Genomic DNA, 288358 nt, shown 5'->3' with positions numbered 1-288358 from the left:
GTTCAGCTCAGGTGGCAGCACCCAGGCCTGGAACAGTCTAGACTCTCTGACAGCTGATTCCTGTCTTCTCTTGTTTCAGCTGGCTGCATTCTGAATTGATATAAGTGGTAACAGTGGAAAGAGCCCGAGATGGGCCCCTGGGGCTCCCAGGCTCTTGTCCTGGCTTTGTGTGGCTCAGGGAAAGTCATGGCCGCTCTGTGGGCCCTGTTTCTTCACATGTGGGGTGACCCAGAAGGCCTCCAGGGTCTCCTTAGGCCCTTCTGTGGCTCAGATTCAAGAACCAGAGCTGGTCCCAGCTGAAAGTTCCCGAGATGGGCGTAAGTGGAGGGTTTCAGGGATGGGGCAGGAAGTCACCTTGTGAACAGGTGACACCTGGGGTTGGGGATCTTCTCCGTGTTCAGCCAAAAGGAACCCTTGAAGCACAGGACTCGAGGGGTCTGCAACATTCAGTCCAGTTGTTGGAAGCATTTTAACATCCCAAAGGGGAATTGTTTCTAAGTATCTCTTTGACTTCGACCTTCGGATTCACATTTGTCCCTGGAAGAAGCCCCAGGGGATCTCTGCAGACCCGTTCCTGGCCCCACACGTCTTGTAAGTTAGGTGGGATGGCAGGTTGGAGCTGCCTCAAGAGAGAAGCCCAAGGCCCTTTTGACTGGTGGCAACCAGGTCATGAGGCAACCTCTGTGATGTGTGGGCCAGCTTAGGCCTGTGTCACGTGGCAGAGCCCTGGTTCTGGGGGCAGAGCCATCCCCTCCAGAAGTACAAGGTCTGAGCCTGGGGAAGAGGAAAGAGCAGGGTACTGTCAGTAAAGAATGAAACAACAGAAAATAGATGCAGGCTGCCCCAAACCACACCATCCTCCACCCTGGCCCAGCCACAGCCCTATCCCGGCGTGGATTCCTTAAAGCACCTGTCGGTTCTGTGGGCTTTCTAGGGAGGCGGGAGGGAGGGGCCACTGTCTCAGAGGCAGAATGCACCAAAAGCACTTTTCAAAGGCCATCTGTGGGCAGAGGCACTAACTGGAGACTGCAACAGATGTTTTCATGATCCAGCTAGTGTGAGTCGGCTCAGAACAGTCACCCTCCACAGAGGCAACCTGTGAGCCTCCGTTAAAGAGGACGATTGGCCACATTCCACCACGAAGCCTCTGGGATTCTGCCTGCTCCCTCCTTCTCTTCCTGCCCTCTTTGGAAGGCCTCCTCCAGACTCCAAGCCCAGCCTGTGATGGAATCACCGTAGCCCCAGTAAACCAATCTGTGACCGTGGGACACACTGCAGGGGTGGAGAGGAAAGTTTGCCTTTGAAAACAGTAAAATACATTCACCTATGTCTCTTCCCTTGGCAAAAAACTGTGTGTGTGTGTGTATATGTGCGTGCACCTGCATGTGTGTGTGTGCGTGTGTGTCTGCATGTCTGCGTGTCTGCATATATGTGCGTCTGTGTGCTGTATGTGTGTGCGCATGTGTGTGCGCATGTCTGTGTGTGTCTGTGTGCGTGTGTGCGTGTCTGTACGTGTCTGTGTGTATGTGTGTCTCTGTATGTGCGTGTGTGTGCGTGTCTGTGTGCATGTGTCTGTGTGCGTGTCTGTATGTGCATGTGTGTCTGTGTCTGTGTGTATGTGCGTGTGTGTGCGTGTGCATGTGTGTGCATGTGCGTCTGTGTACGTGTGTCTGTGTGTCTGTGCTTGTGTGTCTGCACGTGTCTGTGTCTGTGCGTGTGTGCGCGTGTTTGTGTGCATGTGTGTCTGCATGTCTGTGTGCATGTGTGTCTGTGTGCGTGTGCGTGCATGTGCGTGTGTGTGTTTGTGTCTGTGTCTGTGTGTGCATGTGTGCGTGTGTCTGTGTGTGCGTGTGCGTGCGTGTGCGTGCGTGTGCGTGTGTGTGTCTGTTGGGGGCAGGGGAGTTGCAGTTTCACTGCAAGGCATAGTTTTAAGAAAGGGAGGCTGACTACAAATGTGTACACAATGGTGGATACATGTCGTTATGGATACATGAATCCAAATCCACGGAGGGACAACTGTGGGCCCTGTGTGACAACGCTGTGTAAAGGAAGGGCTGTGAATTGTGACACACGCACCACTCTGAAGGATGTAGTGAGAGCTGTGCCTGTGTAGGGGCGGGAGGTAGATGGAAAATCTCTGTACCTTCTGCCCAACTGGCCTGCTCTTTAAACTGCTCGTAAATATAAAGTAAGTCTGTGTTTTTTTAAAAGGCCTCACCCGGCCAATATATAGACCATAGTCTGATAATGGAGAAACTACCCCCATCGCCTCCCAACCCCCTTTCATATTATCCACCCCTGACCAAGTGCATGAGAATTGTCACCCCTATGGTCATCTGGCTGTGGGTCTCTCCCCTTCCAACTGTGAGCTTGACTTCTTCGATCCCACCGTCTCAGTTCCTGTGCCGGGGCCTGCAGAGAAGCAGCGGCACTAGGCCAAGCCTTCCATCCCCGCCGGGATGCCCTCGGCCTCCCAGCCGCCTTCGGCCCGAGTTTCTTTAGCCCACTTGCCTCCTGGAGGAAAAGCTGAGCCCCCTGCAGAGCTGCAGGCCGTCCTCAGGCCCCCCAGACTCCAGCAGGAAGCCGAGCAGACTGTCATGGGGACGACTAGTCACGACTTTAGATTTGGACTCGGGGCAAGATCCCCTCTCTGCCTCTCACCCAGAACTTCCCGAGGAGAAAACTGTCTCCTCGTGTGTGTGATTCTGCTGCCCTGGCCCCCTGGGGAGGAGCCCTGGAATTCCTGAAAATGAGGATCTGCCATTGCAATGAGGCAGCACAGTACTCCTGCTTGCTGTGGGGATTGTTCTTTAAGACCAACCTGCTGAAATGGACCTAAGACAGCAGCTGGACAAATGGCCAAGACAGAGGTGTCATCGTGCCCGTGCCTCAGTTTTTTGTAATAAGAGACATACTGGAAACAACGTAAATGCCCAGTATTAGGTTGGGTAAATGAAACACGGTTCATACCTTCATTCCCAGTGGAATGCAATGGATGATGGCCTGCAGCTGTTAAACGAAGGGTACAGCTATATTTACCGATGTGGAAAGAGTTCCACGGCATATTGTTGAGTAAAAAGAGCAGGTTATGAAACAGTATATAATCCCATTATCATAAAATCTCACATACAAACTCACACGCACACTCACACACACAGAGCTGTCTGGAAATCTGTTCACCAAACTGTTAACAGTGACTAGCTCCAGTTGGTGGAATTTAAGGGGTAATTTTTACTTTCTTTAAACTTTATTTTAGTTTCTTTAACTCTTTATTTTGAATTTTAAAGCCTTTTAAATATCTAATCAATATCATTTTGGAATGAATAAATAAGCAAGCAAATACAAAGTAAAAGAGCTGGGCACAGTGGCTCACACCTATAATCCCAGCACTTTGGGAGGCCAAGGCAGGCGGATCATCTGAGGTCAGGAGTTCAAGACCAGCCTGGCCAACATGGCAAAACCCCGTCTCTACTAAGAATACAAAAACTAGCCGGGTGCGGTAGCAGGCACCTATAATCCCAGCTACTCAGGAGGCTGAGGCAGGAGAATCGCTTGAACCCGGGAGGCAGAGGTTGCAGTGAGCCGAGATTGCGCCATTGCACTCCAGCCTGGGCGACTTAGCAAGACTCCATATCAAAAACAACAACAACAACAAAAAGTAAAAGTAAAACTTCCACTGTCCCAATCACAGTCCCAATGTCACCTCTCAACTCTGAACAACGCAGGTGGCCTCAATGAGGAGGCTGAGGGGGCTGCGGAAGGAGCTACGGCTTGGAGCTACTCAGTCCTGGATGTGGACGTGGTGGGTGTGGCCCTGTGACCAGCTGTGTGGCCTTCAAGCTGTCGCTTAGCCCTTCAGAGCCTCCGTGTCTTCCCTGAGTGCCTGCCTGTGGGCTGGCTGGGAGGGGATGCAGGGAGGCACCCACAGCCCAGAGGCGCCTCAGGGCTCCACAGCCCAGAAACGTGTGCCTGAGCAACGTCCTCTCCAACTTCCCCAACTGCTAATGGTCCTGAGTGCACACTCCTGCCAGGCTGGGGCAGACGCAGGAGGAAGAAAGGGAAGTCTAGGAGACAAGGGCATCCTGAGGAAAGTAGACTAAAACCCAGGCCCAGCTGGGTCAGCGACAGGTGCCCTAGCATCAGAACCTGGGAGGGCTCGGGGGAGGAAGGGGAGGGCCTGAGCCCAGGATGAAACAGGCCGCTTCGGGCCGCGTGGGCCCCAGAAGATCTCCTCCAGCCTCCTCCATCCACTACCCTTCGCTTATTCACACTGTTGGCTCCAGGGCGCTCCCATCCCGCCCAAACCCCTCTCCCTAGTTCTCGGGCTTGTGTAGGATGCTAGAGCTGGAAGGGACCGCGGTGAATCAGCTTGGCCAATCAGCTCGCCTCACCCCCTCATAGTTCAGGAAACCAAAGCGTTTAGGAGACAGGGCTTCCTGCTGATGGGGACGCAGCCATCACAGCTCCGGACTTGAACCCAGGGTCTGGTTCCCGGCTGTGGCGTAACAGGACACAGTGTGCGGGACCAGCCTCCATCAGCACATCCCTCCCACCAGCTCCCCACCCGCTCTCCGCCGGGCGAGTGGGAACAGCTGTGCCACAGCCATGTGCCTGGTCCTGCTTGCCAGCTGGCCGGCAGGGGACGCAGCACCAAGATCCCATTTTAGAGTCTGTTCCTAGGATCCTTCCTGGCACCAACTGTCACAGGTTGGGTTCCCAGGAAAACACTCGAGGACAGAGATTTGTGTGCAGGCTTCTCAGGGAGTGCTCTCACAAACAGTGCCTGCCAGGGGGTAAGAAGCCACGGGACGGGCAGAGAGAGGAGTGAGTGCCATGCAGTAGCCAGGAAGGCCCCGGCTGGTGAACCTTCCGAGTTATCTTGCCTTGAGGCAAGAGGGCCTGGCCTTTCTATCCCTACGGCAGCCCTCATGGACGCAGGTTTGGAGATGGGGGCGACCTTGAGCAAGGTGGTTCTCTTCAGCTGAGGGCACCTCCCAGACAGAAACCCAGCTGGGCCCCACCAAAACCATCAACACTCCCGGCAGCTGCAGGAAGCAGAGCCTCTGCCCTGAAAGGGCACCGGCCAGGGCCCCACAGCGGCCACTACAGAGAGGGTGGTGACCTGCCCTGAGATCAGGTCGCCAGTGAATGGTGGCCCTGAATTCACTTCCAGAGGACCAAAGCCCACCCCTTAATCCCAGTAAACATATGAATATCTGACACTTAGAGGGTGGGCTTACGTGCACTAGGCCCTGCCTATAAATCTCATTGTTTTAACCCTCAAAGCAACATCATGAAGTATCAGTATTCAAGACACAGTTTACAGATGAAGAAACTGAGTCTTGGAGATGATAGGTGATATGCTTGGCTGTGTCCCCACCCAAATCTCATCTTGAATTGTAGTTCCCATAATCCCCACATGTCATGGGAGGGACCCGGTGGGAGGTGATTGAATCATGAGGGCGGTTCCCCCCGTGCTGCTGTTCTCGCGATGGTGAGTTCTCCTGAGTCTGGTGGTTTTATAAGGAGCTTTCCCCCCTTTTGCTCAGCACTTCTTTCTTCCCCTTCTGCCATGACTGTAAGTTTCCCGAGGCTTCCACAGCCCTGCACAACTGTGAGTCAATGAAACCTATTTTCTTTATAAATTACCCGGTCTCAAGTATGTCTTTATTAGCAACATGAGAACGGGACTAATACAACGGGTAACTTGCCCAAGGTCACTCAGCTAATAAGCCAGATTGAAGCCCAGGCAATCCGATACCAGAGCCGCTACATGATCGGGCCACACTGATACACTGGACCTTGCCTGGTAGCTTGTGGATAACATCCATTTCAGGGAGAGAGTGGTGAACTTTGACCTTGGCAAGCTGGTGGTCTGCAGACTGATAGTGGCTCCAAGCAGGCAGAAGCTGCCTGGGATCTTTCCATCCCCGCAGCCTCCCTGCCCTAGTCCCCGTGAGCTCCAGTGCCCAGGGGGGTGCAGCCTGGCCGGAGAAGTCATCCCCCTCAGCCCTGCTCACAGCCCATGTCTGTAGAGCAGCAGGTGCCGATACCAGCCAGGCAGCCTGGGTTTGGCCACACCATCTCTGCAGAGCCCTGGTGCCTTGGTTTACAGAGCTGTAAAACAAGAGATTGTCCCTATTATCATCAAGCTCGTGGCTCCCTCGGGTCTCTCTGAGAGGGGTGCTGGTGAAAAATGATGATGGCGCACACAGCAAAATGTGGGTGCTGGCTGTGTTCTGCAGGGTCACCAGGCCCTGCAGAGGTTGACTTGGACAGCCAGCCACCCCACATTCCTTGGGAGAGGCACCTTTCCTACAACCTGTGAGAGGCTGTCCTGAGAACCAAGATCTTCATTCCTCAAAGGTCTTGAATGCGTGAAAAAGGAGGCTGCCCTAGGGAAAGAGACCAGAGGTCCCCGGGCCATCCTTCAGCCCAGCTTTTCTCTGTCACACTCCATGAAGAGTCTGTATTTGGGAAGGGCCTGTCTCCCCTCCAGGCTGCCAGCGAGCCCCTTAAGGGCAGGGACAGAGCCTGCCCCTGCCCAGTACATTCCCAGCGCCCAGCCTCACCTGCCACAGAGCAAACACAGACAGTGTTTGCTGAACGCATGAATGAGATGAGACGTTAGTTTTGCCTCCTGGAAGTTGGACTGGTCCCAGGGGAGTTCCAGGAATACTGAGGAGCTTGGTCCTCCCTGGCAACTCGTGGTGTGCAGAGCTGATTTTTAAAAGGATCACTGTTGGCATCGGGGCTGGCCAGTATCTGTCCCTGGTCCGGAGGCTGACCCCTGTCCCAGGGGGTGTGTGTTGGTTTGCCAGGGCTGCTGTAACAAGCTGCCACAACCTGAGTGGCTTACGCGGCAAGTGTATCGTCTCACAGTCCCGGAGGCCAGGCGTCTGACACTAAGATGTCAGCAGGGCTGGTTCCTTGGCCTGCAGAGGCACCACCCACACTCAGCCTCTGTCTTCACACGGCACTCTTCGTGCGTCTGTGCCCAAATTCCCCCCTTTTAGGAGGACATCAGTCATACTGGATTAAGGCCCATCCTAATGACCTCATCTTAACTAATGACATCTCAACCCTATTTTCAAATAATGTCCCATTTTGAGGCAGTGGGTGGGGGTTAGAACTTCAACACAGGAATCTGGGAGGGACACCACTCAACCCATAGCAGCTTGTGATTGTTCTGTTGGTCGGGGCTGGGCACAGAACACCCCGTAGGCTCTCTGCCCCCCTCCCCCACAACCCTTGTTCCCTGCCCTCACCAGTGCTAATATGAAGATGATGAAGATGATGTCCAGGTGACGTGCCAACCCAGAGAGATCAAACCATCAGGCAGCACTACCCCAGCCCCGAGGCGTGCCCTGACCCTCCGCTTAACTTCCCCTGGTGAAGAGGTGAAAGAGCAGGTATCGATGAGTCTCACCCGTAGCTAGACGGGCTCAGAGTTCTCTCTGGTGCTAGTTTTGGTACATGTGGGAGGGAGAAGAAGCTGGCTTTCCCAATACCAGGCTCTGGGCACCAGGCTTAGTGCCACCGGGGCGTGCTCATGCCCGACCCCAACTCTCTCACTCTACTTTCTCTCCTCCTTTCCTGCCTCTCCAGCTCCAGCTGTTGCTGGTTCCTAGAACCCAGACCACCCATCGGGGGCTGGAAAGGAAGCCAAATGGCCCCAGCATTTCCCAGGAATGTTACATTTTGACAATCAATTACCCACTTTAGGTGTGGCCTCCTCTTCTCCCTCCCAGCTCCCCGCAGGGGAGCTATTAGAATTATCCCCATTCTACAGGACTGGGAAATGAGGCTGTGAGAGTGAGGAACTGAGGAACTTGCTGGGATTTGAACACAGGCAAAGTCAGCCCCAGAGGGTGGTGGTGGCGAGTCTCCACCAGGCCAGGCCGGGAAGCCTGTGCTGCCACAAGCCTGACAGGACCGCCTGCCTGCAGTCTCCAGGACATTGGAACCAAAGTCCAGGTGCAATTGCCTTTATCGCGTCTGCTGCAGTTCTCCACAATCATCTCAAGGACACCGGCCAGTTGGCCCCCAGGAGCAGGAGGCTGGTCAGCGTTTGTCAGAGCAGGGCTCATCACTGATAACAAAAGTGCTGGCCACGCCAGTGCTGGAGGCAGGCTGGGGACTGTGCTTATCTTTGAGAGGACAGAATTCCACAGCAAAACTTTTCAGCCTGCAGTGGCTGCTCATCTGAGCCTTCATCAGGGTGTGAGGTCCCGTCCTCCTCTTGCTGGGGGTGACCTAGAGCAGAGAGCTGTTCTGCCTAAAGACCTGCCCTGCCATTAGCCCTCCTGGCTGAAGGCTCTTTCGCCCTGCAGCAGAGCATGGGTATGGCTAGGAAGGAGTGACTTGTAGGGAAAAATAGGGCCACCTGCCCCAGATACTAAGGCACGGAGAATGGTGCAACATATTCTAAACACACAGGCAGGCCCCCATGTGGATGTGACGGATGTGTGTACACAAGGGCAAGCATGTACACCCCCGTTTCCAGGCCTGGCCCCCTGCAGAAAGACGCAGGAGGTGGATCCTGCTCAGCAGAGGACAACAGGATCTGCCCTCACCCAGGAGAGTCTCAGGACTCCAAACGCGTGAGGCCTCACTCTATTCCTGTTTCATTTCCATCAGAGGCTAAGAACTTATTAACAGCCAGGCTTCCTTTCTTTCCACTCCAACTTCAGGTTCCTTCTGAGACTTCACCAAGGAGAGGGGTGGGGACTGCTTTGAAATGCATCTGCTTTGCTTAGTCTCTTCTTAGGCAACTTTTAAAAATTGTGACAAAATACACCATTTTCACCATTGTAAGTGTACAGTTCTGTGGCACTGACACTGTTGTGCAGCCATCACCCACCACCCATCTCCAGAACCCTTTTATCCCCAACTGAAACTCTGACCCATTAAACACAAACTCCCCATTTCCCCAGCCCCTCAGCGCCTGGCAACCACCATTCTACTTCCTGCCTTTATGAACTTGATCATTTTAGGCACTTCATATTAAGTGGGATATACATACTGTATTTGTCCTTTAGTGCCTGGTTATTCTCCTTGAAACTCAGCCTTCAAGTTTCATCTACGTTGTAGCATGTATCAGAATTTCCTTCCTTTTGCCTTTCCATGCTACCTGCAGAGGGTTCCATCCGGCATTGTTCTGGATTCGCATCGTAATTTAAAGGGAAATTTTCACAGTGTCCTGAGCCCTTGATGTCCTGCAAATGAAGAAAGAGCATGTCCTTAAGTTCCTTGCAGCAGGAACCCAGTTAGGTGGCAGCAATCTTGACTTCCAGGTGGAACAGTACATCTATAAAAGGAAAAGTGATGGCATCCACATCATAAATCTGACGAGGACCTGGAAGAAGCTTCTGCTGGCAGCTCGTGCCATTGTTGCCATTGAAAACGCTGCTGCTGTCAGTGTTATATCCTCCAGGAATACTGGCCAGAGGGCTGTGCTGAAGTTTGCTGCTGCCACCGGAGCCACTACAGTCGCTGGCGGCTTCACTCCTGGAACCTTCACTAACCAGATCCAGGCAGCCTTCTGGAAGCCACAGCTTCTTGTGGTTACTGACCCCAGGGCTGACCAGCAGCCTCTCACGGAGGCATCTTATGTTAACCTACCCACCATTGCTCTGTAACACAGATTCTCCTCTGTGCTTTGTGGACTTTGCCATCCCATGCAACCAGGGAGCTCGCTCAGTGGGTTTGATGTGGTGGACGCTGGCTCGGGAAGCTCTGTGCATGCGTGGCAGCATTTCCCGTGAACACCCCTGGGAGGTCATGCCTGATCTCTACTTCTACAGAGATCCTGAAGAGATTGAAAAAGAGCAGGCTGCTGCTGAAAACACTGTGACCAAGGAGGAATTTCAGGGTGAATGGACTGCTCCAGCTCCTGAGTTCACTGCTACTCAGCCTGAGGTTGCAGACTGGCCTGACGGCGTGCAGGTGCCCTCTGTGCCTATTCAGCAGCTCCCTACTGAAGACTGGAGTGCTCAGCCTGCCATGGAAGACTGGTTTGCAGCTCCCACTGCTCAGGCCACTGAAGGGGTAGGAGCAACCACTGAATGGTCCTAAGCTGTTCTCGCACAGGCTCTTACGCAACATGGAAATAAGGTTGATGGAAAATAAACATCAGTTTCTAAAAAAAAAAAAAAAAAAATTCCTTCCTTTTTAAGGCTGTATAATATTCCTATATATATTATATGTAGATATATAATATATAATATGTTGTATAATATATAATTATGTATAACATAAATAATATATAAATAATATTTTATATACTATATAAATATTTCTACATATTATATATAGGAATATTATACAGGGTTAAAATATTATAGATTATATAAACAGGTAATATATAATATTCCTATGTATATAATATATAGATTTTGTTTATGCATTCATCTGTCAGTGGGGACTTGGTTTCCTTCCATCTTTTCAGTGCTGCTATGGGCATGAGTATACACATCTCTGTTTGAGTTCCTGCTTTCAAGTCCTTGTCTATATACTCAGAAGTGGGATTGCTGCATCCTGTGGAAAGTCCATGTTTAATCTGGGGGGAGTCATCATACTGTTTTCCACAGTAGTGGCGCCATTTGACATTCCTACCAACAGGGCACAAGAGTTCCCATTTCTTCACATCCTCACTAACATTTATTTTCTTTTTTATAATAGTCATCCTAATGGGTGTGAAGTGGTATTTCGTTGTGGTTTGGATTTGCATTTCCTTAATGATTAATGACGTTGAGCGTCTTGTCATGTACTTACTGGCCATTTGAATATCTTCTTTGGAGAAATGTCTATCCAAGTTCTTAGGTAACTTTATATTTTTAAAAAACTCCTTGAGGCCCTGAAGGTTGTCATTCGGGACTGTCTCTCTCTGAGATTTCCTGTGGCCCATCCCTGTGCTTCGCTTGCTCCCAACACAGATGTTCCTCTGGGAACAGGAGGCAAGATGGGAAAGGGAGCTGGAAAGACAAACATCACCCAGCCTTGGGACCAGCCTGGAGAACTTTGCTCTTGGGGATTTCAAGCTTGTTGCTTGAGAAATCCAGAAACTCAAGCTAAGCTGTGGCCAGTATGCCGTGCTTCCCCCAAGACAGAGAGGCCAGCTTTGAGGGGACTTTGTCTGGGCTGGGAGGGCCACTGACACCGCGCTCCTGGCAGGAAGGTGCAGCCCCTGCCTCCAGACCTGTCTTCGGGCCCCAGCTTGTGATTTTCTAGGGAGAAGCTGCTGCCTGCTGGCCACATGACACCTACGGTCACACGCACAGGCCTTTCTGCTGATAGGAAAGACTGTAATCATGTCTGTAACTGGCAGGTGTGTACAGGGCTGGGCTCATCATCCACCTCAGTTCAGAGTTTATTGCCAGCACCAGCCTCAAGGCCCTTCTCCTGTTTCATTCCTCTTCCCCACTTCATCTCTGGGCCCAATTCCTGTCCCCACCTCCCCCTCACCCCACCACGGCCATCCATTGCAATGTGTCTGATGTGTATCCTTGCATCGTTGTTAAACGCATGTTTGTGTGTGTGTGTCTTTAACATACCCTGTCCTGTGCTAATAAATTGCATTCTCTTTCTCTATTGTTCACTTAACACTACGTTTTAAAAACCATTCATACTTTAGTATGTGTTTCTAATTCATAGAGGATTCCATCCTGGCTTCCATATCTGGGAGATAGACAAACAGGTACCACTCTGTGGCCCAGGCTGGAGTGCAGTGGCGCCATCTCGGCTCACTGCAACCTCTGCCTCCTGTGCTCAAGCGATTCTCGTGCCTCAGCCTCCTGAGTAGCTGGGATTACAGGCGCCCACCCCCATGCCCGGCTAATTTTTTGTTATTTTTAGTAGAGGCGGGGTTTCTCCATGTTGGCCAGGCTGTTCTCAAACTTCTGACCTCAGGTGATCCACCCGCCTCAGCCTCCCAAAGTGTTGGGATTACAGGCGTGAGCCAACGCGCCCGTCCCCGATCCACCTTTACGCTTAAGGTATGAACTAAATTAATCTAATCATCTATGCCTTCGCTTGCTTTTTCTATTGAACTATCTCTTCCTGAGAAGGTGGCTTCCTTAAGATCTCCAACTACAATTGTTGGGCTGTTTCTTCCTACAGTTCTGCCAGTTGTTGCTTCAGAGTTTTTTCAAGACTATTGTTTTGCATGTGTGTGCGTGTGTGTGTGTTTGTGCATTTTATCATACGCCATATCTCTCTTTGATAATATGATGGTTTTACCTTCAATTATATTTTTTAGCTGTTAATATCACTACTCTTTCTTGGTTCATATTTACCTGCTATATCATTTATCTGTCTGTTTCTTTTCAGTCTTTCTCTATCCTTTTAAGTATATTCCTCACAGTTCTCAGTATCAAGACTAAGAGTTTCTGCCTAGATATTTTCTGCCTTTTTATTTAGCTACTGACATTTTATTTATAGTTATTATTAATACTGTTACTTTATGACTTATTTGTATCTTATTTTATATATCCTATTTACCATATGTTTTGTTAACTTTTTTCCCTTTCCTTCTGCTGGTTTGAAAGTGTGTTTTAGAACCCTGTGAAATGCACCACTGAAGAGAAGGCTCTTAGGAGTCATGGTGACTGAGAACATCACAGTATCCTGGCTGGGGTTCTGGAACAGAATTGGGCATTCGTGAAAAAACTGGAGAAATCAAAATAAAGTCTTCAGTTCAGTTAGTAATGTTATATCAATGTTAATTTCTTAGTTTTGGTAAATATATTGTGGATACATAAGATTTTAACATGAAAGAAATCTGTACTACCCATACTACCTTTACAATTCTCCCACAAATCTAAAGTTATTTCCAAATAAAAATTTTAAGATACATCTATGTTTAAAAAGTACATGTATGCATGTATGTATGAGCAGGCAACAAGAGATTATCAGGAATGAACAGATAGCTTTTAAAAACTTTTGAAATGAAACATACAAATCTTAAAATACCAGTTAGGGAATTGGGAGTTAACAAGCTACCAAAGTTGCAACCCTGAAAGACAAATAGAAGAAAAACATAAAGGAAGCACAAGTGAGGATGTGTGTGTGTGAAGATGCACATGTATGTGTAGCCAGGTCCTCAAAAATGTAGAACAGAGAGGATGAGGGAAATAAAATATTCACAGAGATAATGGCCATGACATCTTCAGAACTCGTGAAAAACATATCAGAAGTCTAGGAACAAAAATGCATCCCAAGCAGGATAAGTAAAAATAAATCCTTACCTAGACACATCTCAGTGAAAATGAAAATGCAAAAGACAAAGGTAAGATCTTAAAGACAACCAGAGTGAAAGGGCAAGTCACCCACAAAGACTAACAGTTAGAAAGACAGCCAACTTCTCAGCAGACACAACAGAAGTCAGAAGATAGTGAATACAGTCTTGCAAATCTTGACAGAAAATAACTGTCAACCTAGAATGATGAACCCTGCAAGACTATCTTTCAAGATTGAGGGTGGAAAAAATGGGAAGTTTGTCATCAAGAAAGTTGAACTAATGAAAGAAAAAAATTGATCTCAGAAGAGCAATCTAAGATACAGGATAAAAGAGAGAATGCTGAGTAAATGGAAATAATGTATCTAAATTCTAACATTATTGTCTTTAAAAATTATAGTAATTGTATTTAGAGATATCATCAAATTGCTCTACTCAGAGGCTTTACCAGTTTATAGTCACCAGCAAAATAAGAAAGTACCCATTTCCCCATCTCTCTGATAGTGTGATTTTTACTAAACCAAGAGTTGAAAATGGTATTTCAGCTGGGCATGGTGGCTCATGCCTGCAATCCTGGCACTTTGGGAGGCCAAGGTGGGTGGATCGCTTGAGCACAGGAGTTTGAGACCAGCCTCGGCTGAAACATGGCAAAACCCCATCTCCACGAAAAAAAAATTAAAAAAATAGCCAGACATTGTGGTGTGCACCTGTAGCCCCAGCTACTCAGGAGACTGAGGTAGGGGGATCACTTGAGCCCAGGAGGCCGAGGCTGCAGAGAGTCAAGATTGTGCCAGTGCACTCCAGCCTGGGCAACGGAGCAAGATCCTGTTTCTAAAATATATATATATAAATAAAAATTAGCATGTGATATGTCTTTCTATATATTTAAATTATCTTTTGTATCTCTTAGAATTTGAAAGTTTAATTCATAAATATGTTTTATGTATCTCATTAAGTTTGTTCCAAATTGTTTCATTTTGTGTCATCATTGTTGCTTTTGTTGTTGTTGTTTTTGTAAATGGACTTAAATGAACTTTCTTCCATTAGTTTTTCTATTAATAACTAGTTGTTCTTTACTTATGTGAAGTCTATAGTTTCTGAATATTAATATCAAACTAGACACTTTACAGAATTATTCAGTAAATTTACTGAATTTAATTTTACTGAATTATTGTAACGCTTTCTTAATAGATTTTATTTATTTTTTTTTTTATTTTTATTTTTATTTCGAGATGGAGTCTCGCTCTGCTGCCAGGCTGGAGTGCAGTGGTGCGATCTCGGCCCACTGCAGTCTCCACCTCCCGGGTTCAAGCGATTCTCCTGCCTCAGCCTCCTGAGTAGCTGGGATTACAGGCACCTGCCACCACGCCTGGCTAATTTTTGTATTTTTAGTAAAGACGGGGTTTCACCACGTTGGCCAGGCTGGTTACGAACTCCTGACCTCAAGCAACCCACCCACCTCGGCCTCCCAAAGTGTTGGGATTAGAAGCATGAGCCACCGGGCCCGGCTAGATTTTATTTTTTTAGAGCAACTTTAGGTTCACAGCAAAACTACGTGGAAAGTACAGAGATTTCCCACATGCCCCCAAACCCTCGCCACACATGCCACCTCCCCCACCATCCTGCACCAGAGTGGTACATTTGTTACGGCCGATGAACCTATGTTGACACGTCGTTGTCAACCAAAGTCCACAGTTCACGTTAGGGTTTACTCTTGGTGTTGCCCGTTCTATGGGTTGAGACGTGTCCTGACATCTACCACTGTGGTATCATATAGGATAGTTTCACTTCTCCGAAAATCCTGTGGGCCCTACCTATTCATCCTCTCTCTTGCAACCCCTGACAACCACTGATCTTTTTAATGTCTCCATGGTTTTGCTTTTTCCAGAATGTCATATAGTTGGAATCACATAGTATATAACCTTTTCAGATGGGCTTTTTTCACTTTAGTAATACGTGTTTAAGATTCCTCTATGTCTTTTCACAGCTTGACAGCTTATTTCTTTTTAGTGCTGAGTAATATTCCACAGTGTGAGTGTACCAGAGTTCATGCATTCACCTGTTCAAGAACAGCTTGGTTGCTACCAAGTTTTGGCAATTGTGGTTAAAGTTGCTGTAAACATTCATGTACAGGCTTTCTTTTTTGAGACAGAGTTTCACTCTGTCACCCAGGCTGGAGTGCAGTGGCGCAATCTTGGCTCACCACAAGCTCCGCCTCCCAGGTTCACGCCATTCTCCTGCCTCAGCCTCCCGAGTAGCTGGGACTACAGGCGCCTGCCACCACGCCCGGCTAATTTTTTGTATTTTTAGTAGAGATGGGGTTTCACCGTGTTAGCCAGGATGGTCTTGATCTCCTGACCTCGTGATCCACCTGCCTTGGCCTCCCAAAGTGCTGGGATTACAGGCGTGAGCCACCACGCCTGGCCTCATGTACAGGCTTTTGTGCAGACCTGAGTTTTCAGTTCATTTGGATAAATATCAAGGAGCTCAACTGCTGGATTGTGTGGTAAGAGCATGTTTAGTTTTGTAAGGAACTGCCAACTCTCTTCCAAACTGGCTGTATACCATTTTGCATTCCCACCAACAATGAATGGCCCTTCCTATTGCTTTTCATCCTCACCAGCATTTGGTGTGTAATTTCTGAATAAAATCCTTTGTGTTTTCCAAGTATACAGTTATTTTGATCTGAAAATAATAATTTTTCCTCCATTCTGATTTCTCTATCTCTATATTCTACCTCTTGTCAAATTATATTGGCTAACACATCCAGAAAAATGTTAAGTAATAGCTGTAAAAATGGATAAACCTCTTTTGTTCTTGACTTCAAGTTTGGGAGAACTTTTATTGTGTCCCCATTAAGTATGATGCTGGCTTTTATACTGAGATAAGTATATTGTTTCATATTAAGAAAATATACCTGTTCCTATTTTATTAAGAGTGTTTACCGAAAATAAACTGTTGAATTTTTCAGTATCTGTGGGGATTATCACATCATTTTTCTCTTTTATATGCTAAATATTAATATGATCAATCACATTGATAGATTTCATAATATTAAACCATTCTTAAATTTCTGGAAGGTAACCTTTTTAGAAAAAAATCTCCTTAGGTCTGGCACGGTGGCTCACACGTGCAATCCCAGCACGAGTCAGGCGTATCACTTGAGGCCAGAAGTTCAAGACCAGCCTGGCCAACGTGGTGAAACCCGTCTCTACTAAAAATACAAAAATTAGTTGGGCGCAGTGGTGCATTCCTGTAATCCCAGCTACTCGGGAGGCTGAGGCAGGAGAATCGCTTAAACCACGGAGGAAGAAGTTGCAGTGAGCCAAGACTGTGCCACTGCACTCCAGCCTGGGCAACAGAGTGAGACTCCGTCTCAAAAAGAAAAGAAAAGAAAATCTCCTTAAATTCATAAAAACAACGAAACTTATATGTGCCCTTATCTCTGAAGAGAATGTTAAATAAATGCACAAATAAGAAAAAGCTGCTCATGAAGTGCTCCTGTGTTTTTGGTACACCAAGTTCCTCCACACATGGAAAACCCTGGGACCTTTTGGCTAGAAAGACACAGGCAGAGCGCCCACGGGGACCTCCCTGCGAACGCAGAGCTTTGCTTAGCTTCAGTTCAGCCCAGGGACTGTCTGAGGACCCGCCTCAGGCCCGGAGCTGTAGGGCTTGGGGCCCCCTCCAGCCTCCAGGTGACTCAACACCACGATTAGACTCACTCGGCAATTCTGGGAATGATCTGAGATCTTTCTAATGTTTCTCAACTTCTTTCACAATGCTGGGGGCCCAAAGCCAGCCCTGCGCTCCTGAGAAAGGAGACACAAGGAGCAGAAGGTCAGGGTCAGCGGGGCATGGCGAGTCTTTTGAGTTTCTTGGGAAATGCTTCCTGGGCTCAGCAAATACAAAATGGGAGCCTTCTGCTTCTACAAATCAAACTCCTGTGATTGCCCCCTCTGACCTCAATTCTTTTTTTTTTCTTTTTTTTTTTTTTTTTTTGAGACAGAGTCTCACTCTGTCGCCCAGGCTGTAGTGCAATGGTGCAATCTGGGTTCACTGCAACCTCCGCCTCCCGGGTTCAAGCGATTCTCCTGCCTCAGCCTCCCGAGTAGCTGGGACTACACGTGCACGCCATCATGCCCGGCTAATTGTTGAATTTTTGTAGAGACGGGGTTTCACCATGTTGGCCAGGCTGCTCTTGAATTCCTGACCTCAGGTGATCCACCTCCCTCGGCCTCCCAAAGTGCTGGGATGATAGGCGTGAGCCTCCGCACCCAGCCCCTCAATTCTAACGCTCTCTTTCTAGCCCTCTCTTCCCAGCTCGGATGGGCCCTTGGCCCCAGGTCTCCAGTGGCAAGTCCGGGCGGGCTCCTGGGCCCTAGACACAGCCTGGCCTCCCAGATCCCGGGCAGCTTGGGCTGCGCAGAGAATCCAAAAGGCTTCCAAGGAGGTGAGTCCGTGGAATGTGTTCGTGATTCGCTGAGATGAAGCCGAAGGGAAACAGCGCGGGGCAGGGACACCGCAAGTATTAGGTAGAACCATATGAAATTGCAGATAATTTGCTGTTTTTGACCTACGACAAAGCAGCATTATCATACCGTTCACCCAAACCCAAAGGCCGCCTTCGAGACCCGCCGTCATCACAGAACCAACTCTGCGGTGCCACCCAGTGGTCAGAAGAGGAAAACGGGGCTTGATTCTTAAATGATGACGACGCCGACAGGAACAGGGTAAGTGACGCTTCCGGGGCTCCCATGACGTGCTGGGAATAGAAGTTTCACACAAGTGATTATTCAATGTTACTGTGTTTGTCGCAACAATCAAGTATACTTACATAATACAAACAGCTCTCCTGAGTAAGCAGGTAGGTAATATTATTATTCCCATTTTAGAGGTGAGAAAGATGAGGCTCAGGGGACTTAGCAAGTGGCGCAAAATCACACAGACAAGGGAGGCAGACCCAGGTTTGAGCTCAGAGCCTGGCTCAGAATCATGTTCTTCACATGCAGGTTCCCTTTCCACGTTAGGGAGAAGGTGAGGCTCCCAAGCCAGAGATCCGAACTCTGGGAGGTCCCCAGGCAAGACTGACCTAGGTGCACACACCTGAACTTCTCAGCACTTCACATCACAGCAGAACAGAAGATGAGCCGGGTGTGGTGGCTCACGCCTGTAATCCCAGCACTTTGGGTGGCAAAGACGGGCAGATCGCTAGAGCCCAGGAGTTCCAGACCAGCTTGGGCAACACGGTGAGACCCCATCTCTACAAAAAATACAAAAATTAGCCGGGAGTGCTGGCGCTTGCCTGTAGTCCCAGCTACTCAGAAGGCTGAGGTGGGAGGATAGCTTGAGCCTGGGAGGTCGAGGCTGCAGTGACCTGAGATCCCTGAGATCGTGCCACTGCACTCCAGCCTGGGTGACACAGCAAGACCCTGTCTCAAAAACAAAAACCAAAACCCAAAGAACAGAGAATGTTAGTGGAACCATTACAGCAGGATATTAAAGTAATAGTTTCAGTCCCGGCATGGCGACTCACGCCTGTAATCCCAGCACTTTGGGAGGCCGAGGCAGGTGGATCACCTGAGGTCAGGAGTTTGAGACCAGCCTGACCAATATGGTGAAACCTTGTCTCTACTAAAAATACAAAAATTAGCCAGACACCAGTTACTTGGGAGGCTGAGACAGGAGACTTGCTTGAACCTGGGAGGCCGAGGTTGCAGTGAGTCAAGATTGTGCCACTGCACTCCAGCCTGGGTGACGGAGTGAGACTCCATCTCAACAATAAATGAATAAATAAATAAAGTAATAGTTTCAAAAACTGCATTAAAGGAAGCTCATTAAAATAAAAAAGAAAACTGTGTGCTACAAAGAACATTGATCAAGTAATTAATTGTTGGCTTTGTGAAATTCATTCTGGAAAATTATCTAAAAATTAATCAGTATTTGTATAATTTGGATTCACTGTTTTGATTCAAATCTTCTTGAAAGATAAAAATATCCTTCAAATCCTTTGAATGGCAAAGTCCAAACATTACCATTCCATGCTGCCATGAAACACGGTAGGCGGGGTAGAGGCTGGGAGGAAAAAGGCTGCTTGCCAGTCAGGCTGAGGAAATGGCAAAGCAGGCAGGATGAGTCCTCCCCCAGGGCTCCTAATATGGGCTCTGGGCAGCGGACTCCCCATGAATGCAGAGTCAGGAGGGAGCCACAATGGCCAGTCTCTGCAGATGTCCCATGAGCTGACACCATGGGACTATCGGCACCATCGTGGCCTGAGAGGGTCGGGGCTATATCAGGTGTCTTACCCCCAAGACCTTGAGCTGTGTGGCTTCCCAGAGATCACGGGTCATACGACAGATGTGGAAGCCGAGGCACCTGGAGAGGAATCAGCTGACTTGGGGTTACACATCTAGTGGGTGGCAGAGCCAGGACTGTTACCCAGGCTCTGACTTCCCGTCCAGATCCTTCCAACTCCTCACCGAGGTCAGAAGCGCTGCTGCTCTAACTGACCTGTAACTTGGTGAGTTAGGAAAACCACAGGAAGGCCAGACCAGGACTTCAGCTGTTCCTGAGCCTGGTTCTGCCTGGGAACTTTGTGCCACTCCATGCGGGCCTGGGGCAGAGAAAGAGGGAGACAAAGATGCTTACAGCATGGGCTCTGCACCCATCCTCCAGCTTCCTACAGTGTCTTGGCACGCTTTGGGTGCTCAGTCGTGCTTACCAATGGTGACAATGAGGACAAGGAAGAGGAAAGGTGAGAGGGGACAAAGGAAGGGGAGAGGACTTGATGATAGGGAGAAGCGGGGCTGGACTATTTGAGGGAAGATGACAGTGAGGCTGACCCAGAGAAGGCCTTAGAGTTACTCAATTACATCTCAGACTAAGGAAAGGCTCTTATATTCGGGGCTGTTTCTCATTTTAAGTTTTGTGGGCCGGGCACGGTGGCTCACGCCTGTAATCCCAGCACTTTGGGAGGCCAAGGTGGGCAGGATTACTTGAGGTCAGGAGTTTGAGACCAGCCTGGCCAACATGGTGAAACCCCATCTCCACTAAAAATACAAAAATCAGCCGGGCGTGGTGGTGGGCGCCTGTAATCCCAGCTACTCGGGAGGCTGAGGCAGGAGAGTCGCTTGAACCTGGGAGGCGGAAGTTGCACTGTGAGCCGAGATCGCACCACTGCACTCCAGCCTGGGTGACAGAGTGAGACTCTATCTCAAAAAAAAAAAAAAAAAAAAAAAAAAGTTGTGTATCTATCCAAACTTTTACAATTGTGCACATATATTACTTTGGTTAAAAATCTAAATTAAAGGAGAAAAGACTTCGATCAAACACAAGAACCTAAAGGGTGACAAAGCGTTGCTGTGGCAGCTAGAGAGGTATAGATCCCCGGCAGGCAGGGGCCTGAGGGGAGGCAGATAGCACCTGCCAGCTGGGCCAGAGAAAAGAAGGGGCCTTTTCCCTTCTTGCCCCAGCAGGGTTCCACAGTAATCTTATTTTGTCCCATGGATCAACCGCTGTCCTCATCAGAGGCTCTTAACCTTTGTGGGGTCATGGGCCCTGTGAAATCAGAAACCCTATTTGCCCCAGGAAAAACAATGTACATGTATGCATACCCATAAAACTGTCTGTATAACTCCCTCCTGGTTAACCCCTGCTCCATGTGCTGATGTCCAACCAGACTGTTTTCCCAGTCCACCTTCCCTTCTGAGCTTTAAACCCACACATTCAACTTTCCTCTGCATGGAAATCTCCCAACAGTACCTCAAAGTGTCAAGTAGTTAAAACCAAATTTAAACTCCCCCTAAATCTGCTCCACCCCCTGTGCTCCCTGTGTCGGGACTGGAACTATCACCCACCCATTTGCCAAGTATGAGATCTGCTGTCAACTTGGAGCAGTGGTTCTCAATGCTGGCTGTACATCAGAAGCCACCGTGGAGGCCTGTAAAACACGGAGGCCTGGGCCTCCCTGCTGGCCCTCAGACACAGAGCCTCTGGCAGGAAGTCCAGCATGATCAGTCTGAAAGAAGGCTGAGAACCACTCCCCCAGACAGAACATCTTTCTGTCAGTCTCACTCCAAAACAGTCACAAGTCCTGTGGCTTCTACCTACTGAATTCCACGGCATTAACAGTCACCACGTCCTGTGGCTTCCACCCACTGAATTCCACGGCATTAACAGTCACCACGTCCTGTGGCTTCCACCCACTGAATTCCACGGCATTAACAGTCACCACGTCCTGTGGCTTCCACCCACTGAATTCCACGGCATTAACAGTCACCACGTCCTGTGGCTTCCACCCACTGAATTCCACGGCATTAACAGTCACCACGTCCTGTGGCTTCCACCCACTGAATTCCACGGCATTAACAGTCACCACGTCCTGTGGCTTCCACCCACTGAATTCCACGGCATTAGCAGTCGCCACGTCCTGTGGCCTCCACCCACTGAATTCCACGGCATTGATTTAGAATAGGTCATTCTCCAGCACGATACGAAAGTCAACTCTTAAAACGAGGTAGACCAAGCACGGTGGCTCATGCCTATAATCCCAGCACTTTGGGAAGCCAAGGCAGGAGGGTTGCTCCAGGCCAAGAGTTTGAGACCAGCCTGGGCAACTTAGTGAGACTCCACCTCTAACTAAAAGAGAAAACAAAAAGAATAATCAGAGGAAGTTTCCCTTCCTATCATCACCTCCCAGTTACTGGCCAGCCTGCCTCCATTTTAACCTCCTTCAGTCCTTCCTCCGCAGCCGGAGTCAATGTTCCAAACTGCCAGAGTCTGGCTGTGTTATTTCCCTGCCTAAGCCTCTCGGTGGCCCCTCATCACTCCCAGGATAAAGTGCAAGCTCCTTAGCAAAGCACGTGAGGTCCCCGCCCCACCCCAATCTGGGTCCTGCCTACTTCTAGCTCTATGTCTTCCCCACACCCCACTATACCTACACAATCCACAAAAACACAACTCTAAGCTACCAACAGGCCCTCTGCCTGGATTCCTTTGTTGCCCCTCTGGGGAGGCTTCCTGGACTAGACCTGGCTGGATTAATTGGGTGCCCCCTTCTCAAGGCGCCCAGAGCACCTCCTGCTTATCTCCAGCACTGGATTAACCACAGGTGATTTTTGACAAAGGTGTCAAGGTAAAGATAGCTTTCTCGACAAATGGTACTGGAAAAGTGGATATCTAGATCTATATCTAAAAATGAGCCTTGGCCGGGCACGGTGGCTCACGCCTGTAATCTCAGCACTTTGGGAGGCCAAGGCCAGTGGATCACTTGAGGCCAGGAGTTCGAGACCAGCCTGGCCAACATGTTGAAACCCTGTCTCTACTAAAAATACAAAAGTTAGCTAGGTGTTGTGGCGGGTGCCTGTAATCCCAGCTACTCAGGAGGCTGAGGCAGGAGAATCACTTGAACTCAGGAGGCAGAGGTTGCAGTGAGCTGAGATCATGCAACCTGCACTCCAGCCTGGGCCACAGAGCGAGACTCCATCTTAAATAAATAAATAAATAAATAAGACCCTTGATTTTTACCTCACACCACACATAAAATTAGTTTGAGTGTATCATAGACCTAAACAAAAAGCCAAAACTATACAATTCTAGAAGAAAATATAGGAGAAAATATTTGCAACCTCACCTTAAGGTAGGCAATCAAGGAAAATGTTTAATAAATTGGACGCTGTCACAATTAGAAACTTTGGCTCTTTGAAAGATAACATTAGGAAAATGAAAAAACAGGTGGGTGTGGTGGCTCACACCTGTATTCCCAGCATTTTGGGAAGCTGAGGCAGTAGGATCACTTGAGCCCAGGAGTTCAAGACCAGCCTGGGCAACATAGCGAGATCTCATCTCTACTAAAGATAAAAAATTGAAATAAAAATAATTAGCCAGGCATGGTGGCGTGTGCCTATCATCCCAGCTACTCAGAAGGCTGAGGTGGGAGCATCACTTGAGCCCAGGAGTTCGAGATTGCATTTAGCTACAATTATACCACTGCACTCCAGCCTGGGAGACAGCATGAGACCCTGTCTCATGGAAAAAAAGAAAATGAAAAGACAAACCATAGAATGCTATGGGCTCTCATACATTGCTGGTGGTAATGTCAAATAGTATGACCACTTTGAAAAACAATTTCTTACCATGCAGCCAGGCGCGGTGGCTCAAACCTGTAATCCCAGCACTTTGGGAGGCCAAGGCGGATGGATCACAAGGTTAGGAGTTCAAGACCAGCCTGACCAACATGGTGAAACCCCATCTCTCCCAAAATACAAAAATTAGTTGGGCATGGTGGCGCACGCCTGTAATCCCAGCTACTCAGGAGACTGAGGCAAGAGAATCACTTGAACCCCGGAGACGGAGGTTGCAGTGAGCCAAGATTGCACCACTGCACTCCAGCCTGGGCGACAGAGCAAGACTCTGTCCCAAAAAAAAAAAAAAAAAAAAGTCTGGGTGTGGTGGCTCACGCCTGTAATCACAGCACTTTGGGAGGCCGAGGCAGGTGGATCACAAGGTTAGGAGTTCAAGACCAGCCTGACCAACATGGGGAAACCCCATCTCTCCCAAAATACAAAAATTAGTTGGGCGTGGTGGTGCACGCCTGTAATCCCAGCTACTCAGGAGACTGAGGCAGGAGAATCACTTGAACCCAGGAGACGGAGGTTGCAGTGAGCCAAGATTGCACCACTGCACTCCAGCCTGGGCGACAGAGCGAGACTCCGTCTCAAAAAAAAAAAAAAAAAAAAAAAAAAGGCTGGGTGTGGTAGCTCATGCCTGTAATCGCAGCACTTTGGGAGGCCGAGGTGGGTGGATCACGAGGTCAGGAGATCGAGACCATCCTGGCTAACACAGTGAAACCCTGTCTCTGATAAAAATACAAAAAAAATAGCCGGGCTTGGTGGCAGGCGCCTGTAGTCCCAGCTACATGGGAGTCTGAGGCAGGAGACTGGCATGAACCCAGGAGGCGGAGCTTGCAGTGAGCTGAGATGGTGCCACTGCACTCCAGCCTAGGCTACAGAGCAAGACTCCGTCTCAAAAAAATTAATTAATTAATTAATTAAATTTTTTAAAAAAAGACTCACCATGCAACCAAGCCATCCCACCTACTTCCAGGCATTTTACCCAAGAGAAATGAAACATATGTACATTCAAAAAACTTTCTAGGAAGGCTCAAGTCAGTTTTATTCACAATGCCTTCAAACTGGAAACAACCCAGACATCCAACAACCCCGCACCCTCCTTTGGGGTCCTGAGAGGGTGCCTCCCCACCAGCCCAGCTCGGCCAACTTTAGTCCATCCATCAATGTCCAAATGGACAAACAGCCTGTGGCATATCCATACAATGGAATACTACTCACCAGTGGTAAGGAGGGAACTTGATACACACTTTAGTAAATACCTGAAATTTTAGGTTGCTTCAGTATCCATTTTGAGTATAGGGTTAACAATTTCATACTAGAAGCAGGGCTTAGTCACCTTGGATACAGTTTCCAGCTCTCTGCTGGAAACAGTATCTCAACACATTCCATCCAGATATCCGGTCCTATGTAGCCACCTCCTGGTAACTGCCTCCCTGTGGGATGTGTACATACAACCAACTAGACTCAGCCCACTGACGCCCACACCCTGCACGGACTATGCAGATATGTCTCAGTGACCACCCCTAAGTCACAAGGTGGCCCCACAGGACTCCAGTTCCCTCCTCTAGGTGAACCAATTAGAGCTCCCCTTGGGAAAACTGCTTGAGTAATGCCCTGGACTCCAATAAAAGCCTCAGCCCACAGGTCCGTCTCTCTCTGGCTCCCCCCACCCCCACGACGATTGTGTACAGTGTCCCCAAGACCTTCCCGATGGCCCTCAGTGTGCCCTCTTCCCCTGTAGATCTGTAAGTAATAGGACCACTTCTGTTAGTTCCTGTGTTTCGTTGTGTTGCCTGCTCTGTGTCATGCCTGACTGAGACGCTCAAACGTAACGTTTTCCCTGGTCAGGGCTTTTCCTAGAGAGCAGCTATCTTGGTAGGAATAAACTAGATACAGGTCAGACAAGAAGCACAAGGAGATCTGCCAGGATAAATATGTCTCCTGGGAGAGGGACACCCGGTCACAGGTCAGCCAGGATACAGAGGTGCCCCATGAAAGGCCCACGGCGAACACCCACGACCAAATCCCAGGAGCCCTGTCAGGGCAGAGTTGGCCTTTACAGTGGCTCTCCAGGGAGGTCTCAAGACCAAGGTAGAGGAAAATACAACACACACACGCCACATGGGCGACGCTCAGCTGCATGGTGCTAAGCGAAGAAAGCCAGGCACAAAAGACCACACGGTGAATGGTTCTCCTTGTATGCAATTGCGAGAAAGGCAAAGGGCAGTGACAGAAATCAGATGAGCAGCTGTCTGGAACCAGGGCGGAGGGGAGGTGAAGGATTAGCTGCAGAGGGGCAGGAGGGTACTTTTGGGAGGAGAGGACTTCTTGAACTTGGGGGGAGACTAGCCTGGTGGTTTCACGTGTCAAAAGTCATGGAACTGAGCCGGGCATGGTGGCGGGGCCTGTGGTCCCAGCTACTCGGGAGGCTGAGGCAGGAGGATCGCCGGAGCCTAGAAGTTCAAGGCTGCAGTGAGCCGAGATCGTGCCACTGCACTCCAGCCTGGGCGACAGAGACCCTGTATCTAAAAAATAAAAGAAAAAGTTCACAGAACTGTATACTTCCGTGTACTGTACTTAAATTTCCTGGTATTCATCGTATGTATGTAATACCTCACATCTTAACAAAGTCGTTGTTTTTGATGTGAGGGGTGCTATGGGGCATGGAGGGCGATCCGGCTGCCGACCCTCGGAGGCGGCGTGGGAGTGGGAGGCCGGCGGGGAGGTCGGGTCCCGCGGCTCGGCCTCGCCGGGGCTCCTGCAGCGCTCTCCCGCCAGGGGGCAGCGTCGGGCCGGCGGCGCGGGCGGGAAGCTCCAGCGGCGGGGACGCGGTGGTGCCGTCATCCCCCTGCGTGGTGAGGGACCGCGTCGCGCCACCCCGCTCTCAGCGCAGCCCGCAGCGGCGAGGCCACCGGGTAGGGCACGGGTGCCCGCGCGTCGCGCCGCAGCTCGGGAGGGGATCTGGCCCCCGGGCACTGGCTCTCCGTCCACGCGGCGTCCTCCCTGCAGCCCCCTAGGGCCGCTCGCCCGTCCCCGCCCGCGGAACGCGGAGGGGCAGCACGGCCCACGCCCGGCCACTCGAACCTGCTCCCCGGCGCCGCGTGACCGTGTCAGGTCCCCGTCGGCCTCGCTGTGCCGACCCCGGGCGCCTCCACGGTGGCTCGGAGGCCGCTGCTGCCCGGATGCCCGGGTTCCACGAGGCTCTCCCAGCCCGACAAGCCCGCCGATCCCACAGGCACAGGCGGAGGAGAGGGACCCGCCGCGCCCGCCCCGCGCGCCGTCGCCGACCCCTCTGGGTCGCGCTTCCCCGCGGACGCCGCTCTCTCGCGCAGGGAGAGGCCCCTCAGGGTCCGCCCGGAGCGGCTCCCGCGGGGGCGGCGGCCGTTCGCTCAGCCTCCTCTCGACTTCCCTTTCCTGTCAGGGCTGGGGCTGACAGGCTCCCGGGCAATCACGCCGGGGAACACCTCACACCCGCCGATCGCTGCGGGGCTCAGCAGCCGCCCCGTGCGCTGAGTCCCTTGTCAGGAGCGACTCCATTGTGAGGCGTTTCGGGCCACGAAGCAGGACCGGGGGCCGCACTCCGGGTCCGCGCCCTGCCCTCGCCGACCTCCCGCGCGTGGAAGGGGGACGGCGGCGGCGGAGCTCCCCGCACAGAGAACCCCGAAACGGTCATTTCGAACGAGAGAAGTGTGGCCTGGGGTGTTTGGTTTAAGAGCCCCGCGCGCCGAAAGGCTGTTCGCCGAGGAGCGGCTGCCGGGGAGGGAGCCCGAGCGCGGCGGGGCGAGACCGGTCCCCGCCCGGCGTTGCCCGGCCCGAGGGACGGCGGCGCCCCCAGGACCCTCCCCAGCGTGGCCCCAGCTCGCTCCGGGACCGCGGGGCCAGGCCGGGCGGGAGCGCGGGGACGTACACGGCGGCCCCGCCCGCGCGCTCCTCCTCCCTCCCGGCCGGCCCTGCGCAGGCGGCGGTGGCCCCAGTCTCCGCGCTGCTGAGGCGCGCCCGGCCGCTCCCACGGCCTCCCCTCCGCCCTGCGGTCCCGCCGCCTCCGGGGCCGCCTGGGACCCTGGCCCTCGCCGGGCAGGACGCCGCCAGCGCTGAAGGCGCAGCCCGGAGGCCGCGCGGGTGAGTCGATGCGCAGCCCCAGCGGCTCCAGAGGAGCGGGTGCGGGGAGGGCGAGCGGACCACAGTCGGCTCCGTTCCCGCCTTGCGCGCAGCCGGGAGACCCGCAGGCCCAGCCTCTAGGGAGGAGGGCAGGGGAGCTGGGGGCCGCCCCCCACGTTCTCGCAGGCACCTGTCCCTAGGCCGGGGTCCGCTGGCTCGGAGCACTGACCCGCCCCGGACCTAGGGGGACGGAGGCAGCGGTGACATTTGCCCAGGAAGGGCGGCAGTGGGTAAACTCCACTCCAGGGCACGGGTCTGGGCCCAGGTTGAGGCCTGGGGTTGAATCTGCTTCTGCTGGAGGCCAGTGTTCTCAGGGAGGCCCATAACCCGACTGGGTCTCGGTTCCCCCAGGTATGAAACAGCAACAGGGCAAGAGGAGGAAACCATGCCACGCTGCAAAGCTCTGAGCACGAAGCCGAGAAGAATCTCGGCTCCCGGCCTCGGGGGCTGCGCTTCGGGCCAGGCCTGCACTCCCAGGATGCGAGGATGGCCCTCCTGCCCCAGGGGTGGCATGGGGGCGCGCAAAAAGCAAAGGCGACCCTGCCAGGGAGCACCCAGCGCTCCGGTTGGTGGTCATGGGGTCTTTGCGTGGGACTCACAGTGTGGCCGGGAAAGTTCTGTAATGAGGACATTTCTCATCATTCCTTCTTCTCAAAAGTCATTCGTCAGCCCCAGACACCTTTGCCTCGGAAAACTGGGAACTACTTTCAACATCGTCAACACCCCCATCTCCTGCTACAGAGCGGAGTCCCCACTTTGCAGAGGCGCACTGCAAGGTCGCGGGTGGTTAAATGGTGCGCCCTCCTTGATGAAGATGCCTTGTTCTCTTTCACTCTCTTTATGTGTGTTTAATGTTGTGTGTTGCGTTCTCTGTGAAGCGAAGGATAAACACGGGCCCTTTCAGGCAACCGAAGGAAGAAGGCGGCCAGCATCAGATCTTCCCGTGCTTCAAGGTGGAGCACCCTGCAGGGCTTACTGCAGCGCTCAGGGTCAAAGTGAGGATGCAGTGCGGCACCAAAAGGCAAATGTACTCTGGAGAGCCACTCTCACCTTGTACCCCTGGAGTAGACCCCGAGGACTGGAGGACTGGAACAAGATCTTAGTCCTGAGGGTGGGAGAAGCAGCCTTTGGTGGTTGCACAGGGGCCCGGCTTTTCCCGAAGTCTTAAAGCCTGCTCCAAATGCCAGATTCAGACAAAGGGGCCGAACCTTGGGCCCGCCGCCTTCTCCCATAAGCCGCAACCCAGCAGCTTTGCTAGGAAGTTTACATGTGAAGGTAGGGACCTTTCTTGGAATGAGCCACACCTGATGGCCCTGCCACTCCTGATGGCCCTGCCACTCCGGACGGCGCTCGTTCACTGCTGTCCCTGGAGCAGACACGGTTCTGCGCACACACCTGGGCGCCGGAGAAACAGGGCACCCAAAGCGGGCCCAGGCCCTCGGACTCAGCGAGCTGGACAAGTGTCCCCATCACCCGCGGCTGGCGGGAGCAGTGTTTCTACTCCCTTCCCTCCCCTCCTCCCGCCCCGCAGATGTGCTGTCTCTCCCGGCCTCCCCCCGCGCCCAGCACAGTGGTTTCTGCTTGGCTGTTCCCCTGTCTCTGAGATGGTCTCTCCCTGCTGCTTGCCCTACACATTCTCCCACACACGCGCGCGGGATGCCCCTGTCGGCGTGGTTGTCAATGCCTGCTCCCCTGCCCTCCAGTCCAATCTCCACGACTCTGGGCCCTGTCGCTTCATTCTAAAGCCTTCCGCTCACGAGCTCTCCCGACGACCGACCCCCAGGAGGCTACTGGAGATGCAGGATTTGGACCCGTGCCGGACCCGCACCCGGACAGATCCCTCTGAATGAATGAATGAATTAATGAGCAGGCTGCATCCTGATTAGGTTAAGGTGGGTGGTTGCCATGCTTGGCGTTGGCTCTGTCCCCTGGGATAAAAGGCGAGAGGCAGCCACATGGACAGCTCCTCCAGTGGGGTCTCAGACTGGAGAGACGCCAGCGGGCGGGGGTCGTTCCCTGGAGCTCCCGCATTTGTTATGGTCGATGCCCCACTACGTTGTCACCTTCTCCGGAGGACCTCCTGCTCTGTCCTTGACAGATGGGCCCCAGTGGGCCCACCCAGGCTGGAGATGAATCTCAAAGGGACTCCATGCCTGGGAGACCTCAGCCAAGCAGGGCAGAGAAATAATCAGACAACAGTCAGTGCATGGCGCCTGCAGAGTTTTGCACAGGGTCCTTCAGAAGGAGGGTTAGGGAAGACTTCTTGGGGGTTAGGGCAGTTAAGCAAAATGGATAAAGAAAGCAACCACTTATGTCTGCATATTTTCTTCATTTCATCTTCACAACAGCCCTGAGATAGGTACTTGTTTTACAGCTGAGGTATAAATTGGGGTTCAGAGAGATTGAGTGCTTTCACCATGAACAAGTGACAGACAGCAATGACTTGAACCGCGTTACCTGATGCCACCGCTGGTCTTAACCTCCATGTTATTAGCGTATTGGGTAAGTGAAACCGTGTGAGCCAAGCAGCTGGGGTGAGAAACAGCACGGAATAGAGGAGAGGGCTGCAGAAAGGCGTGATGTTTCTGGAGCACCGAATTCTACTCACGAACACAGGAGTGGAGGCGGGAAGGGGACACTGGAAGCCACGGAGGGCCTTGTCAGCCACAGTAAGGAATGTGGACCTGGTCCTCAGGGTGGTGAGGGGATGGCCCCCCATCCAGAGGTTTCTCACAGGGGAGTGATTCAGCCTGTCTCTGCCGCAGTCAGGAGGAAGGATGCAATGAGAGAGGGAAAGTGGAGAGGCGGATGGCGGTGCAATCTACTCCAGGTCATGCTTCTTACCATCTCCCTCATTATTCATCCACAGAAAATGATTGCTGTTATATGACACACTGGTTAACAAAGGAGGGGGCTGTTTGCAGACAGAAACAACCAACCCAGGGCCTCCAGCCATCCAAAGATTCTGCACAGCCAGCCACCCCTAAGGCTAAGAAATCCCAGGTACATGCACACCAGTCACAGCATACCTGGACTCAGACAATGACAGTGGAGAATGAGGAACAAGAGCTGGGTTCAAGGAATAATTAGCAAGCAACGTTGGCATTACGTAGTGCAGGGACAAAGGAGGAGGGAGATAGCCCGTGGGATTCTGGACTAAATTGGGCAAATGGTATGACATGGTTAGGCTTTTGTGTCCCCGCCCCAATCTCATCTTGAATTGTAATCCCCAAGTGTTGAGGGAAAGACCCGGTGGGAGAGGATCGGATCATGGGGCGGTTTCCCCCATGCTGTTCTTCTGATAGTTAGGGAGTTCTCATGAGATCTGATGGTTCCATAAGCATCCGTCATTTCCTCCACCCACACTCTCTCTTGCCACCTTGTGAAGAGGTGCCTGCTTCCCCTTCCGCTATGACTGTAAGTTTCCTGAAACCTCCCCAGCAATGTAGAACTGTGAGTCAATGAAACCTCTTTTATTTAGAAATTGCCCAGTCTTGGGCAGTTCTTTATAGCAGTGTGAGAATAGATTAACACAGTAAATTGGTACCAAGAGTTTGAGACACTAATACATGGTAGTTCCCTGATTGCTGTAGGGAGCATGGGGACAGGGCTCGTTCCAGGGAAGGTGATGAGTTCTTTTGGGCTGCCCCGTGTTTGAAGTAGGTACAGAAGCCTAATGGGCAGTGGAGCAGGGCAGTGGAGTCAAACAGACCGGGTCCATCTTCCAGCTTCACCAACTTATTAGTTCCGTTACCTTTTGCAAAAAGCCTGTTCATTTGTCTGTAAGACAGGGATAAGAATAGGTTTATAGAGGCTGAGGTGGGAGGATTGCTAGAGCCTGGGAGGCAGAGGTTGCAATGAGCTGAGATCATGCCACTGCGCTCCAGCCTGGGTGACAGAGTGAGACCCTGTCTTAAAAAACAAAAAAATAGGATAGGGTTATAGACTTCTCATAATTAAATAAGATAAGGTACAAAGCCTGGAAGGTAATATGTATCTAATAAATGGCAGTGCTAGACTGGGCACGGTGGCTCACGCCTGTAATCCCAGCACTTTGGGAGGCCGAGGCAGGTGGATCATGAGGTAGGAGTTTGAGACCAGCCTGGCCAAGATGGTGAAACCCCATCTCTACTAAAAATACAAAAATTAGCCAGGCGTGGTGACGCGTGCCTGTAGTCCCAGCTACTTAGGAGGCTGAGGCAGAAGAATCACTTGAACCTGGGAGACAAAGGTTGCAGTGAGCCAAGATCGTGCCACTGCACCTAGCCTAGGCGACAAGCAAGACTCCATCTCAAAAAAATTTAAAAAAATGGTAGTGCTAGGCCGGGCACGGTGGCTCATGCCTGTAATCCCAGCACTTTGAGAGGCCGAGGTGGGCAGATCACGAGGTCAGGAGATCGAGACCATCCTGGCTAACATGGTGAAACCTCGTCTCTACTAAAAATGCAAAAAATTAGCCGGCCTGGTGGCAGTCGCCTGTAGTCCCAGCTACTTGGGAGGCTGAGGTAGGAGAATGGCGTGAACCCGGGAGGCGGAGCTTGCAATGAGCTGAGATCGCACCACTGCACTCCAGCCTGGGCGACAGAGTGAGACTCCGTCTCAAAATAAATAAATAAATAAATAAAAATAAAAATAAAAATAAAAGCAAAGAAATAAAAAAAGGTAGTGCTATTATTATTGTTATACTATTCCTTATTATTATCAGTAAATCCGAAGCTCAGAAAAGAAGCAATTTCAGAAGGCATCAAGTAGAAATGGAAACCATGAGAATAAATGAGATGATCCAAAAAAGTGTATATGGAGGACATTGAAGACCAGGAACATTGACATTTAAGGGGTGGACAGAGGAAGAGAAGCCTAAGAACAAATGGCCTGAGGAGGAGGAAAGCTGTGAGAGCCCGTGGAAGCCACGTGTAGCAGCCACACGGCTAGCTGATCCTCTGCCTCCTTCCTCCTTCCTAACAGAATCTGTTGTTAGGGTAAGCTCCCACAGTCCCAGCTCCAACCCAGGAGGTGAGTCTTCGTCAGTAATCTCATTTCCCTTGCCAGTGACTGGTTTGGGAAGGTGTATTTGATGCAGTTCTGTTCAACAGCACTTGATAGAAAGTCTGCTGGTGAACTTCTGGAAAAGATTTCCTTGATCTTAAAGAGAAATGCAGGTGCAAATCAAAACCACAATGAGATACCACTTCACACCGACTGAGATGGATGGAACCCAAAAGTCAGATAACAAGTGTTGGTTAGAACCATCATACATTTCTGGTGGGAATGTAAAATGATACAGCCACTTTGGAAAACAACCTGGAAGTTTCCCCAAATGATTAAACATAAAGTTACCATAGGATGCAGGGACTTTACGTATATACCAAGATAAATGAAGACATATGTCCACGAATAAACTTGTACACAAAAGTTTATAGTAGCACTGTTTACAATAGCCAAAACATGGAAACAACTCAGAGGTTCATCAATGGATGAATGGACACACAAAATATGGTATATCCACACAATGGGATATCACTTGGCCATAAAAAGTAAGGACGTACTGATACCTGCTACAACACGGACGAACCATGAAAACATTCTGCTAAGTGAAAGAAGCCAGCCACAAAGGCCTCCAGAGACTGAAGGGGGCCTGCCCCTCCACACCTGTGGGTATTTCTCGCAAGGTGGAGACGAGAGACTGAGAAAAGAAATAAGACACAGAGGTAAAGTACAGAGGAAGCAAAGTGGGCCCAGGGGACCGGCACTCAGCAAGTGAGGACCTGCACCGGCACTGGTTTCTGAATTCCCTCAGTATTTATTGATCATTATCTCTACTATCTCAGTGAGGGGGATGTGGCAGGACTATAGGGTAATGGTGGAGAGAGGGTCAGCAGGAAAACATGTGAACAAAAGACTCTGTGTCATAAATAAGTTTAAGGAAAGGTGCTATGCCTGAATGTGCACGTAGGCTAGATTTATGTTTAACTTTACATAAACATCTCAGTGCAGTAAAGATCAGTATTGCCACCAGCATGTCTCACCTCCAGCCATAGGGTGGTTTTCTCCTATCTCAGTATGTACGATCAGGTTTTACACCGAGACATTTCATTCCCAGGGGATCATGAGACAGATGCTTTCCTCTAAACTGCAAAACGGCCTTCCTCTTTCACTAATCCTCCTCAGCACAGACCTTTTATGGGTGTCGGGCTGGGGGACTGTAATGTAAGGTCTTTCCCTTCCAACGAGGCCACATCTCAGGCTGTCTGAGTGTGGGGAAGCCTGGACAACACCCAGGCTTTCTTGGGCAGAGGTCCCCGTGGCTTTCCACAGTGCATTGTGTCCCTGGGTACTCGAGACTGGAGAATGGCGATGACTTTTACCAAGCATACTGCCTGCAAACACATTGTTAACAAAGCACATCCTGCACAGCCCTAAATCCATTAACCTTGAGTCAATACAGCACATGTTTCTGTGAGCACAGGGTTGGGGCTAGGGTTACAGATTAATAGCATTTCAAAGCAGAAGAATTTTTCTTAGTACAGATCAAAATGGAGTTTCTTATGTCTTCCTTTTTCTACATAGACACAGTAACAGTCTGATCTCTCTTTCTTTTCCCCACACAGACCTTACGATTTCATTCATATGGAAGTTCAGGATAGGGAATTCTATAGAGACAGAAAGTAGATTAGTGGTTTCCAGAGTCTGGGGTGGTGGACAAGGATGGGAGGTGATAACTAAATGATATGGGGTTCTTCTTGAGTGATGAAAATTTGTAAAACTGACTGTGGTGATGGTTGCACCTGTCTACGAATATACCAAAAACCATTGAATTGTACACTTTAAAATTGTACGGTATATTAATTATATTTCAATAAACCTGTTTTAAAAAGAGATAGCCTCAAAAATACAGACACTTCTGTTTGTCATGTCTGGACGGGATGGCTGGAACTGAGGATTATGTCCACACAAAGAGAAAGGCAGCATCAAGGCTGACCTGAGAAGCAGCAAGGGACCCTGGCAGTACCAAGTCTGGTTGTTTTTTTATGTGACATGATGAATTGTTTCCTGCTTTTTCTTTTAAGAGATGGGGGTCTTGCTGTGTTGCCAGGCTGACCTTGAACTCCTGGGGTCAAGCAATCCTCCTGCCTCTGCCTCCCAAGGAGCTGGGACTACAGGGGTGCACCATCACACCTGGCAACATGATGAATTGTTGAAGCAGCTTGCCTTGTTTTTGTTGTTGTTGTTTGCAAACAACTAAATGTTTTATGCAAAAAGGAGTTAATATAGGGAATTAGCTGCTTACAAAACCTTTGGAAGGGTTGGGCGATCAAGCTCTGGGCTGAATCCCCAGGAATGACTCCTAGAACACTGCAAAACTGACCAATGGAGCTACTACTTCTGTCCCCTATCAGGAAAGTGAGGACTCAGGAGACCAGCACTGGAACTACTGCATTCAAGAACACAGCACTTTAATTATGACTCAGGGTTAGAAAGCCATTGCCAAACCACCACAGCCGCCTGTCAGCAGCACCCAACGAAGCCGGTGAATGAGCATGGAATACTACTTCAGAAACTGTATCCATCTCCTATACCTTACTCGCTAGAAGGAAACAGTCAAAGCAGCAGGAAGATGGTATTTATTTGACTTCCCCCTTCCACATGTCTCTCATTTAATGACCAACTTATTTTGCTCTTTATTCCTACTTCCGTCTCAGAACTTCTATCTGGAACCATTTTTCCTTCTGCCTGATATATATTCTTTATAATTTTCTGAATATCTGCTTGTGAAGAACTTTCAGTTTTGGTTTTCTTGAAAATATCTTTATTTTGTCCTTGTTCTTGAAAGATTTTTTTCTTTCTGGGCATAAAGGATAGGCAGGTAGTTGTTTTCTTTTCTTTCTTTCTTTCTTTCTCTTTCTTTTCTCTCTTTCTTTCCTTCCTTCCTTTCTTCTTTCTTTCATTTTTTTCTTTTTTTTTGAGACAGGTTCTTGCTCTATCGCCCAGGATGGAGTGCAGTCATGCAATCTCGGCTCACTGCAACCTCTGTCTCCCAGGTTCAAGCAATTCTGCCTCAGCCTCCTGAGTAGCTGGGATTACAGGTGCACACCACCACGCCCAGCTAATTTTTGTCGTTTTAGTAGAGACAGGGTTTCACCATGTTGGCCAGGCTGGTCTCAAACTCTTGACCTCAGGTGGTCCACCCGCCTCGGCCTCCCAAAATGCTGGGATTAAAAGTGTGAGCCACCGCTCCCAGCCGTTATTTTCTTTTAGCAAATGAATATTGTCATCCTTAAGGGCCTATTGGCTACAGCCACTTCTGATACCAAATGGTGAAGGTTCAGTACAAGAAATAGAAGCCAGCAGAAAAGGAATTTGATACAGGCAAATAGGTAGTAAAAATCATTCGGTACACTGAAAAATGACCTCTATTTGGGCCTCCAGGAAAATCTCTCTGAACACCCAGAAGTAACTCCATAAAGGAGCGACCACTCCTGTAAGAGTCAGGCTACTGTAAAGCCACCTGCAGAACTTAGCTGGGTTTTGTAACACAGTACTGTGGCCACCATAACTGCAACTGTGTCCTCCATTCCCACAAAGCGGGGACCGGATAGTGGAAAGCTGATGCACGAACATCCCATGTCTTCAACGATCTTGTTTCCCAGGAGAAAACAAAGAAAACTGCAAAAAATATGGCCTGTCTCACATCTGCTTTCTAGATTCTGAAAACCTAATTTGCATAACCCAACTTCAAGAGTATCCACAAAATGTAGCTTTTTGTTTCCTACCCCTCACAGTACAGTAAGACACCCTAGAAGGAGCTAGGAATAGTGGAAGGATCCCTGCTGTCAAATGGCAGGCAGTGTGGGGGCCTGAAGTGGCCAATGGTTTTGACAACGCGGAAGCCAAGGAGGCGAGAGCCCCCTCTCTAAAAAAAATTGAAATTAAAAAGCGAGGAGTGAATTCAGTGAATGCAGATGGTTTGAGGATCCCTGTGAAGGGAGGAGGAGAGAAAGGTAGTAGTAGAAGGAGGGGACATACAGTTTCAAGGGAGTTTTGGTTGGTTGTTTTTCTAAGAATGGTAGAGAGATGGACGTGTTTGTTAATGGAAAGGAAGGTGTCAACCAAAGAGAACAGAGGGAAGGAGTAGATGCATGATGGAAGGAGAACTTGCAGCTGGTGGGAGGGGATGCTCATGATATATGGAAAGATGGTCATACTTTGCTAAGTGACAAAACAAATTTTAAAGCAAACATTGTATGATCCCCTTCCATTTACAAATATATAATAGATACATTGAAAATACTCACTGAATGGTCAGACATCCCTTATAGAGACAAAATTCAATTTCAATGTTGCAAAGCTACACTACTGAGATGGAGCAGCCCCAGGCAATGGCACAGGCTTGGGCAGGGTGTGTACTAACTGGAGGGCAAAATAAGAGTGGGCGAGGGTGAGATAGAGGACAGCAGAGCCATGCTATCGAAGGCCACATGCCCATGAGACTGGCTTGCTCCATAGCGGAAGTCATGATGCCAACTTGCCCACCTTCCCATACGCTGAGGAACAGCCTGCCATCAGTTCTTCTGGAGCCCAGCTCAGAGACCTAGGTATAGCATCCTCCATTCCCACTCACCCTCAGCAGATGCCTTCAGCAGTTGTGGAGATATACAAGTTCCCGCATAGTCGTTTTGAGACACATCCTGTGATAGCAACACAGTCCCCTCATGTTTCCTGCCCCCCTCCCTCAAATCATGACCAGAAGGATCCGCTGACCAAGGCTGTCCCTTAAATATGTGACTTCCTTGAGAAGAATTTGACACGGCTTAAACTAATTTAGCTTTTCTCAATCCCTGTCTTAACTCTCAACATGACTATTTCTCATGCCAACATTATGCCAAAGTGTAGATATATAAGAATAAACAAATATAATCCCATATTTTCCAAGAAAATCATATATCAAAATGTTAACAGTGTTTTTTGTTTGTTTGTTTTTTGTTGTTTTTTGTTTTTGACGAAGTCTCGCTCTTGTCCCCCAGGCTGGAGTGCAGTGGCGCGATCTTGGCCGACTGCAAACTCCGCCTCCCAGGTTCAAGCGATTCTCCTGCCTCAGCTTCCCCAGTAGCTGGGATTACAGGCGCCCGCCACCACGCCCTGCTAATTTTTGTATTTTTAGGAGAGACAGGGTTTCACCATGTTGGCCAGGCTGGTCTTGAACTCCTGACCTCAGGTGATCCGCCGGCCTCAGCCTCCCAAAGTTCTGGGGTTACAGGCGTGAGTCACCATGCCCGGCCTAACAGTGTTTTTTTGAGTGACAGGAACTGCATGTAATTTCCATTTTCCCCTTTTGGCTTATTGCACTTTTTACTTTTTCTACAACAATTTTGTATTATGTTTATGAATAGAAAAAAAAAATAAAGGTTGTTAAACAGGACACAAGTGGAAAGTTGTCCTTGAATTATAAAAGGAATAAAGTGCTGAAAATAACTAAAATGCTGGATAAAATAGTATGTAAGCCGAATAAAATGTAAGTAATACTTGGGCATGAAGACAGGGACTTAGAGAGGTATGCAAAGCCAGGAGCCAGGTTTGGAGTTGAGGATACATACAAAACTGTGAATTTGAGAGCCTCCTTGGCTTCCTCATTATCCAAACCACTGGCCACTTCAGGCCCCTACATTGCATGCCATTTGACAGCGGGGACCCCTTCCACTATTTCTATCTCCTTCTAGGGTGTCTTATTGTACTGTAAAGACTAGGAAACAAAAAGCTATTTTTTGTAGATACCCTCAAAGTTGGGTTATGCAAATTAGGTTTTCAGGACTTGGTAGCTTCTCAGGACTAGCAGGACAGAAGATAAAGCTTACTGCCCACCCGGAGGGAAGCCTAACAGGAGACTCCCCGCAAAACTGTGACTCTGGAGGGCCACGTTCTAATATAAAGGTGGCCTAAGAAATTCGGCCGGGCACAGTGGCTCACGCCTGTAATCCCAGCACTTTGGGAGGCTGAGGCCGGCAGATCACGAGGTCAGGAGTTCGAGACCAGCCTGGTCAACATGGTGAAACCCCGTCTCTACTAAAAATACAAAATTAGCTGGGTGTGGTGGCATGCGCCTGTAATCCCAGCTACTCAAGAGGCTGAGGCAGGAGAATTGCTTGAACCTGGGAGGCAGAGGCTGCAGTGAGCCGAGATCATGCCACTGCACTCCAGCCTAGGTGACAGAGCAAGACTCTGTCTCAGAAAGAAAAAAAAAAAAAAAAGGAAGAGAAAAATTATTCCATCCCTACAGGACTGAAAGGAAAACTGCCCTTGTTGGATCCTGATGCTAATCAAATTGAGCTGGGGGTGGGGTATCTCCCTTCAGAATTTGTAATCATGAGCCTGCCCTCATGAATTTACATGACCAGGCACTATCCCCCTTCCTAAAAGATAAACACACACACACACACAAAACCTGGAGCCAAAAATTTGATTAGAAATGGTCCTAGGCGTGTAATGCCCACAGTTACCTGAGAGAAGCAAGTGTAAATCCTTTCAAGAGGAACTGAGAAATTTGCCTCATCCCTGACCTCAAAGAATTCCCACAGTAATATTCCAAAGAAAATGAGATAATTCACTAAATAAAATAATTCACTAACTATACAAATAAACAGGGCACTATGAGTGAGATCCAGCAGAAACAAGACAGCAGATTCAGATCCAGACTTTAGATGCTGGAGTTATCAAACCTAGTATATCCAACAAGTATGTTTGATATCATTTAATAAATAAAAGAGAGTCTTGAAAATATCACAAAAGAGCAAGCAGATGTGGAAAAAAATCAAACAACTTGTAGAAATGAAAAATATAACAACTGAAATTTAAAACTCCATAGACAGGTTTAACATCTAGATACAGCTGAAAGGATGATTAGAGACATGGAAGATAGAACAGAACTTACCCGACATATAGCCAAGAGAGCTAAAGATATGGAAAATATGAAATAGAACTTAAAGAGACAGGGAAGATAGACTGAGAAGGTCTGTGATATGGTTTGGCTGTGTCTTCACTCAAATCTCATCTTGAATTATAGCTCCCATAATTCCCACACCACATGCTGTGGGAGGGACCTGGTGGGAGATAATTGAATTATGGGGGTGGTTTCCCTCATATTGTTCTTGTGGTAGTGAATAGGTCTCACGAGATCTGATGGTTTTATAAGGGGAAACCCCCTTTGCTTGCGTCTCATTCGCTTGCTTCTCATTCGTTTGCTTCTCATTCGCTTTTTGCCTGCTGCCATGTAAGACGTGCCTTTGCCTTCCACCATGATCGCGAGGCCTCCCCAGCCGTGTGGAACTGTGAGTCCATTAAACCTCTTTTCCTTTATAAATTACCCAGTTTCGGGTATGTCTTTATCAGCAGCATATAGTCTAATGAAGGATTACTTTCTATAAATGACAAAGGGTCCTAATCCACAGGTTCGAGAAGCCAAAAAACTTTCGACTATAATAAATAAAAAGAAATGTGCACCCAGAATAATCATAGTGAAGACACATAACATAGTATACTAAATATTAAAATATTAAATAATATATGGTATTTTATAGCATATTGGAAACTGAGTATATGTAACTTCCAAACTGTTAGAGAAAAGAGAAAAAAAAACTAATTCAAAAGAAGGCAAGAAAGGACGAAAAAAATTGAAAAAACAAGACAAGAAAACACAAAATAAGATGGTAGAAATAAATGTATCAATAATAACCCTAAATTGGCTGGGCGCAGTGGCTGACATCTGTAATCCCAGCATCTTGGGAGGCTGAGGTGGGCAGATCACCTGAGGTCAGGAGTTCGAGACCAGCATGGCCAACACGGCAAAACCCCGTCTCTACTAAAAATACAAAAATTAGGCAGCCGTGGTGGTGCACACCTATAGTCCCAGCTACTGGGGAGGCTGAGGCAGGAGAATCGCTTGAACCCAGGAGGGGCAGAGGTTGCAGTGAGCCAAGATCATGCCACTGCACTCCAGCCTGGACAACAGAGCGAGACTATCTCAAAAAAAAAAAAAAGAAAGAAAGAAAGAAAAGAAAAGGGTGGAAAATGATGTACCAGGTAAATACTAAGTTTCCAAAAAGTGTGTATAGCAACAGTAATATCAGAAAAAATATATTTTAGGGCAAAACAGAACTAGAGATTAAAAGATTACTATATAATGATAAGATATTCAATTTTCCAATAAGGCATAACAATTATAAACTTCTACAAATATAATAATATAGCTTCAAAAATGAACTAAAATTGACAGAATTACAAGGAAAATTAGACAAGTCAACTATTTCATGAGCTAGTTCAACACACATTTCTGTGATTGATAAAATAAGCAGTAAAAAATCAATAAATTAAGAACATAAAAGATTTGGGCCAGGCAAGGTGGCTCATGCAGGTAATCCGAGCACTTTGGGAGGCCAAGGTGGGAGGATTGCTTGAGCCCAGGAGGTCAAGGCCAGCCTGGGCAACATAGCAAGACTTTGTCTCTACAAAAAATTTAAAAATTAACCAAGGATGGTGGCACATACCTGTCTTCCTAGCTACTCAGGAGGCTGAGGTCAGAGGATTGCTTGAGCCCAGGAGGTCGAGGCTACTGTAAGCCATGATCGTGCCACTGCACTCCAGACTGGGCAACACAGTGAGACCCTATCTCAAAAAAAAAAAAGATTTCAACAACACAACTAATAAGCTTGATCTAATGACAACTTATAGAACTCTATATCCAGTAAGTATAGAATGTATGGTGTTCTCAAGCATCCATGGAATATCTACAAAAAGGACCACTAAAAATTAAATCCTTCAACCATAAGGCATTAGTGGAAGAAGAAATTACGCAACTAGAAATATTTAGAACCAAAAGTTGATGAAATTATTACATAGGAAAACTTGCGGTGTACAGTTAATACTAATTTAGAGAAAAATGTGTAGCCTTCAACACTTCTTATAGAAAATAAGGCTCCAAATTAACGAGCTGTGCTCATAGCAAAAGATCTGAAATAAAACAATGAGATAATCACCCAAAAGAGTAAAAGGAAAGAAAAAATAAAGATGAGCAAAGAAATTAAAAACAAGGGCAAAAGTTGATGTTTTGAAAAAATTCGCAAAATCAACACAATTCTGGTGACGATTATAAAGAAAGAAAAAAGAATGCACAAGTAAACCAATATTAGGAATAAAAATCAGTTTAGAATATAAGCTACAGTACAAACTACAGTTAGAAGATTTAATTTCTAATGTTTGATAGCAGAGTAGGGTAACTATAGTTAACAATGTTTTCTTTTTAAAAAAACTTTTTATTGATTGATTGAGACAGAGTCTTGCTCTGTCCTCCAGGCTAGAGTGCTGTGGTGTGATCTCAGCTCACCACAACCTCCACCTCCTGGGTCCAAGCAATTCTCATGCCTCAGCCACCCGAGTAGCTGGGATTACAGGTGCACACCACCACACCTGGCTAAATTTTGTATTTTTTTGGTAGAGATGGGTTTTTGCCATGTTGGCCAGGCTGGTCTCAAACTCCTGACTTCAAGCAATCTGCCTGCCTCAGCCTCCCAAAGGGCTGGGATTCCAGGTGTGAGCCACCGCACCTGGCTTCTTTTTTTGACAGGGTCTTGCTCTGTCACCCAGGCAGAAGTGCAGTAGTGTGATCATAGCTCACTGCAGCCTCAAATTCCTGGGTTCAAGTGATCCTCTTGTCTCAGCCTCCCGAATAGCTGGGATTACCAGCACACACCACTGTGTCCAGCTATTTTTTCGTAGAAATGGGGATCTCACTTTGCTGCCCAGGCTGGTCTGAACTCCTGGTTTCAAGCGATCCTTTCATCTCAGCCTCCCAAAGTTCTGGGATTATAGGTGTGAGCCACCTGACATTACACCTGAGAGCAAGAACTATTTAAGGTCAGAATTTAAAATATCAAGAAGTCAGGGCAACATCACTATTTCCGGAGGAGGGACAAGCAGGTTGTCAAGCTTGCTTTCCTGTTCAGCAGCGGTGCTGTGGACGTACAGATCCAGCATGCCATGGGCTCAGATTGTCACTGCTCTTTGAGTTACATAGAAAACTTCTGAGATGCAGTTAATACTATATTTGAGTTGAGGGAGTTAGGATTCTCATCATATAGAGTTACAAATGTTCCCATCACCTTCCAAAAGGCAGGTTCCAGGGTGTGTGAAAGTTGGAGGGAGTGACTGGAAACAATGGGGTTGAGTGTAATTTTTGCAGGGAAATGGGTGGCATCCGTTGACTTTCCCAAGTTTTCAGAAATGCAAGAAGCAGCCTGCCATACTGGCCTGTGGATAGGAGCTGGTGATCAGGATGGGCTGCAAGACCCAGATTTGTTGGGTACCCTAATCTTCCTTGCAAATGTCACATTGAGCAAATGTCATATTTAGACCCTGTATAAGTCAGGATTCTCCAGAGAAACAGAAACAATAGGGAATTGGCTTTATCATTTACTATGAAAATTAGCTCATGCAATTATGGGGGCTGGTGAAGTCCCACAATCTGACACCTGCAAGCTGGAGAACCAGGAAAGCTGGTGGTTTAATTCAGTCTGAGTCGGGAGCCTTAGAAACAGAGGAGCCTACAGTGTAACTCCCAGTCCTAGTCCGATGGCCTGAGAGCTTGATTCGGGGAGGTGGGTTGGGGCACACTGGTGTGAGACATAGAGTCTGAAGGCCCGAGAACCAGGAGCACCGATGTCTGAGGCAGGAGAAGATGGCTATCCCAGCTGAAGAGAGTGCAAATTCACCCTTCCTCCACCTTTTTGTTTTATTCAGACCCTCAGTGGGTTGGATCATGCCCACCCACACTGGTGCAGCTGATCTTCTTAGTCTACCAATTCAAAGGCTAATCTTAGCTGGGCACGGTGGCTCACGCCTGTAATCCCAGGAGTTTGGGAGGCCAAAGTGGGCGGATCATGAGGTCAGGAGTTCAAGAGCAGCCTCACCAACATGATGAAACCCCGTCTCTACTAAAAATACAAAAATTAGCCGGGCATAGTGGCGTGTGCCTGTAATCCCAGCTTCTCAGGAGGCTGAGGCAGGAGAATCACTTGAACCTGGGAGGTGGAGGTTGCGGTGAGCCCAGATCATGCCACCGCACTCCAGCCTGGGTGACAGAGCAAGACTTCGTCTCAAAAAACAAACAAACAAAAAAACCACAACAAAGGCTAATCTCTCCCTGAAATACCCTTATAGACACTGCCAGAAATAATGTTCTACCAGCTCTCTGGGTATCTCTTAGGCCAGTCAAGTGGACACATAAAATGAACCATCAGACTCCTTAGCAAATATGATCAGCAAGTAACCAAGTTACTCAGCAGAGGCCTCCGTTTCCCCATCTGTACAATAGGGATCCTAAGACCCACTGCCCCAGACTGTGGAAAGGATTAAATGAAATATGCATGTCACGTGCCTGGCAGTTAGTGGGCATAGAGTATAAAGTAGCTATTCTTATTATTGTCATTTTTATTAAATGACAGATCCATTTTGAGTTTGTTCAGACAGTTGAATATGTTATAATTTACATCGTGATAACCAACAACTGTTATCCTCAACAGATGCAGATCTGTGGATCCAGCGTAGCATCTGTAGCAGCTGGGACATCATTCCAGGTTTTGGGCCCGGTGTGTTGGCCACAACTGGATCTGAAGATGGCAGTCAGGGTGCTTTGGGGTGGTCTCAGCCTGCTCCGAGTGCTGTGGTGTCTCCTTCCGCAGACGGGCTATGTGCACCCAGATGAGTTCTTCCAGTCCCCTGAGGTGATGGCAGGTAAAACTCCGCATGTGTGGCTGAGACAAGCTGCAGCAGAGTCTGCTTGAGAAGCTGACGGGAGACTTTGTGGGGAGGGAGTAGCATGTCTGGGCAGATGAGTGGTAAATCCACAAGCAGAGCAGCAGCCTCTCTCTCTGGGGTAAGAACTTGGAAGTGGGGACTTCATATCTCCTTCCCGAGTGGTGACACTGACCTTCTGGGTAATGCTAATAAACCGCCAGGTCTCTTTGATGTATCCCTGCTTGGACCAACATTACAAGTCATTCAGAATGAGAGCTGTGTTGGACTTCCCATGGGAACACTTTTATTAGAGTTAGGCTTCCCCAGTGTTTGGCAAGAGCTTCCACAGGGCTGTGATCTGAGATCATGAAACTTCTCTTCTGTAGATTCAAGAGAGGGGTGAGGGAACCCAGACCTGGGACACTCACTCATCTGTTAGGCGGTGTGGGACACATCATGAGGCTGGTTGCCTGGCCCATGCCGTCTCGCCCAAAGGCCTCGAGGCCTTTCAGATGTGATGGGCATGTGGGGTCATCCTCATAGTTCAAGACGGCTGCTTGAGCTCCAGCCATCAAGTCTACAGGCAGTCTTTCCAGCCAACAAAGGAGAAGGGCATTACTTCTCTCTTTAAGGTCATATTTTGAAGGTCGCATGCTTTTTGCTCATTTCTATCACACTGGGCAGAATGTATCATGAGGCCACACCTAGCTGCAAAGGACGCTAAAAATTATAGTCTTTATATCTGACCAAGTGCCCAGAAAAAGAGTCAAAGGAGTCAGATGCAGTGGCTCACACCTGTAATCCCAGCACTCTGGGAGGCTGAGGCAGGTGGATCACCTGAGGTCAGGAGTTTGAGACCAGTCTGGCCAAAATGATGAAACCCCATCTCTATTAAAAATACAAAACATTAGCCTGGCATGGTGGCAGGCGCCTGTAATCCCAGCTACTTGGGAGGCTGAGGCAGGAGAATTGCTTGAACCCAGGAGGTGGAGGTTGTAGTGAGCCAAGATTGTGCCACTGCACTTCAGCCTGGGCAACAGAGCGAGACTCCATCTCAAAAAAAAAAAAAAAAGTCTAATGAAGGAGGAGGGAATAGATATTTTGGAGGCATCAGCTTTCTTTGCCACAGGGCTCAACAGGTGAATTTGTTTTTTAAGTTAAAAGGCTCATCTTCTTTCCCTCACATCGTTTTTTAACCAGAAAAGCAGCCAGATAGATTTGATCCTGGATTTTGCTTCCCTTTCAACATCTAACATAGACAGATAAAACAGCTGAAAGGCTGGAGAAATAAGTAGCAGAATCAAAGAGCCCGAATGATCCGCAGGCTGTATGATCAGCTCGAAACAGCCAGCAGGTGATCAAGCAAGAGACGCTGTGAACAATGAGGCTTGGAGTGGAGCTGCTCCCGCGCCCCCACCCCTCAGAGCTCTGGGACGTTGGGGCACAGGGTTACAGAACAGGCAGCAAGTATTTCTTAAATTATGTAAGTACTACTTGGATATATTCTTCTTACAAAAAATTTAAGTATCATAGGCAGGGTGCAGTGGCTCACGCCTGTAATCCCAGCACTTCAGGAGGCTGAGGCGGGTGGATCACCTGAGGTCAGGGGTTCAAGACCATCCTGGCCAACATGGCGAAACCCCATCTCTACTGAAAATACAAAAATCAGCCAGGCGCAGTGGCGGGCGCCTGTAGTCCCAGCTACTTGGAGGCTGAGGCAGGAGAATCACTTGAACCCCAGAGGCAGAGGTTGCAGTGAGCCGAGATAGCACCACTGGGCTCTAGCATGCGTGACAGAGTGAGACTCTGTCTAAAAAAAAAAAAATTTAAGTATTGTAAACAAAACTAACATAAATCACCTCTGACATAACCCTGATGGCTCATCCCCTACCCCTCTTCTCTCCCCCCATCTCCTGATAACAATCATTATCAGAGATGGGGCTCTGTCAAGCTTGACAGGTGTAAGGACAAGGGTGCTTGTCCTTGGCTTTTGAGATCTTGGAACCCTGAGAAGAGGTTAGGCCTCCCCCACCTGCCCGCCTCCCACACACTCTTCCCAGGACACACTGCCACCTCATCTCCCGGGGAGGCCCCTCCTGCCCTCTGCACTCTGAGCTCCCCTGCACTTGCTTCTGCTGCTCCTGACAAGTCCTCAAAATCCTACGAGCAGCTCAAACTGCACCCGTCTGTGAGTTCACAGTTCTGTGCATCAGAAGTGCGGCACAGGCTCTCTGCTCACAAGGTGGACATCAGCGTATGGACTGGGCTGAGTTCTTGTCTGGAAGCTCTCTAATTCTAGCAGAATCTAGTTCATTTCAGCTGTGGAACCTATGGTGCGGTTTCCTTGCTCTTAGCTTTCAGAGGCCACCCGCATTCCTAGCCAATGGCCTCTTCCATCTTGAAGCCAGCAGTGGCATGTCAAATCCTTCTCATGCTTTGAATCTCACTGCCACTTCTGCGTCCAGCTGGTGAAAACTCTGTTTTTAAAAGATTGTTGTGACTAGGTCCGGCCCACCGCATAGTCTCCCTATTTTACAGTCAGTGCTCCTGTATAAGCAACCTAATCTCAGGATACAGTCCATCCTGAGGGCCAGGTGCAGTGGCTCAAACCTGTAATCCCAGCACATTAGGAGGCTGTGGTGGAAGAATGGATTGAAGCCAGGAGTCTGAGATCAGCCTGAGTAACATAGAGAGAGCTGTGATCTCGCCACTGCACTCCAGCCTGGGTGACAGAGATGAACAAAGTGAAGGAAGGGAAGGAAGGGGAAGGAAGGGAGGGGAGGGGAAGGGAAGGGAAGGAAGGGAAAGGAGGGGAAGGGAAGGGAAGGAAGGAAGGGAAGGAAGGGAGGGGAGGGGAAGGAAGGAAGGGAAGGAAGGGAGGGGAGGGGAAGGGAAGGAAGGGAAGTAAAGGGAAGGGAAGGAAGGAAGGGAAGGAAGGGAAGGGAGGGGAGGGGAAGGGAAGGAAGGGGAAGGAAGGGAAGGGAAGGAAGGAAGGGAAGGAAGGGAAGGGAGGGGAGGGGAAGGGAAGGGAAGGAAGGAAGGGAAGGAAGGGAAGGGAGGGGAAGGGAAGGAAGGGAAGTAAAGGGAAGGGAAGGAAGGAAGGAAGGGAAGGGAGGGGAGGGGAAGGGAAGGAAGGAAGGGAAGGAAGGGAGGGGAGGGGAAGGAAGGAAGGGAAGGAAGGGAGGGGAGGGGAAGGGAAGGAAGGGAAGTAAAGGGAAGGGAAGGAAGGAAGGGAAGGAAGGGAAGGGAGGGGAGGGGAAGGGAAGGAAGGGGAAGGAAGGGAAGGGAAGGAAGGAAGGGAAGGAAGGGAAGGGAGGGGAGGGGAAGGGAAGGGAAGGAAGGAAGGGAAGGAAGGGAAGGGAGGGGAAGGGAAGGAAGGGAAGTAAAGGGAAGGGAAGGAAGGAAGGAAGGGAAGGGAGGGGAGGGGAAGGGAAGGAAGGAAGGGAAGGAAGGGAGGGGAGGGGAAGGGAAGGAAGGGAAGGGAGGGAAGGGAGGGGAGGGAGGGGAGGGGAAGGGAAGGAAGGGGAAGGAGGGGAGGGGAAGGGAAGGAAGGAAGGGAAGGAAGGGAAAGAAGGAGGGAGAGAGGGAGGGAAGAGAGGGAGGGAAGGGAGGAAGGGAGGAAAAAATCCAGCCTGTGCACAGTCCCAGGGATTATGCAGGGCACACACACCAAGGGGTGGGGAATGTGGGGTGCCCTCCTAGAATTTTGCCCACTACATCCCTGAGCTTGGGACTGGCTCACCTCTGCCTCTCTCTCTGCAGAGGACATCCTGGGCCTTCAGGCCGCGCGGCCCTGGGAGTTTTACCCCAGCAGCTCCTGCCGCTCGGTGGTCTTCCCCCTGCTGATTTCCGGCTCCACCTTCTGGCTGCTCAGGCTCTGGGAGGAGCTGGGGCCGTGGCCTGGCCTGGTGAGCGGCTACGCGCTGCTGGTGGGGCCTCGACTCCTCCTCACTGCCCTTTCCTTTGCTCTGGACGGGGCCGTGTACCACCTGGCCCCGCTGATGGGGGCGGATCGCTGGAATGCCCTGGCCCTGCTGTCTGGTTCCTACGTCACCCTGGTCTTCTACACAAGGACCTTCTCCAACACCATTGAGGGACTCCTCTTCACGTGGCTGCTGGTGCTGGTATCCTCCCATGTAATGTGGGGCCCTACACGCAAGGAGCCGGCGCCGGGTCCACGGTGGCACAGCTGGCTTCTTGGAGGCATTGTGGCTGCTGGCTTCTTCAACCGGCCCACCTTTCTGGCCTTTGCTGTGGTCCCCCTCTACCTCTGGGGCACTCGTGGAGCCACAAACCCTGGTTTGAAGTCTCTGACCCGGGAGGCCCTGGTGCTGCTCCCTGGGGCGGCCCTCACGGCAGCGGTGTTTGTGGCCGTGGACAGCTGGTATTTCTCCAGCCCCGCTACGTCCAGGACCCTTGTCCTTACACCTGTCAACTTCTTGCACTACAACCTGAATCCCCAAAACCTGGCGAGACATGGCACGCACGCGCGGCTCACTCACCTGGCAGTCAACGGCTTCCTGCTCTTCGGGGTGCTGCATGCCCAGGCCCTGCAGGCTGCGTGGCAACAGCTGCAAGTCGGCCTCCAGGCCTCTGCACAAATGGGCCTCCTGAGGGCACTGGGTGCCCGGAGCCTGCTGTCCAGCCCCAGGTCCTGTCTCCTTCTCCTCTACTTCACGCCTCTGGCCCTGCTATCTGCCTTTAGCCACCAGGAGGCTCGGTTCCTGATTCCCCTCCTGGTCCCCCTGGTCCTGCTTTGTAGTCCGCAGACCCAGCCTGTGCCTTGGAAGGGCACTGTGGTCCTCTTCAACGCCCTCGGTGCCTTCCTCTTCGGCTGCCTGCATCAGGGGGGCCTGGTGCCTGGCCTGGAGTACCTGGAGCAGGTGGTCCACGCCCCTGTGCTCCCAAGCACACCCACCCACTACACACTCCTCTTCACTCACACCTACATGCCCCCCCGGCACCTCCTGCACCTCCCAGGCCCGGGGGCACCAGTGGAGGTGGTGGACATGGGGGGGACTGAGGACTGGGCCCTGTGCCAAACCCTGAAAAGCTTCACCAGACAACCAGCCTGCCAAGTGGCCGGTGGGCCATGGCTCTGCCGCCTCTTTGTGGTAACCCCTGGCACCACCAGGCATGCCGTGGAGAAGTGCAGCTTCCCCTTCAAGAATGAAACACTTTTATTTCCCCATCTGACCCTGGAGGATCCACCAGCCCTGTCCTCCTTGCTGAGTGGGGCTTGGAGGGACCACCTCAGTCTTCACATTGTGGAGCTGGGGGAAGAAACCTGACAATATGACAGAGCACCCACTGCCCAAGACTCAGCCATAGAAGATGCTGTCCCACCTTCTACTTGGGTAGCTGGGCTGGGACGCTGGGACAGGACCCCGTCCTCCTTCATGACTCCCACTGCTGCCTCTCCTGGGCATGGCTGTTAGCTGTTCTGCCTTCTGGGTGAGCTGGCACTCTTCTCCCTGAGACCAAAGATTTGACCTGTCAGTCTTGATGTCAAGGTCCCCAAAGACCAGGTTAAGTGACGACACCTGTCTGTTCCTGCCCTGTTGCTTCCAGCCACTGTGATGTTTGAAATACGTAATAGTACCTGGTTGTGAAAAAAAGACAATGAACTGCTAGTGACATTCCTCAATGACCTCTCCCAAACCTCCCATGATGCCTTACCCTTGCTGTCATGACAACCCTCTGGCTTCCTAAGACCCATCTGCCTATCGAAATATGTGCAAGTCAGTGAGACGAAGTATAGAGAACAGGTGGCCCAGATCCAGGGGACCCAAATTCCAGCCCCTTGGTCTGTCACCTCCTCGCTGTGTGATCTTGAGAAAGCCCCTTCCACTCACCCACCCCACTTCCCAGTCTGTTGGGATCAGAGGAATTTTGAGGTGTCTGCCGGCTAACATTGTGTCATTCCTGGAGTCCACAGTACACGTCCCCTGCCTCAACAGGCACAGCTCTCACAAAGCTCTTCAAGCATGGAAGTGGGAGTTGTGTTGTACTTCATGGCACTCTGATGCCTGCTGTCTCGGTGTTTGGTTATTATACAAACAAGTAATGTTTGAAATATATAATAGCACTGGAGATTTTCTCCCTACTTTCTTTTACTCCTGTTCCTGAGAGGGAAACTCTCCAGCCATTTCTGCACCTTGTCCTTAAGAGTCATTCTCCTGGCTGGGCGCAGTGGCTCACACCTGTAATCCCAGTACTTTGGGAGGCTGAGGCGGGCAGATCTTGAGGTCAGGAGTTCAAAACCAGCCTGGCCAACATGGTGAAACCCCGTCTCTACTAAAAATATAAAAATTAGCCAGGTGTGGTGGCATGCACCTGTAATCCCAGCTACTCAGGAGGCTGAGGCAGGAGAATCACTTGAACCCAGGAGGCAGAGGTTGCAGTGAACCGAGATCCACTGCATTCCAGCCTGGGAGACAGAGCAAAACTCCGTCTTGGGGGAAAAAAAAAAAAGGTCATTCTCCCAGATTAGGGAGCCAGGTGTTCCTCCTCCTTAGAACTGTGGGTCTCAAGCCCTCCCATCCTGCCCCAGAGAGCAGAGAACACACAACACTCAGCTAGTGTCTGGTTACCAGCCTCAATTTTTCCGACGGCTTCAAGCTTTCTAGATTGCATGATTAACTGTGCTGCCTAATTAGAAATGATCAGAGCTGGGTGTGGTGGCTCACACCTGTAATCCCAGCACTTTGGGAGGTAGAAGCAGGAGAACTGCTTGAGGCCAGGAGTTCAAGACCAGCCTGGGCAACAAAGTGCAATGCCATTTCAACCAAAAACAAAACAAAACAAAATTGTGGCTGGGCGTGGTGGCTCACACCTGTAACCCCAGCACTTTGGGAGGCCAAGGCGGGCAGATCACAAGGTCAGGAGATCGAGACCATCCTGGCCAACGTGGTGAAACCCCGTTTCTACTAAAATACAAAAAATTAGCCAGGCGTGGTGGCGCGCACCTGTAGTCCCAGCTGCTCAGGAGGATGAGGCAGGGGAATCACTTGAACCTGGGAGGTGGAGGTTGCAGTGAGCCGAGATCGCACCACTGCACTCCAGCCTGGTGACAGAGTAAGGCTCCGTCTCAAAAAAAAAAAACAAAAAACGGAAAAAAAGTTTTTAATTAGCTGGGCATAGTGTCATGGGCCTGTAATCCCAGCTACTTGGGAGTCCCAGGGAGGAAGATCGCTTGGCCCAATGGGTCGAGGTTGCAGTGGCAGCTAGTGTTGGGCCACTGCACTCCAGCCTGGGCAAGAGTTAGGCCCTGTCTCAAAAAAAATCCGAAATGTAGCTAGGAGCTTCAAATGACAGGACATGTCTATATACAATGGATTTCCTAATCACGGGTCTGCTAACTAGCTGGATCATAGTCTGTTTGTATCCCTGACCCTCTAAAATGAGGGGTAGTGAAGGGGTGGGTTGCCCCTCCACACCTGTGGGTGTTTCTCGTTAGGTGGAACGAGAGACTTGGAAAAGAAAGACACAAAGTATAGAGAAAGAAAAAAGGGAGCCCAGGGGGCCGGCGTTCAGCAGAAGGAGGATCCCGCCGGCCTCTGAGTTCCCTTAGTATTTATTCATCATTCTCGGTGTTTCTCGGAGAGGGGGATGTGGCAAGGTCATAGGATGATAGTGGAGAGAAGGTCAGCAGATAAACACGTGAACAAAAGTCTGTGTGTCATAGACAAGGTAAAGAATTAAGTGCTGTGCTTCAGATATGCACACACATAAACATCTCAATGCTTTACAGAGCAGTATTGCTGCCCTCAAGTCCCACCTCCAGCCCTAAGGCGGTTTTCCCCTAACTCAGTAGATGGAACATACGATCGGGTTTTACACCGAGACATTCCATTGCCCAGGGACGGGCAGGAGACAGATGCCTTCCTCCTGTTTCAACGGCAAAGAGGCGTTCCTTCCTCTTTTACTAATCCTCCTCAGCACAGACCCTTTACGGGTGTCAGGCTGGGGGACGGTCAGGTCTTTCCCTTCCCACAAGGCCATATTTCAGACTATCACATGGGGAGAAACCTTGGACAATACCTGGCTTTCCTAGGCAGAGGACCCTGGGGCCTTCCGCAGTGTTTGTGTCCCTGGGTAGTTGAGAGTAGGGAGTGGTGATGACTCTTAACGAGCATGCTGCCTTCAAGCATCTGTTTAACAAAGCACATCCTGCACTGCCCTTAATCCATTTAACCTTGAGTGGACACAGCACATGTTTCAGAGAGCACCGGGTTGGGGGTAAGGTCATAGATCAACAGCATCCCAAGGCAGAAGAATTTTTCTTAGTACAGAACAAAATGGAGTCTCCTATGTCTACTTCTTTCTACACAGACACAGTAACAATCTGATCTCTCTTTTCCCCACAGGATAGGAGTCCAGGTAACCCGTTCCATGGCAGGCAGTAGTCTTTTTTTTTTTTTTGAGAAAGGTTCTCGCTATGCTACCCAGGCTGGTCTCATCTCAGGCTCATGCGATCCTCCTGCCTCTGCAGTGGCTGGGATAAGACACAACTGCCACCAGGCCCTGCCCCTAGGCAGTAGTCTTAATGCCTGATGGTGGGGGGTTGGGGAAGGAAGGCGTTGAATATCAGGGTAAATGCTGCAGAGCTGTGTTAAGGACTTAGGCCCTGGAGTCAAATGCCTCTGCTCACATCCCACTCTGCAAGACTTTGGGCAACTTCAGCAGCAGCCTCTGTTTCCATCGCAGTGGCTCTTGCCTATAATCCCAGCACTTTGGGAGGCTGAGGCGGGAGGATCACTTGCGCCCAAGAGTTCAAGACCACCCCATCTCTACAAAAAAATCCAAAAAGTAATCTGCTTCCTCATGTGAATGTGGTTGTAAGGAGTGAGATAACACAGAGTGCAATGAGCAAGTCCCAGCACAGAAGACTCATTTCATAAAACACGTGTTTATTATTACCATAGGCCTACAGTCCCCGGTATTCTTAACACATCTTGCCTGAGAAGTATCACACTCATGCCTATCAACCAGCTCACACATTTAATCAAAGGAATTTGGCAGCTGTAGGGTTGTCTTTTCATCCGTATCGTCCCTGGAATTAACTGTCCTGCTATGCCAGTCAGATTCAGCAGCATCTGTCAAGAGTTTCAGTCCCACTTGCAGAGGAAAGGCTCTCTGGCTTCGGTCCGTGGCTCTCCGTAGGTGCCGTGTCTGGACCCAGCCTACCTTCATCTCCGTTAGGCTTAGGGGTCTTTCTCCACACCGTGTCTTGTCCAATCACAAGACTTCAACGGAGCGGGCGGTCTGGCCTAGACTCTTATGCGTGGGATGTCTGCAGGCCAACAATCCGAGTCGGGATTCGAAGCCGCGCGCAGTGCCCGGAATGACCCCTCCACGTCGAGGCCACTGTAGAGCCCGGAAGGAAAAGTAAGCGGCCTCGGCCCCGCACAGCCCAGGATTAAATGTGTGCGCCAGGGCCCCTCTGGCTACCTGGTGGTGGCCCCGAGCGGCCTCGGAGGCCGCGGCGTAGCTCCTGGGTGAAGGCGTCTCTAAATCGCTCAGCGCGGCGGCACAGGGAGCCCACGGGCCCAGCCGCGAGGTCCTGCAGGCGGCGGGCCGCGTCCTGGCCCCGCAGCTGGGCCTGCAGCAGTGCGAAGGCCGTGAGCTGCGCCGCACGTCGGATAGGCCGCGACTCTGACAGACGTTCCACCAGCTGCGGGCTGTGCAGCAGGGCGGCCAGCAGCCGCCGCAGCACCATCTTCTCCAGGCGCCCGGAACCCGACCTCGCCGCCCTCGTCTTCCGCCCCGCGGCGCCCGACCCGGACGTCATATGCCCCCGCGCAGCTTGATGACGACACTGCCGCCCTCGGATTGGGTCCAATGAGATGCTCGCCTCCGCGCGTTTCCGCTTCCGCCATCGCGGACGCAGCCTCGTGCCGGGAGTCGCCGCATTGTGGTCCGCTTCTCTGCACTATGTCGGGTGGCCTCCTGAAGGCGCTGCGCAGCGACTCCTACGTGGAGCTGAGCCAGTACCGGGACCAGCACTTCCGGGTGAGGGAGGCCGGGCCGCGAGACGGGAAGGCCCTGGGCAAGAACGCTGAGAAACGGTTTGCTCTTGTCTCATTGTGTCGCCTCCCATTCAGCTGAAATCCGCAAACGCCAAGTGGGGCCCCGGTGCCTGCTGGCGAGGCAGGGAATGGGTGCTGGAAGGGCGCTTGGCTATCACTGAAGCCACTTGCTCTGGAAGACAGGGAATTGGAGGCTCGCTTATCCCATTCGCTCGCAGCCGCTCCCTGTACCCCAGGCAGTGCCGAGAGGTTTGAGCGGTGGTGGTGGTGGCGGCTCCCGTTTCCACGGTTGTGCCTCCGCAGACGACTACGTAGCAAGGGGGAGGGGTGCCCTTCTCTCTCCCAGAGTAGGTGGAGGCGCCTTCCTGATGCAGATGCGGGGCTTTTTGCTTTGTTTTTTGAATCGGCGAAGCAGTGCCCTTCGGCGATTCGGGCCCCTTCTCTGGGAGGATGGTGTTACGGAAGCTGTACGCGGTGCGTGGGAGACCCAAGTGGAGTCCTCACTCCGCCCTCGGGGAAGCTTCGGAGTGGGGAGGTGGACCCGCCAAGCTAGGCACTTTGAGGGTGTTCGGATGTAAAGATCGGAGAATTGCTGGATTTCAGAAGAGGGAAATTTTTAGTCCGGACTATATCACAGTATATTTTGTGGAAAAAGGGGAGGCAGCAGATATTCAAAGTAGACTTTTCAGTATCAGCAGAGGTAGGGATGGAATACGGTTGGGGGTTGGCGGGGCGGACTCATTAACCCAATTATTTAGTAAACGGTTATTGAGTGCTGTCGCCAAATCCTTGTGCTAAACCCTAGAGGGAGAGGGAAGACAGTTTCTGCGCTCTGCGAGCTCATAATCCCCTGTAGTGAGGATTCAGAAAAGGGAAAAATCCCCTTGTGACTGGGAAAGGAAGGGGCGCATATAGCAGAGGGTAAGTGTGGAGAATGTGTGAAATGTGTTACTAGAGTAGGGAAAGGGAAATTTTGTTTGACGCCAAATTAGGGAAGCTCTTACATTTATTTAGTCAAGGCTGGGAACGGTGGCTCACGCCTGTAATCCCAGCACTTTGGGAGGCTGAGGCGGGTGGATCACGAGGTTAGGAGTTCAAGACTAGCCTGGCCAAGATGGTGAAACCCCGTCTTACTAAAAATACAAAAATTAGGCGGGCGTGGTGGCAGGCGCTTGTAATCCCAGCTATTCGGGAGGCTGAGGCAGGAGAATCGCTTGAACCCGGGAGGTGGAGGCTGCTGTGAGATCGCGCCACTGCACTCCAGCCTGGGCAACAGAGCGATATTCCTTCTCAAAAAAAAAAAATTTATTCAGTTAATATATTTTATTTTTTGAGACAGAGTCTCGCTTTATTGCCTAGGCTGAAGTGCAGTGGCGCAATCACGGCTCACGCAGCCCCAACCTCCTGAGCCTAAGTGATCCTGCCCACCTCAGCCTCCTGAGAAGCTGGGACCACAGGCTCGCGCCACCACATCCAGCTAATTTTTTGTAGAGACAGGGTCTCCCTGTGTTGCTCAGGCCGGTCTCGAACTCTGGGACTCAAGCGATCCACCTGCCTGGGGCTTCCCAAAGTGCTGGGATGCCTAAGTGCCAGGCATGATTTGCACTTCTACCACTTTTAGTTACTACTTTAGACAGTTCCACATCCTGACCATTTTGAACTTAAAGCGTCCTGTGAGATGAAAACTGGAACCTTCTGACTTTGTCTGTTATTCATCTCCTCAGTCTAAAACCTGTAGCTTTTTTTAGATGCTAATGCCATACTGTCATGTGGAATTTCTAGCATTCTGTGAATGGAATCCATATTAATATACTTTAAGTACTTACACCACAGTTATCTTAAACTGTAGGCTATTTATTTGGATCTTACTTACATGTGTGAGAAAAGTAGAAAAAGAAGATGCCTCCTTTCCATGTTCACAAATCAGTAACAGCAGTAAAATGAAAGGAATTTACTTTCTCTAATGTCTCACTCCAAAGTTCCGAAAACCTCTTTTTAACATACAATGACTATTGTCCTGTGGACTTTTTTTTATTTTGAGATAGAGTTTCACTCTTGTTGTCCAGGCTCAAGTGCAGTGGTGCAATCTCAGCTCCCTGCAACCTCCACCTCCCAGGTTCAAGCGATTCTCCTGCCTCAGCCTCCCGAGTAGCTGGGATTACAGGCGCCCGCCACCATGCCCAGCTAATTTTTGTATTTTTAGTAGAGACAGGGTTTCACTGTGTTAGCCAGGCTGGTCTCAAACTCCTGACCTCAGGCGATCCACCCGCCTCAGCCTCCCAAAGTGCTGGGATTCCAGGCATGAGCCACCGCGCCTGGCCCCGATGAGCCATTTTGGACCCAGGGCTTTGTCTGTCAGGTGTGTTGGATGAAGCCCAGTTATATGCTTAAGTCTCTGGCTTCATCCTGTCATCCCAATTTGGAAGCCCATTAAGAAAGTGAGCTCTGTTTTGTTTTTAGTGATCACTACATTTCCCCCTAAACTCAGAGAAAGATCTATGAGCACGTAAAGCATCAAGGTTGTGGCTTTGAACAGTCTCTAGGGGGTAATTAAAGAGGAACTCTCTCTCTGAAAACCCACTTATTTTCCACTACGAAGGATAAAAGGGCCCTTTGTCCTATATTGGGTCAAGGTCCAGAGTCTACACTTGGGTTTAAAGGATGCACTGCTGAGGATATGGTGTGTGCAGGGAAAAGGGAAGCCGCTTGTGTGGCAGTCGGGCGTAGAAGTGACTTTGTCATATGTGGTATAACTTTTGAGCCTTGTCTCTACTAAGAGTCTGGACTTCGCATAAGTGCTTCACAGAAGGTCAACATCCCCCTTTTTGGGCAAGGGATTTGTGGTAGGCTGGGATGAGAGAAGTTGATTTCCAAATCAGAATTAATGAATGTTTCTACCGTACTTAGAAATACTATTTAAGCAAGGCTCTGAAGTTGCTTAACTTTTGTCTCTATTTGAAATTCTAGGGTGACAATGAAGAACAAGAAAAATTACTGAAGAAAAGCTGTACGTTATATGTTGGAAATCTTTCTTTTTACACAACTGAAGAACAAATCTATGAACTCTTCAGCAAAAGTGGTGACATAAAGAAAATCATTATGGGTCTGGATAAAATGAAGAAAACAGCATGTGGATTCTGTTTTGTGGAGTATCCTTCCTGTGGATCTAACGTAGCTGCTGAACCAGGGTAGAGCTGAGAGTGGTAGCTCATAAGCGTCCCTGCACTTGTCCCTACGTTTTCCTTCATCTCCCTCCTACCTTCCACCCAGTGTGTCTCTGCCCTTATACTGTAAAGCTGATACTATTTATATTCTCTTCCGAAATCCATGCTTTATGGTTCTTTAACAAAAACAGTTTTTCAAGAATGTTTGCCCTTCACGTAAAAAAAAAAAAAAAAATTCCAAAGAATGTAGTGAAAATATAAAAATCTTGTACCGTTCTAAACCCCTAATTCCCTTTGCCAGAGGCAGTCAGTTACCAGTTTCTTGGGCGTCTTTCAAGAAGTAACCCTGTGGGTGTGCGGTAGTGTATTTCATGTGCTGTTTTTAAAATCATTTTTTTATTTTTTATTGTTCCATTTCAGCATATGTAGGTCTGTTTTTAAAACAGCTGTACAGCTGGGCATGGTGGCTGGTATTTGTAGTGCCAGCTGCTCAGGAAGCTGAGGCAGGAGGATCAGTTGAGCCCAAGAGTTCAAGGCTACACTGAGTTGTGACTGTTCCAGCGGGGGTGACGGGTTAAGACCCCATCTTCAAAGAAAAAAACTTTTAAGTAAATAGCTGTATAGTGTTTCATTATATAGATGTATATGACCTGACTGTATAGGTACAAACCAAAACTGTATTTACTTTGATCATTTAATTCCCTTCTCAGACTCTTTTTAAGTATTGGATCTCTTGGATTTATCCTGTGTTCTTTTTACTGTATGTTTTGGTCATTGAGAAATTTTGCAGACCCAATTTAATGTATCTTTTGAATTTTTTCCTGTGCCCTGAATTATGTTTGTTTCGGCTGAACTTTTTCCTTACGTGTCTGGTGATCCCGGGGTTTCTGCTCATAATTAAGGAAAAGAATGCTGACTCACGACCCAGGCAGGGCTTCTCTCCCAGATTGCAGGCTTGCCTTGGGGATACGCGGGTTTCCCAAATGCTAGAATGAAAAGAGATTTTATTTTGACTTGCTAACATCAAAGATACTAGTTTCTCCAGATGGTTTATTCAGAACACTGTTGTCTTATTTTTATTTGTCTGAGATTAAATGTCTTCCCCTTTAATTAAAGGGAGGTCTCTCTGATGAAGTAGGTTTGGGAACTGCTACCTTGGTGACAGCTTGAGTCTTTCCTTTAGTGAAGTGCAGCACAATTCCACGTGCACGGTGACCTTCTCTTGATTAGGGTGCCTTGGAATGTACAGCACCTAACTTGAATATACAGCACTGGTTTCTTGGATAAGAAGTGTACAGTGATCTAAACTTGCAAACCAAAATACAGAGATGATGGGACCAAAAATTATCAACAGGAATGTCCAAGAAATATGATCAGTGTAGCCATGGATACGTGTCATATTTGACTCTATGTGCTTCCAAACCAGTCGCAAACAGGCCTGGGCAAGCTGAATTACTGTCTTTGAACTCCATCTGGTTGGATTAGCTCTTGTACTTTTTAACAACTCAGCTTCATTTACATGTTGTTCCCCTATTTCCAGAAATGTTTGGAAAAATGCTAGTGTTCCTTAATACTTAAGATATTACTCACGCGCGGATGCGGAAAACGCCATGCGGTACATAAATGGAACGCGTCTGGATGACCGAATCATTCGCACAGACTGGGACGCAGGCTTTAAGGAGGGCAGGCAATACGGCCGTGGGCGATCTGGGGGCCAGGTATGCGAGAAGGGTCTCTGGGCTCAGCCATTGCCTGGGATTCCAGTCACAATGACAGGTGTTTTGGCAATTTGTATTTACTCTTTTGTAAATAACTTTGTGTCTATAACCTTGGCTTGAAGTGGATCTGAAACCACCCAACGGTTTGGGTGAATTTTTTTTTTAAACCCTGAAATGGTATGTTCTGTACGTTTCTAACAAGCAACCATTCTTGAACTTCTGCTAGGGCTAGATATCTTCCACCTGCAGGAACATCTAGAATGAAAGCAAAACGCACTGAAGTGAGTTGAAGTGCATATGTCCTGCTTGAAATGTTCACATTGTGGCATCTGAACAGGTTTCACTGTTTGTCTAACATGTTTGTGGGAGGCATGTTTGTTACACCATTCTTTTCCATACTGTAACTCTGGATTCTTTCCATTAAAGGTTCGGGATGAGTATCGGCAGGACTACGATGCTGGGAGAGGAGGCTATGGAAAACTGGCACAGAACCAGTGAGTGGTGAGAGCTCTGTCAGTGACAAACACTCCTTTGGCCTGTTGAATTTGTTGAAGAACATCACCTAAAGTCTGCACACGAGCCCATTTTGACCAAGATTTGATCAGTGTCTTTACTGAGCTGGAAGCCTCTGAAAGTTATTAAAGGACAGAATCCAAAAGAATGCCTTTAATTCTTGTCTGAGAATCTTGGCCATGTGTCAGATTATCAGAACAATTTTGTTACCAGGTCAGAAATTGTGTTCTTTGACAACAGATTGGATCTGTAATGTTGATTAGTCTTTAGCCATAACCACTACACTTTTAGAAAGACAGAAAAATTTAAAAATTTGTTTTTACCATAATGAGTCTTAAGTAGGTTCATGATCTACATTGGGGCCTGGGATTATTTTTTTAATTTTAAGTTTGCATGAGATAGCCTAATAAATGGAGGTGGGGCCAGGCATGGTGGCTCACACATGTAATCCCAACACTTTGGGAGGCTGAGGAGGAAGGATAGCTTGAGGCCAGGAGTTTGAGACTAGACTGGGCAACATAGCAAGACCCTGTCTCTACAAAGCAAAACAAAAAACAACAAATGGGAGTTGTGCTATGTTGTATTGCTTTGCACAAAATTAGGAACAGGTGTTTGACAACTGAATTTGTTTTCTGTGAATTCTAACCTCTAAAGGCATGCTTAGAGGTCAAGGACCTTCCTGTGTAGTTGGTGCAAAAGCAATCTCCACAGGACAGCACTGCTTCCATGCTTCATACATCAGGAAATGAGGCCAGAACTTGAGTATTTACTAACACGTTTTTCAAGAGATGTCAGTGTTATACCTAAAGCTAAAAAAAAGCAAGGGTCTGTCATAGAGGGAACCTCTAAATAATTTCAGGGGTAGGGGAGATGTTGTCAATAGGAAATGGGATAAAATATCAAGAGACAAAACACTGCCTTGACATGAGGACCAGCAAGTTTATTCTTTTCGTTTTCAGTGATGTTGGGAACGGACTGGGTTTAAAAAGGGAGCTTGAAGATGGAATGTTTAACAGTCACAGAAGGTTCCTGCAGCAGATGTCTCTTTTAGCCATTTCTCATTTTTTTCCTCAAATTTTACCTACTGAGGCTCAAGCCTTCACAGTGAGCTGATGGTCTCTACAGGGGAGGGGAGTCTAGGGAATTTATTTGGTATTTGTAAGGCAAGAGGCGATTTCTCTCTAATATATCTGAGTTACTGCTCATTTAAAACTGTTAAGTCCAGTATAATTTTCCCTGATATGAAAAAATGTGCATTTTTTTCACTTAGCAACAAAGTACCTTCTAATTTCCAATAGTCCGTGAAAGTTGGGGCTGAAGTACCTCAGTGTGAATGTCTCTCCCGTTAAACTGAGTGTAGAAATCTGAATTTTTAAAAGAGCTGTAACTAAGTTGTAAGTGCTTAGGAAGAAACTTTGCAAACATTTAATGAGGATACACTGTTCATTTTAAAAATTCCTTCACACTGTAATTTAATGTGTTTTATATTCTTTTGTAGTAAAACATAACTCAGATTTCTACAGGAGACAGTGGTTTTATTTGGACTGTCTTCTGTAATAATAGGTTTCAATAAAGCTGGATGAACTTATCGTTGTTGCTGCCTGTTTCCTGGCCTATAAAGAGGGTTGTGTTCTGGAATTCCTGTACTCTGGATACACATGAATGAGTTCCAGGGGGATTCTATGAATACTGTGGACAATTTGCGTGTCCATTTTGATTGACTGACAGTTGGAAATAACTATTGCTGTGTGTGAAGAGAGCACAGATGTTCTTGTGAAAGTGATCAAATAGGCACCAAGCAACCTCTACTGATGGAAGAATAGGTTAGTTTTCCAAAAAACATGCTCTGGATGATTGCAAGGGAAGGGAAATTGTGGGTGGATTAAGAACATCTTACGTTTCCTGGGCTAGAGAACACTAAATGTGAGTCTCTTTACTGCACCATTCTTTCCTATTTCTCATGGATAGCATCTGACCTGTTTCTCACTTTAATCGGAGAAAAGTGAAAATTCAAACGTACAGATGAAGGCATCACTATTAATACATGTTAGTGAAGTGTGAGAATTAAACATTCAGTTTCTCAGTCAAGCTAAGATGAAGATAGATATAGAACATTTCCGTTGTAGAAAATTCGAGTGATGGTGCTGCTGCTCTGAGGGTGAGCTGGTTAGGGCCTGCATTGCTCACTGTTCTGAAATGACCTCTGTCGTGACTGGAATGTCACAAGAAAAAAATTACTCCTCGCCAAACAGTACATGTTACTCAAGACGAGAACACAAGTTTATAAAGGCATTTAGTTTATTTTTCAAAAAAATACTTTGCTAGAAGGGTTGAGTACTGTAATTTTACATGATCATAATCTCTAAATAAATTCTTTTTCTGACCAACAGGTACCAGTTAAGTGAACAGCTTGTCTAGGTCTGCTTTTGTAACACCCAAATACAATTAGCACTTCTCTGGTGGTATTCCCTGGGCCGTCTTAATTATCTAGAGGCCAGGAGGCAAAGCCTAGCACATAACAAAGTATGTGCTTTGTAACTGCTGATTAATTCAGTTTCTTAACTAGGCAGAGCAGGTCATCAGTATATCTAATTCACACTATTAATACACTGTCTTGCTGAAGAGTCTGACCTGCCCAGAACCCCGTTACGTCTAGCCCAGGGAAGCAGTAAACTGCAAAGCAGAGAAAAGGGGCAGCTAAGATGAGGCTAGTGCTGGCTGAGTCCCAGTTAGGTCTGTTACTGTTCTGTTCCAACTATAAATCCAGGATGACTGTTACTCAGATTCAGTGCTATGTAGAAAATAGAATGCACAGCCAAAAACATAATTTGGGGATGACTGGCAGCACCTTTTTTTCCCTTTCTTAAGAGGCTAACTAAAAGTTGATTAGGATTCTTGAGAGAACGTAACTAAAAGATGAATCAAATCTATATTCACTGCTATAGATTTAATAAAAGGAAAGACCACTGTAAAGATGCAACTACAACCTGATGCGTCTGCTGAGGAGAGGACTGGGCAGCTTGTTGAAGGCTCGTCAAAAGTAGCGCTTAGTTATAACACAAGGCCTGCAGTCAACCTCAAAAGCATAAGGTCTAGGCCAGGCACGGTAGCTCATGCCTGTAATCCCAGCACTTTGTGAGGCAGAGGCGGGTGGATCACCTGAGGTCAGGAGTTCCGAGACCAGCCTGACCAACATGGCGAAACCCTGTCTCTACTAAAAATAAAAAAATTAGCTGGGAGTGGTGGCGCACACCTGTAGTCCCAGCTATTGGGGAGGCTGAGGCAGGAGAATCGCTTGAACCTGGGAGGCACAGGTTGCAGTGAGCCGAGATCACATCACTGCACTCCAGCCTGGGCAACAGAGCAAGACTCCGTCTCAAAAAAAAAAAAGCATAAGGTCTGCCTACCTCATGGGCACCCAAACAGTTCAGTGCCAAACTAGTACCAGTAAAGCCATGCCTGCCTCTTTCACCAACAGTCCAGAGTATATTTCAAAAATATCTTTATTAACCAAGGAAGCAATTACTGCAAACATCAGGACAAAGGACATTCTAATCTAGGACTTGAGTTAAATAGAGGTTTACACCTAATCACAAGAAGAGAGGGAAAGCAATTACGTGTGCTGAAACCAAGTTTCATCAATGACAAATGTTTTTAAATGACTTTTAAAATACTTAATATTGGCCAGGCACGGTGGCTCACGCCTGTAATCCCAGCACTTTGGGAGGCCCAGGCGGGCAGATCACTTGAGGTCAGGAGTTCAAGACCAGCCTGGCCAACATGGCGAAACCCTGTCTCTACTAAAAGTACAAAAATTGGTGGGGCGTGGTGGCACACACCTGTAATCCCAGCTACTTGGGAGGCTGAGGCAGGAGAATCGCTTGAACCTGGGAGGTGGAGGTTGCAGTGAGGCAAGATTGCGCCATTGCACTCCAGCCTGAGGGACAGTGAGACTCTGACTCAAAAAAAACAAAACAAAAAAAACCAAACTCAACATTTAGTCTAAGCCACACTGGGCAGCACACCTCAAGGTGCCCTATGAAGCATGAGACTGGAAGTGTAAGAGTCACTGGATTTGGGCAGCTCTCTCTCTCGGCGTTGATTTTCTTACAGGAACAATTCTGTCTCTTCTGCATGCCAGGTTCTGTCACTGAGGAACTGAAACACTTCCTCACTCTGAAGTACAAGACATTTTGAACTGACAGCCCAGTGACTGGCTGACTGGCTACTTTGGTATACCGCACACCCACCAAAAAAAAAAAAAAAAAAATCAGAGGCAAATTTCTGGCATGTTTTGAAAAATCTCATGTTTGCATAATTATGTTTGAAAAACTCATTATGAGATCTTCCTTACCCTAAACTGTCATTTTTTCCTAACGCTGACAGAACCCCACCTATAGCAGCATAAAGTGCCTCTACTCTCAGTCTTTTTAACAACTTGAAACACAGTAAGAAACCCTGACCTGGTTTGACATTAAGGATTTTGAGTCTGGAGGACTCAGGAGAGGAAAGTGCTGGGGCTGCTTCCCAGTGTCACCACTGGTGTTGGGAACCCTGCATGTAAACATGGTCGGACTCAATCCTCAACTGCTGGCAGTCAGCCTTCTCAACCATACCTCAGGGCCAAGTGAAACTAAACATTTTAGCTTTTTCAACACTCCAAACCTACGCGGGCATAAACTCGAGAATCTTCTGCCATTTACTTTGTTTTTCTATTCAGACTTCTGAGGTTCTCATACATACATTGGTTGGTTTTCCGCCCGATTCAGAAAGGGTAACTGGGTAGGTTTCACATGTATCTTTCCAACATGTCACAAAAGGCTGGATTAAAGATGTGAGACGCGTGATATTCATCCTAATGCAGCTAAGTGTATGGACAAGGGCCACTTGGCCTTTCTTCAGAAGATGAGGTTCAACAGAAGGAGAAGAAGAGCTGTGCTAGTGTCAGCACTGGCCATGCAGAAGCCAGACGTACCCTGCATGTTACTGAGGTCACTAATGGGACAGGAGAAAGAACCTGACACGGTTGCTGCACTCCCATGGGACTAAGTTGTCTCTATTACCTTCCCTCTTCTCTCCAGCCACCTGCAAAACATCTCAAGTCAGTCAGCCTTCAGTTTTGAATGTTTAAATTTCAGATACCCTTGAAATAGAAATGCATTTGGTAAACCTTAACTTCTTCCAATTGGGAGGCAACACAGGGAAATGACAACTTAAAAATTACTCTGAGAACAGCTGCATTCTCATTTGTTCGACCACTAGTTTGATGGATGTTAAGATTTTTTTAACAGGTCGAAAACAGAAAAATTCAGGGAATTCAATATCCCAGCAAAAGCCTTTATGAGATGTATGCCACGTATTATAATTCTTAAAACCACGATTGAAATCTGTCATTGTTACTGGCCTCCAAGGTTGCTTTTTCTCACACCTTACTCCTCCCAAAGCAGCCACTGTGCTTACAAGTGTGCCTCCAGAAACAGAAGACACCAGTCAGTTTACGACCACTTCCATCTCACCCTTCAAAAGGAATGGACTGCACTCTCTAAGACTCACTTGGAGAGGGAAGTTGGTGAAAGTTGCCGCTGGTAAAGTAAAACAGGACTGGATTTGTCAAAACCACCCCCAGCTACCCTTAATGCCCCAGGGAACACTTACTATTCTCAGAGTTATGTTGTATCAAAAACATCTTGCATTTTTAGGTTCTGGGAGTAAATTTGAAACCTGTATTCAGTTCACATCTAACTAAGTTTCAAAAGCTGCACCAAATCTACTAAGCTTTTTTTTTTAATACTCTTCACTGCATGCTCTGTCTATATGCATGCGTTTGAATAATAAATATTAAATATGGGGGACGCACAGAACCATAAAATTAAAAATGAAACCAAACTGAACATTAAACAATAGTACATGGTAGCTGGAGAAATGAATAAGGGCAAAAAATAAATTTGAGGTAACAATAGTGGCCCAACACCACTGATCTGAAATATCTGTAAAAATTCAACTAAGTGTTTGGAGATTCAAGTAACAAACCATCTGCTCCAACTTGGTCAGACTTCCCAGAGTCCCTGCTGAGTTTCAGTCCATGAGCCGGCACTCACATAGCTCCTTGTAAATCCTCTTCCGCACTCGGGGCATGTCTTCTTGTGAAAACTGGAAAGGCTGCTCTAAGGCGAGGCACTTGCAGTACTGCAAAAAAAAGGTCCCAGAAACACTTCAGTGGCACTTGGAGTTGTGGACCAGCCCGTTCTGTTTTACTAAATGCAGACCTAATAGTGTCTAAGGCAGAAGACCCCAGCCTTTTTGGCACCAGGGACTGGTTACGTGTTAAGGCAATTTTTCCACAGACTTGCGGGAGAGGGGGTTGGTTTCAGGATGAATTATCAGGCATTAGTTAGATTCTCATAAGGGGTGAGCAACCTAGATCCCTCGCATCTGCAGTTCACAACAGGGTTCACGCTCCTATGAGAACCTAATGTGGACGGTATCTGTCCGTGGCCCAGGGGTTTGGGACCCCGATCTAAGGCAGCATTTTCATGTCTGTTTAAACTACTGTAAAAACACACTGTTTTAAGCATTTACCCAAATTATAGGTGACTGACCAAGCTAGTGCATGGCTTGGGATCTCCTCTCCCTCCTGACCCAATACTGTGAAAAGCAGCAACTGATGAAAAGGCCTCAATTCCTCCCGAAGTGCAACCTGCTGGAGTGCAGCTAGACCCATCATGGCCCTTAACGGGAACTTGAATTTGTTTATAAAACCCCAAACGCGCATGAGGTATACAAACGAACCTGTCTTCCAAGATCTTTGCGAATCTCTAAATGCATGCATCATACTCTGTAATTTCCTTCATAAATATATGTATAACTGAATTTTCTTCCATAGCCCTTTTCGATCTCTAAGGAGATCTACAGCACGAGATGGCAGTTTCTCAACGTGGACCTTATTTAAAATCTAATCACTGTGTCAAAGACCTGCAGATTGCTTGCCGATGGTTTTTTTTTTTTTTTTTTAATTCTGCAAATGCCAATGGTTATGATATGGACAAATTCAAGTCAGTCTCCAATGTGGCTTACTAATAACCTCCAGTGAGACATGGATGGTACCCACAGTTCACTCTTGATCCCTGGAAGGTGGTTCTTCCTAATGATAACATCTGAACATGCAGAAACTACTGCTCCTCAGCAATAAAGGGGAGGGAAAGTACTCCGTTGCTCGTACCTAGCATCATATACACATACAGGAACTGCCATCTCTCCCCTCTCAACCCAACAGACTCAATTCACACATTGTAAGTTCCGAAAAGCAAGTGTTTCTTTACCTGGAGCACAAAGACTCCACAGTCACTGTCGTTTTTCTGTTGTGGAATACACTGAAGGGAAAAACAAAATAGTCATTAAAACAAGATCCATTACTTCTCTTCAGATAAGAAAAACTCCTTTATGGAAAAATGCGCAAAAGATAGGAAACTTTTCTCTCTCCAGGACAGCTGGTATATCTGATATCTCAAGCATCTAATTTTATGGAGGCACCTGGCCACATAAAAAGAGCTATCAGGTGGCAACCCCAATTTATAGGACAATGTTTTACCTAAATATGAGAAATGGGAAATCAAATGTAAAAACCTGTTTTAAAACTTGCATTTGGATACTGAGCTCTGCTATCAATTCACTGACAGTGGAGTCAAAATGGAATTGTGCCTGGGAGAACAAAGGCCCGGCCTCTGGATGCTAGGATGCTGACAACTCCACTGAGCAGTCTTCACCTCTGATCTCACATCATATGACCCTGTCCCATTCTTTGAAAGAAATCGTGAAGGTAAACAGTATGGTTTTTGTTTTGGGTTTTTCGCAACAGGGTCTCACTCTGTCGCCCAGGCTGGAGTGCAGTGGCACGATCTCAGTCTCCTGAGTTCAAGCAATCCTCCCACCTCAGCATCCCAAGTAGCTGGGACTAAGCCTGGCTAATTTTATTATTTGTAGAGATGAGGTCTCACCATGTTGCCCAGGCTGGTCTTGAACTCCTAGACTCACGCAATCCATGCACCTTTGCCTCCCGAAGTGCTGGGATTACAGGCGTGAGCCACTGTGCCCGGCCAACAGTATGTTTTTAAAAGAACTGGTTACTGTATTCTGCCCAAAGCGGTAATACAGAAGATCCTGACTAAATTTAGAATACCCAGATTTTTTAGTTGGGTAAATTCAGGAAATTTACTAGTTCTGGTTTGAACTGGTATACTAGGTTATTCAAAACACAAAACTTAAGCTTAATTTTAAAATTTAGCATTTGGTTCGGTTCAAGGGTGAACTAATAAATCTTGTCTCTTTGGGTTTGGGTTGAAGGTTTGTTTCAAGATCCTGCCTATAACATCGTGTCAATGATCCAGACAGACCTGTGTTCAAGGACCTGACTCTGTATCAATAGTTTTGATGTCCTTTGGGGAAAATCACACCTGGGCTTCAGTTTTCTCATTTACAAAATAAAGACGATGCTTATCCCTAAATGACCTGCCTACCTCACAGGTTATAAGGATCAAATGAGATCTAATACACAAAAACACTGGAAACAACACAGCCCACCAGCAATGGAAGACACTGGTATTTACGACAGGAATGAGCGGCTGTGCCTGGGCACTCTGCCCCACAGTTTGAATGTCATGGGCCAAGCATGGTGCTGCATCCAGACAGTGGTGGGACTGAAGCGCTTGGGCTACTATCTTCCCCATATGCCTGGCAAGTAGCCCAATGCACTTTCTCCCCCTCAGTGGATCCAAATAGTCATTTCAGCATTTCTCTGGGTCTATATGGGTCATCTGGAAATAAGAGCCATGATGCAAGAGGCACGTGCCACCCAAAAAAGATTTTTTTTTTTCCCCAGAAGAGCAAACACATCATTAGCAACTTCCTCAGGGAGGAAATGACTGAAGTGATTTGCTCCCAGGAAGCACTGGGCAACTGAGCAGCGATGATGAATACTCAACTGAAGTTTATTCTCAGCTGCCTCCCTGGAGCCTCCAGGCTCTCCTTGGTATCTCTGTCACTAGTCTTCAAATGCTCTTAAAGGCACCCACCCTTAGATAATTCCATCCCCTGGACATGCCTGGGTTTCATTGTTATCACATACTTACCTTCGTAACAGCAGTCTGCCAACCCTGAAGAAATTCAGGTCTATTTTTTTCTCTGGCTTCAGTCAGCAAATACTTTCTTATATTCTGGTTAAAAAGAAACCACAACACAGATGCTGTGTTCCATCAGTTGGTGAAAAATGGAACATGCCCATAGCAGACAGAAGGAAAGGAGGAGGCTGTGGCCCCATAACTGGGCAGAATATGCATTAAGAAGCTGGAACAAATTTTTTTTTTTTTTTTTTTTTAAGAGAGAGGATCTTGCTCTGTCACCCAGGCTGGAGTACAATGGCGTGATCATAGCTCACTGCAGCCTTGAACTCCTAGGCTCCAGAGATCCTCCTACCTCAGCCTTCCAAGTAGCTGGGACTATAGGTGTACACCACCGCTCCCAGCTAAAGCCGGGACTTTATTTCAGACTCTTCATTTCATATTGTTAAGGGGGAGTCAGACCTTCTGTATTCAACGTATGCATCAAGACTGTGGACGCTGGCATTTGTGTAATCAGAACGTTTTATGAGATGGTTAGCCAGCCCTTCCCAGCAGTAAGTCAGCTTGCTGCATTTGAAACTTACATACTGGCAAGTCAAAAAGAAAGTCTTCATCATTGCCCATGCTCAACAGAGGAAAGGAACCCATGGCAGACATCATTAATAACTAAAACTAAATGAAAAACATTCCAGCCTTAGATATTCTGATACACTCCTTATTTTTGAGGGCTGCAGAAAAGGTTAACATTCAGCTTCTGGAAAGTAATACTAAAATTCATTCTGAATACTAAATATGCTCAAGTCCACTGTTGAAATATCTACCAAGATGAAGCCTGCTGGAGTTTCAAAATGTCCCCAGTGCTCTCAACCTCTGTGCGTCTCTCTCCACATCAAGAGTGAAGTCAGAGGTTATGTGAATAACCCACCCCACCCCCCAACAAAAGTGGACCAGGGCCAGACGCGGTGGCTCACACCTGTAATCCCAGCACTTTGGGTGGCTGAGGCAGGTGGATCACATGAGGTGAGGTCAGGAGTTCAAGATCAGCCTGACCAACATGGTGAAACCCCATTTCTACTAAAAATACAAAAATTAGCCAGGTGTGGTGGTGCACACCTGTAATCCCAGCTACTCCAGAGGCTGAGACACGAGACTCGCTTGAACCCAGGAGGCGGAGGTTGCCATGAGCCAAGACTGGGCCACTGCACTCCAACCCAGGGGACAGAGTGAGACTCTGACTCAAAAAAAAAAAAAAAAAAAAAAGGTGGACTGGAAGCCACCTCTTCAGAAGAAAAAACATGATGAAAGCAAATTCTTAATATCCAACAAAGTATGACAGCATGTTGCACTGCTCCCTCTAAAGAAGTAACTTCAAGTTCTCAGAATAAGCAGTATATATAAATTCTTTTTTTTTTTTTTTTTGAGACGGAGTCTTGCTCTGTTACCCAGGCTAGAGTGTAGTGGTGCGATCTCGGCTTGCTGCAACCTCCACCTCCCAGGTTCAAGCGATTCTCCTGCCTCAGCCTCCCGAGTAGCTGGGACTACAGGCGTGCACCACCATGCCCAGCTAATTTTCGTATTTTTAATAGAGACGGGGTTTCACCATGTTGGCCAGGCTGGTCTCTATCTCTTGACCTTCTGATCCGCCCGCCTCAGCCTCCCAAAGTGCTGGGATCACAGGCGTGAGCCACCCTGCCCGGCCAGTATATGTAAATTCTTAAGTAAAATACAGGCAAAAAGGATTTGTCCTTAAAAATGGTCACCGGCACTCAAAATGTACTGAGCATCTCTAATGGTTCAAGTGCTGGGGACACTAGTGAATAAAGCTCTTGTAGTCTCTGCTGTCATGGAATCTACACATTTATGTGGTGACTGTTTAAAACACTTTTCGTCAATTCTTTGGAAATACAGGCCCCTTAGTTAAGAGCCACTTCTACAACCCCTACATCCTCTTAAAACTAAAAACAGCTTGACCCCACCTGGCCAGATGACTGAACTGTATTTGGCTCTAAATGACTTCTAGCTATCACCTAAAAGGAGTCTGTTCTTAGGGTCTTTTTGCAAATGTGCAAAATTATTAGGCCAATTGTAATTTTGCTGAAAAGGTAAGAACTCTGCAGGAGGGCTTGGGCAAAAATTCAGAAGATGAATTTTTATTACTGTGCAGAACCAGGCCCTAATGATTCAAAATCGACTTAAACCCAACTGCATGTTTTACAAACAAAATCCTGTTTAACCATCATTCACTCCATGAAGGCGAATGTTTCTCTGGCCCCTACCTGACTCCCTAGCATCAGTGCCTGGCACAAAGCAAAAGGCACAGTAAATAGTTCCTACATGAAACAGTTTTCCCAACACCTCTGCTCTCCTCTGCCTGTCAGAATCTGAGTCTTAAAGGCACTGATATGGCTGCACTTTTGTTTATACCTTTGCGGGTCTGTCTAGGAAAGAGACAATATAGACAGGCTCTGGCAGGTATGGGAATATGTTGGTTGAGAGAAAGGCAAGGAATTAGGGGAAGGGAACTGGAAAAGACGCTCACATCTGGTATTGTGAGAACTCTGGGCCCACAAGGCTTCTTGTTTTTGGGGTATTTTTTTTCCTGGATTTCTTGGAAATGAAAATGTGGATTTCGAAAACTTGATTTTCCTCATAGTTTGCGTTATACTTAATTTTTAAATTAAATGTTAATTAAACAAATAATACAAGAAAATATTCTCCTTGTAAAAAAAAAAAACGCAAAATGAGGCCAAATCCTCTTTAACTATTAGTCCTGCTTTTCTACACTTACCCAAAGGTAATAATCATTGATATAAAAAATGGTAAGATCCCATCTTTTTACTTACAAATATGTATGTATATATGTGTCTACACATACACCTGCATGTATTTGTGTACTATACCGTATCATTCCACAACTGGCTTTTTAAAGCTCTATGCCTTGGACATCTTTCCATTCGAGGACTTGAAGGTCTACTATATTCAATTTAACTACTATGGTCAGTTTAATAGTATGGGTATACCGTACCATAGTGTATTTAGCTATTCTCTTGCTAGAGCTAAATTTGGGTTGTTTTATTTTGCACTATTATAAATAATGCTGCCATGAACATCCTCGCACATGCCCCATCCTTGTGTGCATATACAAGCATTTTTATGGAGTAGATAACAAGAAATGGAACTGATATGCAACAGAATTCGTATCTTTTTAATTTACAAAGCACTTAGAACTGATGAGAACTGCAACTATCCCCAAGCGGCTGTACCAATTTATACACTCCACCAGAAAATATGAGAATGCCTATTTCCTTACACTTACATAGACACTTGAATAGCATCGCTTTTTCTAACATAATGGGCAAAAAATTTAACTGATGTAGTTTTCATTTGCATTTCTTTTATTTCTGGTGAGGCTGAACACCTCTCTCTGTGTTTTTAAATGGTCATTTGCATTTTTCCTAAAATTTACTAAATTAGCCTTTGTCCATTTCTATTACGTCCTTTTATCCTCCCCTTAGTCATTTGTAGGAGTTTTCCACGTATTCTGGATAGTTATTGTCTGTTATTTGCATCCTACATATTTTCTCCAAGTCTGTTGCCTGTCCTTTAACTTCACGATATACAGGAGTTTTAAATTATCAGGTGGTTAAATTTACCCAATTGTTCCTTATGTCTTTTCTTTGCTTCCATGTTAAGAAGTCCTTCCCCACTCTGTGAACATAACATTCTCCATATTTCATTCAAATACTTTTACAGTTTTGTACAGATTTCTTTTAAGTACTTAAAGCTTTAGGAGTTTTCATCATAAAGAATTTCCACATTTCTTCCTAGGGCATATTCCTGGGTTATTTATGTTTTGTTTCTTTTATAAATGGAATCTTATTCCCAGTTACATTTTCTTACTGGTTCTTGGTAGTGCAGGAAAATCCGGAAACCTACTCATTTTTCTTGATTTTGTATCCCACCATCTGTTTATTAGCTGAACACTAATATTTTGTCAATTGATTCCGTTAGGTTATAGTTTATTCTACAGGAGTCATTTTGCAGATACAAGCCAATTTTAGCTCTAAGATGATCAAAGAAAAACAATTTCTAACCACATTCAAGATGTAGTTTTAAGGGAAAAGCAGAGAAAATCCAAGTGGAGTATCTCAGAGGGGGATCTGGATCCTAGACAGATCCTCTCCTCAGCCAGAGATTCCTCTTCTAGTCCTTTTCTCAGCTAACATTTTAGAGGATTTTCATGACATAAACTGTTTATATGGTTTTGACTGCTGCTGTTCTATCTAGAGCTAAGATTCTATTTGGCCAATTACAAAATAAATGAAAAAATAGGCAGTATATTAACTTACCTCTACACAAAACTTAAAATGAATGCCTTGGGAATCATAAAATGAAATAATTCGATTAGAGAGTGTCACAGTAATGAGAGACCAGTGGACTTCCAGGTGAATAGGAATCAACAGAAGGCTCTTTTTAAACAAATCCACCTGATCAAGAAAAGAGAAAGAAATGCAGCCATCACCACAGGCTATCCAAACCACCAAAAACCAGCAGCTTCCATTTGCTGACCTTTGACCTGCACAAGGGCAAAAAAGTAGGAAGCAATGAACCAGAATTTGAACCCAGGTCTTACTCTAAGCCCATGCTTGTAACTATTAAGCTATAATACACAACAATAATACAAAAATAAAGATACACAAAGTACAGTTTTCCAGTTAATCTACTAAACCTGTGTGTCAAGTGCCTGAAGACTTGGCTCCTTGTTTACCTCATTTTCTCATATACATATTTAACCTGGATTCAACTCTTGTTTAGAAAGGAATCATAGTATTAGAAAATGGTATAAGGGGCCAGGCACGGTGGCTCACACCTGTAATCCCAGTACATTGGGAGGTTGAGGTGGAACAACTGCTTGAGCCCAGGAGTTTGAGACCAGCCTGGGCAACATAATGAGACTCTGTCTCTACAAAAAAATAAAAAATCAGGCCGGGCTCAGTGGCTCACGCCTGTAATCCCAGCACTTTGAGAGGCCAACAGATGGTTTGAGCTCAAGAGTTCAAGACCAGCCTGGGTGACATGGCAAAACACTGTATCTACAAAAAAATACAAAAACTAACCGGGCGTGGTGGTGTGCACCGGTAGTCGCAGTTACTTGGTAGGCTGAGGTTCAAAGGATGGCTTGAGCCTGGGAGGCGGAGGTTGCACTGAGCAGAGATTGCACCACTGCATTCCAGCCTGGGTGACAGCGCCAGACCTTGTCTCAAGAAAAATAAATAAATAAAAAATCAGCCAGGTGTGGTGGTGCACGCCTGCAGTCCCAGCTACTTGGGAGGCTGAAGCAGCAGGATCACTGAGCCCAGGAGGTCGAGGCTGCAGTGAGCCATGATCACACCTCTGCATTCCAGCCTGGGCGACGGAGTGAGACCCTGAAACTGCATCTACAGACATGGTGTAAGCAGCAGTTAAGATCATGGGCTCCGAAGCAAGTCTGCTCAAGTTAGACTCGTTCAACAGACATGATATAAGCAGCAGTTAAGATCATGGGCTCCGAAGCAAGTCTGCTCAAGTTCAAATTGTGGCTCTTCCACGTATTGGTCACATGACTTTGGTAATTTCCTTAGCTTCTTTGCACCTTGATTTCCTCAACTAATAAAATGGATAGAAAATAGTACCTACCTTATGAAATTTTTAAGAGTAATAAAAGAATATGTGTAAAATGCATACAACTCTGTTTAGCACATTATAAGTAGCCAAATATCTTAGTTATTATTATGATTACTTGCTTGGGTCTCTCAAATGTCAAAATTGAGAAAAACATCTTTGATAATACCTTATGCATCCTTTACAATCCTAACACATCCCTTATATCATAATATATATCCCTTTACAATCTAGAAATGCTTGCTATTCCACTCAAAATTCCAGTTGTAGAGTGGGTGATAAAGCAGTAAGTGCTCCACATACATTTGTAAAAGAGTGAATCAATTTCCGTTCTCAGGTATTTTTTAGCATAATTTGGTGATTACTTGGGTTAAAACATTTTAAACTACCTCATATTCTCTGAAACTAATTTCCCAAGATTTCCTTCTCGCTTTCTGATACTCAAATAGTGTCCTGCTCTAAATGAATCTTCTGTAAGTCTTCATGACCTTGGAGCAAAATCACTTAAGCTTTTCAGTTTCTGCATCCATAAACCTGGGGGAGTGAGGTGGGTAGAAGGAAATAGTGAAAATAATAAACATTGTTCCTTTCCAGATTAAAAATTCTGAGTATCCATTTTTTTTTAATTCCGAGTATCTAAAACAAGGAATCATATTTAAAATACAGTAGTAAATAAAACCAGATGTATATTCTTCTCAAAAAGTAATGTTTTCTACATTGTAAAATAGATTTTTGTATAAAAATTAGAAAATACAGAAAAAGATACACTTCACCTATCTTTCCAAATCATTTTCTTCTTCTAACACATTAACATAGACATACATAGAGCTTTATACAGGCTGAGTATCCCTAACCCAAAAACCTGAAATCCTCCAAAATCTGGAACTTTTTGAGTGCTGACATGATACCACAGACTGTCCACAGGGGTGGCTAAGGTAGTGACATTTTTACTTTCTGATGGGTCAAAGTACATAAACTGTTGCATATACAAAATTACTAAGAATATTGTAAATTACCTTTAGGGCATGCATCTAAGGTGAATATGAAACATAAGTGAATTCTGTGTTTAGACTTTGGTTCTACCCCCAAAATACCTCATTATATATATGCAAATATTACAAAATCTGAAAGAGTCCAAAGTCCAAAACACTTCTAGTCCCAAGCATTTTGGATAAGGGATATTTAACCTGTACACATAATTAAGAACAATGTGCATGACAGATTGTATCACTGACCCCAATTATTTGTTGCCCTCCCTGTGAGAAGATTATACAGACCTGCCCATTGCCATGTGACTTCTCTGCCCTCCCAAAGAGAGAATTGTAGTCCTGTCATGTGATTTGCTTTAATCAAAAGGATGTAATAAGCAGAAGTGAAGTTATGTCATGATCAGATTGAAACTTTCAGAGCTACCATGTGAGACTGCCATGTCTCAGGAAAGGTGCTGCTCCTTCAGTTTGGGTCCCATTCGCAGAATAAAGAAGAAAAACCATAGGTTCATCTGCTTAGATGCAGGAAAAGCATTTGATGAAATTCAGTATTTACTTATGATTAAAAACTCTAAGGAAAATAGGAATAGTAGGAAAGCCTACAGCTGACACCATACACAGTAGTGAAAAACTGAATGCTTTCCAAGACTAAGAACTAGGGAAAGATGTCCTCTCTCATTACTTCTATTCAACACTGCAGCCAGTCTTAGCCAGTGCAGTAAGGCAAGGAAAAAATGGCATACAGATTGCAAAGAATGAAATAAAACTGTCACTACTTATAAGTGTCTATGAAAATTTCACAGAATATACAAAAAAGCTCCTAGAAGTAATAAATGACTTTGGTAAGGTCAGAGGATACAAAGTCAAAATACAGAAATCAACTGTATTTCTATATACAAACAACTAGAGGATAATATTTTTTAAAATTCTGTTCATAGCCAATTCAGAAACATGAAATACTTAAGGATACATTTAACAAGAAGGTATATGTAAGATGTATACACTAAAAATTACAGATAATACTGAGAAAAAATAAATGCAAAGATATATACCATGTTCATACACTGAAAGGCTTAATATTATTAGATGTCCATTCTCCCCAAACTAATGTATAAACACAATCCCAATCATTCCAGCATGCTTACTAAACAACAGAGTTTGACAAACTAATTTTAAAGTTTATATGAAAATGCAAAGGACTCAGAATTGCCAAAACAATCTGTAAAAAGGATAAAGCTGGCAGACTCACAGTGATTTTGAGACACACTATGAAGACACAGTAATATTGTGTAGTGTTAACATAAAAAATAGGCATCAGTGTAAGAGAACAGAATATCCAGAAGTAGACCTACACATATATGATCAGTTGACTTTCTATAATGGTGCCAAGGCAATTAAATTGGAAAAGAAAAGTATACTAAGAAAAAAAAAATCTTGATCCCTCCCTTTTTTTTTTTTTTTGAGATGAAGTTTTGCTCTTGTTGCCCAGGCTGCAGTGGAATGGCACAATCTCAGCTCACTGCAACCTCCGCCTCCTGGGTTCAAGTGATTTTCCTGCCTCAGCCTCCCAAGTAGCTGGTATTGCAGGCATGCTCCACCACACTCAGCTAATTTTGTATTTTTAGTAGACACGGGGTTGCTCCATGTTGGTCAGGCTGGTCTTGAACACCTGACCTCATGTGATCAGCCCACCTCAGCCTCCCAAAGTGCTGGGATTACAGGCATGAGCCACCGCCCCTGGCTGGTCACGTTTCTTTGTTGATTTGTTTGTTTGTTTGTTTTGAGATGGAGTCTCACTCTGTAGCCCAGGCTGGAGTGCAGTGGTGCAATCTTGGCTCACCAAAACCTTCGCTGCTAGGGTTCAAGCGATTCTTCTGCCTGAGCCTCCCGAATAGCTAGGACTACAGGTGCCTGCCACCACCCCTGGCTAATCTTTGTATTTTTAGTGGAGACAGGGCTTCACCAAGTTGGCCAGGCCAGTCTTGAACTCCTGACCTCAAGTAATCCACCCACTTCAGTCTCCCAAACTGATAGGATTACAGGCGTAAGCCACTGCACCTGGCCCTTTGTTGATTTTGAGTCCAATGATGAAAGTGGGGTGTTGAGGTCTCTAGCTATTATTGCATTGTTGAGTCTCTCTCTCTCTGGCTCTTTTTCTTTTTTGTGTGTTTTTGTTTGTTTTCTTGCCTTCTTTGTGATGGTATCTCTCTTTAGCTCAGATAATATTTGCTTTATATATCTGGATGCTCCAGTGTTAGGTATGTAGATAGATAGATAGATAGATAGATAGATAGATAGATAGATAGATAGATAGATATGCACATACATAATTTTTATATTGTCTGACCTTTTTATCATTATATAATGACCTTCTTTGTTTCTTTTTAATAATTTTTATCTTAATACCTATTTTACCTGACATTAAGTATAGCTACTCTGCTCTCTTTTTTTGGCTTCTGTTTGTATGGAAAAAGAGGAGGTCTGGTTTTTCCAGCCCTTTCAGTCTGTGTATATCTTTATAGGTGAAGTGAGTTTCTTGTAGGCAGCATAAAGTTGGGACTTATTTTTCTTTCCATTCAGCCAATCTATGTCTTTTGATTAGAGACTTTAGTCCATTTACATTCAATGTTATTATTGATACGTAAAGACTTCCTACTGCCATTTTGTTATCTGCTTTCTACTTGTTTTATGGTCTTCCCTTCCTCCCTTCCTTCTTTGTGTTGAAATGATTTTCTCTGGTAGTATATTTTTATTTCTTGCTTTTCATTTTTTGTATACCTGTTGTAGATTTTTTGTTTTGAGGTTACATGGTTACCTCAAAATAAAAGCCTCATGAAGCTTGCAAACAATATCTTATAAACAACTATTTCAAACTGATAACTCGTTACCAAAAAAAAAAAAAGTCAAGAGAAAACGAAAACAGAACTCTACAGTTTAACTCCAAACTCCATCCCCCTCTTTGACTTTTTATTGTTTCTACTTTTTTTTTTTTTTTTGACAGTCTCGTTCTGTCGCCCAGCTTGGAGTGCAGTGGCGCAATCAGGGCTCACTGCAAGCTCCGCCTCCCAGGTTCACGCCATTCTCCTGCCTCAGCCTCCCGAGTAGCTGGGACTACAGGTGCCCGCCACCGCGCCCGCTAATTTTTTTGTATTTTCAGTAGAGATGGGGTTTCACCGTGTTAGCCAGGATGGTCTCGATCTGACCTCGTGATCCACCTGCCTCAGCCTCCCAAAGTGCTGGGATTACAGGCATGAGCCACCGTGCCTGGCCATTGTTTCTATTTATCTTTTTATATTATCGCTTAAAAAATTGTAGTTATAATTTTTGATAGGCTTTGTAGTCTTCCTACTCAAAATATGGCTTACACACGGCAATTAGTGTGTCAAGCCATTCTGTTCTTGTGTACTTACTGATAGCAGTGAGTTTTGTACCTCTGGATGATTTCTTATTGCTCATTCATGTCCTTTCCTTTCAGATTAAAGAGCTCCCCTTAGCATCTCTTATAGGTCAGGTCTGATATTGACAAAATCCCTCAGAGCTTTTGTTTTGTCTGGGAAAGTATTTCTCCTTCATGTTTGAAGTATATTTTCGCTGGGTATGATATTCTAGGATAAACGTTTTTTTCCTTCAGCACTTGACATGCCACTCCCTCCTGGCCTGTAAAGTTTCCACTGAGATGTCTGCTGCCAGATGTACTGGAGCTCCTTCATATGTTATTTGTTCCTTTTCTCTTGCTGCTTTTAGGATTCTTTCTTTATCCTCAACCTTTGGGAGTTTGACTATTAATGGACTATTAAATGCCTTGAGGTAATCTTATTTGTGTTAAATCTTCTTGGTGTTCTAGGACCTTCTTGTACCTGAATATTGATACCTTTCTCTGGGTTTGGAAAGTTCTGTTACTATTTGAGTGAAGTTTCTACCCTATCTCTCTCTCTCTACCTCCTCTTTAAGACCAATAACTCTCAGATTTGCCCTGTGACTTCTAGATCTTGTAGGTTTGCTTCATTCTTTTTTCTCCTCTGTGTATTTACATATAGTCTGTCCTTAAGCTCACTAATTCTTTCTTCTGCTTGATCAATTTTGCTGTTGAGAGATTCTGATGTATTTTCTAGTTTGTCAACTGAATTTTTCAGCTCCAGAATTTGTTTTTTGTGTTTTGTTGGGGTTTGTTTGTTTTGAGACAGAGTTCGCTCTGTTGCCCAGGCTGGAGTGCAATGGCATGATCTTGGCTCACTGCAATTTCTGTCTCCCAGGTTCAAGCGATTCTTGTGCTTCAGCGTTCTGCATACCTGGGATTACAGACCTGTGTCACCATGCCCGGCTAATTTTTGTATTTTTAGTAGAGATGGGGTTTTGCCATGTTGGCCAGGTTTGTCTCAAACTCCTTGCCTCAAGTGATCTACCCACCTAGGCCTCCCAAAATGCTGGGATTATAGGTGTGAGTCGCTGTGCCCAGCCTCTGCTTATTTTTTTTTTTAATATGTCAATCTCAGCTGGGTGTGGTCACTCAAATCCCAGCACTTTGGGAGGCTGAGGCAGGCAGATCACAAGGTCAGGAGTTTGAGACCAGTCCGACCATCATGGTGAAACCCTGTCTCTACTAAAAATACAAAATTAGCCAGGCATAGTGGCACATGCCTGTAATCCCAGTTACTCAGGAGGCTGAGGCAGAAGAATTGCCTGAACCTGGGAGATGGAGGTTGCAGTGAGCTGAGATCGCACCATTGCACTCCAGCCTGGGCAACAAGAGGGAAACTCTCTTTAAAAAAAAAAAAAAAAAAAAAAGTCAATCTCTTTCTTAAATTTCTCTGACAGGATTCTAAATTCCTTCTCTGTGTTATTTTGAAATTCTCTGGGCTTCCTCAAAACAGCTATTTTCAATTGTCTGAGAGGTTGCATATCTCTGTCACTATGAGACTGGTCATTGGTGCCTTTAGTTTGGTAAGGTCATGTTTTCTTGCATGTTTTTGTTTGTTTGTTTGTTTTTTGAGACAGTTTCATTCTTGTCACCCAGGCTTGAGTGCAATGGCATGATCTCGGCTCACTGCAACCTCCACCTCTCAAGTTTAAGCGATTCTCCTGCCTCAGCCTCCTGAGTAGCTGGGATTACAGGTGCCCGCCACCACGCCCAGCTAATTTTTTTGTATTTTTAGTAGAGAAAGGGTTTTACCACGTTGGCCAGGCTGGTCTGGAACTCCTGACCTCAGGTGATCTGCCCGCCTCAGCCTCCCAAAGTGCTGAGATTACAGGCGTGACCCACCGTGCCCAGCCTTCCTGGATGTTCTTGATGCCTGCAAGTGTTCATCGACGTCTGGGCAATCAAGAGTTAGGTATTTATTCTATCTTCACAGTTTGGACTTGTTTTTATCTGTCCTTCTTGAGAAGGCTTTCCAGGTATTCAAAGGAAATTGAGTGTTGTAATCTAAGTCTTTGGTCACTGCAGCCATATCTGCACTACAGGGAGCCCCAAGCCCAGTAAGACTGTGACCCTTGCAGGCTCCTGGAGGTCTCACCTTGGTGTGCTTGGGTAAGATGGAGAGGAATTTCCTAGATTATTAGGCAATCTCTCATTCTCTTCCTTCACTTTCCCCCAAACAATAGTCTCTCTCTCCATGCTGGGCTGCCTGGAGTTGAGGGAGGGGTGATGCAAGCACTCCCATGGCTACCACAGCTGGCACTGGACTGGGTCACAACTGAACACAGCATAGTACTGGGTCTTGCCCAAGGCATGTGGCAACTCCTGCCTGGTGACCGCTGATATTTATTCAAGGTCCAAGGGCTCTTTACTCAGTAGGTGGTAAATTCTTCCAAGACTGGGCCCTTCCCTTCAGGGCCAGTAGGTTCCCTTCTGGCCCAGGGTGGGGCTAAAATACCATCCAGGGTCTAGGGCCTAGAATTGGAGGCGTCAGGAATGACTGGTGCTTTATTTTACTGTGGGTCAGCTAGTGCTCAAGTTGCAAGACACAATATTCTGTACTCTTTCCTCTCCGTTCCCCAAATGGAAAGAGCATCTCCCCAAGCTCCACTGCTTCAAGTTGTGGGAGTGGCAATCCCTTCACTACCAGAGCTGGTGTCTGAGTTGTGTGCACCCCAAATCCACAGGCTCTGACCCCAGCACAGTGCCAGGACGTGCCAAAGGAATGCAGTCCTGTGGCCTGACTGCCTTTCAAATTTATTCAGGACCCAAGTCCACTTTACTCAACTGGTGGTGGAACTAGCTGCAACTCAGGTTCCTACCGCTGGGGCGGAAGATTCTCCTCTGGCTGGGGCTAGTCTGAATGCTCCCTCCATGGGTGCTGGCAGAATTCTGCCCTGTGTTGTATTCCATTGTGATAGGACAGTACTGGAGTTTCAATGCAAAGTCCCACAATCATTTTGCTCTTCCTCCTGCAAGCACACAGATTCTATCTCCGCACACTGCCAGGGGATAGGGAAGGGGTGGTGTAGGCAATGCAAGAGTGTCTTTCCTACCCTCTTCGATGCCTCTTTCCTTGAGATGCTGTTAAAAGCAGGTACTAGGATCACTCACCTGATTTCTGGTTCTTATGAAGGTATTTTGTTGCATGGATAGTTGTTCAATTTGGTGTTCCTGCAGGAGGACGATGGTTGAAGGGTACTATTCTGCCATCTTGCTCCTCCTGCTCTCAGCTTAACCAGTTCTTATAAAGCCCCTCCCCACACACATATGTATGCGTGTGTAGACATTTATGTGTATATATATATATATTTTTTTTTTTAAAAGCAAACCTCTGGGCTCAAGTAATGCTCCTGCCTCAGCCTCCGGAGTAGCTGGAACTATAAGCACCTACCATTTTGCCTGGCTTTTTATTTTTTTGCATATACTTGTAGAATTTATTTGGAGGGAGACATCAATCACAATATTTTACCCCTACCTACTTCAGATGTTTTCTCCTATATAACCACAATATCACTATCTCTGAAGACACAGGATATTTAACATCAGTTTACTAATATCATCTAATGCATGAATGACCAAGCATGGCCCACTGCCAGTTTTTATTAAGTTTAATGGAAACACAGCCACACTCATTACTTGGGTATTATCTATATCTGCTTCTGGGCTGTAACAGGTCAGTAGATAAATCAAAGACCATAAGGTCTGCAAAACCCGAAGTATTTATTATCTGGCTCTTTCAGAAAAAGATCGCTGACCCCTGAATATATTACAGTCTATACTAAAATTTCCCCTAATTTACCCAAAATATTGCATCTCTTCCAATCCAGGATCCAATCAAGATTAACTTACTGCATTTATCTGTCACTCAGTGTGGTTTTCATTTGCTTTTCTTTTACTGTGAAGTTATGCAACTTTTTATATGTTTAAGAGCCTTTCTTGGCCAGGCACAGTGGCTCATGCCTGTAATCCCAGCACTTTGGGAGGCTGAGGCAGGCAGATCACTTGAGGCCAGGAGTTCGAGACCAGCCTAGCCAATGTGACAAAACCTGTCTCTACTAAAAATACAAAAATTAGCCAGGTGTGGTGGTGTGCACCTGTAATCCCAGCTACTTGGGAGGCTGAGGCAGGAGAATCGCTTGAACCCGGGAGGCAGAGGTTGCAGCAAGCCAAGATTGTGCCATTGCCCTCCAGCCTGGGCAAAAGAGCAACACTCCATCAAAAAAAAAAAAAAAAAAAAAAAAAAAAAAAAAAAAAAAGCCTTTCTTATAAACCTTTTCATCACTGAGTCTTCTACTGAGTTCAGGGTCTTACTAGTTTTTGTTTTTGTTTTTGTTTTTTTTTGAGATGGAGTCTCACTCTGTCACCCAGGCTGGAGTGCAGTGGCATGATCTCAGCTCACTGCAACCTCCGCCTCCTGGGTTTAAGAAATTTTCTGCCTCAGCCTCCCGAATAGCTGGGATTACAGGCACACGCCACCACACCCAGCTAATTTTCTTGGATTTTTAGTAGAGAAGAGGTTTCACTATCTTGGCCAGGCTGGTCTTGAACTCCTGACCCCGTGATTCACCTGCCTCGGGCTCCCAAATGCCACCTTGCCCGGCTAATAAAAAATAATTTTCTTTGTGGCTAAGTACATGTTCAATTTTTACAAATATTCCTGAACCATAGCAATAAATGTATATTCTCTTAAGGAGCATAAACATCTATTAAATCGATTATATTGATTGTAATTTTTGCATATGTCTTTATTGTCTACTAGATTTATCCACTTATGAGAAAAGTCTGCCACTATCACTATCTTACCTAGGTCGTCTTGTTTCTGTTTTAACTGTATTACACGTATTTAGCAACTGTGTGCTTTGGTGCATAAAGATTGGTCATTATATCTCCTTTATATTGAAATTTGATAATTACACAATTTGCTTCTCACCTTAAATTCTATTTCAACTGCTATTAATATTATTAATATTCCTTTCTGTTTTTGTTTCAATTTGTCTAGTACCTTTTAATTTCTACAATTTTTAAACAAATTATTATTTTTAGAGGCAAGGTCTGTCACCCAGGCTGGGGTACAGTGGTGTGACCACTGCTCACCGCAGTCTCAAACTCCTGGGCTCAAGCAATCCTCCCACCTCAGCCTCCAGAGTAGCAGAGACTACAGGCACACACCACCACGCCCAGCTGCCTAGTACCTTTTATTTTTTCTTTTAATGAAAACTTCAATTTTCAAAAAATTTTACTTTAAGTTCCGGGATACATGTGCAGAACAGGCAGGTTTGTTACATAGGTATACATGTGCCGTGGTGGTTTGCTGCACCTATCAATCCGTCATCTAGTTTTGTTTTTTTCTTTTTAATTGAGACAGAGTCTTGCTCTGTCACCCAGGCTGGATTACAGGCATGAGCCACCGCACCTCACTGTCATCTAGGTCTTAAGCCCTGCATGCATTAGGTATTTGTCCTAATGCTCTCCCTCTCTTTGCCCCCAACCCCCTGACAGGCCCCGGTGTATGTTGTTCCCCTCCCTATGTCCATGTGTTCTTATTGTACAACTCCCACTTATGAGTGAGAACATGCAGTGTTTGGTTTTCTGTTCCTGTGTTAGTTTGCTGAGGATGATGGCTTCCAGCTTCATCCATGTCCCTTCAAAGGACATGATCTCATTCTTTAAATGGCTGCACAGTATTCCATGGTGCATATGTACCACATTCTCTTTATGTAGTCTACCACTGATGGGCATTTGGGTTGGTTCCATGTCTTTGCTATGAGTACTGCAACAAATATACACATGCATTATGTCTCTATAGAGAATGATTTATATTCCTTTGGGTATATACCCAGTAATAGGACTGCTGGGTCAAATGATATTTCTGGTTCTAGATCCTTGAGGAATTGCCACTCTGTCTTCCACAATGGTTGAACTAACTTACATTCCCACCAACAGTGTAAAAGCATTCCTATGTGTAAAAGCATTCCTATGTCTCCACAGCCTTGCCAGCTTCTATTGTTTCTTGACTTTTTAATAATTGTCATTTCTGACTGGCGTGAGATGGTATCTCATTGTGGTTTTGATTTGCATTTCTCTAATGATCAGTGATTAGCTGTTTTTGTTTTGTTTTGTTTTGTTTTGTTTTTTTGAGACGGAGTCTTGCTCTTGTTGCTAAGGCTGGAGTGCAATGGCACAATCTCAGCTCACTGCAACCTCTGCCTCTCAGGTTCAAGCGATTCTCCTGCCTCGGCCTCCCAAGTAGCTGGGATTACAGGCCCCCACCACCACAACTGCCTCAGCCTCCCAAAGTGCTGGGATTACAGGCGTGAGCCACTGCGCCCAGCTGATGAGGTTTTTTCATATGTTTTTTGGCCACATAAATGTCCTTTTTTTTTTTTTTTGAGACAAAGTCTCACTCTCGCCCAGGCTGGAGTGCAGTGGCGCAATCTTGGCTCACTGCAACTTCCACTTCCCAGGTCAAGCAATTCTCCTGTCTCAGCCTCTCGAGTAGCTGAGACTACAGGCATAAATGTCTTCTTTTGCGAAGTGTCTGTTCATATCCTTTGCCCACTTTCTGATGGTTTATTTTTCTTGTAAATCTGCTTAAGTTCCTTGTAGATTCTGGATATTAGTTCTTTGTCAGGTGGGTAGACTGCAAAAATTTTATCCAATTCTATAGGTTGCCTGTTCACTCTGATGATAGTTTCTTTTGCTGAGCAGAAGCTCTTTAGTTTAATTAGAACCCATTTGTCAATGTTGGCTTTTGTTGCAATTGCTTTTGGTGTTTTTGTCATGAAGTCTTTGCCCATGCCTATGTCCTGAATGGTACTGCCTAGGTTTTCTTCTAGGGTTTTTACGATTTTGTGTTTTACAATTAAGTCTTTAATTCATCTTGAGTTAATTTTTGTATAAGGTGTAAGGAAGGGGTCCAGTTTCAGTTTTCTGCATATGGCTAGCCAGTTTTCCCAGCACCATTTATTAAATAGGGAATCCTTTCCCCATTGCTTTTGTCGGGTTTGTCAATGATGAGATGGTTGTGTATGTGTGGTGTTATTTCTGAGGTCTCTGTTCTGTTCCATTGGTCTATATGCCTGTTTTGGTACCAATACCATGTTGTTTTGGCTACTGTAGCCTTGTAGTATAGTTTGAAGTTAGGTAGTGTGATGCCTCCAGCTTTGTTCTTTTTGCTTAGGATTGTCTTGGCTATACAGGCTCTTTTTTGTTTCCATATGAATTTTAAAGTAGTTTTTTCTAATTCTGTGAAGAATGCCAATGGTAGTTTGATGGGAATAGCATTAAATCTATAAATTACTTTGGGCAGCCAGGAGTGGTGGCTCACATCTATAATCCCAGCACTTTGGAAGGCCGAGGCAGGCGGATCACGAGGTCAGGACATCGAGACCATCCTGGCTAACACGGCGAAACCCTGTGTCTACTAAAAATACAAAAAATTTGCCGGGCATGGTGGTGCATGCCTGTAGTCCCAGCTACTCAGGAGGCTGAGGCAGGAGAATTGCTTGAACCCGGGAAGTGGAGGTTGCAGTGAGCCATGATCATGCCACTGCATTCCAGCCTGGGTAATGGAGCGAGACTCCATCTCAAAAAAAAAAAAAAAAGATTACTTTGGGCAGTATGGCCATTTTCAAGATACTGGTTCTTCCTATCCACGAGGATGGAATATTTTTCCATTTGTTTGTGTCCTCTCTTACTTCCTTGAGCAGTGGTTTGTAGTTCTCCTTGAAGAGGTCCTTCACATCCCTTATAAACTGTATTCCTAGGTATTTTATTCTCTTTGTAGCAATTGTGAATGGGGGTTCATTCATGATTTGGCTCTCTGCTTGTCCATTGCTGGTGTATAGGAATGCTTGTGATTTCTGCACATTGATTTTGTATACTGAGACTTTGCTGAAGTTTCTTATCAATGTAAGGGGTTTTGGGGCTGAGACGATGGCATTTTCTAAATATAGAATCATGCCATCTGCAAGAGAGACAATTTGACTTCCTCTCTTTCTATCTGAATACCCTGTATTTCTTTCTCTTGCCTGATTGCCCTGGCCAGAACTTCCAACATTATGTTGAATAGAAGTGATGGGAGAGGGCATCCTTGTCTTGTGCCAGTTTTCAAAGGGAATGTTTCCAGCTTTTGCCCATTGATATTGGCTACGGGTTTGTCATAAATAGCTCTTATTATTGAGATATGTTTGATGAATACCTAGTTTATTGAGAGTTTTTAAATGAAGGGATGCTGAATTTTATCGAAGGTCTTTTCTGCATCTACTGAAATAATCATGTGGTTTTCGTCACTGGTTCTGTTTATATGACGGATTATGTTTACTGATTTGCATATGTTGAATCAGCCTTGCATCCCAGGGATGAAGCCAACTTGATCACGGTGGATAAGCTTTTTGATGTGCTGCTGGTTTTGGTTTCCCAGTATTTTATTGAGAATTTTTCGCACCGATGTTCATCTGGGATATTGGCCTGAAATTTTCTTTTTTTGTTGTGTCTCTGCCAGGTTTTGGTATCAGGATGATGCCGGCCTCCTAAAATGAGCTAGGGAGGAGTTCCTCCTTTTCAATTGTTATGGAATAGTTTCAGAAGGAATGGTATCAGCTCCTCTTTGTACCTCTGGTAGAATTTGGCTGTGAATCCATCTGGTCCTGGGCTTTTTGTGGTTGGTAGGCTATTAATTACTGCCTCAATTTCAGAACTTGTTATTGGTCTATTCAGATATTCCACTTCTTCCTGATTTAGTCTTGGGAAGGTGTATGTGTCCAGGAATTTATCCGTTTCTTCTAGATTTTCTAGTTTATTTGTGTAGAGGTCTTTATAGTATTCTCTGATGGTAATTTGTGTATTTCTGTGGGGTCAATGGTGATATCCCCTTTATCATTTTTTATTGGGTCTATTTGATGCTTCTCTCTTTTCTTCTTTAGTTTAGCTAGAGGTATTTTTTGTTAACTTTTTCAAAAAATCCAGCTCCTGGATTCATTGATTTTTTGAAGGGTTTTTTTTTGTGTTTCTATCTCCTTCAGTTCTGCTCTGATCTTAGTTATTTCTTGTTTTCTGCTAGCTTTTGGATTTGTTTGCTCTTGCTTCTCTATTTCCTTGTTGTTGTTTTTGTTTGTTTGTTTTGAGACAGAGTTTCACTCTTGTTGCCCAGGCTGGAGTGCAATGGCACGATCTCAGCTCACCACAACCTCCACCTCCCGGGTTCAAGTGATTCTCCTGCCTCGGCCTCCCAAGTAGCTGGGATTACAGGCATGTGCCACCACACCCAGCCAATTTTGTATTTTTAGTAGAGATGGGGTTTCTCCATGTTGGTCAGGCTCATCTCAAACTCCCGACCTCAGGTGATCCACCCGCCTCGGCCTCCCAAAGTGCTGGGATTACAGGCGTGAGCCACCACGCCCGGCCGCTTCTCTAGTTCTTTTAATTGTGATGTCAGGATGTTGATCTGAGATCTTTCCAGCTTTTTGATGTGGGCATTTAGTACTATAAACTTCCCTCTTAACACTGCTTTAGCTGTGTCCCAGAGATTCTGGTACATTGTCTCTCTGTTCTCATTGGTTTCAAAGAACTTCTTGACTTCTGCCTTAATTTCTTTATTTACCCAGGAGTTATTCAGGAACAGGTTGTTTAGTTTTCCTGTAGTTGCCTTTTTTATTTGTTTTAAATTGAGACAACGTCTCAGTCTGTCACCCAGGCAGGAGTGCAGTGGCGTGATCAGGGCTCACTGCAGCCTCGACCTCCCAGGCTCAAGTGATCCTCCCACCACAGCCTTCTGGATAACTGGGACCACAGGCTGCCACCATGACCAGCTAAGTTTTTTTAATTTTTTATAGAAACGGGGTCTCGCTTGGTTGCCTAAGCTGGTTTCAAACTCTTGGGCTCAAGCAATCCTCCCATCTACCGTAATTTTAGGCCTCCCAAAGTGTTCAGATTGCAGATGTGAGACACAGCGCCCAGCCTCTTTAAATGTCACTTCATTTTCAACCTTTCTTTTTCATATTATTTTATGTATATTTCTTATATTCAGCATATACCTGGGTTTTTTTACTTAACCCAATCTCAGAGGATCTACAGCAAGCTTGTCCAGTCCACAGCCCACAGGCAGCATGCAGCCCAGGACGGCTTTGAATGCAGTCGAACACAAATTTGTAGACTTTCTTTTATGAGATCTTTTTTGCAATTTTTTTTGTTTTAGCTCATCAGCTATTGTTAGTGTTGGTGTATTTTATGTATGGCCCAAGACAACTCTTCTTCTTCCAGTGAGGCTCAGGGAAGCCAAAAGATTGGACACCCCTGATCTAGAGGAAGGAATAATTTAGTTTATTATTTAATGAAACAACTCACATATTTGACTTTATTCTTTCACTCTCATGTTTATCATTCAGATACTTTTCCATGAATGTATATTTTTTGCCCACACTGCTTGTAATTTTTCCCACCCCAAATGGAATATAAGCATCTTCCATTATCTTTTTTTTCTTTTTTTTTTTTTTTTTTTTTGAGACGGAGTCTCTCTGTCGCCCAGGCTGGAGTGCAGTGGTGCGATCTTGGCTCACTGCAAAGCTCTGCCTCCTGGGTTCAGTGTCCTGAGTAAGTGGGACTACAGGCGCCCGTCACCATGCCCGGCTAATTTTTTTGTATTTTTAACAGAGATGGGGTTTCACCATGTTAGCCAGGATGGTCTCTATCTCCTGACCTCGTGATCCGCCTGCCTCGGCCCCTCAAAGTGCTGGGATTACAGATGTGAGCCACTGGGCCCGGCCCATCGTTCATTATCTACACAGCTTTTCCTGCTTAAGTAGCATCCAATTATATGGCTGTACATTTTAAATTTGAACAATCCTCTACTAGTTGTCCTACATTTTTCTAATGTAAATACAACCATAGGCCATCCAGTCATACAAGTCACATACTTGGAAGTCATCTTTCACACTTCCTTGTCCTTCATCTCCATAACCAACTTATCACCAAATCCTGTTAATTTTACTTCCTACATCACACTCATCTTCCATCTCTCCTGCTATCATTCTACTTCAAAGTACCAGGAATCTGAAATGGTCTCCTGTTCTACCCACATCAACTTTGCTCCCATACCCATCCGTCTTCTTCATTACTGTTAGAACAAAGACTACAAAGTGGATAATGTCACTAAAAACCATTCAATGGTTTCCTATTACATTTAGGATAAAATCCAAAATACAAACCTCAAGGCCCTGATCTGTGGATCAGGTACACTTCATGCCACTGTCTTCTTTACTCTCTGCATTTCAGCTACACTAGCCTTTTCCCATTCTTCTACCAGATACTTATTCCTTCTGCCTATGTTTCACATACCCCTATTCTCCATTTACCTAGTTAACTTGTATTCATCTTTGATATTTCTGCTTAAATATTACTTCCTATGAGAAACATTCCCTTACCCTCAGGCTAGGTTAACCAAACCTGCATTCCAATACACTCCCGTAGTACTTTTCTTTTGTCCCCACTAAACAAATAATTACACCACCAAAAATATAAATACAAACTGTGGTAGGTGCTGTCTCCACCACTAGACTGCAGACTTTGTGAAAGCAAAAACTATCTCTAATATTGTTTTACTTACCTCTTTATTTCTTGATTTACTATAATGTCTGGCACTATGATACTGTAAAATAATAAATTTGGTCTTTGACCTCATTTCCTGGCATACAACCCCCTAAAGTCCTTGGAATTTCTGATGTCTTTTTTTCTTTTTTTTTTAGAAAGTCTTGCTCTGTCACCCAGGCTGAAGTGCAGTGGTGCAACCTCGGCTCACAGCAACCTCCACCTCCTGGGTTCAAACGATTCTCCTGTCTCAGCCTCCCAAGTAGCTGGGACTACAGGCACATGCCACCATACCCAGCTAATTTTTGTATTTTCAGTAGAGACAGGGTTCCACCATGTTGGCCAGGCTGATCTTGAACTCCTGACCTCAAGTGATCTGCCTGCCTCAGACTTCCAAAGTGCTGGGATTACGGGGACATGACCCAGGCCCAAAGTGATGTCTTTTTGTATGTTAATGATTAACTGATGGCTGGCAGCTGCTAGGTAGCTTTAGAATAAGAGCAAGGCAGAATTAGAGGATTGTGACTTTCGGCCCCACCCAACCCCCCAACCACCAGGGAGAGAAGAAAAGCTAAAGGTTAACCAATGGTCACTGGTTTAGTCAATTGCCTATGTAATGAAGCCTCCATAAAAACTGACTGCACTGGGAGAGCTTCTGGATACTAAACATGTGGAGGTTCCTGGAGGGTGGTGTGCCTGTGGAGGTCCTAGAGAATCCCTGTGCCCACTCCCCTACATCTCTTCCCATGCATCTCTTCATCTGAATCCTTTGTAATATCCTATATAATAAACTGCTAAATGTAGGTAAGAACTTCCCAGAATTCTGTGAACTGCTCCGGCAAATTGATCAAATTCAAGGAGGGCGGCATGGGAACCCTCACTTGAAGTCTGTTGGTCAGAAGTTTCAGAAGCCTGGACTTGCAACTGGTGTCTGAAGTGGGTGGGGGGCACTCTTGAGGCATGAGCCCTCAACCTATGGGACGTGGCGCTGTCTCCAGGTAGACAGGTCGGAATTGAATTAGAGGGCATCCAGCCAGTGGCTGCTGCAGAACTGCTTGCTTGCTTGCTTTGGTCACAGAAGTCTTCTGTGCTGACTACTGTTGTGGTGTGACAGCAGAGGAAAAAACAGTTTTTCCATATAGGCACATAACAGGTACTCAATAAATAACTGTTTAACGCCGGGCAAGGTGGCTTACCCTGTAATCCCAACACTTTGGGAGGCTGAGGCGGGCAGATCACCTGCCTGAGGTCAGGAGTTAGAGACCAGCCTGGCCAACATAGTGAAATCTCGTCTCTATTAAAAATACAAGAATTAGCCGGGTACGGTGGCAGGTGACTATAATCCCAGCTGCACGGGAGGCTGAAGCAGGAGAATCGCTTGAACCCGGGAGGCAGAGGTTGCAGTGAGCGAAGATAGCGCTTGCAAGACTCCATCTCAAAAAATAAATCAATAAATAAATGTCGAATGAATGAATCAATGTTGCTAAGGACAATCCTATCTATCATTCACACACACACTCATACACACTCCTCGCCTGCTGCTTAAACCCTCTAATGTCTTCATTTTTATTTTTTATTTAATTTTCTTTTGACATGGAGTCTCACTCTGTCACCCAGGCTGGAGTGCAATAGTGCAATCTCGGCTCACTGCAACCTCCACCTCCCATGTTCAAGCGATTCTCCCACCTCAGCCTCCCAAGTAGCTGGGGTTACAGGCGCCCACCATCACAGCCCGGCTAATTTTTGCATTTTCAGTAGAGATAGGGTTTCGCCACATTGGCCAGGCTGGTCTCGAACTCCTGACCTCCAGTGATCTGCCCACCTCAGCCTCCCAAAGTGCTGGGATTACAGGTGTGAGCCACCGCACCTGGCCTAAACTCTCTAATGTCTTCAAATTGCCCTCATGATCCAAACTCTTTACCAGGGCCTATATGGCCCCACATGACTTGATCCCTGCCTCCTTCCCTGATCTCATGTGTGTAATACTCCAATATACCAAACTCACTTCTGCTTCAGGGCCTTTAACATTCACTCTTACATCTACTGGGAATGCTCCTCTGATCTTCAGTTTTCAGTGAAATGGGATCTCTTCAAAGAGGCCTTTGCTGATGAGCCTATCTAAAAGAACTAGCCCATCTTCCTCCTGCTACCCTATCCCAGTTACCTTGTATTCTCATACTGTGTTCTGATGTTTCCATAGCAAACAGCACTTACCACTCTCTGACTAGAGTACATCATACATAGTAAATTAGGTACATGGTTTTTGGAAATTATTTCAATTACATGTATGTATATGATTTTATGAATAGATTGTGATATAAAAGTTATTTCTCCTGATGGATCAGTTAACATTTTAAGAGACAGGATCTGGCTATGTTGCCCAAGCTGGCCTCAAATGCTTGTGCTCAAGTGATCCTCTGGTCTCAGCATCCCAAGTCGCTGGGACTACAGGTGCGAGGCACCGTGCCCAGCACAGGCAAAAAATTGTTGAAAGCGTCTGCTGTCTGCTGACAAGCCTACCAGATAATACCAAATGATGGCAGCTCCTTCTTTATCATCCCACTGTTCTACCACTATAATTGGGACCAGGAGGCAATTAAGGTCTTTCAAACAATAAGATTTAAAAGAAACAAAGTTAAAACTTGTCACATTAAAAAGTCTGTTTCTACTTAACATCATATTGGCATTAAAGTTCTTATCCTTCCACACAAAGTGGTTTATCATCTGCATTTCAAATTTGGCATAAAAAGAAATAGAGAGAATACCTTTTTAGTCCATCTTTTTACTCCATTATATCCTTTGGTTACCAGCTGTCTATGAAAAAAGCTGTTGAAGAAGTGAACCTAGAACAGACAACAAATACAAGCAACCAGATTATATTAGGCTGTGCCCAGATTTAACTTCAAAAGAAAGAGGAAATTTTAAAATGTTTGAATGTAAAGCAGACAGAAAGGAAAAATTTCTTCTTAAAAACAATGATTGAGGAGGCAAGTGGATCATCTGGGGTCAGGAGTTTGAGGCCAGCCTGGCCAACATGGTAAGACACTGTCTCTACTAAAAATACAAAAATTAGCCGGGCGTGGTGGCACCCATCTGTAATCCCAGCTACTCAGGAGGCTGAGGTAGGAGAATCTCTTGAACCTGGGAGGCAGAGGTTGTAGTGAGCTGAGATCACATCACTGCACTCCAGCATGGGCACCAGAGCAAAACTCCATCTCAAAAAATAATAATAATGATAATAATGATCAAAATATAGAAAATACATTACATGGTTTACAGAAAATGCTGTTCCAAAGTTTTATCGGAATGACCTTACAGCTGTGGTCTATAGTCAGATTTGGAATGGGGCAGTAAATAGATTACCTGAATCCAATCAAGTAGAGAAGCAACCTGACAAATCTCTCTAAATCAGGTGAAAAAGCTGAAAGAGGCTATGAAAAAATGAGGTAACAATTACCTTGAACTCAAGGGAGATGGATTACAAAACTAACTCCATGTGAAGGATGTGGATTTAGAGACTCCTGTTGTTACAGTAACTATAAAAAGGCCTTGGCATGATTATTTCTAGTACCACAGAATTACCCTGGCTGTACAGAGTATCAGGTCCCGCGTCCTTGGCTTTGAATTTCTGACTTATAAGTAAGTGGTATATCAGCTCATCTCAGATGGTAAACATATTGTGATCTTAAAGTGCTCATTCAGTAACTTGAGGTGATAAAACTGTTCCCTTAGCACTGTGGTTCTCAGAGTTTGGTCACCTGACCAGTAGTGTCAGCATCATCTAGGAACTTGTTAGAAATCCAAATTATCAGGCCTCATCCCAGACCTATTAAAGCAGAAACTCTGAAGGCAGGGCCCAGTAATCTGGTTTTATAAACCTTTCAGATGGTTCTGAGGCACATTCTTTTGATAACCATGCAGCTTAACATACAGACTAAAAGAGCTGCCAGACATAGTGGCTCACACTTTAATCCCAGCAATTTTGAGAGGCAGAGGTGAGAGGATTACTTTAGCTAAGCCCAGAGCTCAAGCTAGCCTGGGCAACATAGCAAGACTCCTGGCTCTACCAAAAATAAAAATAAACTAGCTGGGTATAGTGGCACAGTGGCACGTGCCTCTAGTCCCAGCTACCTGGGAGGCTAAGGCGAGAGGATTGCTTGAGCCCAGGAGTTCAAGGCTACAGTGAGCTACGACTGTGCCACTGCACTCCAGCCTGGAGTGTCTTTTTAGTGTCTCTAAAAAGAAGGTTATTTTTTATAATTTTAATAAAAATAAATAAGAAAGAGCTTATAGTAGCTGTCTCTAGAGCAGTGATTCTCAAAATTGGTGTCCATCAGAATCATCTGGAGAGCTTGTCAAAACACAAATCGGTGGTCCTCACCTCCAGTTTCTGATTCAGTAGGTGTGGGTTGGAGTCTCAGAATGTGCATTTCTAGTAAGTTCTCAGGGGATACTGATGCTGCTAGTATGGGGACCATGCTTTGAGAACCACTGCCTTAGTTAAGTGTCCTTTTGACTCCATGAATGTTTAGAATTAAATGTACAATGGTGGTAAATGAAACCCTTGAAATTAACACTTTTATGTTAAAGATAATCTATATTGTTTAAACTTTCTGATGATTAAGAGAATTTGACAATAGAGCATCTAGCAGATTAGCCTCATGATTCCAATTTATAAATGTATAACAGATTTATAATTTAAGTGGAAAGTCATAAAACATTTTCTATATTCATAAACGGTATCAGAATCTGACTTTTTAGTATTTATGTTACTTTATTAGATTGGTAAGTTTTATACAGCACTTGGAAATTTTTGCACCCATCAGGCATTTGTGTACTCAGAAAATACATTAAGTAAAAAAATAGTTTTGATATGTAACAAAACTCTTAAGAGAATTTAGAGTTTATGAGGGTTCAATCTGTATTTGAACTGAGTATCAAAGATTTATCTAAGGAAAAATGAAAGATGAGTATTTTTTTACATTTTTAAAGAGAGCAAGATTTTAAGTTAAATGTAAAAAGCTGGCCTGGCATGGTGGCTCACATCTTTAATCCCAGCACTTTGGGAGGGGGAGGTGGGCGGATCACCAGAGGTCAGGAGTTCGAGACCAGCCTGCCCAACATGGTAAGACCTGTCTCTCCTAAAAATACAAAAATTAGCCAGGTATGGTGGCACACACCTGTAATCCCAGCTACTCGGGAGGCTAAGGCAGGAGAATTGCTTGAACCCAGGAGGTGGAGGTTGCAGTGAGCCAAGATCACGCCACTACACTCCAGTCTGGATGACAGAGCAAGACTCGGTCTCAAAAAAAAAAAAAAAAGTAAAATAAATATATAAATGTAAAAAGCTTAGCCAGTCCCTTTTGCACATCGCCCCACCAAAAAAAGGCCCTCTCCAGATATCAACAAACATACCTACCCTAACACAAATAAATAGGAAAACAATTGCACAGTGATTTTCTTATGCCGAAGTGATTTGATGGGGCCAGGCGCTGTGGCTCACACCTGTAATCCCAGCACTTTGGGAGACCAAGGCAGAGGCGGATCACCTGAGGTCAGGAGTTCGAGACCAGCCTGACTAATATGATGAAACCCTGTCTCTACTAAAAATACAAAAATTAGCCAGGCATGGTGGCACGTGCCTATAATCCCAGCTAGTCGGGAGGCTGAGACAGGAGAATCACTTGAACCCGGGAGATGGAGGTTGCAATGAGCCGAGATCACGCCATTGCACTCCAGCCTGGGCAACAAGAGCAAAACTCCATCTCAAAAAGAACAAAAAGAAGTGATTTGATGGAACTTACGGTCAAGCCCAGTACATGATCAAGACAAAATTGAACTCTTCTTTTAAAAAATTTAAGGAATGTCAGATAATTACATCAAATGTAAAAACAAAAAAACTACTCGTTTTAATACACAAGGACACTCTCTCCTGCAGAAGAGGAAGTTTTCACTTACTTTGTCTGGGACTGCATCCATTATCAGCTCACCATACATATTAATGACCTATAAAAAGTCAACATAAAACCAGCTTACTATCTCTGCCAGTAAGTTGGAGAAAGAAAAACAAAAGAAATAAATAAAACCAGGCTACTAACCCTATACAATTCAGTACATACCAATCAGAATAAATAATATATTATTACTGCCAACAGTAATCAAACCGTTTGGATCCTGGGGCAAGTAACCAGTAAAGAATGAAGAATCCTTATTCCAAAAGACAACTGAGAAGCCAAACTAGAGATTATATTTTATTGACTAACATCCTCTGCAACTTCTCCACACTGACAAACTACAATATACTAACCTGGTCATTCAGCCAGTTCTGACCATCCAGAGTCGCCAGGTCGTCCATATCCAGCATGTGTTTATTATAGAAGATACGGAAGTTACATTTTTGATGTCTGGCCCGATAGTTTGTTATTTCCCTATTGATAAATGGTTTTCTGAAAGAGAAAGATTTTGAAACAAAAGGTAAAAAAACATGAGTACTTCTCAATTTACTGCTAAATATCTTTTTTTCTGTAAATCAAGAGAAAAGTCATATATGCCAAAAATTTTATTTTCAAGGGCTTAACTTTAGCATCGTTTATATACCTATTAGAAAAGTCTTCATTAAAGACATCTTTTAATCTTCCAAGGACTTCTTTTTCACTGAGTGGAACCAAACTGCCATACTTCTTCATAACCTCATCTAGGAATCCTTAAATAAAGGAAGAAAGAAAAGTTAAGATGGAAAAACAAGCCATTTTCAGTAGAGTCATTCTCCAAACACTTAACCTATACACAGCACTTAACACATACAGTGGTTAACCTATATTACTATATAATATTGATACTATATTTTTAAAGTTATGTCTTTTGTAAAAAATAAAATATATTAGGCTCTAACCAATGCAATCTAGAGAGACATACTGTGAGGAATCATTTCACGTTAGATTTGTAAGTTACTGATGCATTGTTAGAGAAGGAATGGATAGCTAGAAGGAAATACTAACAGCTTCCCACAGCTTAACCTTCTCTTAAAGCGTGACTTCTAAAGGGCTTAATCACATAGTCAAATGTGCCTATCCTTTTGGTAACTGAAAGAATTATTGTTTTAAAATCACATTTAGCATTAACTGATGAGATCACTGTGACTCTATTATTTGGTAAAGGTATGTACTTTAGTATCAGCAAGGGACAATATCATACAACTTGATAAGTTATTATACTCATGACACCAAATAACCCTGTGAGGTGAGCTCAACTGGATAACAGCTAGTGAGGCACTTTTTTTTTTTTTTGAGATGGAGTCTCGCTCTGTTGCCCAGACTGGAGTGCAGTGGCACGATCTCTGCTCACTACAAGCTCCACCTCCCGGGTTCATGCCATTCTCCTGCCTCATCCTCCCGAATAGCTGTGACTACAGGCACCTGCCACCACGCCCGGCTAATTTTTTGTATTTTTAGTAGAGACGGGGTTTCACCATGTTAGCCAGGGTGGTCTTGATCTCCTGACCTTGTGATCCGCCCGCCTCGGCCTCAGAAAGTGCTGGGATTACAGGCGTGAGCCACCGCACCCAGCTAGTGAAGCACATTTTAAGACAGTAAATAGAATTTTTTGGAGATGGGGTCTCTTTCTATCATCCTGGCTGGGGCATAGTAACACAATCATAGCTCACTACAGCCTCAAACTCCTGGGCTCAAGCCATCCTCCTGCTTGGATAGTTAGCTGGGACTATACGCAAGTGAAACCACACTAATTTTTTAATTTTTTTTTTTTAAGATGGGGGTCTTGCTATGTTGCTCAGGCTGGTCTTGAACTTCTGGCCTCAAGTGATCCTCTCGCTCCAGCCTCCCAAGATGAGAAATAAAATTTAAAGGTGGCTTTTTGGCCACACCATAGGACAGTCTTCAGGTAAATGTAAGTAACATGTATATGTGCTTATATATATCCCTGAATGATCCACTGAACCTAGAAAAGCCCCAGGAAATAAACCCAGGACGTTCTTACTTTTCTTTTTTTTTTTTTTTTTAAGACAAAGTCTTGCTCTTTTCACCCAGGCTGGAGTGCAATGGTGCGATTTTGGCTCACTGCAAGCTACCCCTCCTGGGTTCAAGTGATTCTCCTACCTCAGCCTCATGAGTAGCTGGGATTACAGGCGCCCGCCACCACGCCCAGCTAATTTTTGTATTTTTTTTTTGTAGAGATGGGGTTTCACCATGTTGGCCAGGCTGGTCTCGAACTCCTGACCTCAGGTGATCCACCTGCCTTGTCTCCCCAAAGTACTGAGATTACAGGCGTGAGCCACCGCGCCCGGCCACCCAGGACATTATTTCTAAGTAAATACAAAAAAGCTGAGGCAAGGCTTAGACGCTCACAAAAGTACAGACATGACTTAGGCTGTTCACCAGTGGTGAATGGGCAGAGCAACAAACTAGCTAACCATCAGTCTGACGGTTAAGTCTGCTGAGTTAAGACAGGAAAAATAAGGATTGTTAGCCACATATCTCAACCAGCTCCCTTTGTAACTCCAAGAATGGCCTCTGCCATGCATTGATATAAACAGGATAGAAAAGATGATAAGAGTGTCTTGGGAATGAAGTGTTTTGTCTTTTATGAGGGGACAGACAGACAAAGAAGTGAACAATTTATTTTTCCTCCTGTTAATCTCCCACCAGAGTACCTCTCAATTTTCAAGGCTTAACATAGGAGCAAAGGTCAGGGTACAGTAAACAGAAAAGAGGTCCTTTCTCACGTCCATTCTGCTCTAGGCTTTGGGCAAATACAGTCGACAGGAAGATAGTCCCATGCTCCAACTTCATCAGGGTATCAGATAAAGATTTGGGGCTTCTAATCCAGGAACAGACCATATACTTGCCTCTAGTGTTTACTATTTCACATCTTACAGTTACCTAATCATAACCTTGTGTCTACATGGGGGAATGGGCCCAATGGAAGATAAGGAATCCCGCCATTTGAGAAACTGCATTGAGAATTATTTTTCGTTGTAAAATAATACCCCTAACAACAATAAAAATTAAACTTTAGGCCCCACAACTTTGAGGCTCCTCAAATAAGAAGGCAGTGTCCCCCACAATGGGATATGGACGTGAATTTCAAACTAGTATCGTGGTGCTCTTGTTAACAATGTTATTTCTGGTGGTAGAATGATGGAGATTCTAAATTATTACACATTTTCCTCTTATCTGTATCTTTATTTTCATTTTCAGATGATAAACATGGATTTCTTATTCAGTAGAAATGCCCTTCAAGGTACGATCTTCAAGGAGAACCCTAGATGACAGTGTCTCACTTACACACACCATTATCTCACTGGGACCAGAAGTAAAACAACAGTTAAAAAATACTCATAAGACAAGCACTAGCATGTCTCATTTAGTTCTTATAGCCTCCCTGGGTGTTAAGATAGTATCCCTACTTTACAAATAGAGACACTGGGCCAGGTGCGGTGGCTCATGCCTGTAATCCCAGCACTTTGGAAGGCGGGTGGATCACCTGAGGTCAAGAATTCAAGACCAGCCTGGCCAACATGGTGAAACCCTGTCTATGCTAAAACTACAAAAATTAGCCGGGCATGTTAGCGTGCCTGTAATCTCAGCTACTTGGGAGACTGAGGCAGGAAAATCGCTTGAACCTGGGAGGCAGAGGCTGTAGTGAGCCGAGATTATGCCACTGCACTCCAGTCTGGGCAACAGAGCGAGACCTCATCTCAATCAATCAATCAATCAACCAGTCAATCAAATGGAGACATTAGAAGCTTTGAGAGGTTAAGTTACCTCCCCAAGGGCACTTAACCAGCATGTGGTAGAACTAAGATCCTGATTGCAGGTCCCGTGACTACAGAAACTGGGCTGTTAACTATCATGCTATGCCACTTACAAAGCAAGAAATATCTGTTATCTTTTCTCTAAAAAAACAACTTGGTTCTTCACCTTTCCTTTTTAATATCTGTGGGCCAAGAACTATCCAGAAACAGATTTTATAAAATGACAGTTAAATCCACCATTCTTTATCCACTTGCTTTCATTAAACTAATCAACTAAAAAAGGAAAAATGCACTTGGTATATACAATTTATTTTACTCAGAAACAGATTTTATAAAATGACAGTTAAATCCACCATTCTTTACCCACTTGCTTTCACTAAACTGATCAACTAAAAAAGGAAAAATGCAATTGGTATACACAATTTATTTTACTCTCAAAGTACTAAAATTTCAAAGTGATCCAAGAAACAAAGGATAAAATGTTAGGAATAAACAACAGACAAAAACTGGAGTTCAAATTACAGAGCACTCTGCAAGTACAAAAGGTAGTAATATAAAAAACAAAACCTGAGGTGTCATTTTAGAATTTAAAGTATCCGGCCAGGCACGGTGGCTCACGCCTGTAATCCTAGCACTTTGGGAGGCTGAGACAGAAGGATTGCTTAAGCTCAGAAGTTCAAGACCAGTCTGGGCAACAAAGTGAGACTGCTTCTCTACAAAAAATACAAAAATTAGCCAAGCACGTTGGCACATGCCTGTAGTCCCAGCTACTCGGGAGGGTGAGGTGGGAGGATGGGTTGAGCCTGGGAGGCAAACACTGCAGTGAGCCAAGATTCCACCACGGCACTCCAGCTTGGGCAACAGAACCAGACCCTGCCTCACAAATAATTGAAAAAATAAAAAAGAACTTTTTTAAAAAAAGAAGTTAAAAGTAAGGCTGGGCGCGGTGGCTTACGCCTGTAATCCCAGCACTTTGGGAGGCCGAAGTGGGTGGATCCCGAGGTCAGGAGATCGAGACCATCCTGGCTAACACGGTGGAACCCTGTCTCTACTAAAAAATACAAAAAATTAGCCGGGCATGGTGGCGGCGGGCGCCTACTCGGGAGGCAGGAGAATGGCGTGAACATGGGAGACGGAGCTTGCAGCGAGCTGAGATTGTGCCACTGCACTCCAGCCTGGGTGACAGAGTAAGACTCCGTCTCAAAAAAAATACAAAAAAAGAAGTTAAAAGTAGCCATGATGTTAAACTAACGGCACTGGACAGTTTTCGTTTGATGCAACTGACCTGGGTCACATTCCACCCTGGATGTGGAACGAGGTTCCCCGTGCTGTGCACATAAGAAATGCAAGCACATGGTTCTCCAACAAAACACAGTGCAAACCTCAGAAAGGGCCCATCAACAGTAAGGAAGGTATACAGTATCTAAGAACAAACATAAGCAATGTGCAAAACCTAAGTGAAAAGATGGGAAATATGATTAAGGGACAGGAAGTCTTTTGCAATGAAAGCACCTGTCCCTAAATTAATCTATAAATATAATGCAACAACAAGTAAAAACCATACTTTTTTAAAAGATTACAAAATAAATCCAAAATTTACCTTGGGACAAAAATGTGAGAAATTCCTAGAAATTTTTGAAAAGAATTAAAGGAGAGAGGTGAATAAGGAGCGCCAGGTCCTGTCAAATGATAAAACTACGCTAATTAAGGCAAATAGAGCCAGCATGGAATACAGATCAAATCCAAAGAGACTCAGTGGTAGGTTGCATTTCTGAACCACAGGGAAAAGAGCAAATCACTCAATAAACACTATTAGAACTACCAACTAATTTCATTGGTTCCCAGACCCATGGGAATAAATTAAAAAAAAAAGAAAGAACTCGCAACTAAATATTTTATTAACAGCTAGAATTCATTTTGGTGTAAAGAATGAGGTAAGGATCTACCTTAACTTTTTTCCAAAGCACTAAATTAAAAATAACACATTAGGCCGGGTGCAGTGGCTCACATTTGTAATCCCAGCACTTTGGGAGGATAAGGCGGGTGGATCACCTGAGTTTGGGAGTTTGAGACAAGCCTGACCAACATGGAGAAACCCTGTCTCTACTAAAAATACAAAATTAGCCGGGCGTGGTGGCAGGCACCTGTCATCCCAACTACTCGGGAGGCTGAGGCAGGAAAATTGCTTGAACCCAGGAAGCGGAGGCCACCGTGAGCCGAGATCACACCACTGCACTCCAGCCTGGGCAACAAGATCAAAACTCTGTCTCCAAAAAAAAAAAAAAAAAAAAAACAACCACATTAATATCTAGAAAAAAAGAGTTGGACTTTTTAATAAACATTTACTTTATATGTGGAAACAAGCTTTTAAGTAGTTATTTTTTCTAATACACGACCATAAATATTTTTAAATAAATGGCAGTGAGCCCATAATTCCTTTTGGACTTTCAAGCCCTTTGAACATGTATTTCTTAAACACACTAAATTTTTTTTTTTTTTTTTTTTTGAGACGGAGTCTCACTCTGTCACCCAGGCTGGAGTGCAGTGGTGCGATCTCAACTCACTGCAACCTCCAACTCACAAGTACAAGCAATTCTCCTGTCTCAGCCTACCAAGTAGCTGGGACTACAGGCGCATGACACCATGCCTGGCTAATTTTTGTATTTTTAGTAGAGACGGAGTTTCACCATATTGGTCAGGCTAGTCTTGAACTCCTGACCTCAGGTGATCCACCCACCTCGGCCTCCCAAAGTGCTGGGATTACAGGCATGAGCCACCGCGCCCGGCCTAAACTTACTCTTCTTGAAGCTGCTTTTTTCCATTCCCTATATCATGGACAGTTCTCTTTTCCCTGAAAAAATGCATACTGTATTGTAACCAATTCCCTACTGATGGCCATTTATTTTTACCTCTAAATAATGTAACAATTCAAACTCTTGATCTATCCTAGTTCTACTGTTTCCCTTGGACACACCTACTACAAGTTAAATTTCTGGGTAAAAGGGCATGCATATCTAAATTTTTAAATTTTCATCTAACTTTTGCTATAGACACACACATGCACACAAGATTTAAAGTTTGTAGAGTCAATTTGGTATATTTTCATTGCTTCTGAGCTTCCTATCATGGGCAAAAATGTCTTATCAATATAAGATTATAAAAATGGGCTCCTGCTCAAACAACTGAATAGCAAGATCATAACCCAATTTAAAAAGCAGGCAAAGGACTTGAATGTGGAGAAAGGGGAACCCTGTACACTGTTGGTGGGAATGTGAATTAGCACAGCCATGAAGGAAAACAGTATACAGGTTCCTCAAAAAATTAAAAATAGAACTACCATAGGATCCAGCAATTCCATTTCTGAGTGTATTTCAAAGACAATGAAATCAGTGTGTTGAAGAGGTACCTGCACCCCATACTCACTGTGGCACTATCCACAATAGCCAAGACATGGCATCAACCTCAATGCCCATGAGTGGATGAATGGAGAAAGAAAATGTAGTATATATACACAGTGGAATACAATTCAGCCTTAAAACATCCTGTCATCTGCAACATGGATGAATCTGGAGCATAATATGTGAAATATGCCAGACACAAAGAAATATACTGCATGATCTCACTTATATGTGGAATCTAAAGTCAAACTCATAGACGTAGAGAATCAACGGTGGTTACCAGGGGCTGCGGGTGGGGCAGAGAATTGGAAGATGTTGGTCAAGGGTCATAAAGCTTCCGTTAGACAGGAGGAAGCGGTCCTAGAGATCTATTGTACAGTCTGGTGACTATAGTTAATAATAATGTACTGTATCTTGAAAATAGATGAGAATCGATTTTAAATGTTCTCACGACGAAGTGAGTGATGGATATGCTGATTATCTTGATTTATTTCACAAAGTAAACATATATCAAAACATCACATTGTACCCCATAAATATATAGAATTTTGTCAATTAAAAGTAATCTTTAGGTCAGGCACAGTGGCTCATGCCTGTAATCCCAGCACTTTGGGAGGCTAAGCCAGGCAGATCACTTGAGGTCAGGAGTTCAAGACCAGCCTGGCCAACATGGTGAAACCCCATCTCTACTAAAAATACAAAAAAATTAGCCAGGCACATAGTGGCGCACCTCTGTGGTCCTGGCTACTCCAGAGGCTGAGGCACGAGAATCGCTTGAACCCGGGAGGCGGAGTTTGCAGTGAGCTGAGATCACGCCTCTGCACTCTAGCCTGGGAGACAGAGGGAGACTCTGTCACAAACAAAGAAACCAAAAACTTAAAAAGAATGATTTCCTGTATTTTTTTTTCTTTTTTTAAGAGTCAAGGTCGGCTGGGCGCGGTGACTCACGCCTGTAATCCCAGCACTTTGGGAGGCTGAGGCAGGTGGATCATGAGGTCAGGAGATTGAGACCATCCTGGCTAACACAGTGAAACCCCGTCTCTACTAAAAATACAAAAAATTAGCAGGGCGTGGTGGCACGTGCCTATAGTCCCAGCTACTCCGGAGGCTGAGGCAGGAGAATCGCTTGAATCCAGGAGGCAGAGGTTGCAGTAAGCAAAGATCGCGCCACTGCACTCCAGCCTGGGAGAGAGAGCGAGACTCCGTCTCAAAAAAAAGAGAGAGACAAGGTCTTGCTGTCACCCAGGCTGCAATGCAGTCGAGCTACCATAGCTGACTTCAACCTCAAACTCCTGGCTTCAAGCAGTCCTCCCACCTCATCCATCTGAGTAGCTGTGACTACAGGCATGCACCACCACATGCAGATAATTTTATTTTTTGTAGCGATAGAGTCTCGCTAAATTTATATACATCCCTCTATGTATTTATATTGCTATGTTGCCCAGGCTGGTCTCAAACTCCTGCCCTCAAGCGATCCTTCTGCCTCAGCCTCCTAAAGTGCTGGGATTACAGATGTGAGCCACCGTGGCCGGCCTATATTTGTTTCTTTTTAACAGCTTTATTGAGATGTGATTCACACACCACAAAATTTGCCCCATTAAGGAACACAATTCACTGTTTTTTAATATATTCAGATTGTGTAACTATCACTACTACCTAATTCCAGAACACCTCCATTACCCCACAAAGAAACTCTATACCCATTAACAGTCACCTCTCATTCCCCTTCTTCCCAGCTCCTGGCAACCATTAATCTACTTTATATCTCTATGTATTTGCCTATTCTGGACATTTCAAATGAATGAAATCATATGTTATAAGGCCTTTTGTGTCTGGCTTTTCACTTAGCATGTTTCCAAGGTGCATCCACATTTAAGTATATATCGGTGTTTATTCCTTTTATAGAATAATATTCCATTGTATAGATATACCAAATTTTATTTATCCATTCATCAGTTGTTGAACATTTAGGTTGTTTTCACTTTCTGGCTATTATGAACAATGCTGTTACAAGCATTCGTGTACACATTTCTGTGTATTTGGTTTTAATTAGCCAAACTTTTAATCCATCTGGAATGTTCTGTGGCACAGGAATCTATCCCTTTTCCCTCCAAAAGAAGTAACCATCCAAGTTATTTCTCTTGGATGTGCTATAATTTTACTACACTAAATTTAGTGTGAGTTTGTGTATGTATTTGTGTGTTTTAATCCTGATTGGCACTTACAAAGCCTTTCAACTTTAGACTCAGACCTTTCTTTTCAGTTCTAGAAAACATCCCTAATTTCTTCAGTTTCCCTTCCATTATCTCCTGGCATACTCATGACATAGAGGTTAGAACTTTAAAGTGAAGCAAGAACTTAAAGAACTTGCAAAGTAATCTCAGTACAGAGTTCTAGACTTTCATACACTCCCTCAAATCTTTTACAGTTGTCTTGCATAAGCGTATCAGTATTAATTTTTTTTGCAGCAACCCGCTACTGTCATTACGAAGCATTCACCTTGGTTTTCAAGGGAGGAGCTTTCTTCTTACACTCATATTTCATCATTTTATGTAATACTGAATAAAATTATGAAACTGCAACAAGTAAATCTCCCCTAAGTATAACTGACTCTTAAACATGTAAATCCACTGAAAGAAGCATAATGTGCAGTCATATTAGAGACAAGCCAGCATTCAGCACACCACAGAACTCAATAGTGGCTCATGTTGTAGAAGTCCGTTAAAGGATTATCTATTGTACTCATTGCCCCATTAATCAATACTGAGGTTTAGTTCTGTTATTTGCTGAATTTGTCTATTTCATTGTGTTGGCTTTTCTCAGAGGATGGTGATAGACTGTTAGTTTATCTCTATTTAGGTAACTTGCTGAGAATTGAGGGCAAAGGGCTATGATGGGCAGTAGCTGCTGCTCTGCCTTGAACTATTTTCAGTGGGAATAAGGACACTAAGAACCCCAGCAGCTGTTCTGAAAATGGATGTTCCTCACTCTTGCCAAGTGTTACAAGGCGTACGTGTGTGGGTGAGTATCCTGTCTCTTGTCCTTAGAATTTTGGCTTGATAACAGATTTGTTCTTTGCTGACATGTGGCACAGGCAGGGAGAGATTCCCCAACTACTCAGTCTTTACCATGGGTGTCCCCTTTCCTCTCCACTTCCACCATCTCCAGAAATACGAGCACTCAGTATCACACCACTTCCCTGTACTAATCTTCCTTCTGCCCGCCTGGACCTCCTCTACTTTTTGCCCAGTGGGAGCTGATTCTGTTTCTGATCTACCAAAACTGTCTCCTCCTTGTTTGTGAGTATGAAGACACATGTGTTTTTAATATTTTTTCATAATTTCTATGGATTTGGTAGGAGGAAGAAGAGAGTCCATGAGCTTACTTCATTCTCTTAAACCTGAAACTGCTATTGGCTTCTGATTGATATTCTTTAGTAATTCAAGGAAGCTTCCTTTATTACTAGTTTTCTAAGAGATTTAAACACAAAAGGAAACAATCTTACTAACAGGTTTTTCAGCACTTGCTGAGATACCATTTTTTTCCCCTTTGGCCTATTAAAATAGTGAATTATATTGTCACTAAACATGAATTCTGTAAGAATTCCTACTTCCTCAGGTCATGCTAAAGGTTTTACTATGTGCATATTCAATTTATCAATTGTATTTGAAAGTGTTACATCTATAAAGGTTAATTGGCATTTGTGGGTAAATGCTAATTTTTTTCAGGTGTAAGTATCATGCGTCTGCTAACCTCAGTAGGGAAATCTGGCTTTACTCTAGGACAGTATAGACAAGAGTTTTTTTGGTGTTTTTTTTTTTAATTTGCTAGGACTCTGTACTTTGTGTCTTTCTATGAGGAAGAATTTATTTATTAATTTATTTATTTTTATTTTTTTTGAGACAGAGTCTTGCTCTGTCGCCCAGGCTGCAGTGCAGTGGCGCGATCTCAGCTCAATGCAAGCTCTGCCTCCCCCATTCACACCATTCTAGCGGGGACTACAGGCACCTGCCACCACGCCCGGCTAATTTTTTAAATTTTTAGTAGGGACGGGGTTTCACCATGTTAACCAGGATGGTCTCGATCTCCTGACCTCATGATCCACCCGCCTCAGCCTCCCAAAGTGCTGGGATAACAGGCATGAGCCACCGTGCCCAGCCAGAAGAATTTATTATACTTAATGGTTGGAAAGAGAAAGTGCTCAGAACTGTTTCAACTACCAAGAAATAAACCTCTTAACTAGCTCCCCAAAGCCAATGGTAATAATATCTGTCCAGATGTCCTATACAAATGCATATGCACACATATATACACACACTCATCCTACATATGTCATATATATCTTTTAACAAAATGGTTTCATACCATTTTGCAACTTACTGTTTTCACTTTTTTTCTTTTTTTTTTTTGGTGAGACAGAGTCTCGCTCTGTCACCCAGGCTGGAGCACGGTGGCATAACCTAAGCTCACTGCAACCTCCGCCTCCCAGGTTCAAGCGATTCTCCCTGCCTCAGCCTCCTAAGTAGCTGGGATCACAGACACGCACCACAACACCTGGCTGATTTTTGTATTTTTAGTAGAGATGGGGTTTCACCATGTTGACCAGCCTCGTCTTGAACTCCTGACCTCAGGTGATCCGCCCACCTCAGCCTCCCAAAGTGTTGGGATTACAGGCGTGAGCCACAGCACCTGGCCTGTTTTCACTTTATATAGACGTCTTTCAGTATCAAAATATAGATCTATATTCTTAAACAGCTGCTAGCAAACTATTGCCTGAATGGGCCATAATTTATACTATCATATTGTCTTCCAAAGAAATGTTTACACCAGTTTACCTTATGGGATAGATTTTTGACAAGAGAAGGCTTCTTAAAGCATGACGTAAAAACTAGAAGCCTCAAAGTCAAAGATAGGTAAGTTTTAGGCCGGGCGCAGTGGCTCATGCCTGTAATCCTAGCACTTTAGGCAGACTGGCCGAGGCGGGCAGATTGCCTGAGCTCAGGAGTTCGAGACCAGCCTGGGCAACATGGTGAAACACTGTCTCTACTAAAATACAAAAAATTAGCCGGGCATGGCAGCGTGTGCCTGTAGTCTCAGCTACTTGGGAGGCTGAGGCAGGAGAACTGCTTGAACCGGGAAGCAGAGGTTGCAGTGAGCCGAGATTGCGTCACTGCACTCCAGCCTGGGTGACAGAGCAAGACTCCATCTCCAAAAAATAAAAAATAAAAAAAGACAGATAAGTTTTACTATGTAAGAACTGAAAACTCCTATTAAGCAAAAATATCAAACAATTTTGGGGTACTGAAGGCTTTTACCTTTCGTGAGGGACCATTCTTATGACATTTATAATCAGCAATTAAACATTTTTATGACTAGAATGACACCAAGTTCCCTGAAGGTCATATATTCTGTTCATTGCTACATTCTTAGGAACTAGCACAGTGCCTGGTACATTGAGCGTCTCCTATATTAAAAAAAAATAAAACAGAAACAATCCAGTTGAAAAATAGGCAAAGGGGCAGGGCACGGTGTCTCACGCCTGTAATCCCAGCATTTTGGGAGGCCAAGGTGGGTAGATCACGTGAGGTCAGGAGGTCGAGACCAGCCTGGCCAACATGGTGAAACCCCATCTCTACTAAAAACACAAAAATTAGCCAGGCATGGTGGCGGGCGCCTGTAATCCCAACTACTCGGGGGGTTGAGACAAGAGAATCACTTGAACCCAGGAGGCGGAGGTTGTGGTGAGCCAAGATCTCACCATTGCACTCCAGCCTGGCGACAGAGTAAGACTCCATCTCAAAAAAAAGAAAAATAGGCAAAGGAAAACCATGCACATACAAAAAAGTGGCCAATAAACACAGAAACAGATGTTCAAACTTAAAACTCAAAAATGCAAATTAAAACAAAACTCTGTGATCTGTAAGACTGGCAAAGCTTAACAAATGTAAACTGGTTCAATTTTTTGGAGGGTAACTTAATTATCTTAAAATTTTAAGTGTGAATATTCCTTCACCATCAATTCTAATAATGAGAATTTAGCTTACAGAAACAAATGTATAAATGTAAAGACATAATTTCATCGCACTATTAGCTTATGAAAAAATGGAATCAATGCAAGTGTCTACGAGGATTAAATGATGGAACATCTACATAATGCAGCAATATAAAAGGCTTCAAGCAGACTAACTGGTTTAAAGAAATATTCATGAGTGGGAGAAAAAAACAGGACTCTTATTAGCAAGGATCATGCACAGCAAATGTGAGCTTGGAGTTTGAGGGAGAATAAAGGAAAAGTGCATACCAGAAAGACAGACTGACAGCTGTTCATCATCCACTGGAGAGGCTTTCTGACTGTTCTTTCCACCTCCTACTTGATTTTCTAGTTTGAGTCCACTGCACACCAAGGGAGCCTCCAGTGGACTTTTACAGTAAGGGTGGTCCAGCAACTCAGAACTAAGAATGCTCTGCTTGAGAGATCCATCCTCCTCCATCTGGTATGAGTTCTCATTTTGAACAGCCTTTTGGGACACAGGCCCATCTACGCTACTCACAGATGTATCTGCTCCAGACACTGACAGTTTTACTCTGTCATCATTGACAGAACTTGTCTGATTCTCCTGACCCAGAGTCATAATTTCTCTTTCAGTTTCTGAAATGAACATGGTATTAGAACGATGTTCTGGTAAGGGGATGTCATGAATCAGCTCTGTACACTCCCACTTAGGAGAAGAACAGGATGACTGGTCCCAGGCGTTTGTGGCACTGCCATTCTGTTGGTCAGGGAATGCTTCGTCTAAACTAAGCTCCTTGCCCAAGAAAGAGCTTCCTTTAGTGTGGCAATCAGGCACATGAGAGTTCGTCCCCTTCACCACAGCACTGCTGTCCATATCTGGAAAGTATGGCTGATGCCGACAAGAAGGGTCTTTAGGTTCTGGGGAAGGAAATGGGCTGCAACTGCCACCCTCACCGTTCTCCCTACGGGTCTCTTGATGGTCCCCAGTGACTTTCTGTACCCAGCTTCGCTGGGCTTTTCTTAGCTTGCAAACCTTGCTTTTGGTTCTGAAGTGCTGGGATCTGAGAATCCTGTACCGAAATCTAATCATGGATAATTTCTCATACATCATAAGAGGAGATAATTTTATTCTTCTATGTTGGTTAAGTTGGAACTTTTTTGGAATCAAGGGTCCCCCATTCCTGTGGTGCTCCGGCCCTTGGCAGCAGCCGTAACAAAAGCCCTTTCTCTTATGGTTGTTCAAGGTGACCACAATCGTGCCACTCTCACCTGGACTTTGGCTCTCCCCATTGAACTTCATGGGAAAGTCAGAAGGTTGTGGGTCTGTCCTAGGTCTGTGACCATTGGCCTGACCTAAAGCACTATTTGATGGAAAGTCAGTAACTGCCTTCAAGAGATTTGTCTCTCTGCAGTATTCATGGTCAGAATTCTTTGCTGATGACAACAGCTTCTCTGCTTGGAGTCTCAGGAGAGTCTTTGAGGAGGAAATGAAGTGTTTAGCGTCCTTTCTTTTCACTTTAGAGGACAAAGTACTAACATTTTGAGTAGCCACATTGAACTTGGTCTTAGCACAAAGGGGTTCATCCTTGATCCACGTTTTCCGGATTTGAAGAGCTTTCTTTCTACCCTGGAAAAGTCTCAACTGTCTATTCCAAGTAACTGGCCTTCCCAGCTTAGCTTTCAGAATGCACAAGTGTTGGTGAAAATAAAACTTCTTAAAGCCTCCAAACCCAGTATTCCATTTCTCAGAAAAGGCTAAGTGGATTCCTTTCCTCCATAGAATTTTCCTCTGTTTTTTCATTTTTCTGATGCATAATGAGATCTGGATGCAGCTGTAAAGAAGAGAAGTAAGTTATATTTCTATCTAAAAATAAGGTCATGAAGACATATTCACAGTAACTAAGGTAGAAAATTGAGAAAAAAAAAAGAGTACATATACTTCAATTTAGACTATTAGACACAATGAAATCTTATCCGACCAAGGTTTTCATCACAATGAAAACTGGAGAGGAGGGAGGACATGAGTAGTCTAACAAAAAGCCATTTGCTGTACACCTGCCTCTGAGAAAAATAAACTTAAGAATCATTTTCGACCAGGCGCAGTGGCTCACACCTGCAATCCCAGCACTCTGGGAAGCCAAGGTGGAAGGATTGCTTGTAATCCTCACACCTGACACCAGCTCCTGGGGAGGCTGAAGCAGGAGAATTGCTTGAACCTGGGAGGTGGAGGTTGCACTGAGCCAAAATCGCGCCACTGCACTCCAGCCTGGGTGACAACAGCGAAACTCCATCTCAAAAAAAAAAAAAAAAACTGATTTCTGTAACCTCAGTGTGATTTGGAGAGGGAACTGAGGTAAACATGTGTTCAGTCCTCCATTTTTTTCCCCAGAGAAAACTTATACACAGAAAGCTAATACAGCACTTCTGAGTAAATTGTTGTCAAGCTGAAATTAGAATATTGGCTTCTGATTCATAGTCTTTCTTCCACTCTACCTGCAGTGACTGGTGCCTTTCTTTCTAGACTAAAGAGCCTTCGCTAATATTAGATCTTATTAAATCCTGAGGGGAAGTTATTGTTTGGTTTTGACTGTCATTCATTTCCATCTACTTCTAGAGTGTGTTCCTGCAGTATATGTGTGTATGCTTGTGTTGGTTCTTTTTTCTTATATTCACTTGAGATCCAGCACCATCACTGGGTGAGAGCATTTGATAAAGTCCTATCCTTGCAAGGCTACCCAGAGTCTTTGACTGGTAACAGAGGAGCGTGGCCTCCCTCTTGAGATGCTGACATCACAGGTATTTACTAAATATCTACTGGTGCATGACTATACAGAACAGAAGTACCTGCTCTTTTAAAAATCTGCTGTATGAAACTAATTATTTTGCTATGAGCAAACTATAATTAAGTCAATATGGAATCAGTCTTAAGTGGTATTTGGTCTCCTCTCCCTTCCCCGTCCTTCATTTTACAAATGAGAACACAGGGCCAGGCGTGGTGGCCCATGCCTGTAATCCCAGCACTTTGGGAAGCCGAGGCAGATGGATTACCTGAGGTCAGGAGTTCGAGACCAGCCTGGCCAACATGGTGAAACCCCGTCTCTACTAAAAATACAAAAATAATTAGCCAGGCATGATGATGAGTGCCTGTAATCTCAGCTACTTGGGAGGCTGAGGCAGAAGAATTGCTTGAACCTGGGAGGTGGAGGTTGCAGTGAGCCAAGATTGCGCCACTGCACTCCAGCCTGGGAATCAAGAGTGAAGCTCCGTCTCCAAAAAAAAAAGAAGCAGCTACAGGACCTCAGAAAGCAGAAAGGCTCAGAAGCAGAGGCAACATATACCTATGAAAGTCAGGAGTATGGGTGGTGCTGAAAAGGAAACACTGGCTCAAAGTCTGAATAAGAAGCAGTGAAACTCCTAGATACCATCTCCTACCGTGGCAGATAATGAAAGTTTCAATTTCTGCGGAGGATGACCCAGGATAGTCCAGTATATCATGTACAGCTGAGCACAGGGGTATACCAGGAGGATAAATGAGTTTACACCGTGAATTCCCCTCCAGGCCCTTCCCCACTCAGCTTCCATAAGACTGGCAAGAAGCTCTATACCCACAAGAAGGCGACTAGTCCCTGGGGGAAAACAGATCATTCACGGAGAAAAAACCAACAGATAGTGATATTTGGGGATGTCGCAACAAAACAAGTCTGAACAATTACTCAATAGGGTGGCCTAAAGTTTAAGAAGCAGTGAGACTCCAGATCCCTACTTAACTCCACGTGGCAGGTAAGTGACCCTCCCCTACCCAAGATTGGAAGTTTATCCTTTAGATAAAATAGTAAAATGTAAAATGTAAAAAAGAGTAAAATGGAAAGTCTGCAGACACAGGGACTCCAGGCATAGTTTGAAGATGGAATTATATACTGCATATGAGACTCCAAACATACTTTGCCACTCATCTCCCAGAATGCTAGCAGTCTGTCTCACCCATACAAGCAGACTGAAGATTCTTTTCTGGAGACTATAACTAGTCCACCAAAAAAAAAAAAAATCCATGAAGATACAGATATTACCCCACAAAATGGCCCACAGTGTACCCCAAAGTTGACACGTCCCACCATGTGTTAAGAGTTCCCAAGCAGTTTCTTAGTGGTCATTATTAAAAACAACTAGACGGGATGGGCATGGTGGCTCACGCCTGTAATCCCAATACGTTGGGAGGCCAAGGTGGGCAGAGCACTTGAGGTCAGGAGTTCGAGACCAGCCTGGCCAACATGGCAAAACCCCATCTCTATTAAAAATACAAAAATTAGCTGGGCATGGTGGTGCACGCCTGTAATCCCAGCTACTTGGGAGGCTGAGGCACAGGAATCGCCTGAACCTGGGAGGCAGAGGTTGTGGTGAACTGAGATCGCACCACTGCAGTCTAGCCTGGGCGACAGAGCAAGACTCTGTCTCAAAAAAATAAAATAAAAAATAGAGGATGACCAAGAATCACCAGATGTCTAGGGATAAAAACAGACCAAAACAAACAGATAAAAGCAAAAACTATATAAAGTCAACTTTTATAAACCAACGGGGAGGGGGAGAAAAGGGAGTTATTGCTTAATGGGTACAGAATTTCAGTTTGGGAAGATAAAAAGGTTCTGGAGATGAATGGTGGTGATGGTTGCACAGCAATGCGAATGTACTTTAATGCCAATGAACTGTACACCTAAAAATGGTTAAAATAGTAAATTTTATGTTATGTATATTTTACCACAATTAAAAAAAAAAGAGGGGGCTGAGTGTGGTGGCTCACACCTATAATCCCAGCACTTTGGGAGGCCAAGACAGGCGGATCACTTGAGGTCAGGAGTTCGAGACCAACCTGGCCAACAAGGTAAAACCCCAACCCTACTAAAAATACAAAAAAATTAGCCAGGTGTGGTGGCACGTGCTTGTAATCCCAGCTACTCGGGAGGCTGAGACACGAGAATTGCTTGAACCTGGGAGTTCTGAAGGCTGCAGTGAGCCAAAATTGAGCCACTGCACTCCAGCCTGGGTGACAGACCAAGACTGTCTCAAAAAAAAAAAAAAAAAAAAACCTAATGCTATCTCAAAGAAGCAAAAGCAAATATTATATCCACTGAAAAAAAAGAACAGGGTGTTATTCTTTTTCTAAAGGAATGGCCAAAAACAAGAAAGGGGTCTTGAAAATTAAAAATAATAGCAGAAATTAAAAACTCAACAGAAAGCTTGGAAGTTAAAAAAAATAATAAATGAGCAAAATGAAAAGACAACTGATAAATTAGAAAAAAATATTTGCAACATGTATCATAAAGGCCTAATATCCCTAATATATAGACCTCTTAAATTAAGGGATAATTGAAAAAAAGCCTAATGGAAAATAGGAAAAATACATAAGGAGACAATTTACAAATAAAGCTTTTTAAATGTTCCTTAAGCTTAAGAAAGATGTCCAAATTCATTTATAAGACAATTGGCAAAAATTATAACACATTCTCTTGGTGGGGAAGAAGGGCCTTTCCACACTTTGTTAGGAGGACTACAAATTGATCCAATCTTTTTGGAGGGTAATCTGGTAACATTTAATAACTACAAAAGTATTTACCTTTTAATCCAGCAACCCCACTTTAAGGAATTTACCTGAAGACATGCCTACAATAATACAAATATACACATGTACAAGGCTATTCATTGCAGCATTGTTTATAATAGCAAAATATTAAAAACAACCAGCAGGGAACTGTGGCTCAGCCTACAATCTCACACTTTGGGAGGCTGAGATGGGTGGACTGTTTGAGCCCAGGAGTTTGAGACCACTCTGGGCAACATGATGAAACCCCATCTCTACAAAAAAATATAAAAATTAGCCAAGTGTGGTGGCATGTGCCTGTGGTCCCAGCTACTCAGAAGGCTGAGGTGGGAGGATCAACTGAGCCCAGGAGTTTGTGGTTGCAGTGAGCTGAGACTGCACCAAGGCACTCTAGCCTGGGCAACAGAGTGATGTCCTATCTCAAAAAAAATTAAAAAAGGAAAAGGGCCAGGTGCGGTGGCTCACGCCTGTAATCCCAACACTTTGGGAGGCCGAGGTGGGCAGATCACCTGAGGTTACGAGTTCGAGACCAGTCTGGCCAACACAGTGAAACCCTGTCTCTACTAAAAATACAAATATTAGCCGGGCACGGTGGCACATACCTGTCATCCAGCTACTCGGGAGGCTGAGGCAGGAGAATTGCTTGAACCCAGGAGGCGCAGGTGGCAGTGAGCCGAAATCACGCCATTGCACTCCAGCCTGGGGTACAAGAGCAAAACTCCGTCTCAAAAAAAAAAAAAAAAAAGAATAACTGGCTAATACTCTTCAATCACGCCAATCAAAGTCCTGAAAGACAGACTGTCCTAGAATGAAAGACTGAGATTAAGGAGACGACAATTAAACAAGGTATAATCCTGGATTGAGTCTCAGTTCAGAAAAAGAAAAGTCATGTGACAACTGACAAAATTGGAATAAGGTGTGCAGATCAGTTAGCAGTATTCTCTCAACGTTAATTGCCTGGCCTTGACAATGTGCTGTAGTTCTATAACATTGGAGAGGCCAGGTACAGTGGTGCACACCTGTAGACCCACCTACGTGGGAGGCGGAGACAGAAGGATTGTTTGAGCCCAAGAGTTCAAGATCAGCCTGGGCAACATAGCAAGACTCTGTCTCCTTAAAAAAACTGAAGCAAGGTTGGGCACAGTGGCTCATGCCTGTGATCCCAGCACTTTGGGAGGCTGAGGTGGGTGGATCAACTAAGGTCAGGAGTTTAAGACCAGCCTGGCCAACATAGAGAAACCCTGTCTCTACCAAAAATACAAAAATTAGCCAGGCACGGTGGCATGAACCTGAAATCCCAGCTACTCGGGAGGCTGAGGCAGGAGAATCACTTGAACTCAGGAGGCAGAAGTTGCAGTGAGCCGAGATCACGCCACTGCACTCCAGCCTGGGCAACAGAGCGAGACCATGTCTTCAAACAAACAAAAAAAACTGAAACAAAACTTCGGAGCAAAGCTAGGTGAAGCATATAGAAAAACTGTAATATTTTGCAATTTTTTTCGGTAAATTTGAAGTTATTTCGAAGTTAAAAGTAAAACATTAAAACATTTAAAATTTTGAGCAATCTCCCAGAAAGTACCACAAAATGACAGACTGAAACTAACATAACAACAAAAAAGGTTTACAGAGATGTAAGTTATCAAAATATTTACCTCCCATGCATCCTTCTCAGAGAGTCACAGGAGAAGGTAGTCTGGCAAATAAGGGAGTAAGTCAAGAAGACACAGGATGCAGGAAATGAGATCCAAAAACAAGAGTCAGGCAAAAAGAATACTAAAGATAACAGTAAAAATAGATGCAGAATCACAATGTGCCTCAAGCCTGGAGAGCCACCAATCCAGAAGGGAGTGGTCAAAAGTCAGTCAAAAGGCTCCAAGAATGTGATCCTGATAGAATTTCTAAAGTGTATGAATGCAAATAAAGGAGAAACAGACAACCAGAAGAGAGTTTGCAGTTAGTAGTAGGTACAGAGAACACTAAACAAAAGATAAAGACAATTACTTTCAGGGACAACAGAAAAATGTACAAGAAAGGGAAAACAGTGGTTGTAAACCTTGGTATACTACATGGCTTAACTATGACTACCATTTACATAATAGTAATAAGCTAAACACTGATCTAACCCAATGCTTCTCAACCAGATACTCCATACCACCTCAACCTAACATTTGGAAATGTGTGGGAAATTCTTGGTTGCTGTAATACATTCAGGTTGGTATTGACATTTACCGCTGGGGTCCAAGGATGCTAAGTATCATGCAATAAACACAACAATGAAGAATTATCTCACCTGGAATGGTAACACTGCCCCTTATAGTATCCCTATAGTGGGAAGATACAGTGGTATCTTGGAGGGAAGATAAGAAGTATGCAAGTACACAGACGTGGGGAACAGATGTAAAAAAGAACAATCTTCATCTTCAAGTCAACAGATAAAGCATAAACTAAGTAATCAAAAGTTACATTATAAAAAGGTAATTTAGGCCGGGCATGGTGGCTCATGCCTGTACTACCAGCACTTTGGGAGGCCGAGGCGGGCGGATCATTTGAGGTCAGGAGTTCGAGACCAGCCTGGCCAACGTGGTGAAACCCTGTCTCTACTAAAAATACAAAAATTAGCCAGACATAGTGGCAGGCGCCTGTAATCTCAGCTACTCGGGAGGCTGAGGCAGGAGAGTCACTTGAACCCGAGAGACGGAGATTGCAGTGAGCGGAGATCATGCCACCGTACTCTGGCCTGGGTGACAGGAAGACTCCATCTCATAAAAAAATAAAAATAAAAAGGTAATTTAAAGACATGTTGTTTATACCAAAACAATACCTCAAAGACTTGAAAGAGGCTGCTTTTGGTGAATGGGAAACAGCAGAAAGGGCAAGATTCTGAGAACTAAGTCAGGAAAAAAAGCTAGGTTTCTACCTTCAGCATATAGATTTCCACTATAAGGCACAGTACCTTATCCTTAACTATGCATGGTATCCCTCAGTCCAGATAATAATCGTTTTCTACTCCAGATAGTAAGTCTCTAGTTACCCTATTCATGTCTACGGGGAGAAGAAAGGGAGGTCAGGAGTGGAAACTTTTCTGAAACAGACTTTCAAACAACTCCTCATATTTTCTGTCCCACCTCCACCTCCACAGTACACGACACAGCTAATCTTGAGACTTTTAAAGGGTTTGGTAACATAACATGACTATTTGAAGGCTCTCTCCACTGTTGGTTTAGGATACAGCTTTCTCAAGTTGGTGAATTAGTTGCCATTAGTCTTTTCTGCTTTCCAGCTTTCACGATATTGTTGTTATTCTCATTGTTCCTGTTCTTTGTTATCTAGAGGGTTTTTAAGTCCTCCATTGTTTTAATGAAATTTTCAGGCTGGCATAAAATTAAATGTATATATTCAATCCACCACCTTTACCATGATACACTGCTGAATGGAAAAAATGAAGTTGCTGACCAATATGTACCAGCCCACTTTTGTTAAAAGGAAAAATATATGCATATGCTTGAATGTTTGGAGAAAAATGTCTAAAAGCATATACACCAAACTATCAAAAGTTTAGGATCACAGTTCCCAAGGCAACCTGGGATTCTGTAGAGAACTCACAAGAGCACAACAGGAAATTCTAAATTACAGGGAAAAAGTAATCTATACTTGTCAAACACCTTATAAACTACTAGTTCAAGACAGTTCAGCTTCAAAATAGATCACACTATGTTCCTTTTGATGATATCATAATCTTTGCAAAGCTGAGTATCTGTTGGTTGCTGTGATTTAAAAAAAAAATACTGTGCAAATATCAATCTAGAACAAAAAATGAGTGGAGAAAACAAAGATGTAAACAAATGTTATTTATTTTTTAAAATAGCGAGATAGTGGCCAGGCACGGTGGCGCACACCTGACAGCACTTTTGAAGGTCGAGCAGGGCAGATCACCTGAGGTCAGGAGTTCCAGACCAGCCTGGCCAACGTGGTGAAACCCTGTCTCTTACTAAAAATACAAAAATTAGCCATGTGTGGTGGTGGGCACCAGTAATGGCCAGCTTCTCAGGAGCCTGAGGCAGAAGAATCGCTTCAACCAGGGAGGTGGAGGCTGCAGTGAGCCAAGATCATGCCACTGCACTCCAGCGTGGGTGACACAGTGAGACTCCATCTCTAAATAAATATTTAAAATTAAAAATTAAAAAAAAATAAAATAAGGTAGTGAGATGGGGTCTCACTATGTTGCCCAGACTGGTCTTGAACTCCTGGCCTCAAACGATCTTCCCACCTCAACCTCCCAAAGTGCTGGGATTATAGGCATGAGCCTCCACGCCCAGCCAAAAGCAAATTTCTTTTAATTAAAAAGTAAAAAGCAATGTGGGTGGCAGAGTCCAATATGATTCCACGGTTTGGGTTTTGTAGTGCTCAACAAGTATATACGGTAAATAACTGTGGTTATTTAAGAATGAAATTAAAATGTAATTTTGTCTTTCTCTTTCTTATTTTTTTGAGAGTGTCTCACTCTGTCACCCAGGCTGGAGTGCACTGGCGCAATCAGAGCTCGCCCCAACTTTCCAGGCTCCAGCAATCCTCCCTCAGCCTCCTGAGTAGCTGGGACTACAGGAGACGCACACCACCACGCCTGGCAATTTTTTTTTTTTTTGTAGAAATAAGGTCTATGTTGCCCAGACTGGTCTTAAACTCCTGGACTCAAGTGATCTGCCCACCGAAAGAGCTGAGATTACAGACATGAGCCATCACATCTCTCTGACTTTGTCTTTCAATTTGTGTATTTCTTAGATGTCAATTAGGTTGCAAGAACATAAATACTTTTTTCTTTTCTTTTTTTTTTGAGACAGAATCTCGCTCTGTCGCCCAGGCTGGAGTGCAGTGGCGCAATCTCGGCTCACTGGAAGCTCCGCCTCCCGGGTTCACGCCATTCTCCTGCCTCAGCCTAGCTGGGACTATAGACGCCCGCCACCAGGCCCGGCTAATTTTTTTTGTATTTTTAGTAGAGAAGGGGTTTCACTGTGTTAGCAAGGATGGTCTTGATCTCTTGACCTCGTGATCCGCCTGCTGGAATTACAGGCGTGAGCCACAGCGCCTGGCCCATAAATACTTCTTAAGCTGTTTGAACCTAATTATTTAATAAATCAAACTGTTAAGCTTAGGGACATGTAAAAAATATATTAAGGAGGGTGTAAACAGAGAAAGTTTAGGAACCTCTGGTTTAGAATATCATGTTTTACTTTATCAGTGGAAAAATCACTTCTATATACACAAACTTCTTAATATGAAATAAACAATGTAATTCAAATAAACGCTTACTATGGTATACTGCCAATATCGGCCAGGCATGGTGGCTTATGCCTGTAATCCCAGCACTTTGGGAGGCAGAGGTGGAGTATTGCTTGAGCCCAGGATTTCAAGATCACCTGCCTGGGCAACACAGGGAGATCCTGTCTCCAAAAACAATAGCCAAAAGTGGTGGTACATGCCTGTGTTCCCATCTACTCAGGAGGGTGAGGTGGAAGGATCGCTTGGGCATGGGAGGTCAAAGTTTCACTGAGCTATGATCACACCACTGCACTCTAGTTTGGGTGAGAGAGCAAGACCCTGTCTCAAAAAAATAAAAAATAAATAAAAATTAAAAAAAGTCAAATTCAGGGTACAATGGAAATATCTGGCAAAAGGGTCAGGAAACACCTCTCTGAAGAAATTATTTTTCAGCTGAGACAAATGATGAGCAAGAGTTCCTAGGAAAGAGAGGGAATTCAGTATTTCAAGGAATGGAAAGAACTTCAGTAACACTTAGAGGCACCGAAGGGGTAGATGAGGAACAGAAGAGCTAAATTCACGATGCTGACACTTAACATAAGGTTGGTGTGAAGCCACTGAAAGACAAAGATCTGATTCATATTCTTGAAAAAAATCATTCTACCTGCAATGTGCAGAATGGCAAGGAGAAGGCCACAGCAGAAGAAACCCATTAGGAATCTGTTACAGGTAAATCAATGCAGATACAGCGGGACAGCTTCTTGGATTAAGAGAGAAACTGGGAGGATGCAGCAAAGTGAATCAACCTTCAGGACACAGAAATGACAGGACTTGTCATTTGTCAAAAGCCTATCTGTTGGGGGTAAACATTCCAGTATCAGCTACTAGGTAGATAGTGGTATCACTGATACGAAACACAGACGGAGATCGATTAGGGGAAGGTTATACTGACTATGCCTTTAGTCTTTCACATGTTCAATTTGAGATGACCATTAGAAGTCCAAGTGGATATATACAGCTGGATATACAGTTCAAGAATTCTGAAAAGAGGACATCATGTGAATTCCAGTTTTCAGCTTAGAGTAACCAAAGCTATAGAAAATGATAAGATCACCTAGAAAGAATTTGTAAAAGGTAGAAGAGAATGAGAGAATGTACCCTAGGGCAATATCCCAAGGAACTCTAGGAATTTTTTTTTTTTTTCCCACTCTTGTTGCCCAGGCTGGAGAGTTTTGCTCTTGTTGCCCAGGCTGGAGTGCAGTGGCACGATCTCAGCTCACTGCAACCTCCGCCTCCCGGGTTCAAGCAATTCTCCTGCCTCAGGCTCCCAAGTAGCTGGGATTACAGGCATGCACCACCACGCCCAGCCAATTTTGTATTTTTAGTAGAGACGGGCTTTCTCCATGTTGGTCAGGCTGGTCTCGACCTCTGACCTCAGGTGATCCACCCAACTCAGCCTCCCAAAGTGCTGGGATTACAGGTGTGCCCAGCTGGAACTCCAGGATTTAAGAGTGAGATAAAGAAAGAAGACTAAGCAAAGGAAAGTGAAAAAAAATGACCAGGGAGATAAGGTCAAAAATCAGGTAAAGGTGGTATCAGCAAAGCTAGAACAGGTTTCTAAAAAGAGGGAAATGGTCAGTCAAAGGTTGTTGAGAAGTCGAGCAAGATAAGGATTAAAAGTGTTCACTGAATTCTCTTGACATTTGCAGGAGAAATTTTAGTACAATGGAAAGGACAAAAACCAAGGTGGAATAAAAAAGGCGATATATAAAAATTGTTCAAGAAGCCTGGGTAAAGCTGAAACATTTTTTTAGTGGAGATTCTTATACATGTTTAAATACTGATGAAGTACTTTACTTCTGGATAAAGACTGCAGATTAAGCAGACACATTTTACCATCATTCCCTCTTAAAACTTCATTAAGAATAAAAAACTTGTCCTTTATCTTTTTTTTTTTTTTTTTTCAAAAAAAAGGTCTCATTCTGTCAGCCATGGCTCACTGAAGCCCCAAACTCCCAGGCTCAATCAAGTAATCCTCCTGACTTAGCCTTCTGAGTACCTAAGATTACAGGTGTGAGCCAATAAATTAATTTTTTAAAAGAAAAAACCAGCCAGGCACCATGGTGCATGTCTGTAATCCCAGCTACTCAAGAGGCTGAGGCAGAAGGATCCTTTGAGGTCAAGAGTTTGAGACCAACCTGGGCAACACAGCAAGACCCATCCCTAAATAACTAATTAAAATTAAATTATGTTTTTTGTTTTTTTGTTTTTTTTTTTGAGACGGAGTCTCACTATGTCTACCCAGGCTATAGTGCAGTGGCACATCTCAGCTTACTGCAAGCTCCGCCTCCCAGGTTCAAGGTTCTCCAGCCTCAGCCTCCCGAGTAGCTGGGACTTCAGGCGCCCGCCACCACGCCTGGCTAATTTTTTGTATTTTGAGTAGAGATGGGGTTTCACCGTGTTAGCCAGGATGGTCTTGATCTCCTGACCTCGTGATCCACCCGCCTCGGACTCCCAAAGTGCTGGGATTACAGGCGTGAGCCACCACGCCCGGCCGCCAAGAATTTTTTAACTTAATTTTTTAAAGATATAATTTACCTACAGTGAAATACATAAACCTGAAGGGCTTCTGTTTTTTTAAAGCATATGTACACAAAATGGAAGACCGAACAACAGCAAAAACATTTTGAAAGTTGGAATGTGGATTGACTTAAAGATCTAAAGAAGTTAAGTCTCGGCTGGGGCCGGGCACGGTGGCTCACGCCTGTAATCCCAGCACTTTGGGAGGCCGAGGCAGGCGAATCACCTGAGGTCAGGAGTTCAAGACCAGCCTGACCAACATGGAGAAACCCCGTCTCTACTAAAATACAAACATTAGCCGGGCATGGTGGCGTGCGCCTGTAATCTTAGCTACTTGGGAGGCTGAGGCAGGAGAATTGCTTGAACCTGGGAGGTGGAGGTTGCAGTGAGCCAAGTTCATGCCACTGCACTCCAGCCTGGGCAACAGAGCGAGACTCCGTCTCCAAAAAAAAAAAAAAAAAAAGTTAAATCTCAAGCTTGCAGGGAGGAAAGCAATCTAAAGAACAATACCTCAAAACAGGTCAGGAATTGTTCTACAGAGGGATGTGAATATGAATATGATGCTAAAAATAAAAGGATTGGTCAAATGATTTAAATATCCTCCCACATGCCACAAAACCAGCCAACTGTCCCCTACCCATCCTTGCAGACACCTGGAGTCTTCTTCTCTAGACTAGAACAGCACAGCCCAATAAAATTTCTGCAATGACAGAAATATTCTATATCTGCTCTGCCCAATACAGTAGCCTCTGGGCAAATGTGGCCATTGAGCACTTGAAACATGTCTAGTGCAAGTGAGGAACTAAACCTTTAATTTTAATTATTTAGATTTAGGCTGCTACATGTGGCTAGTGGCTACCACACTGGATAGTGCAGCTCCGCTATCCAATATGGTAGCCACTAACCACATGTAGCAGCTTAAAACAATCCTATGTAAAAACAAAGAATTCCTGGACTGGAAAGCTTTTCAACTGGTCCAGTTGAGAATGAGGTCATCTTACTGAAAATAGTTGAGTTAAATGAACATGAATGAGTGTTTACATAATGAATGCTAAGACCTCCAGCCTTTCCCTAAGTATAGCAGCCTGACTGCTGGAAGCCCAATTTGTACTCTCCAAGTAGGAGATCCCTTCTTCTTTAGGGAATCTGACCCCGGAGCAAAGACAAGATACTGCCATTGAAGGTTCTCGAATACAAGGGTCCAGTAATTAAAAGCAAACTTCACATGCGTTTCCTTTACATTTCTGCCCCTGTATTCCCAGCCATGCTGCTGTATGTTCATACTGACCAAATATCAACATTCCTTCAAAGATAAAACACACACACAAGGGAAACAGAAGTAAGGTTTACACTCTTACTAGATACTCACCGATGCTAGGACAGCCCCAAGCCTAAACAGCCCCTTAAGGAGCCCAATATTTGGGTGAAAGTTCACAGCGCAGCCACCGTACAGGTTAACTGAAGCTTCACTACGAAAAAGTTTTATCGGCCAAGTGTGGTGGCTCACGCCTGTAATCCCAGCACTTTGGGAGGCCAAGGCGGGCAGACTGCTTCAATCAATCTGCATTCCAGCTTCCAAAATGTTTTGCTATTTTTCTGTCTTCCATTTTGTGTACATATGCTTTAAAAAACAAAAACCCTTAAGGTCTATGTATCTGACTGTATTTTTTTTTTTTTGAGATGGAGTCTCACTGTGTCACCCAGGCTGGAGTGCAGTGACCTGATCTCAACTCACTGCAACCTCCACCTCCCAGGTTCAAGAGATTCTCCTGCCTCAGCCTCCTGAGTAGCTAGGAGTACGAGTGTGTGCCACCATGCCCAGCTAATTTTTGTATTTTTAGTAGAGATGGGGTCTCATTATGTTGGCCAGGCTGGTCTCAAACTCCTGACCTCAGGTGATCCACCCACCTCGGCCTCCCTAAGTGCTGGGATTACAGGCATGAGCCACTGCGCCAGGCTGTAAATTATATCTTTAAAAAATTAAGTTAAAAAATTCTTTAAAATTTTAGTCTCAAGTAGTTTCAGAGTCAGAAGACTGCCTCAAGAGCCAGCAAGTGACTTCTAACCTTCAATTTCTGCTAGGTTGTTACAACTCCCTAGAGCTGCTTTGTTTCAATGTTAACTCTGCAGTATCAGTTTAGATTGAAACTGTAAGCCTGGGTTCATACTAACCCTTCACATGTACCTCTACTTGTCTCCTGTCAGAATCTGAAATTCAACAACAACTAAAACTTCAGAATTAAGGTATTCCAGACACAAAAATAAAATTTTAGAGATTCAGCTATTTGGTTTCTCAGATACATACCAGGTCTCTCTAGACTCTGAATGTATTAGACAACCTATGTGTTACCATCACTTGTTGTTTTTTTTTCTGAGACACAGTCTCACCCTGTTGCCAAAGCTGGAATGCAATGGTGCAACCTTGGCTCACTGCAACCTCCACCTCATGGGTTCAAACGATTCTCCTGCCTCAGCCTCCCGAGTAGCTGGGATTATAGGCGCCCGCCACCATGCCCAGCTAATTTTTTTGTATTTTCAGTAGAGACGGAGTTTCATCATGTTGGCCAGGCTGTTCTCGAACTCCTGACTCGTGATCCACCCGCCTTGGCCTCCCAAAGTGCTGGGATTACAGGCATGAGCCACCGCGCCAAGCCAACATGACTTTTTAAATCACTGACTTTAGGATGTCCTTTGTCATCTGGTTGTAGAAAATCAACATGCTGCTGACTGGATACAGTGGCTCACACCTGTAATCCCCGCGCTTTGGGAGGCTGAGACGGAGAGATCACTTGAGGTCAGGAGTTCAAGACCAGCCTGGCCAACATGGTGAAACCCCATCTCTACTAAAAATACAAAAATTAGCCGGGCGTGGTGGTGGGCGCTTGTAATCCCAGCTACTTGGGAGGCTGAGACAGGACAATCACTTGAACCCGGGAGGCGGAAGTTGCAGTGAGCAGAGATCAAGCTGTTGCCCTCCAGCCTGCACAAGAGTGAAACTCTGTCTCAAAAAAAAAAAAAGAAAATCAACACGCTATAAACATGATCATTTTAGAGAAAAAATAATTTAGTATATTTGGAGAATCTGTGATGTAGGGTCCATTTCCGGCTCTACTAATAATAGAGTAGGAATTGCTAAAGCAATGAGAAGGCTACCAAAGAATAACTGGAGAATGAATATATTTCCCTAAAAGAGAAAGTTCAACGCAGCCTGATGGCCTATTTACCTTAATTTTGAAAATATTACCCAAGCCCAAAAAAAGTCACAAGTGTTTCACCATAATAGGTAAGAAAAATACATGTAAAGCACTGTGACCACCTTACCAGTTGACCCTTTCTGAGCGTCTACCAAATTCTTTAAATCAGTGACAGAGTACAATCTAACCAAGAAAAGAAAAAGGAACTAAAAATTCGCAAAGACATGCTTAATATCGCAAATGCCAAGGTGATCCACTTCAATCAGATGTTTGGCAACTAGAGAAGCACAGAACCCCGTTCTCAAACTGAGCTCCATAGGAAGCTGGCTAATAACACAAAGTAAATGGCCATGCATGCCAGGATGAAGGAGTCAGAAAGGCAGGCCTGTGTGTAGAGCACTGGGTTTATGACAAGCTAGAATAAAAGCAAAATATTGTTAAATTTCAATTTTTCTATGATTTTTGAAGGATTCACATAATGGCCCACCAAAAAAAAAAAAAAAGGCTGATTTAGAAAGTAATATAGCCCAGGCGCAGTGACTCACGCCTGTAATCCCAGCACCTTTTTTTTTTTTTTTTTTTTGAGACGGAGTTTTGCTCTTGTTGCCCAGGCTGGAGTGTAATGGCACTATCTCAGCTCACCACAACCTCGCCTCCCGGGTTCAAGCTAGTCTCCTGCCTCAGCCTTCGGAGTAGCTGGGATTACAGGCATGCGCCACCAGGCCTGGCTAATTTTGTATTTTTAGTAGAGATGGGGTTTCACCATGTTGGTCAGGCTGATTTCGAACTCCCGACCTCAGGTGATCTGCCCGCCTCGGCCTCCCAAAGTGCTGGGATTACAGGCGTCAACCACCGCGCCCAGCAGATCCCAGCACTTTTGAGAGGCCGAAGCAGGTAGATCACTTGAGGTCGGGAGGTCGAGACCAGCCTGGCCAACATGGTGAAACCCCATGTCTACTAAAAATACAAAAATTAGCCGGGCGTGATGGCGGGCACCTGTAATCCCAGCTACTCTGGAGGCTGAGGCAGGAGAATCGCTTGAACCCGGGAGGAGGTTGCAGTGAGCTGAAAAGATCGCGCCACTGCACTCCAGCCTGGGTGTCAGAGTGAGACCCTGTCCCCCCCCCAAAAAGAAATTGTGAGCCCAGGTGTAAATGAAGCCCCCCTCCCCACCACCCTCCTCTACATACCAAGACTTTCTCCTAGAAAAGATGCACTGAGAAAAAGCTATCTTGAGTAAAGATCAAAACTGATATAAGCCATCCCTCATATACCAATAATATGCCATCAATAAGTGTGAGACATGTGGATGGCTAGGAGAGAGTCTGGTTTCTTCCTGATGCTGCCCACCCAAAACAGAGACTGCAGTTAGGCTCTGACCACACGAGCGCCTGGCATCTCTGGGCACCCTTTTCCACACCAAGCTTAGTTATTCCGGGCAAAATGCAAAAAAAAAAAAAAAAAAAAAAAGTAGGAACCTATCATGAAGTGTCCTGGATATTCTTAAATTAAATTTAACCAGATTCTCAAAACATTTCATAACTAACGTCTGCTTTCTTCATTTAATTCTCCAAACATTATAATTTATATTGGTAGAAGAAAGTCCCACTTTACCTGCGGTAAAAAGGTCGAAATGTCTAGCATGAGATGAAAAACACTACCAGACAGCAGGGTAGGATTTCACCTCGGCTATTCTGGCTCTAAGTCCAAAACTCCCACATCCTCTCCGCATCCCTCCACCCCGACAGAGTGGCCACAGGGCGTAGAGCGGAGGCTGATACCGCTCAGAGCAGACCGAAGGGAAAAGACGTCTCCCACCGCGCTCATGCCCAACCGGGCTCTCTGGAAAAGGGTCCCGGGGAGCGCGAGGAAAGAAACGAAGGCCGGAAGGAGGCAGAGCGGTCTAAGCAAATAAAAACCCCGGACTTCCAAGGCGGCCGGAGCTGGAGGCCTGTGACAGCGGCTCCTCCTCCCAGAGCTTTCCCGGCTTCAGGAGGAGCTGGGGGCGCCAGCTTCCCGGTGCCTGCGACGCACAGCCCGGCTGGAGCGAGAGCGCAGGACAGCGGCCCCTCGGGACGAGCTCGCGCGCCTCCCCCGGAAAGGGAGGCTGTGGCCGAGACGGACGGCGGCCTCCAGCTCGGGCGGGGGAGGGCGGCTCGAGGCCTCCGGACCGGGCGCTGAGGTGGCGCACCGGCGCGGGAATGGCCCCAGCCAGCCCCGCCAGGCGATCGCTGAGGCCGTCACTCGGCTGCCCGCGTCCCCGCTTACCTGCTACGCTCGTTCCTGGCAGCTGCCCCGCCGCCGGCCCCGACGCGGCAGCAGCCTGGACCGCGGACCCCGCCTTCGTCAGCTCCAAGGGAAGCCCCGCCAGCGACGAGGCGTCCGGCCTGCTCGCCGCGGCCACAGCCGCCGAGCTTCCTCTGAAGCGGCTGCCGCGACGCCGGCGCTGGCCTATCGCGTCACCTCCTCCGCGCCCTTCCGCCTGCGGGGCTGGGCCTGGCACCGCCCGCTTCCGGCGCTCCCGCCCCGCCTCCCGACCCGGGGCCGCCCCGCCCCCGCCCGTCACCGCGTCCTTAGCCCCGGCCTCCCTCAGAACGTGCTGGGATGGGAACCGCGTTCAGGAGCTGCTAAGCGCGTTTGAGACTTCAGCCCCTTCTCCAGCTTTTAACCTAAAAGGGCTAAATCAGACCGCAGCTAGTGTACACCCCTACCCTCCGCTGATCCCGTCACCCCTGCGCCGAAGGCAAAAGACCCATTCCAGCTCTGGACGTTGTGAGGCCTGGCCCAGGCGTCCGCTCTCTGGTTTTCCCATTGATCTTACCCCTGGTATTGTGATTGGCCTCTTTATCTGTGTCCTACCCGCCCCAACTGTGAATGCTTTCCAAAATTATAAGCCAATGTCCTGACAGGTAAAAACATAATAATAGCAGATTTATGGCGGAAGATGAGTTCAGCTTTGAACATACTCGATCTGGAAGAATAAAGTGGAGGTGACTGCGATGGAAAACCAACAGTGCGTTGCTGAGAGCCTGTGTAGGCAGTGAGGATATGCATTGATGGTGGAGAAGATAAAAACAATACCGAAGCCAACTGCAGGATGGTTTGCTTTTAATTATCATCATGTGTCAGAAAATTCTAAACAATGTTAATGAAAAAGTACTCCTTTCCAAACAAAAGCTTTGTTTAGTCTTAGTTCTAAGCAATGGCTGCAATTACTGTTGATTTTTTTTTCTTTTTTCTTTTCTTTTTTTTTTTTTCCCCAAACAGGGTCTTGCTGTCTCGCCCAAGCCGGAGTGCTGTGGCACACCCTAGGCTCGCTGTAACCTCTGCCTCCTGGGCTCAAGCGATCCTCCCACCTCATCTTCCAGGGTACCTGGGACCACAGGCTCCTGCACCACGCCCGGCTAATTTTTTTATTACTATTATTATCATTATTTTTGTAGCGATGACATCTCCCTATGTTGCCCAAGCTGGTCTCGAACCCCTGAGCTCAAGTGATCCTCCCACCTGGGCCTCCCACAGTGCTCGAATTACAGGCGTGAACCACCACACCAGGCCCTCTCACTTTTTAACAGTTTCTCTTTGTCAGTGATTTTTTTTTTTTTTTTAGAGGAGTGTCGCTCTGTCGCCCAGGCTGCAGTGCAGTGGCGCCATCTCGGCTCACTGCAAGCTCTGCCTCCCGGGTTCACGCCATTCTCCTGCCTCAGCCTCCTGAGTAGCTGGGACTACAGGCACCTGCCACCACCATGCCTGGCTAATTTTTTTTGTATTTCTTTAGTAGAGACCGGGTTTCACGGTGTTAGCCAGGATAATCTCCATCTCCTGATCTCGTGATCCGCCCACCTCAGCCTCCCAAAGTGCTGGGATTACAGGCATGAGCCACCGCGCCCAGCCTGTTAGTGATTTTTAGCCATTTATTTTGTGCCCTATCTTTGTTTTCTTTGTATTTATCTGTCTTGGATATCATTGAGTTTCTCTGATTTGTGGGTTGATGTCTTTCATCAGTTTTGAGAAATTCTCAATCATTATCTCTTCAGATATGGTTTTTGCTGCATTCTCTATGCCTGTTCTCCGAGACACCAATTACATATGTAAGATTATTATTATTATTATTGAGACAGAGTTTCACTCTTTTTGCTCAAGCTGGAGTTCAGTGGCGCGATCTCGTCTCACTGCAACCTCTGCCTCCCGGGTTCAAGCGATTATCCTGCCTCAGCCTCCCGAGTAGCTAGAATTACAAGCGCCCACCACCACGCCCGGCTAATTTTTGTATTTTTAGTAGAGATAGGGTTTCACCATGTTGGTCAGGCTGGTCTTCAATTCCTGACCTCCGGTGATCCACCCGCCTCAGCCTCCCAAAGTGCTGGGATTACAGGCATGAGCCACGGCACCCAGCCCATATGTAAGATTATTTGATTTTGTTCACCGTGTCTTTTACACTTTGTGATGTCAATTTTTTTTTCAATTCTTCAGTTTGAAGGTTTTCTGTTTTTCAGGTTACTGAGTCTATCTTCTATAATCTCCAATCTGCTGTTAAATCTATACATTGAGTTCTTAATTTTAAATATTAGATTTTCAGGTTTTGTTTTTGTTGTTGTTGTTGTTTGTTTTTTTTGAGGCCAAGCTTTGCCCTTGTTGCCCAGGCTGGAGTACAGTGGCGCAATCTCGGCTCACTGCAACCTCTGCCTCCCAGGTTCAAGTGATTCTCCTGCCTCAGCCTCCCAAGTAGCTGGTATTACAGGTGACCGCCACCACACCCAGCTAATTTTTGTATTTTTAGAAGAGATAGAGTTTCACCATGTTGGCCAGGCTGGTCTCGAACTCCTGACCTCGTGATCCACCCGTCTCAGCCTTCCAAAGTGCTGGGATTACAGGCGTGAGCCACTGCATCTGGCCTGTTATTACCATCCTTATATCCACGAATACTCATTATTTAGCTTCTACTTATAACTGAGAGCATGCAGCATTTGGATTTTTGTTCCTGCATTATTTCACTTAGGATAACCGCCTCCAGCTACATTCATATTTCAGCAAAAGACATGACTTCATACTTTTTATGGCTGTGAAGTATTCCATAGCGTGTTTGTACATTTTCTTTATCCAGTCCACCATTGATGGGCACCGAGGTTGACTCCATGTCATTGCTATTGTGAACAGTGCTGCAATGAACATACAAATGCATGTGTTTTTCTGGTAGGATAATTTATTTTCTTTTGGATGTATACCCAGTAATGGGATTGCTGGATCAAATGGTAGTTCTGTTTTAAGTTATTTAAGAAATCTCCAGGCCGGGCACAGTGGATCACGTCTGTAATCCCAGCACTTTGGGAGGCCGAGTGGAGCAGATCACCTTAGGTCAGGAGTTTGAGACCAGCCTGGCCAACATGGTGAAACCCTGTCTCTACTAAAAACACAAAAATTAGCTGGGTGTGGTGGTGGGTGCCCGTAATCCCAGCTACTCTGGAGGCTGAGGCAGGAGAATTGCCTGACCCTGGGAGGCAGAAGTTGCAGTGAGCCGAGATCGCACCACTGCACTCCAGCATGCGTGACAGAGCAAGACTCTGTCTTGAAGAAAAAAAAAAAAAAGAAATCTCCAAACTGCTTTCCACAGTAACTGAACTAATTTACATTTTCACCAACAGAGTATAAGTGTTCCCGTTTCTCTGCAGCCTCACCAGCATGTTATTTTTTGACTTTTTAATAATAGCTTTTCCGACTGGTGTGAGATGGTATCTAATTGTGATTTTCATTTGCTTTTCTCTGATGATTAGTGATGTTGAGCATTTTTTTATATGTTTGTGGGCCACTTATATGTCTTCTTTTGAGAAGTTCCTATTTATGTGTTTTGCCCATTTTATTTTTATTTATTTATTTATATATTTATTTATTTATATGGAGTCTTACTCTGTTGCCCAGGCTGGAGTGCAATGGCACAATCTTGGCTCACTGCACCCTCTATCTCCTGGGTTCAAGCAATTCTCCTGCCTAAGCCTCCCAAGTAGCTGGGATTACAGGCGCACACCACCACGCCTGGCTACTTTTTGTATTTTTAATAGAGTTGGGGTTTCACCATGTTGGACAGGCTGGTCTTGAACTCCCAACCTCGTAATCTGCCCTCCTTGGGCTCCAAAAGTGCTGGGATTACAGGTGTGAGCCGCCTCTCCCAGCCATTTGCCCATTTTTAATGGGGATATTTGTTTCTTGTTTGTTCAGTTAAGTTCCTTATAGATTCTGATATTGAACCTTTGTTGGATGCATAAATTATGAATATTTTCTCCCATTGTAAGTTGTCTGTTTACTCTGTTGGTACGTTCTTTTGCTGTGCAGAAGTTCTTTGCTTTAATTAGGTCCCATTTGTCAATTTTTGGTTTTGTTGCAATTGCTTTTGAGGATTTAGTCATAAATTATTTCCCAAAGCCAATGTCCAGAATGGTGTTTCCCAGGATTTCTTCTACGATTCTTATAGCTTGAAGGGTTACATTTAAATTCTCAATTTATTTTGAGTTAATTTTAGTATACGGTGAAAAGTGGGGCTCCAGTTTTATTCTTTTGCATATAGCTAGCCAACTATCTTAGCACAATTTATTGAATACAGTGTTCTTTCCCCTTTGCTTGTTATTATCAACCTTGCCAAAGATCAGATGACCATAGGTGTTTTTTTTTTTTTTTAACCAATACCATGCTGTTGTGGTTACTGTAGCCTTGTAGTATAGCTTGAAGTCCAGTACTGTGATGCCTCTGGCTTTATTCTTTCCACTTAGGATTGCTTTAGCTATTCAGAGTCTTTCTGATTCCATATAGATTTTAGAATAATTTTTTCTAGTTCCTTGAAAAATGACGTTAGTAGTGACAGGTGAAGCCAGCTGGACTTCCTGGGTTGAGTGGGGACTTGGAGAACTTTTCTGTCTTTAAAGAGGATTGTAAAATGCACCAATCGGCACTCTGTAAAAACACACCAATCAATGCTTTGTAGCTAGCAAGAGAATTGTAAAATGCACCAATCAGTGCTCTGTAAAACGCACCAATCAGCGCTCTGTAGCTAGCAAGCAGAATGTAAAATGCACCAATCAGCGCTCTGTAAAACGCACCAATCAGCACGCTGTAGCTAGCAAGAGGATTGTAAAATGCACCAATCAGCACTCTGTAAAACACACCAATCAGCACGCTGTAAAATGCACCAATCAGTGCTCTGTAAAACGCACCAATCAGCGCTCTGTAGCTAGCAAGCAGATTGTAAAATGCACCAATCCCCACGCTGTAGCTAGCAAGAGGATTGTAAAATGCACCAATCAGCACTCTGTAAAACACACCAATCAGCACGCTGTAAAATGCACCAATCAGTGTTCTGTAAAATGCACCAATCAGCAGGATCCTAGAAGTAGCCAATTGCAGGGAGGATTGAAAAAAGTGCACTCTGGGCTGGGCTCGGTGGCTCACCTTATAATCTCAGCACTTTGGGAGGCCGAAGTGGGCAGATCAGAAGGTCAGGAGATCAAGACCATCCTGGCTAACATGGTGAAACCCCATCTCTACTAAAAATACAAAAAATTAGCCAGCATCATATTTAATGGGGACACAATAAAAGTGCTCCCAAACTTGAAGTCAAGAACAAAAGCGGTTTATCCATTTTTACAGCTATTACTTAACATTTTTCTGGATGTGTTAGCCAATATAATTTGACAAGAGGTAGAATATAGAGATAGAGAAATCAGAATGGAGGAAAAATTATTATTTTCAGATCAAAATAACTGTATACTTGGAAAACACAAAGGATTTTATTCAGAAATTACACACCAAATGCTGGTGAGGATGAAAAGCAATAGGAAGGGCCATTCATTGTTGGTGGGAATGCAAAATGGTATACAGCCAGTTTGGAAGAGAGTTGGCAGTTCCTTACAAAACTAAACATGCTCTTACCACACAATCCAGCAGTTGAGCTCCTTGATATTTATCCAAATGAACTGAAAACTCAGGTCTGCACAAAAGCCTGTACATGAGGCCAGGCGTGGTGGCTCACGCCTGTAATCCCAGCACTTTGGGAGGCTGAGGTGGCCGGATCACAAGGTCAGGAGATCGAGACTATCCTGGCTAACATGGCGAAACCCCATCTCTACTAAAAATACAAAAAATTAGCCGGGCGTAGTGGCGGGCGCCTGTAGTCCCAGCTACTCGGGAGGCTGAGGCAGGAGAATGGCGTGAATCCGGGAGGCGGAGCTTGCCGTGAGCCAAGATCGTGCCACTGCCCTCCAGCCTGGGGGACAGAGTGAGACTCCGGCTCAAAGAAAAAGAAAGGCACTTTGATAGGACAGAGATGGAACATGGGAGGGCCAATAAGGGAATAAAAGCTGGCCATCCACAGCCAGCAGCGGCAACCCGCTCGGGTCCCCTGCCATGATGTGGAAGCTTTGTTCTTTCACTGTTCAAAATAAATCTTGCTGCTGCTCACTCTTTGGGTCTGTGCCACCTTTAAGAGCTGTCACACAGTGAAGGTCCACGGCTTCATTCTTGAAGTCACCGAGACCACAAACCCACCAGAAGGAACCAACTCTGGACACAGTACCTTGATAGGAATAATGTTTAGGCTGGGTGTGGTGGCTCACACCTCTAATACTAGCACTCTGGGAGGCCAAGGGGGGCGGATCACCTGAGCTCAGGAGTTCGAGATCAGCCTGGGCAAAATGGTAAAGCCCTGTCTCTACTAAAATACAAAAATTAATCAGGTGTGGTGGCAGGCATCTGTAATCCCAGCTACTCAGGAGGCTGAGGCAGGAGAATGGCTTGAACCTGAGAGGCGGAGGTTGCAGTGAGCCTAAATTGCACCATTGCACTCCAGCCTGGGTGACAGAGGACTCTGTCTCCAAAAGATAAATAAATAAATAAATAAATAATGTTGAATCTGCAGATTGCTTTTGGCAGTATACCATTTTAACGATAATGATTTTTTCAATACATGAGCGTCGAATGTTTTTCCATTTGCTGGTGTCATCTAAGATTACTTTTTTCTTTCTTTCTTTTTTTTTTTCAGACGGAGTCTCGCTCTGTAGCCCAGGCTGGAGTGCAGTGGTGCAATCTCGGCTCACTGCAAGCTCCACCTCCCAAGTTCATGCCATTCTCCTGCCTCAGTCTCCCGAGTAGCTGGGACTACAGGCACCCTCCACCACACCCGGCTAATTTTTTTTTTTTTTTTTTTTTTTGTATTTTTAGTAGAGATGGGGTTTCACCACATTAGCCAGTATGGTCTTGATCTCCTGACCTCGTGATCCGCCTGCCTTGGCCTCCCAAAGTGCTGGGATTACAGGCTTGAGCCACCGCGCCCGGCCTTTTTTTTTTTTGACATGGGCTCTCACTCTGTCACCCAGGCTGGAGTGCAGTGGTGCGATCTTTGCTCACTGCACCTTCCACCTCTTGGGTTCAAGTGATTCTCCTGCCTCAGCCTCCTGAGTAGCTGGGACTACAGGTGTGGGCCACAACGCCTGGCTAATTTCTGTATTTTTAGTAGAGACAGGGTTTCATTATATTGGCCAGGCTGGTCTCAAACTCAGGACCTCAGGTAATCTGCCCACCTCAGCCTCCGAAAGTACTGGGACTACGGGCATGAGCCACTGCATCTGTTTTTGTTTTTTTTGTTTTTTTTTTTGAGATAGAGTCTCACTCTGTCACCCAGTCTGGAGTGCAATGGCATGATCTCAGCTCACTGCAACCTCCGCCTCCCACGTTCAAGCAATTCTCATGCCTCAGCCTCCTGAATAGTTAGGATTACAGGCACATACCAACACACCCAGCTAATTTTTGTATTTTTAGTAAAGATGGGTTTCACCATATTGGCCAGGGTGGTCTTGAATTTCTGGCCTCAAGTGATCCACCTATCTCGGCCTCATGAATTAACTTTTTGATGTGCTGCTGGATTCAGTTTGCTAGTATTTTGTTGAAGATTATTGCATCCATTTTCATCAGGGATATTGGCCTATAGTTTTCTTTTCTTTCTTTCTTTCTTTTTTTTTTTTTTTTTTTTTTTAGACAGTCTCACTCTGTCTCCCAGGCTGGAGTGCAGTGCTGCGATCTCGGCTCACTGCAACCTCCACCTCCCAAGTGCAAGCGATTCTCCTGCCTCAGCCTCCCAAGTAGCTGGGACTATAGGCATGCACCACCACACCCGGCTAATTTTTGTATTTTTAGTAGAGATGAGGTTTCACCATGTTGGCCAGGCTGGTCTCGAACTCCTGACCTCAAGGATCCACCTCCCTCAGTTCTCCCAAAGCGCAGGGATTACAGGCGTGAGCCACCATACCCAGCAGTTTTATTTTTTCATTGTTTTTGCCAGGTTTTGGGATCAGGGTGATACTGGCTTCCTAGAATGAGTTAGGGAGGGGTCTCTCCTCAATTTTTTGGGAATAGTTTTAGTAGGTGATGTGGTTTGGCTCTGTGTCCCCACCCAAATCTCATTTTGAATTTTAATCCCCATGTGTCAAGAGAGGGAAGTGATTGGATTATGGGGGCAGTTCCCTCCATGCTGTTCTCCCAATAATGAGTCTCATGAGATCTGATGGTTTTATTTATTTATTTATTTATTTTATTTCTTTTTGAGATGGACTCTCGTTCTGTTGCCCAGGGTGGAGTGCAATGGCATGATCTCGGCTCACTGCAACCTGTGCCTCCCAGGTTCAAGCAATTCTCCCGCCTCAGCCTCTCAAGTAGCTGGGATCACAGGCATGCATCACCACGTCTGGCTAATTTTTGTACTTTTGTAGAGACTGGGTTTCACCATGTTGGCCAGGCTGGTCTTAAACTTCTGACCTCAGGTGATCCGCCCACCTCAGCCTCCCAAAGTGCTGGGATGATAGGCGTGAACCACTGTGCCCAGCCTGATCTGATTTCTGGTTTTAAAAGTGGCAGTTTCTCCTATGCTTGCATTCATTCTCTCTCTCCTGCCACCATGTAAGATGTGTCTGCTTCTCCTTCTGCTATAAGTTTCCTGAGGCTTCCCCAGCCTTGCAGAACTGTGAGTCAATTAAACCTCTTTTCTTTATAAATTACCCAGTCTTGGGTATGCCTTTATAGCAGTGTGAGAACGGACTAATACAGGAGGATTAGTCTTAGCCTTTGTACATCTAGTAGAATTCAGCTGTGAATCCATCTGATCAGGGGCTTTTCTTGGTTGGTAGACTCCTTTTAATGATTCAGAATCATAACTTGATATTGGTCTGTTCAGGGTTTCAATTTCTTCCTGCTTCAACATTGGCAGATTGTGTGTTTCCAGGAATTTATCCATTTCCTTCAGATTTTCAAGTTTGTGTCCATAGAGGTGTTCATCTTGAGGATCTTTTTTAAATCACTGTGGACTTGTAATGTCATTTCTGATTGTGCTTATTTGGATATTCTGTCTTTTTTTTCTTCGTTTTTAAATTTTTTTATTATTATTATTTTTATTATTTATTTATTTATTTATTTTAGATAGAGTCTCACTCTGCTGCCCACGCTGAAGAGCAGTGGTGCAATCTTGGCTCACCACAACCTCCACCTCCCAGGTTCAAGTGATTCTCCTGCCTCAGCCTCCCAAGTGGCTAGGATTACAGGCGTGCGCCACCACACCCAGCTAATTTTTGTATTTTTAGTAGAGATGGGGTTTCACCATGTTGGCCAGGCTGGTCTCAAACCCCTGACCTCAAGTGATCCACTTGCCTCGGCCTCCCAAAGTGCTGGGGTTACAGGCATGAGCCACCACACCCAGCCTCTTTTTTTCTTTGTTAATCTAGCTAGTGGCCTATCGATCTTGTTTATCCTTTCAGAAAACCAACTTTTGGTTTCATTGATTTTTTGTATGGATGTTTGTGTCCCAATTTCATTCAGTTCTGCTCTGATTTTAATTATTTCTTTTCTCCTGCTAGCTTTGGGGCCATTGTGTTGCGGGAAGTCAGGGACCCCAAACGGAGGGACCCGCTGAAGCCATGGCAGAAGAACATGGATTGTGGAGATTTCATGGACATTTATTAGTTTCCCAAATTAATACTTTTATAATTTCTTATGCCTGTCTTTACTGCAATCTCTGAACATAAATTGTGAAGATTTCATGGACACTTATCACTTCCCCAGTCAATACCCTTATGATTTCCTATGCCTGTCTTTACTTTAATCTGTTAATCCTGTCATCTCGTAAGCCAAGGAGGATGTATGTGGCCTCAGGACCCTGTGATAATTGTGTTAACTGCACAAATTGTAGAACATGTGTGTTTGAACAATATGAAATCTGGGCACCTTGAAAAAAGAACAGGATAACAGCAATTGTTCAGGGAATAACAGCAATAACCTTAAACTCTGACCACCGGTGAGACAGGCGGAAAAGAGCCATATTTCTCTTCTTTCAAAAGCAAATGGGAGAAATATCGCTGAATTCTTTTTCTCAGCAAGGAACATCCCTGAGAAAGAGAATGCACCCCTGAGGGTGGGTCTATAAATGGCCCCCTTGGGTGTGGCCTTCTTCTGTGGGGATGAAATAAACGCCAGTCTCCCATAGCGCTCCCAGGCTTATTAGGAAGAGGAAATTCCCCCCTAATAAATTTGGTCAGACCGGTTGATCTCAAAACCCTGTCTCCTGATAAGATGTTATCAATGACAATGGTGCCCGAAACTTCATTAGCAATTTTAATTTCACCCCGGTCCTGTGGTCATGTGATCTCGCCCTGCCTCCATTTGCCTTGTGATATTCTATTACCTTGTGAAAGACGTGATCTGTGACCCACACCTATTCGCACGCTCCCTCCCCTTTTGAAACTCCCTAATAAAAACTTGCTGGTTTTGCAGCTTGTGGGGCATCACGGAACCTACCGACATGTGATGTCTCCCCCGGATGCCCGGCTTTAAAATTTCTCTTTGTACTCTGTCCCTTTATTTCTCAAACCGGCCAATGTTTAGGGAAAACAGAAAAGAACTTACATGACTATCGGGGCAGGTTCCCCAATAATTGCAGTTCTTCTAGGTGGGATGTTACCTCATTAATTTGAGATCTTTCTAACTTTTTGAGGTAGGTGTTTAGCACCATAAACTTTCCTCTTAACACTGCTTTTGCTGTATCCCAGAGATTTCTGTATGTTATGTCTCTGTTTTCATTTATTTCAAAGATTTTTTTACTTCTGCCTTAATTGCACTATTTACCCAAAAGTCTTTTAGGAGCAAGTTGTTTAATTTCCATGTAACTGTGTGGTTTAAAGAGATCTTCTCTGTATTGATTTCCATTTTTATTCTACCGAGGTCTGAGAATATGGTTGCTAAGATTTAGGTTTTTTAAATTTATCGAAACTTGCTTTATGGCCAGGCATGTGGTGGAATGTGTTCTATGTGCAGATGAGAAAAATGTATATTCCTGTGGTTGATGGGTGGAGTATTCTGTAGATGTCTATTAGGTCCAACTGGTCAAGTGTTGAATTTAAGTCCAGAATTTTTGTCAGCTTTCTTTCTTCTTTCTCCCTTCCTTCCTTCCTCTTTCTTTTCTTTCCTTCCTTCCTTTTTCTTTTTCTTTTGTTTGAGACAGAGTCTCGCTCTTTCATCCAGGATGGAGTGCAGTAGCGCAATCTCAGCTCACTGCAACCTCCACCTCCCAGCTCAAGTGATTCTCCTGCCTCAGCCTCCTGAGTAGCTGGGACCACAGGCGTGCACCACCATGCCCACCTAATTTTTGTATTTTACAAAACAGAGATGGGGTTTCACCATGTTGGCCAGACTGGTCTCGAACTCCTGGCCTCAAGTGATCTGCCCACCTCAGCCTCCCAAAGTGCTGGGATTACAGGCATGAGCCACTGCGCCCAGCCTATTTTTGTCAGTTTTCTGCCTCAATGATCTGTCTAGCAGTGTCAGTGAGGTGTTGAAGTACCCTACTATTATTGTGTGGCTTTCAAAGTCTTTTCATAGGTCTAGAAGTACTCATAAATCTGGGTGCTCCAATATTGGGTACAAATATATTTAGGATATTTGTCTTCTTATTGAATTGAATTCTTTATCACTGCATAATGCCTTTCTTTGTCCATTTTTATTGTTGTTGGTTTAAAGTCTGCTTTATCTGATTAAGAATAGTGACCCTGCTCTTTCTTGTGTTCTGTTTGTGGCTAGATCTCTCTCCAATGCTTTACTCTGAGCATATGGGTGTCGCTACATGTGAGATGGGTCTCTTGAAGACAGTAGATGGATAGGTAGTGCTTTTTTTAATCCAACTTGACACCCTGTGCCTTTTAAGTGGGGCATTCAGACTATTTACGTTCAAGGTTAATATGGATGTATGGAGGCCAGGCATGGTGGATCATGCCTGTAATTCCAGCACTTTGGGAGGTTGAGGTGGGTGAATCACTTGAGCTCAGGAGTTCAAGACTGGCCTGAGCAACATGGCAAAACCCTGTCTCTACAAACACACAAAAATTAGCCAGGCATGGTGATGCATGCCTGTAGTCCCAGCTACCTGGGAGGCTGCCCGGGAGGCTAAGCTACCCAGGAGGCTGAGGTGAGAATCACCTGAGCCTGGGGAGGTTGAGGCTGCAGTGAGCCATGATCATCACATCATAGCATTGTAACCTGGGCAACAGAGTAAGACCCTGTCTGAAAAATATACATTTTATAATTATTTTAATGCTGGTAGAATTTTTTCTTTTTTTCCCTATAATTTTTTTTTGAGTCTCTGTGGCCCAGGCTGGAGTGCAGTGGTGTGACCTCAGCTCACTGCAACCTCCGCCTCCTGGGTTCAAGCGATTCTCCTGCCTCAGCCTCCCGACTAGCTGGAATTACAGGCACATACCGCCATGCCCAGCTAATTTTTGTATTTTTAGTAGATACAGGGTTTCACCAGGTTGGCCAGGCTGATCTCCAACCCCTGACCTCAAGTGATCTACCTGCCTCGGCCTCTCAGAGTGCTGGGATTACAGGTGTGAGCCACTGCACCCGGACTCCTATAATTTTTTTTTTTTGTCTTTTTTCACTTTCATCTCCCCCATAGGGGGTGTGACTGTAGAGAATGCTGGGTAAGCCGGTGTGGTGGCTCATGCCTGTAATCCTAGCACTTTGGGAGGCCGAGGTGGCCAGATCACTTGAGGTCAGGAGTTCAAGACCAACCTGGCCAACATGGTTGAAATCCCATCTCTACCAAAAATACAAAAATTAGCTGGGTGTGGTGGCGTACACCTATTTTCCCAGCTACTCAGGAGACTGAGGTGGGAGAATCACTTGAATCCAGGAGTCAGAGATTGCAGTGAGCCGAGATTGCACCACTGCACTCCCACCTGGGCGACAGAGCAAGACTCCGTCTCAAAAAAAAAAAAAAAAAAAAAAAGTGCTGTTTTGGCCTGGGCACAGTGGCTCATGCCTTCAATCCAAGCATTTTATGAGGCCTAAGCAGGGGGATTGCTTGAGGCCAGGAGTTGGAGACCAGCCCAGGAAACATAGAGAGACCCTCCCAATCCCCCAAATCTAAAACATATTTTAAAAATTAGACCAGGCGCGATGGCTCACGCCTGTAATCCCAGAACTTTGGGAGGCTAAGGCGGGCGAATCATGAATTCAGGAGTTCGAGACCAGCCTGGCCAACATGGTGAAACCCAGTCTCTACTGAAAATACAAAAAATTAGCTGGGCGTGGTGGCAGGCGCCTGTAATCTCAGCGACTCAGGAGGCTGAGGCAGCAGAATCACTTGAACCTGGAAGGCGGAGGTTGCAGTGAGCCGTGATCACACCATTACACTCCAGCCTGGGTGAGAGAGCAAGACTCCGTCTGGAAAAAAAAAAAAATTAGCTGGAAGTGGTGGGGTGTACCTGTAGTCCTAGCCATCTGGGAAGCTGATGCAGGAGGATCGCCTGAGACTAGGAGTTGGAGACTGAAGTGAGCTAGGACTGTGCCACTATACTCCGGCCTGGGTGACAAAACAAAACCCTGTCTCAAATTTAAAAAGAAAGAAAGAAAGAGATAAAGAAGAAAGAAAGAAAGGAAGGAAGGAAGGAAGGAAGGAACTATTTTACCTTCTCTTCAGTGTGAAATACTCTACACTATAAAAAAGATATCCATGCATAGCTATTTAAACTTAAAAATAAGGCGATTGGCTGGGCGCGGTGGCTCACGCCTGTAATCCCAGCACTTTGGAAGGCCCAGGCGGGCGGATCACGAGGTCAGGAGATCAAGACCATCTGGCTAACAGGGTGAAACCCCGTCTCTACTGAAAAAAACACAAAAAATTAGCCGGGCGTGTTGGCGGGCCCCTGTAGTCCCAGCTACTCGGGAGGCTGAGGCAGGCGAATGGCGTGAACCTGGAAGGCGGAGCTTGCAGTGAGCCAAGATCATGCCACTGCACTCCAGCCCAGGCGACAGAGCGAGACTCCCTCTCAAAAAAAAATAAAATAAAATAAAATAAATAAGGCGATGGCTCACGCCTGTAATCCCAGCACTTTGGAAGGTGGGGGTGGGCGGATGGCTTGAGCCCAGGAGTTCGAGACCACTGTGGGCAACATGATGAAACTTTGTCTCTACAAAAAATACAAAAATTAGCCAGGCGCACACCTGTAAGTCCCAGCTACTAGGGAGGCTGAAGTGGAAGGCTTGCTTGAGCCTGGGAAGTTGAGGCCATGGCACTCCAGCGTGGGTGACAGAACGAGACCCTGTCTCAAATAAAATAAAGTAAAATAAAAATAAACAATAAAATTAATTTAACTTATTAATCAATTAACAAGTTGATAAAATTAGTAAAATTCAGTTCTCCAGTTGCACTAGTGACATTTTAGATGCTTAATAGCTAACTACGTGGGGTTGAAGATTTTACCATAATGGAGGGTGAAGATACAGATATTTCCATCATTGCAGAAAGTTCTATTGGAAAATGCTACTCTTTGAAAACTTTTAGAGAAAGTATCATGAGAACAACCTTCTCTCCATGCTTACATATTTGGAAAATGTTTGTGGCCTGCCTGCCTTTGTATGTGAACAATGATTTTCCTGGGTACAGAATTCTAGGATGACACTTCATTTTATTTTATTTATATAAAATATTAAATATTATAAAGGCATTAACATAATCATTTAGTATTCAACATTGTTATAAACAATTCTGAAGCCAACTTTTAAAAAACTAACTGATATATATTCTAGATACATATTGGTCAATATTGGTATATATCAATACATCAACTCATATTGGTATATATTCTGGATACAAATACTTTTTTTTTTTTTGAGACGGAGTCTCGCTGTTGCCCAGGCTGGAGTGCAGTGGCACGATCTCGGCTCACTGCAGGCTACACCCCCCAGGGTTCCTGCCATTCTCCTGCCTTAGCCTCCCGAGTAGCTGGGACTACAGGCGCCTGCCACCTCGCCTGGCTAATTTTTTGCATTTTTAGTAGAGACAGGGTTTCACCGTGTTAGCCAGGATGGTCTCGATGCTGGATACAAATACTTTATCATATGTATGAGTTGCAAATATTTTTTCCCTTTCTGTGTTTTTTATTTTTATTTATGTATTTATTTATTTTGAGATGGAGTCTCACTCTACCACCCAGGCTGGAGTGAGTGGCATGATCTCGGCTCACTGCAACCTCCACCTCCCGGGTTCAAGCAATTCTCGTGCTTCAGCCTCCCAAGTAGCTGGGATTATAGGTGTGTGCCACCATGCCTGGCTAATTTTTGTATTTTAGTAGAGATGGTGTTTCACCATGTTGGCCAGGCTGTCTCAAACTCCTGACCTCAAGTGATCCGCCCGCCTCGGCCTCCCAAAGTGCTGGGATTACAGGCGTGAGCCACCGCGCCCCGCACCTCACTTTCTTAATGATATTATCTGCAGCGTAAGACTTTTACATTTTGTCCAGTCCAATTTATCTATTTTTTTCTTTTGTCCCTTGTGCTTTTGGTCTCATGTCTAAGTAATGATTGCCTCACTGGAGGTCATGAAGGTTTACTCCTATGATTTATTCTAAGTGTTTTCTAATTTTGTCTCTTACAAGTACACCTGTGATGCATTTGGAATGTTTGTAGATGGTATAAGGAAGGGTCCAAGTTCATTCTTTTGCATATGAATATTCGGTTGTCCCAGCACCATTTGTTTAAAACACTTTTGTTTCTTTCTTTCTTTCTTTTTTTTTTTTTTGAGACAGAGTCTTGCTCTGTTGCCCAGGCTGGAGTGCAATGGCACAATCTCCACTCACTGCAACCTCCGCCTCCCAGGTTCAAGCGATTCTCCTGCCTCAGCCTCCCGAGTAGCTGGGATCACAGGCACCCGCCACCACTCCCAGCTAATTTTTATATTTTTAGTAGAGACGGAGTTTCGCCATGTTGGCCAGGCTGGTCTCAAACTCCTGACCTCAGGTGATCTGCCCACCTCGGCCTCCCAAAGTGCTGGGATTACAAGCGTGAGCCATCGCACCTGGCCTGTATGTCTATTTTTATGTTAGTACCACACTCTTGATTATTGTAGCTTTTTGTTTATTGATCTTGTGTCCTCAAACCTTGCTGAAATCATTTATTAGTTGTAATATTTTTGTATGTGTGTGGATTCCTTAGGATTTTCTTTACTTACATATATATTTTTTTAGGTAGAGTCCTGCTCTGTCACCCAGGCTGGAGTGCAGCGTGGGACTGTGGATTGTGGCTTACTGCAGCCTCAACTTCCAGGTCTTAAGAGATCCTTCCACCTCAGCCTTCTGAGTAGCTGGGACGACAGACGTGCACCACTACACCTGGCTTGCTCCTTCATTCATTCTTTCATTCATTCAGTAGAGATGGGGTCTCCCTATGTTGCCCAGGCTGGTCTTGAACTCCTGGGTTCAAATGATTCTCCCACCTCAGCCTCCCAAAGTGCTGGGATTTACAAGCATGAGCCACTGTGCCCAGCCATGATTTTCTTCATACAAGGTCATGCCGTCTGTTAATTGACAAAGTTTTATTTCTTTCTCTTCAATATGGATATTTTTTATTTCTTTTTCTTACATAATTACCCTGTCTAGGGCTGGGCGTGGTGGCTCATGCCTGTAATCCCAACACTGGCTCACGTCTGTAATCCCAACACTTTGGGAGGCTGAGGCGGGTGGATCACCTGAGGTCAGGAGTTCAAGACCAGCCTGGCCAACATGGCAAAAACCCGTCTCTACTAAAAATACCAAAATTAGCTAGGTGTGGTGGCGGACGCCTGTAATCTCAGCTACTTGGGAGACTGAGGCAGGAGAATTGCTTGAACCTGGGAGGCGGAGGCTGCAGTCAGCCAAGATCGTGCCACTGCAATCCAGCCTGGTTGACAGAGCAAAACTCTGTCGAAAAAAAAAAAAAGGCTAGGTGCAGTGGCTCACGCCTGTAATCCCAGCACTTTGGTAGGCTGAGGCAGATGGATCACGAAGTCAGAAGTTCGATACCATCCTGGCTAACACGGTGAAACCTTGTTTCCACTAAAAATACAAAAAATTAGGCAGGCGTGGTGGCACGCGACTGTAATCCCAGCTACTCAGGAGGCTGAGGCAGGAGAATCACTTGAACCTGGGAGGTGGAGGTTCCAGTAAGCTGAGATCACGCCACTGCACTCCAGCCTGGGCGACAGAGCGAGACTCCATGTCAAAAAAAAAAGAGAGAGAGAGAATAAGCACCACTGATCCTCCTGAGTGCTTCTGGGAGTCATATCACAGGGGAAGAAAGTGCACAGGAACCAGGAAGCGAACCTACCTCTTCTTATGCCTTACAGGGCAAAGAATATTAGATTTCGAGCTGAGGGGTAACAGATTGTGCATGGGGCACACCCTCTACATTTCATGTTGTCTTATGAGCCCCAAGTTCTGTCTCAGGACCCTTCAAGCCAATAATGCTTTCACTTTTTGCCACCTGAATTGTGTGTGGGTTGAGGAACAGACTCAGTATAAAACTCATAAATCTCACCAGGATCACTTCTGTCTTTGAGGTAGGATCCCGGGTGCCCCCGCCCCTGGCCCCCACTCAGTTCCTCCTTGCCATTTTGTAGGGGTCCCTGGAGCTCCTGTGTACATTTTGTAGTATGGCCAGCCAGGAATTTAGGCAGAGTTTATACTCAGATTTTGAATCCAACCCAACTGTGACTTTCTCATTTCTAGAATTGATCCTTTAAGTTTCTAGCTGCTCCACTGTTTTGAACTCCTTCATCTGCCATGTCCATCTGGTAAGGCTGTGGTATTCTGCATGGTGAGTTGAGAGGGTTCAGAAAGCTACAAAGTTGCTGTTCTTATCTGACATGATAACAGTCTTTTTAAGAGTTAACTCTTCTCTTGACCGGGCACGTTAGCTCACGCCTGTAATCTCTGCATTTTGGGAGGCAGAGGCGGGAGGATCCCCTGAGGTCAGGAGTTCGACACCAGCCTGGCCAACATGGTGAAACCCCATCTCTACTAAAAATAGAAAAATTAGCTGGGTGCGGTGGTGTGCGCCTGCAGTCGCGGCTACTCGCAAGGCTGAGGCAGGAGAATTGCTTACGCCCAGGAATTCAAGGCCAGCCTGGGCTACATAGAGATACTTTATCTCGAAAAAAAAAAAGAGAGAGACCATAAAACAAAATAAAATATGCCCTAAGACCATTTTGTGCAACACCCTGAAAAATTATTTTTTCTTTTCTTTTTTTTTTTTGAAAGGGAGTCTCGCTCTGTCTCCCAGCTGTAAATCTAAAATTATCTTAAAATATTCACAGCCAGGCAAGGTGGTTCACGCCTGTAATCCCAGCACTTTAGGAAGCCGAGGTGCGCAGATCACCTGAGGTTAGGAGTTTGAGACCAGCCTGGCCAACATGGCAAAACCCTGTCTCTACTAAAAATACAAAAATTAGCTGGGTGGTGGTGGGCACCTGTAGTCCCAGCTACTCGTGAGGCTGAGGCAGGAGAATCGCTTGAACCCAGGAGGTGGAGGTTGCAGTAAGCCGAGATCACGCCATTGCACTCCAGCCTGGGTGACAAGAGTGAAACTCAAAAATAAATAAATAAATAAATAACAAAATTATCTTAAAGTTAAAAATAATAACGAATATGTTTTGAGGGATTTCTATTTACAGACACTGTGCTAAGCACCTTAAGTGAATGAGCAGAGGTTTAATAGGCAAAAGAAAGAGAAAATAAAACAGCTCTCTCTCTAGTGAGAGAGAGGGGACTTAACGAGAGGAAAAGTCTGGCCAGCAGCAGATGTGCTGGATTTTATAGTCTGGCTTGAGGAGGGGGTGTCTGATTTACATGGGGCTCACAGATTGGTTCAATTAGGTATGATATTTACACAATGTGCGGGGAAGGCTGGCCGCCCCACCCTAATCTCATTATGCAAGCGAACTGTCCCCTTGGCCAGTGCCATCTTGTCTGCTCCTTACTGTACACGTGGCTGGCAGAGAAGGGAAGAGGGAGCTGCCATCTCGAACATGATTGGCACAACTGCTGGCATGTATGTCGGCAGCTCAATTTTACAGGCTGTTCTTTGTTAGAAAGGAAAATGATTTGGGGCTGTTTTTCACTAAAAGGAAAACCTTACTGAAGACTTCCATACCCTCACTATCTGCCTAAGTAATTTATTCTTAACTCCTGTATCATTCCCCCGCTCTGGAGTGGTGTAACCCTAACTATTGTTAGCGGGTGTTGGATAAAGACTCTTTCTGGCTGCTTCTTGCTGAAAAGGGGCACTGTGTGGGGAACAGCAGCTAGGGCTCCTCCTGGGGCCAATCTAAGGGTCCTCGGAAGAAAGGCGTGTCCATGCGTGGTTCTGTCTGAAGCAGCGTTTGGAGTTTGACTGCTGTCAGCCACTCTGATGGGTTCTAACACTGGCTTGCCTCCACCAGATGTTGCTGAAATGTTAATATAAAAGCAACATTCCTTTTTCTTTTTCTTTTTTTTTTTTTTTGAGACGGAGTTTTGCTCTGTTGCCTGGGCTGGTGTGTAGTGGTGCAATCTCGGCTCACTGCAACCTCCACCTCCCAGGTTCAAGCAATTCTCCTGCCTCAGCCTCCCAAGTAGCTGGGATTACGGGCACATGCCACCATGCCCAGGTAATTTTTAAATTTTTAGTAGAGATGGGGTTTCACCATGCTGGCCAGAATGGTCTCAAAATCCTGACCTCAAGTGATCTGCCCACCTTGGCCTCCCAAAGTGTTGGGGTTACAGGCATGAGCCGCTGTGCCTGGCCAAAAAGTAAAAATAACAAAATAAAAGTAACATTCCTTTTAGGATAAGTGGCACTGGATTTGGGTGGCTAGGGTAACTTTAGTGTTAACTTTGGCTAAATCTTTCCTGCATAATTCCTAAATTATGAATCCCTTCATGACTTCCACAGACCATCTAAGACATGCTTAAACTTTCCGACTTGTCTTGAACATCCTTTTTTTTAAACAACGAGGCCAGGTGTAGTGGCTCACACCTATAATCCTAGCACTTTGGGAGGCTGAAGCAGGTGTATTACTTGAGATCAGGAGTTCAAGATCAGCCTGGCCAATATGGTGAAACCCTATTTCTACTAAAAAAAAAAAAATTAGCTGGGCATGGTGGCACACACCTGTAATCCCAGCTACTTGGGAAGCTGAGGCAGGAGAATCGCCTGAACCTGGGAGGTGGAGGTTGCAGTGAGCTGAGATTGTGCCAGTGCACTTAAGCCTGGGCAACATAGCAAGACTCTGTCTCAAAAAACAAAACAAAACAAAACCAACCAACTATTCTTTTTAGGACGAGTATTTACCATACAAGGTCCTTTCTTACATAAAATCTCTTTCTTTTATAACCTTCTTTGCATAGCCAGGGTGTGACATATTACCAAACCCAATAAGAAGTTCTAGCAGACTCAGTGATAGTAAAATTTTAATGCTTCCTTTTTGTTGGTAACTATTATCCCTGCTATAGGTATAATAATTGAGCAAAACATGGCTGGGCATGGTGGCTCACACCTGTAATCCCAGCACTTTGGGAGGCCAAGGTGGGCGGATCACCTGAGGTCAGGAGTTTGAGACCAGCCTGGCCAACATGGTGAAACCCCGTCTCTACTAAAAATACAAAAATTAGCCAGGTGTGGTGGCAGGTGCCTGTGATCCCAGCTACTCAGGAGGCTGAGGCAAGAGAATCACTTGCACCTGGGAGACAGAGGTTGCAGTGAGCCAAGATCGTGCCACTGCACTCCAGCCTGGGCAACAGAGCAAGACAATGTCTCAAAAAAAAAAAAATTCAATTAGAAGGTGCTACTGTGTATAGCTCTACTACAAATAGTAGAGTGAGAATAGCAATTCCTGCAAGGGTGGCATAGTAGATTATTTCCATCTAAAATTTTACTTGCCAAGATATAAAAATTTTCCCCTGGGAGTTATGAAGTTACTTGGTTTTATTTTCCAAAACAAAGAAACCTCCAGGTTATGGAGACCCTACTCACTTTCATTACCTGGCAGAATTTGCAGGATAATTGTCCAGAACTAGCATATTGATCCAGATTTTTACTACCCATCACTTTTTGTTTCTTCCAGGCTGCAGGAGATCACCCCTTGATTCACAGGAATAAGCAGCGTTCATCTAAAATGTTGGCAAAAAGTTTAAAAACAGTCCGGACACAGTGGCTCACACCTGTAATCCCAGCACTTTGGGAGGCCGAGGTAGGAGGATCACTTGAGGTCAGGAGTTCCAGACCAACCTGGTCAATGTGGTGAAACCCCGTCTCTACTAAAAAACAGTTAGCTGGGCATGGTGGCAGGTGCCTGTAATCCCAGCTACTCGGGAGGCTGAGGCAGGAGAATCACTTGAACCTGGAAGGCGGAGGTTGCAGTGAGCCGAGATTGTGCCCCTGCAGTCCAGCCTGGGTGACAGCGTGAGACTGACAGCCAAAAATCCTTTAAAGTATCTAGTCCTTAAAATATTTTGTCTTTGAAAAAATGCTCATGGCCTTGTGGAACATTTAATGGGGCTCATGCCGTGACCCCAAGAACTCGTGTAAGCATCACAGGACACGGACTGTATAATTTAGCCACACTGAACTGGATTTTTTTGTTGTCGTTAGAGACAGGCATCTCAATTTGTTGCTTACATTGGTCTCTAACTCTTGGGTGTAAGCAATCCTCCCTTCCTGCCTCGGCCTCCCAAGTAGCTGGGATTACAGGTGTGAAGCACAATGCCCAGCTCTAAATTGGAACTGTATTGTATCTTTTTTTTTTTTTGAGACGGAGTCTCGCTCTGTCGCCCAGGCTGGAGTGCAGTGTCATGATCTCAGCTTACTGCAAGCTCTGCTTCCCGGGTTCACACCATTCTCCTGCCTCAGCCTCCTGAGTAGCTGGGACTACAGGCGCCTGCCACCACGCCCAACTAATATTTTTGTATTTTTAGTAGAGACAGGGTTTCACCGTGTTAGTCAGGATGGTCTCGATCTCCTGACCTTGTGATCATCCCGCCTCGGCCTCCCAAAGTGCTGGTATTACAGGTGTGAGCCACTGCGCCTGGCCTGTATTGTATCTTATTTATTTTTTCTTTCTTTTTTGAACTGGAATCTTAGAGGTAAAGACACCTGACTTAACTTCTGGGACTAAGACTGGAGGCACAGTCTGCCATAGGCAAAATTTTATGGCACAATAAAACTGTGACATCCTGATACCATCATAAATTCCCAAATAGCCCTAAATAACATAATGTTCCTCCCCAAAAAATCACTAAAGTTCAACTGAAAATTTAAGTTGAACATTAATGGGAATTAGTGCTTAAATGCCAAGAAGAAAGTTTGGATGAAAAGTGACTGGCTAACTTCATTTACTAAGCCAAGTGATCCTCCTTCCTACCCATCAATCTTCTAGGTCACAAAATTAAATTCCTACCTTAGTAAAATTACAAGCAACTACAAATTACTGCTAATAAGCAGTTAAACTACAAATATTAAGAACCAACTTCTATTATGATGCCTGCAATTTACTTTAAAAGATTTTAGCAAAGATGGTGTGCATTGTTTTATTAGAAAATTCAGGCCGGGTGCAGTGGCTCGCGCCTCTAATCCTAACACTTTGGGAAGCCAAGGTGGCTGGGTCACTTGAGGTCAGGAGTTTGAGACCAGCCTGGCCAACATAGTGAAACCCTGTCTCTACCAAAAATACAAAAATTCGCTGGAAATTGCTTGAACCTGGGAGGCAGAGGTTGCAGTGAGCTGAGATTGTGCCACTGCACTCCAGCCTGGGCAACAGAGCGAGACTCTGTCTTAAAAAAAAAAAAGAAGAAGAAGAAGGCCGGGCACGGTGGCTCACACCTGCAATTCCAGCACTTTGGGAGGCCGAGGCAGGTGGATCATCTGAGGTCAGGAGTTTGAGACCAGCCAGACCAACATGGAGAAACCCCACCTCTACTAAAAGTACAAAATTAGCCGGCATGCCTGTAATCCCAACTACTCGGGTTCAAGTGAGCCTTGAGGAGGCTGAGGCAGGAGAATTGCCTGAAACTGGGAAGCAGAGGTTATGGTGAGCCAAGATCACACCATTGCACTCCAGCCTGGGCAACAAGAGCAAAACTCCGTCTCAAAAAAAAAGAAAGAAAGAAAATTCACACATAAGGGTAGTCAGTGTCTAGTCAGAAAGGTTACACACTAGAGGCAGCTACTACCGGCACTTTTTTTTTTTTTTTTTTTTTTTTTAAGAAATAGGGTCTTGCTCTTTTGTTCCAGACTGGAGTGCAGTACTGCAAGCATTTCTATTATCTACATCTCAATCAACGCCTGAGGCTCAGTTAACAAGCTGAGTAATGATCAGAAATAGATGTTTTGGCTGGGTGTGGGGGTTCACACCTGTAATCCCAACACTTTGGGAGGCTGAGGCGGGAGGATCACTTGAGCCTAGGAGTTTGAGATCAGCCTGAAACCGCTATTGCAAAATTGTAACTGAGTCAGTGAAAGAGAGCTGACCTAACCGACTCCATCTTGCGTCTAACCTCCAAGCTGTCCTTGTTCATTCCTGGGCGTAGGCTGAACTAACTTTGGGAGGAACTTAGTTAATAGTTTACAACAAATATGGTAACAGCCCTTTCCCAAAACAAACCTCCTTCTTGCCTGGTACTAGACTGCCTTTGTAGGACAAACAAATTAGCCACAGGATTAGAAATTATGGTTTAGGAGCCATGCAGCTGGAGGCTACAAGATTCTGACCCTCCCTACACTGCTCCTAAGATCAGCACTTGAGATATTTTGCAGACCCTGCACTTGATGGATCAGCTGGCACCACCCAGATGGATAAACTGGCTCATCTGATCTTGTGGCCCCGACCCAGGAACTGACTCAGCACAAGAAGACAGTTTCAATTTCCCATGATTTCCTCTCCGGCCCAACCAATCAACACTCTCTCACTGGCCTTCCCCCACCCACCAAATTATCCTTAAAAACACTGATCCCCCAATGCCTGGAGAGACTGATTTGAATAATAATAAAACCGTGGTCTCCTGTATAGCCGGCTCTGCGTGAATTACTCTTTCTGTACTGCAGTTCCCCTGTCGTGAGGTAGCAGCTCTGCCTAGGCAACGGGCAAGGGGAACCCATTGTGCAGTCACAAGCCTGGGCAACATAGTGAGACCCCATCCGTACAAAAAATAAAAAAATTAGCCAGCTGTAGTGGTGAGCATCTCTGCTCCCAGTTACTCAGGAAGCTGAACTGGAAGGATTGCTTGAGCCCAGGAGGTCAAAGCTATAGTGAGCCATGATCACACCACTGCCCTCCAGCCTAGGCAACAGAGCTAGACACTGTCTCGATAAATAAATAAATAAATAAATAAATAAATGAAAAAAGAAATGGCTGTTTCCTGATGAACTGAGTTGGTTGTTAATTGGTAATGAGGTCATCAATGGGCTCTCATCAGTGAAATGAAAGGTGTTCGGGATCCTTCCATTGGCTAAAGTTATTTGAGAGACTCCTGCTGCCTTTGCATAAACAAGGTGTAAGAATCTAGTGAGGTCAGCAACGTGACCCCTTAGGAATGGCCCTCAGGGCTCCATCGTTACATAATCCTGTGACCAGCCACTAGTTAAGAGGATGTCTGGTTACATGATGCCATCTTTAAGGGTAACAGAATCCTGGCCCCTGGCATGTTTCCCTCTCTGCCTCAAGTGAACTTTTCATGCAAAGTTGTGGACAGAGCATTTGGGACAGAGAGCATGGATTATAGTGAGCTACAGGATAGGCTGAACAAACACTTTTGCTGACAAATGTTTGCTTAAATTAGCTTTCAGGTGTGTGACAAGATTTGGTCTGCGACGTGCTTTCATTATAATCTGGCAGGGGGGTTGTCAGAAGCTAGTGAACCCTCACCACCTCAAACTCCATAGGTAGCTATAACTTTACGGAAACAACCTAAGCGTGTCCGGGGGAGGTGGCTCACACCTGTGATCCAAGCCTTTAGAAGGCTGAAGCGGTGGGTCACTTGAGGCTAGGGGTTCAAGACCAGCCTGGGTCACATGGTGAAACCCGTCGACAAAAACACACAAAAATTAGCCGGGTGTGGTGGCTGTAGTCCCTACCTGAGAGGCTGAGGTGGTAGGATCACTTGAGCCTGGGAGGTGGAGTTTACAGTGAGCTGAGATCGCACCACTGCACTCCAGCCCGAGTGACAGTGTGAAACCCTGTCTCAAAAAAAAAAAAAAAAAGGAAAAAAACAACCAAGCAAAAATGAGGCATGATCAAACCTGGCTTAGGTTCATTTGCAACAATCTGCAAACCACGTTTTTCTTTATCCCTTTGTCAGAGGTGTTTGAACCAGAGTGACTCCATCTTGAATAAGGGCTGGTTAAAATAAGGCTGCGGCCTGGAGGTCAGCACAAGATACAGGTCATAAAGACCCTGCTGATAAAACAAGATGTGTTACGAAGCCAGCCAAAACCCACCAAAACCAAGACGGCAATGAGGTGACCTCTGGTGTCATTAGCTGCTGAAGGACACTCCCGCCAGCACCGTGACAGTTTACAAATGACCTGGCAACGTCAGGAAATTACACTATATGGTCTAAAAAGGGGAGGAATCCTCAGTTCCGGGAATTGCTCACCCCCTTCCTGGAAAACTCATGAACAATCCACCCCTTGTTTAGCATAACTGTAAGTATATTCAGTCAAGCAGCCCAAGCTGCCGCGCTGCCTATGGAGCAGACGTGCTCTATTCCTTTCTTTTCCTTTTTTTTGAGACGGAGTTTTGCTCTTGTGGCCCAGGCAGGAGGAGTTCAATGGCACAGTCTCGGCTCCCTGCAACCTCCGCTCCCGGGTTCAAGTGATTCTCCTACCTCAGCCTCCCGAGTAGCTGGGATTACAGGCGCATGCCAACACTCCCAGCTAATTTTTGTATTTTTAGTAAAGATGGGGTTTCACCATGTTGGCAGGATGGTCTCGATCTCTTGACCTGGTGATCCGCCTGCCTCGGCCTCCCAAAGTGCTGGGATTACAGGCGTGAGCCACCCCGCCCGGCCCTATTCCTTTACTTCCTTAATAAACTTGCTTTCACTTTACTCCGTGGACTCCCCTGGAATTATTTCTTGCATGAGGTCCAAGAACCCTCTCCTGGGGGATTGGGTCCCTTTCCATGAACACCTTTCTACCTCTTCTCCTTCCCAAAGTCCCGAGTTTACTCAGCCACAAAAGCTCCTCAATATAAAGTCTACCAAAGGCCAGATGCAGGGGCTCACACCTGTAATCTCAGCACTTTGGGAGGCTGTGGCGGACGGATCACAAGGTCAGGAGTCCAAGACCAGCCTGGCCAATATGCTGAAATGTCTCTACTGAAAATACAAAAATTAGCCAGGCATGGTGGTGGGCGCCTGTAGTCCAGCTACTGGGGAGGCTGAGGCAGGAGAATCGCTTGAACCTGGGAGGCGGAGCTTGCAGTGAGCCGATCACACCACTGCACTCCAGCCTGGGTGACAGAGTGAGATTGCGCCCCCCACCCCCCAAAAAAAGAAAAAAATAAAGTCCACCAAACTCTGCAATTCTGAAAGAGGCCAGTCTTCAAAATTGCCTTTTGTGCCTCATTTCCCTATCCACTAATTCAGACACACAACAGGCCCTCAGCATGTTTAGGAGTTATGACTGAAGAGCATCTGAATGGCGAGTATTAAAGTTTGCACTAAATTATCCTGAAAAGGAGGCAAAGGGGGTATACAATGTTCATTCATCTCTATTGGATGCCTTTTTTTCTTCCTCCTAGAAGCAGGATCCCTGAATTAGGATAGGCTGAAATTTATAGGCTTCCCAACTATTCTCCTTTTTGAATATTATTATTATTATTATTATTATTATTATTATTATTTATTTTGAGATGGAGTTTCACTCTTTGTGCCCAGGCTGGAGTGCAATGGCATGATCTCGGCTCACTGCAACTTCCACCTCCTGGGTTCAAGCGATTCTCCTGCCTGAGCCTCCCAAGTAGCTGGGACTACAGGAGTGCGCCACCACACCCGGCTAATTTTGTATTTTTAGTAGAAACAGGGTTTCACCATGTTGGCCAGGCTGGTCTTGAACTCCTGACCTCAGGTGATCCACCCACCTCAGCCCCCCACAGTGCTGGGATTACAGGCATGAGCCCCCGTGCTGGCCTCTACAGGCTACTTTATGGCTTCTGTAAAGTGTTTCTTTATACTAAAATTTAGAGGACTATGTATTTCTGACTTTGAACCAATGTTTCATTTATCTGGGTTAAATTGAATTGTTTCTCTTTTCAAGCACAGTTTCAACTATCCATAAAACAGTCTCCAATCCAACATTTAAAATCTTTCAGTAAAATCCTCCCTTTTTGTCTATTTATTTATTTTTTGAGACAGAGTCTCACTCCATCACCCCAGGCTGGAGTGCAATGGTGCGATCTCGGCTCACTGCAACCTCTGCCTCCTGGGTTCAAGCAATTCTCCTGCCTCAGCCTCCTGAGTAGCTGGGATTACAGGCGCACGCCACCATGCCCAACTAATTTTTGTATTTTTGTAGAGATGGGGTTTCACCATGTTGGCCAGGCTGGTCTGGAACTCCTGACCTCAGGTGATCCAAAGCGCTGGGATTACAGGAGTAACCATTTCTAGGTACTTTGTATTTTTGATCTGTTATAAATGGTAGATTTTTAAGATTACGTGTTCTATTTGTTGCTAGTGCTTAGCAATATAATTGACTCTTGCACACTGATTTTGTATACAGCAAACTTGCTAAATTTCTTAATTTTAATAGTTTATCATATCAACCTTATCTGAAAATAATGAGATTTTATCTTGCTTTCCAATTCCTTTTTTTTTTTCCGAGACCAAGTCTCACCCTGTTGCCCAGGCTGGAGTGCAGTGGCGTGATCTCGGCTCACTAAAACCTCCACCTCCCAAGTTCAAGTGATTCTCCTGCCTCAGCCTCCAGGATTACAGGTGCCCACCACCACGCCAGGCTAATTTTGTATTTTTAGTAGAGACCAGGTTTCACCATGTTGGCCAGGCTGATCTCAAACTCCTGACCTCAGGTGATCCACCTGCCTCGGCCTCCCAAAGTGCTGGGATTATAGCCGTGAGTCACTGTGCCCAGCCATTGCTTTCAAATTCTTTTTTTTTTTTGAGATGGAGTTTCGCTCTTGTTGCCCAGGCTGGAGTGCAATGGTGCGATCTCGGCTCACCGCAACCTCAGCCTCCCGGGTTCAAGTGATTCAGTTCACTCCTGGCTGGCACAGTGGCTTCACTGTAATCCCAGCACTTTCGGAGGCCGAGGCACGTGGATCACCTGAGGTCAGGAGTTCAAGACCAGCCTGGCCAACATGGTGAAATCCCGTCTCTACTAAGAATACAAAAATTAGCCAGGTGTGGTGGCTCACACCTGTAATCCCAGCTACTCGGGAGGCTGAGGGAGGAGAATTGCTTGAACCTGGGAGGCGGAGGTTGCAGTGAGCTGAGATCACGCCACTGCACTGCAGTCTGGGCAACAGAGCAAGACTCTATCTCGGAAAAAAAAAAGTTCACTCCTAATTTGCTAAAATATATATTTTTAATCATGAATTGATACTGAATTTTACTAAATGCTTTTTTTTTTTTTGAGATGGAGTTTTGCTCTTTTTGCCGAAGCTGGAGTGCAATGGAGAGGTCTCAGCTCACTGCAACCTCTGCCTCCCAGGTTCAAGTGATTCTCCTGCTTCAGCCCCCCGAGTAGCTGGGATTACAGGTACATGCCACCATGCCTGGCTAATTTTTGTATTTTTAGTAGATACAGGGTTTCACCATGTTGGTCAGGCTGGTCTCGAACTCCTTACCTCAGGTGATCCACCCACCTCGGCCTCCTAAAGTGCTGGGATTACAGGCGTGAGCCACCGTGCCCAGCCAATGCTTTTTTTTTTTTTTTTTTTAAGAGACGGTGTCACTCTGTCATGCGGGCTGGAGTGCAATGGTGCAATCACACTGCAACCTTGAACTCCTGGGCTCAGGCCATTCTCCTAGCTCAGCCTCCAGAGTAGCCAGGACTACAGGTGTGCTACCATACATGGCTAATGTTTTTTTATTAGGTTTTTTAGAGACAGGGTCTCACTATGTTGCCCATGCTGGTCTTGAGCCTGGCCTCAAGTGATTCTCCTGTGTTGTCCTCTCAGAGTGCTGGGATTACAGGTGTGAACCACTGGGCTCAGCCACTCTCTTTAATCTGTTGAGGTGCCCAGATAATCTACTAATACTGTAAATTATCTTGATTTTTACATGCATAAGCCTACTTGTTTAGGATGCACTACCTCTTTCATACATTGCTAGATTCGGTTTGCTAGTAATATATTTAATAATTGCACATTTGTATTTATGAGATTATCCTATAATTTTTTTTTTTTTTTGAGACGGAGTTTTACTCTTGTTGCCCAGGATGGAGTGCAATGGCACGATCTCGGCTCACTGCAACCTCTACCTCCTGGGTTAAAGTGATTCTCCTGCCTCAGCCTCCCGAGTAGCTGGGATTATAGGTGCATGCCACCATGCCCAGCTAAAGAGAGGGAGTTTCACCATGTTGGCCAGGCTGGTCTTGAACTCCTGACCTCAGGTGATCCACCTGCCTCAGCCTCCCAAAGTGCTGGGATTATAGTTGTGAGCCACTGCGCCTGGCCTATCCTATAATTTTCTTCTTCAATTATTTTGGTATCATGGCTACGCCATCCTTATAATAGAATTTGGGGAATGTTTTCTATATCCTCAAATACTTTGTGCAGGATTGGAATTTTTTCTTTGAATATTCTTATAACTCATTGGTAAAACTGCCTGGGTGTTTGCTCTAAATTTCATCCAGGGAATGGGGAAGAACTACCCCTGTAAGCTGCGTTAGAAGAGAGGGAAACAAAAATAAATCGTCTTTGATTGCACCCTTCAAGAACTGCTTGGTCTACAAAACTGACCAGTATCTAGGTATAATGCATAGAGAAAGGTCTGAAAAGATGGAAACTAGCAAGAGATTTCCTTTGGAATGGGGACTTGGACTGGGATTGAAGAGGCTTTCTTTTGTCTGAATGGCTGAAATTTTATAAATCAGAATGTATTTCTCTATTATGTAGTTACTTTTTTTTAAGAATAAGAATTATTACAGGGAGCCAGGCTCTCTGGAGCACTAGGAAGTTGGGGAGACACCCAGACTTGTTTTCTCTCCCTATGAGAATGTAGCTTTGCTGATACCAAGTTTGACTCAAGAACCAAAAGAACTCCATGTTTCTGAACAGTCAGGCTGCTTGTAACATTGAATAATGTTACATTTGAGTTCTTCCAGAATGGGACATAAACCCGAGGATAGCAGGGCAATGGCAAGAACCGGGCTTTCACCTCTGGCAGGCTCCATCTTTGAGGAGCATGACAGTGGGAGCAGCACCCCCTAGAGGACACTTAGGGGCCAGGAACACCCATGAAGGACTATTTGCTCAGGGTCACCTAGGCTCCTGCTAAACTAAATCAATCAATTGCTCAATCAGGAATTTGTAGCAGATACTTGCGGTCTCCTCCCACGATGGATCACTAAACTTGCAACACTGCCAATTACATTTAAACTGCATTCATGACTTCATAAGCAATTACGTTTCTTCAAAACTAGCTCTCTAGCTGAGATGAGGCCTAGAGAGTTGAAAAGTTTCCAGTTCCTTAACCCAGAAGAGCTGAAATTCTACCTGGATAACACTGAAGAGATTAATGCTCTAGTCCCTTTTCTCATATCTAAAACTGAGCACCCCATCAACCATGTAGTATCAAAGGAGTCAACAGACGGGGGGGCAGTGCTCTGTAGAAATAGTAGGGGAAGAGCTACAAAACAATTCCAATAGAGCAATTTTCACACTCAAACTATAGTAGTCACAATTATATACTATTTCCATCCCTCCTTCTTTACTAACAAGTCTCATTTTATCTGGAGAAACACTCTTCCCTAGACTCTCTTGCAGCTATGAGGTGCCAAATGACAGTTCTGGCCAGTGGGACAGAAGTTGAGGGTTTCTGGGAAAATTTGTGTTCTCTCGATATAAGCACTACTCCCTTGTGCTTTCCACGTTGCCTTTTGCCATCTCTCTTTCTCCTGCTTGACACCCGGACAAGAGGTTGGAGGTGTACCAGCCATCTAGTATCTATGTTGCAACAGGCATTAAGGATACAGGCCTACATGCTAAGAATGATAGAGTGACAACGTGGAGTCCCAAGTGCTGGTGGGGTTGCTGGACTCCCTGGTCGTCCCAGGACAACCCCAGACTGACAAACACTGAACTTCCTGTTACATTAAAGGTACTAACACTTTGGAACCTGTTGTTTACAAACTTATTTCTAATAGATACATAAAACAATTCTTGGCTGGGTGTGGTCGCTCATACCTGTAATCTTAGCACTTTGGGAGGCCGAGGCGGGAGGATCACTTGAGTTCAGGAGTTTGAGACCAGCCTGGGCAACATAGTGGGACCTTGTCTCTATTTAAAACAACAAACAAACAAAAACTTCAAAAACCAATTCTTGAATTAAATTTTTTTCTTTGCAATCTCTTTTCAGGAAAGTGATTATCCAAACTACAATGCACAGTCTCATATTGCCAGCTATGTAATACTGTAAAATACACAATTTCACAATGTGTGGCCAAATAGGGATGTACTGGGGGCCTTCTTTGTGTAAAGCTCTGTAACAGCTGGGCACGGTGGCTCACGCCTGTAATCCCAGCATTTTGGGAGGCTGAGGTGGTGGATCACTTGAGGTCAGGAGTTCAAGACCAGCCTGGCCAACAAGGTGAAACCTTGCTTCTACTTAAAATACAGAAATTAGCTGGGTGTGGTGGCTCACTCCTGTAGTCTCAGCTACTTGGGAGGCCGAGGTAGGAGAACCGTTTGAATCTGGGAGGCGGAGGTTGCAGTAAGCAGAGATCATGCCACTGCATTCCAGCCTGGGTGACAGTAAGACTCTGTCTCAAAAAACAACAAACAAACAAAAACTTCAAGAACCAATTCTCAAATTAAACTTTTTTATCTGCAATATCCCTTCAGGGAAGTGATTATCCAAACTACAATGCACAGTCTCATATTGCCAACTATGCAATACTGTAAAATACACAATTTCACACTGTGTGACCAAATAGGGATGTACTGGGGGCCTTCTTTGTGTAAAGCTGTGGAACAGCCAGACGTGGTGGCTCACGCCTGTAATCCCAGTACTTTGGGAGGCTGAGGCGGGTGGATCACTTGGGGTCAAGAGTTCAACACCAGCCTGGCCAACATGGTGAAACCCCGCCTCTACTTAAAATACAAAAAATTAGCTGGGCGGTAATGGCACGTGCCTGTAGTCCCAACTACTCAGAGGCCGAGGCAGGAGAATCGCTTGAATCCAGGAGGCAGAGATTGCAGAGAGCCAAGATTGTGCCACTGCACTCCAGCCTGGGCGACAGAGTGAGATCCTGTTAGAAAAAAAAAAAAAAAAAAGCTGTGTAATATTTGCAGCATAATTTCCATAATGCACCCATTTTTTAAATACGAGAGATGGGAGAAAAGTGCAAATAGCTCTGTGCAGCATCCTGTTACTTCTGCATCTGCTCCCGCAATATCAGAGGGGGAAAAAGCTATGAGAGGAGACTACATTTATCAAATGTTGACTTCGTGCTAGACATCATTCTAAATATTTTATTTGAAATGAATGAATTTAACCCTGAAAACCCCCTATGATGTAGGCCCTTGTATTATCACTCAAAACAAAGCACAGAAACAAGCCCACCAATTCACATTAACCGTTTTTGTGCACATTCTACTAGAGAGGGCTGTTACTAACTTCAAAAAGCGTAAGGAGTCCTCCCCCTAGCAGCAAATCTCAAAATTAAACACAGTTTCATTTAAAAGAAACTCACAAGTTCAAATGTGACTCTAAGATGAAACTAAGTAAAAATAAGCTTTCATACAGTTCTGTGTCTTGCTTAGTGACTGGATGGGGAACGTGCAGCAACAAACACTCGTGGACTCAGACCCATGATAACACCTTGACCAGCTGTGCTTTGTCATAAAAAAAGACACCACGGAAACAGGACAGAGCAGGCGCATAATGGAACACAGTTTATCCGTGGTAAAATACGCAGGGCTGAAGGGAAGTGGAAAAGTATTTGCTGACAATGCAAGTTATATGAAAGTAGCTGGTCCACATATCCAACAGTCCATGGCCTAAGGTCACTTTCAATGACACCTCAGTCTTACGCCATGCTCCAATAGAGCATGAACAGATGAACAAATGAGATGGTCATTTACACTCCTATAGCACCAAGAGTGTGAACAAAACAGTGACAATGTCTATAGTAAAAACTCAAATGATTTTTAGTTTACTGAAAAACGGCTCAACAAAGATACTAGCAGCAAATCGTAAAGTGTACTAAAATGTAAGGAATATTGAATGTGACTAAGATGTCTTCTAGTTTCAATCCTGGAACTCCTTAAAGATTTTACTGACAATATATTAAAGCAATCACAGTTGGATTGTACTGTTAGATATTCCTTAATTTTATGGCCCTGATCAACTAGGTTTTGAAAATGGTACACTTCTATTTTATTATTTTGAGACAGAGTCTCAAAAAGCTGTAGTGCAATGGTGTGATCTCGGCTCACTGCAATCTCTGCCTCCCAGGTTCAAGCGATTCTCCTGCCTCAGCCTCCTGAGTAGCTGGGATTACAGGCGCCCGCCACCATGCCCGGCTAATTTTCTATTTTAAGTAGAGACGGAGTTTCACCATGTTGGCCAGGCCGGTCTTAAAACTCCTGCCCTCAGGTGATAGATACACCCACCTCGGCCTCCCAAAGTGCTGGGATTACAGGTGTGAGCCACTGCGCCTGGCCCTATACTTCTATTTTAAATATAGAAGTCAAAGTGAAGTAGTTTATTAAGAATTAGAAGAAAATAGTTTTTTGGCAACGCGTTGATGATGCTGTGCTGTACATACCTACAGGTCTAAGAATGAAAAACAGAAATGTATGGCACTGTCACTCTATCTGGCACTGTCACTCTATCTGGCCTGTTCCAGCACTACGAGGGTGAGACGTTTGCATCTGTTCCAGAGCAAACTGGGACGGATGGAACGAGGGAATGCAACGGGCACCTTCTAACAACTATCCAGAGATGACGTATCCACGGGCGTCATTCCTTTCAAGATCAGCAGCCTCTTTTTTTTTTTTTTTTGAGACGGAGTCTCGCTCTGTCGCCCAGGCGGGAGTGCAGTGGCGCGATCTCGACTCACTGCAACCTCTGCCTCCCGGGTTCATCACGCCATTCTCCTGCCTCAGCCTCCCGAGTAGCTGGGACTACAGGTGCCCGCCACCATGCCCGGCTAATTTTTTGTTGTATTTTTAGTAGAGACGGGGTTTCACCGTGTTAGCCAGGATGGTCTTGATCTCCTGACCTCGTGATCCGCCCGCCTCGGCCTCCCAAAGTGCTGGGATTACAGGCGTGAGCCACTGCGCCCGGCGAAGATCAGCAGTCTCTTGACGTAACTCACAAGTTTATATAAATGCTGTCATTTTCTGAACAAATTGTTTCCCAGAAATGCAGCATTTTTAGTCTTTTTCCCTAACCCCAAACTAAGATGTATGGGTAAAACAGCTATAATCAGGATTATTGAGACTATAAAATTCTCTTTATAGAGATATAGGCAATTACCAACTCTTTTTTTGTGAGACAGGGGTCTTGCTCTGTCACCCAGGCTAGAGTACAGTGGCACGATCTTGGCTCACTGCAACCTCTGCCTCCCAGGCTCAAGCCATCCTCCCACCAAGCCCTAGAAATAGAGCTTCTGAAATTAACCACAGGCTTTTAAAAGTTTTCTTAGGCAATGCTTTGAGCATTTGCTATTAGTTCAAAGAAATATAAATGTTAGAACAAGACAAAACAGCCATATAGTGTAACAAATACATTTCAAAGTCATTGCCTCCCCTTCTCACCCAGGATAAAAAAAAAAAAAATATATATATATATATATATATATATATATATATTTTTTTTTTTTTTGAGACAGGAGTCTTGCTCTGTCTGTCACCCAGGCTGGAGTGCAATGGCATGATCTTGTCTCACTGCAACCTTCACCTCCCGGGTTCAAACAATTCTTGTGCCTCAGCCTCCCAAGTAGCTGGGACTACAGACATGTGCCAGTACACCTGGCTGATTTTTTTGTATTTTAGTAGAGATAGGATTTCATCATGTTGCCCAGGCTGGTCTCCTGCCTGAGCTCAGGCAATCCACCAGTCTCAGCCTCCCAGTGCTAGGATTACAGGTGTGAGCCACCGCGCCTGGCCTTATTTTATGCTTTTTGATAGTAAACCATTATTGTGGCTGTTCCCTATGTTAGGGCACCTAAGATTCCAAATTAATTCACATAATGAATACGCCTTACGACGTATTGCACTCTAAAAGGTTTCTTGGTTCACTTAACACAGAAATTCTGATCAGGTTTTTATTACTCCAGCAAGGTGTGTGTTCAAATCAGAACTGTTTCCCTGGGTCTGATAGAGAAACATTGATAAAGAAAATTATTCTGAACTTGATTTAGAAAGGGAAAACTTCCCCCAACTACTCAGGAGGCCGAAGCAGGAGAATCACTTGAACCTGGGAGGCAGAGGTTGCAGTGAGCTGAGATGGCGCCACTGCACTCCAGCCTGGAAGAAAGAGTGAGACTTGTCTCAAAAAAAAAAAAAAAAAAGGAAAACTTCATGTTTACTGCCCACACATTTCTAGAAACCTTCCTACTTTGGAGCTTTGTAACAAATTCAAAATGATGGCACAACACCATTAAAAGGTTTAAAACATTTATCACTAAAAATACTAGAATGTTCTTTGAAAACCTATTAAGACATTTAAATATTCTTTTATGCTATCAAAAGACATTAAAATATTCTTTTACGCTGATCAAAAGGAAGAATAAAAGTTTAGGAAAGGGAAAAATGCACACTTTTTAAAAAAAGTTTATTTCTAGCCCTGAAAGAACAAAATTATTGAACAAAGTCAAAATACAGCAGTTAATGTCAATGTATAACAATTAAATAATTGAACGGGATTAAATTAAAAATAAAAGGCATAAAATTTGAAGACAACAGAAAAGACAAAAACTACTTTTGCTTAATTCCATTTCTATCAAAACAAGAAAAAAAAAGCCAATGCGTTCCAACCAAAGATGTTGAATTCCACACGTAACTGTTTCTCTTATTACTTCTGTTCTCTTAGAAACACTTCTAAGTTCTAAGAGAACAGAAGTGTGCTTGACAGAACTATCTTCCATTTCTTTCTGCCTCTGTCTTGGCAGCTTTCTAGAGAAGTGAATGGGAAAGACTTCGGTTCTTTCAAGGCCAAGCCAGTGCTTGCTTCTTCTTTCGAACTCCAACCTCATCTACCACAGCATCTTTGCCAGAGTGTTCAATCAATGTGTTGACTGAGAAAAAAGAATGTGTGTATCTATTTTTTCTTATATACACACACTATCAAAAAACTGATTTTACCAGTTTCAATACCTACTGTGAGAGCAGCAGAGACAGGAAGACAATCTGCTTTTTGTATTACTATGAAGTTCCACTATAAAAAACCCCAAATGAGTATTAATCTGGATTTTAGCTATAATCTATAATATTTTGACACTGACATTTCACTAGATGTGGATCTCAGTATATTTTAAAAGATTTAGACTCAAAAATTGATGCAAATTCTTTAAGCATCTATTTTGTTTTTTTCTAATTTTAGCTACTACCTGATCAGATCTAAAATTATTCTGGCTAGAATACAGTATATACAAACATGTATTTAAGTGAGCCCTAAAAGAAATACTCATAGGTGGTTTAGAATCGCTTGTTAGAGGCACAGGTTCGTTTACAGTTGCTGGTTACTAGACTGTACGCAGCTGGACACTTCTATGTTAAAGGGAAGGGAATGAATACTATGTGCCAGGCAGTCAACACATGAAGACAGAGTTGTATTAGCCTCAGTGTCTTACGCTTCACAATTACTCATTTACTATTTCAGGTAGGATAAAATGTTCCATGTTTCATAGTTTCCCAGTTTTAATTGTCCCTAAAAGCAGAAGAAGAAAAAAGAAAAAGAGAAGATAACTTTAAATCTAAAATAAAATAAATAAGTACTATAGTAATACTGTCCTAATAACACAAGAGGACTATTAAGGTAACTTTCAGATTTAAATGGGAATTTTCATTCTAAAGTGATGACAAAAAGGGTAAATATAAAAGGCAGTTATTTAAAAAACATGAGGCCAGGTGCAGTGGCTCATGCCTGTAATTGTAGCACTTTGGGAGGCCAAGGTGGGCAGATTGCCTGAGCTCAGGAGTTGGAGACCAGCCTGGGCAATGTGGTGAGACTCTGTCTCTACTAAAAATACAAAAAATTAGCTGGGTGTGGTGGCAGGCGCCTGTGGTCTCAGCTACTCAGGAGGCTGAGGCATGAGAATTGCTTGAACCCAGGAAGCGGAGGTTGCAGTGAGCTGAGATCACGCCACTGCACTCCAGCCTGAGTGACAGAGTGAGACTCTGTATCAAAAAAAATAAAAATAAAAAACATGAATCTTGATTCAGATATAATTTTTCTTTCAACAAGTTCTGAATGTTTTAAAATTAATAAATCACAATTCTGTATTACTTTTAAGATTGTTTAAAAATGACATATTTCAAAATTAACCAAAGTATATTTCTGTTAGAGGTTAGTTTATCCACGTAACTTAAGAATAAACCACAGCGTAGCTCCCTTAACCAAAGAGCCAGGTTTTAATGACAAGTCAGTTGCCAGCAATGGACGTGCAGGTAACTATCGAAGAAGTCGCAACTACAAATCCCAAACTGCTTCTATCAATGGAAAAGCCCTTTGTTGAGTCACAAGCCTGAAACGAGGCCTTGGCACACAGTCAGTGAGGATGGTCTTTGACTTAGGAGGGAAGTGCCTCTGAGTGCATGAGGATCACAGTCTTCTCATCTCGTTGGTTTTCTATTTCATTGGTAGCATCTTCTTTATCATAATCCATCCAACTGTTTACAAAGAATGGTAAGATTTGGAACTCAGGTGGCACTGCAGCTTTCTGCCAGAAATAAACCAGTTTCTATAATTCACTAATAGCTGTAGAAGGCCAATATATTCCAGAGAAAAATGAAATCAAGAATTGAAAACAGAGACCATTAAGTGCTCTAAATATGTTTCATTAATTATTTTACTCATTTTTCTGAAAACCTTGCCTTATCAATAAAAAACAGTCACTTCTCTCCTTATAATTGCATCTTATCATAGATATAGTGGAAATAAAATAATGGAAATAAAACCTGCCAGTTTCTCCAATGTATACTACAACAGCAAAATTATTTTTTATTCATGATTTATACTACTGCAGGATGGCAAGCAGGGGGGAAGTTAATGGGGGAAGGGGATGGTGGGAACAAAATGCCAGAACCAAACCACAGATACTTGAACAACACCTACTCCAAAAGCAAAACAATGAATAAAGGAGAAGGAGAGGAGAGGAAAAAAGAGAAGAGAAAAGGGAGGGGAGGGGAGAAGGGAGGGCACTCAAATAATTAATGCTACAGGTCTCAGACCTTTTAGAATCTTTAAAAGAAACAAATTATTGCTATCAACACGCACATTTCATTTTCCTTTCTCGTTTTTTACAATAGTCTCTACCTATTTGAAAAACAAAACAAAGCAAAACTAAAGTAACTCAACATCTCAAATGATCTACAAATTCATCAAGAAATACTCTGTCGCTCAAGTTCTCATAGATAATACCACACTGCTGACGACCTGGGGCAATGCTGCCGCCGCCAAGTCTCTACGGTTGATTTGCTATCAGCTGCTTCTCTGTAACACTAACATTCTCTTTCATGAGTATAATCTCTTCTCACTATATCAGAGCTCACCAAGGTTCACATCTCTCACTGCCTCTGCTGCTAGTCCCAAATATTTTTCTCCTTTAAGTGGAAAAAAGCTAATTTTTAAATTCCCAAAAATTTACTGGTTATTATATTATTTGCCATGGGAGGGGGTATCTGTGAGGTGAGAGAGGATTAATGAAAAAGAAAAAGAACAAACCTAAACCTAAAATTGCAACATATACAGAAATTTATTTCCAAATTGAAGGGGGAAAGGAGGGAAGAGGAAGGTAGTGGCACTAACCAAAGTCATAAAGCCCAGGTTGGAACAACAAATCACTTTGGTTCCTAGAGCCAAACCTGAAGGGGAAACAGGCAGAAGGGAAGACAAAATGGGAAGAAGTCTACGGTCAATGGGAATCTTTTTCTATCTCAATGATTTAGTTATAAATAGAGATTATTAGTTTTCTCTCTATACATGTAACAAATGCCAAACTTACTACCACGAAATTTCTAAAACTGACTTTTTCACATTTGTTAAAAAAGGTAAAAATCACATACTTTTCTTCCCTTCCTTCAGGTCAAGTTCTGAACTAAAATATTACATGTAACAACAGCTGGTCCTAACTTTTATACAAAGTGAAACTATATAGAGCTCCTTTGCCAACATAAGGAGCTACATAATTTCTATTACACTTGCCTAGGCATGAGAAACGCAAAAGCAACTCAAAAGGAGCGAGTCCAGGAAAAGGAAAGCTATGAAGGAGAGAAAGACTAGCAGATGAAACACATACTCTGAAAAACTCCAATCTGCCATTCAAGTATTGGAAATACCCCAAAGGGGACAATGAATGGGATCTATTACAACAAAGTCAGCAAAGTAAAATGCAAATCTCACACATGATAAATGGCCCTGACAGGCTGTTTGCTGAAAGACCTAAGGCTAGTGATTCAGTCCACAATTCCTTTTGGACCCTAAAGAAGGGGTTCATATAAAAGTCATACTTTTCTTTTTGCAATTTTCTCTTGGTTGTCTTCAGAGAATAGTCATTTGCTTCTTTCATTCAGGTTATGCAGACCATTTCTTTAAACCCCAAAAAGAGTAATAATTTTCATATACTAAAAGGCTTCTTGTAGAAAATGGAAAAAAGAGTATGAGGCCACAGCAGTGATGTTAACGGTTACTCTTCATTGCTTCTTTAGCTGCCATGATCAGTGGTGTCAAGCTAGATAACGGTTTGGCCAGTTTCAGGAAAGGATGCTGCCAGAAAGAAGGGGAAAAATAAATGTATAAGTGCCATTCATCAGGTTAGAAACAAAATAATTTTGTTCAATTAAGCCCCAAAGACTACTTGTCGATCATAATTTAATAAACTAAACACATATTAATAATACCTTCATAAGACTAACATAATCAACGCATCACTTTCAGAGTTGAATGAAAGCAGAATCATTTTAGTTTGACAAATATACACACAACAGCAATAAACAGGTCTGAGGATTGATAACGATGCACAAACTGCACATTACGGTTTTGTCAGAATTTTATTCACAGCAGATGAAACCCTCACTTTTTTTTTTTAATACTTTAAGTTCTAGGGTACATGCGCACAACGTGCAGGTTTGTTACATACGTACACATGTGCCATGTTGGTGTGCTGCACCTGTTAACTCATCGTTTACATTAGGTATATCTCCTAATGCTATCCCTCCCCACTCCCCCCACCCCACAACAGGCCCCGGTGTGTGATGTTCCCCTTCCTGTGTCCAAGTGTTCTCATTGTTCAATTCCCACCTATGAGTGGGAACATGCAGTGTTTGGTTTTCTGTCCTTGCGGTAGTTTGCTCAGAATGATAGGATGAAACCCGAAACTGCAGCAGCTGCCATACCGCTGGTGATCAATGAGTAGTGAAATCTACTTATTAGCCCTAGGAAAACTTTCTGTCGGTTACCAAAAAAGTCAACTATTCCCCCAAATGAAATCATTTTTAAATTTACCTGTAATAATTCTTTGGCTGAACCCCTTTTTTCCACATCCATTTCCAAACATCGATTTAAGAAATCCCGAAATATTGGGGAAAGTTTCTCTGGATTCTGAAGTTCTGGGGTTCCATTAGTTGCTATTAGGTACAAGGCCTAAAAACAGAAGAACATCTTTGATCCACTTAAGATAGCTCAACACAGTCACAGAGCACTCCATAAAGTCTAAGGGCTTCTTCCTTCTTTAAAGAAAATCACCATAAATACTAAACTGGGGTTATCATTATCCCATTTAAATTTAGATTTGATACTTTCCTCTTATTTTTAGATGTTACATTTCCTTAAGTTACTTTTCCGAAATCAGATTCACCTTTGGTTTTTCTTTGGTTATAAATGCAATACATACTGCTTTTGTTTTTTTTTTGTTGTTGTTGAGACGGAATCTTGCTCTGTCACCCAGGCTGGAGTGCAGTGGTGCAATCTTAGCTCACTGCAACCTCTGCCTCCTGGGTTCAAGTGATTTTCCTGCCTCAGCCTCCCGAGTAGCTGGGATTACAGATGCATACCACCATGACCGGCTAATCTTTGTATTTTTAGTAGAGATGGGGTTTCATCATATTGGTCAGGCTGGTCTTGAACTCCTGACCTCAAGTGATCCACCTGCCTCGGCCTCCCAAAGTGCTGGATTGCAGGTGTGAGCCACTGTGCCCAGCCCATATTGCTTTAAAAAATAAAACAATGTTAATGATTAAAAATAACCACAACCTCACCATTGACCATCCTGTTTAGTTTTCTCAAATTTTTTTCAAGTCATACATATCATTAAAAAAAATGAGATTTGTTAAAACTTAAAAAACAAAAAACAAAAAACAAAAAACAAGGCCGGGCACGGTGGCTCACGCCTGTAATCCCAGCACTTTGGGAGGCTAAGGCAGGCGGGTCACGAGGTCAGGAGATTGAGACCATCCTGACTAACATGGTGAAACCCCGTCTCTACTAAAAAATACAAAAAATTAGCCGGGCGTGGTGGCGGGCGCCTGTAGTCCCAGCTACTCGGGAGGCTGAGGCAGGACAATGACGTGAACCCGGGAGGCAGAGCTTGCAGTGAGCCGAGATTGTGCCACTGCACTCCAGTCTGGGCGACAGAGCGAGACTCCGTCCCAAAAACAAACAAACAAACAAAAACAAATTAGGCTGGGCATGGTGGCTGATGCCTGTAATCCTAGCACTCTGGGATGCTGAGACAAGTGGATTGTCTGGGCTCAGGAGCTCGAGACCAGGCTGGGCAACATGGCAAAACCCCATCGCTACTAAAAATACAAAAAAAAACAATTAGCTGGGTGTGGTGGCACATGCCTGTAGTTCCAGCTACTCGGGAGGCTGAGGCAGGAGAACTGCTTGAACATGGGAGGTGGAGGTTTCAGTGAGCCAAGATGGCACCACTGTAACTCCAGCCTGGACAAGACAGCAAGACTCTGTCTCAAAAATAAAAACCAAAAAACAAATTATCCCAGGTCATCATTACTAATAACTACCTAGATCTATAAAATTACTGTAATGGCTTAAGTAAATATTGCCTTATATGAATGTTTCCTAATTTAATCAACTCCCTTTAGAAAATCCTTACATAGTTCTAATTATTTCCTTTACGTTTCTATAAATTGAATTTTATTTATTTATTTATTTATTATTTATTTTTGAGACGGAGTCTGGCTCTGTGGCCCAGGCTGGAATGCAATGGCACGATCTCAGCTCGATGCAACCTTCACCTCCTGAGTTCAAGCGATTCTCCTGCCTCAGCCTTCCGAGTAGCTGGGATTATAGGCGCCCGCCAAAATGCCCGGCTAATTTTTTGTATTTTCAGTAAAGACGGGGTTTCACTATGTTGGCCAGGCTGGTCTTAAACTCCCAACTTTGTGATCTGCCCGCCTTGGCCTCCCAAAGTGCTGGGATTACAGGTGTGAGCCACTGCATCTGGCCTATTTATTTTTCTTTTCAGACACAGTCTCACTCTGTTGCCCAGGCTGGAATGCAGTGGCATGATCTCAACACATGGCAACCTCTGCCTCCCGGGTTCCAGCAATTCTTGCAGCTCAGCCTCCCGAGTAGCTGGGAGTACAGGCATGCACCATTACGCCTGACTAATTTTTGTATTTTTAGTAGAGATGGGGTTTCACCACATTGGCCAGGCTGGTCTCAAACTCCTAACCTCAAGCGATCTGCCCACCTTGGCCTCCCAAAGTGCTGGTATTACAGGCATGAGCCGCTGCGTCTGGTCCTAAATTATTATTTTTAACTGACTAATTTTTTAGAAGTTTTAGGTTTACAGAAAATTGAACAGATAGTACAGAGTTCCCACACGCAACCTCCCCAATGTGGAGTTTTATTATTATCTACATTATTATACTATGGGACACTTGTTACAAATGAACCAATATTGATACACTTCTATTAAATTAAAGCCCTCAGTTTACATTAGGGTTCACTCTGTATTACATTACACAGTCCTATGGTTTTTTTTTTTTTTTTTCTAATGCATTCTCGATATGTTGCCCAGGCTGGCCTTGAACTCCTGGGCTCAAGAGATCCTCCTGCTTCAGCCTTTCAAGTAGCAGGGACTACAGGTGTGCACCACCGTGCCTAGTTGTTCCATGGGTTTTGACAAATGAATGCTCTCCAGTGTCCGCCATTATAATATCATACAAAGTAATTTCACTGCCCAAAAAAATTCCCTGTGCTTCATCTACTCATCCTCTCTACCCCCCCATCCCCTGCCAAACCCCATAACCACTAATCATTTTTACTCTCTATAGTTGAAATAATATGTAGCCTTTTTAGACTGGATTCTTTCACTAAGCAATATGCATTTAAAGTTCTTACAACTGAAATGCAGTTGTAAGATTGTTTTAATGAACTTGTGTGGTGTCCGTTTCAGTTGCCTGGAAGTTTTTCTCATTATGGGCTGCATTTGCCTGCTCCTTTGCCTGTCTGGTAAACTTTGACTGATGTCTGGGTGATTGCTGGGTCCTGGCTATTTCTGTATTCCTACCAATATGCTTTTCCCCCCATCAGGCAGATAAAATCTTGTTTTATTTGAATGACTGGATCTATGTAATCACCAAGATCCACTATGTACAGATGAGAGAGGGAGACCTTTATTTCTTAGTTTCTTCCTCCTGGGACAGTCTTAATGATTTTCTCTTGGCCCAGAGGCACTCTCCATGGAACTACAGTGCTTTCCTGGTCTTAGAGCCACGTGCCCTGGCCTGGTCAATGAGAAGCTTCTTGAGGCCTTGTCTATCTTCAGCTTGGAATGAGTTCCGAAGAACCTGCTTGTTTCTGAACACGTCCCCCTTCACTTCATGTACAGGCTCTGATACATGGGAAGGTCAATCTCGGTAGATCCATAGTGTCTTCTGAGCAGCTGGGGTGGAATTCTCATCTTCCTCATCCAGGCTGCCTTTTTGGTAATGTGTGCATTAGCAGTTACGCCCATATGCCTGTGGGCCAAGGTGGTTTTTTTTTTTTTCTTTTGAGACAGAATCTCTCTCTGTCACCCAGTTTCAAGCAATTCTCCCACCTCAGCCTCCCGAGTAGCTGGAAATACAGGTGCACGCCACCATGCCTGGCTCATTTTTGTATTTTTAGTAGAGACGAGGTTTCATCATGTTAGGCTGGTCATGAACTCCTGACCTCAAGTGATCTGCCCACCTCGGCCTCCCAAAGTGCTGAGATTACAAGCATCAGCCACCGTGCCCGGCCCAAGGTGGTTTTTTTTGTTTTTTTTTTTTGCAGGGATCCAGCCTGGGAATGGATAGTCACAGGCTTGCAGATGATCAGCCCATCTTTGATCAGCTTCTGGATCTGCTGATAGGAGCTTGGCGCTGGTGATTTTACCGATCTCACTGGGGTTCAAGTAGACCTTTTTGCCACAGTGAAGGCCACTGGAGGCGAGCCTCTTCTGAAGCCTGAGCGTACTCCTGGCTGTAGACGCAGTCCTGTAAGACTCTTCAGCTTTGTACAGGAATGCAGTTGAGTTACTTGGGAACAGATCCCGTTAGTCTTTTCTCTCTCATGTAGACTCTTCTTTCAAAATACATCCAGACTCACACCACTTTTTCCCACCTCCACTGATACTGCCCTGGTCTAGGCCATCATCACTGCTTGCCTGAATTATGACATCAGCCTCTTGACTGGTCTTCTGCTCTGCCTTTGCCTTCCTCACGGATCTCTCAACAACGCAGCCAGGGCAATCCTATTAAAACCGAAGGAGACCACTTTGCTTCTCTGCCCAGATCTCTCTAACAGTTTCCCCATTTGGCCTCCAGTAAAAGCCAGAATCCTTCCAGAGCTCTCATAAGGCACTACGGTCTGGCCTGGTTTCTTCGCCGATCAACCGCACCTCTCGCTGTTTGCTCAGCGTACGCCAGCTGTGCTGAGGTCCAGAATCATCTCTCAATACATCAGGAACGCTCCTGCTTTAGAGCTTTTGCACTTGCTGTGCCTTCTGCTTAGAATGCTTTTCCCTCAGGTAAGTATCACGCTCTTACTTCCTGTGTCCAAATGTCACCTCAGGGAAGCCCTCCCTATGCATGCTTTTGATTTAATTTTACATTTTATTTTTATTGTATTTTTTTTGAGACAGGGCCTAGCCGTCACCCAAGCTGGAGTGCAGTGATGTGATAACAGCTCACTGCAGCCTCATCTTCCTTGGGCCCAAGTGACCCACGTACTGGGGCAGGATGATGGTCCCAATTAGCTGTGACTACAGGCACACACTAAAATGCTTGGCTAATTTTTAAATTTTTTGTAGAGATGGGGTCTCACTATGTTGCCTAGGCTGGCCTTGAACTCCTAGGCTCAAGCAATCCTCCCACCTTGGCCTCCCAAAATGCTGGGATGACAGGCGTGAGCCACTGTGCCCAGCTCTCTAAGCACCTTTTGAAAGTAAACACCCTAACCTCCTTCCTGCCAGTCTCAGTACTCAAGAGTCCATTATTCAATATATTACACATTATTCTGATTTATTTTGTTTTTCTCTTTTCCCACTAGAATATAAGTTCTATAAGAGCAGGAATTTTTGTGGGTTCTTTTAGACAGCATTGTGAACAGTGCTTAGCGCATGGCAGGTACTCAAACCAATACTGGCTAAATGAATGAATAAAACTAGAGGGCTTAATGTCATTCTGGAAAGTGGTCTAAACTAATCACCTCTACAGAAGTACTTTAACGGCCCACATAAACTGGAATCTTTGGCAACTGGATGAAAAGCATTCAGGAAACAGACGGTCAGAATCTGCTGCCATCTCTTGTTCGGCTTCTTTCACTTAGCACAGTACTTTCAAGGTTCAATGCTGTAACACGGATTGGCACTTCCTTTCTATGACCAAATAATATTCCACTGTTCACCAGGTTGGAATTATTTCCACGTCTGTGGCTGCATGCAGGTTTCTGTATGGATGTATGATTTTAATTCTCTTGGCTCTGTACCCAGCAGAGGAACTGCTAGGTCATCTGGTAATTCCGTATTAACTTCACACAGAACTGTCAAATTGTTTTCCAAAGCAGATGTACCATTTTATATTTTGCAATGAACGAGATTTCTAGTTTCCTTATCTTCTCACCAACATTTATTTATTTATTTATGGAGACGGAGTTTCACTTTGTCGACCAGGCTGGAGTGCAATGGCACGATCTCGGCTCACTGCAACCTCCGCCTCCTGGGTTCAAGTGATCCTCCTGCCTCAGCCTCCCAAGTAGCTGGGATTACAGGCACCCACCACCATGCTCAGCTAATTTTGTATTTTCAGTAAAGATGGGGTTTCTCCATGTTGGTCAGGCTGATCTTGAACTTCCAACCCCAGCCTCCCAAAGTGCTGGGACTACAGGTGTAAGCCACCGCACCCGGTCACCAATATTTATTAATTGTCTTTTTGAGTATAGCCATTCTAGTAGTTGTGAAGTGTTATCCTGTTGTGGTGGGGTTTTTTTGTTGTTTTTTTTTCTGAGATAGAGTCTCACCCTGTTGCCCAGGCTGGAGTGCAGTAGTGCTATCTTGGCTCACCGCAACTGCCACCTCCTGGGTTCAAGCAATTCTCTTGCCTCAGCCTCTGATTGTTGAGGTTTTGATTTACATTTCCTTAATAACTGATAATGTTGAGCCACATATGGTAATTTAAAAGAAAGAGAAGTGGCCAGGTGCAGTTGTTCACACCTGTAATGCCAGCACTTTGGGAAGCCGAGGTGGGTGGATCAACTGAGGTCAAGAATTTGAGACCAGCCTGACCCAACATGGAGAGACCCCGTCTCTATGAAAAATACAAAAATCAGCTGGGTGTGGTGGCACGCACCCATAGTCCCAGCTACTCAGGAGGCTGAAGTAGGAGGATCGCTTGAACCTGGGAGGTGACGGTTGCAGTGAGCTGAGATTGCACCACTGCACTCTAGAACGGGCAAGAGAGTGGGACCCTGTCTCAAAACATCTTAAAAAATAAAAGAAGGAGAAGCTTTAGAGACAGGTGCTCCAAACTTCCTACGTAAAATACAAAACAATACAGCTTACTACTAAAAACCTACAAAGTCTTCACCTAACACATTAATTTGTAACTCAGAGAGCAAATGATTTCTAGATGCAGAGTTAGGGGCAGAGATTAGGTTTTATCAACTTTCTACTTTAAATTCTTGGACAGTGCCAGGCACGTGCAAGTTCTAAATAAGAGTTTCAAAGAAAAACATTGAACAAGGCTGGTGTTTAACTGATCTTACCCTCAAGGGATTTTCATTGAGGTATGGAGGCTCTCCTTCTACCATCTCAATAGCCATGATACCCAGAGACCATATGTCGACTTTAGGGCCATACGCTTTCCGTGTAACCACCTCTGGTGCCATCCAGTATGGCGTTCCGACCATGGTACTGCGTTTGCTCTGCTCAGGGGTGATCTGGGCACAGAAACCAAAGTCAGCTACAAAACAAAACAAAACAGAGTTAATGGCTTCCATGGATGGTTTTAGCAGAAGAGTTCACTTCAGATTATGTAATTAATTACATTTTGACTATTAGGCCTCTTGTTTTTAAAGATTTTATTAATAAAGTAAACCAGAATGAGTTTAAAAATATTTTCATGATGTAACACACTCTCACATTTTACTTTTACTTGCCACAGAGTCCAAATTATCAGGAGGCCTTTTATTCTGAATAATTCATTCTATCCTAAAAAATTTAATAAAACTGAAAGAGGTCTACGAACAAGTAAAGCAAAAGTAGACACCAAAACTAAATGCAGTGAATCAGGTAAAGGTCAGGTCATGGAAACTACTTTGTCTTTTAATTTTGTTTAATTTTTAAAATTTTTTGTAGAGACGGAGTCCCCCTATGTTGCCTAGGCTGGTCTTGAACTCCTAGGCAACACGGGAGGGATCTTCCCACCTTGGCCTCCCAAAGTGTTGGGATTACAAGTGTGCGCCATCACACCCAGCTGTAAACTATTTTTGAATAAAACAAACAGAAGCCAGAATCACTAAACACCCATCATCTCAGCAGAGAGCCTAAGGTCGCCACCAGCATTATCTTCTCAATCTCACCTGTAATGGAGGTGCAGGATGCCTAGTGTAGTACTCAATGTTCATTTAGTGGAAAAGTCAGGATTAGTATTTAGAATTCTTTCTTATACTGTTAAACCCATTCCATTTCATATGTGACTACTGTTAAAATTTAGGTCTGTAAGCTTTAGACTGTTGGTTATGCATGTACATATGCATGAATAATATCTATGAACTGTTTGGTTTGTATTACCAATCAGGATACTCTGTAAACTTTGGTAAAACCATTTTTTAAGAGATCTTTCCATATTAATACATCTGCCTATTTTAAAAATTTTTTATTTTAAAATTTTTTGTCACAGGGTTTCACTCTGTTGCCCACACTGTGTGCAGTAGAGCAATCTCGGCTCACGGCAACCTCTGCCTCCTGTGCTCAAGCCATCCTCCTGCCTCAGCCTCCTGAGTAGCTGGGACTAGAGGCGCCTGCCACCACGCCCGGCTAATTGTTGTATTTTTAGTAGAGATGGAGTCTTGCCATGTTGCTCAGTCTGGTCTCAAACTCCTGGGCTCAAGCAATCCACCTGCCTCGACCTCCCAAAGTGCTGGGATTACAGGCGTGAGCCACTGCACCCGGCCTCCCTCATCTTAAAAACTATACAGAATATAAAAATATAATAATCCATTTAATTATTCCCTTACTGCTCAACACTTAAGATAGTTTTGGTTTTTCTTTACAATATTGCAGAGAACATCCTTGTACTTACTGCGGTATGTTAAGTTCAGAAATTCTACAGGAGAGAATTCTAAAAGAGTAACAGTTAGGTCAAACAATATTTATAGCTAAAATGAGTACTTAAAACAATCCAGATACTGTTTAAGTACCTTATAAAAATTAAAATATTTAATCCGCATGGTAACCCTATGAGAAAGGTACATTTATTATTACAATTATTCCCATTTTACAAATAGGAATACTGAGGCATAAAGACAACTTATCCAAGGTTATTCACTTAGTAAATGGCAGAGCCAGAAAAAAAAATGTCATCCAAAAGTTTAATTCATTTTCATGTGTATTCACCAAAAATGTATGAGAGCTTCCCCATTAAGATTACTTAAAAATAAGCAATCATGGCCAGGCGCGGTGGCTCACGCCTGTAATCCCAGCACTTTGGGAGGCTGAGGCGGGAAGATACCTGAGTTCAGTAGCTCGAGACCAGCCTGACCAATGTGGAGAAACCCCGTCTTTACTAAAAACACAAAAATTAGCTGGGTGTGGTGGTGCACACCTGTAATCCCAGCTACTCAGGAGGCTGAGGCAGGAGAATGGCTTGAACCCAGGAGGCGGAGGTTGCACTCCAGCCTGGGCAACAAGAGCAAACCTCCATCTCAAAAAGACAAGACAAGACATTACCTAATAATGTCTTATCTAGTGGTAATTATTAGGTAATGTCTTATCCAGCGAGTCCTTTCTCTGGCACTGATTAGTTAAAACCCTCAGAGGATCACTCAATTTTCAAAGGTCTCACCTCTTCCTATATTAAATCATTATTAATCCTTGCATTGGTCAAGAAAAGTTTTTAATTAAACAAAAGGCAGAAAATTATAATAAATGATTGTGAATTGTCCATTTGTTACTCACTGAGCTTAACCGATCCTTCCATTCCCAAAAGTACATTGTCACTTTTGATGTCTCTGTGGATCACTTGATTAGCATGTAAAAACTCCAATGCCTGTAAACACTGAACAGAAGAAAAACACCTATTAATGAAATAGTCCCTGAAAAGACACAGGGAGGCACATGCAGTAGCTATGGCCTGAGCATTGCTTCCAGTGCCCAGCAGAAGACCCTCCAATACTTTTATTTATAAAGAAAAAACATCCTCTCTTATATACAAAGTTATGAAAAGTAATTAGATCTCCTCCTTAAAGTTTTATATAAGAAAATAAAATTTTTAAAAAAGTCAGTAGATCCGCTCCTACCCTCTGATCTTACTCAGAGACATTGTTTAGCTGGGTCTGTATAATGTCTTGCCTCTTGGCCGGGTGAGACAGGCAGATCACTTGAGGGCAGGAATTCAAGACCAGCCTGGCCAACATGGCAAAACCCCATCTCTACTAAAAAATACAAAAATTAGCCAGGGGAGGCCAGGCATGGTGGCTCACTTCTGTAATCCCAGCACTTTGGGAGACTGAGGCGGGTGGATCACCTGAGGTCAGCAGTTCGAGACCAGCCTGGCCAACATGGTGAAACCCTGTGTCTGCTAAAAATACAAAGAAAACAGCTGGGTGTGGTGGTGTGCACCTGTAACCCCAGCTACTCAGGAGGCTGAGATAGCAGAATCGCTTGAACCTGGGAGGCGGAACTTGCACTGAGCCAAGATTGCACCACTGCACTCCAGCCTGGGTGACAGAGCAAGACTCCATCTCAAAAAAAAAAAAAAAAAAGACGGACAGAAAGAAAGAAAAATTAGCCAGGTGTGGTGCCTCAGGCCTGTAATCCCAGCTACTCGGGTGGCTGAGGCAGGAGAATCCCTTGAATCCAGGAGGCAGAGGTTGCAGTAAGCTGAGATTGTGCCACTGCACTCCAGCCTGGGCGACAGAGCAAGACTCACTGTCAAAAGAAAAAAAGAAAAAAAATTGCCTCTTTCAGGTTTAAATGCCTAAAGGTATACAACGCTTGGTAAACATGCACAGGCTCCTCAGAAATCTTTTCAACAGTAATGAAAAAACTTGATCATTCCCATTTGAACATGAGATACTCAGAAGGCTAATCAATGTGAGCCACTGAGAAGCGGGTAAGAGTCTGGGTGGGCTGGTTCCACTTAGCTGTTCATCAGAGAGAAGATGTTCTTCAATGCCCGATTTTATTTATATGAAGCTGTATCTACAACTTGGACGTGAATGATGCAAGAATAACTTTCCTCTTATGCCATATTTCAGAGAGCACTGAGTCACAAAGTGGGGGTAAAGTCCTCCTTTCCTTACAAACGAGAACGAGATGACGTTGTAAAAATCTGCTCACTCCTGTGTTTTTGAACTACGGGTATAAGTTAGCTGTGCTTTTATTTCTTACTCCCATCAGAGGAAAACAAATTCTGCACAACTAAAAATCTCATCCAAAATCTCCTGCTATTCATTCAAGGAAAAACAGATACATTGGGTGTTACCACAATACATTTACCAGGCAATAATCAGATTCAAAGCTCCAGAAAATACTTGTACAAGTAAATAGAAACAAACTCGTCACAGTTTAAAAGTTCTGGCACACAAAAGAAAACCCAAATTAGAGGAACTTCCAAAATTAATTTTTATATCAATTACAAAGAAATGTATTAGAAAAAACAAAATTAAGTATAAATAGGTAAATTCTTGTTTTTATCAGCTTTTCAGTGACCAAGCTTGCATTGTTAAGGACTACCATATTCTATTAATATTCTATTCAAGAGTTCTTATTTCCTCCCTTCTACCAAAGAGGTACTATTCCTCAGGTAGAACACAACTCAGAATTAAAATTTTAATATTTTTAACACCTTAATGACAGATGGAAAAGGGAAATATATATGTATCATCCTTACATGAACAAAGTTTGTAATTCACATGTCACTGAAGAACTGCTGAAAGCCAAATCATAGAAAACACAATATAGTCTTATAAACTTAAATTTTTGCCCTTTGTGACAGTGATTCCTATGATATTAGAAGTTTCAATGACAATAAGCAAACCATTAGCCCAAATCTTATCTGTAGAAAAAGCTCAGATATAGGTGGAAAAAAGAAGGCTTATTTTTGGCTTAAATTGGCAATTTGGCAGAATTCTACTGGTTTAAGCTAATAATATGTCTAGAAATTCCTTAATGAATATAAAGAAATAACCAGTTTCTTCACCATTAGTGAACTCAATGAAGCCAGGCACAGACTTATTGATACTGAAGGCAAATAAGTGTCCTGCTTGACCTGAGATAGTTCTAGTTTCCACTGTTGAGTGGCGTCTTTCTTTCTTTCTTTCTCTTTTTGAGACGGAGCCTTGCTCTGTCGCCAGGCTGGAATGCAGTGGCACGATCTCGGCTCACTGCAACCTCCGCCTCTTGGGTTCAAGCAAATCTCCCGTCTCAGCCTCCCGAGTAGCTGAGACTACAGGTGTGTGCCACCACACCCAGCTAATTTTTGTATTTTTAGTAGAGACGGGGTTTCACCATGTTGGTCAGGATGGTCTCAATCTCTTGACCTCATGATCTGCCCACCTCGGCCTCCCAAAGTGCTGAGATTACAGGCGAGAGACACTGTACCCAGCCTCTTTTTTTTTTTTTTTTTTTTTTTGAGACAATCTTGCTCTGTCGCCCAGAATGGAGTGCGGTGGCACAATTTTGGCTCACTGCAATGTCTGCCTCCCCAGCTCAAGCGATTCTCCTGCCTCAGCCTCGCGAGTAGCTGGGATTACAGGCACGCACCACCATGCCTGACTAATTTTTGTATTTTTAGTAGAGATGGGGTTTTGCCATGTTTCCCAGACTGGTCTCAAACTCCTGACCTCAGGGAATCTGCCTGCCTTGGCCTCCCAAAGTACTAGGATTACAGGCATGAGCCACCACTTCCAGCTAAGTGGTATATTTCTTTTTCTTTTTTTTTGAGACGGACTCTCGCTCTGTTGCCCAGGCTGGAGTGCAGTGGTGTGATCTCGGCTCACTGCAAGCTCCACCTCCCAGGTTCACGCCATTCTCCTGCCTCAGCCTCCCGAGTAGCTGGGACTACAGGTACCTGCCAACACGCCCGGCTAATTTTTTTGTATTTTTAGTAGAGACAGGGTTTCACCATGTTAGCCAGGATGGTCTCGATCTCCTGACCTTGTGATCCACCCGCCTCGGCCTCCCAAAGTGCTGGGATTACAGGCGTGAGCCACCGCGCCCAGCCTAAGTGGTGTATTTCTAATGATATATACCCTTTTACTCTCAAAAGTGTCCTGTTTGGATGGTAAATGATCATCATCACTCTACCAGAATTTCCTTGTGAATCTGGATCTTCAAAGGTCCACAATTCATTCCCAAATTATCTTATACCTGAAGGAAAGGGCTGAAACTCCTGTGTAGAATGAAATGGTATGGAGATGGAGTAATTTGCGGAGAATGTGTACAGAGAAAGCACCTCCCACAATAACAATTACCTGTGCAGAAAAATTTCCTTTTGTTCACTTCTTGCTAACCACATATCACCATAACATATCAAGAAGGAGGCAAACCTACCTCTCTGCATACAGCAGCAATCTGTGCTTCATCCATGCAGGTTTCTGTTACCACATCAGTGAGTGACCCCCCAGCAAGGTATTCCATGACCACAAACAATTCATCTCCTACCAGGTAACTAAAAATACAACATACCAAATACAGTCACACTTTTATTTTTCCTAAACACATGGTATTCTATGTTGAAGAATTCAAATATTAAACACCCTAACAATAAAACTAGAACTGGTAGCTTGAGAGTTAGGAAGAAAACTGGAAAGCTGCTACGTAACAGCACAGAAAAATAACTGAAGTTATGATCCTGAATCATTTTAAAGTTACAGTTTGCCCACAACTGTAGTTTGAGTATGCACATAGCTCATTCTTATTAAAATAACCCTATAATATAGAAATTACTAGTCCTGTTTTAGAGATAAACAGACAAAGGCTTGGAGAGGTGAAGTAACTCATCCAAGGGCACACAGCTATTAATAGGAAGTGACAGAACCAGAATATGAAGCCAAGGATCAATGATTCCAAAGCCCCTGGCTTATCTTAACCACCACACTATGCTGACTTGAAATGTTATTTTAAAAAGCAGGGAACTGTACCTGAAAGGTTTCTTTTTTATTTTTTTTTGAGACAGAGTCTTGCTCTGTTGCCAGGCTGGAGTGCAGTGGCGCAATCTCGGCTCACTGCAGCCTCCACCTCTTGGGTTCAAGCAATTCTCCTGCCTCAGCCTCCCGAGTAGCTGGGACTACAGGTGTGCGGCACCACGCCCAGCTAATTTTTGTATTTTTAGTAGAGACGGGGTTTCACCACGTTGGCCAGGATGGTCTCGATCTCATGACCTGGTGATCCACCCGCCTCGGCCTCCCAAAGTGCTGGGATTACAGGCGTGAGCTACCGTGCCTAGCCTGAAAAGTTTATTTCTATGAACATGTTCTCCATAACTAGGGCTAAAGTCTCGAAACATTATTTTTTCCTCATTCTAAACAAATTTAAATATGGAAGAAAATCACCTATAATCACCTCTATCTTCAATAAAACCACTGTTACCATTTTCAACGAATCTTCTCTCATGCAGCTGTAGTAATATACATCATTTTCTTTTCTTTTATTTTTTTGAGATGGAGTCTCATTCCATTGCCCAGGCTGGACTGCAGTGGTGCGATCTCGGCTCACTGCAACCTCCACCTCCTGGGTTCAAGCGATTCTCCTGCCTCAGCCTCCTGAGTAGCTGGGACTACAGGTGTGAGCCACTGCACCCAGCCAATATGCATCATTTTCTATTCTGCTTTTTGGTCTGTTATTTAACATTAATTCCTCAACTAAATGAGGTTTTGATAGACATACAAATTTGTCCATGAAAGATAGCATTTGAAATAAAAATTGATCCACAAGTTTAAAAACCACGTAACCAGTCCCCTCTGTCAGTCAAGACACGAATCACAGCCAACCATTCATGTGTTCGCTTCAGGTCGTTTGCGATGAGTATAAACACTACCAGCTATGGCCTTCAATTAACTGCCTTCTCTCACCTGCCAAGTGATGTCCTTGCAGAGAAGGACCTTCTAACACTGCACTGTGCTATTTTTACCTCTCCTCTTCTTTCTTCCATCTTATTTCTCGGCACTGACAGTTTATTCCAAAGTGGCCAGCCCCACCCCCCAAACCATGAGACTTAAAATTTCTACATTTTCTCCCGGTGTTTAAGGAATAGTCGTACTTACCTGTCCAAGAAGTTAACGATGTTGGGATTTTTCAATTCTTTCATCACCAGAATCTCGTTAATGATCAGTTCCTTCTTTGGCTGTTTCTGTAAATTAATTTGTTTGATAGCAACCTATAGTGAAAACAGGATTGAAAAAAACCAGGTTTAGGAATTCTCTTAGAAAATTACAAACCCCAAGCAGTTGATAACTCACGGTATGTGTACCGTATTACACCATGCTATTACTCCCAGGTGGCACCTTGCCTTGCACACTGCCTGTGCACAATGCTTTGTAATGTTTAGAGCCTAGTTTTAGATTTATCTTGAAGTTGATTAATACACCCACAGTCAGTCCAATACTAAGAATTAATCCTCTTTTCACTTCAAGCTGAGGAAACAATTTTTAAGTATTTGCTTATTTATGACATTGAACTCATAAGTCCTTCCCCCCCTTACTGACAGAAGTGCTATAAACATACGTAGAGCGATTCTTACAACGGGCTCAGCTTAAAAGAGGTTCCTATTGCTTCTTCCCAGCTTCATCTAGTTTCCACCTATATGACAAAATAATGGTAACACCCAGGATTACAACAAAGTAACTACCTCCTGTCCCAATGCAACGTCAGTAGCAGTGAAAACTGTACCAGAAGCCCTAGAGGGAGAAAACACACAACCAGATTTAAGGTTGATAAATCACTAGCATTTGCAACATCCAAAGACTTCACACATCAAGCAATTGAAAAAGAATTAAAGAACAGGATGACCTAACGTGCTTAAAAGGAGTAAAAGCAAAAACATGAGGAAAGGGGGTGGGGGAAGAAAAAGACAATCCTTATGGCCAAAACTTATGTTTGAAATATTTCAGACCTACAAAAATGTAGGGAAAAAAGAGCAAGAAAAAAATATATAACATATACTTAAGGATACACTTCCCTGATTAAGATACAAATAACTGTAAATAATTTGAAGATTCCCATAAGCCCTTTCCGATAGCAGTCTCCTTCCTCCCAAAGGTGATCTGTATTTGGTGTTTATCCTGTATTTGGTGTTCATCATTTTCATGCATTTCTCCATACTTTTAACTACAAAGGACACAGATATGTATCCCTATAAAATATACTTTGCCTAATTTTTAAACGTCATATAGTTTCATTTCACATATTATTCTGCAACTTGCTTTTGTTACTCAACACTGGATTTGTGATGGTCATCCATATGGATAGGTATTGCTTGTTCATTCATGCTCAAAAATAATAAGATAATCTTCAATTCTCTTTCATAAAACCAGTGCTGCAATTGAATTTAGCTGTTAGGAAGAAATTCAGGCCTGGTGCAGTGGCTCACACCTGTAATCCCAACACTTTGGGAGGCTGAGGCAGAAGAATCGTTTGAACCCGGGAGGCAGAGGTTGCAGTGAGCTGAGATTATGTCACTGCACTCCAGCCTGAGTGACAGACTCCGCCAAAAAAAAAAAAGGAAGGAAGGAAGAGAAGGAAGGGGAGGAAGGAAGGAAGGAAGAAAGGAAGGAAGGAAGGGAAGGAAGGGAAGGAAGGGAAGGAAGGCAAGGAAGGGAAGGAAGGGAAGGAAGGGAAGGAAGGGAAGGAAGGGAAGGAAGGGAAGGAAGGGAAGGAAGGGAAGGAAGGGAAGGAAGGAAGGAAGAAAGGGAAGGAAGGAAGAAAGGGAAGGAAGGAAGGGAAGGAAGGGAAGGAAGGGAAGGAAGGGAAGGAAGGAAGGAAGGAAGGAAGAAAGGGAAGGAAGGAAGGGAAGGAAGGAAGGGAAGGGAAGGAAGGGAGGAAGGGAGGAGGGAAGGGAAGAAGGAAGGGAGGAAAGAAGGAAGGGAGGAAAGAAGGAAGGGAAGGGAAGGGAAGGGAAGGAAGGGAAGGAAGGGAGGGAAGGGAGGGAAGGGAGGGAAGGGAGGGAAGAAGGAAGGGAGGAAGGAAGGAAGGGAAGGAAGGGAGGAAGGAATTCATATGGAAGTTTTCAAAAACGGCTTCAGCCCTCACTCTAAATTCACAGAATGCTTTCCAGAGTTTAATAACATTAAAAATTTAGGTGTTTATTTGCTTCCAAGCAACAGAAAAAAGGAGTTTAGTTAGTATACTTCAAAAATACAAATTACACAACAAAATCAAAAGATCAGTAGACTCAAAAGTCAATACACAATGACATGATTTAAATGCATTTTTTATTGCTTATAGTCATGCAGTAAATATTCTTATTGTCTTTTAAATATATTTTATGGGCAATTCTTCCCTCTAATTATCACAGATGGGAAATGACACTTAAGAAAAAATAATGATACACAGTCATTGCTAACAACTAGTACAGTTTTTTAACAGCATCTACAAATAACTGCATTATTTATTTACACAAATCCCCCAAGGGTACCACTCACAGAATACTATATAAGTACTTGATGTCAGCAGGCAAAATAAACATCATGCTATAGAGCCAGGAAATACTGAATACTGAATATTATCGTAATACAGTCACAAATACTTACCCTTGTCCAATTTTTTCATATCTTGTATATTTTTTCTTAGGGTCACCTATGCTCACGATAGTTCCTAGAATAAACAAAAAGCTGGAAGCTCAGTCAAGCATTTTAAGTGTAAATTGATTGTGATATTATTATTCCTTTTAATGAACTCCACTGTTTTTATAAGTGATTTTCAAACATAATACTAAGTTCCAAAAATAACAGGTTTCAAACACAAAACACTAAAGAAACTTAAATACATAATAAAAGTTTAAAAGTATCAGAAACAAGACACATTAGAAGTTTAAAAGTAACGGAAACAAGAAGACACATTATTTCCATTAGGTTAGACCTCCTAACTAATCATTGGCTCAATAATGGTCACATTTTGAAAAGACTGTACCAGTTTGTCAGAGATTAATTAGGTTCTCAGATGTTCAGCTTTAGAATCAGGTAATCTCAAGAAAATAGACATATTTGAATATAAAATAGATATATTTGAATATAGAAATAGATATATTTGAATATATCTATTAATAGGTAAGTTTGAGACTACTTAGTATTATAAATAATAAAGGCTATCTAAACCCTAAACGGTCTTTCTGACTCTTCCAGTATACATATCATCTTTCAATATATTTAGAAAACCACTTATTACCATAAAAATTACTATGCTCTGACATAAACTAATCACATGTTTGTTTTAGGAAAGTTCAAAGTCACAAGAAACAGGTTTTAAAATTAGGAAGTTGGACATAAAATCCTAACTTATATTCTTATTACTAGTAAGAAAAACCACATTAAACTTTCACTTGCTCAAGGTAAAAAAGGACAGGACCATATCAAGGAAACTCACATAAATAATTTTATGTAGGTACCCAACCTCAAGTCAACAAGCAAAGAAACAGGATCAATAATAAGAGGCTAAGAACAAAAAGATACCAAAAAGACTGGGGATGTGACAGCTAAAGGTCACAACTGAATGATGACAATTAGGATTCTAGTTAATTTTTTTTTTTTTTTTTTAAGTAGCAGCTCTCCTAAAATAATTCTTATATGCTCATAGAGTAACAGAGCAGGCCGGGTGTGGTGACTCATGCCTGAGGTCAGGAGTTTGAGACCAGCCCAGCCAACATGGTGAAACCCCATCTCTACTAAAAATACAAAAATTAGCGGGGTGTGGTGGTGCACACCTGTAGCCCCAGCTACTCGGGAGGCTGAGGCAGAAGGAACGCTTGAACCGGAGACGCAGAGATTGCAGTGAGCCACGCCACTGCACTCCAGCCTGGGTGACAGAGCGAGACTCTGTCTCAAAAAAAAAAAAAAAAAAGATAATAATAATAACAGAGTAAGAGCCAGGTTTATACTTGAAAGCACTGAGAAATCAAAACCAAATAAACATGCGGCATATAAACATTTGTTTATTTTTTAGAGACAGGGTCTCACTCTGTCACCCAGGCTGGAGTGCAGTGGCGCAATCACAGCTCACTACAGCCTTGAACTCACGGGCTCAAGCAATCCTCCTGCCTCAGGCTCCCAGTCAGCTGGGACTACAGACACGCACCACCATGTCTCGTTAATTTTTTTTCTTTTTTTTGGGGGGGAGGTGGAGTCGGGATCTAAGTTGTATAGTTTGGCCTTGAACTCCTGGACTCCAGCTATCCTCCTATCTTGGCCAGCCAACGTACCGATATTATAGGTTTGAGCCACTATGCCCAGGCTTTATGTTTAAAACAATCCTTCCATAAAGTATTTTTCCTTGAACCCTCTAGATTAGCATTCTTTAATTGTTAATTTTATTTATTATTATTTTTTGAGACTGAGTCTCGCTCTTTCGCCCAGGCTGGAGTGCAGTGGCACGATCTCGGCTCACTGCAATCTCCGCCTCCCAGGTTCAAGTGATTCTCCTGCCTTAGCTCCCCAAGTAGCTGGGATTACAGGCACCTGCCATGACACCTTGCTAATTTTTGTTTTTAGTAGAGATGGGGTTTTGCCACATTGGCCAGGCTAGTCTTGCTCCTGACCTCAAGTGATCCGCCCACCTTGGTCTCCCAAAGTGCTGGGATTACAGGCATGAGCCACAGTGCCCGGCCAGTTCGCATTTTTTTTTTTTTTTTTTTTGAGATGGAGTCTCACTCTGTTGCCAGGCTGGAGTGCAGTGGCGCGATCTCGGCTCACTATAACCTCCGCCTCCCAGGTTCAAGTGATTCTCTTGCCTTAGCCTCCAAGTAGCTGGGATTACAGGCACATGCCAGCACATCCAGCTAATTTTTGTATTTTTAGTAGAGACGGAGTTTCACCATGTTGGCCAGGCTGGTCTTGAACTCCTGACCTAGTGCTGGGATTTAGGGGTGAACCCGGTGACATCACCAGATTGTAATTGAAGCTACTGTTGCTATAAGGAAACAATTTATTCTTTATACTTCAAGTCACAATGTAAAGTGTAAGTTAAAATCCGTCTGGGCCAAATGTTTTAAGAGCCGTGAACAATTTAACAATGATGTAAAATGTAGATAACATACTTAATTTCTCCATAATCTCTTCATCTGTCATCTTAGTCTTCTTTTTCTGTTTGTCTAAAGACTTGGCAGCACCATCAACATGTGAATCACCAACTGGTGCAGGAACAGGGTCAATTACAGACCGTGTGTAAATCTGTGGAGACACAGTTCATTACCAAGGTTTGAGGAATAATGTTTTCAGATATTCTTCCTGGCATACTAATTCAGTTCTTTGATTTTTAACCTGAACTAAGTAGTCTTTTCCATTGTTCTAAATAATGAGAACACTATTTTCAGATATAAAAGACGTGTAACTAAGAACAATAAATGTGAAACATTTTTCTTTGGCATAGCATGAATATATTTGAAAAGCTGTCTAGTAAAACAGCAGGTCCATGAATGAAATTTAAGTGTGACCAGGTCTAAAATGGTATAACAATGTATCAAAAAGCACGGTTTAAAAATCATGTTTTTACTACAAATGGTAAGTAAAATGCAAAAGAACAGAAACCTTGATGTTGAAAGAACTATTATTAATTCCCATGAAAGTTTTTACACAATTATAATGCCTACCACCCATTTCAAACAGCCAGATTGAAAGGCTAAAGAAAACGGAGTCCTCTGCCATCAGCTTGGCATCCAGAGGCTGTCTCCTGAGCTCTGCCTGCCCGCTGTGCCAGGAGCACAGCCCATTCCACGGCACAGCACCTTCTGCACACTCTACCTGCAGTACTGCAGGGAGCAGAATGGTAACCGCAGTCATTCCTCTCTTCCTGGCTCCATTTAAGGTCATCATTTTTAAAATTCTCCCTTACCCGGTTAGGAATTTCATTCTCAACTGCCTTTTGAATGACAGCAAGGCACTGAGAGTAGTGTAAAATGGGAGATTAAAACGCATAATCTGGGTAAGAGGAAAGCTCTAAGTTTTAGATTTAGTCATCATCTACATTTGAGATAAACAGAGAAAGCTTGGGAAATAGACGAACCCTCTGGAAAAGGTGTACTATACAAAGAAAAAAGCCCAGTGAGGTGAGTGCGTTAACTTTTAAAGACATCACATTTTAATCTTCAGAAAACTAGTTTTAGGTGAGTGGTCTTTGGGTACAGATTTCTTGGTTAAATTTCCCCATACTAAACGATTTTAAACTTGAGGGCTTTTTAAAAGCAATCACTGAAAGTCAAATACAAACTCTGCTGTTTTTTAAAACACACGTGCACACACACAGCCTAGATCACCGACAGAGACTCACTGATTTCGTATGATCCGGTCGCGGGGCAATAATGGGAGGAGCAGTCTCTTCATCATCATCCTCCTCCTCTGTCACTACTGCGGGTGCTTCTGTTCCCTTGGCATTCAGCTGCATTGATGATGAGCAAAGTAAGGAAAACAAGTCCAACAGGCTTAAATGCGACTACTGCCCTTTATGAACGTACTTCAAAAAGTTTGCTTCTTTGATAGCTCATTTCAAAACCACTAAATCTCATTAGCTCTTAGATAACTCAATAGAATTATAATCTAACATAATAAGGCGATTCTATGAATCATGAAAAAGTTTATGAAATATATATATATGGTGAGTACCAAATATTTTTAATAAAGTTACCCTAAGCATACATATACAATGTCCTGAAAGTAAACAATGTTACTTGTTAAGACCAAAATCAAAGATCCTCTGGGCTTTGTTATGTCAGAGACATCTGGTGACATTTAAAACAGTCAGATTTGGGGCCGGGCATGGTGGCTCACGCCTGTAATCCCAGCACTTTGGGAGGCCGAGGTGGGTGGATCACAAGGTCAGGAGATCAAGACCATCCTGGCTAACACGGTAAAACCCCGTCTCTACTAAAAACACAAAAAATTAGCTGGTCGTGGTGGCGAGCGCCTGTAGTCCCAGCTACTCGGGAGGCTGAGGCAGGAGAATGGAGTGAACCCAGAAGACGGAGCGTGCAGTGAGCCAAGATCGCGCCACTGCACTCCAGCCTGGGCGACAGAGCGAGACTCCAACTCAAAAAAAATAAAAATAAAATAAATAAATAAATAAAATAAAATAAAATATAAAAAAATAAAACTCCAGGAGACTGCTTCCTCCCAATTGAGAAACTGCAAATAAAACGACTGTTTCCAAAAACTGACTGTGTTTATGCGATAACTTAAGTTTCAGATGACTCTGAAGACTGACAAGGTTAACTGTTCAGCACCTTTCCATAGTCTATATTCAGTAAAATAGTACCAGAAGGAGAACTGAGGGATGGAGAGGAAAATATATGCTAGCAAGTTCTTTGTGTTCACGTTTGTATATGTTAACATTACCAAAACTAACTAAACTGTTCTGAAGGTCATTATAAATTTTAGTTACATTAAGTATCACATCAAGGAATTTCTATTTAGTACGGCTTCTTCAACTAATCAGGTGGCTAGCTAAAAACACCTATTGAGTAGTTATTTACCTCTGATGGCTGTAATTTATTTTAGAAAGCAAAATAAAAACTGAGATTTGTCTTGGGTAACCTAAATTAGAACAAGAGATACAAGAAATAATATCATTAACTTACTGCTGGTGTTCCAGAAGGAAAGCCATCTTTCTCTGAATATGAAACAAAACATAACATTAGCAATTCAAGAAATAGCACTTTTATATGATAAAAGGAAAAAAAAAAGCAGAGAAAGTGAAATGTTCTTAACTGATTTCAAGTTGAATTAACTCTTGAGAAAAATGACCACGCAAGTAGTCAAATAAGAATTTATATAAGACCAAGCTAAGAAATCTGAAATCTACATGAAACTATAAATTTAGTAAAAATCAGTGAATTATATATTTAAAATGGGTGAATTGTATTACATGTAAATTATACCTCAATAAAGCTATCAAAATTTAGTTTGAAAGTATACCTATCAATCTGTATTTATTAAAACAAAACAAATTTATTGATAAAGATACTTTCTCCAGAAAACTGCTGACTGAGGAACTTAATGCAACAATTAAGACAATGACAATTGTGCAAAGTAAAATTCTGACATTGTTTTGTTTTTCTTTTAAAAATGCCCAGAGACATACATATATGTGTGTGTGTCTGTGTGTGTATACGTGTGTGTGTATATATATGTGTATATATATCATATATCACATACACACACACATATCACATATAACATACATACAGGCCGGGCGCAGTGGCTCATGCCTGTAATCCTAGCACTTTGGGAGGCTAAGGTGGGCAGATCACCTGAGGTTGGGAGTTCAAGACCAGCCTGACCAACATGGAGAAACCCAGTCTCTACTAAAAATACAAAATTAGCCAGGTGTGGTGGCGCATGCTTGTAATCTCAGCTACTCAGGAGGCTGAGGCAGGAGAATTGCTTGAACCCGGGAGGCGGGGGTTGTGGCAAGCCGAGATTGTGCCACTGCACTCCAGCCTGGGCAACAGAGTAAACTCCAGCTCAAAAACAAAACAAAACACACACACACACGCGCGTGCACACACACATATATGTATGTATGTGTACTAGGTGAAAATAAGCTACCATTTTGTGGTCAAACATCGGTTTTTCAAAAAAATTACTAATTTACACACAGACTTACTGGTTGATAGAAAAGTTCTAGGAGCAAGTGTGACCTTTTCCTAAGGGTGTACTAGACTCAACAAAAAAAGGTCAAGATCACTTGCAAAAAGATTTCTATTTCTCCCTTGCGCATGGCCTTTGTTTCTGTGAGGATGCAAACAGTAAGTAAAATCAATTAAAACCACATGTACGATTTTAGCTCCATCATATTGCTTTTGAAAACCACATGTATGACTTCAGAGACAGACAAACATATTGAAAAATGACATCCTGAGGATGTAGTGAGCAAAATCTAAACTGAGGGAAACAGGACAAATGATCTTGTTTCTGTAATAAACAAACATCAAGAAAAGACAGCATGAAGCAGTGTGTGGGAGGGGAAGCCTAAAGATCAAAAGAGATTCAAGAGATGTATCAACCAACTGCATTGTATGAACTTTATTCTGATCTTTATTGGAACAAAAACTATTTTTAAAAATCCACTACACCAACTCTTACACTATATACCAATTCACTGGTTCTCTCATAGGTTAACGGTATATCTCAGATACTGAGCAACTTGGAAAACAAAGTACATCAAACCCCATTTCCATCCAGCTATATTCATCCAGAAAGTAAAATTTACATTACTGTGACTATGTAGATAATATTCCAGATATTCCATTTCTGAGGTATAAATCCTTTTAGTTCTAACGCTTCTTTCATATATGATTTATCTGTTTTATATATTAAAATACATATATTCTATTATCTGCACACTTGCGAGTTTCAATTTTTTGAGTGGACCTAAACATTTTTTAGTTCAACCTCCTCTTGTCCCGCTAACAATAAATGTATTTCTAGTATGAACATGTCTGTCAACCAGCGTCTTTTCCTTTGATTGCTGGAAGTCATTTAAAAGCAGTGAGGAGTGAAAAATGAAAACAAAATCACAGCAATGAGGAGAAAAAACCAAACAAACAAAAAGCCAAAATATCCATCAACTCCCGTTTCTGGCAAACCTATGAGATTACTATAATTCACAGATCCAAATTATGCTTCAGAAGTGCCCTGGATCGGTCTACAAAAGGTAGAATCTATCCAGGGAAAAAACGTTATCAACAAGAACCATAGTTTAGCTTTTCATTTTTCCAGGAGTAATCTTTTTATCTAGCAGTGCTTCACAAATCTCCATCTGATCCAGCCTTAGGCCACTCTCTTACCAGGAGGAGTAAAGCTCAGATATTTCTGCTTCACTGTGTTGGAGTCGTAGAACTTTAGGACATCCAGCACAGCCTGAGGATTCTTCTTTTGCTCTAGTTTGGTGATATTGGAGGTCTGTAGTAATCGAGCCCACTGTTCTGGCATGCCCTAACAAGAAGATATTCAGAAATTAGTTATGGTTTAAATTGATGCAATAAAATTAATTTCCAGAGATAAATGACAAAATACACAAAACAAACCAATCTTTTGAGTGTAGGTTTGAGTAAATTTTAAAAGATCTCATTTTCTAAAGGTCTATTTTTTCTTTTTTTTTTTCTTTTTTCTTTTTTTGAGACAGAGTCTCACTCTGTCACCCAGGCTGGAGTGCAGTCGTGCGAGATCTCGGCTCACTGCAAGCTCCACCTCCCGGGTTCAGGCCATTCTCCTGCCTCAGCCTCCAGAGTAGCTGGGACTACAGGCGTCCGCCACCACGCCTGGCTAATTTTTTGTATTTTTAGTAGAGACGGGGTTTCACCATGTTAGCCAGGATAGTTTCAATCTCCTGACCTCGTGACCCGCCCGCCTCGGCCTCCCAAAGTGCTGGGATTACACAGGCGTGAGCCACCGCACCCAGCCTAGGTCTATTTTTTCTAAGTCTGTTTTGCATAACTATAATTAATAGGCTCTGCTCTCTAGGAAAACGATATATCCAACCACTAACACTTTTATAAAAAGCAAAAAGCAGTACGAATTCATAGTTAACGTATAGATAGAAATGTTAATTTCCCTTTTTTTGAGACGGAGTTTCGCTCTTCTTGCCCAGGCTGGAGTGCAATGGCAGTCTCTGCTCACTGCAACCTCCATCTCCGAGGTTCAAATGATTCCCCTGCCTCAGCCTCCTGAGTAGTTGGAATTACAGGCGTACACCCCCACGCTTGGCTAATTTTTTTGTATTTTTAGTAGGGATGGGGTTTCACCATGTTGGCCACACTGGTCTCGAACTCCTGACCTCAAATGATCTGCCAGCCTTGGCCTCCCAAAGTGCTGGGATTACAGGCGTGTGCCACCGCACCTGGCCTGAAATGTTAATTTCAAATTTAATAATGAAGGAAAATGTTTGAGTGCTATTTTAAACGTTATAAATGGGCCCGAACTAGGTTAACTTACAGTGAATTCTCCAGTAACAGCATCAAAGCCAACATGGATGGTGTGCTCAAAATCAGATGGAGGAGAAATTTCTGGCCGTTCCTTTTCTTTCTTTTTACTTCCTAGGGGGCATTAGAAGAAAAGAGAAAGAATCAGCCTATTTAAACAAGACTAGTAAAGGCACTTATAATTTTATTTTTTGTCTTTTGTTTTTTTAAATGGAGTTTCGCTCTTGTTGCCCAGGCTGGAGTGCAGTGGTGCAATCTCAGCTGACTGCAACCTCTGCTTCCCGGGTTCAAGCCATCCTCCTGCCTCAGTCTCCCAAGTAGCTGGGATTACAGGTGCCCACCACCATGCCCGGCTAATTTTTGTATTTTTAGTAGAGACAGGGTTTCATCATGTTGATCAGGCTGGTCTCAAACTCCTGATCCACCTGCCTCGGCCTCCCAAAGTGCTGAGATTACAGATGTGAGCCACCACATGCCCGGCATATTATGTTTATATTTTTCCTAAAACATACTAGAATCAAAGTTATTCTAGAAAAGATTTCCCCTAAAAACTGGCTGATAGGAAACTAGTAAATGAAGTAAAGCAGACTGTCCTGCCATAGAGTAGGGCTGGACACAACCAAACACTGAGGAGGCACATGGAGTGACCAACGGCAGGCCTGAGTAACAGAGCACAGGCAGAAGAGACACCCCCTTCGGGCAACAGCTCTCTCACAAAGGGCTACATCTCAGATGCTGAGCAATGTGGACAGCAAACACAGCAAACCCCATTTCCACTCAGCTACATTCATCAGGAAGTCAGATTTGCATTACTGTGACTCCGCAGATAATACACACTGTCAAGACAAGTAGTTGACAAAACCACCTCTCCTTTTTTGTGCAAGCCTAATCCTTTTTTAGTGGAGTTACTAACTGCCACATTTTAAAACTATGCAGTTTTTCTATGGTCCGATCGTAAATTATTTCTGCAACATTTCTGCCACACACCTATCAATAATGTTCTCTGTAAACTCCAACACATCAGTTCCTTCCCCCCGCCCCCTCCCTCTCAGCTCCTCCTGCTCTAATCTGCAGTAGCTCATGCCTAGGCTTCCTGCAGTTACCGTCCATGACATCCCTTCACTCCTGCCCTGTCTGTGCTGGAATCTATTTTCTGGATCTTACGTTTTCCTCTTGATTTATCCCTTTAGTGATAGTTCTTCACTAATTTTATATATATATAAGTTGGAACCCTCAGCATTTCCAGTGTTGCCATTTAGAAGGCCAGCGCCATTTTGGTTCCTGTTTGGAGCCACTGTTGAAAGTCAATTGTCTGTACACGTGTGAGTCTATCTCTGAAGGCTCTGCTCTGTTGCAATTATCTGTTTGTCTGCCTTTATGCCACTATCAGACTGCCTTGATTATTTTATTGCCATTTTGTAATACGCATTGAAACTACGTCACATAAGTCTTCTTTTTCTTTTGTCAAAGCTGTTTGGGTAATCGAGGTCCTCTGCATTTCCCTATGAATTTTAGAATAAGCTTATTAATTTCTACAGAAAGCCTGTTGGAATTCTGACTAGAATTGGAATGAATGTACATACAGATGAAGTTTAAGGAGAATTTCTTTCTTTCTTTCTTTTTCAACAGGGAGTCTCATTCTGTCGCCCAGGCTGGAGTGCAGTGGCGTGATCTCAGCTCACTGCAACCTCTGCCTCCCGGGTTCAAGCAATTCTCCTACCTCAGCCTCCTGAGGAGCTGGGATTACAGGCATGCACCATCATACCAGGCTGATTTTTATAATTTCTGGTAGAGATGGGGTTTCACCATGTTGGCCAGGCTGGTCTCAAACTCCTGGCCTCAAGCGATCCATCTGCTTTGGCTTGCCGAAGTGCTGGGATTACAGACATGAGCCACTGCACCTGGCTGAGAATTTATTTCTTGATTTCTTAACAACACCGAGTTTTCTGATCCATGAAAACAGCAAATCTTTTCATTTATTTAGGTCTTTAAAAATTTCTCTCAGCAGTGTTTGCAGTTGTCTTCATCTGTTCGGTACGCTTTATCAGAATACCACTGCCTACGCAATTGATTAATATAAACATTAGAAGCTGGCTGGGAGCAGTAGCTCATGCCTGTAATCCTGGCACTTTGGGAGACTGAGGTGGGCAGATCACATAAGGCCAGGAGTTCAAGACCCATCTGGCCAACACGGCAAAACACTGTATCTAAAATGCAAACTTCAGCCGAGTATAGCGGCACGAGAATTGCTTGAACCCAGGAGGTGGAGGCTGCAGTAAGCCGAGATTGTGTCACTGCACTCCCCAGCCTGGGTCACAGCGTGAGACTGTCTCAAAAAAATAAAAGTTCATTTGGCTCACAGTTCTCCTGGAGGCTGGAAAGTCCTCCAGATCAAGGATCAAGAAGCCACATCTGGTGAGGGTCCTTCTTGTTGTGTCATAACGTAGCAGAAGGCATCACATTGCAAGAAAGAGAGCAGGAGAGGGCCAAACTGGCTTTTATAACCAACTCGCATCCACAATAAAGACATGAGTCCATCTGTGAGCACTCGCGTCGCCTCTTGAAGGTCCCATCTCTCAACACTCTCTTACTGGGGCTTCAGTTTCTAACACATGAACTCTGGGGGACACTTAGAAACAGAGCAGTAGTTATCAGTGCAGAGCGCACACTGTTTCATCAGATTTCTGCCTCGGTATTTCCTGATTTTGATACTATTGCAAATGGCAGTTTTAAAATTTCCTTTTTAATCATTCATTGCAGCCATAAAGAAACACAGTTGTTTCTTGAATACTAATCTTATATCCTGAAACCTTATTACACTTACTTCCACTAGTATTTTTGTAAATATACAATTTTGCTATAAAAATTCAATCATGTTGTCGGTGAATAAAATCAAGTTTACTTCTTTCCAATCTGGATTCCTTTTATTTGTTTTCTTAAAAAAAATTTTTTTTTTTGCCTTACTACATTAGCTAGACCCTTCAGGACATTGTTGAATAAAAGTGGGTGAAGAGAAATTTTATTTTTCCTGATCTAAGAGGAAAAACTGTCATTCTTTTTACCCTTAAGTTTAATGCCAATGGTAGGTTTTTAAAAGATGTCCTTTATGAGGCTAAAGGGCATTCTCTTCTATTCCAAGTTTGCTGAACATTTCTATCAGCAATGGATACTGGGTTCTGTCAAATGCCTTTTCTACATGTATTGAGACAAACCCATGGCTCGTCCTTTCTATTGTGTTAATACAGTAAATAACATCCATCGATTTTCAAACTTAAACCAACGAAATCCACTTGGTCATGACGTATTACCCTTTTTATACACTGCTGGATTCCAATTGCTAAAATCTTGCTAAGAATTTAACATTGGCCAGGCACAGTGGCTCATGCCTATAATCCTAGCACTTTGGGAGGCTGAGGCAGAGGGATCACTTGAGCTAAGGAGTTCAAGACCAGCTTGGCCAACATGGTGAAGTCTCGTCTCTACTAAAAATACAATAATTAGCCGGGCGTTGTGATGCATGCCTATAATCCCACCTACTAGGGAGGCTGAGGCAGGAGAATCGCTTGAACCTGGGAGGTGGCAGTTGCAGTGAGCCAAGATCGCGCCACTGTACTCCAGCCTGGGCAACAAAGCAAGACTCCTTCTCCAAAAAAAAAAAAAAAAAAAAACAGAAAAGAAAAAAAAGTTGGTACATATTTGTTCATACCATCTTTTTAATATCTGTAAAATCTGTAGGGGTGCCACCACCTCTCGCATTCTCAATATTGGTAATGTGTCTCTCCTCCCCATCTACTGCCCCCTGTCAGTCTGGCTATAGGTTTATCCATTTTATTGACATTCTAAATGAATCTACTTTTGGTTGCAGTGATTTTCTCTGCTGCTTTTTTCCCCTATTTCATTTATTCCCATTTTGCTTTTTATTATTTCCTTTCTTCTACTTACTTTGGATTTCATCTGCTCTTCCCTTCTAGTTTATTAAGATGGCTTAGCTAAAGTCATTGATTTAAAATCTTTTCTTCTAATATGGTGTTTAATACTATACGTTTTCCACTAAGTACTGCTTTAGCAGTATCCTACAAATATTGATGTTTTGAATTTTCATTCGGCTTAATATATTTTCTAAATATCTTTTTGTGAAGTGCTTTCTTTACTTTCCAAATATTTCCAGAGACCTTCTTGTGACTGATTTCTAATTGAATTATATTATGATCACAAGAACACACTTTATATAATTTAAATCCTTTATTTATTTTTTTTTGAGACAGAGTCTTGCTTTGTTGCCCAGGCTGGAGTGCAGTGGCACAATCTTGGTTCACTGCAACCTCCGCCTCCTGGGTTCAAGCAATTCTGTGCCTCAGCCTCCCAAGTAGCTGGGATTACAGGTGCCCACCACCACGCCTGGCTAATTTTTGTATTTTTAGTAGAGACAGGGTTTTACCATGTTGGTCAGGCTGGTCTTGATCTCCTGACCTCATGATCCACCCACTTTGGCCTCGCAAAGTGCTGGGATTACAGGCGTGAGCCACTGCGCCCAGCCTATTTATTATTTTGAGAGGGAGTCTCGCTCTGTCGCCCAGGCTGGTGTGCAGTGGTGCAACCTCAGCTCACTGCAGCCTCTGCCTCCCAGGTTCAAACGATTCTCCTGCCTCAGTCTCCCAAGTAGCTGGGATTATATGCGCCTGCCACCACGCCCAGCTAATGTTTGTATAATTAGTAAAGACGGGGTTTCACCATGTTGGCCAGGCTGGTCTCGAACTCCTGACCTCAAGTGATCTGCCCGCCTCAGCCTCGCAAAGTGCTGAGATTACAGGTATGAGCCACCGTGCCCGGCCAACATTTTTGAGAATTTTTAAAAGTAGACCTCATGTGTCTTTAAAGAGAATGTATATTCTGCTGTTATTGTGTGGAGTGTTCTATAAATGTCTATTAGGTCAAGTTGGCTGATAGTTACGTTCAAATTTTTTATATCCTTACCGATTTTATGTCTACTTTTTCTACCAATTACTGAGAGAAGTTTTGGAATCTCCGATTATAATTGAATTTGTCTGTTTCTTCTTGAAATCCTCTCAGTTTTTGCTTTGTGAATTTTGAAGCTGTTATTAGGTACATAAATATTTAGTTCTATTATATCATCTTAATGAACTGGTCCTATTATCACGAAATAACAACCTTCCTTATTATCACTGATAGTATTTTTTAGCTCTAAACTCTAGTTTGTCTGCTGTTTATACAGCCAGTCCAGGTTTCTTTTAATTGTTAACACACCTTTTTGTATCCTTTCATTTTGGCCTATTTTGTGGCTTTATGTTTTAAAGTAGATTTCTTGTAGGTAGGTCTGTTTTTATCAATCTTTTCTGCCTTCTTCTGGACTAAGTATTCTGAGATTCCCTTTTATCTACTCAGTTGTTTCTTAAGCTAGAACTCTTCATATACTATCATGTTCACCTGTTGAAATTGTACACTTCAATGGGTTTTAGTATATTTAGAGTTGTGCAATCATAATCACAATCTATCTTTAGAACATTTTTATCATACCCAGAAGAAACCTTGCACCTAATGGCAATGACTCCCCATTTCAGCCCTTGCCCCACCCCAAACCTCAGGCAACCACCAATCTACTTTGTCTCCATAGCTTTGCCTGTTCTGCTCATTAATATAAATGGGACCATACAATATGCAGTCTTTTGCGAATGACTTTTGTTACTTAATGTTTTTGGGATTCATCCATGTTACAAGGTGTATCAGTGCTTTGTTTTCTTAAAAACTCAAAACAATTATCTTTCAAAGAAATTTAGATAAGAAAGAACGCATACCACAAGGGCCCCCAGGCCACAAACTGGTACCAGAGTCCGAGGCTTGTTAGGAACCGGCTGCACGGCAGGAACTGAGTGGCAGGTGAGTGAGCATCACCGCCTGAGCTCCGCCTCCTGTCAGATCAGCAGCCGCGTTGGACCGCATAGCGTGAGCCCTACTGTGGACCGCACACGCGAGGGATCCAGGTTGTGCGCTTCTTATGAGAATCTAATGTCTGATGACCTCAGATGGAACGGTTTCATCTCGAAACCATTCCCCCACACCACTGGGTCTGTGGAAAAACTACCTTCCGTGAAACCAATCCCGGGTGCCAAAAAGGTCCAGAACCACGGAGGTGCCACATCCAGTGCTTTTCATTCTTTCCTGTGAGTCCACATTTCCATCTGACATCACCTTCCTTCTGCCTGAAGGGCTTAGTTTAACATTTTTTGTAGTCTGTCTGCTGACGATACACTCGTTCAGCTTTTACGCATTTAAAATTCTGTGTCCTCCTTTGTTTTGGAAAGACACTTTCAATAGTATAGAATTCTAGGCTGATAGATGTTTTTCCCTTTAAATACTTTAAAGATGTTGTCCCTTGTCTTCTGGCTTGCACTGTTACTTAGATAAAGTCTGGGATCACTCTGTCTTTGTCCTATATATATAATGAGTCTTTTATTTTTTTTCTGGTAGCTTTTAACATTTTCTCTATCACTGTGTTTTTGTTGTTGTTGTTGTTGTTTTTGGTTTGAAACAGGGTCTCGCTCTGACACCCAGGCCGGAGTGCAGTGGTGCGATCTCAGCTCACTGCGGCCTCAACCTCTGGGCTCAAGCAATCCTCCTGCCTCAGCCTACCAAGTCCTGGGAGTACAGGTGCACACCACCCTGCCCAGATAATTTTTCTTTTTTTCTTTTTTTTTTTTTGTAGAGATGGGATTTTGCCATGTTGCCCAGGCTGGTCTTGAACTCCTGGGCTCAAATGATCCTCCCACACTGGCCTCCCAAAATCCTAGGATTGGAGGCATGAGCCACTGTGCCCAGCCCTAACACTGGTTTTAAACAATTTGATTACAGTAAGCCTTGGTGTAGTTTTCATGTTTCCTATGGTCAAATTTTGCTAAATTTCTTGAATCTGTGGGTTTACAGTTTTCATTAAATTTGGAAAATTTTAAGCCATTTTTCAAAGAAGTATGAGGATATTTAGTCTGGTTTTTATTGGATATGTTTGCTTAGAGAGTCTCTGTAATTTACCTGTTGATTTTCTTTCTTTTCCTCACCCCCGAGCCTAGGTTGCTGCCTCCTTTCCAGCACTAAATGGCACCATAAGCCCAGGTTTGCCTTGGTTCTGGCAGAGTGCAGCCCATCCTAAATGGGAGAGAGGAGTCCCCAAGGGGATATTCTGGTAGCAGTACAGGAAGGGTGGCTCAGGGTTCCTGCCAAGGGTCCTGTGGAATAAACCTCCTACAACATGGTGTTGCTGAACAGCTGCTCTATTTGGCATGCCCTTTGGCTGAGTTATACAGCAGGGTTTCCAAGGCCGGGAACAGTAATCCCGCCTCCCTCCTCTGCCTCTGGCTGTCCTCAGGGTAGCTCTCCCTATGCCACCTGTGGGCTAAGGCAGGGACAGGCCTCCTGCCAGGGAACCCAAGATGGTGGGGAAGGTGGTTGTCTTCTTCAATCTCACTTTTTGCTGTGTAGACACTGTGAATTGGGGGAGATTTTCCCACACTTGGCGCCAGGCGGACAGGGGGAACGGGTGTTGCAGATACGGAAGTCCGATTCTTACAGCATGCCTGGAGTTCTTTCATTTCTCTGTGCCCCTGGGAACTGTCTCCTTCTCATATCTGAGTTCTTGGATGTTGCTGGTGATCATCTTAGTGCTGTATGTTCTTGGTTTTCTGTGGTGGCAGGGCAGAGTGAGTGAAGCCAGCGTGCTTCTACACCACCATTTTAGAGCTAGAAGTCACTATGTCCTCCACTTAATTGTCATTAGTCAGATCTTTTAACTGTTATCTTTTCTCTCATATTTTCCATCTTTGTATTTCTGTTTAATTCTTTGAGAGAATTTTCTTTTCTTTTTTTATTTGAGACAGAGTCTTGCACTGTTGCCCAGGCTGGAGTGCAATGGCGCAATCTTGGCTCACTGCAACCTCCGCCTCCCAGGTTCAAGTGATTCTCCTGCCTCAGCCTCCTGAGTAGTTGGGATTACAGGTGTACACCACCGAGCCCAGCTAATTTTTGTATTTTTAGTAGAGATGGGATTTCACCATGTTGACCAGGCTGGTTTCGAACTTCTGATCTCAAGTGATCCACCCACCTTGGCTTCCCAAAGTGCTGGGATTACAGGTGTGAGCCACCACTCCAGCAGGGAGAATTTTCTTGATTATCTTCCACTCTTCTTTCTATTGCTATCTTTTGTTTGTTTTGGTAATTTTAAATGTTGATATTCCAAGAACTGTTTTCCATTGTTCTCTGATCATTCTTTCTCTGCGAACTCTTTTCTTGTTTCATGGATTCCTCTATCTCCTCTCTTTGACGATTATACAGTATGTGTGTATGCACAGGCTGCAGTTTGGGGTTTTTTTTCTCCTTACACTGTCTATTTCTTTTAAGTTCCTGTTTTTATCCCTATTGTTTTGGACTCTCCCTCTCATTTATAAAGGGTTTTTCATAAATGTCGGGTGATCCTGTACTGTCTACTCATACAGAAAAGTATTAAAAAGCTAACTGGGAGTTAAGCCAACCTTAACACTAAAGATAAGGACAGCATCCATGCAAGGTACCTAAAGTATTTTTTTCCCCAGGCCATTGTTTATCCAGAGAAAAATCTTCCAATCTCCTGTCTGAGGCTGTGAGTCAGGCTGCAGGTATTCTGAAAGCAGGATGGGGAAAGGAGTTGAAAATGCTGACTTGCATGAAGTCACCTGCTTTATTCTGGTGCTTCAACTTTTCCTGACTCCCCTGATAAGAACAGAGGCTTCTGTGGTTTAAATTCTCTGGAAATAAATGTAAATCCCAGTTTATTCTTTTTTCCTTCCAGAGGATGGGGATAACATTTATATGGATGTGTGGGGTGTAAAGGAGGAGTCCTGGGGGGCCTTTGACACTTTCTATGTTGATTTTCAACTAATCCCCCTTCTTTCCAGCATGTGTAGTACATCCCACCCCCACTCCGACACAGTATCGTGTGCCTCTAAATCTTGAGCTTCCGGAATTTCTACAAGGGAAACGTGTTTCCCTTCTCACAGATTCCCCTCTGCAAACGCTTAGGTTATGTGTTTCTCTGTCCTGCTGAGTCAGGTGCCAATTTTCCACCACTTCTGCCTTCCAAATGTGTACTGAAGCCTCTTTCACACTACTGACTCCTCTTTCTCTTTGACCGTGTGTGTGTGTGTGTGTGTGTGTGTGTGTGTGTGTGTATATATATTTTTTTTTTCTGTCATTGTAGTTGGGTCTTGGGAGGGAGAGTAAATAGAATGCTTCTGTATGTGGTCAACATGCTGTGTTTAACCAGAAGATTCTTCTAATATCAAAGAGTTAAAAATCATACTGTTTGATAAGTCTATACATATAAAACTGGAAATGTTACCGTATGCTCTTCTTTGTTTACAAAGATGCTACTAGTTTAGTATTGGTAGGAAACACAATAATACTTATTTAACTAGTAATGAGGGATTTATGCTCAAATGTCCATCTCCTCTCTAGGCATGTAACTTAAAAGAGATCTGGTCACAGTGAGAGGGAAGGGAATGCTGGTTATGGACAGGAGCAGAGGGAAAGGAAACTGTTAAGCCTGGATTCTCTTTACTGAAACACAATTATTAATACGTCTATCATAAATTACCTCTCTCTCAATTTTCACTAGACTTTGAGTAATTTGAGGTCGTGCACTCAACATTTCTTTATGTCCCTTGGCTTCTAACGGAATACCCTACATACAGGAGAAATTATTTATTAGTTAACGATAAACTAGTAGTTTACAATTTAATGTACTATGATTATATGTGTTCTTTCTTTTAAAAAAATCTGCTCAGCATCCTACTTCTGGAAACTTCCCTCACCTTTCCTCTATGCAGATAGTTGGGAAAGATGCCATTTTCTTACACGACTATGGTCACAGATGACTGGTCCAAGGTGGGCACCTAACTCAAGCCAGGTCAGCACAGCTTCCCACACACCCTCCAGCAACTGGTGCAGGGGCAGCCACCCTGAGCAGCTAAGCCAGACTCGGCTCCCTGAGAATCAGTCTATCACCAGTGACTGAAGTTGTAAGAAACTGAGCCCAGGAATTCTATTTCTTTTTTTTTTTTTTGACGGAGTCTCGCTCTGTCGCCCAGGTTGGAGTGTGGTGGCGCGATCTCAGCTCACTGCAAGCTCCGCCTCCTGGGTTCCCGCCATTCTCCTGCCTCAGCCTCCCGAGTAGCTGGGACTACAGGGGCCCGCCACCACGCCTGGCTAACTTTTTGTATTTTTAGTAGAGATGGGGTTTCACCTTGTTAGCCAGGATGGTCTTGATCTCCTGACCTCGTGATCCACCTGCCTCGGCCTCCCAAAGTGCTGGGATTACAGGCGTGAGCCACCGCGCCCGGCCCAGGAATTATATTTCTTAACACATAGAGAAAAAACATTCTGAAATAAGAAATATAAAATAAGAAAAAAATATAAAAAGAAGGGTGAGAGATAACATATCTAGCAAGAGTATTCCTGGTTCCTGTTGTGTCTAAGGCCTAGTCATATTCTTCAACTTGGAAACGTTAAGAGTTTAGAGAAATATATTAAAGTTTCATATATGATAGGAGTATAGAGTAAAAAGTTAAAGGAAAAACACAAAAACGATTAAGCAGAACTTGAGATAGAGCCACATTAGATCATTCAAAATAAACATAAAATCCTAAAAATCTGTTCAATGCCATTTGTTTTTACATAACACATATACAGGTACTCTCTGTATTTTAATAGTCTCAATGGGAAAAGGAAGGGATATTAGAAACAGTGTCTAAAACAAAAAGATACTAAAGCATGTCTCGAATTGAACAATGTGCTGGAAAGATATTGCTATACCAACAGAATGTCTTTAATACTGTTATATAACGACTCTAGAAGCCCAGAAATAGAGGGCCAATCACAATAAATTTATGTAGATGTGGGGGTTCAGTCAGGATGGCAGAAGAAATTATAGGAATAGAAAAAAGCAAACCTGCTTGGAAGGCCGGGGAGTTTTGCATAGCTTCAAAGTTTGGCTGAAGGTAGCCAGATTCTCTTTTCAGGAGCCAGAGAGCTTAAGGTACAGATACAAAGGAATATAAAGTAGTTTATCTAAAGAGCTTGTTTACTCATGTGGTCCTAAGACTAACCTTTGATCATTGGTGGGCAAGATGGCCCTCTCCAGGGTGGGGGCGACCAGGTGAATTACCCACAGGTGTGTTGACTCAAGTCTTTGTCAATTGAAATCTATACTAAATAAATGCAAGCTTTGTTGGCTAGTTGAGGCCGATGGTTGCAACGCTTTACAGCACTCTCCTGGGAGTCTGTAAGTGGCCCGGACTCTCAGCTGGACTGACAAGCATAACATCTGTGTCAGTGTAAGTTATTCATCCGTCATTGGGTCAGGGTCTGCGGGACGGACCCCTACATGTTACACCTTCGCTTTGGAGAAATCTGAAATCTGTTCATGTTTCATAAAATCAAAGGAGGTCAACTTCCCACTTCTGCTTATCAAACACAACCATCTACGGGAGGTTCACCAGGCAACCAGATCACTTGATGGGAAGTAATAGACCAGGGCAAAAAACTTATTTTAATAAAATAAACAATTTAACTAGTGTCCTAGGAGAAAAAAAGATTCTTAGAATCATTTTCCAACTTCATTAGACAACAAAACAGCAGCAGCAGGCAGGCAGCAACCTTCAGCCAAGAGGCAGAGACCCTGAGTCACATGTTGACAAAAGGTACTAAAAAGAATCCTAAGTAGGCTACTGTCACATTCTCTAGGGCACTACCTTTTAGACTGCTTTCAAGCTACATCTAAGGCTAAACAAACAAATAAAAGAAACCCTTTATCTGTTTAAAAGGAAGACTCTTGTTTCTAGTCTAACCATAAGTAATTCCTCCTTTGTTCTTTTGATGTGTAATAGCTTCAAATTCCACGACACAGCAGAGAATTCTCTAGGAAAGGTGTCCCCAGCCCCAGGGCCGTGGACCAGTACAGGTCCATGGCCGCTTAGGAACTGGGTGGCACAGCAGGAGGTGAGCAGTGGGGAGTGAGCACCACCGCCTGAGCGCCACCTCCTGTCAGATCAGTGGCAGCATTAGATTCCCACAGGAGCGCGAACCCTATTGTGAACTGCGCATGCGAGGGATCTAGGCTGCACACTCCTTATGAGAATCTAACTAATGTCTGATGATCTGAGGTGGAAGAGTTTCATACCGAAACCACCCCCCCACCAGCCCCACAGAAAAATTGTTTTCCGGCCAGGCACGGTGGCTCACGCCTGTAATCCCAGCACTTTGGGAGGCTGAGGTGGGCAGATCACCTGAGGTCAGGAGTTCGAGACCAGCCTGGTCAACATGGTGAAACCCCGTCTCTACTAAAAATACAAAAAAATTAGCTGGGCGTGGTGGCGCGCACCTCTAGTCCCAGCTACTCGGGAGGCTGAGGCAGGGGAATTGCTTGTACCCAGGAGGCGGAGGTTGCAGTGAGCTGAGACCACGCCATTGCATTCCAGCCTGGGCAACAAGATGAAACAAAAAAAAAAAAGAAAAAAGAAAAATTGTTTTCCATGAAACCATTACCCCAGTGTCAAAAAGGTTGGGGACGACTCCTCTAGGAAATAGGCAGAGAAGTATGGGTTACTATTATTAATCTCAGAATTCATTTTTTTAATCAGAAAGGTTGTTTACAGATCTAAGTCATAACCAACCAGAAGTGAAGGTGCTTATAAGTTGAATAGCTAGATGTGAAAATTGCTTTAGTTAATAAAGACAATACCATCCAACTCTAGCTGTATGAATAAAGCTTATTTTAAAAAGTCAAATGGCTCACTGACATTTTCATTATTTAAACTAGTAGACTAGTTAGGCCATTTCTCACTTGGGCTACTGCAAAAGCCTCCTAACTAGTTTCCAACTTCACTCTAACACTTCGAACAAAACCTCTTTTCTATATACCTACCATTCTCTCCTATCTAAAACAGAGAGATGGCCAGGTCTTTCCCCTGATTAAAAATCTGTAATGGTTCCCCAGGAAACAGGATAAAATGTGAGCTCTGTAGCACAGAATACAAGGCCCTTTATGACCTGGTCACTGCCTACCTCTTCAGCCTCTTCTGCTGTCTGTAGTGCCTACATACACCCTGCTGTAATTCTCTGTCCTTCCCTCTCTGCTTTCCAGTAACACCGGGCGGCACTCAGCTCCATGGATGTGCTCTGATCCTTCCTGTAGGTGGGCCACTGAAACAGGCTCTTCCCAGGCATGGAACACACTTTGTAACTATCGTTTCCCTTACCCATCCTGCAGTCTTCAGCTCTATTATGACCTCCTTAGGAAGCCTTCCCAGACACTGCAGATTGGACACATGTTGTGCACTGCCTCTGTACCACTTTTCATGGCTTGTAATTCTATACCATGGTTTTAGATTGCTGTCGTGGGAGCAGGGACACTATCTGCTTTATCATTCATCTCTGATTATTCACATAGTACACACATTTGCAAGCATGGAAAAAAGATCTGTTCTGTCAAGTTGCCTTAAAACGGCAGGATCCAAAAGGATAATTTTCAAGTTTTTTGGTGATACCAATTAAAACCAGTAATTAATCAGTGAAAACATCCTAGAGTCTTTATTTTCTTTTTATAAAAATATTAGCTGTTTTTTTTAGTAAGGAAAGCAGTAAGGGATGTAAATTTTTTAGTGGAATAAAATGAATTATCTCTAGATCAGGCCTTACATTAGAGACGGCAAAAGTCTTAAGGTCATTATGATTTTTAAAAAATGGAAATACAATTGTTTGCCTTTTAGACTCTTCTGTTTCAAGATGATGTACTGAGCACATACTGAAGTTCTCTCCCTTCTACACCAAAACCGAGTGTTTCACAGAATAAAATCCACGAGGAATGCTCAAGAATGAAAAGCAATTAGGATAAGACTAGCGAGAGAAGCAGCAGTTAGGATGTCAGTGGGAAAATGCTTCTGCAAACTGCTGCAGGTGGCTGAAACTAGAAGCAAGGTGGGTGGAAATGAGGGGACCCAGAGGCAACCACTAGGGTGATGAACGGGATAATCCAGTGAGAGCAACAGAGCAGGTTATTTCTATGTTTACAAAAGCACGGATGTGTAAACACACACAAGGTTCTCCCTCATTCCTAATGCCGAAAGCTGGGCCCCAGCGACTGGGCTGTGTTTCAGCTTCCAGGTAGGAGCAGTAAGTGTAAGAGGAAAGGGAGGTAGAGCTCCAGGAAACAGGAGGAATCAAGAAGCATCCTACCCTCCAAACATTCCACACATCTGTCTCTCTGAGACTGAAAACGACGTGCAACTAAACTTCCTGTAAGCAGGCTACACAAAGGCTCTGCAGATTCCCCACCCTCAGCTACAAAGGTGGATGCAATTCTCCCCTATTTGCCCTACAAAGTCTATACAATTCTTTTTTTTTTTTTTTTTTTTGAGACGGAGTCTCGCTCTGTCGCCCAGGCTGGAGTGCAGTGGCGCAATCAAGGCTCACTGCAAGCTCTGCCTCCCGGGTCCACACCATTCTCCTGCCTCAGCCTCCAGAGTAGCTGGGACTACAGGCACCCGCCACCACGCCTGGCTAATTTTTGTATTTTTAGTAGAGATGGCGTTTCACCTTGTTAGCCAGGATGGTCTCGCTCTCCTGACCTCGTGATCTGCCTGCCTCGGCCTCCCGAAGTGCTGAGATTACAGGCATAAGCCACGGTGCCAGGCCCACAATCTATACAATTCTAATCAAAGTAGCCGCAGGTTTTTTTTTCTGTTAAAGTACATGATAAACAGATTCTAAAATTTATAGAAAGATGCAAAAAGCTAAAGCAATTAACAGGATTCTGAAGAAGAATCTGGTTAAGAGATTTGTTCTATCAGGCATTAACAATCAATATAAGAGCCAGGTGTGGTGGCTCACGCCTGTAATCCCAGCACTTTGGGAGGCCAAGGCTGGCAGATCGTTTGAGCTCAGGAGTTTGAGACCAGCCTGGGCAACATATGAGAGCCTGTCTCTACAAAAAATACAAAAATTAGTTGGGCATGGTGTTGTGCACCTGTAGTCCCAACTACTTGGAAGGCTGAGGCAGGAGGATCACTTGAATCTGGGAGGTGGAGGTTGCAGTGATCCAAGACACATCACTGCACTCCAGCCTGGGTCACAGAGTGAGACCCTGCCTCAAAGAAAAAGAAAAAAAAGACTGTAAGATATAGTAATCAAGACAGGGTGCTATTATTAGCTCAGGTACAGACAAATAACCTAATGGAATAAAACAGAGAACACAGAAACAGACTCTCACATGGACACTTGATAAATAATGGTGGTCTAGGTCAGTGGGGAAATAGAAGACTCAATAAATGGGTCTGGGATACTATCCAAGTTTAAAGAAAAAAGTGAAAGTGAATATTTTCACAAATATACAAAAATAAAATCCAGCTAGCTCGAAGATTTAAAGTGTAAAAGGCAAGCTATAGAAAAAATACAGGAAAATGTCTTTATGACCTCAAGTAAGACAAAAATTTCTTAAAAAACAAAAAGCTTGAACCATAAAAAAGAGAAATTGAAGACAGGCACGGTGGCTCACGCCTGTAATCTCAGCACTTTGGGAGGCTGAGGCAGGTGGATCACAAGGTCAGAAGTTCAAGACCAGCCTGGCCAAGATGATGAAACCCTGTCTCTACTAAAAATACAAAAATTAGCCGGGCGCGGTGGCAGGCGCCTGTAATCCTAGCTACTCGGGAGGCTGAGGCAGGAGAATTGATTGAACCCACGGGGCGGAGGTTGCAGAGAGCTGAGATTGAGCCACTAGACTCCAGCCTGGGTGACAGAATGAGACTCCGTCTCAAAAAAAAAAGAGAGAGAGAAATTGATCAATTCCACCATATCAAATTAATAACTTCTATTCATTAAAATATACTACTGAAAGGGTGAGAAGGCAAATCACATCCTGGAATACTATCTTTAACATCATATAACTGGCAAAGGATTAGTGTATAAACTACAAGGAATGTTTATTAATAGAAAACGAAAAAGCTAACCACCAAGTAGAAAAATGGATTAAAGACCTTGATATGGTTTGGCTGTGTCCCCACCCAAATCTCATCTTGAATTCTCATGTGTTGTGGGAGAGACCCAGTAGGAGGTAACTGAATCATGGGCAGGTCTTCACAAGATCTCCTGGTTTTAAAAGGGGGAGTTTCCCTGCACAAGCTCTCTCTCGTTGCCTGCTGTCATCCACGTAGGACGTGACTTGCTCCTCCTTGCCTTCCGCCATGATTGTGAGGCCTCCCCAGCCATGTGAAACTGTAAGTCCAATAAACCCTTTTTCTTGTATAAATTACCCAGTCTCAGGTATGTCTTTATCAGCAGTGTGAAAACAGACTAATATAGATAGTGAACAGATATTTCTTTCTCTTGAACAGATATTTCACAGAAAGCTCACAAGAACGGTCAATTAACCCGAAAAGATGCTCAGTTTTTTGAGTAATCAGGGAAAGGCCAATTTAAAACAATGAGCTAGTATTTCACCCCTCCCAGAGTTGCTGAGCACCCCTCCCAGAGTTGCTGAGGGTGCTCAGCAATGGGAACGCTCATCTTCTGTGGGTGAGAATGTACACTAAAAACTTTTAGAAAACAATCTGACAAACCTAGTCAAGTCACACACGGGAACAGCCTGTAACCCAGCAATTCTAATCCTAAATATACATCTCTGAATGACCTTTAAATCTTTGGTCAGGACCCACACCAAGAAATACATTTTATATCCTGACTCAGTATACACATAACTAAAACAAACTGTTTCATAAGACAACGTTTTTACTGTGTGCACAACACTCTGATTATATTATTCTAGCGCATTTAGTGTCGTCCACTATACAGAGTTCATAACCCACCAATGCATTGGTTTTTAATATGAGCTGCACATCATTATCATCTGGGGTATTTAAAAAATTAAAAACAAAACCAAAAACGATGCCAGGGTAAGCCCCTAAAGATGCTGATTGCTGATTCAGCTGGAATGAAATGGAGTTTGAACACAGATTGATTAAGCTTCCCAGGTGATTCTAATTAGCAATTCAAGAACTAAACTAACAGATCACCTGTTAGTTTGAGAAGCTTTGCCCTACATCCAGTAAGATGTACGTTCAAGATAATCCATAGCAACACTGTTCATGAAAACAACCCAAATGTCTACAGATAGGAGACTGGCCAAATAAACTGCAGTATATTTACAGTGTAGCAATACACAGCAGTGAAAGTGAACAAACTACACCACACACATCAACAAGTCTCAAAAGCATAAAGCTGAGTGAAAAGTATGTGGAAAAAATGCAGACAGCATAATTCCATTCATAAAAGGTTCCCAAACAGGCATGCCTAAACCATACATATTTGAGGGTGACTAGATATGTTATAAAATTACAATAAAAATGCAGAATGCAGAATGGTGGATATTGGGGATGAAGAGAAGGTTAGGATGGGGTATAGCAGATGGGGACTTCAGAGGTACTGATAAAATTCTAGGCTGGGTGGTAGGTACAAGGATGTTTTATATACATATATATATACATACACTTTTTTTTTTTTTTTTTTTGAGACAGTCTCACTCTGTTCCCCAGGCTGGAGTGCGGTGCCACGATCTTGGCTCACTGTAACCTCCACCTCCCGTATTCAAGTGATTCTCCTGCCTCAGCCTCCCAAGTAGCTGGGATTACAGGCAGGAGCCACTGTGTCTGGCCCAGTGATTCTTAATTGGAGTAATTTTGCCCCCAGGGGATAGGTCCCTGCAACAACAAATTATTTGGCTCCAAGATGTCAATAGTGTTGAGGCTGAGAAACCCTGAACTAGACATATATTTTGCTGAGGACACATCAGTCTGTGAGTACTGAGGCTGCCTCCGACACTTCTGGGGGCATTATAGAACACCTGGTAAAAGACAGTATTTACTACTCAAGAATCACAAAAACTCTTAATTCCAAAACACAGTTGGCTCCAGGGATTTCAGACAGGGGACTGTGGGCCCTATCTCACCATTCTTGTAATAGCAGGTCTCCCTCAAATGTCACAAATCTCATTAAAATATGGCCAAGGTCTCAGAAAACAAAGGAGATGAATATAGAAATTCATTGGCCATAACAAGCAGGGTGAGAAACAAATTCACATTTTATTCTTTTAAAAATCACAATTTAAAATAAACTAGACTTTTTAATAGTGCCTGTATATTAGCACCGATTGTTTTCATGATCTGTTTTAATGTTCTCACCATAAAAGTTATCAACATGGGTAACATACAATAATAAACCAATGCTGAGACTCTGAAAGCCAGAAGCGCTATTTACCTTTCTCTGTGCCTGAGAATATGGAGATGATTTTATGCCTGGGCTTTTTCTCTTCTGGAACAGAGGGCAAAGGTTTCAAACTGTGATTGGCTGACAAAGGGTCTTTGCCTCCAGTGCTAAAGATGGTGCTGCTCATTCGCACAGGAGGTGCTGGAGGCTTGTCTTCCAGTTCTCCGTTATCAGACATGATTCAGAATTATGAAATGGCCTGGAATTGGAAAAAATACAATTAGTAACAAAGTAAAAAATAGCACGAACAAGCAAAAAACAGTAATAATTACCCCTGCCACAACTCCCAATTAGAAAATATTATCCATTTAGAGTGACATTTGCAAAATCTGGAAAAATCAATGTGTAAAAGATGTAACTCTCTTGAGTTTACCCCCAACAAAGCTGGTAATGGTCAGCTGAAAAATGTTTGAAAAGTCAAATGGAAACATCATGGTACTACCAAAAGCTACTGGTCTAATCGATGGATTCTAAGAGACCTTCTCAATAGAAAGACAGACAACATGAAATCTTTTTTTTTTTAATTCCAAAGAGGAAAAATATGTTCTGACCAGCAAATTATAGGATATCTTGGGGAGGTGTACCTCTAGAGCAGAGACAGATGCTTGGCTATTAAGGGTATCAAACAGCACCCCTCCAATCTGATTTCACTCCAACCTTGCAGTTACAACTTAGCCTTCATAGTAACTTTCCTAAAAAATTCTTATTTATTTTCAAGATGGAGTCTCGCTCTGTCACCCAGGCTGGAGTACAGTGGCGTGATCTCAGCTCACTGCAACCTCTACCTCCCAGGTTCAAGCAATCCTCCTGCCTCAGCCTCCTGCGTAGGTGGAATTACAGCCGCATGCCACCACTTTCGGCTAATTTTTTTGTATTTTTAGTAGAGACGGGGTTTCACCATGTTGGCCAGGCTGGTCTCGAACTCCTGAACTCAGGTGATCCGCCCACCTTGGCCTCCCACAGTGCTGGGATTACAGGTGTGAGCCATGGCATCCAGCCTAATCTTTGTATTTTTAGTAGAGATGAGGTTTCACTACGTTGCCCAGGCTGGTCTCGAATTCCTGATCTCAAATTATCCACCCGCCTTATCCTCCCAAATTGTTGAGATTACAGGCGTGAGCCCCCACGCCTGGCCAAGGATTCTTGAAACAATGCACTGCTGATACAGTATTTGGTCTCTGAAAATTTGACATCCTAATTTAGACACATTAGTCTTTTGAGTTTTGCAGATAATCACAAAGGAGCTTGACGAAGCTGGATATACTGACAAAATTAAACACAGAGCATGGCTGAAAGGCTGAGTGTGGCCACATCCCTCAGGTTCTGTGACACCTGTAAATGCCCCGTCCAGGCAGTTGGGTAATCTGTCTTAGCTACATGGCTAATTCAGTGAAAACTTCAACCCTGCTACCCATACTTCTAGGTATAAGTCTTTAAAAAAGTAGATGACACACACTTGAAATCAGCAGTAAAAGGGAGAGGATCCGTAACTTATACATATGAGTTCTGATACAAAACTATATGTTAGAAAACAACATATTTTCCCACTAAACATGGTTTTCATTGGTAACTGGATCTTAATTTGATTCTAAGATTATTTAATGCATTTAAGCAAACAAAACCTTGCATACATACAATGAAAAGAATGCTAACTGTTCAGAACTTAAAAACAAATTTTTTATTTTGTTTGAATGCTTATACCTGAAGAAAAGTAGGTATAAGTTGAGAAGATTAGCCGGGCACGATGGCTCACGCCTGTAATCTCAGCACTTTAGGAGGCCGAGGCGGGTGGATCACGAGGTCAGGAGATTGAGACCATCCTGGCTAACATGGTGAAACCCTGTCTCTACTAAACACACAAAAAATTAGCCAGGTGTGGTGGCAGGCGCCTGTAGTCCCAGCTACCTGGGAGGCTGAGGCAGGAGAATGGCGTGAACCCGGGAGGCAGAGCCTGCAGTGAGCCGAGATTGCGCCACTGCATGCCAGCCTGGCGACAAAGCAAGACTCTGTCTCAAAAAAAATAAAATAAAATAAAATAAAATAATTTGAGAAGCTTATACCAAATCTTACAGCTTTTATTTTCCCTGATGGGAGCGTGTCACTAGCACTATGGTATATTTTCGCTCTCAAAATGATTATTTCTTCATTCTACAAAAGAGGAAGAATAAAAAAAGGTAAAGGAGCAAAAACATTTCTGGGAGTGATATGGTTTGGCTGCATCCCCACCCAAATCTCATCTTGAATTCCCACATGTTATGGAAGGGACCTGGTGGGAGGTAAATGAATTATGAGGGCAAGTCTTTCCTGTGCTGTTCTCCTGATAGGGAGTACATCTCACGAGATCTGATGGTTTTAAAAAGAAGAGTTTCCCTGCACAAGCTCTCTCTTTGCCTGCCGCCATCCACGTAAGACATGACTTGCTCCTCCTCGCCTTCCGCCATGATTGTGAGGCTTCCCCAGCCACGTGGAAATGTAAGTCCAATTTAAACCTCTTTCTTCTGTAAATGGCCCAGTCTCAGGTATGTCTTTATCAGCAGCATGAAAACAGACTAAGAGAGGGGGTAACTAGCTAGAGAAGGGCTGGGAAAAGGGAGTGAAAAAGATCTCTATCTCTGTGTGCAAAAGGCTGTCTGGTCTAAGGAAGAAATGAGGGCAGGATCTAAGGCGGTGCTGACAACATGCCCTAAAATGATTCTTCCTAACCAGCTCCTGACATCATGTGGGATTTGTTTTGTTTTGGGGTGGGATGCAAGCAGCATGCAGCTGGCTATTCCTAAGTATGGGCTACTACCAGTGTGCATTACAAGAGGGGCCCTATCTTGCTGCAGACAGAAGAAAGACAAAGCTTAGCAACAACATTGCAGCTGGGCGCGGTGGCTCACGCCACACTTTAGGAGGCCAAGGTGGGCAGACCGCTTGAGGTCATGAGTTCGAGACCAACTTGGGCAACATGGTAAAACCCTGTCTCTACGAAAAATACAAAAATTAGTCAGGTGTGGTGGCGCACACCTGTAGTCCCAGCTACTCGGGAGGCTGAGGCAGAGGAATCACTTGAGCCCGGGAGGCAGAGGTTGCAGAGCTGAGATCATGCCATTGTACTCCAGCGTGGGTAACAGAGTGAGACACCATCTCAAAAACAAAACAAAAAACAACAAAAACAGGGCACAATAATTAGTGTAAAGTGCTATAAATTCTTTCCTCAAGGCTCCCACATAGATGGAATGTGAGTGGAAACTGCCAATGCACCTTCAATAATAATAATAAATCAGCTGCATGTTATCCAGCTTTTTGGTTAACAGCATATGTTCCAGAATCAGACTGCTTTGCATGGAATCCTGTTTCCACCACCGACTTACACTTCACCACGTCTCATGACTCCTTGAAGGAATGGCTGACTCTAGGCACGGGAAAGGGAAAATGGAAGATGAGCCCAGAGCATGCTGTAGTGTCAGAAGGCAAGGGAGCACTTTAAAAGGATGAGGAAATGCCAAAGGGACACAGGAAAGATTTTCCATAGGCCAATGCTGGGATGATTTGAGCAAATTAGTATACTATTAGATTATGACCCAAAGTATCAAATAAGTAGGTTATTCCATACTGACATAAATAAATGAATAAGTAAATAAATGGGAGAAAAGGAACAAATCTTTCTTACAGAAGAATTGCAAATAAAATAGGTAAATATGTCTCCCTCTAGGAGTTTCAGCTTAATCCTTGTCTCCTCTTGAGTGAAGGCAGGACTTAGTGACTCACTTCCAAAGAACAGTGTATGGCAAGGGAAAAATAACTTTGCAGTGAAAAAACCTGGCAAACATGCCTTATTAACCAAGTGACCACAGTTAACATCACCAGCGACAAGTCATGACAATATTACTTATCCCCTAATCTAATGTGATCGGATGCACACTTCACCTCTGTGGTATTCTTCCCCCAAACCCACAGCCCCAGCCTAATCACGAGAAAAACACCAGACAAACCCCAATTGAGGGATATGCTACAAAACTCCTGACCACTACATTCCTCCAAACTGTCAAGGACACAAAAAACAAGACTGGGAAACTGTAACAGATCCGAGGAGACACAACCATAAACGCAACGTGACACCCTGGATTGGATCCTGGAACAGAAAAGGGGCACTGGTGAAACAACTAGTAGAATCCAAATAAATCCTAGAATTTGGTTAACAGTGAGGTACCAATGTTGGCTGCTTTGTTTTGACATATGTATCACGGTTATGTAAGATGTTAACATTAGAGGAAGCTGGGTGATAGGTATACAGGAAATCTACTATCTGTGCAATTCATCTGTAAATCTAAAATTATCCCCTAATAAAAACTCTATTAAAAAGGGAGTTAGTAAGTTCCTCAAAAATTAAATATAGAGCTACTATGCGACCCCGCAATTCCACTCCCAGGTATATAGCCAGGAGAACTGAAAAACATGTTCACGCAAAAACTTTGTATGAATGTTCACAGAAGCATTCATAACAGCCAAAAGATAGACACAACCCAAATATCCATCAACTGATGAACGGATACACAAAACGTGGTGTATCCATAAGATGGAATATTGTTTGGCCGCAAAAGAAGTACCGATACATGCTGCAACATGGATGACCCTCGAACACTAAGTGAAAAAAGCCATAAAAGGCCACATATTGTAGGATTCCGTTTCATATGAAATGTCCACAACAGGGGCATCCACAGAGACAGAGAGGAATTTAGTTCATAAACACGGCTGATTAGCGAGTGGTTGCTAAGGAGTGAGGGAAATGAGATGGGGCTGCTACTGGGTATGAAGTTTCTCTGGGGGACGCAAATGTTCCGGTATGAAGACAGTGGAGATGGTCGCACAGCCCTGTGAATACACTAAAACCACTCAACTGTACACTTTAAAATGGTGAATTTTTGGTTATGCAAATTATATCTCACTATCTACTCACAGAATAAAGATTAAATGAGCTAACAAAGATTAAAAGCTGCTGCAATTGTTATCATCATTACTATTTATAAGACTCTGTGCCAGACATTAGAGAAAATAAAAGACGACCTGAGTCCTCTGTAAGAGTTCATAACCTGGAGAAAGACCAACACGTACTTGTTTTAAGTTAGGTCAGGCATTCCCTTTATTGGTATCTGCTCTCAACACAGGCATATTACAGCTACTCAGCTCCTTCAAAGTAGCCGTTCTCAAAACATTTTGGCCACAAGACCCTTTACACTTGGCAACATTAATGAAGAGTCCAAAGAGTTTTTGTTGATGAGGGTTATGTTTATATATACTTACTGTATGAGAAATTAAAACAAGTTTTTGGCTGGGCATGTTGGCTCGCGCCTGTAATCTCAGCACTTTGGGAGGCCGAGGTCGGGGGATTACTTGAGGTCAGGAGTTCGAGACCAGCCTGGCCAACATGCTGAAACCCCGTCTATACTAAAAATAAAAAAAATTAGCTGGGCGTGGTGGCGCGTGTCTGTAATCCCAGCTACTCGGGCGGCTGAGGCAGGAGAATAGCTTGAACCTGGGAGGCGGAAGTTGCAGTGAGCCGAGATCACGCCACTGCACTCCAGCCTGGGTGACAGAGTGAGAATCTGCCTCAAAAATACAAAACAAAACAAAAAAAACCAAGTTGTTTAAATAATTCATTTAAAAATAACAACAAACCCATTACATGTTATACATTTTTATGAAAAATGACTATTTTCCAAAACAAAATAAGTTGAGTGAGAAGACTGATATTCTTTGACATTTCTGCAAGTCTTTTTCATGTCTGGTGTGGTAGAAGACAGCCAGATAATCAGATCTGCTTCTGCATTCAATCTGTTGTGCTGAGTTGTTTTAGCTGAAGTTTACGAAAAAAATCTTGTCTTACGCAGATACCCACCTGAAAACGGAGGAGCATTTTAACAGCTTTCACATAATTGTGGATTTTCTTCTTTGGTATTACACTAAACCTGACCTTCCTAAAAGGTTCATTGTGGAATCTGAAATCACAGCAATGAATCTTCTTGTACCCTATTACATTAAACCAATTGACTCTCTTGAATTTTGAATGAATCTGTTACCTATGCAGAAGTTTTACAATGTCATGAATTGGTTTTTGGAAAATATTGGTTCCCTGGGTTTTGAAGATACTCCCAATGTTGACACATCTCGTTATGCAGTAAAAATAAAACCACATTCATTAATATCACCACCTATGTCATCAGAGTAAATCAAGCGCTGAGAAACTGCTAAAATCAACATAGTGGATACCAGTTTTCTAAAACTCTAATTTTTGCTTGAAAGCCTAAATTGTATCAGTAGCAACAAATTCTGTCACTATTTTTGAGGAAATGTCTGCAAAATACGAAGTCTGAACAACCGGAATTTGTGGGTCAGTTGTTCTTCCAAATAAAGAAAGGTGTTCCATGAAACAGAGGGCTAGTTTAGCTCTCTTGCAGAAGTGGTTATCTCCAAGACAATGGTTCATACTTTGGTATGCAGAAGTACCTTATGAGTACTTCCCATTTTGCTATATAGAATACTTGATCAATAACTTTATTGTTCCATTAAGTATATTATTACGTGAAACTGGCACTTTACTGCAAGCACTTGGCCATGGCCTTGGTATGGGTTAAAGTAACGAGCAATTTGACCCACTTCTGCTTTTGCCCCATCAATCCATATGTCAACACAGTGTGAAAGCAAATAATGTGTTAAGAATATTCGGAAAAAGGTTTTGACATCAGACTCCCTCACAGTATTGCAGACCACACTCTGAGAACTGCTGCTTTAAAGCGTACTCCATCTTTACCCTTCACCTACATACCCCAAATGCTTTGATGTTTTACGGAGGTGGCAGAAGACTCATATTTATTTCATCTTATACTCGACAGAACACATTTTAACAGAACAAATAAGCAACAGCTAGATTTCCAAGCTAGGGTACAGAAACCTCTTCAATCCTTAACATGTTGAAAACCCAAATGCGTGCAATGGTATTTACCATACTGCTTTTCATTACAGTATCAGAAAGGTCAGAAGGCTTTTTCATGGCTGAGCCAGAGAGACATTTTCATTCATGAGAAGCAATGCTAAATTCTAAGCAAATGACATTACACAGCAACTTTCAGAACACAGCCTTTCCTTACACTTTGGTTATCCTTCGGTGGCTCACGCCTGTAATCTCAGCACTTTGGGAAGCTGAGGCGGGCAGATCACAAGGTCAAGAGATCGAGACCATCCTGGCCAACATGGTGAAACCCCGTCTCTACTAAAACTACAAAAATTAGCCGGTTGTGGTGGTGGGCGCCTGTAGTCCCAGCTACTCGGGAGGCTGAGGCAGGAGAATTGCTTGAACCCGGGAGGCGGAGCTTGCAGTGAGCTGAGATCATACCACTGCACTCCAGCCTGGGCCACAGAGTGAGATTCCGTCTCAAAAAAAATAAATAAATAATATTTTTTCTACTGTTCAATGTTAGTATACTGTGCAGTAACTTATGTTCTGTACATACTTAGTCTAATAGAACTAAAGAGGAGCCACAGCGTTGTGTTTTTCGGAACTTTTTAGTGACTACACACTATCATGCTGAATGAGCTGTCTCAAGGAAATTCCAATTAACATGACTTACCCTTTAAGCAATACTTGCCTGAACAAAACCCTAATTTAATAGTAAACTTGAGTCAGAGATGTCCCTAATGAAATTATTCAAGATGACAACCATGCCGCCACAATTCTAATATGCCACACGAGTGACTAGATCTCAGTAAATATAAGCACGACCTTGGATACAATACTGATGCCTCTACCAGCTGCTTAGCTGGGGATTTACCACATCATCTCTGGATTTCTCTCAGTCTCTATGTTTTCAGTTGTTGTTGAGTGGAAGAAATTCTATTAGGTTGGTGCAAAAGTAGTTTCTATTACAAGTAATGACAAAAACTGCAATTACTTTTGCACCACCTAATAACTAGCTCCCTAGAGGGTTTCTCTGTGTTCAATTTTTTTGTTGGGAGAAAGAAGTCAGAATTGGTTAAATATACCTTAATTATCATGCAGAAGTTGACTAAAGGTAACAAGTGCTATGACTCTCCCTGGCTACACATCGTCCTGACTAGCTGCCCATAACCTACAGACTGAGGACTAAACTCTGGCATTAGGGCCACTGAACTCTGAACTGCTGAGTCAATTTCATCTCACGTGACTGCACCATGTCAATCCTATGCCTCATATTCCTCAAATACACCAAAGACTTTCCTGGCCTAAATAATTTTTATGTATCTATTTCTGCATTCTTAGCTTTTCTTTTTCCTTTTATCTACCCAACCAAATCTTTCAAGGCTTAGTGAAAATGATTTCCTTCCTGAGGTCAGTCCTTGCCCAAAAAGATCCTTCACATCCTCTAAACTCGAGTTACACAGGAAAACAAATTCACACGGTATTAAGATTGTAAAGGATTAAGTCATCTAGTCCATCTGCCTTGTTTTATATGTGAAAAAAAACCAACTTACCCAAAAGTAAGCGGTTAGCCTAAAGGCACATAAATCTAATTACTAACAGAACTAAGACTAGAACTCAAGTTTCCTAACAACTCTGAATCTCAGGCTCTTTTTTCTTACTTATGCTAATATACTGGGCCATTCTTCGGCAATGAATTACAACTATAAACCCTTAGTTATTTTATCTGCTTTTCCTACCTAAGACCTCAAGCAATTCAAAGGCAGGTACTGTGCATGTATTAGGCAATGTTTACTGATTTATGGTACCATACTGTGTCCACAGATTTTTTTTTTTGTTTTTTTTTTTTGAGACGGAGTCTCGTTCTGTCCCCAGGCTGGAGTGCAGTGGCGTGATCTCGGCTCACTGTAACCTCTACCTCCTGGATTCTCCTGCCTCAGCCTCCCGAGTAGCTGGGATTACAGGAGTGCGCCACCACGCCCGGCTAATTGAATTTGTTGTTTTGTTTTGCTTTTTTTTGAGATTCTGTCGCCCAGGCTGGAGTGCAGTGGCGTGATCTTGGCTCACTGCAACCTCTGCCTCCCAGGTTCAAGCAATTCTCCTGTCTCAACCTCCCAAGTAGCTGGGAGGCGGATACCACCACGTCTGGCTAATTTTTATATTTTTGAGTAGAGATGGGGTTTCACTATATTGGTCAGGCTGGTCTCAAACTCCTGACCTCAGGTGATCCACCCACCTCGGCCTCCCAAAGTGCTGGGATTACAAGCATGAGCCACTGTGCCCGGCCTGAACTTGTTTTCTTAATCAAACAGCACTAGACAACATCAACTACCCCATATTAACAAAAATATATTTAGAAAGATTTATACTTTTCCCCTCACAGCTGATTCATGACCTTCAGTTCTCTTTTCCATAAAACAGTATTTTTTGTGTGTGAATTGCTACTTCTGACAGTGTCAAATGCCTGAAAAGTACCAAATGAGACTGTGATAAGGTTCTTTATGTTCATCTTATATGTTAGCCAAAAACAATATTAGGTATAAAAATAATTCATGGTAAAATACTGATTTACCTTAGTTTTGCTTAACCATTAGTAACAAATGTTTTATAAAAAAAAGAGCAAACGGTAAGTAGTGCCTCTCTCTAAATCTGTTCAAACACTTTTTGCTACTTTTCAGTGAAAAACAAGTAGGCGAAACAAAAAGTGTGCCCAAAACACACTGTACTCTTCTAAGAGGCCCATTGTTTAACTGTGACACGACTCAAACACAAACAATTCCTCAACTGTCTGCTGAAGGAGACTAGGGGTGGCTACATACACAGCAGAAACGAACAGCGGAGTGCTATCTGGAACTGGTCAGCCCAAATAGTGGAGATTACTAAACTTACTATTATCTGCTGGGATCAACTACAGTACTCCAAGTGTAAACCATCCATGATTGAAAAACACAATGATTTAAAAAGCATTTTTATTTACTTTTTATATAAATAACAAGTGAGCCTTGATTTTTCAGTACATTATGAATGCAGTAACACTAATTAATTACCCAGACTTTCAACAATCTCTCAATAAGCTGCAAGAGCCCAACACCAGTGGCCCTTCCCTCCCCACCCGCCCCGTCAAAAACACAAAAGAGCCTCAGATGTCTTTGAGAGCAGAAGCATGAATGAAAACATTTCCAAATTACCTGAAGATGACAACACACACTCTAAACAGAAGGTTCACAACTCTGAAGCAAAAGAGTGTTCTCATGTGGTGACGGTGACAATGGCCATAACATCAGTCCCACTAGTAGCAAATCCAGAAAGAAAAGAGGGAAAGCGAGAAAAGAGATGCAGAAAACCCAATCTGGGGGCTGGTAAAAAAGAAGGAAACTAAAACTTCGCTTCAAACTCTAAAATAAAGGTCTGGATAACGTATCAAGTCTTTTTAAATGCATGGATGGGCTAGTAAAATAAGAGGGATGATTCCATAGAGCCCAAACCAAAGCAAAACCAGGAACTCAAAAAGAGTAAGCAATTTACTAATCTACTTATTCTCGAGGGATTCTGACTAAACCCCAGAGACCTCATGCTTCCACTTTGATGGCTGCCACAGGGGACAGGTAGTAAAACCCAGTCTGCCTAATGTTGAAAAATTAACAGGCGTCCCTCCCACATAAGGCTAGGCCTGAAAAAGGCTATAATGCACATAACAACCAATCAGGAATAAATCCCTCTGGACAGAAAGGAACAAGAGAACCTTTAGCATTTTGAAAATGGTGATGGCAAGAGGAGGAAAAATCTCTGAAAAACACAGATATGGAATGCTGTGTCAAAGGACACATAGAAGCAGCTTGAAAATAAAAGCAGAATAGAGTGAATATGAAAACACCATACAGAACTTTCAATAAGAAAAAATAAGTGAAAGCTAAAACTCAACATTTGAAGTAAAAAGCAGCATGGACATAGTGTTAGACAGAATGAATGAACAATGAACTAATGAACTCATTGCAGACAATGAGATAGAAAATATGAAAGAGGAGGCCGGGCACAGTAGCTCACGCCTGTAATCCCAGCACTTTGGGAGGCTGAGGCGGGCGGATCATCTGAGGTCGGGAGTTCGAGACCAGCCTGACCAACATGGAGAAACCCCATCTCTACTAAAAATACAAAATTAGCCAGGCGTGGTGGCAAGCGCCTGTAATCCCAGCTACTCAGGAGGCTGAGGCAGAAGAATTGCTTGAACCTGGGAGGCAGAGGTGCAGTGAGCTGAGACTGTGCCATTGTACTCCAGCCTGGGCAACAGAGCAAGACTCTGTCTCAAAAAAAAACAGAAAAAGAAAACATGAAAGAGGAGATGAGTAGATTAGATGGTCTAACATACAACTACTTGGAGTTCCAGAAGGTGGTAGAATGAAGGACTGGTCCACTGAACAAATTAATAGCTGAGAAATTTCCAGAACTGATAAAGAACATAAATCTGTAAGTAGAAGTCTAATGAATCAAAAGCAGGATAGAAAATTATCTACAAGTAGACACATCGTAGTGATATTAATAATATCAAAGACAAAGAATTCCTAAAATCGGCCAAAGGAGAAAAAAAGACAAATTTCACAGAAGCAGTAATTGAATGGTCAGCTTACTTCCTGATATCAACAATGAAAGCAAGAAGACAGTGGAGTATCATCAGTGTGTTGAGACAAGAAGCTGCCAACATAAACTGCAAACTCAACAATTTTTTAAGAATGAGGTAAACAGAAACATTGAGACAACTGTTTTTTTAAAAGACCAGAATCACTACACACTCTTAAAGTCGATTAAGTTTAAAATAACAAAAAGATAACTAGGAAAGAAATACATGTTTAGAAATTTGAAAACACCTCCAACAAACCCCAGTTAAAAAAAGACATAATGAAAATTGAAAAATATTTAGAACTGAATGAAGATTTAAAGACTATATATAAAAAACTCAGGCCAGGCATGGTGGCTCATGCCTGTAATCCCAGCACTTTGGGAGGCCAAGGTGGGCAGATCACTTGAGGTCAGGAGTTTGAGACCAGCCTGGTCAACATAGTGAAGCCCTGATTCTATTAAAAATGCAAAAATTAGTCGGGCGTGGTGGCATGTGCCTGCAATCCCAGCTACTCGGGAAGCTGAGGCAGGAGAATTGCTTGAACCCGGGAGGCGGAGATTACAGTGAGCCGAGATGGTGCCACTGCACTCCAGCGTAGGAGACAGAGCTGGACTCTGTCTTTAAAATACAATACAATACAATAAAATACTATATATAAAAAACTTGCAGGATTGAATAAACAAAATGTGGCATATATACACACAAACAATTCTTTTTTTAAGAGATGGGGTCTTGCCGTGTTGCCCAGGCTGGAGCACAGTGGCTACTCACAGGCATGCTCAGAGGGCAGCACTGCAGCCCTTCAGCTCCTGAACTCAAGCAATCCTCCCACCTGATCCTCCCAAGTAGCTGTACTGAGACTACAGGTACATGCCACCATACTGGCTCAGGAATGAAATTCTGATATATACTATTAATAAGAATGAACTCTGAAAATAATATGCTAAGTAAAATAAGCCAAACACAAAAGGATAAATACTGTATATATATACTTTTAATGGAGATAGGGTCTCACTCTGTCACTCAGGCTGGATTACAATGGCATGATCAGAGCTCACTGCAGTCTAAACCTCCTGGGCTCCAGTGATCCTCCCACCTCAGCCTCCTAAGTAGCTGGAACTACAGGTGCATACTACCATCCCCAGCTAACTTTTAAACTTCTTAGCAGAGACAAGGTCTCACTATGTTGCTCAGGCTGGTCTTGAACTCCTGAGCTCAAGCTATCCTCCCACTGTGGACTCTCAAAGGGCTGGGATGACAGGTGTGAGCTGCCATGTCCGGCCTAACAAACACTGTATTAATTTCACTCAAGTGAGATACCTTAGTCAAATTCATAGACAGAAAGTAGAATAAAGGTCATTAGAGACGGGGGAAAGTGCAACATGCAGAGTTACGGCTTAATGGATGTGGAATTTCTTTTTCTTTTTTTTTTTTTTTTTTTTGTTTTTTGAGACGGAGTCTCGCTCTGTCGCCCAGGCTGGAGCGCAGTGGCATGATCTCAGCTCACTGCAAGCCCCGCCTCCCAGGTTCAAGCAATTCTCCTGCCTCAGCTTCCCGAGTAGCTGGAACTGCAGGCACCTACCACCACGCCCAGCTAATTTTTTGTATTTTTTTTTTTTAGTACAGACAGGGTTTCACCGTGTTAGCCAGGACAGTCTCGATCTCCTGACCTCGTGATCCGCCCGCCTTGGCCTCCCAAAGTGCTGGGATTACAGGCGTGAGCCACCACGCCCGGCCAGGATGCGGAATTGCTGCTTGGGATGATGAAAATGCTCTGGAAAAGGATGGTGGTGATGGTTGTACAACACTGAATATACTTAATGCCACCAAATTGTACACCTAAAAATGCTTAAATAATACATTTTATGTTATGTATATTTCACCAGCAGCACAACAAAAAACTAGGATATGAAGCCCTTACAGCTCTGAATTTTTATTTATATTATTTTTTTGAGACTCACTGTCACCCAAGCAGGAGTGCAGTGGTGCAATAACGGCTCACTGCAGCAACCTCCTGGGCTCAGGTAATCCTCCCACCTCAGCCTCTGAGTGGTTGGCACCACAGGCGTGCACCATCACGCCCAGCTAATTTTTGTATTTTCTGTAGAGAAAGGGCCTCCCTATGTTGCCCAGGCTGGTCTTGAACTCCTGGGCTCAACTGATCCATCCTCCTTGGCCTCACAAATTGCTGGGATTATAGGTGTGCACTACAGTGCCCAGCTAGCTCTGAATGTTTACATCAAAAAAGGAGAACTTCCAGCCTGGGTAAGAGAGCAAGACCCTGTAAAAAAATAAAAGTAGGCCGGGCACGGTGGCTCACGCCTGTAATCCCAGCACTCTGGGGGGCTGGGAGCGGTGGATCACTTGAGGTCTGGGAGTTCGAGGCCATCCTGGGCAACATGGTGGAAACCCTGTCTCCACTAAAAATACAAAAATTAGCCGGGCATGATGAGGCGCACCTGTAATCCCAGTTACTCAAGAGGCTGAGGCAGGAGAATCGCTTGAACCCATGAGGAGGAGGTTGCAGTGAGCCGAGATTGCACCCCGTATTCCAGCCTGAGGGACAGAGCAAGACTCCATCTCAAAAATAAAAATAAATAAAAATAAAGAATTAGCTGGCCATGGTGGCTTGCACCTGTAATCTCAGCTACTTGGGAGGCTGAGGCAGGAAGATCACTTGAGCCCAGGAGGTTGGGGTTGCCACTGCACTCCAGCCTTGGCAACAGAGTGAGACCTTGTTTCAAATAAATAAATAAATACATAAATAAAATAAAGGAGAACTAAAAATTAACGAGTTAATAAGCATCCAACCTAAGAAGTCCAAAAAACCATAAAATAAATCCAAAGAATGTAGGAAGGAAATAATCAAGATAAAAGCAGAAATTACTGAACAGAAAACTAATATACAAAAAAGACGATCAATAAAGCCAAAAATAGTGTCTTGGGCAAAACTAGTAAAATATCTCGGCAAAATTAATCAAAACAAAGAGAGTAAAAAATAAACATGATTAGGAATGAAAAGCAGTTCTGCTGGCATTCAATGAGCAGGGACCACAAGTATCCGATGTTCTGCAATGTGCTCACAACTCCTCAGTGTCCCACCACGTGTTGATTTATCATTTTAAAACTTATAATGATCTGAACTGAGGACACAACTCTATTTCACATATGAAAATATTTTTCCAGTTTTAGCATACACTGAATTTTCCAGATATGCGACCACTGTGTGAACCAAGAGGAGCTTGTACTTTTGCTCAGACTTCACCAAGAAGTTTATTCACAATTTCGGAAATCATGTCACTAGCAACACTGTGCTCATGCTGGTTGAGTCACCAACAGCAGAGTCCATATGATGAGACCGCACTGTGGTCACCCCTATGTATAGACACAAGTCTCTGGTCACTGCATAATGGCTTTTAGTATAGTTGTGATCAAGTATTTACAAATAAAAACATGTATTTCGGCCGGGCACGGTGGCTCACGCCTGTAATCCCAGCACTCTGGGAGGCCGAAGCGGGCGGATCACGAGGTCAGGAGATCGAGACCATCCTGGCTAACATGGTGAAACCCCGTCTCTACTAAAAGCACACACAGAAAAAATTAGCTAGGCGTGGTGGCGGTCGCCTGTAGTCCCAGCTACTCGGGAGGCTGAGATAGGAGAATGGCGTGAACCCAGGAGGCAGAGGTTGCAGTGAGCCAAGATCGTGCCACTGCACTCCAGCCTGGGTGACAGAGCAAGACTCTGTCTCAAACAAACAAACAAACAAAAAACATGTATTTCATTATAAATTGCTCGCCTTTTCTTTTTTTCTATTATAGTCAGGGCATTACGTTGATTTTTTCCTCCTAAAATTCTGTGAGGATAGTTTAATAATCTACAATTTTCAAGTCATAGGAAAGCAATATAACACAGTGTTTAGGAGTACCGACTACATATATACCTTTTGACCTATATATCCCGTTCCTAAAAATCTATCCAAAGCATATACTCACAAAAATACAAAAAGATATATGCACTAGGCTGTTATTGTAGCATTATCAGTAACAGCAAAAGACTGGAAGTAACTCAAACAGCCATAAATAGGGGAATGGCTCAACTAACTACAGAATATTCTACACTAAGTAATTTTGAAGCTATAAAAACAAATGAGAAAATAGCTCTATATACTGCCATGGAGTAATCTCCAGGATATATGAAGTGAAAACCAGTTGGAAGAAAAAAATATAAATGGGATGCTATCATTTACCAAAAGAGATGGGGGGAAGGTGTATCAATACACATACACACACACACACACACACACACACACACACACACACACACACACACAGGGTGTACTTGTTTCTATTTTTTTTTAAATGGAAGAACCATAATTTTTTCCCAGCTTTACTGAGGTATAATTGACAAAATTGCATATATTCAACATGATGATTTGATATACATATATCCTGTGCAATAATTATCACAATCAAATTAAGACATCCATCACCATCCATAGTTACCGCATGGGTCGGGGGTGGGGTTGGCGGAGGAACCATAATTTTAAAAAATAGTTACTTTGGGAGAGATGGGACCAAGTTAAAACCTAGATTTCTCTGAATATATATTTTTGGTATATTTGCTTTTGGAACTCCGTAAATTATATAAAATCACCAGCTTATGAAGAATGAACAACACTGCTTATAGTAAGATAGCCATCCACTGATCACTTAAGAAAATCCTTGTACTTTTTTGCTTTGTAGACGACATATGCACCTTATTTGCATTTACAATTAAATGAAGACCAACATACGGAACAGAATTGAATGTAAATTGGCACTGGTTCTGTTCTTACATCTTTAGAGATTATGGTATCTATAATGGTAACTTTTTGTATTATATGTATTACACAGTTAGCAAACACTCATTAACCAGATTATGACCGGGTTATTAGCTCTATTATTTATAGGTTATGCCTCTATTGTCAGCTACTATGATGTATCATATTTCCTCTACTGAACTCTACTCTTTGTGAGAAGGTACTAAGTTTTGAGAAGATAAGAAAATATAAAAATAAAAATTTAAAAAAGAGGCCAGGCACGGTGGCTCATGTCTGTAATCCCAGCAGTTTGGGAGGGCAAGGGGGGGGCGGATCATGAGATCAGGAGTTCGAGACCAACCTGGCCAGCATGGTGAAACCTCATCTCTACTAAAAGTACAAAAACTAGGTGGGCATGTTGGCGCTCACTTGTAATCCCAGCTACTCAGGAGACTGAGGTAGAATCGCTTGACCCTGGGAGGTGGAGCTTGCAGTGAGCCGAGATCATGCCACTGCACTCCAGCCTGGGCAACGGAGCAAGACTCCGTCTAAAAAAAAAAAAGAAGATACTAATTTTATAGTTCTTTTTATTCTCAAGGAGCACCTAGCAAAGTGTTATATACATCACAGAAACTCAAAATGTGTTTTTCAAATAAACAATGTTAGCCAGTCTAGGCAAATAAACTACTGCCACTTATCAAGTTGCATACTGAAAGCCAAATCACTCTTCCTTTTAGTCCCTTTATTTCACCACCAATATAATGGAGTAATACCTGTATTATCTATTCTCACAGTGATGACAAATAATGAACACGTACAGAAGAATGTGTCCAACCTCAGACATTAATGAAATGTAAATTAAGGCCTCTAGCAGATACCATTTTACACCTTTTACATTGGCAAAAAAACAAGAAGGCTGATTCAAATCAAGTGTTATCAGGAATATGGCACAAAGAGAATTCTTATATACAGCTGGCAGGAGTATAAACTGGCAAAACTACTTTAAAAAATTTGGCAGGCTGGATGCGGTGGCTCGCACCTGTAATCCCAGTTACTCAGGAGGCGGAGGCGGGGGATTGCTTGAGGCCAGGAGTTCGAGCACAGCCTGGCCAACATGGCAAAACCCCGTCTCTATTAAAAATGCAAAAAAATTAGATGAGCGTGGTGGTGTGTTTCTGTAATCTTAGCTACTCAGGAGGCTGAGGCAAGAGAATCGCTTGAACTCGGGAGGCAAAGGTTGCAGTGAGCTGAGATCACGCCACTGCACTCCAGTCTGGGTGACAGAGTGAGACCCTGTCTCAAAAAAAAAAAAAAAGGCCGGGCACGGTGGCTCATGCCTGTAATCCCAGCACTTTGGGAGGCCGAGGCAGGCGGATCACGAGGTCAGAAGATCGAGACCATCCTGGCTAACACGGTGAAACCTCATCTCTACTAAAAATACAAAAAATTAGCTGGGCATGGTGGCGGGCGCCTGTAGTGTCCCAGCTACTCAGGAGGCTGAGGCAGGAGAATGGCGTGAACCCGGGAGGCGGAATTTGCAGTGAGCTGAGATCGCACCACTGCACTCCAGCCTGGGCGATAGAGCGAGACTCCATCTCAAAAAAAAAAAAAAAAAAAAAAAGAAAAAAGAAAGAAAAGAAAATTTGGGGTCGGTGCAGTGACTCACAGCTGTAATCCCAACATTTTGGGAGGGTGAGGTGGGAGGACTGCCTGAGCCCACTAGTTAGAGACCAGCCTGGGCAACGTGGCAAGATGCTCTCTATTTTAAAAAATTAAATTAAATTAAATTAGAAATTGGGTATTAGCTTTAAAGTTGACTTCTATCTGTTTTTTTTTTTTTTGAGACAGAGTCTCGTTCTGTCACCCCGGCTGGAGTGCAGTGGCGCAATCTCGGCTCACTGCAACCTCCGCCTCCCAGGTTCAAGCAATTCTCCTGCCTCAGCCTCCCAAGTAGCTGGGATTACAGACACCCGCCACCATGCCTGGCTAATTTTTTGTCTTTTTAGTAGAGATGCGGCTTCACACCATGTTGGCCAGGCTGGTCTTGAACTCCTGACCTCAAGTGATCTGCCCGTCTTGGTCTCCCAAAGTGCTGGGATTATAGGTGTGAGCCACTGCGCGTGGCAATAAAAAATGGACTTCTAAGATACGATGTTCCATCAGAAAATCTCTTCCTAAAGGTCACTTGAAGAGCGCTAAAATGTTTATTTGACAAACTTATCATAAAGAAGTTATGCAAATAAACTTCATAGTTGAAATACCAAAAGTAGGAAGTTTCTCCCAGTGTCTGTTTATAAAGTTTAGCATTATTACACCTAAAAGCCAATTGTTTTCTGCAAAGATACAAAAGCAGCAGCAGGCTGGGCACGGTGGCTCACGCCTGTAATCCCAGCACTTTGGGAGGCTGAGGCAGGTGGATCACCTGAGGTCAGGAGATCAAGACCATCCTGGCTAACACGGTGAAACACCATCTCTACTAAAAATACAAAAAAAAAAAAAAAAAAAAAAAAAGCCGGGCGTGGTGGTGGGCGCCTGTGGTCCCAGCTACTCTGGAGGCTGAGGCAGGAGAATGGCATGAACCCAGGAGGCAGAGCTTGCAGTGAGCCATGATCGTGCCACGCCACTGCACTCCAGCCTGGGCGACAGAGCCTGGCCAGACACCTTTTATCAAGCAATTAACACTGGATCTCTTTGTAGACAGTGATCTGAGTGCCTTTCCTTTCTTTCTATAGAAAATAGACAACAATACTTGTCTATATTCTATTTTTTCTAAAATGCAGATACTATTTTGCAATGAAAACAGTAAGCAATCTTCAATTTAAAAAATCTACTCATCTTATAAGCACTCTCTCAAATACTTCTTTTACTGTCATGTGACCTCTGCTCCATCTCTGAGCTCCCACAGCAGTTAATACCATTCTCCTGCCAGTTACTGATCTACTGCCTCTCCATTCCAAATTCATCCTTTCTGTCCATTCTGAAAACGGATCTGAGGCCTTTAAGCATTTTTCCTTTGCCAGGGCATGATGCTAAGCTTTGTCGATATAGGGCGCTGGAGAGACATCACAGAAAAAAAGGAGTTTTGCTTCCTGGTTCCAGTTGTCACAAGACTCCTGATGGGCAGGCAGCTCCTCCAGCATCAGACTCCAATAGGGGAAGGTGGCCAGCAGCACTGAGTCTACTGGAACAGGGAGCCACCCCACATACTCTTTTTGAGCAGTTTTGTATCAGAGTTAATAATTCTCCTTGGCACCCTAAAGGGCAGATGTCCAACAACTTTGGCCAACAAAGAACCATTAAATGGCAGAAACGTCTCTGCCATTCAGTGATTTACAACCACGCTCTCTCCAATAAGGTCTGGATCTCAGCTCTGGGGAAAGGAATAGCTCTTTCCCAGGCAGGGGGTGGGGGGTCTATCTCAGCCCTAGGGGAAGTAGCTGCTTCTTACTTTTGCTATTCCAATGTTCTTTAGAGCTCTATTTATTTCTTTACTGGCTAATCCCCTCATTACTCAATTACCCTGTTATAGTCAGTTAATTATGTTTTTTCATGTTCAAATTACTGTATGGCTTCTCTCTCCTGATTGGACCCAGAATGATACAGTCCCATCCATCCACATGGTACTTGCACACTTCCTTGAAATTCAGTCACCTGGCTTCTAACTTTTCTTCTTTTTTTTTTTTTTTGAGATGGAGTTTCACTCTCGTTGCCCAGGCTGGAGTGCAATGGCGCGATCTCGGCTCACTGCAACTTCCGCCTCCCCGGTTAAAGCGGTTCTCCTGCCTCAGCCTTACCGAGTAGCCGGGATTACAGGTATGCACAACCACACCTGGCTAATTTTGTATTTTTAGTAGAGACAGGGTTTCTCCATGTTGGTCAGGCTGGTCTTGAACTCCTGATCTCCATCCGCCTCAGCCTCCCAAAGTGCTGGGATTACAGGCTTGAGCCACTGTGCTCAGCCCTAACTTTTCTTTTTTCTACAAGATTATAAACTGGCTGGCAGGTAACACTTTCCATACATCTCTGTACCTGTCTGACACTATCTAACCTAATGCTTTTAACACGGAGGCACCAACGAACGTTTAAACTCACACTTTGAATCACGACTCATAAATATCCTACACACCTTCAGTAGTTTAAGGCCCTTATAAACAAGTAAACACTTTCTAATGACACACCTTGTTTCAGAATCTTCACCAGCAAAGCACAAATAATTTGGATAGCATAAGAATGCATCCTTATGCATTCAAACTGCTCAAACTCACAGACCGGTCATGGTTACAGGCCCACAATGCGGCTGCACATGAATGATGCCTACTTATCACTGTAGAAATATGAACAAAGAGGTAAGAAATCATGCTCAGAGTCTGGGCTTGGTGGTTCACACCTGTAATCCCAGCACTTTGGGAGGCTGAGGCAGGCGGATCACCTGAGCTCAGGAGTTCGAGACCAGCCTGGCCAACATGGAGAAACCCTGTCTCTACTAAAAATACAGAAATTAGCTGGGTGTGGTGGTGGGCACCTACAATCCCCGCTACTCAGGAGGCTGAGGCAGGAGAATTGCTTGAACCCGGGAGACGGAGGTTGTAGTGAGCTGAGATCGCGCCAGTGTGCTCCAGCCTGGGCGACAGTGCAAGACGCTGTCTCAAAACAAACAAACAAAAAACTGAAAATAACCCAGGTGTGCACCATCCCAGCTACTTAAGAGGCTGAGGCAGGAGGATCACTTGAGCCCAGGAGTTCAAGACTAGCCTGGACAATATAGAAGACCCTGTCTCTTTCACCCATACAATGGAATACCATTTGACTGTAAAAGGAATGAAGTGCTGAGAGATGCCACAGCATGGATGGACCTTGAAAACACTGTGTTAAATGAAAGAAACCAGTCACAAAAGACCACATATTGTATCATTCCATTCATGAGACAAAAAAATAGATTAGTGGTTATTTGGGGCCGGCGGGGAGATGAAATAAGGAGTCACTGCTATTCAGTGCAGTATTTCTCTCTGAGGTGGTGCAACTATTCTGTAATTAGATAGTGGGGACGGCTGTATAACTTTGTGACCACACTTAAAAAACCCACTTAACTGGCTGGGCACAGTGACTCACGCCTGTAATCCCAGCACTTCGGGAGGCTGAGGCGGGCAGATCACCTGAGGTCAGGAGTTCCAGACCAGCCTGGCCAGTATGGTGAAACCCCATCTCTACTAAAAATACAAAAATTAGCTGGGCGTGGTGGTGCGTGCCTGTAGTCCCAGCTACTCTGGAGGCTGAGGCAGAAGAATTGCTTGAACCTGGGAGGCAGAGGTTGCAGTGAGCCGAGATCACGCCACTGTACTCCAGCCTCCAGCCTGGGTGACAGAGCAAGACTATCTCAAAAAAAAAAAAACCCACTTAACTGTATACCTTAAAGGGTGAATTTTACTGTATATGAATATCTGTTTTTTTTAAATTTAAGGAATTTTTAAGGAAAAGAAAGAAACCAATTGGGCCAAACATAGATGCAGAGAGCAAGAGAAACTGACCTGAAACAGAGGCAAAGGCAAGGATGAAAAGTTTGCCTCTGGTGAAGAAGAAACTCTGAAGAATATGCCAGAGGCTCCCAGAGCAATGCAAAAAGAAGAGTTCTAGAAATAATCTGAAGAGTGGAAGCATCACTGGGATAATCAGGCAGTCTCTCAATGGGACTACTTCAATGGTGACAAAAACCATTTATAGTATTTGCTGTGTTCAGGAAAAGATCACTTCAACGACCTCACAGCCATGCCTCCTACCTTCTACGCTTACTCTTCATGTCTGACAAAAAGGCTGAAGACAGGCATCTGGATTATTTACTCTGCTAGTAATGTTTCTATCCAGTGACAGAAAAATATGAGAATAAAAATGTGTAAGTTTTTCCATTTTTAAGAAATTAACATCCTTGGACGGGTGTGGTGGCTCATGCCTGTAATGCCAGCACTTTGGCACACTGAGGTGGGCAGATCACTTGAGGTCAGGAGTTCAAGACCTGCCTGGGCAACATGGTGAAACTGTGTCTCTACTAAAAAAATATAAAATTTAGCCAGGCGTGATCATGAGTGCCTGCTGTCCCAGCTACTCAGGAGGCTGAGGCATGAGAATCGCCCGAACCAGGAAGTGGAGGCTGCTGTGAGCTGAGATCGTGCCAGGGTACACTCCACCCTGGGCAATAGAGCGAGACACTTTCTCAAAATAAAATAAAATAATAAAATAAAATAAAAATACTATCACTTCATCCTCCCACTTAAAACCTTCTCATGGTTCTCAGGTAAAGCCCAACAGTGCGTGCATCATCAGGCTCCTGTCTAACTTTCTAGACTCATCTCACTTCAGTCTTTCCCTCTTCAGGCTTTAAGTTTTTTCTATTCTTACTGTTTCTTTCATTGCCATCTGAAGCTTTCGCACATGACTTCCCCAGACACGGGACGTGTCGTGCTAACACCAGGAAAGCCATGGACAAACCAGAATGAACTGATGACTCTACTTTCTGCCCACCACCTCCACCTGGCAAACACCTACTTCAAGTACTAGCTTAAATGTCATTCTCTCAGGAAACCTCTGACACCTCTTCACTGCCACAAGTATTGGTTTATTTCCTTTTATCTCAACATTCATCACACTGGATTTGTTCTTTTAATGTCTGTCTTCTCTAACTACGATAAACTCCACAGGCATGGACCCAGTGAGTATCTATCTCGTTGATCATTACATCACCATCACACTGGACACTGTGTTTAGCCCAGAGTAGGTGATGAGTCATTATTTCTTGAATGAATAAATCAGTGAATGAAAGGATTTCATCTGTGACAGCATCAGAATTAAAGGGTTTTTTCTTCTTTAAGCTAGTGGAGACCCAGGCAAGTTTGAAGATACATTCACTATTCTATCTCTTTTAAGGTCACTATTCTAGAAGCTAAGACAAATGCTCCATTTATCTTGTTCATCACAACCGATAAAACTGACCCAGAAACCTCATCCCTTAAGCACCGTATGTTCAAGATGACACCCCAGGTCGTGAGTCTAAACTCTCACTATTCAGTCTCTAACGCGAGTATTCTCGGTATTTATCGCAGATCATCTTCCTGACCAGAAGACAGGATTCCAGGCAACAGGAACATAAGTACGACGTAGCTCATGAGACAGCAAGGAGATCACAGGGCACAGCTGGCAAGCAGTGGGAAATAAAACTAGGCTGAGTGGGGCCAGAATGGTGCAGGGTCTGGGCAACAGGAAGCGCCTGGAAATTTGAGGGGTTTGGGGTTAATTTTTTTTTTATTCTTATATAATAAAAGTAGTACATGATGATCACAAAAACCTCAAACCAGAATAAGGTCTAAAAGAAAAAAAGAATAAGCCTAAGTCCACTTCTCAGAGATACCTGCTTTTGATATTTTCACACTAGAAGTTACTAAGCAGGGAAATGACGTGGATGGAAAAAATAACAGAAACTCTTTGTAAATCTCTCCTGTTGGATACAGTGAGTTCTAGATTTCTCTTCAAAGAACCAGTATTGCCCTCCATTTTAAAGTTTAACTTCCGTGTAGTTTCAGTAAACAACCTTTTCCACCAGTTTTCATCAGTAGTTCACATCTGTTCCCCCAGTCACCTGCTCTGTCCTGACTCATCCCAGTCACCTGCTTTGACCTGAGTCACCCCTGGTCACCTGCTCTGACCTAAGTCACCTTGAGTTACCTGTTCCTAACCGTCCTTCCCACTAAACTACTCACCCTGCCACTCTGGCTCATACCCCTGGTCTCTTTAAAATAGCCAATCGGAATTAGCTAAGACGGTGCAGTCCAACCCTAGCCAACAGGGGAATGACAGAATAGGGGCTACCTGCGTCAGGAATAAGAACCCCTTCCCCTCCCTTGATCAGGTGTGCTCTCACCATTGTCCCATCTGCGAGGAGCAAGCTTTATGCAGCAAGTAAAATTGCCTTGCTGAGAAAGTTAAATTTATGCTGAGTGCTATTTCATTGCAGCACCAAGGAATAAGCATTTTGTTTCTTTCTTTCTTTTTTGAGAAGGAGTCTTGCTCTGTCACCCAGGCTAGAGTGCAGTGGCACAATCTCAGCTCACTACAATCTCCTCCTCCCGGGTTCAAGCGATTCTTCTGCCTCAGCCTCCCGAGTAGCTGGGACTACAGGCGCGTGCCATCACGCCCGGCTAATTTTTGTATTTTTAGTACAGACAAGGTTTCACCATATTGGGCAGGCTGGTCTTGAACTCCTGACCTTGTGATCCTCCCAGCTCTGCCTCCCAAAGTGCTGGGATTACAGGCATGAGCCACCACGCCCAGCCCAAGCATTTTGTTTCTAATACTCCTAATTTATTCATTCATTCAAATATTTATTAAGTGCCTAAAAGAGTTAAGTCTCAGTTTGGAGCTCACAAATAACAACTACTCTGAAATGAGTTAAGCTGCTGACAGGGCCCAGTGGAACGCATTGGAAAGGGGGACCCGGAGCTCCTGTTTAGATGAGAGTAATTAGGCAAAAAAAACCCAGAATTGCTTTTTGAAGGATGAAAAGGAATTTGTCAGGCAAAGAAAGAGAGGAAGGTATCTGTATACAGAGGACACAGGGAGTGTAAAGGCATTTTGTAATTCAAATGTGACCCTTTTTTCTCTTTTTCTTCTTCCCCTTGGCTTTCACTCAATCACCACATTAAAAAACTGAAACAATGACAAAGCGTAAAGGAAGTCAAGTGGCGAGGCTCAGAAAATGCTTCAAAACTGCCTGACGGTAGGGAACAGGGAGAGAACAAGTGAGCAACAAGAAAGATGACTTAAAAAGTTGGAAGGGGCCGGGTGCAGTGGCTCACACCTGTAATCCCTGCACTTTGGGAGGCCGAGGCAGACGGATCATGAGGTCAAGAGTTCAACACCAGCCAGACCAACACAGTGAAACCCCGTCTCTACTGAAAATGCAAAGATTAGCCAGGCATGGTGGTGCTCGCCTGTAACCCCAGCTACTAAGGAGGCTGAGGCAGGAGAATCGCCTGAACCCAGGAGGCGGAGGTTGCAGTGAGCCAAGATCATGCCGCTGTACTCCAGGCTGGCAACAAAGCGAGACTCCGTCTCAAAAAAAAAAAAAAAAGAAGTCTGGGTGCAGTGGCTCACGCCTGTAATCCCAACACTTTGGGAGGCTGAGGCAGGCAGATCATCTGAGGTCAGGAATTCGAGACCAGCCTGACCAACGTGGAGAAACCCCATCTCTACTAAAAATACAAAATTAGCCAGGCGTGGTGGCACATACCTATAATCCCAGCTACTCAGGAGGCTGAGGCAGGAGAGTCACTTGAACCCGGGAAGTAGAGGTTGCAGAGGGCTGAGATTGTGCCATTGCACTCCAGCCTGGGCAGCAAGAGCCAAACTCCATCTCAAAAAAAAAAAAAAAAAGTCGGAAGAAGAAATGCGTAAACACTCTGAAGTCTCGTTTTTCCTAATTTTGGCCATGAATCCCAAATAGCAATTCAAAATGGAAAAATGGGGAGGGAGGGTCCATAGACATATGAAAAATTTTCAGCCTCACTACATTTATCAAACAGATGCAAAATGGAACACGATACCATTCTCCTACTACCAAAGTGAAAATCTATCAATCTGAGGTAAAATCTTTTATTAAAAGATGAAGGTCAAGACTGATGTTACTACTTAAGTGATTACCTAAGTTTCAAAAAATTGGAACAGGTTTACTCTAGTAAATAATGCTATCAAATCAGAAATCTCCAATGTAGTCTGTCCCAAATCTCCACCAATACAATTTATATGAGATCTCTGAAGGATTTCAATTAGCTTTAAGGTCAACCGTACTGCAAAAAGACTCGTGACCCAGCCATGCTCTGCCTCATAAAACAAAGTTCAATCATCTGCCTAAAAGAACATATGAAGATACCTTGTCTCTCTCCACTAGCCATCCCTTTATTTGGAGACTCAGAGTCAGCTTTGAAGAATCAAGGCAGAATCAAGAATTGGTCAGCCACTCCTTGCTACACAGAGGCAGTTTTTGTGGCAGCCACAGTTCCTTATCTTCTGTGATCTCTCAACATACATTCAGGGAGATTACCAGGCGCAAATTCCAGAAAGCAAACCAGGAAGTGTGTGTCTGCGCCCGTGTGCAGGTAAGGTTCCAGCGGGGCTATGTAAGGGCAGGAAAACCCGAATGGACACACTGCTTCCTGGGAGGTTTAGTGAAGTAACAAGGAGAGTGTTATGTTGTGGGTGTAAGATCAGAATCAGAAAACCTGTAACAGCAGCACATGCTAGAAATGAGGGCCACTCTCATACATCAGTTCAGACTCACAAAGACAGAAACAGGGTAGGGTAAGATCCTACTACCCTAGCCCAGAATACCATATGAAGAGGAATGGCTGTTCATCACTGGAAATCAGGCCGGGAGCTGTGTATTTATCCCTCAGAAATACATCTGAGAAGCGGTTTCATCAGAATTCCAGTCCCCTGGAGAGGCAAGGAAAACCCACACACATCTCTGACAAATGCACATGAGACAGGACCTAACAGTTACTGTTCAATGGTAAGTAGGCAGTAAGAAATCCAGCACTGATCCTAATAGCAAAAGAAAACCACAAGGAAGATTACCCTTCACACAAAAGCAGAACCTAACTTACAAGGTAAATTACTTCAGGAACTTCCAGTCACAATTTAGCAAATGACACAGAACAGGAGTATATGGAGAGAAGAAACCAGGATGAGATAAGATAATTTAAGAAAAGTGAGATAAATTTTAAAAGGATACTAAGAAATTAAGATTGCAATAGCAGAAATAAAGCCAACATTAGAAGTGAAAAAGAAAAATCAAACGAGTGGTAAAAAAGAGCAAACTTTTGAGCAGTTCACATAGGGGACAGAAATGGTGAGCCAACCTAATAATTACATGTGTTTTCAAGGAAGGAAACAGAACAATTGAAACAAAAGTAATCACCAAAAGTATTATTGGAAAATTTTTAAAAAGCACCGAGTACAAAGATCATAAGGAACTAATGTTTCAGGCAACATTAGTGAACATGTACAAGACAGAATCTGTCAAAATATTTTTAAAAAAAGAAAAAGGAAAATTCCTACCACCATCCAGGCACAGGAAAAAAAACAAAATGATTAATGCAAGGCGATAGAACAACATCAACAGAATTTCGGAGGGAAGTTAGCAATCTAAATCATTAAATGTGGCTTCCAGGTACTCCTAGTGAAATACTAGCTGAAAATGTACACTAGATGGTATACATGACTAATGAATTTAAATGTAAAACAGAAAGCTGGCAATGAGCAATGAATTCACATAAACAAGGTTTCAATAACTTGTGTTAATACTAAATGTAATTAGCGAGATAAAAGAAATAATTAGGCCAGGTGTGGTGGCTCTCACCTGCAATCCCAGCACTTAGGGAGGCTGGGGCAGGAAGATAGGATCACGTGAGCCCAGAAATTAGGCGGGTGTGGTGGCATGCGCCTGTAGTCCCAGCTACTCAGGCGGCTGAGATGGGAGGACTGCCTGAAAGACTGCAGCAAGCTGAGGTTGCACCACTGCACTCCAAACTGGGCAACCTTCTTATATCTGAAGATTATAAGATTTTTTTCTCAGGCCTGGCGCGGTGGCTCACACCTGCAATCCCAGCACTTTGGGAGGCCGAGGCGGGCGGATCACGAGGTCATGAGATCGAGACCATCCTGGCCCACATGATGAAACCTCGTCTCTACTAAAAATGCAAAAATTAGCCAGGCGTGGTGGTGGGTGCCTGTAATCCCAGCTACTCAGGCCTGAACTCGGGAGGCGGAAGTTGCAGTGAGCCATCGCACCACTGCACTCCAGCCTGGGTGACACAGGGAGACTCTGCAAAAAAAAAAATTTTTTTTTCTCTTAACCCATTCTCACGTTACCCTCTTTTCACCTCCATGGTGAGCTTGGGACAAGAGCGAGACCTTGTCTCAAAAATAAATAGGCCAGACGTGGTGGCTCATGCTTTTACTACCAGCCCTTTGGGAGGCCAAGGCAGACGGATCACTTGAGGCCAGGAGTTTGAGACCAACATGACAAAACCCTGTCTCTACTAAAAATATAAAAATTAGCCGGGCGTGGTGGTACACGCCTGTAATCCCAGCTATTCGGGAGGCTGAGGTCAGGAAAATTGCTTGAACCAGGGAAGAGGTGTTTGCAGTGAGCTGAGATTGCGCCATTGCACTCCAGCCTGGGCAACAGAGTGAAACTCTGTCTCAAACAAACAAATAAATAAAACAAAATTACCAAAAGAAGATGGAATTAGAAACATGAAATATACAAAAAATACATTAACAATATTGTGTGTCCCAAGCTCACCACGGAGGTGAAAAGAGGATAAAGTGAGAAAGGGTTAAGAGAAAAAAATCTTTTAATCTTCAGATAAAGGAAGAGGCAAAACAATTTTCTTTTTCAGGCTTACAGATCAGAAAATTTTTTTCAATTTAGATTTAGACTTGAATTCACTTAAGCTAATATACTTTAAAAACAGGATGTATACATTCCAAATATCTGAGATAAAAACAAACGAAATACAATTTACAAAGCAAAAAAAGAAAACATTGATAGGTGAACAGATAAACAAAAGTGGTATAATACACAGAATGGAGTATTACTCACCCTTAAAAAGGAATTAAGTACTACAGGTTGAGTATCCCTTATCCAAAATGCAAAATGCTTGGGGCTAGAACTGTCTCAGAGTTCTAATACTGGAATATTTGCATACACATAATGAGATATGTTGGGGATGAGACCCAAATCTAAATATGAAATTCACTTGTGGCTGGTTGTGGTGGCTCACGCCTGTAATCCCAGCACTTTGGGAGGCCGAGGCAGGCAGATCACCTGAGGTCAAGAGTTCGAGACCAGCCTGGCCAACATGGTGAAATCCTATCTCTACTCAAAATACAAAAATTAGCTGAGTGGTGGCATGTGCCTGTAATCCCAGCTACTCAGGAGGCTGAGGCAGGAGAATCACTTGAACCTGGGAGGAGGAGGTTGCAGTGAGCTGAGACTGCGCCATTGCACTCCAACCTGGGCAACAAGAGTGAAATGGTCTCAAAAAAAAAAAAAAAAAAAAAAGAAATTCATTTGTGTTTCATAAATCCCTTTTATATATAGCCTAAAGGTAATTTTATATATATACATATATATATATATAAATTTGTGTGTTTTTTGGGGGGACAGTCTTGCTCTGTCACCCAGGCTGGACTGCAGTGGTGTGATCTGGGCTCACTGCAACCTCCGCCCTCTGGGCTCAAGAGATTCTCATGCCTCAGCCTCCCAAGTAGCTGGGATTACAGGTGCGCACCACCACACTGGCTAATTTTTCTATTTTCAGTAGAGACGGGGTTTTAGCATGTTGGCCAGGCTGGTCTTGAATTCCTGGCCTCAAGCAATCTACCCACCTTGCCCTCCCAAAGTGCTAGGATTACAGGAGTGAGCCACTATGCTTGGCCAATATTTTAAATAATTTTGTGCATGAAACATGGTTTGCATTAAGTACTTACATATGGAATTTTCCACTTGTGATGTCATGTCAGCACTCAGAAAGTGTTGGAATTTGGAGCATTTCGGATTTTGGATTTTCAGATTAGCGATGCTCAACCTATACTATATGCTACAAAATGGATGAACCCTGAAAATACTGCGCTACATGAAATGATGAGCAAGACACAAAAGGACAAACATTGCACGATTCCAGTTATAAGAAATATCCAGAAGAGGCAAGTTCATTGAGACAGAAAACAGATTAGAGATAGGCTACTGGGGGCTGGAGGTAGGCAATGAGGAGTTAAGTGTTTAATGAGTACCGAGTTTCAGTTGGGGAAGATGAAAAAAATTCTGAAGACAGATGGTAGGGAAAGTTGTACCACAACGTGAGTACTTAATGCCAAAGAACTGTACACTTAAGAACGTTTAAGATGGTAATTTTATGTTATATGTATCTTACAACAATTAAAAAAAAAGCAACAATTAATCATTAAAAACCAGAAAGCATTAAATAAAATAACAGAAACACACCAGAAAGCATTTATTATAATAAACATGTTTTGGTTTAAAAAAAAAAAAAAAAAAAAAACTTTATTTTAGGTTTTTAAGCATTCATTTTTAATGCTTTAAGCATTAATATGTTTTAAGCATTCACTTTGGAATAAAGCAAAAATAAACTCCACGCAATTTTAAAAAGACACAACAAAAAACAGCAAGGAATGATAATGTTGAATAATTTATTGAACAAAAAAGAAAGTACAACAGGAATTTAAGACAAGCAAAATATAAGATGCAAAAATGTTAAATCATGATCGTCCAGGACAATCATTTTCATGGATGAGGTATAATTCATAATGAAGATCTTGAGCAGTGTAGAATTTACACACGTACCAAATAATACTGAATCAAAACATGACAGAAATCATCAGAGTTGGGAGAATGAGAACTTAAACCACAGAATTAACAAAAAAATATCTGCAAAAGAAGTATCTACCAGCCTGGGCAACAGAATGAACCGTCGCTACAAAAAGATTTTAAAAATTAGCCAGGTATAGGCCAGGCACGGTGGCTCACGCCTGTAATCCCAGCATTTTGGGAGGCAGAGGTGGATGGATCACCTGAGGTCAGGAGTTCGAGACCAGCCTGGCCAATATGGTGAACTCCCATCTCTACAAAAAAAAAATACAAAAAATTAGCCAGGCATGGTGGCGGGCGCCTATAATCCCAGCTATTTGGGAGGCTAAGTCATGAGAATCACTTGAACCCAGGAGGCGGAGGTTGCAGTGAGCCCAGATCATGCCATTGCACCACAGCCTGGGCGACAAGAGCGAAACTCCGTTTCCAAAAAAAAAAAAAAAAAAAAAAAGCCAGGTAAGGTAGTGTACCTGTAGTCCTGGCTACTCTGGAGGCTGAGGTGAGAAGATCGCTTGAGCCTAGGAGCTCGAGGCTGCAGTGAGTTCTCATCGTGCCACTACATTCCAGCCCAGGCAACAGAGCAAGACTCTATCTCAAAAAACAAAACAAAAAAAAAACAGAAAACAATGAGACACTACTACCTATTGGAATGGGTAAAATCCAAAACAATGACATGCTGGAAAAGATGTGAAGCAACAGGAACCCTCACATCCATTGCTGGTGGGAATGCAAAATGGTACAGCCACTTTGGAAGAAAGTTGAACAGTTTCTTACAAAATGAAATACATTCTTACCATACACTCCAGCAATCATGCTCCTTGGTATTCACCCAAATCAGCTGAAAACTTATGTCCACCCGAAAACCTACACATGAGCACTTGAATAGACATTTTTTCAAAGAAGATATACAAATGGTCAATAAGTACATCAAAAAATGCTCAACATAACTAACATAGAGAAATGCAAATCAAAACTAACATGATACCACCTAATACCCATTAGGATGGCTACTATTAAAAACAACAACGGTTGTGTTAAAAAGGATGTAGAGAAACTGGAACTGCTGTGTGCTGCTGGTGGAAACGTGAAGTGATACAGGCGCTGTGGAAAGCAATACGGTAGTTCCTCAAAAAATGAAACACAGAATTATCATATGACCCAGCAATTCCATTCTGGGTATGTACCCGAAATAACTGAAAACAAGGTCTCAAAAAGGTATCTGTACACCCATGTTCGTAGTAGCATTATTCTCAGTACCTCAATTACGGAAGCAGCCCAAGTGTCTACTGATGAATAAATGGACAAGCAGGATAAGGTAAATACACACATGGGAATACTATTCACCCAAAAAAAAAAAGAAAAGAACTTCTGACATGCTACAACACAGATGAAGCTTGAGGATAAGTGAAATAAGTCACAAAAACACAAAATATGATTCCACTTACATAAGGTACATAAGAGTAGCCAAAATCAGGCAGACAGAAAGGAGAATGAGGAGTTATGGTTCAATGGGTATAGAATTTCAGTTTTGCAGGATGGAAAGTTTCGGAGATGGATGGTGGTGATAATTGCACACTATAAATGTATTTAGTACCACTGAACTGTATACTTCAAAATGGTTAAGATGGTAAATTCTGTTACATGTATTTTACACCACAATAAAAAACTCCACACATCAATGTTTACAGCAGCTTTATTCATAATCACCAAACCTGGTCCTTCAATAGGTGAATGTACATCCAGACAATGGAATATTATTCAGTGCTAAAATGAAATGAGCTATCAAGCCATGAAAAGACACAGAAGAACCTCAGATGCATACTGCTAAGTGAAAGAAGCCAAGTTGAAAAGGCTACACGCTATATAATTCCAACTACGGGACATTCTGGAAAAGGCATTGCGATGGAGGTAGTAAAAGGATCAGCGGTTGCCAGGGGTTGCAGTAAAAGTGGGAGGAACAGGTGGAGCAGAGAGTTTTAAGGTGCGGAAACCAGTCTGTATGATACTGGTGGAGACATGTTGTTATACATTTGTCAAAACCCACTGAATGTACAATACCACAGGAGCAAACCCTAACGTAAACTGTGGGCTTTGGGCAGTAATGATGTGTGAACGCTGGTTCACTGACTGTGCCAAATATACCACAGTGATGCAGGATGCTGATGAGGAGGAGGCTTGGAGAAGAGGGGCGTGAGGAGCATGGGGTATATGGGAACTCTGTACCTTAGGCTCAGTTTTGCTGTGAACCTAAAATGCTGCAAAGTCTATTAATTAAAATGAATAAAAAATTTTAAAAATCATTAGAAATAAGAGAGTGACACTCAACCAACACATACTTACTTCATACCTATTTGTTCAAAGCTCTGTAAAACAGAATAGTATATTAAAGAAAACCAAATAAATGAAAAAGAAACTTCAGATGGAAGTGCTATAAAGGAAAATAAACACACTGAGGGGCAGGAAGTTAGATGCGGAGTGGGGGTAGGCAGAGGTGATCATGAAAGATCTCTTTCAAATATGGCCTCAGTGACATTCAGGCAGAAGAAATAAAAATCTAAAGGTCCCAACGTGAGAACAAGCTTCTCAGAAACAATGCTACCTCTTTGTCTTTGGCAGATTAGGAAGATTTTTACATTAAGAAGAATTATTAATAACGACTATAGTTCTTACTAGGACTAATAAAGACTAAGTCCTATATTTAGTAAGAACTATTTATAAAAACTGGTAATTCATACAAATAATCTTAGTCATTAAATTTAATCAACAGGTTACGTATAAAACTCTGTATATTACCAACAGAAAATGTTCTTTTTAAGTTTTCATAGAACATTTTCCAAAATGGATTATGTTTTAAGTCACAAGAAACCCTCAATAAGTTTAAAAGATATTTTAAAAGATTATAGAAGCTGACAACAATGAAAGAAAATATGAGTGAATAGAATTATCCTAAATACCTCCTGAGTCAAAGGGGAAATCAAAACTAGAACCACCAACTATTTGGAAAATACTGAGCAGAACATCATTCATGTAAATTAGAATGTGCAGCCAACGCTGCATTCAAAAGCAAATTAAGAACATTAAATGTTTTTATTATTAAAAGACATTAAAAGGAACTAGCTTTGCACAGTGGCGGTATCGTAGCCAATGAGGTCTATCCGAGGAGCGATTACCGCTCATCGAAAACACATTAAAGGAAGAATTCATTAAGAATTAATAATATTAACATTAACTTAATGTTAACATTGTTAACAACAACAAAAAAAGCAGGAGAGCAAAATAAAGAGAAAAGTAGAAATCAGGGATTCAGAAAACAAACAAAAAAAAAAACCAATACAATAAGTAAATCTCAAAGCTGGTTAGTAAAAAAAACCACTAAGTAGACAAACATTTGGCAAATTCAGAAAAATAGTGAAATCACTAATAAAAAAAAGGAAATGAATACCACAGATCTTAATGACAAAAGATTATACACACCTATATAGTAACAGATTTGAAAATCTAAAAGAAATGATCTAGGAAATACGAATTATCAAAAGTGACTCATGAATAAGGATTCCTGAATAGGTTATAGAAGTTAACTACAGAAGTTATCATAAAGGCCTATTCTTTTTTTTTTTTTTTTAATGAGACAGAGTTTCACTTTTGTTGCCCAGGCTGGAGTGCAATGGCACGATCTCGGCTCACTGCAACCTCCGCCTCCCGGGTTCAAGTGATTCTCCTGCCTCAGCCTCCTGAGTAGCTGGGACTACAGGCACCTGCCACCACGCCTGGCTAATTTTCTATTTTTAGTAGACACAGGTTTCTCCATGTTGGTCAGGCTGGTCTCAAACTCCAAACCTCAGCTGATCCACCTGCCTCGGCCTCCCAAAGTGCTGGGATTACGGGCATGAGCCACTGTGCCCGGCCTATTCTTATCAATCTAAATTTATATGAGATTCTCCTCTAACCTTTCAATAAATCCCGTACGCAGGACTAATGTGAGTGGGATTTTGGTTATTCACGATATATACCTTGTGATACCTTTGATTAATAGCAAATTTACTATTACATATCCTCAGCAATAGTTAAAAGAAGAAAACCATATCATTATCTAAATGTTACAATAGCATCTGATAAAATTCAGAAGCCATTCCTATTTTTTGTAAAGCAGAAACAGAATAAAATAATAATCTTTCTCTAAATCCAACAGCTGCCATCATCCCTAACTGTAAAAATATTAATACCAGAGTCATTTCAAGACAATGACACCTCTCTTGTTTAACCAAGTCTTGGAACTTCAGGCCAATGTAATAAAGACCTAAAACAGGGTTAAGGGCTGGGCACAGTGGCTCATGCCTGTAATTCCAACACTTTGGGAGGCTGAGGCAGGCGGATCACGAGGTCAGGAGATCGAGACCATCCTGGCTAATACGGTGAAACCCCGTCTTTAAAAAAGAAAGAAAAAGAAAAAAAAAAAAAAGGTTAAATATTGTAACCATAGAAAAGTGACTGAAGTTACTATTATTCTCAGATAAAACAATGAACCTGGAAAACAAAATAAACAGACGTTTACTGAAGTCCAGTAAGATAATAAAAATACCAATGAACAGAAAAATCTAGTTACTTCTTCTTCTTTTTTTTTTTTTCACTTAGAGATGGAGTCTCGTTCTGTTGCCCAGGCTGGAGTGCAGTGACTTATCTCAGGTCATTGCAACCTCCGCCTCCCGGGCTCAGACAATTCTCCTGCCTCAGCCTCCGGAGTAGCTGGGACTACAGGTGTGCACCACCACACCCAGCTAATTTTTTGTGTTTTCAGTAGACACAAGGTTTCACCACGTTGGTTAGGCTGTTTCCAACTGCTGACATCAGGTGATCCACCCACCTAGGCCTCCCAAAGTGCTGGGATTACAGGCGTAAGCCACTGCACTCGGCCAAATATTTTTATACCTGTATTTTATTTCTGTAGCAAAACTATTTTAAAACTCTTTTATCCCCACCAGGCATGAAAAAATTCCAGAAAGATTAAGATTGAAACACAATGGGCTGGGCACGGTGGCTCACGCCTGTAATCCCAACACTTCGGGAAGCCAAGGCAGGCAGATCACCTGAGGTCAGGAGTTTGAGACCAGCCTGGCCAACATAGCAAAACCCCGTCTCTACAAAAAAAAAAAAAAAAAAAAAAATCAGTTGGGTATGATGGTATGGTGCCTGTAATCCCAACTACTCGGGAGGCTGAGGCAGGGGAATCGCTTGAACCCGGGAGGCGGAAGTTGCAGTGAGCTGAGATCCAACACTGCACTCCAGCCTGAGTGACAGAGTGAGACTCTGTCTCAAAAAAAAAAAAAAAAAAGATTAAAACACAATAATTATTAAAAATACCACAAGAAAACACATAAGAATGTTTTTTGTAAAGGTGGAATGAGGAAGATCTTAAACAGAAGGCAATAGATTAATATCTATTACATGTGAAGAGCTTCTACAACTCAATAAGGAAATATAGATTACAAGTCTTTTTGGAATGCAATTCAAAAAAAAAGAAAAAAGAAATTTAAATGCACACTTACAAGTCGTTTTAATGGAAATACTTATCTACATATGCATGTGCACAAAGACATATGTATAAGTTCATTAAGGCTCTAGTTTTAGTTGCTCAAAGTTAGAAATAACATAAATGATCACAAATAATTAAAGTACTACCATATAGCGTAATATCTAATGACTTAAAAAGTAGAGGTGCCACTGTATGTCATGATATAGAAAACAATACTTAATGATCAGATTTTTTATTTTAAAATCAACATAAAAAGTATCCGACACACAAAAGGTACTTATTTCTAACTCAGTAAGTAAAACTATTAACAGCGGGTAGGTACTTCTAAGGAATGGGACTAAAAAGAGAAAGTAATTTTCACTTTTTAAGAATTTTATAAGACAGGGTCTTGCTCTGTCACTCAGGCTGGAATGCAATGGTGCAATCATAGCTCACTATACCTCCAACTCTTGAGCTCAGGTGATCCTCCTGCCTCAGTCTCCCAAAGAATTTTCACCCTTTAAATATTTAATTGACTTGTTTGAACCTTTTATAATAAACATGTACTGCTTTTAGAATTTAAATTTAAAATAAGGAACAAAACCACTGTTCCAGTTTGTTACAATGGTTCTCTCTGCCAGCTGAGACTAAGGTAATTTTGTCTTAAAAGTTTTTACCACTTTCCAAATTTCTTATTTAATATTTTTTTCTACTTTTATTTTTGTCTGATTTAAGAGATGGGGTCCCCCTGTATTGTCCTGGCTGACCTCAAATTCCTGGACTCAAAGGATCCTCAGCCTCCCAAGTAGCTAGGACTACAGGCACCACCAGCCACTGCCCACTTTTCAACTTTTATACAGGAAATATGCATATTTTTAAATCTGAGAAATTTGTGTTCAAAAACCCTATGTTTTATTTCAGTGGTGAAACTATTTTATATTTTTTCTCCCCAAAAAAGTAATTTTTATTTTTAGTTACGGTCTCAGAAACTTCGTTCTTTTAGAAGGCAGTTTTTTGTTTGTTTGTTTGTTTTTGAGACGGAGTCTCACTCTGTCACCCAGGCTGAAGTGCAGTGGCGCAATCTCAGCTCCCTGCAGCCTCCGCCTCCTGGGTTCAAGCAGTTCTCCTGCCTCAGCCTCCCAAGTAGCTGGGATTACAGGCGCCCGCCACCACGCCCAGCTAATATTTTTATTTTTAGTAGAGAATACTAAATTCTCTACTCAAGAATAGTAGAGAATATAGGTTTCACCATGTTGGCCAGGCTGGTCTTGAACTCCTGACCTCAAGTGATCGGCCCACCTCAGCCTCCTAAAGTGTTGTGATTACAGGTGTGAGCCACCGCACCCGGCCTAGAAGGCACTTTTAATTCTAAGTTTAGGAGTATCGACTCTACAGCATGTAAGAACAGACTATTAACTAACGTTTATTAAGAACTATAATTACAGAATCCTTTACCTGCATTCCCTCATTTGATCTAAATATCCCTGTGAAATTGGTATTATTATTATTATCCCCATCTTACAGGTGAGAAAAGCAAGTCTTGAAAAGAATGTATATCTTGCCCAGGGTAAAGTAGAACAGCAAGAATTCAAATGCAGGACTCTAGCTCCTAACCACATGGGATACATGGAGTAAGTACTAAAGAAACTCAGAGATAGTAGGCTGGAACACTGAAATCCTGAATGAATGTTCAGACTGACTACCCTTAACCAGGCAGGTGACCCTAGAAGGGAAGAAGTGATGAAACTCAACTCTGATCACAGAAGAAAACAACCAGTATTTTATTTTTTGGGGGCAATGAGGGTTTTTTTCCCTTTCCTATTCTGCTCTGTTAAGGCACAAAAAGGATACTAGGAAGAGCTTGGACACACAATTTGCAATTAACACCCTCCCTCTGATTAGTCTGGAAACTCAACTCTTATACCAAACTGATCGAAACCTTTACGACTTAAAGTCTTGAAGTTGACCCAGTTTCTTTTTCTTTTTCTTTTTTAATGAGACGGAGTCTCGCTCTGTAGCCCAGGCGGGAGTGCAGTGGCGCGATCTCGACTCACTGCAAGCTCTGCCTCCCGGGTTCATCACGCCATTCTCCGGCCTCAGCCTCCCGAGTAGCTGGGACTACAGGTGCCCGCCACCATGCCCGGCTAATTTTTTGTTGTATTTTTAGTAGAGACGGGGTTTCACCGTGTTAGCCAGGATGGTCTTGATCTCCTGACCTCGTGATCCGCCCGCCTCGGCCTCCCAAAGTGCTGGGATTACAAGCGTGAGCCACCGTGCCCGGCGAAGAAGACCCAGTTTCAAATTTTAACCAAAAGTGTAAAAGTCAGAAAGCCAAAAGAAATATACTCAAATATTATTATAATAATAATCAATTTTGATGGATAAAAGATAGGAAGAATCTAACAATTCCTACTCATTTTATCCTTGGCTACTTGAAGAAGTTCTTAAATATTAGAAAAGTATAATTGAAAGTTTATCTTTAGCTACCTGAGCAAGTTCTACTCTCTCTTAAAAAGTATAATTGAAATAGAAACTGTTGGTGGTGTGCCGTGGCTCACGCCTATCCCAGCATTTTGGGAGGCTGAGGCGGGCAGATCACCTGAGGTCGGGAGTTCGAGACCAGCCTAACCAACACGGTGAAACCTCATCTCTACTAAAAATACAAAATTAGCCGCGCGTGGTCGCGTGCCTGTAATCCCAGCTACTCGGCAGGCTGAGACAGGAGAATCGCTTGAACCCAGGAGGCGGAGGTTGCGGTGATCGCACCATTGCACTCCAGCCTGGGCAACTGAAACTCCGTCTCAAAAAAAAAAAAAAAAAAAAAAAGGAAATATTAATTGTTAACTGCATCTACTTGGGAACCTGTCTATCATAAAGATAGAGAGCCCTATCACCTGTATACTCGAACTATAAACTTAATTTTGAATTTGGGTTTGCAAGGTTAGTATTAAATAGCACGGAGTCCAGAATAGTATCTCTCTGAATGAGAGTAAACCATAAACCAAGGCCCTAAGGGAAGTGAAATACCCAGGAACTCTCCCTTCATAAAAATATCTGCTGATTAGAAGAAACTGGCAGAGAAGCCAACATCTACAGACCAAGTTTCAAACTCCAACAAAACTCCAACCTTTCTACACCTTAATCCCTCAGGCCAATAAAACATCCATTAAGTTAAGGACAACTGATACTACTATTTAAGAAATGATGACAGTATTGAAGCTGAGTATTGGAGCCACTTTTTTCAGAGCCTTGCTGGAGGGAAAGGTAACAATGGGCTATTTAGTGAAAACACAAAATACACTGAATTTAGGTCAACCTCTGTTACCAAATCGGAAAGTTGGTTTAAGACCTACATCTATTACAGGTTCACTTTCCGTAATAAGTGTCAATCAGTGTGCTTGGCTAATAAGTAGCTCGAAAGATTTAATGGCCGAGGATGACAGAGTGAAAAAGTTGTCTGAAATCCATACTCCTAACAGAACAGGAAAAAGGCTCTTCATATATACACGAGCATGAGTGGGTTTTACAGAAGCCACAGACCTTCTGGCAAAGTTGACAAGTTTTAACCTGCTTTAAAAATTACTATTCACTGCCTTCATCCCAATGTAACTTTATTGAGTGTTATTCTATTGGACAACCCTACAAAAACAAAACCCCCAGAGCAAATTCTTGTACATTTCAATATCCTGCCTACTTATAAGAGCGGAAGAGTCGAACACAGCAGGGGAAAAAACGTGACGTGCACAACCTTGATCCAAAACACAGCTCTTCGTAGTTTAATTTTAGGCCTAACCATTTTGTCTTTTTATAAAGGTTAAAAAAGAAAACAAAGAAAGGACACATCACCTGTAACGCAGAAGTGAGAAAATGATATCAACCGGAGTTCGTTATTTATCAAGGGAAAACAAAGCACGCTCACACTGCCCAGGGAGAGTACTACTAAAATTAAGATACAAGGATGGGTACAACCTCACACCCACTGACGATGACACGCTTCTGTTCTTGGATGACTTATCTTTAAAGAATTAGTTAAAAGGTTGAGTCCACAGAGAAATCTGTGGCAACGTTTTGTGTTTGTGCGTGCGTGTGTTTCCAAGAAAGCCAAACATGGTGAAAAACCAATCTTAACTTCACCTAAGTTATCTAAAGAAGCAAATTTCACCCCTAGGCTGAAGCTCAAACAGGAGCGAGGAGAAGCTCCGAAAGTTCCGTTCGTACGCGGTGGCCCTCAAGCGCCCGGGACGCTCTACGTTTTTACCAATGTGGAAAAGAGGTTACAGGCTGGAGCTGAGAAAACAGCCAAGCTACTCGCGACAATATTCCCGAGCAGTGAAACGGGTGAACAGAGAGCGAGCAAGCAGGGGCTGAGAATCAGTGACAGAGGAAAAATCAAGGAACAAAACCGGAGAGTCTGGTCCAGCATTAAGAAAACGGAGCAAAGGAAGAGGGTGAAACGCGAGGGGAGGGAAGACCGAGAGTCGGCAGAGACCGTGGTGCCGCGCGGTTCAGGGCAGGGCTGGGTCCAGGAAGAGTCAGACCTCGGCAGCCCAGCAAGCTTCCCATTTCTGGCTAAAGCCAGCGAAGAAAACGGCCCTGGGGAGCAGACAATGAGCCACCGCCCCAGGAGCTGCGGCTCCCAGCACGCAGGTGGCGGCTCCCCGGCCCCGCGCGGGGCAGGTCGGCCGTCCCGGGCCGCTCCCGCCCGCCAGGCCGCGGAGAAGGAAGGAGGAGGAAGAGACCCGGCCTGCGTCCCGCGCCGGCCGGCCTGTGTGCACTTACCCCAGGCAAGGCAAGGTCCCCGCCCCAGCGAGGCGCCTCGGTCAGAGCTCCCGGCGGGCTGCGGAGCCGCCCCGGGCTAGCGCGCGGTGCGGGGAGGGGAGGGGAGGGAAGGGGAAGCGGGGCGGGAAGAGACGCCGCGCTGGAGCAGCCGCTGCTACCGCTAGGCCCAGCGGCGGCGGAGCCCTGCGGACGCCAGGGAGGGGAGGGGAGGGAGCCTTCGGCAATGGCGACGGCCCGGGCCGGAGGGGAAGCGGAACAACCGCCGCCGCTGCGCGTGGCCACAACCCTGGGGGAGGAAGACGGCGGGGAGCGGGACGGGGCGGGGCCAGAACCCAGAACCCAGAACCCCTCCCGCCCTGAAGCCGGAGCTCCCCGGGGCGGAGACAAGCGCCGCCTCCCATGGGCAGGCCCGCGCGGGGGCCGCTGGGAGTAGTAGTTCGGCGATAGACGTGGCTTTTATTCCTTTGGTAGTCTTTGTATTGAGAGGAGCAGCCAGTCCCTCATTTAATTCAGCATTGTCTCCAAGCAGGTTTCTGCCGACGAAAGACGCTGACAGACGATTGCTGTTATACACATCTGCTCCGCGACATTTGTTTCTGGGAATTCATCCGTTATCCATTTTGCTTTTTTGCTTACAAATTCTTAACTAAAATTTTGCTGCTAAATTATCACCTCCTTGCAAATTAAGACTTCCCTATTTTATCCACGGAGGAGTTCATCAATGTTTCACTTATTCTACAAATATCTGAGTGTCTGATATGGACTAGACACTGTTAAGCATCAGAAATACAAGGGTGGGTCAGGTGCAGTAGCTCATGCCTGTAATCCCAGCACTTTGGGAGGCTGAGGCAGGCGGATCACCTGAGGTCAGGAGTTCGAGACCAGCCTGGCCAACACGATGAAACCCCGTTTCTACTAAAAATACAAAAATTAGCTGGGCATGGTGGCACGCATCTGTAGTCCCAGCTACTCGGGAGACTGAGGCAGGAGAATCGCTTGAACCCAGGAGGAGGAGGTTGCAGTGAGCCAAGATCGGGCCACTGCACTTCAGCGTGACAGAGTCGTCATGCCTCAAAAACAAAACAAAAAACACAAAAGAAATGCAAGGGTGAACACGATTCACCAAGCCTTTGTGGAGCTTATATGAAGACGCAGTAATTAAAGTAGTCACACCTGGTATAAGAAAAAATTTGGCGAGGTTACTTTGGATAGGGTGATCGGAGAAGGCCTCGTTAAGGAGGTGACACTTAAGGCAAGAACAGAAAGAGACAGCAATAAGAAGCACCCAGAGAAAAGCAATACAGGCAGGAGAAGAAAGAAACGGGCTTGCTACGGTCAGTTAAGAAGGCCTGTGTAGCTGGGGCCTAGAACAAGAAGGCGGTACTATTAAGAAAACACTACAGCAGACAAGATTCAGGTCATGAAAGATCCTGAATGCCATGGTAAAAAGTCTGTATTACAAAAAACCATTAAAAGGCTTTTTAAAGCAGGAAAGCGATGTTACCTGGCTTACACTTTAAGATCACTAGACTGCAATGTGGATAATGGAGTATAGAGATGCAAGAATAGAAGGGAAATAAAGTAGGAAGGCAGTGGAAAGAAAGAGGAATTGTGCTTCTCTATCAATGTAGAGCAAAAAACTCAATTGATGCAGTGGGTACAGGAGAGAAAGGAATCAAGGAGCAACATGGCACAGTAAGAGATAACCTGAAAAATGCTCTGATTATTAAACACACAGAAACACTGGATAAATAAGACATCGTTTCAAAGGCATAACTTGCAAGAATGAAAATAGAATGTTTCTGACAGTCTTCCAAATTTCACACTCAACCTGAAGAAGGGGCAGGACACCAGAGTGGTAAGCAGGGCAGTGAAGCCATGGTTGTGTTGAGGGCACCTACTTATCTCAGAAATCTCTAGAGTTTTAATAGGTGTACAGGAAACTAAAGACAAGGACTTGGGCCTGTACAAGAAGTCAGGACTGTGATCCTGCATAGGACTGGAAATTCAAGGCGCTATACCCTCCAAGAACAGACTGGGGGGGAAAAAAAACCCTATGCTAGCCCAGGGAGACACACAGGACATTTGTTTACTTTGGCCTGCAGTGGGCTTGCAGGGCAGAAGAAAATTTTCCCTTTAGAATTAATAACCCTTTAGAATTTTCCCTCACTAAGGTTTTAAAGTTCAAATTTGTCAAGAAAGTGGTCCCAGGCTGGAGTTCTGGGGGGCCTGGAAGAAACAAATACAAATCGTGACTGCACAGGTGTACCCTCAACCTGGGTCTCAAAGGATTTCACAGATAAACAGGATTTCCAAAGCCAAACATGAGCACCCGAAATACAATACACCTGAGGAAATAAGCAGCGATGAGTGAGTCAATAGAAACTACAAAGAACATAATGAAACCCACACAGACTTTAGCTGCTGGAATTGATGGCTACAGAATATACAGTACGCCTATTTAAATGATTAAAGAAACTAAGACAGGAGCTAGAAAACACGAGCAAGAAACAAGATGCTTTTTTTTTTTTAACGACCAAACAGCTTTGAAAATGAAATAAGTAGGCCAGGCGCGGTGGCTCACACCTGTAATCCCAGTAGTTTGGGAGGCCGAGGTGGGCAGATCACCTGAGGTCAGGAGTTCGAGACCAGCCTGGCCAACATGGTGAAACCCCCGTCTCTACTAAAAATGCAAAAATTAGCCAGGCGTGGTGGTGGGCACCTGTAGTCCCACCTACTCAGGAGGCTGAGGCAGGAGAATCACTTGAACCTGGGAGGTGGAGGTTGCAGTAAGCCAAGAACATGCCATTGCACTCCAGCCTGGGCAACAAGAGCAAAACTCCGTCTCAAAACAAAAACAACAACAACAAAAGAATTAAGTAGAATTTCTAGAAACAAAGAATAATTGAAACCAAAGCCAATGTTTGGTTAAATAGCAGATTACACACAATTGAAGAGAAAATTAGTAAACTGGAAGACAGACCAAAAGAAATTACTGAGAACAGCCTAGAGACAGGAAAAATGAAAGCAAGCTTAAGAGGCATGGGGATAGATTGTTAAGGTCTACCATACTCCTAATGAGAATTCCAGGAGAGAACAGAGAAAAACCAAAAGAGGCAGATAATGATGACATAATGGCTGAAAAATTTCCAGAATTGATTAAAGACAGAAATCTTCAGATTCAGGAAGCAAACTGAATACCAAGCAGGATAAGTAAAGAAATTTCAAACACATGAAAATGAAACCGCAGAATACCAGAGATAAAGCAACCAGAGAGAAAAGACATTCTGTACAAACAACTATTACATTCATAGCAGATTTCACAATAGCAAAACGGGTGCCAGTCAATAATGGTATATTTTCAAAGTACCAAGAGAAAATAACCAAGCTTAGAAGTGTACAGCTACCGGCTGGGCACAGTGGCTCACACCTGTAATCCCAGCACTTTAGGAGGCTGAGGTGGGCGGATCACCTGAGATCAGGAGTTCGAGACCAGCCTGGCCAACAATGGCAAAACCCTGTCTCTGCTAAAAATATAAAAAATAACAGGGTGTGGTGGTGTGCGCCTGTAGTCCCAGCTACTTGGTAGGCTGAGGCAGGAGAATCACTTGAACCCAGGAAGCGGAGGTTGCAGTGAGCAGGGATCACACCACTGCACTCCAGCCTGGACGACAGAGCGAGACTCTGTCTCAAAAAAAAAAAAAAAAAAAGTGTACAGCTACCTAAATTATCCATCAGATGAGTGAGGATGAAATAAATATATCATCAAACATAAACAAGCTACCAACAGAGACACACTAAAGGAACTCCTTAAAAGTTATATTTCTTTCTTTTTCTTTCCTTTTTTTTTTTTTTTTGCGACGGAGTCTCACTCTGTCGCCCAGGCTGGAGTGCAGTGGTACGATCTCAGCTCACTGCAACCTCTGCCTCCCGGGTTCAAGTGATTCTGCTGCCTCGGCCTCCCGAGTAGCTGGGATTACAGCCGCATGCCACCACTCCCGGCTAATTTTTTGTATTTTTAGTAGAGATGGGGATTCACTATGTTGGCCATGTTTACAAGATAATACAAACAAAACCAGAAGTGTTCTGTTATACTAAAAGTGATGTCATCTGCAACCATTTATCCAGGCAAGAAGAGTTATATCAAAGTTTTCTTCATTCACATTTTTATTACCCTTCTGAATATTTGTATAAGTGAGTAAATGGCTGAACCACATTCCAAGCCACAATCTTAAATATTTTAAATACTGATGAAACCTGGTTGTGATGAGCAAAAACAAAAACATTCTGTATACACATACCCCCACATACTCTTAAGATGTTAAACACTACCGTGTTCCCTCCCCGTCTAACCATATTCCAAAACGTTGCCTGTCAATCTAACCATATCCCAAAACAATGCCTGAATTGTAGCTGACATATATAATTCCATTTCAGTGTCACATTATTAATCCCATAGTGAAAGAAATGTTTCTAAAACATGAAATTCTTTCTTACGAGAAAGCATGAAATAGGTATGAAACTATACTGGGTTGAAATTTTAGTCATTTTAAAGGTCACTGTTTCTGCTTTATGGCACTGGGTTGCCTTTTCCAATATTTAAGTCTCAAATACACGTTTAAAAAGAACTGTTAGGACTAGTCAGGTCATACATGTCAAATTATACAAGATGTAGTCCCATGAAAACACCAAAATACTTTAGGAAATGGAGCAGTGATGGCATATACAAAGGTTTATCACATCTCAATACTCTACAGAAAACAAATAATGCCAACACACCCTGGTTTGATGTCTTCTGTTTTGGAACATGCTTGCCCTAAGGTTTTATTTACTTATTTTTATTTTTATTTTTTTTTGAGACAGAGTCTCACTCTGTCGCCCAGGCTGGAGTGCAGTGGCGCGATCTCGGCTCACTGCAAGCTCTGCCTTCCGGGTTCATGCCATTCTCCTGCCTCAGCCTCCCGAGTAGCTGGGACTACAGGTATGCACCACCATACCCGGCTAATGTTTTTGTATTTTTAGTAGAGACGGGGTTTCACCGTGTTAGCCAGGATGGTCTCAATCTCCTGACCTCGTGATCTGCCCGTCTCGGCCTCCCAAAGTGCTGGGATGACAGGCGTGAGCCACCGCGCCCAGCCAAGGTTTTATTTTTTAATTAGCCTATGGCACTTACTTTATTTTCTAATTTTTTTCCAATCATAACAGTAAATGAAGAACCTTTGTTTAAAAAAATTACCTGATGATTCCAATTATTGTTCATGTACAACTTTATTTAAAATGGCAATCTGAGTTGTCTTCCTGACATACTCTGTACCAAATCTTAGTACTCAGTTTCATCAAGTTCTTTGCCAATTCATATATTCGAAAGAAACATGATAAAATGTAAAAGAATGGAGTGCGTTAAGGAATAATCAATAATTTAAGATTATCAATAATTTTGATATTAATATTAATTTCTTAGCCGTCCTACTTTAATGATTTTCATTGAAACTCTGGCACATCTTTAATAGTCTCATGACATTACTATTTAAATAAACATGATTTTCATCCCAATTATTTTATTCTTCTTTTTTGTTTTTCCTTTGGAGAAAGGGTCTCGTTCTGTCGCCCAGGCTGGAGTGCAGTGGTGCGATCTTGGCCTCTGGAACCTCTGCCTCCCAGGTTCAAGCGATCCTCCCGCCTCACCCTTCCAATTAGCTGGGACTACAGATGCGCACCACCAGCCCCAGCTAATTTTTGTATTTTTAGTAGAGACAGGGTTTCACCAAGCTGGTCTCAAACTCTTGACCTCTGGTGATCCGCCCACCTCGGCCTCCCAAAGTGCTGGGATTACAGGTGTGAGCCACTGCGCCTGGCCTATTTTATTCTTATTTATAACGGTTTTCTCAATTTGTAGCTTAAATTGAAAGTATTCGCAAAATGAGAATAATTTGTCTCTACTACATAAAGAAATAATTTTTCTACCCCAAATGAAGATAAAGTCACTTCTCACAAAATAAACATTAATTTAGCAGAATTAAGTTTCCCCTTATGGCATTTGATGCTTGAGGATTACCAAGGATCCATGAAATAGAGCACTACATTTTGGAATTAGCTGAGAATGATCCCAAATTTCCTCTAGTAAACATAATTTTGGCCACAAATGAAGACAAAAGATAAAAGTAATTAATTCTAGAAGAACACCTCTCGTCAGAAATTAATAGATCTTATTTAGGTTTCTAGGAAGCATTTAACTACATAAAACTTATAGGGAAAAATGGCCATATTTGAAAACTGCTACAAGGATCAATGTAGAGCACAGGATTGTAATGAGCAGAGTCACAGAACATACTAGAGAGGTATGTACAGTCAGTCCCACTGGAACTTGTAGAATCACATTCTTATATACCTACGGAGAGAGAGAGAGAAGTTAGACATTGAAAATGCATGTCATGGGCCCGGTGTGGTGGCTCATGCCTGTAATCCCAGCACTTCGGGAGGCCAAGGCGGGCAGATCGCTTGAGGTCAGGAGTTCAAAACCAGCCTGGCCAACATCTCTACTAAACCATCTCTACTAAAAATACAAAAATTAGCCAGGTGTGGTGGCAGGTGCCTGTAGTCCCAGCTACTAGGGAGGCTAAGGCAGAACAATCACTTGAACCCGGGAGGTGCAGGTTTGCAGTGAGCTGAGATCGCGCCACTGTACTCCAGCCTGGGAGACAGAGGAAGACTCTGTCTCAAATAAATAAATAAATAAATAAAAATAGTAAAATAAAATGCATGTCATAAGGTGAGACCACTATTTCTTTGATTTTTAATTGGATATTTTTATTTCCTTTTTCTTTTAAATATATTTCAGCCAGTGCTACACTACATGCAATATTATTGGTTTGAATGACTTTTGAATCTAACATTTCATTTAATGTTACAGAATCAGACTCAATTCCCACAATAATTTGTTAAATCTCATTAGTTCTGATTTTTCTGCTTTTTACATAAAGTATATTATTTTAAGAAAAGCTATATCCCAGTGTCACCTCTGTAATCAATATAAACATTTACTTCTTCTTACCATGTTTCAAATTAGAATACAGAATTCTCTCTAAATTGAAGACTTAGAGGAAAAACATTAAAACAACAAAAAACTAAATTATTCTTTCATTCCCATTTGCCTTTCTCTCCCCAGATAGCTTTTAAAGCCTTGTTATTCCCATATTGTACAGCTGGATGTGGCCTTTACTATGACTAGCAATGGAAAAGCTCCTACATTCAACTCAGTTTCTATTTTCTATTTGGTTTTGAAGATAAAGTTCAATGAAAAACACTGGGAAAGTTTATACTTTAAAAATAAGTTTTAAAAAACATTAAAATGTATGTAACTTGGGAATACTTTTTCTTTTTGTAAATACCTGAATTATGATTTCACACCCCAAAAAATACAAGTAACCAACCCAATCTGCAACAAAGTGCTATCTGAAAACTGTCATTCAAAAAAATGACATCTTCAACAATCCTTGGGATGGAATACCACCTTAGTAATGGCCACCTATTTTTCTGGTATATATGAAGATGAAATATATATAAAGTTGGCCGGGTGCGGTGGCTCATGCCTGTAATCCCAGCAATTTGGGAGGCTGAGGCAGGCGGATCATGAGGTCAGGAGTTTGAGACCAGCCTGGCCAACACAGTGAAACCCTGTCTCTACTAAAAATACAAAAATTAGCCGGGCATGGTGGCGCGTGCCTATAGTCCCAGCTACTCAGGAGGCTGAGGCAGGAGAATGACTTGAACCCGGGAGGCGGAGGTTGTGGTAAGCCGAGATCGTGCCACTGCACTCCAGCCTGGGCAACAGAGCGAGACTCCGTCTCAAAAAAAAATATATATATATATACATACATATACAATATATACATATAGTTAAAAGCTATATTTAAGGTGTTAAATTATGACCTCTTATGGCAAGTTACAGAATTTTAAAGACAACTGAGGTCAGGTGTGGTGGCTCACGCCTGTAATCCCAGCACTTTGGGAGGCTGACGGGGGTGGATCACCTGAGGTCAGGAGTTTGAGACCAGCCTGACCAACAAGGTGAAACCCCGTCTCTACTAAAAATACAAAAATTAGCTGGGCATGGTGGCAGGCGCCTATAGTCCCAGCTACTCGGGAGGCTGAGACAGGAGAACTGATTGAACAGGGAGGCGGAGGTTGCAGTGAGCCAAGATTGCACCACTGCACTCCAGCCTGGGCAACAGAGCGAGACTCTGTCTCAAAAAAATAAATAAATAAATAAGGACAACTGAATTCAAAATGTTTTAAAAGGGTCACTACTTATCTTGTAGCAATACACACTAATTTGCTAAATCAATAAATCATAAACACTAAGCATACTCTTCATTGACATAATCAATCAAATGCAGGTCTCCAGATGTATTTTAGAGTTTGAGAAAAATTTTCAGGTACCATATGGCAATGGCAACCTACTCAAAAACAACTCTACACTGCATAAGATTGCAGAGTCATCCATCTTCCCAACTGTATGTTCAATGAAAGTTCCCCAACAAAAAACAGCAGTGCTTTGTAGTAACCCTTTGCTGTAAGAAAAAACAGCTTTCTATATTAGAAAATGCTAATCCCAGCTGGGCACGGTGGCTCACGCCTGTAATCCCAGCACTCTGGGAGGCCAAGATAGGCGGATCACCTAAAGTCAAGAGTTTGAGACCAGCCTGGCCAACAGGGTGAAACCCTGCCTCTACCAAAAATACAAAAATTAGCTGGGTGTGGTGGCGGGCACCTAGAATCCCAGCTACTTGGGAGGCTGAGGCAGGAGAATCACTTGAACCTGGTAGGCGGAGGCGGCAGTGAGCCGAGATTGTGCCACTGCACTCCAGCCTGGGTGACAGAGCGAGACTCCGCCTAAAAAAAAAAAAAAAAAAGCTAATCTCTTAAATGTGGCAGGAACATTACAGAAAGAGCTTTAAATGAGGCACATGATCTAAAAAACAACATAAAACATTAGCTTACTGATTTATACTTCATCTTGTTCCATTGGCAGATATCCTCATTCTCCAAAGCACAAGGGGCTGCCACTTCTGAGTGAGCCCAGCATTTCAAAATCGGGAACTCTGAGAAAAGTGGTGGAAAATGATGTCAGAAAACCTGTATTTGGACTGAAAGCTAGGCTTGTATTAAACCTCAATAGACAGAAGTTGTCAAACATTTTAATACATTATGTATATGATCTGGACCCATCTATCACATTCTGTTATTTTAGCATCCTTTTCTATGTGAATGCCTAAGAAATTAGAAAATCGCAAAAGTTGAACATGACTTCTTTTTTTTTTTTTTTTTTGAGACAGAGTCTCACTCTGTCACCCAGGCTGGAGTGCTGTGGTGCAATCTCGGCTCACTGCAACCTCCACCATCTGGGTTCAAGCGATTCTCCTGCCTCAGCCTCCAGAGTAGCTGGGATTACAGGTGCCTGCCATTGCACCCAGCTAATTTTTGTATTTTTAGTAGAGATCGGGTTTCACCATCTTGGCCAGGATGGTCTTGAACTCCTGACCTCGTGATCCACCCACCTCAGTTTCCCAAAGTGTTGGGATTACAGGCGTGAGCCACTACGCCTGGCCGAACATGACTTCTTAATGAATCTCATTGTACTCAAATTTGGGGCTGCTCTTAAAAATTTAATGTAAACTTATTTTTGAAGCATCACTCAGAAAAGTGAACATATCGTAAGTGCAAAACTCAATAAATTTCCATATGAAACACACCCATAAAAGAGCATTCAGACAAAAAGACAGAATACCAGAATCCAGTTCTCTCAGGAGAGGAACTTTTTCAAACTTTATTTATGCTAAGAGGTACCTTTAATAGAAACAGAAAACAAGGTTGGATGAACAAAGGTAATATAATTGAACGTTTTTAATTTTCTCGTCATGAAAGGTATGACGGTAACAAATGTAGTATTAAAAACTTCCCATCTGTTGGTTTTTAGTAACAGCGCTACTAACTTTTTTTTTTTTTTTTTTGAGACAGTCTTGCTCTGTCTCCCAGGCTGGACTGCAGTGGCGCGATCTCAGCTCACTGAAACCTCCGCCTCCCAGGTTCAAGCGATTCCCGTGCCTCAGCCTCCCGAGTAGCTGGGATTGCAGGTGCATACCACCACACCTGGCTAATTTTTATATTTTTAGTAGAGACAGGGTTTCACCATGTTGTCTAGGCTGGTTTCGAACTCCTGACCTCAACTGATCCGCCTGCCTTGGTCTCCCAAAGTGCTGGGATTACAGGTGTGATACACTGCACCTGGCCCCAGTGCTACTAACTTTTATAAACATTCTAAATCAACCCAAATTTGAAGACACAAAGAACCAAAAACTGAAAGGGGCTTCGTAAACTAAAGAAAATGTCTTGGCCAGGTGCTGTGGCTCACGCCTGTAATCCCAGCACTTTGGGAGGCCGAGGCGGGTGGATCACGAGGTCAGGAGTTCGAGACTAGCCTGGCCAACATAGTGAAACTCCGTCTCTACTAAAAATACAAAAATTAGCCAGGCATGGTGGCGCATGCCTGTAGTCCCAGCTACTCAGGAGGCTGAGGCAGGAGAGGCGGAGACTGTGGTAAGCTGAGATTGCGCCACTGCACTCCAACCTGGGCAACAGAGCGAGATTCCGCCTCAAAAAAAAAAAAAATAAGAAAGAAAGAAAGAAAACATCTTGAGAAGACTGCAAACTGCAAAAGCTTTTTTTAATTTAATTTTATTTTTTTTTGAGACGCAGTCTCGCTCTGTCACCCAGGCTAGAGTGCAGTGGTGTAATCTTGGCTCACTGCAACCTCCGCCTCCTGGGTTCAAATGATTCTCCTGCCTCCGCCTCCCAAGTAGCTGGGATTACAGACGCCCGCCACCTCGCCCAGCTAATTTTTTGTATTTTTAGTAGAGACGGGGTTTCACCATGTTTGTCAGGCTGGTCTCGAACTCCTGAACTCATGATCCACCCGCCTCGGCCTCCCAAAGTGCTGGGGTTACAGGCGTGAGCCACCTCGCCGGGCAGCAAAAGCTAATTTTTTAATTTACCCATTCCCACATAAAAACAGAAACGACAATTATGCAGCAAAATTAAAAACTCACAGACAAAATCTGCAACAAAACTAGGCGATAAAATATCTTCCCAAACATCAAAATACATGCAAGTAGAAACAAAACATCAAAAGCCACAGAGTCCTGCAATACTGATAAGAAGAAACAAAAAGCAACAGAGGGGTAATGTGGACCAATGGCTGCAAAAAGAAACACATAGTACATGCCTACTAATATTAAATGGCTACTGAGAAGAGAACACAGCACTACCTATAGTTTTGTCAAAGGAATCAAACCGGAATCTGATCATTCTTCTGGAGCCAGCTGCCAATTTCCAGTAAATAAAGAAGTATGAGGAACATGAGTCCAATTAGCAAAACCCCAGCTATGACCAACTACAGGTCAAATGGCCCAGGTTCTTTCAACAGATCAGTGTTGAAGAAAGGAAAGGGATAGAGAGAAACCTGTACATTAAGAGACTTAATGGAAATAATAGATTTTTATAAATGGACAAGACCTTAGTCTTGGTATAGTGTCTTGGAATGCCCATCTGGATGATAAACATATAAAGAAACATAAGGAAGTATTTAACAGTCAGGATGGTGGGTTCGTCTTAGAGGGAAGGAGATGACAGTTGGGGCAGCGCAGTCAAGGACAGGGATGGCAGATGCATGTTTCTTTTTAACTTTTTGATTGTAAATTAAAGCACACACATAAAAATCTACTCAAATACATAGTTTAGTGAATTATTATAAGGCAAATACCCTTGTAACTACCACCTAGGTCAAGACATAGAGCCTTGCCAGCCAGCCTAGCAGAAGGAGGACTTGCCACCATACCTTTATTCTGATGTTTCAACCCTTAGAAAACACTTGCAGCCCTCACCTTGGTCACAAAACATCAACAAATCTGGGTTATTGACCACAATCGAGGCTTCTCCATCTTCACTGTGCGGCCGATGATAGCGGCAGTGCACAGGCAAAAAGGCTTGAAAACAGTCAATGCACTGTGAATCTCGTCTGGCATAAATGAGAACTTCAGACTCCTTGGACAAATAGTTAGGGGCCTCTATATCAAAATTTTCTGAAACCATCACTGCCTGTTCAAAAAGAAAATAAATATTAATCAAGAAGAAATGAATGAGGAAGATTTTTAAAAAGTTAAAACCAGAAGACTATATACAGATACACAGCAGTGTCAAATTTGCCCCTTTTATAAACAATTTCCATTCCCCTTCCATCCTCAATTTTAAGGAGAAAAACACAAGACCAATTTATGCTTAATAAAAGTCTGCTTACTAAAAAAAAACTGGGGAAATTATATTCTAGGGTACCAAATTTCCCCATAATAAAAATTATGCCTGTAATATTTTCTTATTAGTCTTTCCTTAGGTGACAAAATAGGTACCTAAGACAGAGAAATTTTGTGAATATAGCATTATTCAATAAGTACAAAAACTGTGACAAAAGGTTAAACCTGTATTGAGTTAAAATGATTGGTATCATTCTGACAATTTCCTGTTCTTCAGAGAAGCAAGTGAGATGGCCGTGAGTAAGAGCACTGCGGCCAGGAAGTCAAAGCAAAGGTCAGCACTCTTTCTAGAGACGGTATAAACAGTTAATGGAAAAAATAGTAAATGATTGCTTAAAATAATGTGGTAAAAACTATTTTATAGAAAAGTATAGTATTCTACACCAAAAGTGAAAATGTACATGTGGCAGAAATTAGACCTAAGTTATAACATGTATATTTATTTATTACACATATATCCACATATACATACATATTTATGTACACACACTCACATATATCCACATACACACACAGGCATTATATACGCGACCTATGTGTATATGTATGGATGTACACACACACACAACTTCTCTTTAGATTGTCCATGCAAAACCCTGGTATAACTCAGAGAAACAAACAGCATTAACTCCTTCCCATCACATCAAGCATCCTAACTTTCCTCTGACAGTGACACCAAGTGCTATGTTTTCTTTACATGTTGTTCCTTTTCAGTTAGTCACAGCAGGAACAGAACTCATTAGCAAAAGTCAAGGAATTATATCATCTCATGAGTCATAAGGGACTTTGGAAGTAATAAAATTAAACCACTGTCCCAACAAAGGTATTTTTCAGGTATACCGCCACTGCTTGAATACCTTCAGTGACTGGAAGGAAGCTCATTACTATAAGTCATCTCGATCTATCTACTGTTACAAGGTTATTTCTTTTTCATGAGTAGAAACTGTATGTACTAGCCTATAACATTTACCAGTTGTTCTTGCTTACAATGTCTGCAATAAATTTGTTCCTTATTCCACTAGGGATCCTTCAATTATCAGAAGGCAACCATAGCTGCCGCCATGAAGTCTTCTCCTGACAAGGGAAATGTTCACAGTTCTCCTGGGTTCTCATGACATGGTTTCCAAATCATTCATCACATTAGCTGCATTTGAAGTACTCATAGAGTATAGTAGCAATATTATCCTCTTTAGGCAAAACTTGCATTAGCTTTTTGGCAGCCTTATCTCACTATGCTTTATATGTACTACTATTTTATTTTATTTTTTGAGACGGACTCTCACTCTGTCACCCAGGCTGGAGTGCAGTGGCACAATCAGGGTGCACTGCAGCCTTGACCTCCTGGGCTCAAGTGATTCTCCTGCCTCATCCTCCCAAAGAGCTGGGATAATAGGTATGAGCTGCCTATTCTTTTTTTTACTTAGCCTCTTATTTTCTCTTTTTAAGAAAAGGTCTCACTCTGTCACCCTGGCTGGAGTGCAGTGGCATGATCATGGCTCACTGAAGTCTCAACCATCTAGGCTCAAGCAATCCTTCCACCTCAGCCTCCCAAGTAGCTGAGACTATAGACACACGCCACCATGCCTGGCTAATTTTTTGTATTTTTAGTAGAGATGATGTTAATTCTAACATCTGGGTCAATTCTGGATTGGTTTTAACTGATTGATTCACCTCCTCATTATAGGTCATTTTTCCCCCCATCCTTGCTTAGCTGCTAATTTATTATTACAGTCAAGAAATTGCTAATTTGATCTTGCTGGATATGTCTGTATTCCTATACATATTCTTGAGCTTTGTTTGGGATGCAGATAAGTTACTTAGAAACAGTTTGATATTTTTTTAAGGTTTTGTTTTTAAGATTTGTTATGCAGGACTAAAGCAATGTTCAGTTTGTGGCTAAGTATTCCCTGCTACTGAGTAAAAGTTCTCTGTTTTTCCATTGTTCAAGAAATTATAAGGCTTTTCTCAGTCTGGTTGCTGGGACTGTGTGAGTACCAGACACTGTTACCGCTCATTTTGTCAGATGGTTCTTTCCCTGGCATCAGGTAGTTTCCTAACATATACACACTGATAAATACTCAGCTACATACTTGAAAGGAACCTTCTGTTATTTCTGCAGTTCTGCCTCTATGACGTTCTCTCCCCTCTGGTACACCGTCCTGTGAATTCTAGTGACCTTGGCCTGCCCAGCATCTCAACTTTATCTCCTCAACTCAAAAAGTCCACTACGCTCTGCTTGAGTTTCTCCTCCCTGGATTAAGCCTGAAAATATTCTCAAGGAAATAAGCTGGATGACAGTAGGGCTCACCTTACTTACTTCCCTTCTCTCGGATATCTCTGCCCTTCATTGCCTGATATTCAATGACTTTTTTCATTATTTCATATATTTTGTCTATTTCTTGCTTGTTTCAAGTGAGAGACTAAATCTGTTACCTGTTCTCCACTTGACCAGAAGCAGAAGCCTTAATACTACATACTTTGAGTAAAACTTACGGTTTCAAAAAGTGTTTCCGTTTTGACCCACAAAACAGCAATTTTATACGTTTCAATCTAACATTATACTGCTTTCAAAGAATCTAAGAGACTTCTGATGAAAAAATATGTTTAATAACCCTACCTAAAAAAGTGAAATGAGGTTTATTTGATCTGCCTTATCCTTGGTGAACCTACTTAAGGCTTGCATTTATTTTCAAATTATTCACAAACCATCACAAACTCCTTACAAAGCATTTTGCTGGCACACCACTCATTTAATCTGGGCCCAGAGTTCCATTTGCTGCAGCCAAAAATTTTATTTCCTGGAGCAGAGTCAAGACATTAATCCAGGTATACAAGCATCAATCAGTCCCTACATATAAATTCCTTCTACCCAGTTACACTTATTATATAATAACACTTAGCATAACAAAGTTTCTCTGTACGAGGAATTGGGCCACAATCTCAACTAGGCAGAAGGAATATGTCAGGCATCAAATTCCATATATTTAAATGTCACAAATGTAACATCTGTTTTTCTAGAAGTTTCCAAAATAAAGAAGTAAATACACTTACAAGGCTTATAATTATGGATTAGAAGATTAGAAAGCAGAAAATCAAGATCAAGATAAACTTGTTAATCAATCTATAATGGCACTCTCTACCTGTACCCTTTTCTTCTAACAGTCAACCTTCAAACATCCAAATCTCATCCCCATCCAAAGATATGAATTTTTGGGTAAGCCCCATCCAAAAAACTTTGATTTTCTTAGAACACGGTAAGTGATTTTATTAAGTAGATTTAAATATGATTCCAACCCATATCCTTACAAGCCAAAAACTGTGTTGAAATTTGAAATCTATTATTTTAAATTTGAATAGCCTCATTTAGAATTCATAATTCATTGAAGAAAAGAAATGAGATCCTTCTGGCCGGTGGCTCACACCTGTAATCCCAGCACTTTGTGAGGCCAAGGTGGGCAGATAACCTGAGGTCAGGAGTTCGAGATCAGCCAGGCCAACATTGTGAAACCCCACCTCTACTAAAAATACAAAAATTAGCCAGGCATGGTGGCATGCACCTGTAATCCTAGCTACTCGGGAGGCTGAGGCAGGAGAACTTGAACCTGGGAGGCAGAGGTTTCAGTGAGCCAAGATCGTGCCACCGCACTCCAGCCTAGGCAACAGAGACTCTGGTCTCAAAAAAAAAAAAAAAATTAAATTAAAAAAAAATGAGGTCCTTCCATAATTGTATGTGTATGTAAACTGTCATACATACACAAAAAACTGAGAATACACTTGCTGATTAGTGGTTGACACAGGCAGAATGTTATCATTGCATACCTTTTTATATCTACTCAATGAACCCATGAGAATGTAATTACTTATTCAAAAACAATTAAAATAAAATAAATGGATAAAGAAACTGGCCTAAACCACGATTAGAAATAAACTGCCATCATGAATAACTACAGATGCATCTATTTTACAGTTTTAAAAATTCGTAAGTAGATTATAATCTTATTAACTAAGACAGTGTCTCCCAAAATTTCTTAACAGAAATCACCTAGGTTACATATACCTACTGCGTACCCACAATAATTAAAAAAAAAAAAAGAAGAAATCATCTGGGTTCTTCAAACCAGATTTTGGGGCCCAATCTAGACCTACTGAATCAGGATTTCCCTGGAAGGCAATACTCTGTACAAAAGTGCCCCCAAGGAATTCTTACCAAAGTTGGGGAAACTTTTCTAACTGCGGGGTAAGATTCAGGTCCAGCAAGGGCAACAACATTACAACTAGACAATCTTGGATCCATTTATTGGCTCTTCCAATTATCTATGTGATTTTGGATAAGTTACTTGGCCTCTTTGTGCCTCAGTTTCTTTTTTCTTTGAGACAAAGTCTCATTCTGTCACCCAGGCTGGAGTGCAATGATGCGATCTTGGCTCACTGCAACCTGCGCCTCCCAGGTTCAAGTGATTCTCCTGCCTCAGCCTCCCAAGTAGCTGGGATTACAGGCGCCCACCACCACACCTGGCTAATTTTTGTATTTTTGTAGAAAAAGGGTTTCGCCATGTTGCCCAGGCTGGTTTCGAATTCCCAAGCTCAGGCAATCTGCCTGCCTTGGCCTCCCAAAGTGCTGGGATTACAAGCGTAAGACGCTGCGCCCAGCCCTCAGTTTCCCTATATATAAAATGGAGATTCCACCTCCAGGGTTGTTATAAAGATTAATTTATGTAAAGGGTGCAGGACACGATCTTTCTTTTTAAAAGAAAATGAAGATATCTGGCATATAGACATCTATTAAATATTAGTTTCTTCTCCTCACATATCAAACTTACCCAGATGTTGGGGTATATGTCATTCTCATTAACAAAGTTACTGTTGAGGCACTATTTATTAATCATTAATTTTCTCAAGACATACACATACACCCAGATAATTTTCTTAGTCACTGAACTATGAACCACCTTAAAAAGCATTTAACTAGCTCAGTTTAGTTGGCTTATTCCTGACAAGAGTCACTCACTTGTCAAAGACTATGCCCAGTCTATCTCTAAAAATGTCACTTTATACACTTTAACAAAATGAAAAGAAAACCTACTATTTTTCCTTAATCCAAACTACAGCACCCCTAAATTAATTTCTCTCCCAAAAAATCCCCTAATAACTGTACCTCTGTTATGTTTCTCTCTCGTAATGAAGCCAACTCATACGGATCCACATAAAGTCCTGCAGGAATGTCCTGTTTAATTAAGAGACGGCAGGTATGCAAGTCCTCAATGCTTTCCCCAAACTTCACTTTGATTAAAATGTCTCTGTAAGACAAGTACATTGAAAGTAAATCTCTTCATTCAACTGTTAAATGAGATAACATAACACTGTATTCCTACTAGTGAAAACACTGTATTTCAAAATTCATTTTCCAAAAGTAGATTATAAGGTCAAATGAAATATTTATAACATGTCAGAATCATCCATTAGATCTTTCATAATTCATGTCATAAGCCACTATAGCATTATTGTAAAAATAGACAAAGATCAATGAAAAGGAATGGAATCCAATAACATTCACACAATTTTCAATAAAGGTACCAACGTAATTTAATGGGAAAAGGATAGTCTTTTCAACAAATGGCACTGAAACAACTGGATATTTACACAGAAAAAAACAGGCCAGAGGGCAGGCATGGTGGCTCATGCCTATAATCCTAGCACTTTGGAAGGCTGAGGCAGGTGGACTGCCTGAGCTCAGGAATTCGAGACCAGCCTGGGTAACACAGTGAGACCTAGTCTCTACCAAAAATACAAAATTTAGCCGGGCATGGTGGCACATGCCTGTGGTCTAGCTACTCAGGAGGCTGAGGCAGGAGAATCTTTTGAGCCTGGGAGGTGGAGGGTGCAGTGAACCAAGATCATGCCCCTGTACTCCAGCCTGGGTGACAGAGCAAATCCCCATCTAAAAAAAAAGAAAAAAGAAAAAATAGGCTGGGGATGGTGGCTCATGCCTGTAATCCCAGCACTTTGGGAGGCTGGGATTCAAATGATGCAGGAGGATCATTTGAAGCCAGGAGTTTGAGACCAGCCTAAGCAATATGGAGAGACCCCTGTCTCTAAAATAATTAAAAAATTAGCCAGACATGGTGATGTGTGCCTATAGTCCCAACTACAAGGGAGGGTGTGGTAGGAGAATCTTTTGAGCCCAGGAGGTCGAGGCTGCAGTGAGCTCTGATAGCGCCATTATATTCCAGCTTGGGGGACAGAGACAAGACCCTGTCTCAAGAAAAAAAAAAGAGAGAGAGAGAGAAGATATTTTTTTAAAAACTAAATGCAACTTTAAGAGATGAAGAATATAATTTCCGAAATAAAAACTTACCCAGATGTAATTAAAAGCCATTAGATGCTGAAGAAGAAAAGATCAGTGACTTGGAGACAGAGCAACAGAAACTATCCACACTGAAGCACAGAGAGGAAAAAAGACCAGGGAGAAAAAAGGAACCGCCTCCATGGCCTTTAAACAATATCAAGTAGTCTAGTATACATATATTTGGAGTTCCTAAAAAAGAGAAGAGAATGTAACAGAAAAAAAATGAAGATATAATGGCTGAACACTTTCTGAATTTCATAAAATCATAAGTCTACAAATCCAAGAAGCCAACCAACCCTAAGCAGGATAAATACAAAGAAAATCACATCAAGGCACATTATTATCCGGTCAATGGAAAACAATCTTAAAAGCTATCAATAATGATGGAGAGATTAACAAAGATAAGAATAAGCTAGAAGATAATGGAGCAACTTATTTAAAGTACTAAAAGAAAAGAGGCTGTTGATCTAGAATTTTATATCCAGGAGGAAAATCCTTCAAAAATAAAGGCAAAATAAAGATTCAGACAAACACAAACTAAGAGAATTTGTCACTGCAAGAAATGACAGAAAGTAAATGATACTAGATAGAAACATAAATCTATAAGAAAGAAGAGATCAGAAATGACAAGTATGTGGGGGAATATAAAAGACTTCTTTCTCATGTTTTAATTGCTTTCAAATATGATTGCTAGACAAATTGGAGCCCTTGAGCATCGCTGGTGGGAATGTAAAATGATGTGGCCACTACAGAAAACTCTATGACAATTTCTCAAAAAATTACAATAGAATTATGACATGATCCAGCAATTCCACTTCTGGGAATATGAAGCAGGCATTTAGGAGACAACCATAAATCCTGTTCACAACAGCATTATTTGCAACAGCCAAAAGGCAGGAGCAACCAAAGTGCCCATCAACAATGAACAAATAAGCAAAATGTGGTACAAACATACAATGGAATCTTACTCAGCTTTAAAAAGAAGGGAAATTCTCACATACCCTAAAACATGAAGGAACTGTGAGAACATCATGCTATGTGAAATAAGCTTCACAAACATTATATGATTCCACTTATATGAGGTACCCAGAGGAGTCAAATTCACAGAGACAAGCATGCTGGTTGCCAGGAGCTGGGAGGAGGAGGAAGGAGTAGTTATTGCTCAATAGGCAAGGAGTTTCAGTTGTACCAAACGAAGAGTTCCATAAATGAATGGTGGTGACGGTAGCACAATAACGTGAATGTACTTGATGCCACTGAATTGCGCACTTACAAGTCGTTAAAATTAGGCCGGGCGCAGTGGCTCACGCCTGTAATCCCCACACTTCGGGAGGCCGAAGCAGGCGGATCACGAGGTCAGGAGATGGAAACTAGCCTGGCCAACATGGTGAAATCCTGTCTCTACTAAAAATACAAAAATTAGCTGGGTGTGGTGGCGGGCGCCTGTAATCGGGAGGCTGAGGCAGAAGAATCACTTGAACCAGGGAGTCGGAAGTTGCAGTGAGCCGAGATCACGCCACGCACTCCAGCCTGGCAACAGAGCGAGACCCCATACCAAAAAAAAAAAAAGTTAAAATTGTAAATTTTATGTTATGGGTATTTTATCACAATTAAAATAAATAATGTGAAAAGTGACTGCTTAAAGAAAAACCACTAACAATATATTGTGGGGTTCATAACAGAAGTAAAAAATAAAGTAAAATATGTGATAACAACAGCATAGAAAAGAGAAGGAGATGAAGCTATCCTGATAAAACAGTATCTGTGACATGGAATAAAATTATTTGAAGGTAGACTGTGATAGGTAACGATTGCACATTGTAAACCCTAAAGCAACAAATTAAAAACAGAGAGGTATAGCTAATCATCCAAAAATTGAGATAAAATAGAATGCTTAATAAGTACTCAATTTAACCTAATGCTAAATGACGAGTTAATGGGTGCAGCACACCAACATGGCACACATATACATATGTAACAAACCTGCACATTGTACACATGTACCCTAGAACTTAAAGTATAATAATAAAAAAATAAAAAATAAATACTCAATTTACCCAAAATAAGGCAAGAAAAAAAGGAGAAGACTAGATGCAACAAAGAGAAAAACAAATAGATAAAAAAGTAGCTAGACAGATTTAAACCAGACCAACCATATTAATATTTACATTAAAAATAAATGGTGTAATCACTCCAATTAGAATGCAGAGACTGACAGATGGATAAAACAGCAACTCCTTTCACAAGGTCTTGGGATTTGGAAAGAAAAAAATTGGCCACCCTGAACTATATGCTATCTACAGGAAACACACTGAAGATAAAGACGATAAAAGTAAAAGGATAAAAAAGATATGCAAATATTAATAATAAATATGGGATGGCTATATTAATATTAGAATAAGGTGACTTCGGGACAAGGAATATTGTCAGTCATAAAGACAGACATTACACAAAGATAAAAGGGTCAATTCATCCAATTCATCAAGAAATTATCAAGAGCATCAAGAACAATCCTAAATGTAGCACACACACACAAAAACAGAGCTTCATTGTTAAATTCTATTAAACATTAAAGGAATAAATAATACCAATGCTACACAAGCAGAAACTAGAGAAGAAAATGTTTCCCAAACTATTTTATAAGGCCAAGAATACCCGGACAGTGAAACCAGAATAAGGCATCACAACAGAGTCATGGGCCAGTAGCCTTCATGAACATACAAGTAAAAATACTAAGCAAGTTATTAGCAAAACAGATCCAGATATATTTCAAGAAGATAATATCGCATGACCAAGGAGTAGGTTCACCACTGGAAACATCAATGTACTTCATCATATTAACAGAATAAAATATAAAAATTGTATGATCCTCTCAAAACAGAGGAAGAAAAGGTATCTGACAAAATTTAACACCCAATCATGAAAGAAAACTCTCAGGAAACTAGAAACTTAAGATTAAGTCCTCAACTCATAAAAAGCTATCTACAAAAAGCCTAACACAAATATACTTCATGGTGAAATAACTATACCCTTCCCCCTTTTTTTTTTTTTTCAGACGGAGTCTTGCCTCGCTCTGTTGCCAGGCTGAAGTGCGGTGGCATAATCTCGGCTCACTGCAACCTCTGCCTCCCGGGTTCAAGCGATTCTACTGCCTCAGCCTCCTGAGTAGCTGGGATTACAGGTGCCCGCCACCACGCCTGGCTAATGTTTTGTATTTTTAGTAGAGACGGGGTTTCACCGTGTTTGCCAGGCTGGTCTCGAACTCCCGACCTCGTGATCCGGGGTCCTCGACCTCCCAAAGTGCTGGGATTACAGGCATGAGCCACCGCGCCCAACATAAAAAAATTTTAAAAAAATAAATGAATCAGAATTTACATATCAAGTATCTGAGAATCATTTCAAAATAATCACCTTGCGAAGCTTCAGTTTGGGCAAGTTTTCTTAAGGAACAGTTTCCACACCTTTTTACCAGACTTTTAAAGATCTTCAATATGGGCAAATATTCATCTTTTGAAGATAATTTCTTTTTTGGAAACAGCTTGGTCATTTAGAATCAACTGTAGTAAGACACAGTGATTTAGAGTAGTGTATCATAGCACTTGAGATGGCTTTGAAGTATAATAGTACTAAGCTAGAGTCAGAGCTCTACCACCCTAATTTCTACCAAATTATTTAAATTGTTTGAGCTCTACCTCCCTCATCTGAAAAATAAGAAAAAATCATCTATCTCATGCCACTGTGAAGATTAAATGGAATATTGTACATATAGGCACTAGTTGTATATATATAACAACCTCTGTATATGAGAGGGTGTGTGTAGGTTCTATACAAGTACTATGCCATTTGATATAGGGAACTTGAGCATCTGAGGACTTTGGTGTCCTCAGGGAAGGTCCAGGAGGAACCAAGCCCCTCAGATACCAAGGGACAACTGTACGTGGTAAACAATACATACTTGTTTTCTTCTTTGCTCCACTCAGTTAATCATTATTTCAAAGTGTGAACCACATATGCCATCACTGAGTAACTTTGAGGAAGCAAGTGATTTTTCTTTTTTCTTTTTTTTTTGAGACAGAGTCTCACTCTGTTGCCCAGGCTGGAGTGCAGTGGCATGACCTCGGCTCACCACAATCTCCACCTCCCGGGTTCAAGTGATTCTCCTGCCTCAGCCTCTGAAGTAGCTGGGACTACAGGTGTGTGTACCATCATGCCCAACTAATTTTTGTATTTTTAGTAGAGACAGAGTTTCACTATGTTGGCCAGGCTGGTATCAAACTCCTGACCTTGTGATCCGCCTGCCTCGGCCTCCCAAAGTGTTGGGATTACAGATGAGAGCCACCGCATCTGGCCTGATTTTTCAATTTATACAAATTTCAACCATCAATTTTTTGCTCTCAATTATATGAAACGTTATTTTAATAGAAATAGAAATCAATGGGCAACTTACCTGTGGAAGCCATCTTTCAAAACTTCTTGCCTCAAAATAATTTCAGAACACATGGCCCTTATGCCTATAAGAACCAAAAGATTTTTTTTTAAAAACAAAAGCACTGAATAAAATAATATTTAAATAATTATAAAAGAGTTATTTTAGTAGGCTTTACTTGCCTAGAAAATCTAACCAACCTAAAAACAAAAACTTTTAAAATTTAAGCAATTTGAAATATATATAAAAATCTACTTCCAATATAGCACTGTGGTTAAGAACAGTGACTCTGGAGTTAGATTGCCTGATTTCAAATCCCAGTCTGTAACTTAACAGCTGTGTTAACTTTGGGCAAGATAGTTTAACTCTCTACTAGCTGTCGTAAGAGTTTAATGTAAGTAGAAGCACTTAGAACAGTAGTAAGAATACATATTAAGTGTTCTATGTAAGTGTTTGTTATTAATATTACTTTATTCAGGTGATCCCAAGATGCCAAAAAGGAACAGGATGGCTAAAGAGACAGGAAATCTCCATTTTAATCCTTGTTCACTGAAACTGTGTATCAGATAGATACATACTGGCAACTTCTATATTCTAACATCCATGCCTACAAAACCAGGAAAATGGTACATTTATGCCTTGTGGAGGTGCTGGAAGGTTTAAAAAAAAAAAAAAAAAGCAAAGCTGGAGGCACGTAAAGGTTCAACGGGTTCCACTGTAAACTTAGAATAAGCACAAATCTCAGTATACTGACTTCATCCAGATTCCAGACATTCAAGCTGTTACTCTGAGCCAGGTGTGCCAGCTCGCACTTGAGGTGGGAGGATTGCTTGAACCCAGGGGATGGGGGCTTCAGTGAGCTATGATTACACCACTGCACTCAAGCCTGGGTGACAGAGAGAGACCTTGTCTCTAAACACAAAAAAAGAAAACTATTACTCAATGTAAGCATCTTAAAACTGAAAATTCAGTTACTATTGACCAGCAACTCTGCCAGGCATTTGCTATGGAACTTTGTCCCATTTCAAAAGCTGTAAATCTGTGGGAAGAACATTTAAAAAACACACACAAGCCCGGACAACATAGCAAGACTCCATCTCCATTAAGAAAAATACAAAAATTAGCTACTTAGGAGGCTGAGGTGGGAGCATGGCTTGAGGCCAGGAGGCAGAGGGAGGCTGCAGTGAGCAGAGATTGCACCACTGCACTCCAGCCTGGGTGACAAAGCCAGACCTTGTCTCAAAACAAACAAACAAACAAACCCCAAACACATACAGAAAACTATATACTATTTACATAATCCTGTTATTATGATTGAATATTGCTGAATCCATTAGATGTATTTCTGAAAAGATGCATTAAGAAAAATGATGTGAAGGTGAAACTATTTGAAGGAATGAAAAAAGAATAGAAAAAAATAACTGGTTAAATAATATCTAACATGCTAGATCCTCTACTTGGTGCTTTCATATGTGTTTTAACTTTCACGATCTATAGCAAAATAAGCAAAATCACTGCCATTTGTTTGCAGGAGGAAACTTGAACTTCTAAAGCATTAGTAAATGGCCCTGGGTCATACAACTAACTACGTGACCGATTAGATGAAAGGTTTGCCTGATTTTTAAAGCCTAAGATACTTCCACTTTCAACACTAAAATTGAATGAAATTTTAGTGTTACAGCTCTTTTAGAATTTGTCTAGTTACATTTCACTGAAAAATCTCCAGCCCTCAAAAAAGAAATTGTATTTGCTTTGGAGAAGCATATGATCTTTTCCTAAATAAACAAATCCCCAAATTCCATATGTATCTTGTACCAATCCAGATTTTTATTTGTTCTTTTTTTATTTTTATTTATTTATTTATTTATTTATTTTTTGAGATGGAGTCTCACTCTGTTGCCAGGCTGCACTGCAGTTGCACGATCTTGGCTCACTGCAACCTCTGCCTCCCGGGTTCAAGCAATTCTCCTGCCTCAGCCTCCAGAGTAGCTGGGACTACAGGCACGCGCCACCACGCCTGGCTAATTCTTGTATTTTTAGTAGAGATGGAGTTTCACCACGTTGGCCAGGCTGGTCTCGATCTCCTGACCTGGTGATCTGCCCACCCTGGCCTTCCAAAATGCTGGGATTACAGGCATGGGCCACAGCGCCCAGCCTAAAAAAAAGAACAAATAGCCTGGGTGCAGTGACTCATGCCTGTAATCCCAGCACTTTGGGAGGGCGAGGCAGGCAGATCACAAGGTCAACAGTTTAAGACCAACCCGGCCAACATGGTGAAACCCCGTCTTTACTAAAATACAAAAAATTAGCCGGGCGTCGTGGTGTGCACCTGTAGTTCCTGCTACTTGGGAGGCTGAGGCAGGAGAATCGCTTGAACCTGGGAGGTGAAGGTTGCAATAAGCCGAGATTGCGCCACTGCACTAGCCTGGCAAGAGAGCAAGACTCCGTCTCAAATAAAAAAAAAAAAAAAAAAGAGAGACAGGGCCTTACTCTGTCACACAAGCTGGAATGCAGTGGCATGATCACAGCTCACTGCAGCCTTGAACTTCTGAGCTCAAGCAATCCTCCCACATCGGCCTCCCAAGTAGCTAGGATTATAGGCCCACGCCACCACACCTGGCTACTTTTAAATTTTTTTGTAGAGACAGGGTCTTGCTATGTTTTCCAGGCTGGTCTTGAACTCTTGGCCTCAAGCAATCCTTCCACCTCAGCCTCCCAATGTGTTAGAATTTCAGGTGTGAGCCACTGTGCCCAGCACAAATCCAGATTTTTCTTCATCCTGTTTAATTTTAATGGGGGTAGGGTGGGAAGTGAGGACTGCTATCCAATTATAAATTAAATTAGAAGAAAAATTATGAACAGGCTTAAATTCTATTGGTATGTACACCAGACAGCAGTTGATCATTGGGACCGGAGAAAGGCTAATTTACAAATAGTACAGCAAATACTAGAATGTCATGATTTTAAAGGCAAAAGTACCATTTTTAAAACGAATTTGTTGGATGTGAATTTACCTTCAACATTTTTCCTCTTAACTATTACTTTGGTAGTGGTGAACTGGCTCTGGAAATTGACTCTTTTTTCCTTTTTTTTTTTTTTTTGAGACAGAGTCTCCCTCTGTCACCCAGGCTGGAGTGCAATGGCGCGATCTCGGCTCACTGCAACCTCCGCCTCCCTAGTTCAAGCGATTCTCCTGCCTTAGCCCCCTGAGTAGCTGGGACTACAGGGGCACGCCATCACGCCCCGCTAATTTTGACCCCTTTTCAATTATAAAATGCTAATGTTGGAAGCCTCTACAGATTACCAAATCCAACTGTTTAAAAATTCTTCTGGCCGAGCATGGTGGTTCACACCTGTAATCCTGGCACTTTGGGAGGCTGAGGAGGGTGGACCACCTGAGGTCAGGAGTTCAAGACCAGCTTGACCAATATGGCGAAACCCCGTCTCTACTAAAAATACAAAAAATTAGCTGGGCATGGTGGCGGGCACCTGTAATAATCCCAGCTACTTGGGAGGCTGAAGCAGAAGAATTGCTTGAACTTGGAAAAGGCGGAGGTTGCAGTGAGCCGAGATCGCGCCATTGCACTCCAGCCTGGCAACAGAGTGAGACTCCATCTCAAAAAAAAAAAATCTTCTTGGCCTCATAATCCTTTGTTTAGATAAACTTGAAAACCCAATATGTAAACACACAAGCATAACTGCACTGATGGAGAGATACTAAATGGATCTAAATGATACCAAGGATGACAGAAACATCCTCATTTTACAGATGGAGAAACTCGTCGGGTTTGTGCTTTCCTCTCATCAAACCTTACCCTTTATTGTAATTATTCCCGCACTTGCCCGTCTCAGTAGTACAAGCAGCTTGCCAACTACTACTTGCACGAACAACTAGCAGTTTGCCACGGAGTCCTATATTCAGTTTGGGGATTCTCAGGCCTCACAGGGCGCTAAGGCCTTGCCTGGCCCCTTGGTGATCAGAAGCTTCGTGCAGCTCAAGAGCATCCCAAGACGCTTGACGGCTGACTTTCCTTCTCAGAACTTTAGTAACAGGGCGGCCAGTCCAGCCTGGGAACCGCAGGGCCCGAGCCCGACTCTCCCGGAGACCCGGGATCCGCCGCAGAGCAAAGCGCACGGGAGGGAAGGAGGGCACACGGCTCTAGTGTCTGACCTCCTCCGGCTCGCCCTACTGATCTAGGTCCCGCGCCGGGTCCCCACATCCCCGCAACCCGCCGAGAGGCCCGGGAGCCGGGACCGCTCCCACGCTCTGGCCCCCAAGCCCCGCCCGCACTCCGCAGCCCCGCCCCCCTTACCGGCGTCAGAGCGCGCGGCGGTGAAGGCCCCGGTGGGCCCGCGCGTGAGCCCGGTCGCCGCCCCGAGGAGCAGCCAGGCGGCCGCCCGAACCGCCGCCACCCGAGCCGCCAGGACGCCGGAAGCCGGACGCCCGAGAGGGGCGCGCGGGGCCAGGTGCGGACGCAGGAAGGGGCCTGGCCGCCCGCAGCTCCTACCGCGCGCTGCCCCAGATTTATCGGCTGGGACCGAGTGCTGGGTGCGCGCGCCTAGCGCCGGCGGTTCCCAGCTGCCTGCAGCCCCGGCCCCCAAGAGTTCCCGCGCGGCGTGGGGCGGTCGTCCCCGCCCAGCTGTTCCTTGCTCCGCCCACCCGGGGGCGGGCGAGGAGCTGCGCACGCGCGGGGACGCGCGCCCGGCCTGTCGCTGTGGAAACCGCTAGGCCAGCGCTCGCCGGGCCCTGGAATCCCTGTACGCCGAGGTGGGAGCCGGTGGACCGGTCCCCCAGCCGGCCCCCACCTCCGCTTCCCGGTGTTTGAGGGTTCGGGCCTCCCGCCGGGGAGTTCACCCCTCGGGCTCGTCAGTAGGGCTGTGGCTGTCGCCTCTTCCTGCAGCGCCAGGCTCCGCCCGGTCTCACAGTCGGCTTAGGTGCTTTGCGTGCACTGCGGTTGGGTGGAAAAACCCACTCCTGGTTGTTTAGACGTTGGCCTGCGGAAGATGTCATTTCTGTATTCCTCTAAGGGTAAGAAAGCCAGCCTTGCACTAGTGGAGACGTGAGTAGGGAGAGAATCGTCTACCCTTTGGGGACATTCGTACCCTTAGGTGCTGTGGGGCTTCCTAACAAGATTGTAGGCAGTTACTGATCTCTGGGGAGAGGAGTATTCGTGTCCAGGAAGAATAATTGGATAAACGTGCCGTCCTTCTTCCTAAACAGAGTGGAATCTGTAAGCAGGCCAAGAGAGCATCCAGGCGGCTTGGAATGGAATAGAGGGCTCTAGAGCGGGTGTCTCAAAGAAGAAACAGAATGTATGTCAAAACATACTATCCAAAACTGAAAATAGCCGGGCAAGGTGGCTCACGCCTGTAGCCCCAGCACTTTGGGCGAATCACCTGAGGTCAGGAGTTCGAGACCAGCCTGGCCAAGATGGCGAAACCCCGTCTCTACTGAAAATACAAAGATTAGCTGGGCATGGTGGTAGGCACCTGTAATTCCAGCTACTCGGGAGGCTGAGGCACGAGAATCGCTTGAACCCAGGAGGCGGAGGTTGCAGCGAGGGGAGATCCCGCCACTGCACTGCAGCCTGGGCGACAGAGGGAGACTCTGTTTCAAAAGAAAAAAAACAACTGAAAATGGTAGTATAAGCATGTTTCTTAAGAAATGGAGAGAGAAATTTTGGAAGATATGCCTTTTAAAATTCAGTCTGGCTCCCTGTGAAGAGGAGTAGGGCCAAGGACGATAGTTTGTTGTTATAAGCCTCATACAATTATTTTATATTCCAAATACAAACATTACTTTAGCAAAAATAAAAGTTAAATTTTAAAAAGAGAGTCTAGTAAAAAAAAAAAAACTACATTATTTGAGTACCAACTGCATACATCTTTGACGAGTACAGCCATTGCTTCAGTGTGTGGAGTTTATATTGTGCCCCGTAGGTTGTAGTTTACTAACATCAAATTTTAGTTGTGTGAATTGGGAATAGTATTCGTTAAAAAAAAAAAAAAGGCAAGAAAAGAGAAGGAAAAGAAGGAGAAATGGTGTGAGCTCATTGCATCAGATTAGAGGTAGAGCACAGTAATTTTTTCAAGTAGTTTTTTTTTGTTTTTTTTTTTTAAGAATAGGCGTATCATGCTTTGGAGAGGCCGTTGTGCAGTGGCACCATCTCAACTCACTGCAGCCCCAAACTCCTGGGTTCAGGCGATTCTCCCACCTTGGCCTTTGGTGTGGCTGGGACTACAGGTGCATGCTGCCATGCCTGGCCAATTTTTAAATTTTTTGTACAGACATGGTCATGGTCTCGCTGTGTTGCCCAGGCTGGTCTCAAACTCCTGGCCTCAAGGGATCTCCCCTCCTTGGCCTCCCAAAGTGTTGGGATTACAGGCCTGAGCCACCACACCTGCCTCCATCTTTTTGAGATGGAGTCTTGCTCTGTCACCCATGCTGGACTGCAGTGGTACCATCTCAGCTCACTGCGACCTCCGCCTCCCAGGTTCAAGTGATTCTCCTGCCTCGGCCTCTCGAGTAGCTGGGATTACAGGCACCTGCCACTATGTCCAGCTAATTTTTGTATTTTTAGTAGAGACGTGGTTTTCACCATGTTGGCCAGGCTGGTCTCGAACTCCTGACCTCAAGTGATCTGCCCACCTTGACCTCCCAAAGTGCTGGCTGGGGTGAGCCACTGTGCCTGGGCTTATATGTGATTAATTTTCTAAGAGTAAAAATTCTCATGCCCAACAATAAGTGGTGAATAATATGATTATAGTACATCCATAAAATAAAATTTAGCAGTCATATAAAATGTTACATTGTAGTAAAACATTTAATGACAAAATAATAATATATGTTGTTAAATTTGAACGTCAGGAAATAGCTTGTATGATAAGGTATGTATGAAACATACTATAAACTATATGCCTAGAAGAAAGACTGGACACAATCAAGGGTGATTATTTTCTATATGTTTCCCCTCTTCTTTGCCCCCAGTATTCTACAATGATGTGTATAATCACTGCTAAGTATTTTATAAAAAGTATGTTCCTAATAGTGATTCTCCAGCAGAACTGAGTTCACGAAGATATCATCACCCTATGCCACTTTACCTCAATGTTTCTTGACATTTACAAATCTTTCTGAGAATGTCATAGTCACATTGAAAGCAGTGCTTAGGGTTAAGTGTATTCTTTGGGCATTGAGGGTGGGGAAAGGAAGAGAGAATAGTAAGTATTCATCTACAAATAGCTGTTTCTTGTAGCTAGAAAATTATCATATAGTGAGAAACACAGGCCAAAATAAAAGCCCGGCAGACGTTACTGACTATTGTATATGAAGAAGCTGAGATATGTGATGTATATGATGTAGCTGCAGACGTTACTGACGTGTATATGAAGAAGCTGATTCTGCAGCAGGTCTGCTTTTTGATCAGGCTTCTAGACTGTAAATGCTTTCGAAACTGTACAGGGACCATCATGTTAATTCATAGCATTAAACAATGTATGGAATGCCCACTATGTTCCAGGTATTATGCTGAGATATTGTGGTGGAAAATGAATATGCCCCCACCCTCATGGAGCATATTGACCAGAAGGGAAGATAGATGATTAAATAAATAATGACAAAAAACTCTAGTAAAATAATTGGTAAAGTACAAAGGAGACAGTTCTGGATTGGTGAACCTCTCAGGACAAAATGATTAAGGTTAAAAAACTTACCTTATCATAGTACCTTGATACCGAGGATGCTCGATATGCCCTTTCTTAATTGATAAACAGTAAAGACCCTATAGGTCAGCTATTGGGCTGACTTAGGGGTTCATAGTCGATCTTCAGTAAGAGTGCAGTACACTAAGAGGTTCAAACTGGATTGCATCCCCAGATTCACATATGAACAAATCTATATCCTTGAAAAAACCAGATCTTAGGGATCCAACAGGTTGAAACTAACCCAGGGCCAAACTGAACTTTCAGGGCAGTTCTCAAAATAACTGAGCTTTGTGGTCGCTCCCGCGCACATACCCCACAATTGGAATGATACAGAGAGGATCAGCATGGCCCCTGCGCAAGGATGACACACGAATTCATGAAGCAGTCCGTATTTTAATTTTTAAAAAAATGAGTTTCACAGGCTGAGCGTGTGTGGCCAGAGCCGGACTAGAACCAGATCTTCAGGGGCAAAGGGGCGAGGGGAATGAATGACATTTATCCAACACCTAGTTGTTTTTTCCCTTTAGCAGGAAGTCATTATGCAACTTACACATATTCATCAGATTTCCTCTGACTTACCCGGACATGTACGTGGGAATGATGTGCACTGCCAAGAAATGTGGGATTAGGTTTCAGCCTCCAGCTATTATCTTAATCTATGAGAGTGAAATCAAGGGGAAAATTCGCCAGCGCATTATGCCAGTTCGAAACTTTTCAAAGTTTTCAGGTACCTCATGTCTTATCTTGCCTCCTGTCTTAAATATTCTCTAAATACAGGTTCACATCATGACTCTGTCAGGGACTGGATGTGTGACACTGGATGAATTACTTACTGTCAATGAGCTTCAGTTTCCTAATCTATAAAAGGGAATTGTAGTGTTTTTTTCCAATCTGATAATTAATAATCCTTTTGGGATTGCTGCCTAGGCTAAATGATATAGCATTATTCAATAATATTATTCCCTTCTCTCCTTCCAAATGTTTTTTATTTGTAGTCTTAATATTTTATTAATACCACTATTGCTATCTAAAAGCTATAATATCACTTTTCTTCTCAGACATATTCTCCAGTTGAAAGTGTTTAATATCTCTACAAAGTGATTTTTAAGTTAAAGAAGTCAAAACTGTATCTGTCCTTCTCCCACCACACTGAAAGCTCAATATAAAGGAATAGTTCTACAAAGTAATTCATTCCAATCAAGCCATTTAGCTACTTGACTATAATGGAGATAATGCTTTCAGGGTTCAGAGTTTTTGTTCTATTTTGGCTGTTGCAGTAGTTTGTGGCGTATATGATGTACGTGGTATGTATGTGGTATATAGTTTTCTTCTCTCTCCCAGATTGCACCAGAGCTGCTGAACAATTAAAGAATAATCCACGACACAAGAGTTACCTAGAACAAGTATCCCTGAGGCAGCTAGAGAAGCTATTCAGTTTTTTACGAGGTTACTTGTCGGGGCAGAGTTTGGCAGAAACAATGGAACAAATTCAACGGGAAACAACCATTGATCCTGAGGAAGACCTGAACAAACTAGATGACAAGGAGCTTGCCAAAAGAAAGAGCATCATGGATGAACTTTTTGAGAAAAATCAGAAGAAGAAGGATGATCCAAATTTTGTTTATGACATTGAGGTTGAATTTCCACAGGACGATCAACTGCAGTCCTGTGGCTGGGACACAGAGTCAGCTGATGAGTTCTGATACCAAACACTCAAAACATGCATTGGGCTAGCAGAATATCCATGTTTATTACCAGACTGGTTCTGGAAGAAGCTGTAAAGAATACTAAATATGTTGGGTTATAGGGGATTGACCATGTTACTTTTCAAAACCAGGACATTTAAAGCATCTACTATGTAGGTGCATGAGGAATATGGGAAAAACAGAATAAAGGAATCTGCCTTTAAGGAGCTTACAATCATGCCGGGCACGGTGGCTCACGCCTGTAATCCCAGCACTTTGGGAGGCCGAGGCGGGTGAATCACCTAAGGTCAGGAGTTCGAGACCAGCCTAGCCAACATGGTGAAACCTCGCCTCTACTAAAAATACAAAAATTAGCCGGGTGTGGTGGCGGGTGCCTGTAATCCCGGCTACTCAGGAGGCTGAGGTAGGAGATTCGCTTGAACCTGGGAGGCGGAGGTTGCAGTGAGCCGAGATCGCGCCATTGTACTCCAGCCTGGGCAATGAGCAAAACTCCATCTCAAAAAAAAAAAAAAAAAAAAGCTTACAATCTGACTGGAAGATGTCAAAACCTGTGAAAAGCTAATTAGCAGTATTAAGCAACACAAACATTAGCGCCAAATGCATGATAAAGGCTAAAGAAGGCCAGAGCGTATATTACTGTAGAGTAGAATAGTAAGGGAAGACTTTGTCCTTTAGTAAAGAGGTAGGAGGTGGCCTGGCCCTTGAAATAGTAGTGTTTAGGTAGATGCTTGTGTAGGATTCCTGATAAGAGCAACTGAAAAGAAGGAGAGGGGAAGTAGTAAAGGGACAAGAAACAATTTTTTTTTTGAGGAACCATAAGCAAATTATAGTTTGACAAGACTGGGGGACATATATGGTTACCAGAGAATTACCTCTTATGTGTTATATCTTTATATTATTTATCTCTGGAAAAGAGTACCCTGCAAAATTCCCTACAGCTGCAAGCAGATGTCACTTGATGGACAGAGGGGGAATTCTGCCCCTCCGGTATCAGGAAATATATACTAAAGACATTGCGAAACGCTGAACCTCTTCCCATAAATAAAAGGTTTGTTTGTAAAATGGGAAATCCACCCATAATAAATGAACAATAGGCACTGCCAGTTTAGGCCTGTTCATGAATGGATCTGCAAGAGACCATCTTCGTTTAACAACATTATCTGTGACTTGATACATTTATCCTTATTACAATATTGTTTAGTTGGTAGAAATTCTATGTTTTCTACAAGGAAATTGATGTTTATTAAATAAAACTGAAAATAATTACTCAGTGTTTCTACCTGTTCACTTCCACTCTCCTTACCATTAAGCACTTCATTAAATGGGAGCTCATTCTTGTAGTGATATCACCAGAGTTTTGAAATAGTCAGATCTCATACATATAGTAGCCAAAGGGAGCCAAATAATTTTCTGAATTAGAGATCTTTCCATATCTACATAGTATTCCTTTATTCTTTATTGTATAGATATAGGTAGTTTATTTTTTATTTGAGACAGAGTCTCACTCTGTCACCCAGGCTGGAGTGCAGT

General features: G+C 43.6%; 7 protein-coding genes, 1 non-coding gene and 3 pseudogenes across 24 annotated transcripts; 7 read left to right on the top strand and 4 right to left on the bottom strand.

Moving 5' to 3' along the window:
- The first annotated feature begins 9224 nt into the window (after positions 1-9224).
- Positions 9225-14221, top strand: LOC103783262 (small ribosomal subunit protein uS2B-like; annotated as a pseudogene).
- Positions 14222-26080: 11859 nt separating this feature from the next.
- Positions 26081-50397, top strand: PIGZ (phosphatidylinositol glycan anchor biosynthesis class Z). Of its 5 annotated transcripts, none has more exons than XM_063602686.1 (4): positions 27308-27486; positions 34923-35143; positions 44091-44301; positions 48067-50397. In XM_063602686.1, the coding sequence occupies exons 2-4, from the start codon at positions 35141-35143 to the stop codon at positions 49593-49595; spliced, it is 1743 nt and encodes a 580-aa protein (XP_063458756.1). In that variant the 5' UTR covers positions 27308-27486; positions 34923-35140; the 3' UTR covers positions 49596-50397. The 5 variants fall into 5 exon arrangements, with proteins under 5 accessions (XP_034813872.1, XP_034813873.1, XP_063458756.1 ...); XM_063602685.1 differs by lacking the exon at positions 34923-35143 and adding an exon at positions 30395-30528; XM_034957981.3 differs by lacking the exons at positions 27308-27486; positions 34923-35143 and adding an exon at positions 26081-26282.
- Positions 50398-53196: 2799 nt separating this feature from the next.
- Positions 53197-54120, bottom strand: NCBP2AS2 (NCBP2 antisense 2 (head to head)). The gene has a single exon (XM_003806432.7). The coding sequence runs from the start codon at positions 54095-54097 to the stop codon at positions 53726-53728; it is 372 nt and encodes a 123-aa protein (XP_003806480.1). The 5' UTR covers positions 54098-54120; the 3' UTR covers positions 53197-53725.
- Positions 54121-54147: 27 nt separating this feature from the next.
- On the top strand, positions 54148-61318 carry NCBP2 (nuclear cap binding protein subunit 2). Of its 4 annotated transcripts, none has more exons than XM_003806425.4 (4): positions 54148-54318; positions 57303-57484; positions 59079-59217; positions 59644-61318. In XM_003806425.4, the coding sequence occupies exons 1-4, from the start codon at positions 54148-54150 to the stop codon at positions 59713-59715; spliced, it is 564 nt and encodes a 187-aa protein (XP_003806473.2). In that variant the 3' UTR covers positions 59716-61318. The 4 variants fall into 4 exon arrangements, with proteins under 4 accessions (XP_003806473.2, XP_063458758.1, XP_003806474.1 ...); XM_003806426.5 differs by having other exon boundaries at positions 54216-54809; XM_063602688.1 differs by having other exon boundaries at positions 59079-61318.
- A 692-nt stretch (positions 61319-62010) lies between these two features.
- SENP5 (SUMO specific peptidase 5) lies at positions 62011-128803 on the bottom strand. Of its 4 annotated transcripts, XM_003806419.5 has the most exons (10): positions 128569-128803; positions 109966-111509; positions 97092-97197; positions 96802-96940; positions 96453-96500; positions 93260-93337; positions 73193-73330; positions 68856-68939; positions 67050-67100; positions 62011-65916 (listed from the first exon to the last, which is right to left on the bottom strand). In XM_003806419.5, exons 2-10 carry the CDS (start codon positions 111476-111478, stop codon positions 65806-65808), a joined length of 2268 nt encoding a protein of 755 aa, XP_003806467.2. In that variant the 5' UTR covers positions 111479-111509; positions 128569-128803; the 3' UTR covers positions 62011-65805. The 4 variants fall into 4 exon arrangements, with proteins under 4 accessions (XP_003806467.2, XP_024784170.2, XP_008951776.2 ...); XM_024928402.4 differs by lacking the exon at positions 68856-68939; XM_008953528.4 differs by lacking the exon at positions 73193-73330 and having other exon boundaries at positions 128569-128787.
- A 35810-nt stretch (positions 128804-164613) lies between these two features.
- On the bottom strand, positions 164614-254698 carry PAK2 (p21 (RAC1) activated kinase 2). 3 transcript variants are annotated; one of them, XM_003806416.5, is made up of 15 exons: positions 254282-254698; positions 213197-213404; positions 194862-194962; positions 193715-193862; positions 191504-191535; positions 190201-190308; positions 188972-189104; positions 186474-186537; positions 184574-184622; positions 183990-184102; positions 182278-182395; positions 178681-178780; positions 176268-176464; positions 169521-169658; positions 164614-168782 (listed from the first exon to the last, which is right to left on the bottom strand). In XM_003806416.5, exons 2-15 carry the CDS (start codon positions 213381-213383, stop codon positions 168696-168698), a joined length of 1575 nt encoding a protein of 524 aa, XP_003806464.1. In that variant the 5' UTR covers positions 213384-213404; positions 254282-254698; the 3' UTR covers positions 164614-168695. The 3 variants fall into 3 exon arrangements, with proteins under 3 accessions (XP_003806464.1, XP_054966769.1, XP_063458718.1); XM_055110794.2 differs by lacking the exon at positions 254282-254698 and adding an exon at positions 238831-239554; XM_063602648.1 differs by lacking the exon at positions 254282-254698 and adding an exon at positions 216215-225559.
- LOC112439332 (U4 spliceosomal RNA) lies at positions 247109-247237 on the top strand (annotated as a pseudogene).
- Positions 254699-258427: 3729 nt separating the features above from the next.
- On the bottom strand, positions 258428-282012 carry PIGX (phosphatidylinositol glycan anchor biosynthesis class X). Of its 2 annotated transcripts, none has more exons than XM_003806427.5 (6): positions 281732-282012; positions 277440-277503; positions 271802-271943; positions 266221-266434; positions 263282-263382; positions 258428-260669 (listed from the first exon to the last, which is right to left on the bottom strand). In XM_003806427.5, exons 2-6 carry the CDS (start codon positions 277490-277492, stop codon positions 260526-260528), a joined length of 654 nt encoding a protein of 217 aa, XP_003806475.1. In that variant the 5' UTR covers positions 277493-277503; positions 281732-282012; the 3' UTR covers positions 258428-260525. The 2 variants fall into 2 exon arrangements, with proteins under 2 accessions (XP_003806475.1, XP_008951758.1); XM_008953510.4 differs by lacking the exon at positions 281732-282012 and adding an exon at positions 281234-281697.
- Positions 279089-279143, top strand: LOC112439434 (U7 small nuclear RNA; annotated as a pseudogene).
- A 71-nt stretch (positions 282013-282083) lies between the features above and the next one.
- CEP19 (centrosomal protein 19) lies at positions 282084-288094 on the top strand. Of its 4 annotated transcripts, none has more exons than XM_034957980.3 (3): positions 282084-283058; positions 285650-285849; positions 286464-288094. In XM_034957980.3, the coding sequence occupies exons 2-3, from the start codon at positions 285708-285710 to the stop codon at positions 286823-286825; spliced, it is 504 nt and encodes a 167-aa protein (XP_034813871.1). In that variant the 5' UTR covers positions 282084-283058; positions 285650-285707; the 3' UTR covers positions 286826-288094. The 4 variants fall into 4 exon arrangements, with proteins under 4 accessions (XP_034813871.1, XP_003806482.1, XP_008951749.1 ...); XM_003806434.4 differs by having other exon boundaries at positions 282126-282447; XM_008953501.5 differs by having other exon boundaries at positions 282131-282447; positions 285653-285849.
- On the top strand, positions 285413-285518 carry LOC112439365 (U6 spliceosomal RNA). Its single transcript, XR_003027662.1, has one exon. It is a non-coding gene; the product is annotated as a U6 spliceosomal RNA (small nuclear RNA).
- Positions 288095-288358: the final 264 nt, after the last annotated feature.

Source organism: Pan paniscus, chromosome 2 (assembly GCF_029289425.2).
Source record: "Pan paniscus chromosome 2, NHGRI_mPanPan1-v2.0_pri, whole genome shotgun sequence".
In the NCBI taxonomy this organism is placed as follows: Eukaryota; Metazoa; Chordata; class Mammalia; order Primates; family Hominidae; genus Pan; species Pan paniscus.
The sequence above is the reverse complement of the archived record's forward strand: the minus strand, read 5'-3'. Positions and strand labels throughout refer to the sequence as shown.

What these genes read in the sequence shown, in the direction of transcription:
- PIGZ (XM_063602684.1), top strand. Translation starts at nt 30,334, where the DNA reads ATGGCGGTGCAATCTACTCCAGGTCATGCTTCTTACCATCTCCCTCAT. An exon ending in CTAAGGCTAAGAAATCCCAG is followed by an intron (nt 30,529 to 44,090) that starts GTACATGCACAC and finishes TATCCTCAACAG; the next exon opens with ATGCAGATCTGTGGATCCAG. An exon ending in GTCCCCTGAGGTGATGGCAG is followed by an intron (nt 44,302 to 48,066) that starts GTAAAACTCCGC and finishes CTCTCTCTGCAG; the next exon opens with AGGACATCCTGGGCCTTCAG.
- NCBP2AS2 (XM_003806432.7), bottom strand. Translation starts at nt 54,097, where the DNA reads ATGACGTCCGGGTCGGGCGCCGCGGGGCGGAAGACGAGGGCGGCGAGG.
- NCBP2 (XM_063602688.1), top strand. Translation starts at nt 54,148, where the DNA reads ATGAGATGCTCGCCTCCGCGCGTTTCCGCTTCCGCCATCGCGGACGCA. An exon ending in ACCGGGACCAGCACTTCCGG is followed by an intron (nt 54,319 to 57,302) that starts GTGAGGGAGGCC and finishes TTGAAATTCTAG; the next exon opens with GGTGACAATGAAGAACAAGA. An exon ending in TGTGGATTCTGTTTTGTGGA is followed by an intron (nt 57,485 to 59,078) that starts GTATCCTTCCTG and finishes TTAATACTTAAG; the next exon opens with ATATTACTCACGCGCGGATG.
- SENP5 (XM_003806419.5), bottom strand. Translation starts at nt 111,478, where the DNA reads ATGAAAAAACAGAGGAAAATTCTATGGAGGAAAGGAATCCACTTAGCC. An exon ending in GCTGTCAGTCTGTCTTTCTG is followed by an intron (nt 97,198 to 109,965) that starts GTATGCACTTTT and finishes CCTTTATTTAAG; the next exon opens with GATTCCTAGATGAGGTTATG. An exon ending in ATTTTAAGTTTTGTGTAGAG is followed by an intron (nt 68,940 to 73,192) that starts GTAAGTTAATAT and finishes CTTTTTAACCAG; the next exon opens with AATATAAGAAAGTATTTGCT.
- PAK2 (XM_003806416.5), bottom strand. Translation starts at nt 213,383, where the DNA reads ATGTCTGATAACGGAGAACTGGAAGACAAGCCTCCAGCACCTCCTGTG. An exon ending in TCTGAGCTTTACTCCTCCTG is followed by an intron (nt 191,536 to 193,714) that starts GTAAGAGAGTGG and finishes TTTCATATTCAG; the next exon opens with AGAAAGATGGCTTTCCTTCT. An exon ending in TCAATGAAAATCCCTTGAGG is followed by an intron (nt 169,659 to 176,267) that starts GTAAGATCAGTT and finishes TTCTGTTTTTAG; the next exon opens with GCCTTGTACCTAATAGCAAC.
- PIGX (XM_003806427.5), bottom strand. Translation starts at nt 277,492, where the DNA reads ATGTGTTCTGAAATTATTTTGAGGCAAGAAGTTTTGAAAGATGGCTTC. An exon ending in GAGAGAGAAACATAACAGAG is followed by an intron (nt 266,435 to 271,801) that starts GTACAGTTATTA and finishes CTTTTTGAACAG; the next exon opens with GCAGTGATGGTTTCAGAAAA. An exon ending in GTTGATGTTTTGTGACCAAG is followed by an intron (nt 263,383 to 266,220) that starts GTGAGGGCTGCA and finishes CACTTTTCTCAG; the next exon opens with AGTTCCCGATTTTGAAATGC.
- CEP19 (XM_034957980.3), top strand. Translation starts at nt 285,708, where the DNA reads ATGTACGTGGGAATGATGTGCACTGCCAAGAAATGTGGGATTAGGTTT. An exon ending in AAACTTTTCAAAGTTTTCAG is followed by an intron (nt 285,850 to 286,463) that starts GTACCTCATGTC and finishes TCTCTCTCCCAG; the next exon opens with ATTGCACCAGAGCTGCTGAA.